This window comes from Python bivittatus, unplaced genomic scaffold (assembly GCF_059951505.1).
Source record: "Python bivittatus isolate LINGU-HERP-01145 unplaced genomic scaffold, Pbiv_v1 ctg000050_np1212, whole genome shotgun sequence".
NCBI lineage: Eukaryota > Metazoa > Chordata > Lepidosauria > Squamata > Pythonidae > Python > Python bivittatus.
In genome coordinates this window covers 8,493,160-8,734,785 of record NW_028277033.1, presented here as the reverse complement: position 1 = coordinate 8,734,785, position 241,626 = coordinate 8,493,160, and the positions used below count along the sequence as shown (strand labels likewise).

The 241,626-nt window shown below is 41.4% G+C and overlaps 7 protein-coding genes and 2 non-coding genes across 13 annotated transcripts; 4 read left to right on the top strand and 5 right to left on the bottom strand.

Annotated features, from left to right (window-relative positions):
* The first annotated feature begins 9,141 nt into the window (after window positions 1-9,141).
* Window positions 9,142-11,003, top strand: GPRIN2 (G protein regulated inducer of neurite outgrowth 2). The gene has a single exon (XM_007437742.3). It carries the CDS (start codon window positions 9,142-9,144, stop codon window positions 10,879-10,881), a length of 1,740 nt encoding a protein of 579 aa, XP_007437804.2. The 3' UTR covers window positions 10,882-11,003.
* Window positions 11,004-16,327: 5,324 nt separating this feature from the next.
* On the top strand, window positions 16,328-30,426 carry NCOA4 (nuclear receptor coactivator 4). Of its 3 annotated transcripts, none has more exons than XM_007437741.4 (10): window positions 16,328-16,575; window positions 23,371-23,522; window positions 24,643-24,783; window positions 24,955-25,043; window positions 25,350-25,458; window positions 25,896-25,970; window positions 26,347-26,493; window positions 26,829-27,803; window positions 28,000-28,089; window positions 29,225-30,426. In XM_007437741.4, exons 2-10 carry the CDS (start codon window positions 23,382-23,384, stop codon window positions 29,228-29,230), a joined length of 1,773 nt encoding a protein of 590 aa, XP_007437803.2. In that variant the 5' UTR covers window positions 16,328-16,575; window positions 23,371-23,381; the 3' UTR covers window positions 29,231-30,426. The 3 variants fall into 3 exon arrangements, with proteins under 3 accessions (XP_007437803.2, XP_087985630.1, XP_007437801.2); XM_088129504.1 differs by lacking the exon at window positions 16,328-16,575 and adding an exon at window positions 16,826-16,955; XM_007437739.4 differs by lacking the exon at window positions 16,328-16,575 and adding an exon at window positions 21,367-21,489.
* Window positions 30,427-31,648: 1,222 nt separating this feature from the next.
* On the bottom strand, window positions 31,649-46,849 carry LOC103060564 (mitochondrial import inner membrane translocase subunit Tim23). 2 transcript variants are annotated; one of them, XM_088129484.1, is made up of 8 exons: window positions 46,646-46,849; window positions 45,092-45,150; window positions 44,393-44,431; window positions 43,683-43,776; window positions 42,334-42,418; window positions 37,147-37,205; window positions 35,568-35,678; window positions 31,649-32,037 (listed from the first exon to the last, which is right to left on the bottom strand). In XM_088129484.1, the coding sequence occupies exons 1-8, from the start codon at window positions 46,752-46,754 to the stop codon at window positions 31,922-31,924; spliced, it is 672 nt and encodes a 223-aa protein (XP_087985610.1). In that variant the 5' UTR covers window positions 46,755-46,849; the 3' UTR covers window positions 31,649-31,921. The 2 variants fall into 2 exon arrangements, with proteins under 2 accessions (XP_087985610.1, XP_087985619.1); XM_088129493.1 differs by lacking the exon at window positions 44,393-44,431 and having other exon boundaries at window positions 46,646-46,844.
* LOC112541813 (small nucleolar RNA SNORA74) lies at window positions 39,896-40,096 on the bottom strand. The gene has a single exon (XR_003085756.1). It is a non-coding gene; the product is annotated as a small nucleolar RNA SNORA74 (small nucleolar RNA).
* Window positions 44,160-44,363, bottom strand: LOC112541814 (small nucleolar RNA SNORA74). The gene has a single exon (XR_003085757.1). It is a non-coding gene; the product is annotated as a small nucleolar RNA SNORA74 (small nucleolar RNA).
* Window positions 46,850-46,995: 146 nt separating the features above from the next.
* On the top strand, window positions 46,996-108,504 carry PARG (poly(ADP-ribose) glycohydrolase). 2 transcript variants are annotated; one of them, XM_088129474.1, is made up of 19 exons: window positions 46,996-47,349; window positions 47,913-47,979; window positions 48,744-49,727; window positions 51,196-51,361; window positions 53,233-53,355; window positions 54,877-54,960; window positions 57,368-57,442; window positions 71,255-71,347; window positions 74,258-74,415; window positions 83,607-83,686; window positions 86,810-86,870; window positions 89,947-90,022; window positions 94,375-94,522; window positions 98,476-98,554; window positions 100,295-100,403; window positions 102,902-103,007; window positions 105,266-105,394; window positions 106,622-106,798; window positions 107,789-108,504. In XM_088129474.1, the coding sequence occupies exons 1-18, from the start codon at window positions 47,142-47,144 to the stop codon at window positions 106,774-106,776; spliced, it is 2,901 nt and encodes a 966-aa protein (XP_087985600.1). In that variant the 5' UTR covers window positions 46,996-47,141; the 3' UTR covers window positions 106,777-106,798; window positions 107,789-108,504. The 2 variants fall into 2 exon arrangements, with proteins under 2 accessions (XP_087985600.1, XP_087985592.1); XM_088129466.1 differs by having other exon boundaries at window positions 106,622-108,504.
* Window positions 108,505-123,694: 15,190 nt separating this feature from the next.
* On the top strand, window positions 123,695-173,772 carry OGDHL (oxoglutarate dehydrogenase L). Its single transcript, XM_088129453.1, has 23 exons — window positions 123,695-123,774; window positions 128,548-128,771; window positions 134,253-134,444; window positions 139,589-139,691; window positions 140,622-140,737; window positions 141,769-141,923; window positions 144,064-144,210; window positions 145,557-145,647; window positions 146,429-146,608; window positions 148,209-148,337; window positions 149,139-149,318; window positions 149,974-150,126; window positions 151,761-151,863; window positions 152,911-153,039; window positions 155,078-155,228; window positions 156,893-157,020; window positions 165,409-165,587; window positions 166,276-166,347; window positions 167,945-168,070; window positions 168,785-168,857; window positions 170,167-170,330; window positions 171,810-171,964; window positions 172,437-173,772. The coding sequence occupies exons 2-23, from the start codon at window positions 128,565-128,567 to the stop codon at window positions 172,558-172,560; spliced, it is 3,057 nt and encodes a 1,018-aa protein (XP_087985579.1). The 5' UTR covers window positions 123,695-123,774; window positions 128,548-128,564; the 3' UTR covers window positions 172,561-173,772.
* A 770-nt stretch (window positions 173,773-174,542) lies between these two features.
* Window positions 174,543-189,457, bottom strand: CUNH10orf53 (chromosome unknown C10orf53 homolog). Its single transcript, XM_088130211.1, has 3 exons — window positions 189,364-189,457; window positions 175,688-175,807; window positions 174,543-175,414 (listed from the first exon to the last, which is right to left on the bottom strand). Exons 1-3 carry the CDS (start codon window positions 189,455-189,457, stop codon window positions 175,350-175,352), a joined length of 279 nt encoding a protein of 92 aa, XP_087986337.1. The 3' UTR covers window positions 174,543-175,349.
* A 5,555-nt stretch (window positions 189,458-195,012) lies between these two features.
* On the bottom strand, window positions 195,013-230,625 carry CHAT (choline O-acetyltransferase). Its single transcript, XM_088154461.1, has 14 exons — window positions 230,563-230,625; window positions 229,159-229,350; window positions 228,179-228,297; window positions 223,846-223,899; window positions 221,610-221,790; window positions 219,861-220,038; window positions 218,595-218,764; window positions 212,751-212,851; window positions 211,783-211,911; window positions 210,365-210,487; window positions 207,012-207,153; window positions 204,128-204,190; window positions 201,492-201,629; window positions 195,013-195,795 (listed from the first exon to the last, which is right to left on the bottom strand). The coding sequence occupies exons 1-14, from the start codon at window positions 230,623-230,625 to the stop codon at window positions 195,535-195,537; spliced, it is 1,914 nt and encodes a 637-aa protein (XP_088010587.1). The 3' UTR covers window positions 195,013-195,534.
* Window positions 230,626-241,626: the final 11,001 nt, after the last annotated feature.

Sequence of the window (241,626 nt, the reverse complement as noted above, 5' to 3'; positions counted from 1 at the left end):
TCTGTGCTCAGGGGAAGGCTGAAACAAAAACATCTCTCACCTTATTTTTCCATGCATGGGGCCACTTGCTTCTCCAAAAGTGGTGGAGGTGATCCCAGAGACTTCTGGGCAGGTTGGCAAATATTCTGTCTTTTACCTTGGGTAAAAAGTTCTATCGCCCTGCTTCCCTGGCAACCTGCCCTCGCTGGAGAGGATATACCCAGTCCTCTGAACACTAGGTGAGGCCACCTGGCAAGTTCTCCAAGTAAGGAGTGGCTGGTGGGCACAGCTAACTTTGGAATCTCCTGGAGCAATGAAACTGAAAAGGGCATTGTGGGAAATTAGAAAGGTAATGAGATCCAGCTACCTGGCATATTCTGGAATGCTGGGTCTGGAAAAAAATACATTTTGTAATTTATTTCTTCTTCCTCTTCCTCTTCCTCTTCCTCTTCCTCTTCCTCCTCTTCCTCCATCTGGGGCAAGAAGGAAAGATCAAACATTTTGCACAATGCCCTTTAGTTGCTGGGTTTAGAACCTGTCCATCTGGAAACACTCCATGTGCTTCACCTACTATGATCAGCAAGTGGTGGTGTCAGGCCAAAGTTTGTCCTCTGGGGAAGTTTCATTGGAAATATTCTGTAAATGGATGGCTACAGAGGCAAAGCCACTATACTACTTATACACGTGCCATAGCCTAACCTAGGTGGGAGTCCTCTGCTTCTAGGGGAGAATACCATGAGTAGCCAAGAAAACAAACAAATAGATCATTGAGCCAATCAACCAGATGAGTAAGAACTCAAGGCACAAATGACCAGGCTCAAATTGTCATACTTTGGACATAATATTTGAAGATCTAGACTTCTGGAGAAGTCTATAATGCTGGGAAAAGTGAAAGGAAGGAGAAGAAAAGGATGACGAGCAGTAAGGTGGGACTCCATTACAGCAGCAATGGGTGGACCACGGAGATCTGGAAGACCATGTTCGGGACAGATTGTCCTGCAGAAAATCCATCAAAGTGCTCACAAAAAGTTGACATTGATTTGATGGCATGTAATCAAATTATGCCTTGCAATTTCTCAAAGGGTTTTTTTTTCCTCCTGTGCAAAAGATGTATATTCTGTCAAGACAGCTTGAGATTTTCCTCTCACGTTTCTTGGTAGCATTTTTGAACTTACTTTATTGTTCAAGGTGGTTGCTTTCCATCTTTCATCCAGAAGCATCTCTAGCTGCCCACACCGTCTATTACGGCATGTAACCAAAACAGGCGAAAATAAGCCAAACAGTCTATCTAACAGGCAGCCCCACACTAAGAGACCACCAACGCTGCGTGGAATAGCCAGGTCTTACACTATCTGGAACAGGTGAGGTGTTCAGGGCACTCCACATCTCGGGATGCAAAGTGTTTCAAAGCATGGGGACAACTTTAGGCCCCCACTCCTTTCTCCCCACATGGGATGAGGACCCTCAGCAATCTCTCCCTGCAGATCTTGATGGGAGAGGTGGTCCTGGAGATATCCAGAGCCAAGTCACAGAGGCTTCAAAGATGAGAAAAAACAGCCATTCAGCACTTGCCTTTGGGGACCTATCACTGACCCCAGAGAAGTATAAGGCAATCAGGGCTTGAAAGCTCTAGCTAGTACCTCATCCTCCCCGCTCTTTTTTGTACCCAAACACTAATTCCTTCCTTCTAATTTTTTTTAAAAAGTAAACAAGATTAAAACTGCAGGTGTTGCTAAGACGGCCACCACGGCATTCCTCCTTCTTCTGCTACTTGATGGTGAGGTCCCCTGTGGCTAGGAGACAGGGAGGTCCAGCGTCCCCTCAGATCACAAGGCCACAAATGCTACTGCTTCAAGTGTGGCTGTTTGCTTGCTTGACTGGGGCACGAAAAGTCCGTGTGGTCCCAGCATCACCTCACGCGATCCCACCTTGGAACTGCTCTTCTGTGTGGAAGAGCCCCAAAGTCTCCCAGGCCCAGCCTTCGACTCTTCTTTGTTCCCAAAACCTTTTGCTGCTCCAGGCGCGGCTCCTCTCCCTGGCATTGGCTGCCCCAAATTCACGATGCCCCAAATTGGTGGCCTGGTTGTGTTCGCCGCTTCAGCTCCATTGCTTTTAACGGCCCCTTTCCCTTTTCTCCCTCTCTCCTCCCCTTGTTTCTCTAATCTGATGAAACACACAGGATTATCACGGTCCCTTGTGGTTGGTCTCCATTTTGTTCCCTTGCTGTCGGGGTGGGGGGAATGGGGTGGGGAAGCATTAAAGAGGGGTTTGGGGTTTTCCCTGTCACCGTCACGGGGAAGAGCATGAGCTCTGATCTTGTTTGGTTTCCTTCCCCAGCTTCATTCCCCGAAGACAGGACCCCGTGGGAAGTTAAAAACTCTCGATGCTGTTCGGGTTTTCTCTCTGACTCCTGAGCATCTTTTCAGAATCCTCCTTCAAGCGCTCTGGCAAATCTGGACGTGAAATCTCAGGGTGTGGAAGGAAGGTAAGGCTCGCACCGTCTCTTCTTCCTCCTCCTACCGTTGCCTGAAATCTTATTTTAGAAGCGTGTCTTTGGGCAAATAACAAAGGTGATTATGTGAAGATTAGAAGAGCGACAAAGGCAGGAGGGGAAGAGGCAGGAAACCTGGTAAAACAAAACTGGAGCAATTATCCGGTTTTATTCTAAAGAAAGAAAGAGAAGAGCTCTGAAAGAAACCCAGTCAGTAGCTGGGAAATACACTGGACTCAGTGATTCTGAAAGCTTATTTTATTTTTTCCTTTTACTCGTGTGTGTGTGATTTTGTTCCCCCTCCTTGTGGAGGATTTTTAAAAAAGGGTTTGCTCGGGGCTGTATTGCATACACGCATCCAATCCTTATAACTTGTGTCCGTGACAGAAGAATAACCTGATGGTTATTTGAAGGGAAGGTAAAGGTATATTTCATATGCTTCCCCTACTCTCTACTTGATCCAGAAAGGAAGATTAAGATGGAAAACAGGTTCTGAGATTGAGCTGGCATCTTCTAGACCTGGGCCTTGGGCTGAGTTGAAATCTGCACATCTTGTATTGATTTTTGATTTTCCAGTCATGGCTCGAATGTTTTAGGGATGCAGTTAGGAGTTTCTTGTCTTCACTGAAAGGAAGGAAGCAAATTATTATGGTTGGTCGCCCAGTCAGCCAGATGTTTAGACTGGATTTGGCATTTTTGCCCATCTAGTGAGTCCTTCCCAAGGACCAGGGATAGGCAGATGTTCTTGTTTAATAATATTAAAGGTATTGTCGCAGAATGTAGGTTGTGGTTATTATTATTATTATTTCATTGTCTGTTGTATCTTCTTTAATGATTGCTCTCAGTTGACTACAGTATCCTGCAATATAACTCAGTTTTGTAATTATCTGAAAGAAAACTAGCCACTTATAGTGTCGTGCATTTCCTTAGCTATAGCCATAAAAATCTGGAGATGGGTCCACTCTTAGCTGAGGTTCCAGCCCTAGCAGATAAAAACATATTGATGAATGTATATAAGAGATGATTAATTTAAAGTTGGTAAAACTAGAGGGCACTGGCAGATTTGAAATGCTAGAAAATTGTGTGTATATATTGACTGACACGTGTTCAGTCATTTCTTTCTTTCTCCACCAGGAAAAAAATATATATTGACAAATGTGTGTTCATTGATCAATGCTGGTAGTCCTTTTCTTTTAAATGGGCCTGCTCAGTGATGGTACCAAATATGAATTTGGAAAGAGAGCATTTGATGGGGCTGAGCAGGTGAAAAAAATTTGCAAAAAGGGATTATGATCATGACAGTGGGGTAGTTTTTGCTATTAAAAAACATAATCATCACTCCTGTAGAAAAGCGTATCTCAGGACTGAGATAAATACGATATCATGCCATTTGTGCAGAATTAAATGAAAAAGTAAAAAAGGAACAGAGCACACAGCATTCTTGAATGCTAGTAAATGCTTTTACAAATGTAACAAGCTTTCACAATATACAAGAGAGGCTTCTGTGAACACATGAAGTTTCTCCACTGAATTTTGCATCTCTTTTACGTGATGGCAGAACTGGAGTTTTTCAGAACATGTTGAAAATTAAGGAGGATGCAGAACAGGAACCTGTAGGATCAAACAGCAGGCGTATTCAGAAACGGCCCCCATTCTTTTGTTGGGGACGAAGTTGCTCCCCTACACTGTGTGCATCAAAGCCAACAGATTGTTGCAGGGCAGGTGTGTGATAGACAAACCTCTGCCCTCCGGTACCTTTTCCTCGCCTCCAACGCTCTTTATTGGTCCTCCTGAGACTATGGGAGGGTATTGGCAAATATCTGTGCCTGGAACTTGCCATTTTTGCAAATTTTCAGAAACCCAGTCAAGATTAGAGAGATAGCACTGACTTTCTTTTACTAACGGCCATCTTTTTTAAAGTGAAATTTTTAATTTTGTATGCTCTCTTCTGTGCTTCTTGTTTTCTTTTCTGATTTTTTTTTTTTTAATTCCAGGACTTTTTTGTGATAATTAGTGTTCCAGAAGAGATTAAAGAGGCGGGATTAAAAAGAGGGCATGTCTCTTGCACCATTAATAGCTGTGCTGGATTTCATCCAAGGCAGATAAATGTAGCTATTAACTTTAGGAAATTAATGGAATGTATAGCCGCCACGGCTATAGACCAAAGAAGGAAGGAAGGAAGGAAGGAAGGAAGGAAGGAAGGAAGGAAGGAAGGAAGGAAGGAAGGAAGGAAGGAAGGAAGGAAGGAAGGAAGGAAGGAAAGAAGGAAGGAAGGAAGGAAGGAAGGAAGGAAATCCAGGAAAATAGTAATGGCAAACCATAGTGTGACCAAGAAAACAACGTGGATATGTCCATGGAGTTGAGTTCAACTTGTGAAAAGCTTCAGTTAATTGGTTCAATTGCCCAGTAAGAATTGTAGCTGTTCCATGGTTTACAGATCTAAATAACAGCACTTTTCAAAAAAGCTGACGCTGTCTTCTGTTAATAGATCTTGAATACCATGCTGGGGTTTATAAAAACTTGATGTTTGATGATTATGTTGATTCTTAGAGACCATATAGGCAGATATTCTCTAGGATATAGTATATTTTAAAAAAGAAAAGCTTATTTCTTCATAGACATAAATCCAGTAAGCTGTTTTCCAAATAAATGGAAGGTCATAGTCAGAATATGGTCAGACACATTAGGATGGGAAGAAGATGGAATACAAAATTTATCATCATTTATTTAGAAATCTGAAGTACAGGTAGTCCTCATTTAATGACCATTTGTTCAGCGACCGTTTGAAATTATGATGGCACTGAACAAGGGGGCTTATCACCATTCCTCGAAGTTGTGGCCATCGCAGCATCCCCATGGTTACATGATCACGATTCGGGCACTTGGCAACTGGTTCGCAGTTATGATGGTTGCAGCATCCCGTGTCACGTGATCGCTATTTGTGACCTTCACTTCCAACTTCCAACAAGCAAAGTGAATGGGGAAGCCAGTAGGAGGTCACAAATGGCGATCACATAACGTTGCACCCAATGACTGCATGGAATTCACTTAACAACAGCAACTGGAATTGCTGGAACTGCCATCATAGGTCGGAGCAGTCACGTGATATTGTGTTTAATGACCATGTCGCTTAGCGACAGTTGCCAGTCCTGATTACCATCGTTAACTGAGGACTACCTGTACACAGCCCATCTTATTCTAGTCATCTTTGGCTCATTTAGGCTGCTTTTTGCTTGTTCTATAACAAAACAAACCAAATCCCTTCAAGTTGAACTTAACTCCTGTTGACTTTGCAGACCTATCTATCCAGTTTTTGGGGCAAGGGGGCAAAAGTGGTTTGCTATTAATTTTTTCTGGGGTGCTTCTTCAACCTGCCATCTAAGCTACAGACCTGGGACTTCCTGGCAGTCTCTCATCCAAATGCTAAGCCTAGAACAAGATGAGAAACTTACAACTGATTGCATTGTTAATCACTGTAGAGTGGGGAGAAAGAAAAATTAATACTTGAATGGAAGTTCAACCAGTCCTTGCGGCCAGAAGCATTTGCTTTGTTAATGACAGCATAATATTTATTTGCTATAATATATGAGACTTGTTTATTTTCATTTCTAATGCTTAGGCCTTCTAATCTAGATCTAGTCTAAGTTCTCAAACTGATGGGCATGAAGAAATTCCAGAAGGAACATGAGGATGTGAAGTTAGTACATAAATGATCAGGACAAAAAGTACAATAATTTTCAGATTGTAATTTAATGGACTGGGTGGTAGTGGGTGGTCCAGTGGGAGGGCGGGAGGGAGGACAGTGCTAGGAATGTGTGCAGTAGGAAGAGTGGTGGGTGACTCATCCAATAATTTTAGTTGAAACAAATCAAAGCACGCATAAATATTGGAAAGACATTATTTCGAGCTTCGCAGTTTTTCTTTCCACCAAACACAACGTGCGTTAGTCCTCAGCAGTGTGAGCACTGAAGATGCTTGCTTTCGGTAGAGAAAGAGATAGGTCACCTCAACATTAAGGAGGTGGCTGTGCTTAGCTTTCGTAGCTACCGAGTGCCCCAAACCGAGCTTCACAGAAGTCTGTTGAGGGAAATGAGGTGGTATCACTCACAAAGGGCCTGCTCTCTTGGGTGGGTAAACAGGGGGTGGAGATTCTCTTCTGGGCCCATTATCTCAGTGAACCTTCTTAACCTGTTGGCCATTAGAGACGGCATTATTAGCCATAGTCTGTGCAGGGACTCCAATACGTGCCCTCTTAGTGACTACCGAACATGCCTCAAATGCTTAGACTGATCTTCACAAGTTGCTGTCCCAAGGATTACCTTGTTCGTACAATCACGTTCTTTTCGGCTGGTCAGCTGGGTCTGCAAGAGTCAAAAAAAGCAAGATGGAGTTGCAGCAGCACAACTGAACCCTTGTGGCACCGCACATACACACAAAGGGATAGGGCTTTAATCGTGTTGCGGTGGCCACCATCTTGCCTTATTTGACCCTCCCTACGGGCACCATTAGTAGTAAGAGCGCATACTAAATTTTAACGGGGCTTATCAGCAGCTCCACCAGTGACGTCACTTCCGGCCCCCGTACCGGAAGGGCTGCTGATTGGCTGAAAAATAGGAAGTGACGTCACTGATGGAGCTGCTGATAAGCCCATTAAAATTTAGTATGCACTCTTACTACTACCATTATCTGTGCTAATGGGACAAATATCAGGACAACTTGAAGGGAGAAGATGCTCAAAGAAGAGAGGAGGAGGCTAAACCGCCCTTTTCAGCCAAACCACTTCATTCCACCCGTGAAATGGTGTCCGTTCTGAAAACTTTTGCCAGGCCGTTATTACTTAATACAAAATTCACCTGTTGATTGGTTCTGAAATTGTAATTAAAGTGGCCCCTGCGATTCCAGTTCTTCAGGATACCTATGCTGTTTTAAAGGGTTTGCTGCCATTTTGACACGGGCTGTCAACCTCCGAAGATCCAACCGGAAAGTGCAACGTTCACTGACGATTCTGTTCTCCCTCCAGACCACGCTGACCTTCCCCCGGGTCACTGCAACCCAAGAGTGGTTCAGCAGTTTCCAGAAATAAATCCCCTGAACTGGGAGTCTGAACTGCTTGATCTGGAGAGGGAATCAAACACTCCAGACTTCTCTGGAAATCTGCTCCCAAATACGCAGACCGTGAAGCCTAACAATATTGCGGATAACCTATCCAGGCTGCGCAAGTCCAGAAGACTGCTAATGACAGTGAGTGGCTCAGTTTCCTAACGTTTTCCCCTTCCCCTGCATAGATGTGTAAGCTGTGCGATTGTAGGAAGAGAGCTGCGTTCGTCTAGGACAGCCAAAGTCAGAGGGAGCGCCTTTTCAGACCGACAAAAAAGGCAGAAGCTTTTGTGAATGTGTGGGACGGACCGCAAGTACGTTATCGATTAACAATGATTTTATCAGTTATCCCACAGGTAATCTGCATCAGCAGCTTCATAGCCACCCTGCCTTCTTCCCTTCTTTTTCCTTCCCCCACCTTCTCCCAGTTTCATGCGTCTGGTGAAATGAAAGCTTTTTAATAAAGTGCGTTAGTCTGAAAAGGGGCAACCAGACTCCCGGTTTCCCACTGGGCACGTGCTCCTAAAGCATAGCTCTCCCATCCTCAAATGGAAGGAAGGAAGGAAGGAAGGAAGGAAGGAAGGAAGGAAGGAAGGAAGGAAGGAAGGAAGGAAGGAAGGAAGGAAGGAAGGAAGGGAGGGTGGGCGGGCGGGCAGGCAGGCAGGCAGGCAGGCAGGCAGGCAGGCGGGCACCTTCAAGAAGTCAGCCATAAACCTTGCACTAGCTGGAAGCTGGCAGAGAGTCACAAACACTATGAATGCGAGGCCCCGTGGCAAAGCCACTGCCTGCCTGTTTCTCCAGGGGCTCCTGTAATGAACCTCATAGGGGATTGCCATGGTGTTGGTAGGCCAGCTTGTAAACTTGCCCTGCTCTTCTTCTAGCAACAGCTGGGTGAGCAGAAAGCAAGTGCATGACATTTTAACTCCCTCCCATGGAGTTATTATTGTTGTTCTGCTTTCTGACCTGCCTTTCTGCTCAAAGGACACTGAAGGAGGCTAAGAAGAATCAGAATAGGACCACCAAATCATTCTCTCTCTCTCTCTCTCTCTCTTTCTTTTTCCTTCCTTCCTTCCTTCCATCCATCCATCCATATCTTGGAAGCAGTACAGAAAACCCTCTCTCATCAGGCCTCTTAAAAGGAAGGCATTTTTGAGAAGCTGTTTTCCTCTCTTATAGATTTATCTAGTTCTGCATTTGACACAGACAGTATATACCATATTCTCTCTTTGGACTTCAGAAACCTACAGGGTGGCTTTCAAGAAGTACATTAAACCTCTCCTCCCCAAATCAACGAAGACTTAGAAAACCAGCTGCAGGAAAGAACACAGGAAAAACTGTTTGTGAAAGTGCTATTGATTTAAGAGCTCTTCAAGTGCCTTGTGCTCTGAAAGAACCCTAAACACCCATGAGAAAACAGGCAGATTCACTTTGTCCCTAAAATCCACTTTGTAGTTCAAGTGGCCGACGTTGTGCAATGCAGAGAGGAACTCATTGCCAAACTTGAACAAAGCTATTTAACATTTGAGCTGCATTTTAATCATCTGTCTTTTTCTCCCCCAGCGCTTCCACTTGCCATGGCGAACAAAGATCACCAGCTTCACAACCACTCCCAGGGGGAAACCTTGAACTCTCTCTGCCATAATATTCTGAGTGTCAACTGCCACCCTCTGTCAAAGAGCTCCACAAACCTAGGAGACATCGAGCAAGGAGGTTTTGAAGAAGGTCAGAGCAACAGACGGGACCTCCGAAAAGGCCAGAGCAGTTCTGTCTGCCGAGGCCAGGAGAAGGAGACCACCGCTGGAAGGATTCCTGGCTCTTTGGCCCATCTGGAGAGCACATCCACGGTCAGAACCACGAGCAGCTTGTCTCCACAAGACAGTGCACAATGTCTCATCGGAAACAGCAGCCACTTCTTCAGTGTTGACCAGTCCCCAATGTCTGAAGAAGGGATGTGTACCACAACGTACCTCCAGAGCAGTCCTGTCGAGAAGTTAACTCCAGCCTGTGGTGCCAACCTCCAACAACGGTGGACAATGGAGGGTCTTGGAGTTGCAATCCAGAGGAGCCTCTCTGATCTAACATGTAGCTGCAAGCAACCGAGTCCCACCTCCCACATGGAGACAAGTGCCACATCTCCTGCTATATGTTCCAGCAGTAGTAACTTTGCTTCGGCGGACAAAATTGTTATTTCAGGACTGAGATATGGAGTAGACACTTATGAAAACGGCCCAGATTTTCAAAGCCATATGATTCAGATTCCAGGCTTCTCTAGAAACCACAACGTACCCACTAATGTCTTTCACCAAGGTGCTACATCACACAACGTTGCTATTTTTGCAGAACCTGGAGCATACCACACAACTGTCCATGGTTCAAGCACAACCAGTTTCTCCAATAGGGCAATGCATACTCAGGGTGGAATAGTACATAGCAACTTTTCAACGGGTGTGTGCCCACCTGGAATGGTGACCATTCACAACGATACTCCTCTGCCCTACAACATAAGCCATGCATCTGCTGTGAAGGAAGAGGGCACCATTCCTGCCTACTGCCATACCTTACCAATAACTTCTCTTCAGTTTACCCCTAGGCTGGTATGCCCAGTTAATGAACCGGGCAAAAAACAAATCAGCCCTGAGTGTTGTACATCTTCGCTTGCTACTGAAGTCTCCTCTGTGAATGGGTCAGGCCTGGAAGCCAAGCACATCCTGCGATGCTGTAGTGCGTATGGAGGCCGTGCGCTGCATTCTCAGCCTTATGCAGAAGCAAGCAAGGGCCAAGAGGAAATGAAGACCATGTATGTGGTACTGAACAGCCACCAAGACGGTGTACACACAGTCATGAAGACAAAGGACACGTGGACAATGACCTCTATGAATGATATCACGCAGGGATTCCAGATTCCACTGGACTGTAGAGATGCAGAAGTACAAACTTTCCCAGCAAGGGAATGCAAGTCTGTGGCAACAAGCCCACCTGTTCTGGCAGAAGGCCACCCTCATGTGTTCCCAGAGGTTAATCTGAAACCAGAGGCAGAGGGCGAAAAGTCTCCAGTGCGAGAAGTCAGGTGGGACGATGAAGGCATGACCTGGGAAGTCTACGGGGCAGCTGTGGATCCCGAGGTGCTCGGATTGGCCATTCAGAAACACCTTGAGATTCAGATAGAACAGTTCCAAACTGAACCGGCGGAGCTTCCGGGGAAAAACATGGAGGAACAGCCAGCTAAAGAGGAGAAAAGGATATCCTTTGGGATGGTAATGCACTGCCTGAGAAACCCAACCTGTTGTGCACGTTCCAGCATGGCAGTGGAGTGAACCCCGGCAGACACCATGAGGATCGTTCAGAAAACTGCCAGTGAACGTTGCCTCTTAAAGCTGGTGAGGGGAAGCTGCAGGGACCCCACTGTTTGCCCTAGGCCCCCAAAGACAGGGGGGAATGGGCCACCACCACCACCACCACCTCCTCCTTCTCCGCAGCCTCTCTTGAGTCAATGATCGCCACCACCATCTCCTCTTCCTCCTCTACTCCCCGGGAAGTGGGGGGACGGGGGTTGCTGCTGGTCAGCCTCTTCCTGTTCCCCTGAGATCCTCCGTGGGCTCAGACCCCTCCTGCAGCAGTGGCAGGGAAGGAATGGCCACATGACCACCCTTCCTGGCTTCTCCTACCTCCAACCTGCCCTCAGCTGTGGCACCCTGAGCTCTGGGCGCCCAGAGAGCTCCACTTTGGCTCCTGTACAAAATAGGATGCCCCTTTGGAGCTGAACTGTAGGAATCTCCTCTCCATGTCACAGGTGCTGCGGAATATTTTCTTATATTCCCTGGGATTAGATATACACCACAGCAGAACAACGAAGGAGGCAAACTCTTCACTTCACTCTGCAGACAGGATGACATCTTACTTGCGGAAGAACCTTGGTGTGTTTGGTGGGGAAGATCATTCCATTTACATTCCTTGCTCCTCAGACTTGGAAGGATTTCTGCTCCCGCAACATTTTTGGATAGTTTCCTTCATTTCTGGAAGGACCGAAACGCCCTTCTTCCATCTGCATTAGCAGTCTGATTCTTTGCATACGTCCTATTTCATCATGTTTGTTGTGTATGCCAGTTTAAACATGGTTGAGGTACCTAAATATGAATTGAATACACATAGCAAAAAAAACACCAAAACAAACCCCTTTGCATCCAGAAGTAGATCTGGATGTCTAAAATTCATACGGAACGTTACAGAATATGATTGCCTTCTCTCTCTCTCTCTCTCTCTGCCTGCACCTTGTCAGGCTGAGTAGCAGGAAACTCTGCTCTGAGAAAGCAGGAATATGAGATTATTCCTCCTTCCCCAAATCAAAACCTCCATAGTTTCTCTTCACCTTTGATCTTCCGGAAAGACTGAACCGAAGACCTTTTTAAAAAAAATGACTGACAGCTGTTTGAGGATTCTCTCTACATTTATTAGAAGCTTCTCCTCCTGCTCCTGCTCCTCCTGCTCCTCCTTTTGAAAAAAAATAGAACTGTTGACTTGTCTATATTTCCACATAGAAATTGTGGCCTAGATTTTGTTCTGTCCCAACATTGTTTGTGCAATTGAAATGCTAGAGACAACCACATTTTATACTTTTCACACCAGTGCAAATAGCATGTAAGCAGTTATTAAATAGGCAGAAGAAGACAGAACACTTCTTCTTACTAGGTAACTATGGAATTAAGATGATCAGTCCTATAAATCTGTCTTTTCTTCTAGACAGGAGGCGTTGAAGTCCCTGCATAGTTCTGTCGACATGATACTTTGGAAGAACATTACCTGCAATTTCTTTGGTCCATGAGGACCAAAAACTCTTGAGAAAATCATTGCTTGGTGACACTGTTAACCAAGGAAAAAAACATACAGCGTTACCGGATTCATGAATGGCTAGTTTACAACGAATGCTTAACCTTAAATTAACCTCCTGCTCTGTGATATAGCTACTTCTGTTTCCTGGCATTAAATGTAATTATCCTGTAGAATTGACGTCTACAAAACAGGCTGCAGCGGTTGAGGAAGGACAAACAGACAATGAATTCAATATCTTGCAAATTAAGATCGGGTAAATAAAACAGATGTTCGCTTATTTCAAGCATTAAAAGACTTCACGTCCTGTTGTCTCCGAGGGATATTCCACTTTGGGTGTCCGTGGGAGGGACGGGTGGTGTCACATGCACCGTGATGTCATTGTGCACCCGGCATCGTTCACATGATGATTTGTTGATGGATGTGTGTCATGGGTGCCTCGGCCTTCAAAGAGGGGGATCTTCTCTCCCTGCAGGCATTGGATAAAAGGGTTTTCCTACAGGTAAGAGGGTTAGAGGGTGCCTCGTATGCGGCCTCGTGCTTGGAATGGGCTTAGCCAAGCAGTCATTTCGCTTTTCTCCAACAGGATGACGGGTGGGACTTGTATGTGTGTCAGGAGGGAACGAGCCCATGGACCTGGTCCTGTGGGAGACCTACGTCACCCACTCCCTTAACTGGCACGGCTGACCCAGACGCAATTCTGAATCTTGATGATACGAAACAAAGTGGGGCTTTTGAACTGGCTTTGTAGCGAAGAAGGAGAAGGAAGCCTTTCCACACCAGACTACAGTAGCTTAGAGATCGGAGACCCCTTCCTTAACCATCTCCTTGAGGGAGACTCTGCTCCATGGCTCAGGAGGAGTCTGGTGGCATCTTTGCAGAGCCGCAGCTCGCAAAAGCTTAGGCTTTTTAGCGAAACGGGTTAGTCTGAAAAGGTGCTTCCTGACTCCTTTTGATTTTGGGTCAACGTGGCTCTCCTCCTACACGGCTCCTTCTCTGCCTCTTGGAGTCAACCTGCAAGGGAGGGAAGGAAGGAAGGAAGGAAGGAAGGAAGGAAGGAAGGAAGGAAGGAAGGAAGGAAGGAAGGAAGGAAGGAAGGAAGGAAGGAAATAAATGAGAGCCTCTCAGCCGTCTTTGTAGCTGCTGACACGACCCCCCCCGTCATCTGGCACTGTGTTCTGCAGCAACATGGAGGTGAATCAATTGACCCAGATGGAATGACTGGCCAGTTCTGTTGTGGGAACAGAGCCAAATCAGTTTTCCATCAAGGGTTGCATTTCTTAAGGGGAACATGACCTGTTGGAGTAAGGTGGCGGTACAGTCCTTCTCTCGGTCTCTCTTCTTGCCCGCTGAACAGGCTTCGGGTGGAGGGAACAAGGGCTTTTGCCAAAAGTCTTGCACCAACCCTGGATTAGCCATTAAGCAAGATCAGACTGTGCTTAGGATCCCAAGGGGGGGGGGGGTTGTGTTCCCTAGCTTTCACGCCCTTAACTCTTTCACTTGCCATGCTTGACTTTAGTCAATCTTTTTGTAATTGTCTTTGTCAGCCGTGTTCGACTTTAATCTGCATTGATTAAGAAAAGGTTTTCTTTGGCATGGGGAGTGACAAAAGTTTAAAAGTCCGAGTCTTAATGTCTTGTCAGTGAACCAGCGGAAGAGCCAAGGGACACCATTGCTGGGGTGTGCTTAGGGCATACGTGGGGCTTAACCCGCGCCTGGTTTGGAATGAGCCCAAGGCCCTCTCTGGGTACAAAACCTGTAGATTGCCCATCGGTGCCCGGGAGGAAAATGCTTCACTGCCCTTCACGTCCACCTTCCGAAAAATCACCCCAAGGATCAGCTCCAAGAAGATTGCAGAGCCCTAAGCTCCAGTTTTGGTGCTCTCGGATGCATTAATCCCATTGAATATGTGGCCTAACCAGATGTTATCTTCCTGCTGATCGGATTCTCCGTGGATCTCAGCGCCTGCGTCATCTTAACTAAGGTTGGGGGAAATTTGGCATTGAGGGATGGAAACGATGCTTTGGGTTCGACCACAGACAATTTGGGAAAAAGAATAAGAACAAAAAATGGAATAACTGCCCGGGATCAATCTCACATCAGTTCTGGGGCTGGTCATTTAGCTATGTAATCCATCTGACGCTGTTAAAAACAGCGATTTAATGAAATCTGGGTTGAAAGCAGCCTGTCCTAAGCGCCTTCTTGGTTTCTGTGAAGAAGCTCTTTCCTGCCACCTGGTGCCCACCTGGCACACAGCCCCCAAAGTAAGAAACCCACCGCTGAATATTGCAGAGAGTTGTTTTAATCTGTAAAAACAAAATCCCAGAAGACAGCAAAGGCGTAAATTGAGAGCAACGGGTGCTGGCAGGGTAACAGGGCGGCTGTGGAGTCACGCAAGGCTTGTTCTCTGGGCTCCCAAATTAAATAAATGAAATAAATACAACTTAACCAACATTCAGACAAGCCAGAATGAGGTTGAATTACAGGCCTTCCGTGTTCCGTTCACACATCATGCTAAGCCAGTGTAAAGAGTTACCAAAGATGTAAATTTAACCTATCATAAGCAGGTTTGTGGATCAGGAGTGGAGGCTTAGCTAAGATTTAGTATCGTGTGATTTGCTCTTCTGAGAGTTCAGTTAGGAAAAATTTAAGTAAGGCCAGTGGTATACAGAAGCAGCTGCATTCTTTGCAGTTTATTTTATTTTTTCCTTCCAAATATCGCCTAGGTCCTGGGATTTCCTGGTGGTGCCCTTTCCAAATCCCGATCAAGTCCTATCCGGCTTGGATTCTTATGAGATCAGCTCTTCCCCCACAGGCTCTTCCTCAGCTGGGCTCCTGCTAGCCTCTATTCCACGGCCGGGAGATGGGCCGTCATGCATTTCGCTCCACTTGGGTTCAGATGGTTTTAACTGGAAAAATGGGTTCACTCCCATTCCCCAATTCTCCCAGGGAGAAGTTGCAGCCTTCAGGTTCCAGCGCAGACCATTCTCATTCACGACCCATTCCATTTCCCCTCTAACTGCTTCCATAATCTCACTCATTTCAGTCATTCATGAGTGTGTGTGTGTGTGTGTGTGTATTTCCCCTAAAATGATTTATTTAGGTATTTCTGCAAATCACGATGGATCCTTGAGTGTGGGGAGATACGTGCATGCCGTATGAAATTGTATCTGGAATGAATCACAACATCACAACAACGCCCCCCCCCATGCATTTTTGTGATCCTTTGCTCTAGTACAAGGCTTTGGAAGCATGAAAACGTGTTCAGTTTCTCCCTTCTTTTAAGTCCAGACCCCTCCCTTCAATTCCCCACCGCCATGCAGCCCCTGAAAACAAAATTTAGTCTGAATTCAGTTGCTGGGAGCCTTGAATAAGAGCTTTAAACCGCAGTAACTCGTTTCAGAAAATAGCCAGCAGACGGAATGGGCACTGCAACTACATTGATAGCTTGTTTCCATTTACCGCGATTCGTTCTTTGGAATATTCTGTTTTTCCTCCCAGGAACTCAGGCTGAAATATTACTCATCGGAAAGCGAAAGGCACACGGCACGAAAAGAGCCACCCTGAAGCTGTGGGATTACAGGTAAAGCTAGGCATCGGCTCCTACACGCACCCGGGATCCCTTTCCATCACTGGCGCAAATATCTGTGGATCGCCGCCCAGAGGATTCGGACCGATTCCTCCACGTTTTGGAAGCGACCTGGCGCTGCACCTCCGCAACCAGCGGGCCCCCGCTCCGCTCGCAGCTGCTGCTGCTCCCTGCGAAGGGAAGCCGTGAGCCCCGGTGACCCCTCAGAAGACGCAGCCGCTCTGCCAGGGGCCGAGGGCCGGCGGGGGCGCGCAGGCGGCCGGCGAAGGGGCGGGGCTGCGCGCCCGGAGGAGCGCCAGGCGCGGGCGGACCGCCAGCTGAGCCACGCGCCTCGCCACGCGGCCGCGAAGCAGCCCGGGACGGCGGCAGGACGCAGAGCGGAGCCGCGTTGGCCCCTGCAAGCCCAGCGGAAGAAAAGCCCCGGAGGACGGAGAGCCGCAGGCTGCTGGCTGCGGGGAAGGGCGGCAAGGCAGGAGGTTGACCCCGCGCGGATGAAAGGCGGATTGCCCGCGCTGTGGTACTGATCCGCCAAGGTTAAGCTGCTTCCTAACGCAAACTACGCACACAACACAGTAACCTCGCCCTGCTAATCTGGGTAAGGGAAACTCGGGTCTCCCGGGCGCCGACCGCGGGCGTAATATTTCCGGGTGGTCGCCCAGCCCAGCCCAGCCCTGGCCACCTCCCACCCGCTTGGCTTTCTCAGGATCAGCCACGAGCTGCCACGTGATAGGCCACAAAGCCCACTCCCCGTCGCAGCGGCCGCTCCCCTCTCCTGGGGGGGCGCCCTGAAAGCCCCCCGCCCGCAGCCCCCTTTCCGGTCGGCAGGAGGCGCGCTCCGCCCCAACTCCGGGCTCGGCTTCGCCGGGCGCAAGTGCGCATGTCTCCCCGAAGCCTCGCGAGACCCGCCGCGGGAGCAGAGGCCTCTTTCCTCAGCAGGAGCATCGGAGGGTCGCAGGCTTCGTCGCCGCTCCGCAGGTGAGTCCGGCCGCCTGGCCTGGCCGGGCCAGGTCGCCCCCCGCCCCGGCCTCGCTCCGCGCTCCCCTCCCGTTCGGCCTGGGAGCCGCGTCCCCGTTACGTAACCGCACGTGGGAAGGGCCGACGCGTGTCGGCTGTCCCAGCCCCGCCGTTCAGGGCCCCGCCGGTTTCTGGGGAGGGGCCCTCCGCGCCCCCGGCCGCAGACCCAGCCTTTCGGGTGGATGTGGGCTCATCCTCGGTTTCGAGAGCGGAAACGCTCCTTGGGTGGACGGATTTCGCCCTTATTCTTCCATTCATCCATTCCCTCTTGGCCTTCCCGAGCAGGGGTTGCGCTTCATCTTCGGGCAGGCAGCGCACACGCGTGTTGGTCTGAATGTGTCTATTGTGGAAAGGATAAATAACGGACGCGGCCTCGCGCAGAGCTCCAGCCTCCTCCTGCCGCGCTTCAGGGGCCGGTTTGGCTGTTCGGTTGTTCGTTTATTTATTGGCTCGGCTCGACTCGACTTGTTTCTCCGTCGCGTGCAGGATTAAAAGGCGTCAAAACAGGACGGAGCTGTTTTGACTTCGGCCTGCGAGCAGAAGCTCAGCTGCCCGACGGGCCCTAAGAGCATAATTGCGCGCTTATGTGGTCGGGGAGCTTTCTGGGCGAGAGTTGTTTTGAAGGCGGCGTGAGATTTGCCTCTCCTGGTCTTCAAAAACAGCTGAAGAGGATCCACAAGAATAATCCTGGCGAGATAGCTTGGTGTACTTTTGACTCCATTTTACATCCTGGCTCGGCTTCCTCTGCATTGTCCCTCCTCCTTAATTGCTCCACCGGTGATTAAGATTGGCCTCTCCACTTTCATTAGTATAGAAATCCTGCTCCTTCGCGTGTTCACCCAGCGATGCTGGTGGAGCAGCCAGTATTCCTCAGGTCAGTGTTGTCCAAACTTGGCCACTTTAAGATGAGTGGACTTCAACTCCAAGAATTCCCCGGCCAGCCATGCTGGCCGGGGAATTCTGGGAGTTGAAGTCCACTCATCTTAAAGTGGCCAAGTTTGGACAACACTGCCTTAGGGAATACAAGTGCTCTGTATTAAACCTCAAAGAGTGGTAAGCAAGCTGGGATCCTGCATTGCTGGAAATCTCTGGCATGCTCTCTCGCCTTGTGGAGGTGAGAAACGAAAGACCTGGATTGCGAAACATAAAAGAGGTTGAAAAACCAATCCCCCCCCCATTTTTTTCTCCTTTTCCCTTTGGAGCAAGACACGATTGCGTGGGATTGCGTGCAGATCCACAGGCAAGCCTGTAAAACGAGTGGCGCTTATTAAATTGCACTTACTGCGGTGCCAAGTTCAGATTCCTAATTAGCCACAAACCTAATTGGATGAACTAGTTTCATCGCTCGGTGTAAATCTACTTTGCAGGGTTGTTGGAGACAGGGAGGTGAAATTAAAAGTTGTATGGGTGTAAGTGTTTGGATTTCCTATAATATGACGGGAACTTAGGTTTGCTGTAGCCCTTTCAAGCCTTTAATGGTGGATCCCTGTATGATGGCCAGCCCCTTCTTTTAAAGTAATTTCATGCTTAGATGAAAAAGGGTGTGTGACCACTCTGGTATTTCAGGTTCTCAGGCACAACACACTTATTAATCAAAGAGGCACTGCCTGAATAAAGGGTTGTGCCCTTTCTAAAACTTTGTTTTAAAATGGTGGATTTTATGAAGCAAAAAGGCAGTGTTGCAAAAGGTGAAGTTCCTCTTGTGTAGGCCGTAATGGCCCACAAATACAGTTCTTTAAAAAACAATGAAGTGTGCAGAGGGACTTTTTAAAAACTAATTTTTGTTCCCTTATCTCTGACCTTCAGGCTTCAGATATGAGATTTAAGAAGGAGCTGGAATTTTTTTGGCATAAAAATGGCTGAGTTTTTCCGATTAAGCCATTTTGCTACCTGCAGAACCACTACAAACGTTTCTTACAGGTCTTTAGTTGCACTTCCCAATGGTGAACCTTAAACAAGCCTTCTCTGACCTGGCACTCTCCTGTTGCATTTTACTCTTGCTCTGGTAATCCTCACCCCATGCGGTCAAATTCCAAATACATCTGATAGGTATCAGGGTGGAAAAACTGTTCAAACTCTTTGCTCTATTAAATTATTCTCAGGATAATCAACTCTAAACTTATGTAGAGGAGAAAAAGTGTTTTATGTGTACCTGTGTGCCAACAGCAAATGCCAAAGGTGATGTATAGTGTAAGATGTGTCTAGTAATGTTGAAAAGGTAGCAGGCTACGCATTTGCATAGGTATAAATCTGTGATTGAGATGAAACTTGTTAGGAACAAGGGTGTAGTGGAAGGAAGTGGAAGAAATCTTTCTAAAGTTATATTATTTTCCAGAAAGTAGCTGAAAGAATAGAAGCAAGAAGAAATATGCACTCGTCTTCTCACCTTGATCAGTGCCTGTGAATAGATACACCACTGCCCTAATGAATGAGATTTTCTTAGGAAAAGGAATGAAGATGGCTGGGTTTAAGACAAGCCGTTTTAGTAGCCTGTCTAATCCACAGCATCTCACGGAACACAAACCACTGTAATTGTTTATCGAGTAACATGGAACAAGCATTAATCCCTCCTCTGTTTTTGAATTAAGCAAAAGATACTGTGCAATCGACCACAGTGGGATGAATTGCAACATCTTGTGGTTTTGAGATGGGGCATTGCCTTGCCTGTGCAGGCACAACAAACAGCCCAGAATGAGCCTCTGAACATCTGCAGGAAGTAAGGAAGATTGCCACGCCAGCATTTTCAAAACATTGCTGCTAGTCTTGGGAAGCTCTCTGAAAGCTTTGGTGATGGCCTCAGCAAATAATAATAATAATCATAGCATTGACAAGTTCACCATCAGTCCATTGCGCAAGGCAGCTTTACTTGGAACAGCTTCCATCTTGCAACGATATCTTTAACACCATCAGACAACAACATCTGCCTGTCCCAGGTCCTAAGGAAGGACTTGATAGGTAGATAAAAATGCCAAACCCTGTCTAAACATCTGGCTAACTGTACAGCCAACAATAACAACAAATTAAACTTGTATGCTGCCTGACTCTCCACAACTCTGGGTGGCTCACAACAATCAAAGAGATTACAATAAAATCAATAAAAAATAAAAGATGACAAACATGATGAAGCAAAGGGTCTTACTCTCTCGCCAAAGGCCCAGGTGAAATATAAAATTGGACAACTTCAAACTGCTTGTAACTTAGCTCAAAAATGTTTAAGGGAGTAGAACATTTCATCCCTTAGTGCACTTTGTAGGACCCAAGACCTTGCTTGGTTTAATTCTTTTTAGTAAATGACCCATTGCAAATCAGATTAACAGAAGGGGGTGCTTTGAAGACTAGAAGGAAGCAACAAAGAGTTACTCTACATTCACAGATACATGCTCAAAATGACCTTGTGTAGCTTCACAGTTCTTGATCTTGAGGGTGAGGGGAATGTTTTGCTCCTGGTAAAGAAATTACTGCGTTAAATACAGAAAATTATTCTGTGCGGTAGTCAGAGACTTAGGCTGTTGAGATCCAGGCCCAGGTCCCCACTCAAATATAATTCATTTGGGTGAGCTTGGATCAGACATCCAAATTTATTTTGCTGGGCTTCTCGAAGAATAAAAAAGTGCAAAGGGAAGAACCGTGTACGTTCCTTGTACTAAAGATAGTATAGAACTATAATGAGAATTATTTCTGAATTGACATGTTCGTTGTACCTGTTTCTTAGAAGACTTGAAACAGTCTTATGCCACATTGGATTCTGAATTTTGCAAGTTGAAATCCGACTCCTTTGGAGGCCGTGTGGGTTGTGGAAGTGCTGTTCTACCTGGTATTATCTGTTTGGACAGCTGTTCCATAAGGCTTCCCCCTCACCCAACCCTGTTGTCTTTGCCGAAAGAAGACACTTGGGGGTGAATGTGCAAGTCATGTGGTTCCCGTTGGGCCCTCAGATCTGGAAGGATTGGTGGTGTTTCCTCCCGTGTACAGGATGCATTTTAGTGGCCTCTGTTGCTTGGCATTGCAAAGTCTAATCTTCTGCAGGTCTGGCTGGAAAAGCAATCCTCATTTCAACCCTGCCTTGAATTGTCATAAACCTGCTTGTGAAAGGTGGCCTTAATACCACACAGATATGCAAAGGCGCAAGAGTAGCTTTTTTTTATAGTGTAGAAGTTCCTAGTCTGTTTGCACGTGACTCCAGTTTGCATCTCTTTCCTCCCTGAATGGTATCTTAGCTTATTTCTTTCCTCCCTCGGGAGTTGCTGGGCAGTTTTCAATCTTCCCCCCTCCTCCTGCTCGTCCTCCTCCTCCTGCTGCCACCGGCGACGTGCAAGTCTCTGTTCCAGCTGTGGCGGCCTGGCCACGTGGGCTTGGAGGCGAGGCGGGGGGCGGGCTTGAAATGTGTGCTGGCAAGCAGGCTTAAAGCAGCCTGGGCTGCTGCTAATTATCTTGTGCTCCAGAAGGCGGCCTGCTGGCTCAGCTGGAAGGTCCTCTCACCTGAAACAGAAACAAGGTATGCAGGAACCAGGAAAGGTGGGAAGGGAAGGCGAGCTTGGTAGGCTTAGCTTGCAGTGCTGCGTTCCCAGCAGTGAATAAAGTGGGAATGATTTCCAGCTCTTACAGTTCCAAAAGTTGAGTAAAAGGCATTGTGATGATTTGACGGCACCCAAATTTAGGCTGGGTTTTGCTTGTTTGCAAGGCCATCTTGCTTTGTCTAGTCTGAGATATGTTAGCCAAAACCTCCTTTACTTTTGAAACTTTTTAAGGAAACAGATGTGTTCATAGGGTGGGGATTTTGCAAGCATTCTGTGCACAGCAGAATTTTTCTTAGAAAATACGTGCTGGGGTTATCTAGAAAGAGTTAGTGGAAATTCTTGTATAATCATGGATTGATGATCACTGAAGCATAAGAGTCAGCCTCGTCAAAGTACTGCTGCCTAAACTCTCCACTGAATACTATTGAAGGAGCAACTAGCAACATACATTTGATTTGATTTAATTGCAAAGTTATACAGTCCAGTAAAAACCAAAGAATCTTAACCTTGTTCTCTTCAGAGAAGCCCGCATGACACTTCTTAAACTTGTTATACCCTTTCTTATCCAGATTAAGACACAGCTTTCTGAGTTAAAGTGTTTATTTTGATATCCATTTATTACTGTTCTTCTTTATTTGTTTTGTTGCTCTGTGCTTTGCTTTTTTTTACATGGAGGTTTTATTTGTATGTTACTGGATTTTATTGATTTGGGCTTGGCACTTTAACTACGGATTGCCTTCAGTTAAATAAATAAATAATGGTCTGGGTCATTTAACTTAGCCTTCAAGTTTAGCTTTGTTAGGGTTAGGGTTGCGGAATATGTCAAGTTTTAGACCAGCAGTTGGATATCTGGACCTATTCCCGTTTATTTTTTTGTTCTCATTTACTATGCTTTGTATGATATATGGTCTTGGTCAATACTTATAAAACTAAATCCTTTTTTAAATTATGGGGAGCCCCATCTTCAGAGATAGCAGTTTACAATGCTGAAAACTTTGTGTAATCAGAAAATGGATAGGATACTTTTCTTCTGAATGCTTATTTTGGGTGTGGGAGGAATACCTTAGTTAGGGAGGGGGGAGTCTTTCAAACTCTTGATTGTTTGCCTACTATCTGAAATTGCACAGCTCCATGAATTAGATGTTTCAGAACCATGGGCTTAAATCCAAGAATTACTATAGGAAACATTAATTGAACAACTGCAGGAAAGCAGGCTCAGAACTTGAATAAACAAGTCAAAAATAAAGATGAAAATGCTTGCAATGTAAGTAAGATCCATGGGTTTCTGTGTTTGGCTTGTTGTAAACTTTGGAGGTAACTGAAGGGTGCAGCTGACCAACTATTCCATTTTTGTGGGTCTCTGCAAACCCAGGTTTGGCTTGAAAAGCAAGCAGGTGTTGAAGACTGTGGTGATATGAGGGTTGGGGGAGACACCACAAAGTTGTCACAGTGCTGCTCAACACCGTGCGGTGCTTTTGCAGACTAGAAGTGGGGGTTCATAACCTGCCACTGAGGAGGTGTCAGTTGTGGCAAAATCTGGTGGCCTTTGGAGCTAAGCAAAGAGGCTTCTTTCACCCCAACCCACAAGAGCTGCTTTGAGTCAGGAGATCTGGTATCATAACGTTGAGCATTTCAGTCTTGGGTGGCCAGAATTAGTAATGCTGAAAATACTTGCCAGTTAACTAAAAAAAAAAAAAGGCTGGGAGAAACCCACCAGTTAAGATGTGTGAGAGCCCCAAATGAGCAAACCAGCTCTGAAAATTGAAACCACTATAACATCTGTGACCAGTCTCCCCTTCCAGTGCTGACCTACGACATATCACAGTTTCTGTAGGGGGTTATTTTTCTCCCTGTTTCAGAATTGTCCACGATGAGCCCCCTCCAAGAGAGAAATGGAAGCTTTGGCAGCAAGGAGTCTCTGGACAAGTGTCTGCAGGCAAAGAAGGATTTGGAAGCTGCAATTGCTGAAATTGTCAAAGCTGAAGAGCAAGTTAAAGACAACTGGAAAGAGGTATTTGAAGCAGACTTCAAAACAGGCATCTTGGCTATTCCTGCTTTACAGTCCTAATAAAGGGTTAAGTGGCTGCTAAAAGGGTCTGGCAGCAGAACTTTTATGCAGTAACTTGGCAAAGATTTTCTTTAAGCTTGAGGTTTTATGCAGTTACTTAAATGTAGCCTAGAAAAGCAAGAGATCTTACAGTTGCTCAGAGTATGTAGCTAACTTCTGCAGTGTGAATGCACTGAATCATCAGTAGGTTGTAAAGATAAAGGATTGAGTTGATCTCAACTCCTGGAGACCCCATGGATGGGCCCATGTAGTTTTCTTGGCAGCTGCAGAATAAGACTCCTGCCTATATCCCTTGGATTTCCTAGTGCTGTCCCATCAAAGGGCTAACCAGGTCTGACCCTGTTAACTTTTCTCTAAATCAGTCAAGATCATTTAGTTGTTGCCATCTAAGTGGATATCAAGATGGCATACTCTTCATTTTAGGTACAATGTCATTTTTAAAATACAGCTACTTGTATTGGGTAAATTCCTGCGTAAGAAACAACCAAGTATGATACATCTTTAGAACAGTGTTTCTCAACCTCAGCAACTTTAACATGGGCAGACTTCAACTCCCGGATTTCACACTGGGGAATTCTGGCTGGGGAATTCTGGGAGTTGAAGCCCTTCTACCTTAAAGTTGCTGACGTTGAGAAATACTGCTCTAAGGACTTAAGTAAGCGTAATCAGCTTTCTTTTTAAGAATGAACTTAATGGGTATGAAGTTGCAATTTTTTGTTAGCTTTCAAGGTTCTGCACCCACCTCTGACAATCGGTTAACAAAGGTCAGTGGAAAACAATGATTAACTATGGCAAAATATCTGAGTTCCTTAGAGTCTTGCTTGAGTTCCCATAAGGGTAATACTGCACCCATCACTTTCCAAGCCACTGTCTTGCCAGTGGAGATTGCTGCATTGAATCTTGGTTGATGGAAGGAGTCCTGTCCCTCAGGATCTCGTCTTTCCACCGGGTGGGAGCTCAACACTGCCTGAATTGCAAAATGTGGGTATAGGAATGCGAGGGATCAGAGACCTGGGGTGGAATAGTTAGAGAGGGGGCAATAAGTTCAGCTTCTCTCTTGCAGGTGAAAGCTCAGATTCACAGCTGCATCAGTCGCCACCTGGAATGCCTGCGAAGCCGCGAAGTTTGGTTGCTGGAACAGGTCGATCTCATTCAGCAGTTGAAGGAAGAAGCCTTACAGCAACAAGCGCAACAGCTCTGTTGGGTAAGAGCTAGTGGCCCCCTCAATTCTCTTTCTCCATCCAGAATTACAGGAACTTTGCCTTGAACTTGTGCTGCTTGTTTGGGGCATAAGGACACAGCCTCGTATCTAAACCTTGATGATGCTGGCTCATTCTGTTCCTAGTGAAGTCACATATTTTTGTTTAATTTACAGTTGTTGGGACAATTCAGTTGCCTTATCCGCCAGCTGGAACAGCCTCAAAGCAATGACCTTACAAATCAGATTTCAGCATGTTTTGAGAGGTGAGCCCTCTAACAAGTTTTGAATGACCGTTCAGCTATTTATCTTAGAGTCGTTTTCCACATCATTGTGGGCTGTGACATCACCTTTCTGGTTCTGTCATGCAAAAATGAATGAAGTGTTAATTTGGGGGATCCTGCTATCTCTGTGTGTGGAAATAGGGCTGGGGATTTGAAGGTTTGATTTCCCTTAACTTCAAGAAGATATACTGTTTTGTGCATAAAGAATAGATAACGTTTTGTTCATTTGAATCATGGCTTATCACCTTTGTTTCTTTCTAATTCTTAACCTTTGCCTTCTCCCCTAAGACTTGGCAGTTTGACTCTCCAGCCTGAAGAAACTTCCATCCTGAACTTTGAGGCTGATGTGCCATTTCTTCGCCAGGCGATCACCTCATTTGGCTCCATTACAACAATGGTGAGTAAAAGGAGCTGTTTTCTGGAGTAGCAGAATGTATGCAATTTGGAAACCTATAATCAAAAGCCAGGATCCTGAAGAAATACTAAGGCTTATGTGGAGACTGGAGTTAATTCCATTTCTTTTAAAATATTTATCTTGAAATACCGCACAACCCTTCCAGTGTTTTTGAGATTCTTCTGTTCCTAAAACAGCTTGGAAAGATGGCAACGTGGAGAGAAAGAAGTGTTGCCTTTCCCTTGCTCTTTATTGTATGTGCACACTCATGACAAATAATCTATGCTTATTTGATGTAAACTTTGTATATTTATTTGAATGAGGTTGCCTGCTTGAGATTCCAAAAGAACTAGAAGAATTTACTCAATTTGTTAATTCTAAAGTTGTGTGAGCAGTTAGCAACCATTAAATCTAATAACTCTGATTTCTTCCTTTAATAGCAAACTTCTGATAAAGAAGATTATGCCCCTTGGATCTCTGTGCAGAACTGTCCTGTGATGACTAGTTTGGAAAAGGTGAATTACAGATTTGTTTATGGGAATTGTAATTGGATGGTGGCAGCAGAATGGGATGCTTTCAAACCTTTTCTCTTGCTCTTGACCAGGAATGCAGAATGCTCCAGGAAGAGATTAATCTCTACAAGAGAACATACATTTTATCTGTAGCAAAATAATTCAAATTCTTAAAAGGCATATGTGGCCGCAGCGGTTGTTGCTTAGAATTCAGGTCTAAAGGAAGAATTATTTCAGAGTCCAGGAATTTTCTGTTGCACAAATACTAGAACCATCTCATCAACAGGGTTGCAGGACTCCTTGGCGAGAGATAGTGTATATTTTCATGGTAGATTTTATCTGGAATTAAACTGACCATAAATTTGCTCCTGATTATTAGCCAAAACCTTTCTGTGGAATGCTTGGTTGCCCACTCTCTGACTGGCTTCTTGGAACCAAATCCGATGGTGCTTGCTGTACACCTTACGTTCCTAGCTACAAGCAGGAGGACTGGCTCTTGAAAACGCATGCTGAGGAGGCCAATCAGGTACTGTTATTTGCTGTCTATATTCATGGAGAGGGAGGGGGACATTTTAGTAATGTTGCAATAGGTGGACCCAAAGAGGTTGAGATGGAGATTACAGAGCCAAATGCTTTCTTCTCCAAGAAATGCTTGCTTAATGGCTGTAAATGCTGGAGGGTCTCTTCCTGTTGTTTGCATTGCAGGATCTTCTGAAATGTACTGGAACTGGTGGGTCCAAAAAGGCTGTTCTAGGAACATGGACAGTGAGATGGGAATTATAGAGCTTAATGCTTTTTTTTCCCCCCTAAGAAGTGATTCCTTAATGGATCTAAATGCCTTGGGTGTCTTTTTCTTCTTAGGATTCAAAGTCTTCTGAAGTGTGTTACTTGGAGAAAGCATGGGGAAATCTGAAAAACTTGGAGAACTGGCTTTTGCAGAACCAGCAAGATGTTCCTGACAGGATGGATGTCCGCCGACGGAAGAGTTCCACTTCCACCATTGCCTCCACCTTGTCCATTGAGAAGATAGATGATTTGGAGATCTTAGAGCAAGAAGACACAGATCTTTCTGAATGGCTACTCGTGCCTCCTGAATCCGAAAACAAGAATGCTTCCGATGAGAAATGGAAATTCATTTTTAAGCCTTTTCGGGAGGAATATAATATGAATGATTGGCTCCCTAAAAGTGATTCCTGCAATAATTGTTGCGGCAGTCAAGCCAAAGGCGTAGAGATAGAGAATCTTGGCAACCTTAAATGCCTTAGTGAGCACCTTGACGTGAGGAAGCTGCCTAGCACCAATGCCTGGCTGCTGCAGCCCACTTTCAAAGTAGAAGATCTATGCAGAGCCAACGAGCCATGTCCTAGTTTTTCCGAGTGTGTGTGTGATGAGAACTGTGAAAAGGAGGCTCTGTGCAAATGGCTTCTTAGGAAAGAAGGCAAGGATAAAAACGGGGTGCCGATAGGGGACGTCTCTGAACCTGAGGAACGTCAGCCTGTGGTGAACATCTGGCTCCATCCTTCTCGACAAGCAGAGGGGGATTTGGCTACCTCTGCAATAAAACAGGATGCCCGTGAGGTGGCGGAACCTCTGAAAGAATTGCTAGGAACCTCATTGTCTTCTTGGCTAGCCAAACAAGAAATCAAAGCTTCCAGTGGAGAAGAGAAAGCAACCAGAGAGGAGGCTGAAGTGAGCCATAAGGGTTCCCTCCTGGAGCTCCTCGCACCCTTCCAGCTCCCTCTCAGCGTAAACAGCTGGATCATGTCTTCAAAAAACGCAGAAATCTCCAGCCAGCCTCCCCCAGAAGATAAATGGCTGCTACGGAAGAAAGCACATGTACGTACAATTCTTACCCACTTGTTGAACCCCCTGAAAGTGAGCTGTAGTGTCATGTGACGGGTTTGTGTTCGCTGGAGGGGGCAGTCAGCCTGCTCATTTTGGTGGTGGTCTGCTGCATGTCGCTTGTTTGGAAATGCAAGATTGAGATGGTAAAACTCCCCAGTCTCACAGAAACCAATTCTGTTTCTTTCAGGACAGTGGCCTTCCTGCAGTTTGTGACCTCTTTGCCTGTATGAACCTGAGTGGAGATAGAGAAAAGTGGCTATATCAGACTCCTTTACAGGTAAAGACATCTCCGTAAAGTTGAACTCCACTCTGGCTGGCGGCTGCTTTTTGGCCTCTTGACTTGCTTCCCAGTCTTAACATTTAATTTTGGACTCCCAGCATGATGTGAACCAGATCTAGCTCAATTCGCTTTTTGGGAAAGTCAAGGTTGGTTAGGCATCCATTATCTATTCTCGGTTGGAAACTAAGCTTTCTGCTTAATTAACCTGTTTGCTTAATTGTAACACCACTCCTGTAAGTTTAAATTATCTCTTTAACGATCCAGGTATTTTGACTTATGTGGCTGATGGAATGATACAAAGATGCTGGGAAAAAACCACTCTTTGGCTTATTTTTAACTCTTCTATGAAATCCAGGAGTCTAGCTCTCCCAAGATACTAATTCAGAAAGCTTGCTTCTTTGTGTCTTGGAAGAATGTGTGAACCTCATCAAGTGCATTTGACCAAATAATGCTTAATATGTATGTGACCACAGCTGCAGTTGCAATAATGTTGCATAGAAGTTTTGAGAAGCACGTTCTCTAACTGGAAACCAGCGTGTGGGTCAAATGGATGGTCACGTGGTTCCCTCTGACAGTTCGTTCAGGGGTTGCAGGTCTGCATCTTTTAACCTTGCTTGGAGGCACGTGTGCATCCGTTTGCAACACTGTTCTGGTAACGAATAGAGGAGGGATGTTTCAGCACGAAAGGGGTACCAATTCTCACCAGAGAGGATCCATGGATGCTTAATCTTCCTGGCCGCGTTCACATGTTGCGCGAAGCGGTGACCTAATTTATTTGGCTGTGGCTGGATGCAGATGGGGCCCTGAAGAAAGCATGGTGAAGTCAGGACTTAGCATGATGTACAATCCAGCCTGCATGCATGAGGACATTGATGGAGTTGGAGATGAGTACAATTACTATCTGGTCAGGAGCAGAACATGTGATTCGGTGGCTGAGGAGATGCTGCAGAATTAACAAGGGGCTTGGATTCCAGCAGCTAGTTTGATTAAGTGCATTTGACTTTTCCAGAACATCACCAGTCCTGGCGCTGCTAAAATATTTTTAGTAGTTAAGCCCGATGAGTGTTTTTCAAAAAGCCGTCTTTTGTTTTACTATATTTTAACACATTAATTCTGGGTTATGTTTCCCTAGCTGTGAAAAAGAAAAACCCTGCACAATGTGATCCAAATGATCACTTTGATCTCCTGCTGATCATCGCACACCTGGAATGAGTGACTGCGGCCTGTCGCTTCTCCTGTGTTTTGACCATCTGCCTCTTCCAGATTTTGAATGTCACTTTAAAAGTTGTACGTAGCTGGTATTGGGCTGCAGAAAATGGACCTTGGGAGTCCTCTCTTATTACATGGAAACAGAAGTGCCCTTGTTGGTATTTCCTGGTCTATGACATGAACAGCCTGCTGTGACTCGTCACGTGAAACCTGTTAAGTGTCAAAGCCAGTATTTTGAAGTAACTTCCTGATCGGGGTGACCCTTAGCTGGGATGGGAGATGGGGAGAAGCTGAACTTTGTCCAGAGCACATTGTTGGCTCTTCTTTCCAACTCCTAGTTCTAAATATATTTGCAGAGCATGTTTGTGAGACACAGCTCTTATGAAGCCATTCGATAGTTCTGAATTGTGTATTGTGTGTGTATTGGCACTCTTCTTAGCTGAAAGATGATCATAGGTCGATCAGATTGGCATGGGCACCTGATAATTTTGGTGACATCTTAGTTAAGGTAACTAGGAAGGGAAGGGGCTATAATTGAGCACAGAGTGGATGAAATGTGTGTGTGTGTTATTTTAAAGCCCATTACCTAGTACAACGTGTATCCTCTGCAGAACAAAACTTAATTTTTATTTCTCTCACACTATGAATTATAGTATCCTGACAAGTTGAAAGTAGCCTTAGAAACTTTAATGCTAAACTTTAATACCACTTTTACCTGTTGCCACAATTTGTGGAGGCATCTTTGATAAGCTGTGATCCTAAAATCTTAAAAATTTAAAAATACAGAAATCTTGTTTTTGAAGTGCTCTTGGCTTAGCACAGGTACACTATAATTTTGACTGCTAGAAGTTTCACAGGCGTAAGCCTTCCAGCATTTAAAAAGGCTACCTGTCATGAATACCGGTGCATTCTTTAAAATTTGCTGATTTCAGCCATTCATTGACATATTTGCCTTTCAGTGCTTAACGTACCTGCTCAGGTTCATGAGGTGGTGTATGTAATACCCAACTGATGTGTAATATAATCAAATCCTTGCTGTCTTTTACATTAATCCAATATTTGTGATGCTAATTAAGTATGCCATTAAACCATTGTGAATAAAAAATATGTCTGCATGAAGTTGTTCTTTTCATAGTTCTGTTAACAGGAGCAATTATGGTTTGTACTAAACGTTAACACCTAAGCCGCCCCTCCACAAGTGTCTTGCATCACAGCGTGGATTAGATTCTATAACCACCAAACTGCATAGATACTCCGCGCTTGGAAAAGCATGACACGTTGGTGTTGTCATACTTGTCCTTTTTACACAATTTATCTGCTGTCCATGGAGAACTGCAAAATTATATTCAATATTCTGTCTGGATCTTCTGAAGTTGTCTCTCACACAAAACTGGAATGTGCCTGGGAAATAAGGCATCAATAATGACTAAGAAGAGTCCAGCAAGTCTGTCTTGACTCCTGGCAAGTATACGGGTATGCCTGGGAGTGGTTTACCACTGCTGCATTCCACTGTCTTTAAACTCCCAGGGTAATCTGTAGCCTCCTGGAGGCCCCCCCCCCCCCAAATCAGGGCACTAACCCTGCTTAGCATCACAGTGGCAGGTAGCCATTCTGGGCCGTGATAATTTCATAGTGGTGGGCGTTACCTGCAAAAAGGAGGCGTGTGTATGCAATATGGGTCCTGCTGCCTGTAGCTCTCCTTTGTGCTGGTGTATCTTTTTTGCACAGAGCTTATTAGCAAAGGGTAGTGCTGAGAGTTACTACTCATAAATGTAGTTTTCTTCAACAATAGAGAAAAGCTCTTTTAATTGCTTTAGGAGGCCAAGAGCTCCGGGAGAAGGGAAATCTACAGTATCAAGCATATAAAAGCTAGAACAAACATCAGGAGATTAAGGGCCAGGCATTTTCAACCCATTTTGGAAGAACTCTACTTCAGAGAAATCAAAGAACTACTATTTGTGCTCTGCTGTAGAAACGGACGTAGAAGGGAATCTCATCGAGTCAAACGTTTGTTCTTAAAACGTGCATTCCAATGTTTAGATGTACTTTACATTTATTACTGAGGATTGTCGAAAACGACTGGAACACAGATGCCTTCAGCTCAGTGTCCAGAAAATGATCCACCGAAGAACAATACCGCAAGCCGCTGTGGGCATTTCAGCAAAAGGAGCCACTCTTTAAAAGTAGCACCCTATGTCCGTGAGCCAGGCTCTCGTGTCCCACTGTTCCTGCACCGTCCCTCCCCCTTGCTCTGAGGAAGGATTAACTACCTACCTTGATTGTTGATTACTTGTGGTGGGCTAAGGCCATAGATAGCTTTTGAAAATGTCCATGTTACACGCAGAAGTTAGTTTCAGCACACACATTTTATTTACAGTCAAATCAAGCAATGGTCTCAGCACACAAACTGAGCAAAAGTGAACATGCTATGGAGACAAGATCTTCATCTTTGCGGATCAAGCAGCACTTTCCGCCCCCGTCGCTCAGAAGGATGTGGCACGCTCAAGAGCCAGGCTGTCGCAGTGAGATTCGGTGGTCTGGGCGGCTCCACTATGTGCTGTAATGAAGGGGTTCAAGTCTGGTTGCACTACACGGGTATATGCTCAGTTCTACACTCCTCTCAAAGGGACTGCTGTTGCACGGAGCCCTTCATGTGCTCCCAATTGTTATAGAGAGCATAGAGACCTGTGAGCATGAGTCCTGCAATGCCACCTCTTGCTATCCCACGCAATCCACCTGTGGGGAAATAAAGCAGCAGTAAATACAGAGGGATCAGCCAGTATTGCCAGCGTTCAGATACTGGAGCCTTCCCTCAAAAAATGGACCCAGACGCATCTAGAAAGACTGCACGAGAAGCTCATGGGTGAGCAAACTTACTATTAACTTGCAAGGGGAATACCTTCCCAGGATATATAGAAGCTACTTGCTCTTGTTACACCCTTCCTTCCGCCACTCTCTTTAGCAAAAAGACAGGGCTGGTCTTTTGAAGTCTCCTCTTAGAATTCTCTCTTCCAAATCAACTCATGATGATGAAACTGAAGTGGTGGTGATCAGACTCCATCAAAAAAACCCCCAACATTTACTATGCTAATTTGAAAATATAATTTTAGTACTTAGCTATACTAGAAAAGCACTATAGTCTGTCTTTGGGATGGTCCACATGAATTCAGTTATTCCCAGGTTAGTGGATTGCAGTCTGTATATTGTACATCGTTAAAATACTGATGCTGATCTTAATCTATTTACTATTAATTAATTACTAGAGAGCCAGTTTGGTATAGTGGTGAAGGCACCAAGCTAGAAACGAGGGGACTGTGAGTTCTAGTCCCACCTTAGGCACAAAGCCAGCTGGGTAATCCTGGGCCAGTCACTTTCTCTCAGCCCCAGGAAGGAGGCAAGGGCAAACTACTTCTGAAAAACCTTGCCAACTGCAGGGACTTTTCCAGGCAGTCTCTGAGAACTGGACACAATTGAACAGATTAAAAAAAAAACCCACAAACCTATAAAATACATCGTAGCGGTGGGGATTCCCGCATATATAACAGTATTTTGTAATAAAGAAGATGTAATAAGAGCAATTCACGTCAGGACCTACAGCAGATATATCAAGGTCATTTTGAAGCAGGAAGAGGCGGGGAGTCCATCATCTGTTTTGATGTCAAACATGATAAAAACATTTGCCCAGTGCGGAGAGTTAGAATCTGAAGGGAGGTGCTTTCCAGAAAAATAAAGGGTAGCAAAGTTGAAGCAAATAAACGGTCACAAGTCAATGTTAGAAAGAACAGCCCTTTCTATGGCGCAAAACTCCTTTTCTGCTGTTTCTCATATCCTGAAACCTGGAAACACCAAGGAACTAAGCACCAATGCACAGCCATGTTCCTGAAACACATTAAAAGTATCTAATTTTGGCAAAATAACTGAGTCAATGAGTGGGAAATTTCCAGACTACACTCATAACTCCCTACCCCCCCTTCCCTCCCCCCCCCCAGTTCTGTCCACTAAGCGATACGGCTTAAGCAGTTCTCCACCCCTGCAATCCCTATTCTGGCTGGGTGAGATAGCAGTTCAACTTCCTTGAGTCTCACACAGCGAGTGCTCATCATCGCCATCTCTCTCTTACACATATGCAAGCTTGTTAAAAATGGCTTATCCTAGTAAGACTGCAATATCTGAAAACAGAACTTTTCCTTCCAGCTAACAAGGTCTCTCCTGAACACAGTCCTGTGACTGCAAGCAGAATCCCACTGCTGACTTGTACATGGGTTACGGAGAAGAGGGGCAACACCACGATGGATCACACTTTCTGGGGTTTGTTATCTCAGGGAGAATGTGTGACTACTAATAAGCACAAGCATAAATTTGTATCTTGCTGCAGCTACCCGAATCAGCTACAAAGCCGTACCTGTCTGTGTTCCACAGGAGTCTGAATACAATCTGTCTGAATGTGTCGTGAATATCAGTTTTCTATTTCTTGGGAAGAGCAAGGGCCCACTATAGATAAATGGATTGGTAAGCCACGCCTGTTTATACAGACCTTATGTGCGAAAGAGATGATTTAGAGTGTGACTTCTGTCTCAACTGGTGGCATGCGCAGAAGCTTTCACTTTCCTTACTGTGGGCCTCCAATTCAAGCCCTGGAGAAGCTACATGACTCAACTTATGCAGTGCAAACCACGCACAACCTGAACAGGATCTCTCTCCAAAAGAAAAAGTATCAATTAGCATGCACTGGGCTGTCCAACTCCAACTGATGGATGATTTGGAGGCTGGCACCTTGCTTCCCCCCTTTAAAAGAAAAAGACTGAGAAATAAAATAAGGAGGGGCACGGAGTCTGAGCTGCATTGGCAAAGGTGCCATCCTGGGGACCCAGAATCCTGGGGGATGAGATGGTCTTGATGGTCACTAATGTGGCAGCGGCCAAGCAATGGCCTGGAGCCACTCTTGGTATCCCACACTGACCAACACCTGGGTCCTAATATTCTTGTGATTTTTCCCATGACCATGGTTTAGAGTGCAAACCAGCTAGGGCCACCAGCACCCAAATGCTCATGTTCTGAAGTGCCTTTTCAGCATAAGCCAACTGCAATAATCTAGGTCTGTGTTTGACAAGCTTTGCAAAACATGCTTCAAGAATAACAAATAAAAAACATACAACATGAATCCTGGAATAACGTGTAAGACATCCTAACAAGGATCTGGACAGTACTAATTCCCAGTGTGATTTATTGCTTGGGATTTTACAAACCCAATTATATTTCAGGCCTTTTCCTGAGGCACTTTAAGCTTCCGCTGTTAGCAACTCAAACTTCTAAACAAAAAGTAATATGAATACAGGACTGCTTTGAATTAACAGACTAACTGGGGAAAGGGAGTTCCGTTATTCCAGACTATCTGTTAAACCTAAAAGTATGCCACGTATATCACTCTATGTTGTTTGCATTATGACCCTATTACAAAAGTAGGTATTTTGCATTGTTTTATGCCACTACACAAATGATATCTACTGCCTCTGATTTCAAGGGGTACGTCCAGAAGGAAATTTGGTCTGTTGCATCCACCATCCGGTGAATGAAGTTCTGTTAAATTGAGGTTTTACTGGACTGGTAACTTACTGAAACTGACTGCTGAAACCATTCTAGATGTATTAAAATGAACCAAAAGCTAACGTATTTTCTCCTTTTTATAGATTTATATTATTCTGGTATCTAATGGTCACGATACTTTGTTTTGAACAACATATTAAATTACAGTTTCCAGACACGGTGGCAACGTTTTATCTAATGAACATTGCTGGGACAAGAAATGCTGCCAGTACTGTGTGTCATTCTGAGGACAAGTAAAATAAAGTTGCCTTTTAAGATCACTAAGAGAAACGCTTAATGTTAACTTATCTTTAAGCAAATAGAACAAATAGCTTTATTGCATTCAGTAATGTCTAACTAAGACTGAACTGAAGAGTGAGCTATTAAAGCTATACCAGGCAGAAGTTCAGAGTGGTAAAAATCTGTAAAACAAACAGCATCTAGTTTCTTTTGCTTTTCTATTTTGCTTTTCTTCGCCCTCTTCCTGTGAGGTGCCTGCTGGGAAACCTTGACTGGGCAGTCAGCAGGTTCAAAGGTAAGCTGGATTCTAGCCACCTGTCACTGTAATGACGAAGACTCCTTATCAATGACCACAGAAAGAAAAATACCCTCCGTAGTCAATACTTTTGATCCAGGCATTATTCTCAAACCCACTATGAACCAGAATCATTTTCCTATCGCACCTGTACTTTTATACAGCATCCCTGTCATGGTCCCAGCAGCAACTGTGTTCAGATCGTCTTCTGCGCCTCGTGTTTTTTCAATGATGACACCAAACGCGCTATACAGCAGTGCTGGAATGAAATTAAAACGTCCATCAAATAAGCATGACACAGCGACAGGATTGTGATTTCAGCATCAACTTTTTTTTTTTTCTGCTTAAGGCTGGCTTGGAAAAAGACATCTCTAACCAGGGGAGAACAAGTATTTCCTATCCTTCTCACAGAACTTATGAATGCAGACTATTAGCAATTGTTGTGAATCTGCAAGATCAGCAGACTGTCCAGGAGTTCAGCTTAACTGATGTGAGGCCCCAACTAAAGCTGTAGGAATGGTTGCTATTTTCATATTTGATCAGCTGCACTGTTCCTGCATGCTTAGCCTCATCACCAGCAGCAAACTACAACAATGGATAAGCCAATTAGCTGTTTCAACTGTCCTCCTGAAACTACTGCACACTGGATTTAGGAGAAAGCAAGCACAGGATTACAGAACCACAAAAGGGAACAATGGACATGTCTTTCTTAAGCAACAGTGTGCCATGAAGAATTTTTTTGAAACTCAGATTAGATTTAAAAGTTGTTTACATATCTCCACCCTCTGAAAGCAAAAAATATCTCTGCCATCCCAAAAATCTTGGGCATGCCACAATTAGTGCTCAGAATCCCTATCACTGGCTTGTAAACAGTTATTATTTATCTTGCTCTATTTTTAATAGCAAAAGACAATTCAATTATACTAGATGAAAAAAATCACTCAAGTTGTGTTTGACCCTGGTGGTGGTGCTACAGTGGTGGCCCCCCGTCCAAATACTGACCCTGTTCAGCTTTGCCAAGGCAGCCACGATCAACTAGGTGCTGCCATCTGCTGACAAGAGTGACCCCTTCCTACATTTGCACTGCCATTCATGTTAGACTTCAAGATACACACATGTACACAAACCCAGATCTAATTACAGAAGATGTTAAGAACATCTTAAACAAAACAAAAATATTTTTCAAGCTAATGAGATGGTAAGGACTGATCTGGGGATTTGTAGCTTCAGGCTAGCCTGAGTGAGTCACTTTTCTCATCTGCGCCTCTCTCCAGGAGTCTATGACTCCACTGAATCTATAATATTTGCACAAAAACAGGTCAGGGTAAAAGATCAGGAACACGGAGAAATATTACACAAGAAAACAAACACAGCTGGGAAGCATCTGTTAATATATCATCTTCACGATAGGAATCTTGAACGCAGTCATCTTTGAGCCCGAGCGTTACGGGCTATTTTCTAGGGTTACAATCTAGAACTGCTCTGCAGACAGGGTAAAGCGGAGGTCTAAATCTTCAACGAACAGCATAATAATCAACAGTTTCAACCCATAACTGTGGACTGAAAGCGCTCTATGCCATTCAGCATTCGTTCCTGGGCCGTCACACAGTTCAAATGGTTCTCAAAACCTCCATCTCTGTTAATGTTCTAGATTTTCTGAAAAATGGAATTGTGTAGATTCCATTGTGGATTCCAATTGTGTGTATTTGTGAAATACGCATGCTTACCTAGAGATCCAAGCGTGTTGGCCCACAATGCACCTTGCCTTGTCACCATATTTAAAATCCTTGAAGAAAGTAACAAGAAGGATGTTTAATAGGACACCCAAATAATATGCCAGTCAATTTAACATTTTCTGCCACACCTTCTCTTATATAACTTGTTTTACATTAGGCAATGATGATTAAAGGATGAGCAAATCCTTGCCACGAAGAGGAACTGCACATTACACAAATATTTTCATGCAATCTTACTATGTAATACCTGGATTAGTAATGGAGTAAAAGTGAATTTACTGTCAACACATTTAGCCAACTTTAAGGCAGCTGGCACTGTCAAATACATCTGGAACTTCTGTGTTTATCCAATTCAATACTATCCAATCAATCTGTAGCCAAAAAAATGTTAAAACTACTTGCAGGTTTGGCATAATTAGCATTTACTACAACACAATTAATACAACAGCAAATATTCCAGCAATAGGCAGTTTAAATCGAGTAGCAAATGAACTGCTCTGGGAGATCCTGGAGAATCAATGATCTGCTCTAAAACAAGGCAGCTTCCTAGCAGAGTCTCACTTAAGGATCCCTTTAGCTTCTAAATTTTCAGCCCTGAGAAACACCAAACTACGTATCAACGTATTATTAAAACTTTTCTCTGTAAGAATGCTGGTTAAAAGTTTTTAACACTCCTTTTTGAGAAAAGCTTTGAAAAGCTGAATCTTCTGTTTTCTGATAGGACAATTCATTACAAAGCAAGAAAATGTCCAAACTGGGAGTCAGGTGCCAGGGAGTTCAAGGGTACCCATAGGCACAGTTTCATCTTCAGAAGGTAGGGCCCCGTGCTTTATCAAATGGTTTTCCTCTACTCTAACCTGAACTCCACTGTACCCTTCAATACAGCGCCAGTTTGTTTATTCATGCCCCGCTACTTACTCTGGATAAGTGAAGGTTCTGAAGACGTTTCATAGGACGCAAACTAGGTACAAACTCACAAAATTACAAATATTTACACAGGCATATTTTATATTTTATAAATTTAATAATGGAAATGGACATTCATTGTCAGATCATTCCCTAAGCTTCTATTTTTGGGTAGACTTGAAATTCAGGACAAATTCTCAAGAACCAGACACCTGCCTAGAGATTAAGTAGTACTTCACGTATAGTTTGCTCCTTAAACACAATATTTATTTTTTTCCCTCTACATATCTGGTTGAAATGGAATACAAGTGAAGAAGGCTGATGAAGGGCAATTCTTCCGCACACAGAAATTAATTTTCTCTCTAATAATAAATCAGGGGAGGGGACTCCATCCTGTACTCAGTCAGGAATGAGTGTTTTCCATTTCACTGCTCTCACCCCAAGCTTCCACTTTTTCTCCCAGGCACTGCAGATGTTCCATTTTCATTTAATTCATCCTAATATGGGCATTTTTCGCTTTCAGCTATAAATATCTTTCTGTCATGCTAATGCCCTGACCATGCTAATACCATCTTTTTATTTCGGTTTCAGTGACAGTTATCTCTATACCAAGCAGTTGAGGCTGCTGTTGGAAAGAATGGTACCAAGACTTCTCATATAATTATACAGGGCTAATTTACAACTGTGAGATTATCGACTCTTTGATGAGTTTTTGAGAAGCAGCATCGGCAGCCAGATCAATAAAAGAGGCCTTCAATGACACATACGTGGAAAAAAAGAATTTCAATAATACTGACTGCTGTAGCTTTTGAAGAGACTGTTGGTACTGGGAATTGAAGTTTTACTCTTACTCTGTTGGCGAAACATCAGAAGATGGTGCTCAAGAATTATTCCAATATCCCTTGAAAATCAGGCTACTGGATTCCAGCACCACCTCCTGGGAATGGAAGTTAAGACAACCAGACCACTGCTTGATCCAGGTGGACAGGAAGCAAGAGGTAAAACCACCTTGTCCCCAGCAGAAACCCCACCCCCCCAACAGGATGCCAGCAGTTCAGAGACTTGGCTGGTAGAAGACTTTGTCTGTTCCCAGGCTACTATGTACGACAGAAAAGTGGAGTGGTCACATCCTGTAGGAATTCCATTTTATTACCAGGTGCCTTACCTGACAGCTTGTCATCAGTGAGCACATGCTAAGACAGCCATTCCACTGCCTGTCTCTCTCTCTCCTCCCGAGAGAGCACTTGGCCATCCCAAGCACCTTATGCTAAGGGAATTTCAGCATCCACACTGTGGCTGCTCTGTTGGGGACAGATCAGGAGCACAGACTTATCCCACTTTGGGGCAGCGTGCAGCAGGGCAAGATGGGCTTGGTGATCTAGTTAGGCAGCCTGACAGCCTGAAGGTGGATGAACCCGAAGTAACTCTGCTGTCAGAGATGGATCATTTCCTGGTCAGCTTTAGGAAACACCTGGTATGGATCTCCCAAGGGTGGAGGACCAGTTAATAAGGCTCGACCCCGCTGCCTGACGGATCTGGATGGTTCTGGTTCGGCTAGACTGGTTTTACCATGAATTTCATTTTTCAGATCTATATTTATGTGTTGACAACTTTTTCTGGTTTCATGAGGCCATTCAGATTGTGAATCAGCCATAAATTTTCAAATTACAGGGCAATGTACAAATACCCTAGAGATATAATTTAAAATACACGGTAACTGTAAATTCACTACATTTCTAAGTGCTAGAAAACCTACGAATTAAACGTGTCCTAATATGCATTAGCACCTTCTCTTCATAAATCAAAGGCACATACGCCGTACCAGAGAAACACTTGTGTATGCTTCCAGACTAGCGCTGACCAGGATGGGTTTTGCTCAGCACACTCTCAGTGAAGCACAGTACTGCCCACGCTGTGTCTACTGTCTCCAGAACAGAGACAGTGGCCGGCAGCTACTGAGACAGTACATTTTTCTTCCAGTAGTGTAACACTATCAAAGACGTGAAAGTAACTAAGACAGCTGACTACCACTGGAAAGTAGGCACAAAGTATTCAAAAGTGTCTTCCACTCACAGAAAAATGTTCTGCCTTGTGTTAGAGCCCCAAGCAGATGAAACCAAGAGGCCCTTTCTGTAGTACAAGTCCTGAAGACAGGGAAACATGAGACAAACTAACTGAATTTACACCACTGCGTGTGATGAAAGTATACTCTGGCACACTACAAGCAGTCGTTGAACATTGGTAGCAACTATTGCATGGTTCTTTGGATCCAGCCTGTTTATTTCAGGTTCATGTGTTATCAATGTCACATTTCATTTTAACTTACCTGCACGTAAGGAAAGCCAGTTTGTTGAAAACAGCAAGCTAAAGTCAATATTGCAAACAAGCAAAGTAATTGTGTCTTGTTTGGCAAATCCCCTGGTTTTTTCAGTTAATCTCCCCTTGCAGTGGATCGGTTAGAAGGCCAAAAATAAAGCAGGAAGCAGCCAGGAAATAACAATTAACTTTTTTTGTGGTTTATATTTGTGTCCTGGCCAAGCCTCTAACGAATCCTCACCAGAGGAAGAACTGCTGAGAATGATCTTTTACTGTAATCAGGAAATCAGCAAAAGGCATGGCTAAGATTGGTCCACTGCTTTGAAACAAACAAAAGCTTATTTTCTACCTTCATGCTCATATCACTATAACTCATGATTCAAACAACAACCATTACAGCTTAATGTGAAATGAATAGGAGTAAAGTCCATATATCCATTCCTTCTAGGCTGGGAAAACAAGCTTGCAAAGAAATACACTCTATGCCCCTGGGGCAGCAAACTGATACATCACACAAAGGAGATACACAGATGCAGGAATACTTTACCAAGCTAGGATATCTATACATAAGTGGGAGCCTGCTTGTGAAAATGGCTCCTTCTTGACTCAAGGCAGGATTTCACAAACTCTGTGGTGCCATGATCCTGCCCCCCGCCCCCGCACAAATAATGATGCTGATGAGAACAGTGAGCAAGCACACTGGGTTTTTTTACTAGCAGCTCCCCAAAGTGGCGAGCTTGTCCTGGCTCTATGGGACACCCTGCCCAAATCTGTGCTTCCCCTCCTCATTAGGTGTGCACCATGAGCTTGATCCCTCCGGCCTTCTCCAGATGCTGCGCTCTCTACCTGCCTGCCTCTCAATCCTTCTGGCCCCCCAGAAATTTGCAATCCCCCACAAATTTTCTCACAACCCACCCATGCTTGCAGAACAAAGCAGCACTACAAGAAATGACCTTCACCGTGTCTTCCTCAAAGTCCACAAAGACTAACTGAAGTTTGGTGCCACCTGCTGGTTCAGGTGATCTCTCTCCTATTTGACCATTTTTAGTCTAAAATTATCTCCAGAAGGATCTAATTATTAGTCACACTGTTCCCCATTCACCCGGGCAGAAAATGCAAAAATGCACCATCTATAGCCAATTTAAATGCAACTGCCATTTCAAAATAAACCAACGATGACACAGTTATGCGGCACCATTCTAATGTCATTTGGGGCTTTCCATAAAGATCCACCTCAGTCCTCAGTTTTAAGGAAAGATCGACATCTTAATACCAGGAAGCACAAATTTAAAATTTTAAAAAGGAAGCTGAAAAACACGCCAGCATCAAAAAGGCAGATGTGCAGAGCGTGGCCGGAAAGTGCTTTAGTGTTTCAACCACTAGCAAAGGAACAAACTATCTGGAGAGCAAAGGGATTACCAATAGACAGACATCATCGGGTAAGGTTACAAGAGAAGTAATAATTAATTTGAACCTTCTATTCCCAGCACCAGCCAAAACCCCTCAAATTAATATGAAATCTATTTTTAAAAAATGAGGTTATTTGCAAGTTTACCAGGTTGTCTAACTTGGGTTTTGGAGGCATGACAGGGAATAACAGGAATTTTTTAAAAAAATCACCCCTTTGAGCTCTTTCCTCTCATTTAAAGTGTTTGTTTTTTAAAGGAGAATGATGAGATTTTTGTATTTATCAAATATTAAACTCATCCAAACTTAAGACTTCTTAGCAGAACAGGGAAAGACTATCTTCGGGAACAGAATAATTCATATTCTTGCCTACACCCGAGCTTCTTTTACACTACAGCTACAACGGCCTTAATTTGCCCCAATGTCCAGCAAACTGGAACAGAGACTAAGCAAGCATGCGAGATCCACACTGGCTGCGCATCAAGAATTGCTTTGGATTCTCAAAACAGAGAAGAATGTAAACGGCCTTTAATGAAATCAAGTACTTACTGTACATTCCTAGGTTTGGACCAAGCCATGTTTTGTGTCTCCTTCAGACCCAGCCTCAGGCCATTTAATGCACCAAAGGCAGCTCCTATTCAGATAAATCAGAACAGAATAATATACGTACAGAAGATGATTAATCTCGTGCTTATATTTAAGCCAATGAATTGTTCTCCAACATTACTACGATCTTCATGCTTTTGTTAGTCACATTATAGAAATGGAAAGCATGGAAATTTTACAATGTAATGGAGGCCTGAATTAAGGGAGATACCAGCACCTTTCCTCAATCTTTCTTGGCTCCACTCTTGAATATTCCTTTCTCTATGTTTTTTGTTCTTGTTTCTCTCCCTACCATAACCCAAAACACTAATACTATTCTCAACCAGGCCTGAATAAAAGTGAATATCGTATCTTAGAGTGAGTCCCTAAAATATAATAAAGTATGCTAAAAAAAAAAAAAATACACCTCTCCAAGCAATTTTCAACAATCTTTATATTGCTTACAAAACAACTAAAGCCAAATGAACAAAATATAAATATCTGTTTATTTAAAAAACTGAGTCGTATACAATATATATATAATATACTAGGGATTTTTAAACTGTGGGTTGGAACATACTGAGATATTGCAAGCAAATAGGGGGGAGGGAGAATTAAATCGCTTTTAAAACCTGATCAGGTTTGTGCGTGCAAAGTGGGAATTGCAGTACCACCACATTTGAGAATTCTTGTGACAGAGATTAAAACTTAATTATTAAAGGTGGTATATTTATTTCTTGCCCAACTCTGTCTCAAACTGTCTCCAAAATGGTGATCACAGGTCACAAGGCAGTACTTGCATCTTCCAATAATGTAACACTGTTGAATATGGCACCAATTGAGACAGCTGCCTTGGCACCGGACCTGAGCATCAAGCAACAGAATTAAGGTTGCAGGAAAACATTTCATTATGTATTTTGAGCGCTGGACACCCTGGAGACTATATCGCTATGCTACAAATGTATTAAGTTTGGTTGTGTGATTTTAATCTGCCCATGGAAAAAGAGTACAAAGGCTAACCAAGGGAGCAAAAAGAAGACTGGGTGCTTTTCGTTACACATTGATATACTACCTTCCCCTGAACCTGCTTGTATAATAATCCCAAGTTTGTACTGCTTGTTTTAATCATAGGATACATTCAGTTTCACAAACTGGGGTTGTCAGCATCTGATACATACCAAATATAGCAACTTTATCTGTGCCCCCCACCTCCAAGAGAATTTCGAAGAAGTGGCTATTTCTTTGTATGCATACATTCTATTCTACTGAATAGAAACATCAGTCCAGCATCATGATGAAGAATGATGACCTACCTGTTATACAACAACCTCCAATCGTAAAGAATGCCAGTTCAAACCTGCCCCTGGTTTTACTTGCTCCAGTGGGTAAAATGAATTCATCTGTGTCCTGGAACAGAAATATCCTTTTCATCTATATTTGTATACGAGCTCCTTGGTTTCACAAAAAAAGCACAAGATACTCATTTTATTATAGTGTTTACGGCAAACTGTTAATTGTCTGTGCACACAGTAAATAAAATAGAAGGGAAAAATAAGAATCTACCCATTTTACTCCTGAATGTTCAAATAAAGTTACTAGTGAGCCCTACAAAAGGGAACTATTATATTTATACAGTGCAAATAAATGTTAGTTAACTTAATTATCCAGCATCAACTGAGAACCTGTAATACATTCTCAGTCCAGTATTAGTCACTTATCAATGCGGCTGATGAAATAAGCTGTACCAACACTGTTGCATAATGCTTCAGAAATGAAAGCCAACCCATGCCTGTGTATGCTTCCAGACTAGTGCTGACCAGGAGGTTTTCTGCTCAACACACTCTCAGAAAAGCACAATACTGTTCAACACTGGTGTCAGTTGCCTCCAGAACGGAGAAAATGACAGACAGCTAAAACACACAGTACCTTTATCTCCCAGCAGTGTAACACTGTCAAAGACACAGTTTTGACACAGACAGCTGACCACCACTGGAATTTAGGAACAAAATATATTCAGAATCACCAGCTCTGAGATTAGGGCCAGTTCTATAGATGGGAAGGCCTGGAAAAACCCACAGAAAAAAATAAGACAAAAAAACTTTCAGTTTTTTTCTTGAGATTGTTTTTTCTCTGAAAATTTGGAAAAATAAAGATGGATCATGACAGACTTTCTACTATTTTCTTTTTAAATGATATAAAGCGTGGAAAAAAAGTCTGATAGTTCTTCAAATTCAAAAACTAGCTAGTGGAACTAGCTAGTTAACTTTTCATTTGGCAATTGGGGGGAGAAAGGTGTAATCCACCCCAAATAGAGCAGAAATAAATTTGTACCATAACTTATGTTACACAAGTTTGTGTGACATATTTAGATTCTAAGATAGTGTTGTTCATGAGAGAGTAATCCATTTGTTTCTTACTTGACTTCATTTTCACACATTCCCACATACTTTGTGGGAGAAATATGTTTCCAACTGCAGTCAGTCAGATATTTCCAAAAAGTCCTCCAGGCAGAGAATAAAGACAGCAGTTCCTGACCACAAGCAACGATGCTCACCTGATTGCAAAGTCTTTATGTACATCGTACTTAGTTCCCTATGTTAATCTTATTCACAACCACTACCTTAAGTATTTAATATACACAATCACAAACTCAATGCATTTCTGAAAGGAATAATTTAATCACACACACAACTACTTTAATACACAAACATGAACATCTCACCTGTATAAGATATCTAGGGTCCACATTTAAATATGGGGACAAGGGATTCATTCCCGTCACTGAAAGAAAAAAAAAAAGGCTTCAGGTCTGAAAGTATGCCAATCAAAGAACTAGCATAAAAAAGAATTAAACAGAGAAGGCTACCTCTCATACGCACATCGAATTTCTAAGCTTGCTCCAAATTAAAGAAACCACGAATAGGTCTGTTTTAATAAGAATGTACAGATGTCAACAATCAGTTGTCAGTCCAAGAGAAATAAGATTTGAATTTGTAGGCATATATGTGTGCGTATAGTATGAGGTTTTTATCTGGCAGTTGCTGGTTTCCAGTCTAATTATGTCCTTTCTGATTTCTAGTATCTGAAATAAAATTAGCTAATCAAATAGCTATGTCCCTGAATCTGTGCTTGCTAGCCTTCATGTCTGAGTAGCAATTTAGTTGAAGCCTGACGTCAGGGACATATACTACCTTTAACCAAGGCTGGACAAAATGTCCCAGGTCACCTACAAATTATGTTTGGAAATTCAGTCTGCTTTGGACACCAGTGTGAAACCTCATTCTCCAGGGTTAAGCTAAAGCTTAAGAGAAAATCATACTCAAATGCAGTATTTGGTTTTCATAATTACAATGATGCTAGCCTTGCTATGGAAGTCTAAAGTTGGACGCGTTACGTTAAGGAAGAACAACATGGGAAGGGCATAGGTTTCAAGCAAGGTGGTCCACACTGTGCGTCCTCTGGATATGTTCAAGCGGAGTTAGGATCACCCTAACTGATAAATGAAGCCCATAAATAAAGAAACGATGGCTGAGGATTTGGGGACTTGTTGTTCAATATACCTGCAACAGGCAGCAGTAGTAGCAGGCAGACGAGCCCTGACTCACCAGGTAAGCAGGCTCGGGCCCGGGTGAGACGCCACCTGGAGACCCCAAAGGGCGACAGGCCAGCCTGGGGAAAGGCAGCAGCGCGCTGTTTCCAGAAAACCTCAATCCGAGGGAGACTTTCCCCAGATTAATTCCAGGGAGAGGAGAGCAGAAAGGCGCTCTGCTCTCGCCCACGCCGGGCCATTTCCACGCGCACGTGGGGGGAGGAGGACAGCAGACCCCCTTCCTCAAGAGAGGGGGGATCAGCGCGTGCGCCCCCAAGGGGCTTGGGACCCTCCGTCCCCCCCGGGCCTCATTCAGGCCGCCTGGACCCAAGAGCGCCCGATGAAATGTACGAGGGGCGGATTCGCCGCTTCCTCGCTTACCACGCAAGGGTATGCAGAGCCCCCGGGGCTGGGCGGCCAATGCGCTTAAAATCGCAACAACCCCGCCAAAGGGACGGTCCCTTCTCGCCCGGGCTGAGCGCGCCTCCGACGCCGAAAGCCGGGCGCCCTCGCCGCGCCGGAGAGAGGCCTTCCCCAACTCGGCCCACCCCCGGCCCTCAGCCGCGTTCCACCCGGGGCCTTCGGGGGCGAAGGCTGCCCGCCGCGACCCACGCGCGGAGGGGAGGCGGCCTGTCCCCTTCGCGGCCCCGCAGCGAAGCCGGCTGGGCAGCGCAGGCCCGCACTTACGAGGGACCCCGGCCAGGTCGGCGTGGGAATAGCCCGGCCCAGCGACTCCTCCGGCGCCGAAGAGGCCCGCGAACCCGGAGCCCTTCGAGTTCCCGGCGCCTCCCTCCATGCTGGCGACGACGGCGGGCCTCTGCCGCCCTTGCTTCTCCTCAGGGCAGCGCCTCGTTGCGCTCGGCGCCGCCCCTTCCGTCCTAGAGCGGAAGCTCCCCTTCTCTCCGCGGACGACCTCTAGGCAAGAGCGAGGCCGGCGCTGCGTCAAGCGTCGCGCGCCCGGTGGTTACGTCATCCGCGCGCGCCGCCTCCGTGTCTCCCTCTCTCACTCTTTGCGCCACTTTACGACGCTCACTTTCCGGCTCGGCGGGGAAACGAGGAAGAAGAAGAGGAGGAGGAGGGGGGAGAGGCCTCTTGGCCAGGCGGGGAGGGCGGTAGGAGGATGCGGCGGGGAGTCCCCCTCTCTCGGGGGTGACCGGGGCGCAGGGGCGAGGTCGCCCCCAGCATGAGCGCGGAGCCTGAGTGTGAACCCCCCGGGAAAAGGGTTCGCTTGAGCCGCTTCTTTCCCCCCGCCGCCGCCGCCAGCAGCAGCAGCTCCGGGGAGCGGCCGGCGCCCTCCTCCGAGAAGGTGGTCCCGCAGCCCCCGCCGCCTCCCCGCCTCAGGGAGGAAGGGCCCGGACCCGGCGGCCCCGCAGCCACCGTGGGGAACAAAGGTGGGCGCCCCGCGTTGATTCAGACCTGGGGGGAGGGCGGGAGGGGGGACCACCAGGAGACCCTTTCCCGGCACCGGGCGGTCTTCGTTATCTCGCATCCCCCCGTGAAACTGGGGAGCCGGAAGGGAGCCCCCAGACTCCAAACAGACCAGCGCTGCTCTCCCTCCTGCTGCAGAAATAAGGCTCTCTGATTCGGCCTAACGCTGCATTTCCCTTCTGTGGAGTTTTGGGTGCTACATTTGTTCTTTTCCTGATGGCATCTTGTATTCAGCTTTCGATAGGCTCGGCTGAATGTGGACCCACCTTCTAAAGACGCCGTTCAGGCTGTATTGGACTGGCTTGTTGGCCAGAATAGTGACGCTTACTTTGGGAAATGACGCATGAGCGTACGTGGATATGCAGCTAATTCTGATACCTTCGGCGTGTTTCCCAGAGCTGATGAAGTAGCTTCTTGCCAATTAAACACCAGTAAATTCATTAATTTATATAGGTCTATTTTAAGATTGGTAAGTTTGGGTCCAACCTTTCCAATTCCAGTAAAACTATCGTATTTTTCCTTCCAGTTTACAAACAAAAGAGAATTACCTCTTGGATGGAGAAAAAAGGAGCCAAAACTGTAGAATCTGAAAGGTAAAAAAAAGCATCAACTCATTTTCTTTCTGCTCCAGCCTGTAGGAATGGTTACTGCTAGGTTATTCCACCAGAAGACTAATAACCCTTTGCTGTTATAAGTTGACATTTGGTAAAGTACACTTGTATTAACAAAAATGTCAAGAAAAGGAACAGTGTAAGAGGCGACATGCATAATGGTGCTGATATCAGACAAAGGTTTCTGATTTTGGCCTGCTTATAAATTTGGAGTGTTTTATAAAGGAAGGGTGTTTAATCATCCTCTGCTTGGCATGGCAGGATTGCTTCATCTCCCTTGTCATTTTTGAATTATGAATTACTAGTTGCAATATTTTCTGCATTTTTATGAGGTAATACTATACCTTTTGCATGTTATTTGCGTTGTGTCTTTACTTTTAGAAAATAAGCTTTTAGAAGCTGTCAGTAACCATATTTTTAAGAAAAATTCAGAAAAAAATCCTGTCTTCTGCTATGCTCAGTTAATTAGAAAAAAGGGATGGTATAGCAAAGCATAGCAATAGGTTAGGAATATGTGATCCTTTGACTCAATGGTGGGAATTAGAACAGAATCTAATCTAGAAAATTTAGAGTGAAAATAATGTTCAAATCAAGTTTTTTTTTAAGCTTCTTAATATTTTAATTCTGCGATAGACAGCTGGATGCCTTTCAGATGTTTGGATTCCAACTGCTAGCAGCCTGGCCAATGGCAAGGAAGTGTGAGGAAATGGCTATCAGTTTTAACGTACAGTATTCTCTTTTTACAGCAGGCAAAGCAAAAGAAACAATATGGAAGCCGAGTCCAAAATGGCGTTTGTTAAAAAAGATTCTGTTTTTGACCACGATGCAAAAAAGGCTGAGGGTCTCTTCGAGCAGGGGTGTTCAAAGTTATCTGTGGAAATGAGCACCAAGCAGGTGGCCTTTCCTCCAGCTGAGGGCACGTGTAGGGATAAGCTTTCAGAAGCTGACACTCTGAAACAAACGCAAACAGGTGAACACTTGAAAAACGCGAACATTCATCAAATGTACAAAGCTGGTGTTCAGGCTCGTCGAGCTGGTAATGACAGTCGGGAAAATTGTACTGCTAAGAAGCTGTCCTCAGGCAGCCCTGTGAAGGCAGCAAATCCAAAACAGGCTTCCAAAGACTGGGATCCTGCAAGGGAAGTGACTCTGCAGAGCCCCCAGCCAGTTAAAAACTGCAGCTTGGAGGATTCAGTAGGCATAAACGCTGAGGCAGACGAGGTGGATGTGGTCCCCGAGAGCCCACTTTCAGATGCAGGCTGTATCGCTAGTTCATCTGATCTTTATGACTTTCAGAACCGAGATCAGGGATGTTTGGGGGAGTCACCCTCTTTTGAGAAAGGGAGTGAGCCTGAATCCCCAATGGATGTGGATAACTCCAAGAACAGTTGCCAGGTTTCAGAGGCTGATGAAGAAATCAGTCCACTTCTTGAGGACCATGACGATTTTGATGGGTCAGAAGTACCAGACAATTCCGCACGGTTCCGAAGGACAGATGCTGACCAGGATTTGAGAAAGCTACAGTTTGCTTCCCGGAAAAGTGAAGGTGCTCGATTTAGTCTCAACACAGAAGGAGTTGATAATCCACTGAAAGATAGTGAAATGCACACGGAGGCTTCTGGAACCTCACCCCTTCTGTCATCTGAGTGCAGAAGTGCCAAGCCCTATGGCAGGAAAGACTCTAAAATTACTGCCCACTTCGCACGGGTTCATAGAGCAGATGAGAAAAGGTATTTTTTTTCTGACTCTAAATTTGTGAATACCATGAGCAGCTTATGAGTTTGATAGAGTAAAATGTAAAGTAGATGCGGTTACTTCAGTGTGGCAAAATCACAGAATGACATACGACAGGACAAGAGGTGTGGTTTCTGGGATGATGCAAAACATGAGTTTTTAAAAGGCTATTTTCAGTGTCCCAAGTTTGGGATGAAACACAGAATTTTCTGGATTTTTCCCCCAAACTCAGGATAAAATAAGCATTTTATTTTTGCTGTAGAGAACAGTGGGATCTCAAAACAGATCCATGCTCTCTTGCATTTCATCTAAGGGAAATTAGCAAATTCCCATAGAAAACAATGAAAGCGGTTAAGGAGAAATAAGTCTATTTTTATACAGCCTTTTTACAGAATGTTTTTTAAATCATCCTCATAGCCAATTATTATTACTATTATTTATTAAACTTGTATGCTGCCCGACTCAACAACTCTGGGTGGCTTACAACAATCAAATAAATTGCAATAAAATCAATAAAACGTAAAAAATAAAGATAAAAGATGGCAAGCACAGTGAAGTAAGGGGTCTCCCTCTTCCTCACCAAAGGCCTGGGTGAAAAGCCAGGTCTTCACAGGTCTTCTAAACAGCAGCAGAGTGGGGGCCGCCCAGTAGGAAATCTCATTCCAGTAGGTTTAATCCAAACTTTCAACTTCTTTTGTGGCCCTAAAAAGAATGAAAAAGAGAACTCATGTTTCAAATTTTGATTGTGTCCTATGATGGTGCACTGAAAGTGTTCTGATAAAATATTTCAGATGGGGGTGTATTGCCTGAATTCAGAACAAAATGCATGTTTGTGCTCAAACTTTGTAGTATCCTTCTTGATACGCTGGCATTGGACTAAAATGTTATAGTGCTTTATCTCATATCCAGATGGCATTCAGCTCTAAAATTACTCTTTTATTTGGCCTACCATTTTTTCTTCTCTGTGCTATTCAGCATGAACATCAGACCATTGGGTGAGATATTGAGAGCGAGATCCCATTGATAGGTTAGCAGAACTTACCTCTATTTCTTTTTTCATCTAATTCAGGTGGGGCAATAGCAGTGCTAAATCTTTGTTGGGGCTAATAATATTTTGGAAGGAAACCAATGAGCTGATCCACAATTCTCACAAAATTATACCAGATGTTGCAATCTGGAAAGTGGACATTTAATATCATAATGGATACTATAGCATGGGAAGAGGAATTTATGCTTTTCTGAATGAGATTGTTTCTAAGGATCAGACTCACTTATATGGTACAAAGGTTGTGTTGCTATTCAGTAAAGGCTCCTCTATTTGCCCATTCTTTTAACATGTTAGCTGACAGGTTTTGAGTACTAAATATTTTATCCTTGTTAGTTTTAGTGTTTGTTATAGTCCTTTTTACTGCTCATTATTTTTATTTATATAATGTACGTTTTATTTTAATTTTTCAATGCCAGGAATGAACATCAACCAGGAAGGAAGTATTGTAAATATACCCCTCCCTCACTTCCAACTAATAAAAAGTGGTTTGGGACACCAATTGAAGAGATGCGAAGACTGCCAATCTGTGGACTTCATCTTCCTCATTTGAGACCATCTGCCAACCATACAGTTACAATCAGAGTATGAAATTTCCTTTACTAGTGAAACTTTTTTCCAGAGTGGCCCTGGACAGACACTGTTCCAATCTTGATTAAAGCTGACACTTTGTAGGTTGTGGAAGTATTTAGAGTGCTACATCCTGACACTCCAAAACTTTGGAACTCAGAAAGAGAAAAAATTGGGAGACAATGGTATGTTTCATATAAACACAGGTATCAATAGGCTTGGTGATGTTTTCATCTTTAAAAAAAAAAACTTAGAGGAGACTTCTTCCTGACTTCTTGATTTCAGACCTATCATTTTGTTCCCACACTTCACCATTTATCTACTCAAGATTGGTTGGAAGCCATTGGGACTGAAGGCGGGGAAGTAAGGAAGGAAATCTTTTGTTTTACATCAGTTACACTTGTCACTAGTGGATTGTTTTGAGATAAAAAAATACAGGTGTGTGTCCTTATGTCTCCAATACATGCACTGCTAGTCAGTTTTTAGTATTTGTAAGCCAAAACGATGCATTCTCCTTCTGTATTTTCTTACGGCAGTGAAATCTCACTACAGCTTCTTTGAGAGGGAGAGAAAATAAGACAAAGGGGAGGGTAAAGCTTGTTTGTACTTCGTAGTTCAAATATTCAGGGAGGTTCCCTTCCACAGGCGAAGGGACGATGTGGAGACGCCATTTCCTGTAATGAGAACTTGGTGAGATGGGCCACTGTTGGGATGGGAACACTGACCTGCTCCTCTTTTTGCCAAAATGGTAGCTGAGGACGAGGCAAATGGGTAAAGAAAAGAGTGTTGGATATGGTATAGGAGGGGAGAGTTTTGTTATGGTTTCTGGTGCCAATGACCGCTGCATGATTGGAATGTCGCCAATGTTCTGATCTTATAAAAACATTTTTGCTATAAACAGTGGCTCTTTCTTGTGATAACAAATATTCAGGTATGCTTCTTGGTTTTTGTCATCCACAAATTTGGGGGTAGCTGTGTCCCCCCCGTCCCCCCACTATTTCAGTGTCTGAAACTGTCTAAGAATGTTGGACAATCTGGTGCTCCAGACTGGGCTGTGTAGGATCACTCTCAGTGTCACCTTCTGATTTGGTGGGGAGATGTGGATTTCATGCCAGCTGGGGGTTAATTGATCAAAATATGAAATATGGTTAGTCTTTTCCTTTTTGGTGGGTCCTACAGATTTATTCACCACATGGTTTTGAGGTACAGGGGTTTCATTTTATGATACAGAGAAAATTTGGAGAAGAGATGGGTCTATAATAGATGGAAGAGTTTGTGGCTTGTGACTTTTAAGTTGAGAGAGTATTCCAGAATATAGTGTTGCTGCAGAGAATCTTGTGGAGTAACGACAAGATGCTAGTCTGTAGTTTTCAGCACATGCAGTAGGACCTTGCCCAGTGATCATTTCTTAGGGCTTTTAAGCAAAACCTTGAACCTGCATTAGTGGCTCAGTATCAGGGAGAGCAGTTGCTTCGAAAACATCCTCATTTGGAATGAGTTGCTTTGCACTGTAGTTAAAATAACAACATCCGTTTGGTGTAAAATAAGCATAGGTTGCATTGTTCGATATAACATGTTAGATATAGTTACCAATGTTCCCTGGGTTATCTAGGACTTGTGGGAATTTGACTGATGCAAGTATATTCACGTCTAAGGTCTGTGAACATGTAAACGTTGCCTGAAACACCACAGAGCACAGATGAATACCCAACTTGTGCAAAAAAATTAAGTTACACAAGATTTTCTGGAACAGAATGGTTACCTAAGTCAGCGAGTGCCTCTGTATATTTATGCTGAGGTTGGAAAAGTGTTGAGGTGTTGCAGATAAAGATCTTAAGTTTACAAGTGATTTGCTTCTGTTTCTCAGAATATCTTCTCTGTTGCAGGTAGATCTTCTGAAGGAAGGAGAAGTACCTAAACCTTTCCCAACACATTATAAGGATTTGTGGGACAATAAACATGTGAAAATGCCTTGCTCAGAACAGAATTTATATCCTGTAGAAGATGAGGTGAGGCAATATTGTTTACCTACTTAAGCCACAGGGTCTTCTAAGTTTCTTAGCTATGCTCTAAATGCCTTTTGTAATTGTTGCGTTACTTTATCATCATGTTTGATGGTTGACTATTTCTAATAATCATAACTGCATAAATTCTGTAAATCCAGTATAATGCATGGCAGCTCTTTTCCTGTTTATAGTTAGTAAAGCTTTTGTTAAAATGAATATGACATTTCCATAAGCCAGCCTTATACTTTCATGGTCTATAAACTATGGTTCCAAGCTGTTCTATATTCCCAAGCAAAAAATTAACAATGTTATGTGAAATCATTGAGGTTCAATATTAGAATGTGATAATAAGTTTACTGGGTGAGCAGGACTATAATAAAGTTGGAGTGAAACAAAGAGTCTATCATTGACAAGAAAATGGGAGAAGTGTGCATGTCACCGTGTGTCCATATGTGGGAATATTAAAGTATAGATGGGATTTAAGGGGAGAAATAGGCTGGGAGAGCATGCTGGCTTTCTCAACAACTTTTTGTGCCTTGTTATCTGAGCCAGATGTTGCGATAGTATTTCAAGACATTAGTGCTGAATTTAGTTTATAGGATAACTTTTCTGCCACATTATTCAATATCTCTACAAAATCAAAAGAAGTTATCAAAAGAGCTGGGTTCTGTTACTATCAGTCAGCTGAAGATGTCAAGCTGTAACTGTACAATTCTTGAGAAGCACCATTTCACTTGGTGCTGCCAAATTACTGATGGGGCCCAGGAAGTCTGAATAGGTAACACCACTTTGTGCCGGTTGCATTTATTCTGAATGTGTTTTAGAGTTCAGTTCAAAGAGTTGAGCTTAACTTCTAGGCCAAAAGTGGTTTGGGAACCTGTTCACCTCAAGGATCACCTTCACTTCTGTGAGCATGCTCGTCATATTGTTTCAAGGATTCTGCCCACCCTAAGATCAGTTAGACTGGCAAGCAAAAATCAGGGCTTTCTTATTTAAAGAACTTTCTGCTTTTCCCCAAAAATTGAGGGCCATGTGACTTAAAACATTTTTCTCATGCTTTATCTGTTGCATGTTTATATTATCTGAAAATCACTTTATAAATCATTGGAATGAAGTTGGCATTGGATTTTGCAGGAGGGAGTGTCTAGTCATAATTGTAAGGGTTTCATTTGCAGTGCTCAGTTTTGAAGGAGATCAGGTGTGTGGGAGATCCGTGTCCTATAAACCCTTCTTAGGTGGCAATAAAATCACCTCCAGTAGAAAGGGTGAGGCTAGATTATGTTTATGGTGACTGATTAGTAGGGAAAAAAAGGTTGCTTACTATGTACAGTAGTCTCAAATTTTAAGTAAATGCTTCATACTTCCTTTCCTAATGGCAACACAGTTGTAAATTTGGTTAATGTTTTATAAATTATACCCACGCACAGACATTTTTGTTTTGTTCTCAGTTGATAGTAAATCTTAAGATGATTTTCTTAGCTGAATGGTTTTAATATTGTATATAAATGTCTGTTCTTTATAAAGAACGGGGACAGGACTGCTGGGAGCCGATGGGAATTAATCCAGACTTCACTGCTCAAGAAATTCACCAGTTCCCGTGATTTGAAGGTAAAAACTTTTCAGTTATAAACTGCAATCAGCTAAAGAATTATTTGCTTTTTGATCCACATATGCAATACACTGAATGCTATAATTTAATTTATAATATGCTCTTCATAACGGAGGTTGTGAGAATGCAAACAGTTATTTATGAAGGTTATTTATGAAATTACATAGGGGATGGTTTTTAATGCAGAATCCACCACCACAATGGTTATGAAGATGCAGAATTTTAGTATTGATTAATTACTTAAACTGTACAATCGAATATGGCTTATACTGCTTATTTCCTTACAATAATTTACAAGTAAATTTAGTTATAATAACTTACAATATGGTAACTGGCTTGTGGCTCATCACAGGGGCAGTTATAGTTAAAATTTATCATTTTGGACAAGGAGACATGTTTGGTTATTAGAAGAGTGACTTTTTATGGATGCTGGTGATTTTTTAATAATTTTAAAAAATTATTGTTGAAGAAGGAGATATTATACATTATGCTGAAGAATAATTGCTAGGGTGCAGTTAGTTACCAGAACGATACATAGGGCTAAGTATCTCTTCCCTTGGAAGAATTAAAAATAGAGGTACATGCATATATTTACATCACATTTTCTTGTTAGATCTTGACTATAGCTCCTTCATTTTGCTGGGATGCCAGTTAGAAGCATTACTTCCTGCTAGGCTCTTGTTCTGTTACTGCTTCCTTTTTTTAAAAAAACAAAAAAGGGGGGGTTCAGGGAAGGATTTCCTCCCTTTAAAATTATTCAAAGTGAGTAAGCTTGCATCAGTTCAAGAGCTTGTTTGGACCGCGTGCTAGTTTGGGTGGATTGAGCATCAAGGAAGTCAGGATGGCTTAAGGTCCAGCGTACCTGCGCCTTTAGCATATCTCCTTTTTTATTTTTGGACCTCCAGTATTGGAAAGAGAGAGCCTTAGGAGCTGAAGAGGGGGTTAAGATTTGGGTTTTCTCCTTCAGACATCAGGTCTTTTTCTCTTTGGCTTCAGGGAGCAGAAATCTAAAAAATGTTACTGTGCTGGTTATATCTCCCCCGGACAATAAGATTGCAGCTTAATCCTTGCAGAAAGCTTCCATCTATTGATTAATTCTTTTTAGCCCAAATTCACAAAGTTCTTCAGATGCCTCCTGTATGGGCCCCCACTTGACCTATACCTAGATGGCACTTTACTAAAGACGGTTAGATCAAACATAGATCAGATTCTTGTTGTAAAAGGATTATTATTTGTAGCTCTGGCTTTTACACTCAAGCAGTGGTGGCTGATCTAATTAAGCTCACTCCACTGCTTCGTCTTAGCTTGAATTTCACCGGGTGGGTGATAAAAATGAATTTGAAAACTGGAATAGATCACCCATGCTACCATTCTGGCGCTTATTTTTCCAAGCTGTCACCTAATCCATCGAAATAACTGGTTGACCTTAACATGATAGAGTTGCTGTTAAAGGGGGTAGCTGGCTCAAGAGATTGATAAAGTGGGACTCAGACGAATGACCTAATGCTTCACGGTTAAATGAATATCCGTCAATATTGCTGGATTCCATAAGCATGAAAAATGGCACGATGAATTATTGCGATGTTGTATAGCCCAAGAATGATACAGGTGCAGAAGGGGGGAGCCAATATTGCGTTACTGGGTAGGTTGATGAGAGAGTCAGTACACTACTGCATTGGCAGTATACTTTACCCCGTCCCTTTTTTCAATCAGCCTTAAGAACAGAGAAAAAGGGATAATGATTTAAGAGAAAAATGATTAAGGAATAGTAACGGATCATGCCAGATTGGACGTTTTAGAATTTTGCAACATATAAAAAAGAAGATTGAGCAAAACGTTGTGACCACTCAGTATCCCAAGACTGCATCAGTGAAATTCAGAAAGGGTGCAGCCTTATTTTTTTTTCCAACTTGTTCTTTAACTTTGAGGGGGAATTTAAAGGTGAGGATTGGAGCACATGGCTTTTTATTCCTATTTCCCATCCCTTGAGCCTTCCCTAGATTCCCAAAACTCAATTCCAAACTGCTGCTTTCTCAGGCCATTTGGAAGATTTGGGGGGGGGGGGTTAAAGGTAGGAATGAGCCTGCTTTAGCCCCTGAGGCCTCCTGTTCATATTCCCATCCTTAAAACTCAAACGGGAGAAAGAGGATGAAAGAGGTGTCCCAAATGGCAGTTTTAGGCTGTTTGTTGGAATCTTTGGGGAGTCCTTAAAAATGAGAATGGAAGTAGAAGGCTTTCAGAGATTTCCACTCCCATCCTTAATTTTTTTTTAAAAAATTTTTTTTTCTGCAAACATCAGTGCCATTACATCTATTGCCAAATAGTATTTTACCAGCAGAGGGTGCAGTTTATTCAAAAACTACATTTTCCTATTGCTCATGTTTTTGCTATATTTTTATTTTGTAGGAAGCTATCCTCAGGTATAATATTACCTATGCCAAGAAATGGGACTTCACAGCCCTTACTGAATTCTGCGATAAGGTAACCAAAAAAAAAAAATTGATCTTGACAAAAGCAAAAAAAAAAAAAGAAGCTCAAATACTGCTTTCTATAGTTTGACACCATTTGAATTGTTATTTTTCTCTTAATTCTGTCTTATATGTACTTCTACTCACAGTAAACTGAATGTGCCTCGAGTGGCATTCACAGAAGTCCTAGAGTAGAATGGGAATGAATTGTATATACGTATGCATGTGTATGTAAGGCACTTTGTTAAAATAACCTTTTTTCTTTCCAATTAACAATGGAGGGGATTTTTTAAAGTTCATTTCCTCATGCTGTAGATGCATTTGCTCCTCCTGGGAATAGCTATAATTAATCCTTGAGTACATTTTCCCTTAACTCTTTCTGATGAATGTACACAGGCTGACCCTGATTATTCCAGTCATAAATAAGAGATGGAAGGACCTCTGGCTAGAGGTGATTAGGATCCCCGTCTCTCTTTAATTTGACTCTCAGACCCAGTTCTGTAGCAATCATTAATAAGACATGTGAGGATTTATTGTTGACTTGCTTCACACTGCAGGGAGAAACCAGTGATAGCATCACCAAGTACGGGGAGCTATATGGAGAAGATGAAGAACATATTCTGGCTGAATTGCCTTATCCAAATATTGTATCAATACTTTTCTGCCAAAGGATGCCTGATAGATTATCAGCACATTAAACATCATCAGAACAGAATTGACTCCAGGAGCATACAGTATTTAGGCAGAATATCTGACTGTGGATGTTTCCTGTCATGTGGCTTTCAAAAAACAAAGCATTAGGGACTTGATATGACGTGATTGACCTCTTTTTTGAAAAAGAGCTTAATTTGGGCTTCAAATAAAGATTAAATCAGCCCTGTATCAAGCATTTAATTCCTGCTGGAGGGGCAGGGAGGACAGTTATCACACCTACTTTCTGATTGTTGACTTGTCCGTTCAGGAATCTTGACTGCTTAGCTATAGTGAGATTCAAAGAGTATGCTTTTTTTAAAAAAAGGACAAAAAAGAGAGACCCGCCTTACATGGAAACATTGAGTAAAATCAAATTATTTGTTGAACTTGTTCTTTTTACAAAAACTTTAAAATGTTGGAGGTTTAGATGTGCACATTTCAGCCTATAAATCTGAAATTGCAATAATCAAATGGTGCTTAGGCTAACCTCTTTTGATTAGGTCTGAAACCAGAAGCATCTGATGTGGTACAGGTGGGCTGATATGAAACCATCTGGAAAAAACAGTAAATGGTGATTTTTCCAATATATTAATAATGTGCTATTTTTTTCTGCAGTTGGAGTTATCTCTCTTTCTGTCTTTTTGGCAGCTTTCTTTGGTTTCCTAGTATCATTTATACAGCGTTGTTGTTGTTGTTGTTCAGTTGTTGTGTCCGACTCTTCATGACCCCCTGAACCACATCGCGCCAGGCCTTCCTGTCCTTCACTGCCTCCCTGAGTTGGCTCAGTTTCATGCTCATTACACAGTGTTAGGGTGTTTTGATTTGTTTTTTGTTTTGATAACTACATGGACATGTCCCTGAAGCTTTCTTGAAAATGTTTTTCAGAAATAGCTTGCCCTTACCTTCTTCCTAGGGCTGAGAGACAGTGGCTGGCCCAAGGCCATCCAGTTGGCTTCCGCACCTAAGGGCAAGACTAGAACTCAAGTTTCCCCACTCCTAATCCAGCACCTTAACTTCTATATCATACTGGCTCTCCTGATGCTGGTTAGATCAGATCAATTAACGCATGCCAGAATACTCAAAACCATTTCTTTTAGTATTTGTTTGCACTTTAATGCAGCTAGTTATCTCAGATGCTGAGCTGAATATGGCTATGTTAAAGTAAAAAAATGACTCATTTAGTTTTGGACTCACTTGAGATAAGCAAGCATTTCAAAGGTATAAGATGCGTTTAGAAGTTTTAAGCAGACCCCTAACAGTTCTGGGATTGGCTCTAATTCCATCAGAATTGTTACGTGATATTACATTTGTGCGATGTGGGATGGCATTCTGGCAGTTTCATCTGATGTCTTATTTTCATTATTTTAGGGACTTCTGAAATTTTATCCACATTGAGACAAACTTCTTTAGCTTTCATGTATTAGTTTATTTCTTGATTTGAGTCTTTCCAGATCAAATCAGATTTAACTACAGTACTGTCAGTGGCCAGCAGAATGAAAAGAAAACTTCAGAAACAATGACTAAATGTAGTTAAAAACAATATAACAATCATGTAAAACCTGTTTGGAGTCTTTCCAAACTTAGATTCTTTCTTCCTGATCTTAAAGACTTTAATAATACTTAAAGTGGAAATATTAGGAAATATTTCAAAATCGTTTGAAAAAAGCACTTATTTCTGTTCCCCCCCACCGTCCCAGGCTGCCACATGCCAAGGGAAAATCAGCTAAGGGGAAAGGGAGGCCAGTCGGTCACTGTGTGTCCTGTTTTATTTATGGTTTTATGTACCAATAAGTTCTTATATTAATTTGAAATTGGAATACAGAGAATAGAATAGTCAGCGAAGATTTGCTCTCAGAATTCCCCAATATTTCCAGTGTCAGCTACAGAGTTCCGCTCACCCTCTAAGTTTTCTTCATTAGCTTGTAAATAATGCAAAGGACAATTTGGATTATTTTGGTTTGCATGGTTAGTGTTAAGGTGGAGAGTAATAAAAATATAAGGGGTAAGGGATAAATAATTAGGCAAGTAAACTGGGTATCTTTTCTTGTGATTGCTTATTTCTGTATATTGCATTAATGTTTCTTGCATGTTGAGTCTTATGCAACTACTCCTGATTTTTGCATACTGCTCTTTCTATTATGGCTCACAGAGTTCGTTTGGTATATCCACCCTAGGTTTGAAGTACAATTATGGTTTACTTTTGCTGTTAGTTACAGTTCTGGTCATTTTACCTTATTGGTTAACCTTGTTAGTATAAACCACCCAGCAAGCTTAGGCTATTGGGCTGTTTAACGTTTTTAATTAATTAGTTAATCAATAAATAACCATGGACTGTTCTCTGTAGGAAATTCTTGCTGAGTTGAAAGTGAGAAAAGGAACAAGATCAGTCTCAAAAATCTTTTCCTGTCCTTTCAAGCTGGCTAGCCTAGGTGCTTGCCCTGTAGAGATGTACAAAAATACCACATTTCTGATTTTTCCCCCCTTCTCTGATATGCTGAATTACACAGCCTATGTGTCGTTTTGAGAAGTGTATGGTTAAGATGCCCTAATTTTCACTTGAAGAATACAAGGGCTGCATAAAACACTGCTCCATATTTTTTTTTCAAAAAAGTGACAGAAGAGGGAGCTCTTCTGTTGGACAGAGAATTTTGTTTCCCAACACATCCAAATTTTAAATTTTCAGTATTGTTGAAACGGAAGTCCAGATATTGCTTTCATACATTTGGGTAGGGACTGCATCATTAATGGGAAGAGCAAGCTAGGCAATCAATTAATTGTGTGCAAGAGTCTCCTTTTCATAATGGATCTATAGCAAAGTATACCGTAATGGCTAATTTATTATCCACAAGTGTGAGATCCATATTATTTACTTGTGAACTATTACTTTCTCTTTGATTCCCTCCCCCGCCCCCCCGATGCTTGGCAGGAGTAGATGTTTTGTGAGGGACAGCATGCTGATGAGAGCTATTCTGTCAATAGATGACATTAATTAGACACAATCCTATTTTTATATATTTTATAAAATGTCCTACATTTCCACATTATCCTAATTTTAGTCACAGTATCAAGTTACGGTTTACAGTGATGCAACCATCACAGATTTGGAATATAGTAACAATATTCACAAATACTATAGATGAAAGTCAGATCCCACTCCCCTTTTAATTTAAGAGGAAGCTAAGAAATTTATGAGAACTGAGAAGGAAGGGATAATTTGGTTTGCTCTTTTAAATCAAAACTAGAAGAAGAAGCCCACACTGTTTAATGACATCCCTTTGTTAGTTTGCTTAACATTTTTAGACTATTCAATTCTTGGTTGATCATTGCTTAATCCAATAATTAATTTAAAAATCTTAAGAAAAAGGGATGCGTTCTTCACAATAAAAGAGAATGCACCGTGTACACTAGGACAGAAGATGGTTTGAACAACATAAGCACATGGAAAGTTCTTTGTAGAGAACTTCAAAATGAAGATTTCATTCCCACATAGATATTTTTAATGGACGACCAAGATTTGATTGATCGTTTTTTAAATTGTCTGGACAGCCATAAAAGAAGCCAGACAACATTGAGAGAGGTCAGTGCTATAAAAATAAGCTTTTCCACTAAGGGACAAGAAAATGTTATCAGTTGCTCCATATTCCATTTTATTTCCAAAATACTAGATCAATTATATTTATACAGTCCAACATCTTAAGCGTAGACCAGATGTAGGGTTTTTGTTGTTGTTGTTCTTCTGTCCATAAGCTCAGAAACTTTTTCATGTGAAGAGCTAATGTGGGGTAGTGGTTAAAGTGTTTGATCTAAATGAGGGAGAGCCACGTTCAATTTCACCCTCAACCACAAATGCTGACTGGGTTGATCCCAGTCTGTGCCATAGAGTAATCACGGGGAAAAACTGCAGGGAAAGATGCTAGTATGTTGTCTTTTTAAATGCATATCTGTTTATCTGCCTTATCTAGCTATCTTAGATGTAGGGGATAAACATTACAAGAATGGAACAATATGAAATATTAAATATGAGATCTCAGCTACGTAAGGCTGATGCAACTAATTTAAAGTAATATGAAAGGGCTCATATTAGGGCTCATGTGGATCATTTGAGGCCAGCCTAAGCATGATTTGTACAGCCAGCCTTGCAAAGATAGATTGGTGAGACAGCGATATTTGTTGATGGGGAAATTTAACCCTTACCTATTCTGGGTGGTCCTGAGGAAAATTCCTCCGTCAAAGGTGCTATTTTCATTGAGGGATACCTTCAATGTCCCTTCATTGCTGCCATGGTAATCCTCAGCCATCATGCAGTAGCTGATGCTGCTTGTACATTAAATGCAAAGGTGGTCAAGTCTAATTTCGTCTTTAGTAATACCTTTCTGCACCCTTTTTTTTTTTTTTTTGCATCATGGTTTACTAATGAAAAATAATAAAATGAGACAGGAGTATCAAAGCTTGTTAAGTCAACCATCTTCACTGAAATTATGCTTTTACCAATAATGCCACCTTATATCCAGATTTTCTAGGTTCTTCATCCTTTTTGGGGTATCCTTTAGCCAATGCTCTGTCCATGATGTAAGGCCATCAGTCCATAAGGAAGTTTCCTGATAACACCGAGAAGGGACGCAGGTGGGAGAGGCATGACCTGCCCTTTCTTAAGATATATGCTTGGCTTCCGTTTCTGCCTGGCAGCGCAGCTTAATGGGGAAGTTGGGCAGGCTCAAGCACAGAGTGTCATTTGGAGACCAAATGGCCCATTGAGCAGATTCAGCAAAGAGCACGTTAGCCTGCTCTCTTCCATTATCTGCCCCGAGAGTTCACAGGAAAGAGTACAGAGCCATGCGAGGTTCTTTAACGAGACCTTTGTGTCCCATTTCCCGCTCTGAAAGACAGAAAGAAGGCCTTTCTTTCTCTAAAAGAGAGAGAGAGAGAGAAAGAAAAGAAAAGAAAAAGAAAGAAAGAAAGAAAGAAAGAAAGAAAGAAAGAAAGAAAGAAAGAAAGAAAGAAAGAAAGAAAGAAAGAAAGAAAGACCATCCAGAGTAGTTGGTCCAGAGTGTGAGATGGGCAGCTATATAAAGGTGACTAATAAATAAATAAAGGAAAGTATGCTCTCAGGATAAGATGTGGAGTGCACCATTATATCAGGGTAAGTCCTAGGAATGAAAGACAATAACCTTTTTTTCCTCTCTATGCAAACTATTGCATAGTCTATTTTTTTTTTAATCTAGTTTAGTCCTTAACATTTTAACCATCTTGTGAATTCTCTAAGTTTCCTAGACTGTAAATTTAGGGAGGAACCTTAGAGATAGAAACTCCATTGTTACTGAGTTCTAGGCTTAAATTTTAGAAAGATCTGTGATGAACCAGAATGACAGGGGTTTTCATGCACAATTTATGAACAGTGCTGAATGTTTATATTGGTGAAAGATGGAAATTAAACAAGGAGCACTGAATGAGTGCCTAAATGCTGTTTGAAAATAGAAAAACCTATGTTTTCATATACTTAATAAAGAAAATAACTTTGCATTACTCATTCTTATAAACAGTTAAACTTTATTTAAAATTATGGAAATGTTTAAAAGAAGCCTCACATGTCAAGTACGATACACCTGAGAGATTGTTGTCATCTTGGATTGGCAGAAGAAATATTTTACCTTCTAGAAAAAAAATTAGAGAGAGCCAAATTAACTACTCTCTTCTAAGCTGTCGTCTTCTTTCTTTTCCAAGTGTCAATTTGTGAATCTGATAAATGTCAAATGTTCCATTTCACTTTCTTCTAATGAGGCTCTTCTCTGTATATACAGAGTCCATCCTCTTCTCTGTATAGTTCTTTCTGTACCTCATCCAAAATTTACCTCATTCATTCTCTTTGTGTTTTTCTAATCAAAATTTATTTTAAGACAGTGAAGGTATTTAAGAACATATTTTCTTGGTGAATTTACTTTATGCCATAACTAAAAGAGAAAGCGGGTTTAGAGGTAGTCCATGCTTATCGACCATTTGTTCAGCGACTGTTCAAAGTCACATCACTGAACAAGTGGTACTTAGGACCGGCCCTCACAGTTGCGGCCATCGCCACATCCCTGTAGTCACATGATTGTGATTCACACATTTGGCAATCAGCGAGTAATTACGATGTTGCAGCATCCCACAGTCATGTGATCATGATTTGTATCTTTCCCAGCCAGTTTCCAACAAGCAAAATCAATGGGGAAGTCAGAAGTTATCATGTGAGGTCCTCGCTTAATAACTTGCAGTGATTTGCTTAACAACGGCAACCAGGAATGTTGGGACTGCCATTGCTAAGCAGTGCAGTCATGTGACATCACGCTTTACAACCATGTCACTTAGTGACAGAGTTTCTCACCCCAATTACATTGTTAAGCAAGGATTACCTGTACTTTGCTCCTTTCTTGCCTTTCTTCCATTATAATGGTGCTCATTCATTTTCACCACTTCTAAGAGTACAGGTAGTCCTCACTTAACTATGGTAATTCGGACTGGAAACGCCATTGCTAAGTGACATGGTCATTAAGCGTGACATCATGTGACCATGTTGCTTAGCAACAACAGTCCTAGCACTTCCAGTTGCTGTCATTAAGCAAATTGTCATGGGTTATTAAGTGCGATGGCACATGATCACCATTTGCGACCTCCTGCCAGCTTCCCCATTGACTTTGTATGCTGGAAGCTGGCAGTGAGAATCGCAAATGGTGATCACGTGCTGTGGGACACTGCAACCGTCATAATTGCATGCTGGTCGCCAAGTGCCCAAATCGCAATCATGTGACCACAGGGACGCTGCAACAGCTACAACTATGAGGACCGGTCGTAAGTCCCCCTTGTTCAGCACCATCCTATCTTTGATCACTGAATGAGTGGTTGTTAAACAAGGACTACCTGCAGATATTAATGTGTAAATATTTGTCATATTTGTTATTGGTACACATTTGGTATTTAGCACTTGCAGTGCATAGTATTTCTAGAGACACGTTCTTATTTCAAAATGACAGACATTGGAATTTGTGTGTGAGCCAGTGGTTGCTTGAACTATGATACCTTTATGCATTCTGCCTCTGATTTGCTCCCACATCAAGAGGATCCAGAACCATTGGCTGAGAATTTGCACGATCCTAAGGACTTAGGAATTTCTCTTGCATCATCTTCCTTGTACACCTGTAGCACTGAATATAACCTGGTGATACTGCAGTCAACATTCTTGTTCTGTTCTGGAATTATTTTACCAAAATTAAATCTTGATATTTAATTTTGGGGTAAGCTTATTTTTCAGCTGATGTTACTTTTCCTGACTCCAAAGATGACACAGAGCTAAAATGCACCTTAGGCTATGACCCTTGCAAGCTGTGCTAATGCCTGATCAGATAATAACCTCTTTGGATAGCTGGCAGGTTGTGATGAACAAAAGTTTCCTTCAGGGAACCACATAGAAAAGAATCTGGAAGCCCTTTTAAAAAAAAAATAGCTAATTTCAAACAAATTGCTTCTCAATTGTCAATCCAGGTGAGTAGCTATGTCCAAACTTAGTTTAGGGAACAGCAGGACAAGCAAGTTAAGAATGCTCTAATCTTGGGGATATGTAGGACCCCAGACTGTGGTCCTTTTTATCTGCTTCTGAGTCATGCTCAGCTCCACTACTGAGACTTATCTCTGACATCTTTGCTCATCCGGTGGGTTAGTCCAGTATGAAGTGCTTTCACTGATGGTGAGGAGAATAAAGGTGAACTTCATGCCAGAATCCTGTTACAAGGATTTTTGAAACGAGGAGGTTCCTTAAAAATAACAAAGTGAAGACCGAGAAGATGGTACTCAGTAGGGCTGTGTTCGTTTTGAAAAGGACCGGCAACAAGTGCTTTGGAACTCAAGCAAGCACAGCACCTCTCTGCTTCTCATTAAAGCAACCCAACTTTGAGCCTGTAAAAAAGATGCCATTGCTTTAAAGCATCCAAATTTAATTCAGGCTACTACAGGAAGTCTGAAATGCTTCTTCCAAATCATGTTTCAAAGCATACTGTATACAGCGCTACTTCAATGAAAATCTTGAGTATATGGCTACAGATTGATTCTGTTTTCTGTATGTTTTCTTGTTCTTAAGTTCCTTGTATGGTTTCACCAACACTTAGGCATTTTTTAGAATACAGTGGTACCTCTACTTACAAACTTAATCCGTTCCATGACGCTGATCGCAAGTTGAGTTGGTCGCAAGTCAAGGTAAATTTTCCCATAAGGTTCAATGTAAATACGGTTAATCCGTTCCGCCCTCCGAATTTGGTCACACCCCGAAGCAAATTTTCCCATAAGGTTCAATGTAATTACCGTTAATCCGTTCTGGCGTCCGCGGACCACGCGTCAGGGGCGGCAAAACGCCCGCGCACCGCGGGGCAGCAAAACACCCGCATGCCGCGCGTTGGGCGGAACAGCGCCCACATGCGGCGGGGCGGCAAAACACCCGCGCACCGTGCGTCGGGCGGAAAAGTGCCCGCGCGCACCGAGGTGGCAAAACGCCCGCGCGCCATGCGTCAGGGGTGGAAAAGCGCCCGCGGGGCGGGGCGGCAAAACACCCACGCGTCAGGCGGAAAAGCGCCCGTGCGCCATGCGGCGGGGCAGCAAAACGCCCGCGCGTGGCGGGGCAGCAAAATGCCCGTGGGCCACGTGTCAGGGGCGGAAAAATGGCCGCAGACCACGTGTCAGGACAGAAAAATGGCCACGGACCACGTGTCAGGGTGGAAAAATGGCCGTATCTCGAGGCGGAGTTCGCACATTGAGGTAAATTTTTGGGGCTGGAGCTGCTCGTATCTCGAAAATTTCGTAAGTAGGGGCGTTTGTAAGTAGAGGTACCACTGTACTACTCTAATCAGCCCCCCTTATTCCTGAGTTACTCCAGCTCTCGCCAGTCTCTTCTTTCCACTACCCACTTTCCTGAAACCAGGAACTTTAAGGGGCTGAAAAGATGTCCATGCCTGCATGCTTCCCATACCTTGTCTCTTTCCTCCCTTTCACTGAGCTTCTCTGTTGCCATATGAGTTTCTTTTGTGTTTGTCCATTTTTCCTTCTTTGGCATTGTTTGCATCTGTGCTTCTAGGAATGGCCTTTTTCTCAGAAACTGCTACACATGTTAGCAAGGGTTGATTTTCTGGCACATAGAAACTGGTTTAATTTGGAAGTTATGCTACCAAGAGTACTAGTTACATGGAGAGAAAGGCAGGAACCTGCTACTCAGTTGAATTCAAGTATCTGAATTGGAGGGGCGGCGGTGCATTTTTAAAAGCCCAGAGTAAACTCTGATGAAAGTTGGGCCAATAAATGGCAGCATGCACTTTTATTTATATAAGCAAAAATAAGCACTCTGTGTAAGCCAACAGTTTCAGATCTTTTCAGGATTAGATTGAAAGGCCGTCCAGCATCACTTTGCCATACGCTGATTTTACTCTACTTTTCACTTGCTCTTGGTGTTTTGAAGGATAAATATATAGTACCATGAAGCCATCGCTGTACTGTTCATTACAGTGTGAATGTTCCTCCCATGAAACTGGTAATTTGTACAGACAACCCTTCTCCCTTTCCCCAGTATGCTGTGAGCATCTTGGGTCTTCTAATTCTGGGGTACAAAACCTCCACTTTCACCTACCTACATTTTCCTCCAAAACTTTTAGAAGCTCTCCCAACATTGGCACTGAATTTGGAAAGTATTAAGTATTAAATTTTTAAGGCATGGAAAATTAAACTAAATTTAGGTTGTCCTGGCCTTCCTTGCCTAGGCTTTGGGGGGGGGGGGGGTGTCAGGTGTTTTCATTCCTCCCAAAAAAGATTGCATATTCTTGCTTTAGCCTCCAGAGTAATCTAAGGGTGAAACTGGGCTAAAGTCCCAGGAATTGTTTGTTTGAGTTAAACTTGATAAAATTCACCCAGATTGTGAGTGGCAAACAACATTGTGTAAATAAGGTAACTTTCTTGAGACATAACATTTATTTTAAAAATGAGAGTTTTAAAAAATGGGGTTGTCAGTTTTCTGTCATCTTTTAAGAAAGAAGATAGATATAAGTCTGTGTTTTCTACCCTCGTACAACTTTATGTCAAGTTAGTTGCTCAAAAAATGAGGCAGCCAGTTCACTACTATGATACAGTAAGGATGTTTTGTGGACAACAAGACTCCCTAACTTATTTATTGCTGAACAATTTGTTTAGATAACAAGAAATAATAACAAACAGGTCTTATCTCCTACATTTTATACACACACATGGTCAAAATTACATTTTTTGCTGTTTTAATTATATTCCTCTAAGCTATCTGAGTGCTTGAGGGAATGGGTGGCACAAAAATACTCTGAATAAATAAATTTACCTAAATTATTGAGCTATAGAAACTATTTATTTGTTTCTTTTATTGGATTTGTATGTTGCCTGACTCCCAGTGACTCTAGACAAGATTACTAGAGAAATGTGAGGTGGAGGTTAATTCTGTTAACAGTAAGTTTGTTTATCGTGATGTCCAAGAAAACCATCCACTTCTGGCTCTTTGACAGACATACCAACATAAGATCTGTTGCTCCTTGAAAGAAACTGTAGGATCTCAATAACTTCCTCTACTAGACCTACTGAATGAAGCGTTTTGCTTAAAGATGGCACGAGGTCATTACATTAAAGTAGTAGAAAGTACTTTGGGATTCTAAAAACTGATAATGTCAGGTCTGTTTTCTAGAATGCCTCTGAGAAGAGCATTATTTGTTAGACAAATTCAAGCATGAACAAGAACGAGAGGTGAATCCCCGTCTCAGAGCTCTTGTTGGTCATGACTGGGTTCAGCCAGAACTGAGGACTTGGCTGACTTTGAGGACTGTAACACGAAATAGGGGTAAGTGTAGTGGGGAAGGCATTGGGCTAGGACGGCAGACTCAGCTTCAAGTCCACTCGCAGCCATAGAAAGTTGCTGAGTGACTTTGGGAGAGGCCAGATTGCTGGAGTGATTGGAAGAAGGAGCGCTATGCCTCTTGTCTTTTCCTCTTGAAAGAAAAGCCAAATAAAAAGGAAGAAATGAATAATTAAGTACAGTCGCATCCTTTTCAACAATTGGGAACATTAGTTAACCGAAGTGACAACTGGACGCTATCTCAGACATTTGCATATTCTGAAAGTTTCTGGATTTTACCAACAAAATGCATTTATTTCTGAGCCAAAGGGTTTGCCAGCTCGGGCAGTTGCTTATCGCAAATGAATAGATGAAATCCCAAGTAAAAAGAATTGTTTGAAAAGGAAAGTGTTACCTAACCAGAGCAGATGCAGTACAGCTCTGAACTCATTACAGTTCAGCCTGAAGGAAACAGTCTTTGCTGCTGCTTGTCTGTTTACTCTCAGAGCTGCATCAGGAAAAGGTAGAAGAGCTGACAGATGTAACAAAGTCCAGTGCCAGAATCTGTCATCAGGCGAGGGAGGCTCTGGAATATGTGGCAGTCAGAAAAGCATCATATGTCAGTTTTAAAAGACAGGAGGCACTCGCCAGAGTAGAAGAATGATCAGGATCTGACAGTCTTCTGGATGCTTAAGGTTAAATGTCTTCCTTTGAATTAATGTTATATGCACTTGTTTGACGTTGCTTCCTGAAATCCAAATTCAGCCTTTAGCTTTTGTATACATCACTACTTGGGAATGCGGTGCATGTGGGAGGTATATTGCCTCCCACAAGTAAAGATGTTAACGTTTTAAGACCCTCATTTTGCAGCAATTTGTATAACCAACATTTCTAAATACATGATTGCCATAGAAGAACATTCATCATGTAATGAAAAATGGAAAGGTTTTGCTTCAGAAACTTTCAAAATTTAGTTCATCCCCGAAGAAGATTCCCATGGGTGCTAAACAATGCAGGGGTCCCTTTGTAGTAATTTAAAGGTCTGTGTTTGATTACGTCATTGGTTACATGTTAAGTTTTTCTAGTGTGTGCAAATTGTTCTATTCTTGTAGTTGAGCGTGATTAATGATTTTCAGTGTATCTTTCATGTTTTGTTAAAGATATGATAAATTAAATCTCTTTCACCGTGCTAAAATATATCTATAGAAATTAATCATAAATTAAGTCCCATTAATCTCAGCTGGCCTGTTCAAGGCATGACCAAATCTAGATCTAATCTCTGAGTTTGGTTTGAGCTTTCAGTCGTTTTAAGAACTATGATTTTTCTTAGTAATTTTTTTCCTCTCTCCTCTTTTTTACAACGTCTGTGAAATTCTGACAGACTTTTTTCGATGCTACGGAATGCAGAGTTCCTGTTCTTACCACTTCTAAGTCTCTGCTTGCCGGTGTATCGTCTAATAAGCCTCGGAAGGAAAACGTTGCCATAGGACGTCTGCCTCTCCCTGAGCTTGGGATTGGCAGGATCAGGGGGAAAAGCGCTGGAGCGAGAAGTCCTTGTTTTAACTGGAATCACGATGCATGTACAAAACGCATTTTTGTTTAGTTTTTGAATCCTTTTAAAAGCGCAGTCACCACACGTACCCTTTGGTGCCGCTTTGAAGCTCCTAATTGCTCCATTTGGGCTGGGAGAAATTCTGAGGGGGCCCTTGAAAGAGGCTGGCTTTTGCTGCCGTCTGAGAGTTTATGGAGGTATCTATTGGACGGCTGGCCTGCAAGATTAATAGGCCTCAGGGTGCGCCAGCTGCTTTCACTCATTCATTCCTTTGTCGTGGCTGTTTTTCTTTCTCTCTCTGCGTAGCCTAATCCCCCTCTATTTTAAACTAATTTAAAATAAATTCAGTGACCTGCATTACAAGGTCTTTTTACGCTATTTTCCCACCCAACTGGCAATGTGGAAATTACTCAAATATGCAGATTTAAACGATTTCCATAAACATTTGTTGTTAGCATGTGGATTTATTAAGACAGGAGAGTCGAATATCACATTTAGCCTGTATTTGATGTGTAGCAATCAGGCACTTAGGCATGATCAACAGGTTCTTTTAAGGATATTAATAACTTTTTTTTTTTTGCATCTAGATCTCCAGAGTTTGTGATTAACTTTGGGTTTTTTAAAAGATGTCTCCCAAGTCACCTTAAACATGCTCTACAGAGAGCTTGATCTGGTTCACCCTACTCCTAACATGAGAATGTCCTCTTCTGTTTTTACTCCAGGTGCTGGAAGATGCCGAAGCTCAGCATCTCTTTCAGTCCATTTTGCCTGACATGGTGAAGCTCGCGCTCTCTCTGCCTAGCATTTGCACCCAGGTTAGTCGACACATCTGAAGGGTATTTTCTGGAGTGGATTAATTTGCTATATAATACTAGGAATGACTGAGGCCAAAATGCCAAGGCTGTGTTACATGGAGCTCGGCTGTTGAGCTTTGGTCCAAGGGAAAACGAGGACCATACCCATCCATAACAATGTAAAACACACTCGAGGCTTTGTTTTTCATTTCTGAAACTTGATTTGACCTCTGTATCAAAATCTGACTTCTGCTTGGAAAAAAGTAGTTGAAATAGCTTACAAGCTACTTTCAGGTGATTTCTTTTTTTACTAAGGCATAAAACAATTACTGTTGTTCAGTGAAATAGTTATTGTTTAAAACTGTTCTTTGGGTCATTAGCTGGTGATACAGTTTTATCGGTTTCATACAACTGTTTTGTTTTTTCATTTTAATTTGCAATTCAAGCATACGTCTTTGTGTACAGTGCCTTTTTCATGAGGAAATTTAATGTGAAGTTTGATCATGTGAAGAAGGACTTTCAGCTGAAATCAGGGAGATTACTCAGATCGGAATGCATTTGCAGTCCCAGCTGCCTATTCTTTGAAAGTTTTTCTTCTCGAGAATTAAGCAGAGTTTTATGCAAATAAGGGTATCCTCAGGAAAAGAAAATTGAATTATTTTAGTTTTTTTTTATTACTCAGCTGTTTGGAAGGACTTTGTCATAGACAAAAAAAATAAATCTAACAACACAATTTGAGAACCACATAAATTATGTATTTTATGAGTGTTTTGTTGCTAAGCAGTCCTGCAACTGGACATTGTTTTAGGGTTACAAAATAAACGTTTTTTCATCTACTTTGTGAGGGAGGATAAGTTTTTTATTAAACCTAAAGGGAAGCATAGAATCACAGCACAAATGTCATTTGCAAGGGTAGCATTGACTTTTTTGGAGGAAATGTCCAAAGGTGGACTGGGGATCAGGTTTAAACTAACACTTTTTTTTCTAGCAAATCATTGTTTATTTGAACAGGAGTAATAGCTTCTTTCCCACCAAGAGCACTCTTGTGCCTGACTTGTTTTTGTTCAAGGGCAGCCCGTGACCATGTTTGCAAACCAGTAGCAATCTCTTAGCAATCCAGGTTTCTTAACCTGATTTTACCTTTCAGATTCAGTTGTTACAGGAAAATATGATGGAACTTTCTTCTATTGGGCATGTGTGGGAGAGTTTGCAGGAGAGTTGCAGAAAGAAGTCCTGAGCAGGAACAAAACTATATTAGTAGCAGCAATACCCTGTTTTTCTGACTTAGGATTGTGGCAAGATCATGATGGCCACAAGGCTAACCCAGATATGTGGATCCTATGTCCTAAAATCTTGTCCCATAGATGCTTAGTTGTAAAAGGATAGCATTTGTGAGGATTCCTTTCTCCTGACCGAAAACTATATGTATGAAAGTAGCAAATTAGTGTGGTTGTATAAAAAGCATGATGTGTTGATTTCCCATGAAAATAGTGCTTCCTGAGCTTCTTTGCTTCTACAAATCATTGGAAAGTGGTATGAAAGTATCCTTGCTTCAACTTTTTGGAGAACAGGACATTGCCCTTCTACCTCTAGCAAATCAATTTCAAGTTTTCAGTACTGGCTCGCAATATCCATCATGATAATAATACCACAGTCATGGTTCCACCTGGGAGTAGCAATACTATAGCAATGATCTATCTGGGTACAACAAATTCATGTCCTTGATGTTTATGAATTCCTTCCAGTGTGTTTCACATTCTCTGTTGGGGAAAGGAGTGCAGCAATCTTCTACGTGGGAACATTTTCACTCCAGTTAAATCAGTGACGTGGAGAAACCATGAAGAAAAGCAGGTTGCTCACCTGTAACTATGGCTCTTCAACTGGTTGTTTGTGCACTAATACAGCTCATATTCTAGCTGTCCTGTAGGTGCTTGCTTGACATCTGTTTGCTTTTCCAAAGAGAAAAAGACCCATTTCCGTGGATCTTAGGAAATTCATAGGTTTTTCAGTATGATTACTGGAGGTAACCAGCAGTCTCTGGTTAATCTCTTAGATCTGTGGCGCTATGAACCAGGGTTTGTGTAATCACAAAATCCTTATTTATGAATGCAAAGAACCACAGTAAACAAAAGATCTTTTCTCATAAATTTAGAAAAGAGAATTTTTAACTAAGGATACCATCACATTTTACAGATCTGCAGGTCTTCCAGACTTCTGCTAGCTGTCATCACATTCTTAAAAGTGACTTCTGCTTGTATTTTTTAACAATTTATTTTCAAGGAGCTGCACAAAATGACCTTAGATTATCCCCTCTTTTGATGCTGCTGACTGTATATTCTATAGAGGTTAAACTAATTTGTAAAATAACCAGGCAATAATAATGTTTGAGTGGAAGCTCGTTGGTTTGTAATTTTTTTTCTTGAAACATAATTTTCTTTTTCATTTAGACAAGGTAATCAAACAAAGGAATACTTCAGTTCCTCTATCATAGTTGTTTTGTTTGGTGTCTCATCATGGAGCCTTGTCTCCCAGCTGTTACGATGTGATTACTTGTGATTGCCCTTTTCCAAACTCTGTGACAGTGAGACTGCTAAATACAGTTAATGCAATCTCTTCATGCTTTGTTTTTCTTCCTAGGTTCCTCGTATTCCACCTGTTTCCCCATGTATGCTTTATTTTGTTCAGGATAGTGATGTTTTGTTTGCTCTTCTTGTTGTTATTGATTAAAATCTGCAGTTTGTCAAACAAGACTCTTGTCCCAATCAACTTGGATAAACAGCTCTTGACTTCAGTGGTGATGCTGATTTAAGAAGCCACCAGTGCCTCTAAATTAGCAAATGTAATTTTGTTCTACTAGGTTCTTGTTGCTGAGTGGTGGTTTATGTTCTGAATTGCTACAGTAATTATGCCCGTCTTTCTGTCTTTTTTTAGCCAATACCTCTTCTAAAACAAAAAATGAACCACTCCATCACAATGTCGCAGGAGCAGACTGCAAGTTTGCTAGCAAATGCCTTCTTCTGCACTTTTCCGCGGCGCAATGCCAAGATGAAATCAGAATATTCAAGCTATCCAGATATTAACTTCAACAGGTAGAGTGCCTGTCCTATCAGAAAATGCTTTCAGAATTTTACCAGAGTAGAACTCTGTCCATGGTGCTTCATCTGGTTCTTCCCCAAATTACCTGATTATACAAGAAGTCATTTTGCTTTAAATAACCTTTTTACTGAAATCCAGGAATAGGAGAAAATAGATTTGTATCTGAATTCTGAGGAACGACTACTAATAATCTTTTGTCCAATAGTCCTTTCCCTCAGATGGCATTTTCCTCAACTTTCTTCTGTTTAATGCTTAAGAGCAGCCTTGATGGATGAGATTAAGGGTCTAGCAAGTTCAGTTTCCCATTTCCAGCAGTACCTCCTCTGATGCTTCCAGAAAGCCAGTAGCAAAGCATGTAAGCAACATGTGTTGCTGTTTGCCTTTGAGAGAGATGCACATGAGAACAGTATTTAACTAAAAGTGATCATGGTTCAACTCCATGCATTTTAATGGAAGGGTGAAACATGGGGCCAACATTCAAAAGTCTAGAGCAATGAAATTTATGCTGGAGGATGCCTTAAGTAACAGTAATTTGTCATGATAATAGATGATCTGTTGGACCATATTTTATAATACTTAATCTCAGAGGTCACTCATTTCTCCAAGATTCAGGAACTTTGATCCTAAATTAACATAAGGAAGTTAATGGGGAAAAAAAGTGTTACCGCCTTTCCTCTCCAGCCATACACAGCCCTCCCCCAAAACCTCTCTAGAAGATTGTTGGGCTTCTCATGGCCATGTGGCATGTGATGTGGGGGTGGGGATGGGGATCTGTAAGATAGAATCAATCCAATTAGGCGGTATCCTTACTCTATTTTTGTTTGTCCTCTCACATAGCTTAGATGGGTAAGTCATCTCATAAGACTTTTTGGAGGCTTAGATAACTACGGAAAAGAGGAAGGAACAAAAAGTGTTCAAGTAAACTTGCTTTAGAATTCAAACAATTGCAGTTCATAGATTTGAAGAATTTCCGTCATTCAGATTTCGTTGTAATATGAAGTGGTTAAATCTCCTGTCATTTTTAACATGAAAGGGGCAATTGAATTTGTTGGCTGGTCTACTTGACTGATTGAGGGATTCTTTGACTACTGTATTTATGTTTTTGTTTTTTGTTTTAACAAAGTGGGGTCCTTGAATAAAATAAATTCTTCATCATAGATTTTTAAAATCAAATTATTAGGGTCTTTTTCCATTACGGTAGCAGCCTTTCCTTATTTGGTACACACCTGCTTCCTCATGATGTCTTTATGAGATAAGTATGGGCATCCAAAGGCGTTTTTGAGGGGCCAGAAATACTGTGAATTTAGATTACAATTTGTGTGCATTGCACAAGCTGCTGCAGCACACTTACCCGTTTTTCTAATATCTCTGTTGCTGATTGATGTCACATTCCATGTCAGAAATAGTACCACTTGTCTTAGATATCTTTGTATTAGATACAGTATCTTTCAGAATGCAGCCTTTTTCATAAATTTGACAATTTCACATGGTTTCTCAGGAAAAGGATCCTGTGCTCTACACTAGAATGATGGTAAAGCGCCTTCTCTTAGTCAGACCCAGTCCACCTAACTTGTTGGTTACGGCAAGCAGCCCCAAACATTTCAAACAAACCTGCACGGTTTTGTAGTAGTTGTACTTGTTTGCTTACTCACCTTGAAATGAAACATTATCTTAAAGGTTCTTTTGTAGGGCTGGAATCCAATTTGGTTGGCCATGGAGGAATCTTTTCCTTTTGGCCTTTCACTCTAGTGATAGTGCCTGAAGATGTAAGATAAACAAAGCAAAGGCAATCAAATCATCTGCGAAAAATGGAGCAACCAACAGAGGGCACAACAGAACTATAGAAATTCTACGTCTTTGCTGCCATCTAGAGGTCGTCTAGGTTTCTGCAGCCCTGATAGGGTAGCCCTTATGCAAAGCCTTTTGTGAAATGAACTCTTCCACTTACTTTTCATGTGGGCTTTTCTCAAGAATAGCACAGGGTCCTTTGTTGTCCCTAACCACTGAAGAACTTTCTTCAGGCTGACAAAGGTTAATCTTCCTACTCTTAAGAGTTACAGCAATTCTTTACTCATAAAAAGTTTAAGATTAATTAATTACTTGAGCTATCCATTTTCTACTGCTTATCTGTTTCCAAAGAGGAAAAAGAATTTAATGTAGACCTGCTTGGGAAGATTAAACCTGACACATTTTTTTACTTGGAGATAAAGCTATTGTCGGAAAATAACTTTTTAATGTCTACTGTATAAGTCATTTTAGGTAATAAAATGGCACCTTTAATGTGTACATATTAAATAAAAAGCTGTGTGTCCACTGGCTTGAAATCTGACAGGGCTATCCATCTCTTTTATCAAAACAAGGGACACTTGCTACAAAAGGTTAAAAGTGTTATGTATTTTATTTTTCTTAAACCCCAGGTGCACTGTTGCTTGTCATCCTTATGTACTGTTGACAGCAACTGATCAGAAGGGTTTTTTAACATTAAGCTGATAGCCGTACTGAATTTTATATAGTGAAACTGGAACATAGGTCGTTTTGGCTTCATTTACTATAGAGCTTCTAGATAGCCACACAGGATTTGCAATTTCAGAGATGTGTTAAGAGTTTTAATTCAGCATGTGGTTCCTCTGAAGTTTGTCTTAGATCAAGAGTCCATAGCATTTTAAACCAAGGGACATTTTGAGAGGGCTGTGAGCGTGTTCATAAAATGGCTACCATCTGCAAGACCTGCCCATTCTCAAAACAGCAATCACAAAACACGCGGAGTACAAATTGGTATTGCCTAATGAAGAGGTCATATTAGCCTCTACAAAGCATAACAGATATTTCTGCGAAGTTAAGATTGTGATGCTGAAAAATACCTACAAAATAGACCAAATGCACACAATACAGAATTGTGCAGCATATGCAACAGACAAGATAAATCCAAGCAAAGCACAGCTTGTACCAAAGCAAGCCAGCCAACAAATCAATCAGCTAATGACACCCTACACCTCTGTTCCCCTCGTGATCTTTGACTCGGATTTCCTCCAACTTAACTTTCCTCTTTTCTAGATGGTTGTGCATTCTCAGAATGATGCATTGAGGTGTCACCTTCTGCTTTCCTTTCCAAGGGATGTATCTGGGGCCCATCTGGGGCCCAAAGCACTATTGGCAATAGAAGAGGGCACAGGAAGTCCTTCCTTCATTTTGCCAGCAGTCACATTTATCTGCAAAATAACTTAAAAATGCAAAAAGAAGGCAAGGAAGGGGAAATGTTGGGGACCCCAATTTTTTATGATTGTCCCTGAACGTTTGTATGGACTTTACCTAATGGCGTGTGATGTGGCTTTTAGTGTCGAAGATCATTCTGTCTTTCCTTGATCTGTGGCCTTTGTCTGGTATCTCATTTAGATTTTTTCTCGCAGTAGATGTCCCATTTGCTTGCATGCTCGCTCCTCCCTCCCTCCCTCCCTCCCTCCCTCCCTCCTTCTTTCTATCTTTCTTTCTTTCTTTCTTTCTTTCTTTCTTTCTTTCTTCCTTCCTTTCTTTCTTTCTTTCTTATCACAACCACTTCTCACTCATCACTCACTGCTGATAAAGAATGAAATATTCATCTTTTTAAGAAGAACTTTTGCATAGATCATCTCAGAGCTTCTCGCTTCTCAGTTACATAAAGAACATTGTGTTCGCATTTGAGAAAATCTCTTCTTTTTCCCCATGAGGGACAGTTCTAAACAGGAATTACTATGCAGTGATGAATCTTAGATTGTAGTATGTTCCTTTTGTCAAAGCTAGAAGTTGAAGCAGTGGCAACGCTCCTGGTGACCCCTGTCCTTTCCTGAATGCCAGCAAAGAAAGTTCGTGAACCTAAAAAAAAATCAAGATGGGGAAAAGTATGCTAGTTAAGATATATGTAACTGCATGAAATAGTCTTAAGAAAGGAAATGATTATGCTGCATATTATGTTTATACAGGGGAATGGAAATCTGATTTTGCAGTAATGCAATTGTCTCTTACCATAAGCATCAATTTGATAACTTTAATGACCATCTATTTTTTCATCTATTTGAGCTAATCCAGTTAGGGAATAGAGCCCCATATTATATTTATGAAAACTGCCTCTGGTAACCTCCTGCACATGAGTTAGTTTCCAACACCTGAACATTTTCAGGAAACAGAATGAAGCTGGTTTAAAAACCTAGCTTGTTCATAAATTCTATGCATTATCCCCCCATGAAAAAATTTTAAAAAGCAGGAACAGCCACATTTCCTTGTTTAATTATTGTGCACCTCAGAGACCAGCAACATTTTGGGGTACATTTGGGACTCTGAGAAAGTCTCAGGGGCCCACTTTCAGACTTCTTCAGAGGGAGCGCAGTTACACAGTGGCCACACCCACCCATCCATTCCCCTTGAAATAAAAATTGATTCTTCCCATCTGCATCTTTCCCAGTTAGAGTAAATTTTGTAATATCTTTCCACCACACCAGAGATGGAAAATCTCCATAAATGTTGAAGCCACAAAAATAAACTGGCTTTTCAGGGGGCGGGGGAGCCAGACATTTTGGGGGAATATTCATTTTTAGACCAAACCTTGCTATTTTAAGATGGTACAATGCCATATGTAGGATTTGTTTTACTTGTATGCTAATACAAGCATACAAGCATTTCGTATATTTAAGTAGGATTTAGTTAGAGACTAATTACATTTGCTAATTGAACTGAAATAAATATATTTTTAAAACTTTAATTTGACCCTCTTTTGTGCTGCTTCTACCAAATGAAGCCTTGTCGACAGCAGGTCCATTGGCCTCTAGGTAGAGATTCAGCCCCACACAGGCCTACAAACAAATGCAGCACTGAATCTTCCTTCATTCTTGGGGGGAGATGACTGGGGACCCCTCCCAACAGCCAAAACAGGTTCAATGTTTTCAATGTTCCCAGTTTCTACGGGGAAAAAGAAAGAGCTGGGGAAAGAAATATACTGGATAGATGATGCCATAGAAAATAGGAAGGTGTGATTTTGTCACAAGTGCCAAAAAGAATTCACCTTTAGATCAAGTAGTTGGTTTTTGTTGCATAGGGTTGATGTTACACTTGATATTTGGTTGAGTGCAATAAATATGAAAAGATATTGCCTGTGAGGTTAAATGGTTGAAATGTGTTTTTTTAGTCATAAGCCAGGGGAATCCTAAACCTCTAAGCTATTTTCTATGTAAATAAAGAAAATGAAACTCATTTGCTTAATTAAAAGACTCGCAGCCATAACCAAGAATCTGTTTTCCACAGTGCTTTGTGTTTGACATGGTTTGAAGGTGCTTTGAGACTTTCTCATCAGAAAACTTAAATCTAATTTGAGTGGAGGAAAATTCTCTTTTCCTAGAATTTTGAAGGAAAAAGTAAACTGTAAACATTCTTTATATGCTCAGCTGACTATCTAATTCACTACAAGATATAAAAGGTGCTAAACATTTTGGGAAAATGACGAAGTAATGCTATTGCGTAGGGGAAAAAGGACAAAATAAGTTTTCTGTTACTGATACGGAGAGCTTTTAAATAAAATTAATACATGAAAAAAGCCAAAATAGAAAGGAAAATTTTAATTTTAAGATGACATTTTCAATCCTGTGTTAAATTTTTGAAGGGAAAGGCTGTTTTTTTGTTAAATACTATTATATGGACAGTTGTCCTATAAAGGGACATGAATAGTCTTAAAGTATTGCTGTTAATAAAAATACTACAAATAAAATTGTATGATGAAGAGCAACTTGTGGCAACTGAAACAAAGTAAAAAAGAAAAAGAAAAAATGCTTTTTTATATTCTTGAAGGAAAGTTGTAAAATTGAAGTAGGGTTACCAAAAGTACCACCTTCACTCATCGGCAGCCATTGTGGGCATCAAAGGTATCATCAGATCCTTATATTGAGGCTTCTAGACAGTGGATGATTGGAGATAGGGAAGGTAATACTGCTCTTAGACTGAATTTTCCTGGGTTTGCTAGCAAACCAAAAATCATTATCATTGTAACCTCCTATGCATAGCACTGTTAGCGGCAAAAACCTGATAATGCTCAAATTACATTACTGGTAGAGTTGCAGAAGCTGAATAATAGAAGCTAATACCACAAGATAAAAATGTTGAGTGTGCCTTTTACTTATATTGCTTTATAATTAGGTAAACTTCTTTAAAAAAAATTCTGCTAGGATGTTCCATTAGCAAATTGATTATCTGAAGTCTGATCAACAAATTGCTTTTGAGTTCCTCCTCCAGTTCTAAGGTTTGTTGAAAAATAAAAATGCAAGAGGCAAGATGGAGTGCCACCTAAGACCGAAGTCATGCAGCATCAGGAATTCCCTCACAGTTCCTGACAGTTACCAACATCTGAATGCTATAGAAAAGACTGTGACATTTAAGCCGTAAACAATCAACAAAAGCATCTGAAATGCACTGCTAGTCTGCTACCTTCACTTGGCTAGTGCTTGAGTCTTCTTAATTCATACCAAGTTTATTGCTGCTCCTAGCTATAAAGAGCATAATAGGCAGCACTAGGTACTATAGCATCCATTCTATAATCTTTGCTGAGGCTGTCAATTTTGCTGCTAAGGCCCGGTTCTGCATCCAACCATTAGCTCAGAAATCAAACAATCTGCAGCCGTTCTTATCAAACACTGAGGTCTCTCTGCTCAGTGACACTAATTCCAGCAGGTGGTATCATGGAAGATCTATCAAAGATCCCTCTCATAGGATTAACCTTTTTCATGTGGGGCTTTTCAAGGCTTCCAGCACTGATTATCGATACTGCTCCTTCATTCATCACAACTTGATATAACATCCATGTTAGCAGGTACAGCAGTAGCAAAATCATTCCTTTCTACTCTACAGCCATCTATCCTTTCAGTTATAGACCTTAAGCAGTCACAGCATCTCTGAAGAATTCCCAACTGACTCTACATCTTCTGCCATCTTAGAAATTCCCATGGTTCATGGGGATGTGTTCTTCACAATTACATCTGAAGTTAAAAAATACTAAGTAAAAGTGAAAATACCACTCTGCTGCACTGGTCAGACCACACCTGGAATACTGTGTCCAGTTCTGGTCGCCGCAATACAAAAAAAGTGCTGAGGAACTGGAAAGAGTGTACAGAGCAACAAAGATGGTGAGAGGCTTGGAGGCTAAATCCTATGAAGCAATTATGTTTAGCTTAAAGAAGAGAAGGCTATGGGGAGACATGATAGTAGTCTTCCAGAACTTGAAGGGATGTCACAGGGAAGAGGGAGTAGATTTATTCTCCCTAGCACCTGAGGATAAGCAATGGGTAGAAGCTTTACAGTGAGAGATCCAAGCTTGGACTAAGGAGGAATTTCCTGACCATGAGAGCTATTAAGCAATGGAACCTCTCTCCTGAAGTTGTGGGTGCTCCATCCCTTCAAGAAAAGACTGGACAGCTGGTTGTCCAGAATGGGATGAGGATTCCTGCCCTGGGCAGGAGGTTGGACCAGAAGATGCCCAAGGCGCCTTCCAGCTCTAGGATTCTATGAAAGCATTATTTCAACTTCTTTTGCATCACTGTTTTTAAAGCTAGCTTCCGGAACAAAAAAACTAAGTTCAACCCTGAGCTACACATACTCGCTTCTATTGGAAACTAAGTTTCAGTTGTCAAAAACCAACTTTGCATGGAATGCACTTTTTCTTAAAACCTAGTCTGCCTTTCTACCAAGCAGAATTAGTTGGATGCTCTAGCACAGCGTTTCTCAACCTTGGCAACTTTAAGATGTGTGGACCAACTCCCAGAATTCCCCAGCCAGCATGCCAAGGTTGAGAAACACTGTTCTAGCACCACTGTCCCTTCCTAGTCAACATTTCAAGAATGATTTTGAAAAATGAGACTGCCTCTCCAATAATTTTTACCATCTCTGACCTCGATTAGCAAACAGACTCTGAAGAGGCATTCTTCTTCTCAAGCCATCACAGTTTTTCCTTCCAGGCAAATTGCATTATGTGTTAGCCACAAAGATGAGTTTTGTTTTGTATGAAATCAAATCAAGCAACATAAGTGCAGATTGCTGGAAGGTAGTTAAAAAAAATTGATATAAAAGTATGTGCTCTCTTAATGACTAAAAATAGAGGGTGTTTATTATGTTCAATGGCATACAAGGATTTTCATTTTAGAAAGGTTTTTTCCTAAGCTTTGAAATGCAACAAGGAAACATGTTCTCTTATACAGTGAAATGGCTGAAAAACAAAATATTTTTTTCTTAACATAACCAAGGAAACATTAAAAAAAATGCATTGAAGGAATATAGTTTATATCTTGATATATTCAGGGGAGAGATTTTGAAGTGCTTATTACTAAAATAGTGCAGATATAACCATGGCCAGGAAAACAAATGCAGAAATGGTGACACAAGTGGCGGAGTTACATTTGTCTTGTTTTAGCTATTAAATATATAAATCACATCCTTTGTTTGATAGGTGTTATGTAGCAAAAAGTTCAGAAAACAAAAGAATGCAAGAGCACCACCTGTACCAAATGAAAAATAGGCAATAAAATAATAAAGATAATAAAATAAAGCATAAAAAAACAAGAATTCAGAGTTGTATTTACTGTCTGAAGTGAAGTAAGGAAGGGATATATATATTGCCCAATTCCACATTTGGGGAAGCCTAATAAAACGTCTCTCTTGGGTATACTCCAACTATCTGTTTAGATGAACGGAATACAATATTGAGTTCCAATAGTGGTTCTGAATTATAGGCAGAATCATATGGATTCAGATAATCTGGCCACAGTACATTTGGGGCACAAGTAGGCAATTTTGATGTTGACCTAGAGTTCTTAAACCAGAGTTCACAACCTAGTTCCCTGCAGATGTTTTGGATCAAAACTCCCATAAGCTTCAATCAGCATAGCAAATGATTAGGGATTTGGGGTCCAAAATGTCTGGACAGCATAAAGTTTAACAGACTGTAGATCAAAATCAAAGTGTTGGACGGTACCAGGGGCAAACCAGAAACTGGAAAAGTTGCTGGGGGGATTATTTTCAAATGGGCTTTGCGGAATGCAGCTGCTTCATTTTGTAGTTCCCAGTCTTGACGTTTGAGTTCTTGCTACAACTAATGAAATAATTAATTTGGTCACTATTGCTTGCTTCCTTTGTTTAATTACTTTCCAATAATCGTCTTCACTTTTGCTTCCTTTAGACTGTTTGAAGGGCGCTCACCAAGAAAGCCTGAGAAACTGAAAACCCTTTTCTGCTACTTCCGAAGAGTCACAGAAAAAAGTAAACTTTTCTTGTCAATCTCATAGTCTTCCTCTGCATTAATCTCGTAGTCTTCTACCCATGGGAATATAGCTCTTAACTATCCAGTGAATAATTTGCAGATGGTGGTGAATTGTGAATGTAAGCCATTCAGCTTTAGGATCTCTTCTGGTTGTGTTTTTGGTGTGTACTTTGGGCAGCTTCTTTCATTGCTCTTCAAAGATCACTTTTAGGTTATGTTACACAGGCACACACCTGTCTGTCTCTCTGTCTCTCTGTGTGAAGAGTGAATGGTGTAGTTTGTATTGTTAGGACTGAGTGGGTGTGAAGGGAGGGGGCAAAAATCTTTTGTTTGATTTTCCATCATTCCCCTACTTCCCTTCTTAACTCTCCACTTACAGTGGGGCAAAACAGTATTTAGTCAGCCACCAATTGTGCAGGTTCTCCCACTTAAAAAGATGAGAGAGGCCTGTAATTTTCATCATAGGTATACCTCAACTATGAGAGACAAAATGGGGGAAAAAATCCAGAAAATCACATTGTCTGATTTTTAAAGAATTTATTTGCAAATCATGGTGGAAAATAAAATATTTGGTCACCTACAAACAAGCAAGATGTCTGGCTCTCACAGACCTGTAACTACTTCTTTAAGAGGCTCCTCTGTCCTCCACTCGTTACCTGTAGTAATGGCACCTGTTTGACCTTGTTATCAGTATAAAAGACCCCTGTCCACAACCTCAAACAGTCACACTCCAAACTCCACTATGGCCAAGACCAAAGAGCTGTCGAAGGACACCAGAAACAAAATTGTAGACCTGCACCAGGCTGGGAAGACTGAATCTGCAATAGGCAAGCAGCTTGGTGTGAAGAAATCAACTGTGGGAGCAATAATTAGAAAATGGAAGACATATAAGACCACTGATAATCTCCCTCGATCTGGGGCTCCACGCAAGATCTCACCCTGTGGGGTCAAAATGATCACAAGAACGGTGAGCAAAAATCCCAGAACCACATGGGGGGACCTAGTGAATGACCTGCAGAGAGCTGGGACCAAAGTAACAAAGGCTACCATCAGTAACACACTACGCTGCTAGGGACTCAAATCCTGCAGTGCCAGACGTGTCCCCCTGCTTAAGCCAGAACATGTCCGGGCCCATCTGAAGTTTGCTAGAGAGCATTTGGATGATCCAGAAGAGGATTGGGAGAATGTCATATGGTCAGATGAAACCAAAGTAGAACGTTTTGGTCTAAACTCAACTTGTCGTGTTTGGAGGAGAGAGAATGCTGAGTTGCATCCAAAGAACACCATACCTACTGTGCAGCATGGGGGTGGAAACATCATGCTTTGGGGCTGTTTTTCTGCAAAGGGACCAGGAGGACTGATCCGCGTAAAGGAAAGAATGAATGGGGCCATGTATCGTGAGATTTGGAGTGAACACCTCCTTCCATCAGCAAGGGCATTGAAGATGAAACGTGGCTGGGTCTTTCAGCATGACAATGATTCCAAACACACCGCCCAGGCAACAAAGGAGTGGCTTCGTAAGAAGCATTTCAAGGTCCTGGAGTGGCCTAGCCAGTCTCCAGATCTCAACCCCATGGAAAACCTTTGGAGGGAGTTGAAAGTCCGTGTTGCCCAGCGACAGCCCCAAAACATCACTGCTCTAGAGGAGATCTGCATGGAGGAATGGGCCAAAATACCAGCAACAGTGTGTGAAAACCTTGTGAAGACTTACAGAAAACGTTTGACCTCTGTCATTGCCAGCAAAGGATATATAACAAAGTATTGAGATGAACTTTTGATATTGACCAAATACTTATTTTCCACCATGATTTGCAAATAAATTCTTTAAAAATCAGACAATGTGATTTTCTGGATTTTTCCCCCCATTTTGTCTCTCATAGTTGAGGTATACCTATGATGAAAATTACAGGCCTCTCTCATCTTTTTAAGTGGGAGAACGTGCACAATTGGTGGCTGACTAAATACTTTTTTGCCCCACTGTATCTGCCCAGCCCTCAGGGACCTCTGGAAATTATCATTAAAGGGCAATATTTAATACCTCATGGTCTAAATCAGTGTTTTACAAACTTGGCAACTTTAAGCTATATAGACCTCAACTCCTAGAGTTGAAGTCCACACATCTTAAAGTTACCATGTTTGAAAAGCACTGGTCTTAAATCATCTGAGAATATCACAGTAGCCAAGTAATCTGGTTCAGTTTAATCTAGTTCACTTTACTGCCAGTAACAGCAGCATCATATATCTTGCTATACTGTTGGTGTTTGGATGATCCCGAGGCAGGATCTTAATATCTTGCCTTTTTAATATTAGCTTTTAGTAACTCTTGGGAATCACCAAATAATTAGGTTGTGTCATCTGTATAAGAAGATAAAATTTCACTTTCCTCATTTAATAAATGAATTAGAATAGTGTCTTCATCCCTCCTAGAAATTAAAATAAATTGCATCATATTTCCAAATTTTATATTACAAACAGGGAGGAAGCTGTTTATAATATTATCCCATTTGCTGAAAATCAAAAGCTTTGCTTTTAGAAGGTGAATAGCTTTATTTGGGTAACATTAGCTCATAATAGGATAGTCGTTTTGTGGTAAAACGGAAGATTAATGCAAATATCGCTGTTGGGAACAAGGCTTCTGGCAAACTTCTTGAATCCCTTGTAGCTTCTGCTAGATTAATAAGACTCTTAAATACTTTCCATAGAGAATTTTTCAGGGATATTGCATTTCTACTTCCTTTATGTATTAGTTTAGCAAATCCATCAGCCGAATCATTGCAAAACACAAGAGATGAGGCATTTCCATGAGAATAAAATAAACTTGATTATATGGTTCCTCCTGTACATGTTTACCCAGAAAGCTTTCTGTATCCAGCTGTGATTTCTCTCAGAGATGCATATGTAGAATTGCAACCTAATTATTACTTCACGTCCAAGTAGTGGCTCCATAAATGAAGATTTATTTGCCAGGGGAAGTGAATTCTTTCTAGCTGCCATTCTCCATCTCTGTTCCCCAAAATCTCTTCCGGATTTCCAGACTAGACGAGTATGTTTTGCTGACCTGTCTCCCCTATGATTTTTTAAAGTGAATAATATTTATCTGTTTCGGTCTGCTTGCTTGCTAGAACCCACTGGACTTGTGACATTTACCAGACAGTGTTTGCAGGAATTTCCAGAATGGGAAAGGTAAGTCAAATAAAACCTATTCCTTTTTTATTCATTTCAATGTATTATAATGAAAAAGCAGCCAAAACTAATACTATTCAGTACAAAATATAAATTAAAACATAGGTAACGTATCTCAATAAACAGTAACCACCATTACTACAAGTTGAAACCCTAACATCTTGTTGCATAATCTGTAAGCAAGGTAGCAACATTTCCCAACCTGAAGTGTTATTTCTTGGTTGATATCAGCCAGGAGCAAAGAAACATAAAACGAAGCACATCTACCTGAATAACTTAAAAGAATCAGCATAACAAGTGATAAACACCCATGGTCCTAATGTTGGGGGTATATTCGGACATGGCCAACTGATTCCACCTGTCCAGAACCACATGGGCAAAGCCACTGAGAGAAAAGAATGCCCTGTGAAAGTGGTGAGGGCATCGCATTTAGGCGTGCTAGCGTGAATGCCCTCCTCACTTTGGCCTGATGAAGACCACATCAGTGGTTTGCCAACATATCTCTAAACGGCCAATGATTAGTGAACTAAAATCTATTTTGAAGTGGTTTATTTCAGAGGAGGGCAGTTTTACCCAAATCCCAATAACTTTTTCTATGTCAAGACTTCAGTGGAGTTTCATGTCAAATTTAAAACTCAGTTGACAAAGTAATCTAAGTAGGAAGGGATGTTTCATTTATTTAAAAAGGGTACAGAAACCCTATTGTTCTTATATATCCATAGGCCACGGGCATAACATTTTTGCTAATATGATCCTGAAAGTTAATGTATCATATTCAGAAACGTTGGGTAGCTTCAGTCTTCCTAAATATATGCAATTCAGTGAGAGTGAAGGCCACAGAACAATCTCTTTCATTGTAAAAATGGAATGAATGGTCCATGCCAGTTCAGTTGACTAGGAATGGTTGAGATTTTCAAAACAGGCTGTGCTTTGTAACATCAGTCAGAAGTTTAATTCCCTTCCGTTTCTGAACAACCATGGCTTCAGCTTAGGAAATCACACAAGTTTCTGCTATGGAACTATAGATGTGTTTTAATTAATTAGAGTAAAGTACCCTTTGCGGCAAAAGGCAGAAAAATGGAGATTGTGCTTGTGAGTATAAATGCTTTCAGCTTCTGGTTTGGCTTGCCTAAGATGACAGATGAATATTTGCTACCAAACAACAGAATGAGAAATGTTATAGTGCATTGTGCAAATGGCAAGGAAGAAATTTTGCAGCCCAGCCATTTTTCAGCTCGGGTTAGAACTTGATAAATGGATGCCCATGTCCTAAAGGGCAGATAGGAGATTCCAATCCAAGAGTAATTTCTTAGTCAGGCTGAGTATTGTCACTGCTGTCCCTTGATGCTCCTCGCTCTCCTTTTCTCCTTTTAGAAGAGATGGGTTTCTTGAAGAGAATGATGCCGTGGTTCATTTATCAAGAACATTTCTTTGTTTTTGCAAAAGACATTCCACCTATATCACAGTTGAGAAGTTAAATTGTGAATATTAGCATTTCATTTGCAGCAGAACCCAGTTTCAAAATGCTAGATTAATTCCAAAATACATTATTCTTAAACAGAGAAGTGTCATCATATTTGGATACATTTTGCTGTTCTCCTTTTGAAAGCTTTCAATGTAAAGACTTGAAAAGAAGAATGAAAAAGCTAGAAAAAAAATGTTGCTTGTTTTTTATTTGGATCCAACAATCTTTCTTTGTCATTCTCCTGGAGAAGCAATTCTGAAGCCCTGAAGGCAGGGGATCCACCAGAACCAAAGGGCAATTGATGAGAGGGGTCTGGAGCAGGAAAGCGGGAAGGGGGAAACTTGACCAAGTACTCCATTTGCTGAAGTACCATTCATTTCCGTTCCCTAGGATCCACGCCTGTTGTGCGTCCGTTTACATTTCCATTCACCTTCGTTAAGATCACATGTAAATGAACCAGTGCTCTCATCTAAATGCTTAACCTCGTCAAAATGCTACTATCTTATAACACGCTTTCAGCATAGCTTAGTAATAATTGGATGGTAATATGCTTCCCATTAATCTGAATGAGCCTAAGCCATCATGGGAATTAAAAGGGACACAGTTCAGTTATTGTTTGTGTTTTCTGGAAGTGATTAGATTTGCTGACGTGCTCCAGTTTTATGCAAAAATACTCTACAGAGGCTATTCATTTATTCTGTTGGCCTCCAGATCTTCTTCTAGTGGGTGCCAAACGAAATGTTTTAGAGGCAGGAAATAGCTGGATAACTAAAGTGATCCAGCTTAATTTAAGCTGTCCGCGGGTCAGATAAATTTCTCTGTAAAATTATAAAAGATATCCTTAGTACCACATTTACACAGAATATGAAGATGCTCTCATGTTCATATAAAATGAGTGCTAAAGCAAAAGAAGTATTATAATAAAAACGTTAGTGTTTTTGTAGGTTAGGACGGTCCACGTAATTATTTTTATTTTTAAAGAAGAAAAGCAACGCTATTTTGCATGAAAACCCCAAAGCACCCTGTTTGAGTAGAAATAGGTACAGCCACCTGGATCTTAAAGTTCCAACAATACGAAGTCTTCAGTTTGCCGTCCTGAAGAATGGTACTGAAGACGGATGGTGGATCTGCTTTTTATGGCTGTTATTTTTGCAAATCAGGGGATGGGGCTTTATAAAGCTCCAGCTGAGGGTGCAGCTGGTAATAAACTTGTCTTCTTATAATCTGTAAATGACACTTTTTATTTCACCAGCATTTAATGAAAGATAATAAAGTCCCTGCAGTATGATTCACAAATCTACGATGTAGCTAGCGCAACAGGGTGTTGTACCAACTGGAGCCTCCTGAGATTCCTTCATATCCATTTCAAGCTGACAGGTTGCATTAAGAACAATGTTTACGATCCAACTTTGGGAAAAAAAAAAGAAAACTCAGCATGATCTGTGTATTAAATCTGCAAGAGGTACAGCCTGTCTTCTGCACAGACTTCCTGCCACAGCTGCGAGCTTTTTGACTTTCACCAGACTGAATGGCAGCAGGTGCTTTATTAATGGATACAGAGCATGTTAAACTTATTACCAAAAAATGTTGCTTTTGTGTGCTTATCTACAGATCTCAGAAAAAAATGCCCAGATTGCACGTCACCTATGAAGGGACCATTGAGAGCAATGGGCAGGGGATGCTACAGGTAAGAATAGAATCTACACTTCAGTTTGTGCCCGGGCAGCCAGGTCTGCCCTCGGCTGTGTGAAAGCCGCAACCTCTCACATAGCATCACAGCCACAGCAGAATGGATGGCTCTGGCGACGTTCGCGTTATCTATTGGCTCAGCTTCCCGTCTGGAAAAACCTTTTGATTGACGATCGTAAGACCTAGAGGGAGCTTTGTTTTTCAGGTCAGGCAAAGATGGACAAGTGTCAGGAGAGGGGGTGCCAGGGTACGGAAGTGACAGCTGCCAATTTTTCAGGTTCTGCCCTTTAAAAAAAAAATAAGCTTGAGAGCCGTGTTTCTGTGCCCTGTCTGGTGACCAGCTCAGCGAGTTCAGAAAGCTTTATCTGCTGTGGGTGGAATTGTTTTGACCTGAAAGCCAGTCAGCCAGAACAGTCTGGTAAGGAGTCTGTCTCATCCATAATCCTTAGGTATTGTTTGTGTGTTTGAAAGCAAGGGAGAGAAGGATTTTGAAGTGCATGAAGTACTGTGACCTACACCTGTTTTGCTCACATGCTGCTTGTTGCCTTTTGGGTTCTTCAGCTTCATCACGCAAATCTACTTCAAACCCAAATAAACGAGTGCCCCAGATGCCCCTTTCTTTTCCTTAAGCAAAGAAAATGTTGCTTATGATCATCCTCCCCAGAGCCAGCACGGTTAGTGGTGAAGATGCTGGACTCAGACTGGGGAAGTCCAAGTTCAAGGTGGCCTTTAGCCATAGAAACTCACTACAGACCAGTCGCCACCTCTCTCTCGGTACAAGCCGGTGTTTCTCAACCCTGGCAACTTTTAAGATGTGTGGACTTCGTCTTCCAGAATTCAGGGAGGCGAAGTCCACGTTTGTCAAAGATGCCAAGGTTGAGAAACAGTGGTCCAAGCAACCTCACAGAATGATTGCTGTGGGGATCATGTGTGGGTCTTCTTCACAAGAGCCAACTTGAATCCTGGAGAAAAGGCAGGACACACATGTAACCTATAACAATACACAAGCACCTTAAATAAAGTTTGGGTACCATTAAAAATGATTCCCCTGTACAAGTCCCATGCATTTACATTTGTTTTTAAATATTTATCTTTTAGTGGTGTTTTTAGATTTGTTGCTGTTGTTGTCGTCATACATGTTTTATAAATAGAAAGAATAGTAAGTCAGTAGTTGAGGGCATTTGTGATGTTGGGTCCTAGGGTAGGAGTGTGGAAACAACCACTCTGTGTTTAAGAAGATCATGCATCACATAGCCTGAAGTTAGAGAAGCAACTGAAATTCATCACATAAGGGAATGATGAAATTTGTCTCCTGTGCAGCCTCAAGAAAATATGCTAGTTTCTCCAGATTGGAGAATATGCATAAACATATTTACAGTATTGTTAATCTAGTGCCAGGAACTAGCTGTTTTTAGCTACCACTTAGCTAAATTGGTTCATTGACATATCACAAATTTGATTAGGTGGACCAGAACTCAGAAAATGGCCAGCCTTTTGTGCTTAGACAACACTTTTTATCTTGAGTTTAATTTTGATTAGAGTCTTTGGGCACTACTACAGGGTACAGAATAAATGTAGTTAATAGTAGTACATGTATATGCTGTTGACGGCTGACCTGCTGTCCTGCTCAATAATGGCTAAACTTTAAGAGAGGGGGGAAGATCTTTGGAGCGGGATGCTGTTAAAACATTTTGCCGTGTTTGCTGGTTCTTCAGGGGTCTTTAGCTGTTCATGTTTCATGCCTTAGTCCAGTGTTGTCCAAACTTGGCCACTTTAAGATGAGTGGACTTCAACTCCCAGAATTCCCTGGCCAGCCATGCTGGCTGGGGAATTCTGGGAGTTGGTCCACTCATCTTAAAGTGGCCAAGTTTGGACAACACTGCCTTAGTCTCCGAGGTTGAGAAAGTTCTAACTGCAGGATCCATTTTCCAGTCATGCTCAGCAAACTGTCCACCAAGTCTTTTTCCTTGAAATATAAGGCTGTTTTCCAGCAATGTATTTTTTTTTTCTTTAAGTGTGCATTAACATCAGTAATGCCTTTTAAAATCATGAAGCAATATTAATTTGGGTCTCAAGCCATTCAAGAATTGTAGCTCTGGGAAGAGGAAAGAAAAACATGTTATGATGCATCTGTTGTACTGTATAAATTTACTTTGACTACATCCAGAACATTTCCACCTGAGAGCTGTGATTGTCAGTCCCGTTTCAGCTTCTCGGCTTTCTGATCCTGAATAAACAGAGCAAATGCCCTGCTTGGACACGCTGTAGTCAAACCAAATATTTAAAAAAGTGTGTGGTTTTACACGTTTGGTATTTTGAGCAATGCTTCAGAGGCAAACTTCTGCACCATTTTCATTGTAGCTTTGGCGCTTTTAAATAGTTCAATTATTTGTATAGCTTAAAAGTGCAGTTTAAGAAACTCAAAATGAACGTTAAAATAGCTTTGTCCAATGAAAAACCTGTAGAATGATTAAGCATAAAAAGAAGCCTAAAACAGACAAAGTTATGAGCTCAAAACTCTTTTTTAAAAAGGATCTTTAAATGATGCAAAAAGATGGCAAACATACAATGAGAACCAGTCTCTTTGATGAGAACAGTCCCACAGGCAGGAGGCTAATAAAGCAGGCAGAATGATCCTCAAAACAGGAAACAGGGCAGTGGCTATATGCATATAACCTGTTTGCTGTTACGTTCACAAAGTTGAGACCATAACATTTGTCATATTCTTCACTGTGTGGCTGAAAACAATCATCACTTTCAGGCGTCCACAATGATAAATGTATGGAACTTTGGAAAACAGTATTTCCAAAGAGAATTCAGTTATTGAGCTAAGTAAATCCAGAAAACTTTACTCTTGTAACAGTTGAGTGTGTAGTGTATCCAAATGCTGAGTAGTTTGCTTTTATATTTTAATGATTTGCACTACCCAATTAAGTACGTAAATCAACATAGTATACTTTTCAGCCCAAAAGTTGTTAGGAGCAAATGTACACAAAAGAAAAACTTCTTACAAAGCGTTTTCTCTTTGTGGAAATTGCTAATAAAATAAGTGTGAAAATTGTGTGCAGAGTAATATATATTAGGAGAAAAGTGCATGAAAATGAATTCGTGTTTTCCTAACAGTTTCTTTACAGAATTGCAAATTGATGCAGACTCAGAATAAAACAATTTTAAGATTTGAAAATTGAGATTTGAGAAAAATCTTTTTTTTTTCAGATTGTTTTCCCTATACCTAATCAAAAGTATTTCAGTAACAGCTCCTTAAAACATAAAGGGTAATGAATTTAGAAACATCGACTGTAGTGTGCAGTTTGCACAGAGCTCTGTGAATGAACTACTTCACATATTGCGTGGTAGAAAAGTAGCAAACTTGCTAATTAGGTAGTTCTGTGCTGCTACTCCTATTTTCTGGCATTTTGTGGGGACACTACTTGCAACATTTGTGAAATAGGTATTGGAATCTTCTCTTTAAAAAGAAAAAATGAAGAATGATATTAATCCATCCTCCCCAACTGGGTATCCTACAGGCAAGTAGGTGATAGGAACCCTGGATCCAGCCAGGCGTTTGGACCATCTTTTTAGTTTTCTGTTGCTTTTGCTAATTAAAGATTCCATAGTTCTTTTTTCTAACAAACAAAACTGGTTAGTAGCCTGTGGCATACCAAATTAAGTGCAGATATTCACAGATTGATGCAAATACAGAGGGTACATCCTGGTTTCCCATTATTAAACTTTATTTTTAGTTGCGGTCTATAGTTATGACTGGAAAATGAGTTCATGTGGTACCAAACACAAAGAAGATATTTGGATTAGGGACCCCGGCTTCTAAAAAATTAGTACCTTATATTTATTCATTTAAATATTGATGTCTTACTCTTTAGGTTAATTTCCTTATAAGCAGGGGAGATGGAAATAAAGGAAGCAAGTTTTTTTCCCAATCCATAAGACGATGCGTCCAAAGTAATAGTTTTGGTGATTCTCTAAGTGTCCTTTGGCATCTTAAAAAAAGAAGTCACTAATATCAAAGTGACTAAACCATAACTATGTAGGGATTCCTACACTGGCCAGTCCATTGCAGTCTTTTGTATAGGTGTGTCACTCCCCCAATTGCAGACATTTCCAGGGTTTGTAACCATGGGATTCTGAGCTCAGAATTATGACGTCAGCAATAGAATGATGAACAGAATAAAGTAGAGTGGCTGAGCCAAGTGGTACCATTGCTTAAACGCGTGTGATCAAAATCAGTGGCATCGCTCGTGACAGATGAGTATTCCCATTCATTTTTGGCTTTATTGAACAGCAATAGCAAAGGCAAACATTCGGTAATTAACGTTCAACGTATCTTGTCAGGTTGACTTTGCTAATCGCTTTGTTGGAGGTGGTGTCACTGGTGCAGGACTGGTGCAAGAAGAAATCCGCTTCTTAATCAATCCAGAATTGATTGTCTCTCGTCTCATTACGGAAGTCCTGGATCACAACGAGTGTCTGATAATCACAGGTTAGTAACTCTCACTTGAGAAACATTCCTGTAGATTCCACAAACTCACTGTGATTCATACATGCACTGGTAAAGAAAGTGATGCAAGGTTGCCCACGCTCTAGGATTGAAATTATTCAATGAGATCTGGAAAATAGAATAGCCTTTGCTATGGTGGGTTCTGCTAAGAAAGAATGACCTCATCTATTATTTTTCTACAATGTAGAGTTCCTTAGTCTTCACATATTTTTTCTGATTTTATAGCTAAATAGCTTTTACTGTCCACAGTCAAAGAAACATTAACAAGAGCAGTAATGTAGGTTCAGAGTTCTCTCTGAGGATGTTGGTGCTATTATTTTCCTTATTTTCTTCTCATTCTTAGTTTGGCTCTCATTCTTGGTAATTTATAGAATTCCTGGTAATTCTGTAAAAGGTTTCTTGGGAATGGTTGGATCCCTGAGGTCACTGGAAATCTTTGCCCATGTGACAGTTGGCTATTTAAGACAGAAACCAAGAGAAGTCACCTTTTCTGCAAGATTTAGCCTTCGTTAAAACTGTCAGGTCAATTCACGAGTCCTAAAAGAGAGATTCTCTTATTGGCTGGGCAGAAGTTGATAGCTTATCCTGAATGATGAAGGAAGCTGATGGTTTCTCAGTGTATAAGAACAGAGTAGCAATTTCTAGCAGCACCATTCCGTTAGTATTTTGCAGCTTTCAGTTTCTAATGCATATGGTGATTTAATTTTGAAAATCGATTTAGGAAATGGAATCTCATTTCCAAACCTTTGGCAGGGCCCTATGGTCTTCAGAAGAGGCTGAGTATATCCCAGGGATTTTCCCTGTGTGAGCTATTGAACAAGAAATATGACAATCTTTCAAAACACTCTAGAGGTTACTTAAGTGGATTCCTGGCTCTGTGGTTTATGCAAGAAATTCTGCAGAAAGATGTTCTCAGTAAAAGCTAAATAACTCTCACATAGATGCTTCGGTCTGATCAGAAAATAAATTCAGTTTTTAAAGAGCGGTGGTGCTGGAGGTTTGCAAATTAGTGGCAAGAAGTAAATAGAAAATGGAAAACAGAAATGAACCAGTTGCATTTAACGTTGATTTGAAGGTACTATTAATAGGGAGAGGGATAAGACGAATGAACCAATTGCCTTAGGTTGGTTTAAAGTGCTGCTTAAATGTAAATAAAATTGATAGGCTTTACAGGATCCAAAAGACAATGATTGTGTGTGTGTGTGTGTGTGTGTGTGTGAGAAAGAGAGAATATTTTATAATTATAATTTTAGCATTAATCTGTACGAAGGATCTTCCCAATATTAGAAGGTGACAGTGAAGTTAGTTATAGCTGAGGTAACTAAAACAGGGAGTAACTAAAGAATAGTCTGAGTCTTGTGATCTTCATGAATTGTTTGCTGTATGTTGGTATTCTTGGCATATTGTGAGCTGAAGATCCTGAAAACCTTGATGGAAAAAGATAAAATTTCTTCTGTGTAAATCAAGCATTTTTAGGCTCTTGCATCCAAAACTTGGAGCTTCTGCATCTAAGATGCAGACCAAAGTAAAATTCTTTTTCAAAGCACTTTAGTTTTTACTGTGCTTTCTAATTAATATCCGTGATGTAACATTCTACTCTCTTAATGGAAAGCACCATTTCATCTTCTTCATTTGATCTTCGGCTTGCTTCCATCTCTCTCTGTGCTCAAGCGAGTTTCTGCTGTGTGTAGCTATCCGTCTGATAGATTACATTTTTTCAATGATGCATCTTGACTCAGTGGCCTAATGGATATGACTGTGCTGCTGAAATTTGCAGAAGAGACTGAGAAATTGGAAATAAATTAGATTTGTTGCAATTGACCAGCATCTGCTTGAGATCATCACAGTAACAAATATGAAACCAGTCATGCAAAAAACACAAATAGATATCTTTCCTAACCTTACCGATGAGTCAAAGGAACCTTAGGGTCAAATAATTGTATTCTGAGATGTTGGTTGCTTTGATAGCTGTGTAGAGTAAGAAAATTAATTATAAAACCAAGTGCTTCTTTTACATAGCTCTAAAATTGGAAATTAATACAGTGTACATCTTTTATGAATATGTTGGGTTTCTAGTGGGTCCTTTCCTATGAAGAGTCATCCTGGAGCAGTTGGAAAGCTTGAGAAAATGTTGCCTGCTTTAACAGCTCAAAAAGAGAGGTACCCTGTATGTCTTTCTGAACATTTCCAAAGACCCCTTTCAAGCAATTTGTGAGCCAATGCATAAGATCCAAGTGCTCTTCCCAGGGTGCAGGAAGAGAAGCTCAGTCTAGAAGGCTTAAGATTACAACTCCCAACATTTCCAGCTGACATGGCCCAGGGCACGAAGAGCTGAAATTTGCCACGGGAGCCATGCAACAGGAAACAATAAGCTAATGTGATATGAATACTCAGCTGTGTAGAAAACAGAATGCTGTCTGTGCCCTTGTGGTATTTTTCCCACCTCATTCCTCACCTTTGGCTTTCAGTCAACATTGGCTGTACCAAATCATAAGCTCTTAAGGGTTCAAAAATGTGCACCAATTAAAGATGCTGGAATTTTTGTTGTTTGACTTACTGTAAACGACATACTGTAGCTAATGAACTGCTTGGTGATGAATCCTTTATGCTCTGGAAGATGGAAGCGACAAGAGAACAAAAAGAAAGGTTCAGTGCACTGTGCAAAGTCTTTGGCCAGTTTCTTGTACAGCAGGGGTGTCTACAAGGTATGGCCCAAAAAATAAAGATGGCGGCCATGATGGTGCAGTCAGAGCTCTGCGGTCCTCCAAAGACTTAAAGTGGGTGTATTTGTACATGTATTGCTTTGCTTAGTGTATTGTCGTTGGCTGTTTCCCAGCTCTATTGTCATCTTTAGACCCTGCTGAGCCTTCATGAGGATGCTGAAAGTAGGGCAAACTGTGGTGTGGGTTTAGAACTTTGGAGTAGGAACCATTATACAGCAGAAGTAGAATAGGAGCAGGAATAGGAAGAAATGGCAACTAGTGCATACTTGTGGACAGTTGCTACTTTCCACCTCACGCGTTATCAAATATTTTGGAATAGAGTCCTTCTTTCATGCTTCATATATTTATTACAGCAAACATCAAATGCTCCCAAGAAGAAGAGATAAAGGAAAAATATCAAATTAGTTGCAAAACACGTTTCAGTAGAAGTAAATTAATTATCTTAACAAATGGGCCATGCTTCCCAGTTATTTCTGCAGTGGTGTGAACTTCCTTTTGTTGCATAGTCCTGATAAACGCAAATATTTAGCGTGGGGGCAGCATTTAGCTTTGATTCAGAACTTCAGCGATTTGGTCTTACTGGACTTCTAGTGATGTGGTGTTCAAAATTGGAGACCACTTGCTTCCTAAGTAGTATGGAAGGGAGGGAAATTGCTGATTATTCTGAGCTCACCCACGTATTACACCTGGAGGTAGTACTACCTATTCTGGCCTTCTTGAAAAATCCAGCCTGACAGTTCTTACTTCAACAAGGAATTCAGTGAATTGCAGTAATGCTAACCCAACACTTTTCTCATGTTTCTCCAATCCCTTACACTAGAATTTTTGAAACATGTTTTATTCCATCTGGATCTTGCCAGTTTCATTTGCCATGAAAAAATGTTCAGATTATATTTTCAGTATCCAGCCCCAGTAAGACTGGAGGTTGATGAGGATGGGGTTTGGCAACTTGTTCAACATTTAGAATACGCTACATTTCCTGGGGAGAGAGGAGGGATCCCTTCTGCATTGATTTTTCTGGTCTTCTGTGCTTCCCTTTTTTAATAAGCCACCTGTGTTACTTTGGGCTTAATCATTCTTCTCCTTCTGCCCCATTGCTGGCCTATGAAAACTGGTAAAAGCTAGACAGGTATTCAGAAGGTGAATATTTCCAGACAAGAAAGTAAAACGCTCAGCTGAAAATGGGTCCTTTAACGTCATGATTTTTTTCAGGGACTGAGCAATACAGCGAATATACTGGCTATGCAGAAACTTACCAGTGGGCCAGAAGCCATGAAGATGATACGCCCAGGTAAAATTCTGATGCTCCAAGTTACCTTTAAATGCTTGGATTGATATTGGCATAATTTCTGGGAGATCTGCAACAGAAAGTATGTATTCTTCAGAAATCCAGGCCATCGTTCCTTCCAAGAAGGACACCTCCATCTTCCACCTTTCATTTTGCTATTCCCTCTGTTGCACCTCATTCTGTATCTACTAAGTTTGCTCACTGTTCTTTGGGCTCTTTTTGTCTCTCTTTTTTAAAAAACAACATTTCCTTAAAATCCCAGTTACACTAAAAGCCTCTCTGTTGTTTTTTGTGACCCTATTTTGGTTCACTGAACTTGAGAATGGGAGGAGTGATCATCAGGATTCGGTTTTGTTCCGTAATTCCCCAACTGCCTGAGTTTTGAGCTTCGGTTGTCACATCTTTATGTGAAAGAGCTCAAGAACCATTAAAATGGTTGGGAGGACCTTGGGGCACATCTGACGTCTGCTTGAAGAGCTCGGAGAGATGCAGTCAGCCTTTAAGAATAACGAACAGGGCAGAGAAAGAAAGGGCAGAGTTAACAAGCTGAGGGGTTGTATAATGGAGGGAATTTGGTTTTGCCTTTGAAAAACAAATTGAGAAATAGTCTTTAGCTGATGAATTCTGTGTGTTTTTGGACTTCTAGGTATTTATTTTAATTTAGCTTTACTATATTACATTACACTAGTCGACAAAAAAATGTAGCAGCATTAAAGGATCAACACACAGTAGCGTTAATGGAGCATTATGGATCAATGGAGCCTGAAAAATCAAGCAAGAGGAAAGGACAATTAAAGGCTTGGAAATTATGTTAAAAGCTGAACAGCTACAAAATCTTCAACTAGATTGCTCAAAAGTCTTCTTTCTTATCTGTTTGTTGAAAGAAAATTAACTGTCGACAAATAGCATATATGAAAAATTCACTGCTGCACATCTCATCTAAATTTCTCTTCCCCATGTTGTATAATCATTCTTTTCATTGACCTCCATGTTCTCCAAATGCACAGTTTATATTTTGATAGGTTCCTGATACTGAGGATATAGCCAAGAAGAACATATATGCCTTTAACAGATTTTTTAAATCTTAATAGTTAGTTTTCATACTTGTAAAGAAGTCTGACCTCCCACTTGAACTGTTTCCGTAATAACTGCTAGGGGTTTTTTTCCCCTGCAAATGCAAATCAGGAATTTGGGAAGGAATAGTGGCAAAGATTTTGTGATAGTCAGTCATGCCCTATATTTCTTAGAAAGATCCAAAGGATGGACCAAGACTTGTTAATTCCACCTGATAATTACAACTGCAGTGTAAAGCAAAGAAAAGCTAAAGAAAAAAAAGAATTATTCTTTAAATGTTCACATTACATTCCCATTACTGTGATAGCTCAGATAGCAACATTTTTTTTAAAAATGCAGGGAGGGTGACAATCCTTTGCAAAACAATAAAATCAATGCTAGACTTTCTCAACTGTGTGCCAGTTCTGACATTCCTGCCCTGAAATACATGTAGGATAGAAAACCTCTTGCCTTCTCCCCTCTCATCTGCCTTCTCCAGTTTTGGTACAGGTTATTGGTAATCTAGTTGAACATTGCCTTTGCCTAATACTTGTCTCTGTGCTTTGGGGCTTCAGTGAATCCCTTGAGAGATGAACACAAGTCCATCTTGTTTATGTGACCAATCTTACCAGTTAACATTACAACATTTTTCCTCTCTCTCTCCTCCTCTCTCTCTTTCCCTTTTGCCAGGGATGAATGGCAGAGACGCTGCACAGAAATTGTGGCTATAGATGCGTTTCATTTCAGGCGTTTCCTTGATCAGTTCACTCCAGAGAAAATTAGAAGAGAGCTGAACAAGGCCAGTAACTTCTCAATCCCTCTTGCCCTCTCGTTTATTTGCAGCTGTGTCCTTAATGTTGGATTGACACTGGAGTATTTGGGGCCACGTCACCAGTTCCTGGGAGAGAGACTTGCTCCTTAAATTCACTATCAGTTCGCCCAAAAGGCTAAACAAAAGATTAAAATGAGTTGGCCAGTTTCAATCTAGCCAATCTATTTCTCTTTTGAAATAATACTTTGTTAAAGGAAAGAATGGTTTTATTTTTTTTTTAAGCTTAATTTGTCTACAAAGCATGGTGAAGCAGTTAGGTTTATTAAACTGTTCAGCAACTTGTTGTCCTGATTTCTTTCTCTAGATCACTAGTTAAAAAAATAAATACCACTTAGATGTTTAAAAGAGGGTGGGTTTCGTTTTGTGGGTTTTCCATGCAAAATACATTTGTGAACTTCTGTTCAAGAATAGGTGGAGGCTGACACATTTTTCCCGCCGTATTTATAGTGGGGAAAACCATCTAGAGATATTTAATAATTGGGAAAGACCCTGCATGCAAGAATCTTGGTGATTTTTATATTTTAACTTGGGTAGAATATCGCATGAATCTCTGTCCTGTAATCTCCAACATAATAATTATGCTTCTTGGATTTTTTTTCTTTCTTCTTTTGCATTTTCTCCCAATGTACAGAACACTTTTCATGCACGTTATTAAATTTCCACACTTTTTAAGAAGTCTGGAGGATGAGGAGAAAGTTGGTAGTCATGTACAGTACCTTCAATTTTCATTGCCTCACCTCTAGGACTGGGCCCACACATTGAAAACTGATGCTCTAATCCAGTGTACAATTTTAGCTGGCCAGGCTTTGGGTGGCATTGATCTATTGATAGTGAATGTGTAGGGTAGCATGGAGCAGGTCTGGGAACTTGCAGTCCAGCCCCATTGTCCCACCCCAACCTCTTTGTATTGATAGAAAGAACTGCAAGAAAATGGTAAGTCTTTTCTTCACTGATACAAGGATACAAGTCTTGAATCCATTCTAACAACATTCACTTATTCATAAATTCAGGGGTGCTTAAAAGTTTGTGAACCCTTTTCAATTTTCAATATTTCTTCATAAATATGACCTAAAACGTGATCTGTTTTCCACACAAGTCCTAAAGCTAGATAAAAAGAACCCTTAAATAAATGAGTCAGAAACATTATACTTGTTCATTCGCTTATTGAGGACGATGATCCAAAGCTACGTGTTAATATATGGCAAATATTTCTTTTTTGCCATGGTCAGTCAATTTCATTTTCAGTTTAGTTTTATTTTTTAAATTTTATTTCATCATGTTTATGGTTTGGGTAATAGTAAAATCTTCCCCTTCCCCAAAATAGGCTGCAGAGTTGTTTTTTTCATGTCTGATCTATTTTTCAGGGTTGTGACTCCTTCTATTGTTGACAAGAAAACTTTGCAACCTTTTCTCTCTTTTTAAAAAAAAACAAATGGAAGAGTGAGGCAGTGTTCCAAATTAGGTGGGCTGAAGGCCCTTTTTGTGTTTAAACTTCGGCTTAATAGGTAAAAAAAGATAAAAACACCCTTAAGTCTAGTTCAGCTCCTAGGGACTATATAGACACAACCTTTCAGTTTTCTTGGCAATAGGGTAAACGTGTTTTGCTACTGTTTTCTTCCGGGACTTTTTTTGCATTTAAATTTCTCAGTCAGATTTTCAGCCCTGAGTATTCCTGGTGATATTCCATCCCAATGCTAACCAATCTGGCTCTGTGTAGCTTCTGAGCCCAATCAAAGCCAGCCAGGTATTCTTGCCTGCTAAAGCTCTTCATGGTAGCAGGCTGGAGTTTCCCATTTTGCTCCTTAAACCCCCTCCTTAAAGTGGGCTTAAAGGTTGTAGTGGGTGTTGCAACCTGGGGCAGGACCGAAGGAAGGTATTTTGCCCCTTAACCTCTCTTGGTAAAAGGGGGTCTAAAAATGCTAGGCCTGTGTATTCTGGTAGCTCCATGACTACAGTTGGGGAATCCCTGACCTAGAGCATTGGTGGTGAGTACACATATTCAGCACCAAAGAAACCACAGCTTAAAAAAAAATAAATTCTGGTGAACTGTACTTACCTAAGGGTGGAAATACTGAATGTCCTAAGATGCAGAAAATATTCAGAGGCTCAATAATCTTTGGAACCGGAAAGATTAGTGGCACGAATTGGAAATGCAAAGGCTTCAAGCTTGTGGGAATGGGGGAAAGAAAAGATTCGGGTCTTCTGTTGGCAGTAGGAGTAAACTTAGTAGCCATGAAGAAGACATAGAGAAAGGAGAGACCGCCGGCTTGCTGGTTTGCTGGATTGGAGTTCTAGGCCGCTCCAAATCACAAATCCCAACATCTGTAAGTTGGATTAAAAACAGCAATCCAACGAAAAAGGAAAGCCCATCAACCCCATTATAAGCAACATGAATAGCATCCCTTATCATAGGCACGTGAAAAACCAACATTGCAAGGGACTGTGAGCTTCTTCTCTGCCCGCAGGCTTACTGTGGTTTCTCTCGGCCTGGTGTCCCTCCACATCATCTTCCAGCGGTTGCGACAGGAAACTGGGGCTGTGGTGCTTTTGGAGGTGATTCGAGACTGAAAGGTAAACATTACTCTCCTTGCAGTTAAATCTTAGTTTTTTTGTTGGTACTGGTTGTTGTTACCAATTGCTGCTTCTACAGCTTCAGGCAAGAGTGATTAAGAGCAAGAAGGGGACGGGAGCAGGGTGAAGGTTGAGATAAAGTTCCTTCTTCTGGGCTGCAAAACTTGAGCTTCTAGCAGAAGACTGGATGGGAGGAAGGACTCAGAGAGAGGGTCATTTCCCCATGCAGCAGTAAGGGGAGGTTTGGTAGGACCTGTCTACCGTAGGGTGTCTAGACCTTCAGAGGCTTCAGGACAGCTGATGGCCCCATTACAGACTGTTGTAGAATTCTGTGTGAGCACTTATTGTTCAGAAATGAGCATCACCAAACTGCAGGTGCACCTGACCAAAACAGCAGCTGAACTGTCTGATGGATTCATAAAATCAGGATTGAACTGTTAGCATCTAACAGCTTATTTTCTCCAGCTGCAGTTTTCCATGTTTGTGCCTCTTAGTCCATATAAATCAATTTCATTTTGCAGTCCTCTGGTATTCTGTCCTCATTACACTATCGCAAGTACAGGAAGTGAATTGCTTCTTTCTTAGCAGTGGGTCATCTTACTGTCGCCAATGTCGCTGCTTAAAAAATCTCATGTCTTCTAGATGAGGGGTTCTCATGAAAACTGAGTTACAGAAGCTGCAGCAAATTCATAGCCTGCGTCATAGCTTGATTAAAACTGCCATTCTTGCTGGAAATTGATCTCTGGTGTCACGAGGGTCATCAGTGATTCAGTTGTGGGCTCCCCAAAGCCCTTTGATTAAAGATGGTGGTACTTTCTTGCATTTATCTGTGTAAACTGTATCTCTCCAAGCATTTTTTTTAATGCAATATAAGGTTCGCTGTCTTGGTAAAATCTACAACTTCTAGTAAATAAAGAAGTGAAAATATTCACTTTTTCAAGGTTTGTCTGTAGAAACATCAACTGTTCTACAGAGAAATATCTAGAAACAGATAAGGTAATTGTCACCCTTACCCTCTTCCTCTTCCTCTTCCTCTTCCTCTTCCTCTTCCTCTTCCTCTTCCTCTTCCTCTTCCTCTTCCTCTCCTCTCCTCCTTCCAGTTAAAGCCATGCTAATTTGAACTGAAATCCTAGGTAACTCTAATGTGCAAGCGATCTTCTAAGTTCATATCCTTCCAGGAAATCTAAAGCAATTCACAGCAAACGCTAATGGCGCATTAGAGAGTAAAGCTCTCCAGCACTTTGGATTCAAAGGAGAAACGTGCTGTGGAGCATGAGTTGGCACCCATGTGCCACCTGCCAAGCACTCCTTAAATCGAACCTGTCTTCTCCTGGGATAGTGCTGTGGTTGCTCAGGGCAGCTACCCAGTCCTGTGGGAAAATGCCATTGCTTTAAGGAGTCACAGGGAGGAACTGTGCGCACCCTGAAGCACCTCTTTGCTTTCAAATCCAAGGTGCTGCGAAGCCCAGTTAGGGAGTGGAACGCCAATGGACCCGGATGCTTCCAGTTCCACAGGACTGGGTGCAGGGATCTTGCCTCCATGCCTGTTTACTTTAATACTGTGTTGCCCATAAAGAAAGGAACGGTGTTGAGAACCTATGGGAATGTGGCTTGATTTTCCTTTACAGAATGAGGTGGTCCATTCTTCCCTAGATAGGGAAGGCAGTAAAACGCTTTGAGGGGGGAAAAATGAGATTAAAGTTGACATAGATGACTAAGATTCCATTGTATTCCATATCTAAGCAGGTTGCTTGTCCTTTTAGCTGCGTCCTGTATTAACTGTTAATCTCTCTGTAAGGATGAAAATGCTTTGCAGTGCAGTGAAAGAGCAGTGTGGCACTCACTCACTGTGCAATTAGGATGCTCGCACTGTAAACTTGTTTGCCTTGTACTTGTTACATCACATTGGGCAGGCATGTGTACCAGGTAGGAACCCTGTCTTGTGCAATGTGGTTCAGTGACAAAATGTCTATCCTAGAAATCCTAATTTTTTTGAGTCAGAGAGCCTCTTGACAGCCTAGCTAAAAGATAAGCCTTCAGTGTTGTTGAATTCCAGCTTCTGTGTTCCCAGGAAGAGCGCATGTTGCCCACTCCTCACCTAGATAACACCTCTTGAAGGTAGTAGCCATTTCTCATTGCTTGGAGCTTCAGAAGCACCTCAGTGCATGTCACCTTTTGTGAAAGCACCACTTTGGATGAAAAAGGCGCTTGTCTTCCTCCTCCTGCGTTGACTTATGTTTTGTATTCATTTGCTTCAGCCTTAATACAAATCTTAGCAGCTGCCGAGGCTGGACGAGATGTGGTTTATTTCACTTTTGGAGATGCTGAGTTGATGAGAGACATTTACAACATGCATACTTTTCTGATCGAGAGGGGCCAAGTGGTCGGTATGTACCATCTCCCTCCCTTCCCTTTGGAAACACTGCTGACAAATGCGGGAGGGGCAGTGCTGCTATTTTATTAACGCCCTAAGCCAAAGAAAACTTCTTGGAGAAATAAAAGAGCTGAGCTGGTGTTGACAAGTCAGTCCTGGGGAAAACTGACTAAACCGAGGTAACATGCTTTCCGTGAGAATAAAAGCTGAAGTCCGTGGATCTTATAGATCATCGTGTGCAACCAGAAGCTCTGGCTGCGTGCAGTCTCAAAAGTCCTGGATGGTAGTCTCCAACCCCCTCCAGAAATGCCTCCTCAGCTGTAATTTTTAATGGGGAGTTGTGTTTTTATCTGGGCAGTTACGTGGCATACAATATATGTATTAGACCTGTTGTATACCACCCAGAATCTTATTCAAGTGGGGCAGCTTTAATGAATCCAATAAAGAAAATAAAAAATGTGGCAGGTGGGTTAGGGTTGTATGATGACCTTTGTAAAGAACCCATTCTCCTGCCTTTTGAGATTCGGCTTACCCTGAATCATTCACACATTGTGTTATGGCTCAGCCACAGGGGAGCACAATAACACCCTTGGCTGTTAACTCTCTGTTTCAAGGAGCAACCGATAGATGGGAATTGGCTCCTTCTCATAGCTAAGCTGCACGGTGCTCAGCTGAGTACATGAAGTAGCCATTCCCGGCCCACTTTCAAACAAGGGTGCTACAGCCATAGCAGCTGCATGGAAGCTCAGCCATAATGGCTTGGTGGGACTTATTAGTATATGTAAGTAACAACAACAGCGTCAATATGGACGTGCAGCAAAAGGTGCTTTAGAGTGGGATCGCAGCACCTCCTTCAAATCTTTGCACTCCTGCACATTGTGAGCCCCCGTTTTGAGTTATTACAGAAGCAGCCCTGCAAAGTAACATGAGGAGGCTGGAAGAGCACTGACATGTTCCTTTCACAGTGAGGTTAAGGGGTCAGGAAAAAACAGTGGGCCATATCTGCACTGATGTTGCCCTGAAGTTTCTTTGGAAGTGTATTCAGTGAGTCTGGCAAACCCACCGTATGGAACCAGCGTAAAAGAACATCCAGTCCTAGGAGAATCATGGGGACATACGAGCCTTGAGGCTATTTCCCTTGGCATCAAGGGTAAAACAATCATTTCTAATCCCATATGACTAACCTTTGTATATAATTTTTTGTTTCCCTCGCTCTCTCTCTCTCTCCCCCGTTTTCAAGGAGATGTTTACAAGCTGTTACTTAGATATTACAATGAGGAATGCAGGTGTTGTTCTACTTCAAGACCGGAAGTCAAGCTCTACTCTTTCATCTACAATGTAGTTGAATCCTACATAAATGCTACTGATGATGAGAAACTGTGTTTTGATGATTAGAATGAACACCTACAGAATGAATGTGCGTTTTCTTTTTCCTATAAAATATCAGTTGAATTGCTGGATATAATATATAGGTTATCTGAAGACCAAGACCAATATTTGAAAAGAAATGTGTTTTCTTTCTGAAGCAGAAAGTAAACTTGATCATAACATACAGAGCATAATACATTTCTCTTCCCTCCCAAGAAATCAGGGTTGGCGGTTGACTTACATTCCTTATAGGATTGTCTGAAAATACATTTACACATGCCCGCCTTTTTATTTTTATAATTGTCTCAGTGTGCACATGCATTTATGTAAGGATGCACACTTGCATAGTCACACATTTCCCATATGAATAAATGATTTCTTTATCACACTCTGCAGCAGTATAATTTTATGGAGTGGTTGTGGAGGGGAAAAAAATGGAAAACAGGTTTTTTTGCATTACATATAATTCAAGTCATCCTGATTTTTTTTTTAATTTAAGTTTTACTTTTTCAAACACCCTCTTTTTTCTATATTAGCAAAAGATCTGAAATAGGCAAGTACTGACGAGATATACTAATAAGTCATCAGAGCTCTACTCTGAATGGAAAGAGGGTGGGGGACAGAACAGGAGCAGAGGATGGAAAAGGCAGTGATTATTGAGGCTGCAAAAGAGCCAATATCGGTTTTAGAAAAGGTAAAGAGACTTTTTGATATATTCTTACATTTTAAAATATATAGCAAGGGCCATATATTTATGAAATAATTAAACAGTTTTTTAAATAAAGTTTTAATTGCACAAAGTTCTTTGATGGATTTTGTGATACTGCTCGGAGGCAGATAGAGAAATATACATATATATTATTTAATGTACGATAAAATCCTAGACTGTTACACTTGGGGGGGTTCATTATATAAAATAAAACCTCTGTACAGCATGCATTGGGAATGGTTGGGAAGGTCATTAAAGTGATCTTTGACAAAATATAGATCAGGGCGTAAGCTTCACTGAACGGAATTGAAGATGTGTGTTCTTTTATAGCCTTCTTTTCAGTGAGCTCTCAGAAAATTTCCTGCTGGGGTAAAAAGAAAGGAAAGGAAAATGGCAAGATACTTGTTGCTTACTGTGAATTTGGCAAGAGAGGACAAAGGAAATTATTCGTCGGGAGATGTAGTGCAAAATGCATTGTAACCGGTTCAGAAGTGATGATGATGGTGATGATTATGAGAGGCAAAGCAGCGTTAAGAAGATTTGGTTGCTTAGTGATGAATGGAGCCAGACTGACCAACTTCAGAGTGAAACAGCTCAGGGCGGAGAGGTTAATAGGAACTGTTTGGCTCCAGCTACTTCCTAATTGAAGACAACTGCTCAAGACACCAAGCTTGAGAAGATCATTCTAGGGCAGGTCAATACTTTCTCGTCATGTCTTCTGCCATTGTTCAGTACTGCCCTTCCCACCAGTATGGAATATGCTATCCACAGGGAGCTTCTCTTTGCAGTCCTCTGAACAATGAGAGAGGTGATAGGCTAGTTGTTCAATAAACGGGCAAGTGTGGCCATAACCACTGCTTTTCTCTCTCGGCCAATCCTTTGGTCACCCATGACTGTACGATAATTTATGAAAGGTCACCGTATGCCATTCATTCTTTAAACTTGCAGGTTGTGCAGTTTATTCTTTTCTTTTACTGGAGCAATGGGGAATATTGATATGTTATGTATTCATGATGTCTTTTGGTAATAAAAAATAATAAAATTGATGAACATTTTTCTCGCCTCTGCCTTTGGGTATGTTCATTTGAAGTATCTCGACATAGTTTTTGGACAACAAGTTGTCCAGCCTCACAACCTACCATATTGTCTGCATAGTCTAAGTTATATGTATTCCATACTTCACGTAAACGTCTGCGGCCAAATATTCCAGGTTCTGATTTTTTAAAAACTGCAGAGCTCTTTTTTTTTTCCCCCCTAAATGTATGTTACATAAAGTAAACGAATATCCACATCTCCTTTTATATTGCAGAACTTTCAGAGTGAGATTTGGTACAATAAGTTTACTATGAAATATTGTCTTAAGAAGGTTGTTTAATTTTTGCTCAGTTCCCCCCCCCCCCTTTTTGGCTTGTTTGGTTTGTGGAAAGAAGGGGAAAGGGGGGCATCTCATTCCATCAGCTCTCTTACCTGTATGTTTCTTCTTTGTATTGCCAACAGACTTTCATGGCATTTTCATAGCTACAAGGGATGGAAACGCATTCTTAAAAAATGGAAGTTGATACTTTCACTCTGTGCCGCATTCGATGCTCCTGAGAACTGGAGAGTATCCCTTCAGTCTGGAGAACCCTAGGCTTTCTAACGCACGTTACCCAAATACATCCCTGCGCAAGCACAGGTTGGCAGCAAAATGCATGAGTTTATTAAGAACATAAAACAGCGAAGAAATACGCAGGAGGAGGTGGGATTAGCTTCAAGAAGACCATGTGAACAAAGGAACACCTAAGGCAGCAATTAGGCTTCCAACTAGTTTTGAAGGAAACCAGGTGAGGCTTCAGCACATATAAAATTCAGACAGCAACACCACTCTCTAGTTTCTTACCATCCCTAAAAGACTCTGTGGGCAAGAGTCCTCCTTGTATCCTGGAGGATTTCACACCAGGTTTTGGGAGGCTCAGATTCCTTTCTCTGCAGCTGCTGTCTGGGGAAACTTCAAAAGAGCCTTCGCCGCCACCTCATTTAACCTCAGTTGTATTTTCTCAGGGCATTCGCCAATTGGCCTCATAGACTTTAAATTACTAGAGGTTCAAAGGGATTAGCCTGCAAGTCAATTGTGGGTGTATTCTGATCTAAGTGGGTATCTGTAGAAGTTGACGTTCCCAGAATCGTGTTTTATAAAGTTTAAGCAACATACATGTCTAACCAAGTTTACCACTGACCTATCTCAGTGTTGTGCAAATGCAGCCATGATGTCTTCACCTGATCTGCTTAGAAGTGTGGGTGTAAGCCAGTGTTGTCCAAACTTGGCCACTTTAAGATGAGTGGACAAATTCTGGGAGTTAAAGTCCACTCATCTTAAAGTGGCCAAGTTTGGACAACACTGGTGTAAGCATTCCAGTGTAGAGCTAAGTGAAGCAATAATTTCAGTATAAAGTAGCTTCCTGTATTTGTATTTTAAAATGTGATGAATTAACTGGTAAGATGAATTTGGAAGGCCAAACTAAGGGGAGGCTGCACTGAAAACTCTATGCCAATAAGAGCATCTTTTATGGTGAAGATCCTGCATTTTCCTTTTGGAATATTTTAGCTGCAAATACTAAACTTATCCACATGGGTTAACTAGGAGCAAAAAATAAAATAACTCTGCTGCATCGATTCAAACTATCTTAGCTGGGGTGGTCCAGGCCTGGTGGTACAGTGACACGTACATGCATATTGTGTAATCCTAGCCTATTTCATTAGTTTATGGTTTACTGCATTCTGCACACCCAGAAAACGGGCTATATGCTGATCTACTTAAGCATGTTTGGGATGTAACCATTGTCTGTACTGAGCTGACGATCGCTTTTCTGGGAACTGGACAGTAAGTCTGCTTGGAGAAGCTACAGACTGATAATGCCAATGCTCAGCCAAAGAACTGTGTTCTGACTTGCCATCCTGAAGAGATTTCTCCTTAAGACCAAGATGATTCTGCTAAATTGCTTTATTTAACCTTCATCTGCTGAAAAAGGTAGAGTGCCTTTGGGACACTTGCTGTGAAAGGCAGACAGTTTGATCCCCAAACCCTGACTCAGGCAAAGGTTTAGTATCGCATTATCCTCTCCAAATATTGTAATAATGAGAACCCTTCTAATAGCTCATTACCAGTTGTTCTGCCCACCCCAAAGCAACTGTTGGTACCACGGCGTGTATATACTTTTTCTCCTTAAACTCTGGGCAGTTGTTATGGGCAAACACAACATTAAGATGATAAATGCACCATTCTTTCTCAGATCTCTGTGGTCCCTTGTTTTCAAATTGACTGGTGAAAAGAGGATAAATCCAGTGTTCTCCTGGGTACTTAATTTTTGGTATAACCTATACAAAGTTTTATGCAGAAAAAACACCCTTGAGGCTAAAAAAAACACAAAGTGCTTCAGTGTCTTTCAAACTGCTCTACAGTTTAATTGAACACCAACTTTTTGTCTTCACTTATTGCTCATGAATCGACTTTTCGCTGTAGTGTCTATCTCAATCATTGTACTTACTTTTTTTTTCAACCTCAGAGACAGGTTGAAATGTGTGTTACCCCCACCCACTTGCAGCTCCATCAACAGCAGGGAATTTCAATCTTCCTTGTTTCTGACCTTTTTAAATCTCTCTCCCACTTCCCAAGGGGGAATACCATTGTTTAGAAACAAAGGTGTTGAGTTGAATGAGGGATATGATTCTTCAGGAGTTTTTTAAATTATTAAAAGAAGCATCTGTTCCTTAGAAACACCGACTCTTGTGGGAAAGTGTTACAGCAAGGAAAGACTTGTGGGGACTGCTAAGTCACACTGTTCTACCAATAGAAGAGAATGTTTGTAGCTCAGGGTTGCACTGGGGTTCTCTGAGCTTGGCCGTTTTTGGGCAGATGTTTTGTTACCTGCCCTGTCAGTGTTGGTGGGGGTGTTGTTTTCCCCTTTGTATTTCCTTGGTAGGCTGTTGTTTACTGCTTGACTATCTGTCTGAGTTGGTAGTTCTTAGGGTTCTTCACTAGGGTATCTGGGTTCAGCACACAGATAAGTAGGGATTAACACCAGGATCAACACCAGACAAACAACCAAGCAGTAAGCAACAGCCTAATCAAGGAACTACCACGGAGAAACCACACCCCCACCAACCCTGACAGGGCAAGCTACCGTATATAAACAGAGAGCAAACCCCACTTCCTTCTAGCACTGAAGAAGTGACCTAGCCAGGTAAGGAAATGTCTCCAAGAAAATAGCCAAGCTCAGAGAACCCCAAGGACTCCATATTATGCTGTTCTCACTTCATGAGTGTTGTATTTTACTTTCTGTTGCTTTATGGAAAACCAAGGTAGGTAAAGGTTTTCAACCAAAGACTGAATTTCAATCTGGGAATTGAGGGGGCAGGAGGGGCTATTCCAGTGGCATCTTCTGCTGTTAAAATTGTCCATCTGGATGGCAATAACTAGCCACTCTTGGCAAATTTCAAAAAAGCTAAGCCAAGTTGGATCAGGCTGATACTTAGACTAGACCAGAAGATCAAAATGACATCCCATTTATCTGTGCTTTTAAATTATCAAAAGTATCTATAATTTTTAACATGCAATTTCCTTGAGGAAGACCTTTTATTAAAAAATTACTCATACAGTATTTTAGTTTTTCTTTTAAGGCAATTAACACCACATGCAGCTCTACCTTCCTTGATTTCTGATGCTCCTTCTTTTAAACACATCATTGTGTTGATCCTCCTCATTATCATCATCCCAAAATCAGAAAGCAGAAAAATAATGAGGAAGTCAGGAGAGAAACCAGCATTTTGAAAGTTTACCGAACATCAGTGATATGCAAAAATAAGTAGAAACTAGAAGGCAGGAACATCCAGAGGCAGGAAATGTGTGTTTCAAAACCTGTGGTACCCTTTCTAAGAATAAAAAAAGCAAGAGAAAAAAAACAACAAATTAATCTGTCAGTACAAATATTGACAGATCATGTTGTCTACAGTAAACAGTTAATATTACAATATATAACACATGTATTATGATAGACATTATATACATAATGTGTACAATGTATGTTTAAACTGGAAAAGGAAAAGCAAATCATGCAAAGTTATTTCCTAAACAAAATACCTTGAAGTCAGTGCAAAATACCTTTGTATTGTTGTCAGGAAAACTGCAGTAAATGTCCATACGTGAACTCTAGGACATTTGAGCAATTTTCCCCAAAGTTCTCTTCCTTGTTTCTGTGACCAAAGAAGACTCATTCAGACATTTGCAAAGAATCCACTGATGCAAATTGGAGGGTTGATCCATAGTTACTCTTTTGCCTATGCTTCCTAGACAATCAACCCATAATTTTTCATAAACTAAATTCAAATACTGGGGTCACTGTGAAAACCCAACAGAAGTCCTTCACGAGCAAACACTTTAAACACACATGGACAACCTTGTATATTTTAGACCAAAATGTAGTAAGTTAATGTTCCAGCTCCTTGAGGGTATTTCCAACAAGTCAGATGACTTTCTAAGTTTCAAAAGCAAGAGGGAATAATGACATAAAAGAATTGTTGAACACAGGACAAGGGGTTCTCCTTTCCTAGTAGACATTTCCCAAATCATGGCTATTGATCTTCAACCATTTTGTAACTCCAAGGTCTTGGTTCTTGAGATGAGAGTGTTAATATACTGTAAAACAACAGTCAGAAAATGCCATAGGAGCCTTAATCTTTACCACCCAGTTAGTTTCCACCTTCCATGTTTTTGGGATGCAACCATTGTCTGTATTGAATTAAAAATTACTTTTCTGGGAATGAAATAGGCTAAGATTCAATGAGTGTCTGGAAAGAGTTAAAGTATCCCTGTGACTGCCTATCTTTCCAAACATACTTAACGTTTTTAACGAATTGGCACAATTTATAAAACATGGTGAAATATCAGCTGCTGTAGTTTTCTGACATCCCCTCCACTAAGCTAGCTTCATATTTATGGTCTTGTTATGTTTCCAGCCTATCCCTTGTAAATTTATCATTGCTTAAGTGAATGCAACCTATGAGCTGTACATGAAACATCTCTTTACTCATACCTCCATTACAGTATTCCCATCCATTTCTGGCCAACCAAACTGTCAGCTTGTTTTACAGGCTTATTTGCAATTCAGAATGGAGTGACACACGGATTGTGGTTAAAAGAGATCCAGTATGTGTCATTTACGTATCAGTGACCTCACAAGTCCTGGATAGACCATCCATTATATTTACACAAGTTAGCCATATGTTTGCTCAATAATGATGAGGTAGCAGTTTAAGCTTTAAAGCTTAGGATAAAGTTTAACGCTTAAATAATGTAGTGCTAATTCCAGAAGTTAACTGCAAATGTATCTGGAATGTGTGCATATTTGATGGTGACTCACAGAGAGGGGAAGGTTTCAAGGTTATCTTTGAGGATCTCAAAGATGCAAGATACTTCTCATACTAAATTGGTGTGTTTTAACTGTACACAGAGATGAAACAGGAAAATGTTAGAGTGTTTATAGGTAATACTATGTAGCATTATTTGTATAAAGCCTCGGAACATTTGCTTGTCCTCAGAGGTTCATTGATAAAAGCCCCATATTCAAATATCCTCATTGATCCCAGCTCAACACTATTATCTTTGATGACTATATATATTAAAACAAAAAATATTTTTAAAACTTTTGAAAACTGTTTCTGGATGTTTTAGTAGTAATGTTAGAAGAACAGTTAACATTTCCAGATGGCCATTATGCAAACTCCCAACGCTCTATGTTTAGATGGGAGAAAAACACACGGTGGCTACTTACTCACAATTATTCTACTCAAATTAGTGTGTTTCTATCACAGAAAGCATAGCAATATTTAGGCAAAGGCATTCTAATGGTCCGATTTCCCTCCTCCCTCCCTTCCTCCTTCCCTCCCTTTCTCCCTTCCTTCCTGTCTTTCATGGAAGTTTCTTCACCATGTCGCTGAGGAATCCTTAGCAGATTACAAGGAATTCCAGGGTGCTTTTGGCAACACAGTATGAAAACCGAAATGTCAAATGAAATATAGTCTATGTTTACTTTTGTTCAATCTGCAGAACTGAAATTAATTAGCTTTTGACTCTAAATACTGTTGATGGACTGCAGAAAATAAGCAGGGAAGCTACAATTAAATAAGTAAAATTACTGTGCAAGCAAACCATTCCACATTTCAATTGAATTCATGTTAATTAAGCTTATACAATAGCAGCTTCTGTTCCAGAAACTGTGAAATTTTTCCTGGAATTTCAAGTCCAACCCTTAATGCTTTACTGTTTCTAACCCCTGCAAATGTTTCTTTATAACAGAACATCAATTCTCCAAATTAACTGTTAAGAAACGTGCTGGGAACAACTATATTCTTTTATTAAATGACACTTTTCCCCCCTTATGCTACCAACAGTTGATTGGGTTTAGAACAAAATGTCATGAAAGTAAATGGGAATAATTGTATACATTCCTTTTCTTCTTCTTTTTATCAAAAGACCCACAAACACAGTTATTAAATCTCTCAGAGCCCCAAACTCTTCAGCATGTTATAGTATAAGGTAATTACAATGCTGGGATTTAACTTCATTATTTCTGTTGTTGCCTGAAGAATTTTGAGCAGAAATGATATTCATAAAATGCCAGCAATACAGATCTTTTAACATCATCTTTGTCAGAAAACAGAATTCATATAAATGAAATGGCATTTTCATACTTTACCCATTCTGATGAAGCAGTGTTTTCTTTTTCAGGGGCCGTGCAAAGTCGAGCATTGGAGAGACCAAAAGCAGCATATTTTAAAACATACTCCATCTTTAATAAATTCACCACATGTATCTAAGGCTATTATTAAAGGCAGAATATATTTTAAAATATACTGCTTTTGGTCTCTCCACTTCAATGCTCAAGTTTCTATGAACTACTTTCCTGTGGGGGAAAGCACCTCCAAGTTGGTGAGATGCAGCCAACCATATATTGGCTTTCAAAGATGGGGGGAGAGAAGAACTTCAGATTCTTTTAATGTAACCTTACAATAAAGTAAAATAAGCTCATCTGGTTGTGTTTCCTATCTGGTCTGTTTCATAAGGCTGATACCAATCTTACAAGTCTCAAAGTACTTCTCTCCCCCCATCCCCTTTACAGCCCCAAAACTAGGGAGGGTCTCTTCTGAGCCCCTTGCCCTCCCACATTCCTGCTGCAGGCTAAGCTGCCTTTTATCTGACTGTTCCCTGGGTTACGTCTCAGTGCCCTGTCTCCCAAGATCATTCCCACATGCCATTATAGGAGCTGACTTCCACTCAAGTGTATCTTTTCCTTTTTTCTATGACTCTTGCCCCCATATGGATTTTGCTTCTAGATTTGTAAATAAATAATGCCGAACCATCAGCACTCCCTTGACAGCTGAAGTAAGCATGATCCCTAGAAATGTTCATTTCTCGGGGGGGGGGGAGTAAAACAAAACAAAACACCCCAAAACATCAGGATACAACACACAGTGAAAAATTCAACATCATCATTGAGGACAGAGTGTCAAGGCCTGTTGACCTGCAGAAATGAATAAAGTTCTGAGCGTGCAAGCAAGACAGTCTTATTTTTATGTTATCATATGACCAGTGATACCATTTGTTCCCCAAGGAAGAAAACATTCAAAGCAAAGATCTAATAGAAAAACATACAACAATGGAAATAGCTGAAAGTAAATGGTCCTCTTTAGTGCCAAAAGAAAACCAATTCTGGAATTGTTTACCACCCACTGGGTGATATGAGCCATCAACCCCTTATTTGCCATTTTGTCTTGGCCATGCAAGGCATCCTTGATATGCATACATATATCATATTGGAAAACAGTATCTTAAAGGAAGTACTGATTTCTTGAGAGGTTCCAAGCAGCAAACCATGCCTACAGAGAAATTGGAGAAAAATACACATCTCAAGCCCTGACAGGTGCCTTCAAAATAACAGCATTATTTTTCATAATCATAGCAGGGTGCTGATCAGACAAACAGTGAAGCAGATAGACTACCAGCTCCCTTTTCCACACTACATTTGCTTCATGGGTCCTATGTTACAGAGAAAATATCAGAAGATTGCTAGAATCAGCAGTTTTATTCTTTCCTGGGATGCCTTTCTTGAAAGAAGTAATAAGATTTTCAAATATCTTATAACAATAGGCTTGCTAAACTCTAGCTTCAGCAAAATTCCTGACTCTGTGCTATCAATGCACATTTTAGAACATCAATAAAATAATACTTTAGGATCAATAGATGCTATCAGAATAGTGTACAAGCATTTGAGTAACAAAGATCTCTGTCAAATTATATTTAAAAGCCAAATTAATTAAAAAAAAATTAATCCCTTAAAAAACTGAGTATCCATATGAAATGGAAATGCCTTTTTTAAAATAATGATTACAACTAATAATTATGTCATTACAATACCTTTGCCCAGAAACAACTTCCATATTTCAGTATAATTATACAATTTCATCTGAGGACCCTCTGGGCCCAGAACTCAGGTGGTCACAGAGCTAGTGCCCTGATTCATAATGCCATAGGATGGCCATGATTTAATCACAGGAATAGCATCCAGGTTGAGAAATAATGGCAGAACTAGTCACCCCATTTGTAACATTATCCATCCATCCATCTATCCATCCATCCATCCATCTATCCATCATCTACACATCTATCTATTGTCTTTTTTAAAAAAAATTACATAGCATATTTATATCCTTAAAGGGCACTCAAGGCAGATTATGTGAGTTTTAATAGGAAAAAGATTCTACTTTCTTCCTTTTAAGTTAATGGGTGACAAAGCTTAGTAGATTTCAGACACAATGAGACTGAAAGAGTGTCAGAATAAGAGGGAAACACTACTTTAATATCAGGATAGCTAACAAGGGCTTTTTCTCATGTGTTGTGGATGAGAGAAAAGAAACATTGAGGGAACAAGGGGTGTGGGAATTGCTGTTGTTATGAGATGATTGTGCTATAGTTAGGGAAAAGTGGGGACATAGCCCACTGTCAGCAACAAAGTTAAAAGCATATTCTACAATGAACTAGCAATACCAGCACAATCAAGGCCTCCTTTCCTTCCTTTCATGATTTGCACATCTACGATAGCAATTGAAATTGTATAAATGTTCCCTTGCTGCCCACTTGAATTTTCTTCAGTTCTTACTTGCCACTGTTTACCAGAGAAGATGTTTCTTGTATTTAGAGAGTGAGATCAAGATCCCTTAAACTGGAAGGATATTTTAGAATGTGAAAAGTTAGAAGGCAAAGAGTGCATTGGAACATAGACAGTCTAGAGGCAGCTCTTCTTTTAATGGGTAATTAAAAGAGATGAGCTACAAAAGCAGACGCAAAACTCACAAATCAAACTCCAATAAAAGTGCAGAGCATAGCACTCACGTGTTCAGCCATTATTTTATCTCTAGCCTATTTGCAGACACTTCTATCTTCCCGTGCTTTGCCACTGCCACTGGAGCAATTCACTCTCTGTCTAGTCAATGATCTCAACTCGGTCTCAAAAGATTTGCCCTGTCTGGAGGGAAAGCAATAATTCAAACTCCCTATTAGCTTAGATGTAAACCAAAAGATGACGGGTGACAGATTTCGCTAGTTATGCCTGGTGATTTTACGATGTTGAATGAACTGTCAGCTGCAAACATTTTACTGTGGAGCAAAGGCTTTGAGCCCTGGTCCCAAAACAGAGGCTTAAGTGCTTTCTCCCGGGAACTTCACAGGGTTGGGAAGCAGAAATGGTGGTGTCTGGAATTGCCTGGCTCTAATGCTGCAAACATTGGGATTCACCTAAGACTACTTGTACTCTATACTGTCCATGCATATTTCAGCTATGTATATAAGGGCCAGTACAAAGACTGATACTCATAAATACACTGATAGTAAATCATGTGGAACCTTGTTCCCCTGTCATAACAATTACTCATCTGAATGTCTCAGTGATTTTTTATATGCATCCCCCCTGCCCCATTTCCTATGCAATCCAGCTGCAGAAATGAAGTAAATGGTCAATTTCCTATGAAGGTTACAATGGGTTAAACAAAACTAATTGATTTAGGCAGTATACATACTTTTTAACACCTTCAAGTCAGACTTGGCTCCTGAGCATTGCCTGGACGAGTCTCTGCAGTTTTCTTGGCAACATTTTTTGGAAGTAGTTTGCCATTGCCTTCTTCCTGGGACTGAGAAGGTGTGACTGGCTCAGAGTCAACCAGTTGATTTCCATGCTTAAGCAAAACTAGAACTCATGCTTTTCAGTTTCTGGCCCAGTGCCTTTAACCACTGCACCAAACTGGCTCATACATACTCTACTTGAGGATAAATCTCAAGGAACATGAAGCTTGTATTTCAGTAAACATCTATCAATTAACAAATATAAGTCATCTTCTGAAATCATATAGGAAAACATCCTAAAATGATATAGCCATTTTAATTGTCTACAAAAACTGGGTGCTCAGTTCCATCGGGTATACCAAAATTGAGAGTTTTAAATGGTCATAGTGGAGAAGATAAGGACAAAGTGATGCCTAGCATGTGACTATAAATGACCCCCTGCCTTCCAGTCAATCTGTCCTCTTTAATGGATTCAATACCTAGGCGGCGAGTTGTCTGAAGACCTTGAATGTTTTGCATGAACAAAGAAGGATGATGTGGGAGGAAGGTGTTAAAAAGAAATTGCAGGCCTTGCACCCATACAACAGGTTTGGGAAGTGGCTTCAAAGCCTTCCATTAAAAATAGATATGGTACAAAGAACAAAAGTAAACAGAAGAAGCAGCTTCGTTCTGGCAGAATAGCTCGGCAGGTGCTTTCCCTCTAAAGAGAACTTCAGCTTTGAGGCTCAACATGATGTTGATTAGTGCAAATAAACCTCTGAGTGAGGCACCTTTTCAGAAATTGCAATCAGACCCTGTGACTGGGGCTTCAAAAGCTTCATTAGCTCCCCCACACCAAATATAACCTCCTAATGTGAACTGCGCTCTTCAAAGACCAAAGAACTTGAGTGGATGGCAAACTCAGTCTCTCTAAAGTTCTTAGCTGGTCCTAGTTGATTGTTTTTGCGAATGGGAAACATAGGAAACAGCCAGGATAGAGAAACTGGCACATTAAAAGAAATATCAGGAAATTGCCTCCCAAATGCTGAAGGAAACACATCAGGCAAGGACTATGGAGTGAAATGAAATCTATATTAAAAGGATAACGCATGGCATGTCGGATTAATCATCCAGTAGAAAAGAAGCCCGTTAAGTGTATTTAGAGAAATGTTATGTAAGAAAAGCACATGAGGCATTTGTCTTATTTTTATGCGTTGAAAGTTATCTGACTAAAAGGATTCTAACAAAAAATAGATTTTAAATTGCTTCCCCTGGCCTCGAGAAATTTAACATAGAGTTATATAAGAGCCACAGGTCACAAGGATCAGGTTCACATCTGGGCAGGGTGGCAAATATAGAGGATTTCAGTGAGACATTTCATAGAAATTGAAGGAGAGCTGCGTTAGTCTGTGGTGCTAAAAGAATTGGTACCTTTTCCAGCTAACACATTTTATTAAATGGTATAAGCTTTCATGAGCTTGGTCTAAGCCCAAAGGAATGTAAATTCTACAGTTATCACAGCACTGATGGAAGTGAATATGTGTAGCTCAGGATTGAACTGTGGAGTCCTTGGGGTTCTCTGAGCTTGGCTGTTTTCTTGCAAACATTTCATTACCCAGCTAGGTAACATCTTCAGTGCTAGAATGGAATGGGGTTTGCTCTCTGTTTATATACGGTGGCATGCCCTGCCAGTGTTGGTGGGGGGTGGGGTTTTTTTTTCTTTTCTTCTGGTAGTTCCTTGATTAGGGTACTGTTTACTGCTGATTGTATGTCTGGTGATAATCTTGGTGTTTATCTCTGCTTATCTGGGTGTTGATTGTTGGTGAGGAGATGTTCTGGTCTTCTGTTTTCCTTTCTATTGTCTCTTTTGAATAGTGTGTAGATGTTGTTTATTTCTATGTGCCTGTTGATGTCTGCTTTGTCTGAATACCAAGCTTCCAAGAATTCCCTTGCATTTTTGGATTTAGCTTGGTCTAAGATGCTGACAGTTTCCCAGTTGAAACTATGGTTAAGTGTCCATGTGTTGTGAGATTAAGGAGTCTTCATCATGTCTTCTGACTGCTGGTTGGTGTTCATGGATGTGCTCTCCTAGCCTTCTGCCTGTCTGTCCTACATAGTGGCTGTTACAGTCCTTACGCTGTGTTGTAGATGACTCCTGATTTTTTTTTTCTTGGGCTACTGGGTCTTTTGGTTGACTTAAGGTGTTATGGAGGGCTTTAGTTGGTTTGTGTGCTACGGAGATGCCATGTGGCTGTAATAGTCTGTTGGTAGTTTCTGAGATGTTTCTGATGTATGGCAGTGTGATCCTTTTCATAGCTTGTGTTGGTTGTGTTGTAGTAGGTTGAGTGGTCAGGCACTTTTTGATAAAGTTGCGTGGGTATCCATTTTGTTGGAAGATGTTGTATAGGTGGTCTGTTTCCTTTTTCTGCTGTTCTGGGTTGCTGCAATGCATTTCTGCTCGTTTGAATAATGTTCTTACCCAGCTCCTCTTGTGGGAGGTTGGGTTGTTACTTTGGTAATGGAGTACTTGATTAGTGTGGGTTGTCTTCTGATAGACTTGGGTTTCTAATCTGCTGTTGTTTCCTCTGCTGATGAGGATATCCAGGAAGGGAAGCATGTTGTTGTTTTCTTCCTCTCTGGTGAATTTTATTCCTTTGAAGATGTTGGTGGTGGTTTCGTGTGTCTTCTCTAGTTGTTCCTTTTTTATTATAACACAGGTGTCGTCTACATACCGGATATATATTTTAGGTTGTATGTGTGGAAGTGGTATAGTTTCTAGGCATTGCATTACAATCTCTGCTATGAGTCCTGACAGTGGTGATCCCATCAGTGCCTCCAGAAAATCAAAGATGTACACATAGATGAAGATGAAATTATGGTCTCATTTGATGCCACAGCACTCTTTACATCCATAAACCCAGAACTAGCGAAAGAATCCATATCAGCAGTACCACACAACACACCTGACCTAACCAAATGCACCCAGATCGAAATACCCAGAATCATGGACCTCATCAACCTCTGCCTCACTACCTATTTTCAGTTTGATGGACAAATATACCAACAAATCAGAGGCACAGGGCCAGAACTCACAGTCTCCCAGTTTCACCACTATGCCAAACTGGCTCTCTTTTAATAACAAAGCAGAACTAAATCCAGAATCTCTGTCAATCATGATTCGACAGTCTCTGCTGAGGACATTCCACTTGACACTCTCTTAGGTTGCATTTAAAATTGTCCCTGGGATTGCTGGCATGAAGAAAGAAGAGTGGGCATCTCTCATTTTGGAAAAAGCATTTGTTACCTGGTTCTGACTCCATTTTTATCTAAAACACACACATTCTTTGGTAATTCAGGAACAGGAGTAGAGTTCTGGCATCACATCAGACCAACTTAGAAATGTTTGCTCTTGAAATTTTCTGTACCCATGTTGCTGCCACTGCTGTTCTCACAGCCAAATTTTCACCATGTCCCTGCTTGCATGTTGGTGTTGGTGGGGAAGACAACATGTTTGCAGAGACATAATGACAGCATCTTATCCAGGACAATCACACCTTGGCAGCTTGTCAAGGAGGTGAAAAGTAAAGCAGAGAAACATTCTTGGGAGTTGCATATTTAAATGACTGAAAGAAGGGGCAGTGGAAAAGTTGTTTATATTTTTGTGCACACAGGCGACCATCATCTGTTGCATTATGCAGCCCCCACGAACAAAATGTTACTTTCTATGAACAAAGTTGGAGATGAGTCTGGTTGCAGATACTGTCTAAAAGGGACTTAGAATTCATTTTATACTCATCATGGCTGTGTTGTGCAGCAAACAAAACAGTAACTGACGCATTCCTTTTCATAGACCGCTGCCATGGCCCTTTTCATTTCAGCAAACAAAAACTGCTCCAAACACCAATATTTGAATCCAAATGATGCTGGAGACTACCTGAGAGGGCCAATGGGAAGCCTCTAGAAGGGCAATTTCACATTTGCAGCCCAGCAGTACTGTGTCCCCTGGCTGTGATGAGTAATGAGAGAACAGCCTTCTCCTGAAGGGTGCTGCAGTTACTCATGATGCTTTACAGAATCGTATCATTGATCAGGGTCCTGAAAATCACCAGGGATATGTAAAGATCAAAGCCCTCAAAAGACAGGGAGTCTGATTAATGTGATTTCAGGACCTTACTCATCAACACACGAAAACTGGTATAGTTGTGCCCAATAGCATTTCTCCAGAATGATATTCTTCCAGGATGTATTTCTCGGCCAGCTTTCCCCTTGTTGGAAGTCATCCATAAGTTCCATGACGATGGTTGCTGTTCCAGAAAAGGAGACCATAAATGTCCCCTTCCAACATTTAGAAACATACGTGTTTCTTATTTTGAATTCTCTGCCACATTTCAGGAACCCTGAAAGAGTACAAAGATTCCCCTGCTGCGTCTTTTGAAATCCCCTTGTCGCTGCAGCTAGCGTGACCTCGGGAAAGCAATTTTTGCGGCCCACTCGCTCAACGGAATGAATTATAACCGCCTCATTTTCTTTGAGTCTTTCTAGGTCAAGGGACCGTTTGCTCCATCCTCACGGCCTTCCAACCTCAGCCCAAATTGTGATGCACGTTGAGGAGGTGCCAATCTCGATCCACTCCACAGATGGGAGCCCTTTGCTGGGGGTTGCGCCACTCCTCCATGAATCACAGCAAGGCAGGCACCAGCGCAGCGCCATCCGGAGGGGCGACAGAAGCGGAAGAGGTCGCTGGGCGATGCCCGATGGCAGTCCCGTTGCCGAATACCCGGGCAGAGAAGAGGCAGCATTTCCCCCCCTTAGACAGAGGGATATCCGTGCATGAAGTGGAAAAGGTTTCCCTTTGATTCTATTGCTAGGGTGGCATTAGATGGTCACCCCCCAAAATAACCTTGAGAGCGAACCCGCCCTCTCTCCTTGCCCTGGTTTCCTTTCCTGCAGTAACCTCAAGAACCAAGACTGCCTGCTGCTTACTGTTCTTTAGCGCCGGCCACCGCAGCTTGCAGGAGGCAAGGAAGGGGCACTTGGCGGAGCAAACTCTGCAAGAGTCAAGCCCTGCCCGCGGGCGCCCGCTCGGCGGCCCACCTGCGCCCGCCCTCGAGCCGGCGCGCATGCGCGGCCGCTCCAGCACCGCTCGGCGCGCGGACAGCAGCTCCCTGGCGGGCAGGCAGGCGGGCAGGTAGGCCTCTCCCCCGGCCGTCCCCACTGGCGGGGCGCGGCGTTCTCGGGGACTCGGCCTCGCGGGGCGCGGGAAGGGGGGGCGGCCCGGCTCCCACGGCAACCGAGCCTCGCGTGCCCGCGCCCGGGGGTGACCTAGGCCGCGAGGCAGGCAGCCCTGCTTTCCTCCGACCGCGTTGCTATGGCAACTGAGCGCGGCCGTTAGGGCGACCCGCCCTCTGCCCGCGCGGACGCTCGTCTCCACGGCAACCGGCCCCTCCCTCCCCACCGCGGGGGGATCGTTGCGCGGCTCCCGGGGAAGCTTGGGTTTCCACGGCAACCGAGCCCCGCCTTCTCGCCTCTCCCGGGGGATGCTTTCCCCTTGCAAGCGCTTCTGGATGGGACGAGGGGAGCGAAGGGCTGGTGGGTGGGGGGCTGCTTCGCTTTGGAGGGGCCCTTGCAGGAGGAAGAGGAGCTAGGGCCCTGGTTCCATCCAGGCGTCCTCCGAGCATCTCCCAGCCATCGCCCCACCGCGGTCCACTGACTCCAGAAGACCCTGCGACTCGTGGGGGGTGGGGGGAGATGGCCGGTTGAGGGCTGGGGGCTGGTTGTCCAGGGCTGGGGGTTGCGGGCCCAAGAGAGGACGCTGAGGATGAGGAGTCGTGGAGTCACGGCTGGAAAAGATGCCCAGGCCTGGCCACGTTTCCGCGGTGGCCGTGCTTCCAAGCACTTCGGGGGTTTGTGCGGGTGGACCAGCCGTTCCAAGCGCCGCATTTCCTTCCTGAATCATCTCTTGGTGGATGTGCCAGTGCATGTTAAAGGAAACACAGGAGGAAAGAGCTGATAAAGGTCTTATCATCATCACCACAGTAAATAGTCTGCCTTTCCGGATACGCATCTGAGCAGAGCAGTTTTCAAGCATTATAAATACTGTCGTTGAAAGAACAACAAATCTGTATTTAATTAAAACATTCTTCATTTGCAGATGGTGAAAAGGCAGGCAGGCAGGCAGGTAGGTAGGTAGATAGACAGCCAGATATTCTTTGGTATGGCCACTGACCAACCAGTTGTAAAACAAAAAAGGCACAGAGCAGGGATGTCAGCAGCTTATGGTAAAAAGAAGTGAAGTTGCGGGCTATGACAGCACCATTGGAGCTTTGCCTTTCACAGCTCCCATCTTGACTTTTCAACCATATCCTTTGGACACCTTTGGGTTAATGGTATAGCAGTAAGAAGAACCCAAACATTAGCTTGCTGAATTTTACAGACTGTAAAGCAACATTTTGCAGCATTTAAGGCAATGTATTATTTTGTCAGAGAGTCATTCAAGGTAAACAAATCTGAGGGCCCTGAGAATTTGGTTATTAATGGGGTTGTGAGATAAATGTGGATGTCCATGTAAAAATGACTGTATGAAAACACGGGCTGTGGTTTTGATTGCTCCATTACCACAATGGCAAAATCTAGCTGCATAAGGAATTTTTAAAAATGTTCATGACTGTTGCATGGAGTGCATTAAAATGGGCTAAAAATAAGGCTCTTCTGAAATTTGGAATTGTAATTTTGTATAAATATAAACTAATAACAACAGGTAGAACAACCAGCCTTAGAATTGACAATGAAGATATCGAACTGATAGATAAGTTCTGCCTTTTAAGATCAACTATCAACAGTAAAGGAACAAGCAGTTGAGCAATGCACTACAGACTAGCACGTAGTAGAGCAGCTATGAAGGCCTCGGAAACAATATTCAAATGCCATGGTGTGTCTATATTTACAAAGATCAGAATTGTACAAAGCATGGTATTCCCTGTGACACTCTATGGAAGTGAAAATTGGACTTAAAAGAAGCAGGATAGGAAGAGTATTGACTCCTTTGAACTTTGGTGTTGGAGAAGACTCCTGTGAATACCATGGACAGCGAAGAAAACAACAAATGGATCATCAAACAAATCAACCCAGAGTTCTCACTGGTGGCACAAATGGCTCAAATTATCCTACTGCGGACACATTGTATGAAGACCTAGGTCTCTGAAGAAAGCTCTAATGCTGGGAAAGGTGGAAGGAAAGAGAAGAAGAAGACAACCAGTAGCAAGGTCCGTAGGCTCAGCTACAGTGGTGATGAGTGCACCGTTGGAACACCTGAAAGACCAGGTTAGGGACAGATTGTTATGGAGAAAATCTATCTGTGTGGTCACTAAGAGTCGACAAAAATTGATGGCACATAATCAGTCAATTAATAAATATTAGGCTGGACTTAGGTATATGGACTGATGATTTGCAAAGTAATTCTCTAGACAGGGAGGCAATAAATTTATTAAGGGTTCAAACATCTCTGTAAATTTAAAATAAATCACTCTCTTTGTGTGCCAGTGTATGTGTTCACTTTGTTTGGTATATACTGCTGCATAACACAAACACTTAGATGTTATGGCTTACTTTGTATCCCTAAGCAAATACTAAATGTAATTATCCATGTACATTTGTCTGATCAGTTGTAGAGTTGTACATAGAGGAATTTCTTGGTGTGCACGAAATACGTGAATCCACCATTCTCAAAAACAGTATGTCCATTTCCTTGTGAATGCATAGAGGTAAATAAGTTTATAAGTTTATGCATAGACGTGCTAAGTCATGGTGTATTTAATTGTGATTTATTGTATCAACCACAGTTGGGTGGGTTTATACTATACACTAAGACAGAAAGTGTACTTTATAGATGACTGCAGGGCTCAGTTCACACCTAGTACTACATCAAAATAAAACAACTCACATTGTAGTTTTATGAGGGGGATATGATGATGTACCTGATGATGTCATCTTGAAAATGTGACTTACAGACCTGTAAGTATGTAATTGTGCAATATCAGGCTTGTCACCACAGTATCGTACATGTCTCAGTATTATCACAATTTCTTAACAGATGCCACTGCTACTACTCAAGGTAGCTTTTTTCCCAACCACATGCTTCACTGTACATTTAATTACTGTATTCTATTTGCAATTTATTGCCAATGCATTCAGTTCAGGAATGGAACCCTTAAAATGGCTTGTTTTTGAAAGCAAAGAAACTGAGGAAGGATTAGCCTGTCCCCTCTCGCCCGCCCATGTGCAGTGGATCCAAGCCTGACCAGATCCACCACATTTTTTGTTGTTCTTCACAGTAAATCAAAGAGGGTGCTGAATGGTGCAAAGATTGCTGAGACACTGCCCAAAACTACTCTTGGCAGGTTGTGGAAATACATTCATTGTCCCACTGCTGCCTTTGTATTTCGGGATGATAGTTTTAGGTCTTGGAGCACAGTGGTATCAGTTTTTGTCCCATTGTGAGTATCACCAGGATTTTTTCCCTAAGACTTTCAGTTATATTTTGTGGAATCAGAATGAGTTAGCATGAAACTGTTGCTTTGGGTACAGAATGAGGTAATGAATATATCGTGCAAATAATATCATGAAGAGTTAATTTCAGTGGCTTTTATCCAAGGTGTCTTTTTTTATAGGTAGAAAGATATTGCCCCCAATTTTTGCTGATTTCCCAAATGCTTACAAATCGCATTGTTGCACTTTATCTTATACCTTGTTATTGACTAAGCCAAATCATGCGTATATAAAACGAAATCATTACTGTTTATAAACTGTAGTTTATGGTGCAGGAACTTGTGCAAACCTTGTGAATTCTGGTTTGTTCAATGAACCAAAAATAAGTAGATAAGCTGGGTTTATACATTACACTAAGCCATAACAATGTATAAACTACAAGTTTCTGTACATGAGAGTGGCCAGGGTCACACAGTACGCTAAGCAAATCACAGGCATTTGGAAGACAAGATTTGCTGCCATAGTGTGGTGAGAATGAAGCCTTTGAGGATTGTGTATATTTTTTAATAATTAATTTTGAACCCCTTTTCCTCAAACTGCCTTTAAGACTTTTGGCAGAACAGTGGACAAGTGTTTACAAAAATGTGGGCAGAAATGCACAAAGCAGTGTTGGAAATGGACAGCTGCAGTTGAAAATCAAGGACAACAGATCCTTTATCAGGAACCTTAATCTTTGAGGATATTTAGAAGGCAATTCTCTGTGACACCGGGGTGGATAAAGGATCTGTTGTCCTTTATTTTCTGCCAGAGTTTTGAACACAAGGATGGACATTCAAATTGAATCATCGGTGTCTTGAATGACTTACACTGGTGATTTCTCCAGTACTTAAAGTGGAGTCCTAGGAAAATCATTTGGGAAAGTGGATTCAGATAAATGTGGGTTTTGAGACACTGCTGTCTGCGTGAGGAGATGGTTGGGTGACAAATTTGGCAAGAAGGTAAACAGAGGGTTGCAGTGCAAGCCTGTGTCATTTTGTACCTGTGTCAATGCATGCTCATTCAAAAGGGGTGGCCCTTGTGTTGGGATGCTCCATCCACTGTCTTGCTGATTCTGACCAAGCTTGGTTGAGCTTGCCCTGTTTTTGGAAGGAAGACTCAACAAGTGGACTCACTTTACACTCACTTTAATATTTATGGAGACAAAAATAGGCATTTAACAGGACTAATGGCAGCACTGCATTCTGAGAACACCAACAAATTTAGATTTCAAATATAGCTTTCCTGCCTTGTAGGAAGCTGCACACATAATTCTTGTTAGAATCAATAACTTTTGCAGCAAAGTATTTCCTAGGAATTGGCTTTTTCCACCAGAACAAAGTTCTTTGTTCTCAGTACAAAATCTCTTAGAACATAGTGTGTCTTTTATTGTAAGGTACCCATCATGTGTTGTCTGTTTTCTGTTTTTCCTTTTAAATAGTTCCTCATCTATGAAATATGAGTCACTTGCGGTTGCTCGCTGATACTCTGAAATGTTGTGGCATTTCTTCCTTGGTGAAGAAAAATATAAACAAGAAAGCATTTCTGCCAAGTCGGCCTTATGTTTCCCCTGGAGTCAAAGAACCATTCTTGAGTGGGAGTAATTCAAGCTATGTTGAAGAAATGTATTACGCATGGCTTGAAGACCCAAACAGCGTGCATAAGGTAAGATTTATATATCCAAAACGTGTTAGGATACTTCCACATTTAAAAATATTAAAATTGGTATTTGTACTTCTCCCTGTTTCTTCTCAGTACTGTGTGTGCACCCAGTTTACTCAGAATTAAAACCCATCTATTCAGATGAGAAACTCCTTTATGTGTTCAGGGGTGAAGCTTTAATTATTAGGGGAACATCAGCAATTATTAGGCTTTTGTATTCCTCTTGTAATATTATAATTATATTATGATTATCTTATCATGAAATCTAACATGTAAATGCTGTGCATGATGATCTGCTTTGGATGGAAGGATAGATGGAAAGGAACTTTATTTGTACATAATTTGTTAATTAAGTTAGGAGTTCTCGTGCTGCATTATTGCCCAAGTGTGGCATAGCTACAAGTCTAACTGGTTCAGGGGAAAACTTTAATCATTTGGAGCTTCATGGATGAGCTGCTCTCTTTCACAAAGTCTAAGCCAGTTTCTTAGTTTCTCAGTTTCCCCATGCTGGCTGGGGAATTCTGGGAGTTGAAGTCCACACATCTTAAAGTCCACAACCTTGTCAAGGTTGAGAAACACTAGTCTAAGCTCTTAGATTGGTTGAGGATATCAGCACATAGGTTAGGGTCTTGAATCTATATGAAAAAAGAAACTTTTATATGAAACCAAGCAAAACAGGGCCCTGCAGTGAATGGAAAAGCCCAGCATTGCTAGCACTGGTTGGAATCTCTTTCTCTCAAAGCAGAGTGCAAGTATAATTAACACTGTTGCTTAATAGCTTATGCTTTTCTTACAGAATTTAGTTTTGTATTTTTATTAGCCACTGGGTATGGCCTATAGTTGCACTTTTCCATGGGATTTTTTTATCAGTGCTTGGGTTCACAAAATGCAGGAATTGACCTTAGAAGTTGTACAGGTAAGCATTCAACAAATTTGTATGGATTCCATCTTAAGTAATCTAGAATATTGTAAAATAAACTTTTCTAACTTTTGAGAGAGGCATCTTCTGGGGAGAATTCCATGAACATATGTACATTAAGAAGAAATATTTTGCAGTGACTGAATCTCTACAGATCAAATGTTATATTCTCTCCACTCTCAACACAGCAGTAATGTGAAAAGGATAACAGTCATGTCTACAGCTTCATCCCATGCAGGCTTGCTTAAACATAAGCCTGGGACTTTTTTCTGAAAAAGATGGGATACTCATGCAACATTCCACACAATCAACATCCTGTTTAAGATCTTTTTTCAGTGGGATGTTGGCACCTAATGCATGGCCATGCTAAACTCTCAGGACAGGTGCTAACACCTGAGTTTAAACATGATGTCACAGATATATTATTTTTAAAAATATGGCCAGCATTATGTTTGCATCAGGCCTTATTTTTTGAGGAGTGTAACAAGTATATTCTACTGTGCAATTTTTGGACTTTTTGTGAAGTTACTTTCCAAAGGACAGCATTGATTAAAAACAATAAAGAATCTGTTACATAAAAATGGGATAAAATAGGCTCAGCAGGAAAAAGAAATACAATCAAATATAATAATGCAGACGGAACAAGGATTTTGAAAAGTCTTTGCCCAAGAAGTATGTCCTGGGGAATTGTGACAATCTCTGTAATCTGATGTAGTTGAACAGTGCCCTGAGAGAATCTGGGAAAAATTCATCCATGCTGGAAAACCTATAGAAGTTAACTGAAAAAGCCTTTTTCATGTTAACTCTCTTCTGCACCTCTTCACCTTGGATGAGCTACAACTGGCCTCTTCATACAGATTGTAATAGCCAGACAGGCCACCTTAATGATCATTTGATTGCAGTGTTCATTAAGGTAGGGTGAATGTATGGCTAACTGTGGAAGTGGGTGTTTTATCTAATATACAATATGTGCCAGTAATGTTAAAAGCATAGTACAATGCAGTAGTCTTTTGATACTTACTAAAACTGCAAATCCTAAACATTCCACCAGGAAGCAGTGGAAAAAATTAAACACGTTTAGATTTCAACAGTAATTGCCTGGAAACTGTATCTTTCCCAGTTAATCCTTTGGGTCAGCTTTTAAGACCCAGTGTGCTTTTTCCTTCCTCCACTGTAGCTGTCCTCTGTTCCACCAGGGCAAACTAGCATCTGAAGCAGGTAGGGGAATGACATGTCAGACGCTCTGAGAAAGGTATTATTTCTACTCATGGAATGGTGTCAGGACTATATATCACAGGGAAGAGGTTTGACAAGATTCAGTTATTGCTATCACAAGATTAATTGAAAAAAATGCTTGGATGCCTATGGAATTTCTGTCTGTTGTCATCTTCCCAATATGCAGCCAGTCTTCCATGACTGTGCCACAGCTTTCTTGATTCTGTTTACCTAGCGTGGTGAAGGTTGCTTGGCTTTGTTTCCTTAATGCAATTATAATGCCCAGTAACAATAACGTTTAGAAATACAGCTACTAGGAATGCAAGGGCTAGGGAACACCACCAAGTAGTAAGAAAGAGGTTACTTAAAACCATGCAAATAACTTTTTCTTGGCGCCATTCTGAGCACTGGCTTTTATAATAAATTAAATTGAAGTCTTATGGATGTAGCGATCTACATTAATATGTCCCATAATGACAGACAATCGCTTATATTTAAAACTCACTGTTTAAAAGAATTCGTTCTTCTGTCTTCATGTGCTTGCTGATTGCTCAGTTAATGGCATATTGTTTCACTCTTAAGATTATTCATAAAATGTAAGCTACTATAATGCATTAAATCAGGAGGAGTCTGGTTGCACCTTTTCTGACTAATAACTATTATTGAAAGGTGTATGCTTTCATGAGCTCAGCACTTCATCAGATGCAAAGAGTGGCTAGACTGATGTAGGATTTAAATTGGAGGAAGGGGAAGGGAGGGGAAGACAGGTTTGTTACATGCATGCAGGTTATATGTGAGACAGATGACAAATACCTTGTCAATTAACAAGGTACTTTTTTTGCCCCATGAACTAACACAGCTCTCCTCCTACAACATAATGCATTAGGTTTCACCCACATCCTGGATCATAACAAATAATAGCAATATTCTGAAGCTGTTTGATGACGTGGACTGGATGGTGACAAGGAAAAGGAGAAGGCCTGTCCCCATGGGGAAGCTGGGTGCTTCTCCAGCATCCCTCTGAGTAGATTAAGATAGTTACTCTGCATCAAGGGAGGAAGAACTCAGATGGACTGCTGAAAGGAAGGACTGCTTTTCTCTGCCCCTTTGCTGAGTTAGCTGGGGTGAAGATGAACTGACTTTCTTCTAGTATGCTATTAATCAAAGAGAAGCTCCTTCTCCTTTCTCTGTCCTGGGAGAGGGAGGAAGAGAGAAATGTTTGGCAGGCCAGATGGGTAATCCAGGTGGGCTGTATTCACCCTCTGGGTCAGAGGTTTTCCTTGCCCACTAAGGGGCAGTGGAGAAAAAAAATGGAGTTTGCTTATATGGGATTTGTATCACACCTCGCCTGTCAATCCCAACAGAAGGGGGTCTTTGGAGCCTTTTGTATAAGGTTTAATTCAGTAGTTTTCAAGCTTTCCAGATTTGAGAACTTCTCTTTAGCTCCAAAGTTATGTACGTTGTTTTACCCCCATAATGTAGGACCCACAATATGATGTATTCTTCCCTTACCAAAGAGGGCGTCATGGGACTCTAGACATCACAGGACAGAATTCGGAGGGGAGGGTACAGTATTGGGAGAGGAAAGGGGAAAAATATTTCCCTGTTTAAGAGGATGGTCAGCAAACTTTTAAAGCTATGTAGTGGGAGGGGGTGGCTCACCAAATTCTAGTCTCTAGAAACAAGAAAAAATGCCACACATCTCACCAGTTCTGAGTTCTAGCCCTGTACGATATCTACAGTAAGTTATCTATAGTGTGTCTTGTGCTCTCTTTGTCTTTTGTAAATCTACAATGCTACTGGAATAATTTTTTTAAGTCAGAATGTGATCTCTTGTGGGGCAACAAATGTTTCCTTGTTGATTCAACAGATAATGACTTTTTGCTCATTTAGTTGAGGATTTGTAAGTCATACAAACTGAGTTATTTATTCTATTACACAGGCAGGGAATTCATTCATAGTTCAGTTAATTGAGTGCATCATGGTTAAACTAAGGAAGTGCACGTATGTTGTGCAAACATCTGCTTGCTTAAACAGGTGGCAGCATTTAAAAAGTACTTGTCCAAAAAAAACAACAACCCCACTTAAAAAGCACTTGTCTTTGGCTATCTCAATTGGCCCCGATTAGTTCTTGAAAAGAGATAATCAAGAAGTCTTCAGGCTGATGGTAGACTGGGAAGTTGAAAAAATATCCAGGAGGAAGACAATGCAAACCACTTCCATTGTGCTGCCAAGGGAGTTGCAGAGATGCTGTTCCCAGGAGTCAAATGTGATTCCAGGGTGTCTTCTCTCAGCAGGGGCTGATCTTGTCTGCACATGAAAGCTAAGCAGGATTGAGCCTCAGAGACCTCAAGGGCTGTAGGTTTAGAACTTGGAAAACATCTTGGATGAAAGCACTACTGAGGACAACATGGAACTATCTATCCATGAAGTCACCAGGAGTTGATCTTCATTTGAGGAAGACTTTCACATTTATATGAATGAAATGGAAATATAGTATCATTATCTAACAAATCTATATCTCGTTATTTTTCTAGAAGATGGAGAGTTTGCTAGTGGATAAGCAAAAATACTCAATGGCAAACTTCTTTAGAGAAATTTGATTACCCGGACCGTGGTTAATTCAGCCAGTTGAACCATACACTAACCACATGGCCTTGGTTCATTCAACATGCTAGGTTTCAATGTAGTTGGCTAGTCTGTGGTTCACGATTTATTACATTTTGGCCTAGCATTATGAGAGCCCAGCCTGTTGTGAATTGTTCAGCAAACCATGGATCAGCCAATCACAGCTTACCCCATTTTGTATTTATTTTTTTATTTATCATATTTATATAGTCACCCATCTCACACGAAGGGACCTTGGGTGGCATACAACAATTAAAAAGAATAAATACATCAAAACGATTACAATAAAAACTATAAAAGCGCACAAAACAGGAGGGGATAAAATTAATAAGAGAGCCATCACAAAATCTCCTATTTTATTTATTAATATTAGCAATGTAGGAAATCACTATGAAGAGAAGACAGGATTTAAATGCCTCACTGGGGAGGAGAGAGGAAAGATAACTATATAAATCCATTGCTTGTTTCTGATTCTAGTTGTTGAATCCAAGTATAACATGGCATTTGCAATTACTGCCTTCGGTTTTTCAGCAGGGATGATAACAGGATGTACATGAAGACCTGAATGGGAGGTTTTGCATACGGCAGCAGGAAAAAGGAACCAAAGAATGAGGGCTTGAGTCTGGGGTCAGCATTATGTTGTTTTAAAACCTGCTGGGTCTAAGATAACCATTTCTCACTCCTCTCTCTCCCATCCTCCTGCCTCCTACTGTCTTGTTTAGTCTTGGGATTTATTTTTCCGTAATGCTACTGCTAAGGCTCTTCCGGGACAACCCTTTCAGTCACCTTTGCCAGACCTTTCAGAAAGCAAAACATCACTTATCCAAAGCCATGGGCTGACTAAAGCACCTGGTAAAGCCGAGAAGCTGGTTGAAGATCATCTGGCGGTCCAGTCGTTGATTAGAGCCTATCAGGTAAGTGAACGAAGGGACTTGCCATCACTCTCACTTCAGAATGCTCTTGTGAACCTTTACAAAACATTTGCAAAAGTTGCCCAGCTTTATGCTTTGCTGCCAAAGGCAGCATTTGCTTTTCTAAAGCAAGTGGTTGTTCTCAAAGGCTTTGATCAAATTTCTAACGGGTTTTGTGCGGTGAGTCTCATCGAGCATAACAAACCATGTTGTTCTTGGGTGATTTAATAGAGAACAACATTAAGTCTGTGGTTTTTCACACTATACGCTTCTCTACCATCTTTCCATAACTGTCAGATTCAATAGCATCCATCACATATGAAGCCAAAGAAAGAAAGAGGAAGGAAGAACCAGACACTTACAATGTTCACAGTAAGCAGTTGTTTCCTGCATGAATAATGGTGTCTGTCTCACTAAGAGACCAAGTACAACAGAAGGTCTACGTCTTTTGCTGTGTTTTCTGTTTCTTTTACTAGAACAGAAATTGTTTTATTTTTATAATATAAATACCACCTGAGTGGAATTTAAGAGAAAAGAGCTGTTTACAATGCAGTCATTCTAAGTGGAATATGTTCAAAGCAACAGAAAGAGCCTCATCTGTTGTAAAAATGAAGCAGGCGTTTGTACAAGCTATACAGTGGGGCAAAAAAGTATTTAGTCAGCCACCAATTGTGCAAGTTCTCCCACTTAAAAAGATGAGAGAGGCCTGTAATTTTCATCATAGGTATACCTCAACTATGAGAGACAAAATGGGGAAAAAATCCAGAAAATCACATTGTCTGATTTTTAAAGAATTTATTTGCAAATCATGGTGGAAAATAAGTATTTGGTCAATATCAAAAGTTCATCTCAATACTTTGTTATATATCCTCTGTTGGCAATGACAGAGGTCAAACGTTTTCTGTAAGTCTTCACAAGGTTTTCACAAACTGTTGCTGGTATTTTGGCCCATTCCTCCATGCAGATCTCCTCTAGAGCAGTGATGTTTTGGGGCTGTTGCTGGGCAACACGGACTTTCAACTCCCTCCAAAGGTTTTCCATGGGGTTGAGATCTGGAGACTGGCTAGGCCACTCCAGGACCTTGAAATGCTTCTTACGAAGCCACTCCTTCATTGCCCGGGTGGTGTGTTTGGGATCATTGTCATGCTGAAAGACCCAGCCACGTTTCATCTTCAATGCCCTTGCTGATGGAAGGAGGTGTTCACTCCAAATCTCACGATACATGGCCCCATTCATTCTTTCCTTTACGCGGATCAGTCGTCCTGGTCCCTTTGCAGAAAAACAGCCCCAAAGCATGATGTTTCCACCCCCATGCTGCACAGTAGGTATGGTGTTCTTTGGATGCAACTCAGCATTCTCTCTCCTCCAAACACGACAAGTTGAGTTTAGACCAAAACATTCTACTTCGGTTTCATCTGACCATATAACATTCTCCCAATCCTCTTCTGGATCATCCAAATGCTCTCTAGGAAACTTCAGATGGGCCCAGACATGTACTGGCTTAAGCAGGGGGACACATCTGGCACTGCAGGATTTGAGTCCCTGGTGGCGTAGTGTGTTACTGATGGTAGCCTTTGTTACTTTGGTCCCAGCTCTCTCCAGGTCATTCACTAGGTCCCCCTGTATGGTTCTGGGATTTTTGCTCACCGTTCTTGTGATCATTTTGACCCCACAGGGTGAGATCTTGCATGGAGCCCCAGATCAAGGGAGATTATCAGTGGTCTTGTATGTCTTCCATTTTCTAATTATTGCTCCCACAGTTGATTTCTTCACACCGAGCTGCTTGCCTATTGCAGATTCAGTCTTCCCAGCCTGGTGCAGGTCTACAATTTTGTTTCTGGTGTCCTTCAACAGCTCTTTGGTCTTGGCCATAGTGGAGTTCGGAGTGTGACTGTTTGAGGTTGTGGACAGGTGTCTTTTATACTGATAACAAGGTCAAACAGGTGCCATTACTACAGGTAACGAGTGGAGGACAGAGGAGCCTCTTAAAGAAGTAGTTAACAGGTCTGTGAGAGCCAGACATCTTGCTTGTTTGTAGGTGACCAAATACTTATTTTCCACCATGATTTGCAAATAAATTCTTTAAAAATCAGACAATGTGATTTTCTGGATTTTTTTTCTCATTTTGTCTCTCATAGTTGAGGTATACCTATGATGAAAATTACAGGCCTCTCTCATCTTTTTAAGTGGGAGAACTTGCACAATTGGTGGCTGACTAAATACTTAGACTATAATTTCTACTGATAGTGATTTGGTTGCTTAATTAAATGGTCACAAATGCACTGAAAAAAATCAAGAAAAACCTTTCCAGAGGTAGAATCCTCACGAAAGCTGAGTTGAGGCTTCAAGACTGCAAGAAACTGGAGGATTATTTTAACCAAAACCAAAAGTTAAAAAATACAATCTTCATCTCTAAATCCCTCAGAATGAAGAAGGGAGGAAACAGGAAGCCACTTATTTCCTGATAAAATATTCAAGGCTGTGCCTAGGACCTCTGATCTTTGTGGATCATTGGACACCTGTGAAATTTTGTTGTGGTGACTCTCAGAAAATAGCTGCCATAAAGCCCAACCATTCATAAATCAGTCATTCTCTGGGTCTAACTGGGGACAATGTTTTCTGCTATGACCTGTTTCCCAGGTTGCTCTCTACCACCCACAATATATTTTTATGCTCCAGAGTTTAAACTATGATGTTCCTCCACATTAATAGATATTTAGTAGTTTTTCCTGTATGGGGGCAATGCAGCCGCAAACAGAAGAGCGAGATGAACATTTCCCTCTAGCTCTGGAAATTCATTTAAAACTGGAACTGGCCAGATGGACAGACGGGAGAACAGACAGATGGACAGACCGATAAACCGATGGCAGATGGATGGATGGAAAGATAGATGTACAGATGGATGGGTAGACGGCTGGAAGATGGACAGTTGGATGGAGAGACAGACAAACTGATGGATGGACAAGGACAGACAGATGGACAGATGGATGGGCAGAAAGATGGATGGACAGACAAATGGATGGACAGATGGACAGATGTATGGGCAGATGGATGGATGGTTGGACAGGTGGATGAACAGATGGATGGGCAGATGGATAGGCAGACAAACTGACACTTGGATGCAGGGATGGGCAGATCAATGGATGGACGGACAAACTGACAAACATTCTCATCCAGATGAAGCAATCCTTACAACCAATGCCTGGCTCTATTGCAGAAGCTTTGCTTATGACCCCTCTGTATGTGGGAAGATATTTTGGGATGGGGAGACTGAGCTTAGCAAAGGACTTGAATCGATGCCACCTTCCCTGCAATGAATTCACTTCTTTTCTTTGTATTAAATCAAATATGAACACGTTGTGCAACAGCAGTCCAAGTCTTGTTTTCAGTACATTTCGAGGACTGCCCAAAGATGTCATCTATATGTGATGAAAATATGGTAGGGGATAGCAGAAGATAGGCATGCAGAGGTCAGCAGATGTGCACTGTTTGAGGCCTGACCCTGAGAAATGTTCCGGTGGAGGCTGTTTGAGTTCCGAGCAGATCCTGTGTTGCTCTGTGCTCCACCATGGACTGCAGGCCTACCTCTGCCTGTCTTTTCCATAGCAGACAGTGGCAGGGCCCATTAATTTTTAATTTAGCCCTCTCCACACTGCACTGCCAATGTGTTTTATGGGCCCATTATGCCGAAATGAAGGCTTGTAAAACCGAGAATTTTCAGGTTCAAAAAGGGAGGACAGGAGGAGGGCGGGCAGGAGAGAACACTCATTACACCTAATAAGAATGGCAAATTGGGAATGAACACAAATTTATAGCCAAGCCCAATATTTATTAGTATTTATTAGTATTATTATTTATTGTGCCAAAATTTGTAATTTGGCTCAAAGTTAGGAAATAAAAGTTAGGCTCACATTTTGTTTTAAAAAAAGAAAAACTCAAAAGTTTCTTATCCAAAGATACCGTGAATGGGTGGTCAGGGAGTTGTAGAAATTCGTCCATCTGTCCATATTAAGGATTCTTTCTTTCTTCCTTTGGCTGGCCTTCTCCTGCCTTGCCCCCAACCCTTTTTCCATAGGTAACTGTGTTCCCATTCTGTCAGTCACGCTCAGCGCAGGCTGAAAATGTCTCTGTGTTTGTTTCTTCTGGCTTCTTCCATGCAAAGGAGGCAAGAGCATTCTTACCCAGCAGTGCTGACTGAGGAGGGTGTAGGATCTCCCACCTCACCACTACATTTCCGGGGCATGAAAGAAAATAGAAGAAGGACAAACACCGTCACTGCTCTGAGTGGAATTGTTTGATTGGAATATTTCAGGATACCAGTTGGTGCTGTAATGCCATGGTTGGTGTGCTATGAAACTTTCTGTGCCACCTGCTACTCTGAACGCTCCTCATACCATAGAAGCATTTTATGACCTACATATCATGGGAGGGAATCTGGGGGGCTTTGTTTTCTCAGAAACGGTATGACTGAATCTATCCTGTTTGTAGAAGGATAGAAAATCTTTGGCCTTAGATGTGGCTTAACCACAACTCCCAGCACCAACATGCCATTGGCCACACTGTCAAGGGCTTTGAGGAGTCGTTCAGCAACATTTGGGTTCCTCATCTGGGCTCTTTTGCCTTACTGTGCAGGCTTATAAAAGATACTCTGCAGAAATCCCACTGAAGTAGGAAAAAACCCCTTGCTCTCAGATAGGTGAGGATCGTTTACAACCTCTATAACTTTATTCTATTCTGCGAAGTTTCCCAGTACTGTTTTATGATGCCAGTAGATGGGTTTTTGTCTGTTCACAACAAGTAATGCATCTTAGAATTTTAAAAGGTTGATACTTGCAATTGGATGTGAAATATAATTTCCATTGCTAATTAGGCAAAATATAACATTTCATTTTGCAAACTGTGTAAGACAAGATTTGCCATAATCCGCATACCCAGTGACAGTGCTACTTATTTTCAGTTTATAGGGCACTACAAAGCTCAGCTTGATCCTCTGGGGATTTATGCCGTTTCTTTTGATGCTTCAGTGAATGATCAGTGTAATTCCACAAATTTCGGTGAGCTCCTCCTTTGACTTACTTTGTTAGCATGATCCTTGTTCTTTTCTTTGCCTTTCCTACTTCCCTTCTTTCCCACTCTAACCTATTCAGATCCGTGGACACCATGTGGCTCAGTTGGATCCCTTAGGAATCCTGGATGCCGACTTGGATTCATTCATTCCATCGGATTTAATCACTACTATAGATAAACTGGGTGAGAATTTTAAACTTGTTTGTAATAAATTAATATCCATAGTCAGAGGAATGTCTCAGGAAAAAATGCAGCTAGCAGATTAGTTAAGCATTGCAACATGGAATATTCTTTCCTATTGGAATATAGTAGGCAAATCTTGTTTAGTGAGATCGTCCTCTAATTATGCATATTAGTTTATCATGAATAGATTAGTATTTCTTTTTTATATGTATGTGGATTTGTGTGTGTGTGTGTATGTATATGTATGTATATATATGTGTGCGTGTACACGCACACACACCCAGATACATTGTATACTTAACTGAAGGAGGAGATCTCTGTGTGAAAGAGAGGTTTGTGTGTGTGTGTGTGTGTGTATGTGTGTAGGCCTGAACAGAGGAGTTTTTAAGTAGCAAGAATTGGGTGAATTTTAAGAAATGTTCAGAAGTCAGTTCCATCTTCCAAAAGGTAACCAAGAAATTAAAATGAAACCAAATAGGAAATACTGGGAAAGAAAATAGCAGTTCAATAGGGCATTAAATTGCATCATAATACTTTGAAAAAATGTGGTTTTTTTCATGGTTGCAGATATCTCCAAGCAAGTATCAAATGTGTGTTCACTCTACATTTATGTTTGAGCAATATAATGGTGGCATTCACACATCACATTAGCCACTGTATATGTCAACCATGTCTTAAGGCATAGCTTGCTCAAATCTAGTCACTTACGGTTCTCTCAGTAAATCATGGGTTAAACAGTCACTCAGTGTGTTGTGTGAATCCAGCCAATATGTAACACTTCTGTATCAAAACAAAAGGATAATTCTTTGTAGAGAAGGTTTGAAAGGGAACAAGGTAAGCACATATCAGGTGGAGCTGGGGATGTAGAGTCCATGTTTGATTTTGGCTTGCTGTCTTCCTGTCTCTTTGCTAACGATGTTCATGTCACAGAGTTTTATGGCTTATATGAATCTGACTTGGACAAAGTGTTCCGGTTGCCTACAACCACCTTCATAGGGGGAAATGAGACTATGCTTTCTTTACGGGAGATCATCAGGCGACTTGAGGTCAGTGTGGTTATATATCTTACGTTGCTTCTTGCTCTGAAATGGGACTTGGGTGATTTTCAGTCTACAGTCTTCATTTTCTGGTGAGGAGTAAAATCTGATGACACTAAAATTGATGTATCATTTATTTGCTACAATTTTATTTATTTTTATACCAGTTCAGGGATTCTCAGCCACTATGTAGATCTCAGAAAGAATCCCAATAAGGATGTTGTCTACCATAATTGTCTCCTGTAGATGGCCAGTATTTCCCTAGAAGAAAGACTAGACAGTGAGATAGTCCATCTGACCCAGGACCATCAGTAGACCTTTAATCTAGTTCTGCAAGCAAGAGGGTGTCCTCCTGCAATTTTTTGAAAACCCTGTACTGAAGATAACTGAATTGGATATGGAATTTCATTTACAAAATGTATAGCTCATCTTTGCATTATGATTCCTCTGAATGGTCCTCTTTAAAAACATTCACTTCTTTGGAAAAAAAATCTAGAAGCATTTAATTGATTTCTCCTCAAAGAACAGAATGTTCTTCAAATGATAGTTGGTTTAGTAATCACTGGTAGGTAAGGGGCTCCCAAGATGGTCTGGACTTTTACATTGTGGTGCCTTCCAATTTATACCCCATAATTCCATATCATATTTGACAGAATTTCTTAAACACTAATAAGAATGTTGTAAAACTATTGTTCAAAATCAATTTTAAGGGGTATTCTGTTTGCATGTATATGTTCCCTGTAGTCTTGAGTTCGAATCTGTGTGTCTAGAGCTTGTTTTCTGGTATTATACATTTTTAAATAATTTGAGAGCAACCATCCAAAGTTGAGGGAAGGAATATGATACTCCACAGCCCACTCCTGGCTAACATTTGAGTAAGGTTATATCTGCGTTGAAGGTTTGAAGGAGTTAACAGGATGGGCAGGGAGAAACACAACCTTTTATGTAAGACGAAGCAGTAGTAGACTGTAAACTAAACTTTATTGACATGCCTGTCATATCACCTTTTTAATGTATACATATGTTACCTTACTGTCCAGAATACCTATTGTCAACACATAGGGCTGGAGTTTATGTTTATTAATGATGTGGAACAGTGTGACTGGATCCGGCAGAAGTTTGAGACTCCAGGCGTCATGAAATTTAACAATGAAGAAAAACGGACATTGTTGGCCAGACTGGTACGATCAACAAGGTATATTTGGAAGGAGTGATAAGTGTGATGCTGAGATCTGTCTCAGCAAAACATGCCTCAAATGTCATCAAAGCTGTCTTAGCTGTTTAATAAACGGTTAGGTTTATTTTCCCTAAGTTCTTAGGACAGATTGGGCCAAAGAGGGGAAGAAACAATAAAAACGTAGTCAGGTTCTTTTGGCCCTCATCACACTTAATGAACATACCCATTAATGCTAGTCTTCTCTAGAACGTTTAAATATTAATTTCACATTGTTACTCAAATATAACATTTGCCTTCCCTGGGAGTATTTATTCAGTGAGACAGCCGTAGATCACTGTTGCCCAAGTTTAATTAAAAGAAAAATGAATTTCAGCCAGATGCTTTTAATAATTGGGTTAACATGGCATTTGAGTGACAGGCTGTTAACAGTGTGTCATACAGAAGTTTTGCTCATTTATCTTCCTGGAAGGGGGGGAAAAGCCTTCAGCCATACAATTTCTGCTGGTTGTGCTGATTAACACGAGAAGGATCTGCTTAACAAAATAGGAAGAAGTTTCTTAGTATCTAGTTTATATGCAAGAAATGTCAAGAAGAGGAACTGAACTGAAGCATACCCCTTAATAATGGATATATGGGGGGTGCAGGGGGAACAGTGGATATTTGCTACAGAAAAGGCTTGTAAATAAATCTAGAGAGAACACAGCCTGAATGCATTATTTGGCATGCATGAGCTCACGAGGAGGGGGGACATCCTCAGGGGAGGTAAAAATGGGGGTGGAGCTTAGAAATTGCAATTAACATCTTTATTTTTTTGATCCCCGCCCCCCCCCCATGCAGATGGCCCTGCTTTTTTACATGCTGTCCTCATCTAATCACTGAGATTTATGTGTCAATAAAACATATTTATTACCCTGTGTATGCCCTAGCATAGCAAGAAGCTAGATTCCAAAAATAGTGACCAACCCGTTGATTCAATTGCTGGATATTTGAAGTGCTGGATGGAATACAAGTAAAGAGACCACCCTACCCACTCTCAGGCAGTATGTTGCTGCTTCAAATAAAGTAAAAAATTAAAAAAAAAAAACCTGTCTCTCCAGCTCAGTTTCAGATTCAACAAATAAGTGGATCATAAGGCGAATTGTCCCTCTCCTACTTGACTTGGTTTTTTTTTTTTTTAATGAACATTTTTTTCTGTGGTGTACCTTTTTGGATTTTACTTGGAGGCTCTGGTTTTTATATATGTGTATTAGTATTAAATAGTTGTTATAGGACAAGAAAAAAAATAGTGACTGTAGGAACCTAACGGTGTTTTTCTTGTCATGCTTCCATCAACAAAGTGAGACTTTTTGGGTTGGTGGGAATGCCTCCCACATAAGATCAAGTTTAAGTTTCATTGCAAGAAACTTATACCAGAGTTACTCTGTGTTACATAGAATCAAAAGGAGTCTGGTAGCATCTTTTCCAATTAACACATTAAAAATGTATGCCTTTGAATAAAAAGTGTTAATCGGAAAAGGTGTTACCAGACTCCTGAATTTTGGCTACCGTAGACTAACGTGGCTTTCCTCCTACAATGTGTGTTACACAGTGTGTTACCTATAGCTATAGTATCTTAGAAAAATATAGCAACTTTATTTTACTTCATGTTTTTAATAATGTGTGAGTCATGCTGAAATCTCTTTGGGGAAGAGAAGATAGTAAGTCAGAGATTTTAAAAGCTGATTAAATAATGCATAATATTAATTGGCTCCATAATGTAAATACATTTTTATAATCTTGGTGATTCTTGGAGTTCTCATGTAGACACCTTCCCCTTTTAAGGTCAGTATTTCTAAGCTTTATTAATGTCTTTTTCAGGGTTAATTGAAACACTTCCAGCTGTATGTATTACCTCTCACCCACTTGAATTAACATGGAAGACCCTGTTTAGGCTTGTCCTTTAAAAAATGACATCTCTGAGTATTGATTATTAAGGAACAGATTCCTGTTCAGTTGTTGCTGGCAAATAACCATGCACTGCTGTTTTATTCAGTGTAATTTCTAAGATTGTGATTGTTTGATGTTAATATATGTGCTACATCAGTGGATGTTTGCTTCTTTGTTTTAGAAATAGACTTGAATTTGTATATAATAAATAGTTGCTTTTTCACTTCCTCAGGTTTGAGGATTTCCTTGCTAGGAAATGGTCATCAGAAAAACGCTTTGGTTTGGAAGGATGCGAAGTAATGATTCCTGCTCTTAAAACTATCATTGATAAATCGAGTGAAATGGGAATTGAGTATGTTATAATGGGCATGCCGCACAGGTAATTGCCTGACTGATTTATCTGACCCCTTAACAGTGAACTTGCTTGCACTTACTCACTTCAATAACTTGCTGAATATTAGTAGAGATTTTGGTCTCTAATAATTTTTTTAGAGGTTGGCTGTAGAATGCCACTAGGTTTGAGTCCCACTTGTAGAATGGCATTAGGAGCAAATCACATTTATGTATTGACGTTAGAGCTCATATTTCCACTTGAAATGGAATGACTCTCTTAACACTGCATAAATCTTTTTTGAAACAGACACAGCAGCCACAGGGCTGCTGAGAGTTCAGGATAGGGAGAGGAAGGAGTTCCCTCTGTAATCATCAATTGTAGTTCAAGCCGCCTTGGAGGAATGAGATCAGGTGGCGAAACAGAGTCTTGATCTGTGAGTTACATTTGCCAAAAATCTTAAGGGAGATCTTGGTCAACTTGGAGGCTGAGTTTGAATTGGAAGCCGGTTTGGATGCATTTAACTCTGAGCCATGTCAGGCTTTATCAGTTCCTCAAACCATTACATTCTATGATTAAGAGCTGATTTTCTCAGCAGAATGGCATATTCCTGAACAAGAAGACTACATTGCACGTAGGAAGGATTAATTTATATGAGAGAGGCAGGGATATTGCTTTTCATAAATGAGCGCGTATCTAATTTCCTAAAGGTAACAAATTCTAGATTTGTATGGAACATCATTCCCTTTTGAGCTTCTCAATTATTTGATTACACCAAATCTTTATATTTACTTTTCCCTGTGTTCTAGTGTAGGCTGTTTAGCTGACTATTTTCCTCATACTATTTTTAAGTTTTTTTCATTTAGCGTGTTATAGTCATTTTTGTGCTAATTCATTCTGTTCCCAAGAACATTCCTCTTCAGTATATCACACTTGGGGGGGAGGGGGAACCTCTCCAAATCTTTTTTCTTAGGATCTCCTTTTCCTACTATTTTTTAACCTCTTGCTTTGCTGTCAGTATAAATAATAAGTAATAAACCTGCAACAAAAAAATCTTAACATTTCATGCTTTTGCATGCTGCTTTTCCCCAATATTCTTGTCCATTAGTCCTAAAATTTGGCAATTTAGCAGTTCAAATTATTTCTGTTTATCAGTGTTTATAAAAAGTCTGTTTATCTTTTAAAACTGTTCTGTTCACATTTATGTAAGATATAAATTAAATGATAATAAAAATTAAGCAAAGAAATAATAAAATTATAAAAATTTAAATAATGTATGATACTGAACAAAAGAACTTAGTCATCAAGTCTCTTAAAAGAAGTATATTTTATTGGCATAGATTTGCTGATTCTTCCTCTTTGTGATTTATTCTGGATGCTTTTTTCCCTCCCAGAGGAAGACTGAATGTGTTGGCTAATGTTATCCGAAAGGAACTGGAACAGATATTTTGTCAGTTTGACCCAAAGCTTGAAGCAGCTGATGAGGTGGGAAACAGCCCTTTCCTTTTCAGAATATTGTCAACTACAACTGCTTCTCTTGATCACGATGCTATATGGGCACTTGGTTTTCAGCAACGTGATCGCTTTCCATAAAACCTGGAGTTACTTTTTGTTTAATTAATGTCATGTTTTGTAGGATTATGAAAGACAACACATATAGTTCATGCTCTGCCATATCACTGAATAATAGTAGTTTACATTATATATTAAAAAAAACAAGGATTCCACTCTCAGTTTATCAGAATGTAGTTTTTTTATTTCAAGTAGATTTGTAGCCTTCTGCTGCTGCCTCTATGAATATCAAACCATTGTACCAAAGTATGGAATGGCCAAGGAATGGAAAAGGGAAGGCTACCAGAAGTTCAGATGACTACTAGAAGCCAACAAAGAGATACAGAAAACTCTTTAGCCCTTTCTGCCATCTACTGGTTACCTGGACTTTTGCATACCCATTCTGGAAGCCATAGGCAGAATATGAGTGTGTGGTCAATTATTTTGCTATTGGGCAGTTCAGGAACGTAATGGAGAACACACTCTCCTTCTAGGACTCAGCTAAGTTATGAAATAAAGAACAAAATACAGTTAAAAGAAGCTCAAATTCGCAAGAGCCAGCTGGAGACTTTGAATTCTGGGAATACTTTGCTGGTTCAGATGAAGACATACAAATAAGTCAGAGTTTAGCTAAACAAATAACTGTTTAGCATTCTGCCAGTCCATCCTACTAGTATATGTTTAGATTAACATTCATGGTTTCTTATTGCCTAAGGGATCTGGAGATGTAAAATATCATTTGGGAATGTACCACGAGAGGATCAACCGAGTAACAAGCAAAAAGATCACCCTGTCCCTTGTGGCCAACCCTTCTCATTTGGAGGCAGTAGATCCCGTTGTACAAGGAAAAACCAAAGCTGAACAGTTTTACCGAGGGGATACTGAGGGAAGGAAGGTAACATTGTCTGAATAGCTTCGGTTTAGTTTCATATAGCTTCAGTTTTCAAAGCTCATTTTGACTCCAGTTGAATTTATAGAAGAAGTTGAGTGGGAAATCACCATGGATGTTCAGCAGAAGCCATGATGGCATCCAAAATATGTCTGGCATGTCATAGCATCATTGTGCAAATGATGCACATAATGCACTCGGGTTATAACTAAAATGATGCAAGTACATAATTCAAGTAATTTGGGGGATGAAGGCATGATGCGTAGGCCGCTTGCCTTCATGCCCTTGGGTGGATGTCTCTGAGGATCACCCTTTGGTTAGAACTAATCAGGTTGTGTGTGGACTTATTCTGTTAGAGCAAAACTTCAACTACTTGTAGAAGTATTAGAAGATTATTTCCCCTCCCCTCCGCCTTTTTTCAACCTTATGTCACTGTCAAATCCAATATTCTAAACTACTTTCATAAGCAATTATTTCACAGACTGATGCGCTAATCATTACTTCTTTTGGCTAATTGCTTCTAGTGCTAGTTGTGCGAGGGCTTCCACCACTGGTGGTTCTAGCAGCTGAAGGATACCTCTAGCACACTTTCAGCTGGCACAATGTTGTACGTTGCCCATCATTTAAAATAACTCCTGTGTAAAATAGTTCTTTTTTATGTTTCAAGTTTATTATTTGGGGAAAAATTTCTAAAAAAGCTAAACTAAACTAAACAACTAAAATTGTTAGTAATTTCATGAAAAAGATTCATTGAAGCATTACATTCTTTCCAGGATATGTTATGTGGAATCGGAGTAGGGAAAATATTGTATTTTAAATATTTTTATATGACTTTGTTTTTAACAACATTCAAAGAAGGCAGCATGATCTTTTAAAACAGAATTTAAAAATATGGAAATTTTAAAAATACATTATATTCACTGAAGTGGGCTGGCTTGGCTGAGAATAATAGAATAACTATATTTTTGAAAGGAAATGAAAGAGAAGGGAAGGGAGATCCACTACATAAAGCCAGCAAGTGCTGGAGAAAAAGACCAAGATTTCATGAGCGCAGAGTGGGGAAGGCATTCCACAAAATGGCCTAGTTTTGTATAGGTAGTATCTTGGTTGGTGAGAAGTGAGAACCTGGAGGGAAGCAGGAGAATTCATTCATGACCAGGAGCTTTTTTAAGTAGGCTGGCCCTGAGACATTGAGGGCATAACCAGTAGGGGTCTGCATATTCAGAAGAAGTGCTTCAGGACCTGTGGAGATACAAAGGTCTTCTTTTTAAAATTGTTAAAGCAGCCATGTCTTCTTCCAGACTTACCTGGTGGCTTTGGGAGCTGTTCACAGTATAACATGGCTCCATTGGTGCACATGTGTGGAGATCTGGCAGCAGCTTTTTTCCACTGCACAAGCCTGGAAAAAAAACCCCCACAATTGCTTTAATTATTGGAAAGGAGGTGGTTCATGCAGTCACTTCCCATTCATAGCTCCTCTTCCAAAACATTTGCACCACCTTTGTCATCCTCTTTGTGAATTGCATCCAAAAACAGTCATGCTCCTTTGTAACTTGTTGGCTGATAGGTAACGACATATATTATTTTTAAACCCATTATGACTTAGGTTATGTCTATACTTCTACATGGAGATGCTGCCTTTGCTGGCCAAGGAGTGGTTTATGAAACTTTCCATCTCAGTGATCTTCCGTCTTACACCACAAATGGCACTATTCATGTTGTGGTCAACAATCAGGTACATTGGAGAAAATACCCTCAAGAATTTGAGTTTCATTAGCATCTTTCAACAACTCTTTTTGAAACTATTGTAATAGATAACAGAACACCATGTGATATTTGGTCCTGCATGGAACCAAATTGTCCCATGACAGAAAAATATGTGTTAAGAATTCCAGTTCTCAGAATGTCCAGTCAACCAGAGTGGTTACGCCAATAGAGTTGGAGGACACTAGGTTGGAAATTTAGTTCTCTTTCTCTTTTTTTAAAAGACAAATGTCACCAGAAAAAACAATATTGTGTTGGGTAACTGGGAAATTAGGAGCAAAATGTTTAATCATGCTTGTTCAGACTAAATGTTGAATTGCCAAAGAATGTGTAGATTTTTGTTTTCCCTATCTCGTCCACTAATGAAAATGTTGCTAAATCAAATAAAAGAATGAAATAGTACATTTTTCAAAAAATTAAGAACATATGCCAGATCTAAAAGCATATGATACTGTCACAGAAGTAAGTACCAAAGCCTAAATCTCAGACACTTTAATGACTCCAGTAGAAGAGAATATCTGTAGCTCAGGGTTGACCTGTCGAGTCCTTGGTGCTTTCTGAGCTTGGTTGTTTGCTTGCAGACGTTTCATGACCCAACTAGGTAACATCATCGGTGCTTATGATATTACCTAGTTGCGTAATGAAATGTCTGCAAGCAACAACCAAGCTCAGAGAACACCAAGGACTTCACTTTAATGACTTTCAGTAACAGAGAGGTAAAGAAAGAGGAACACTGCAATTACTCCGTTAACTAATTAGTCTTGCATTTTAGATTGGTTTTACTACAGATCCGCGAATGGCTCGCTCATCTCCGTATCCAACAGATGTTGCTCGGGTGGTCAATGCACCCATCTTCCATGTGAACGCTGATGATCCGGAAGCGGTGATGTATGTGTGCAGTGTTGCTGCAGAGTGGAGAAACACTTTTAATAAAGATGTGGTTATAGATCTGGTAAGGGCTCTTATTCTTTACTCAGTTGGAGATCTAAATGTTTACATATAATCTTCCTTCCCATGTATACAGTAGAGCTTTTTAAAGCAACCGCTTCCTATCAGTGTGCTTTCTGGTGCTGCTAAAAAACCTCTTCTGAGAATTGCTCAGGAGCAGAGCTTCCTGAGAAGAAACAATCAGTACAATCTTGCATTTATATAGATAGGCTCTGAAAGGGGTGCGTGTACTTTTTAAATTCTATTCTTTAAATTATCTGTACAAAAAATTCTGAATGTGATACAGTGTTAATGGTAAGCTGCGCATTTCTCTTAGTTGTATGTAGAAGTCAATGAAAAATAGGATCCAATGTTGCTATGATTAGATGCTTCACTCTGCAGGAAATCAAGGAAATTCTTCTCTATAAAAAAAAGTATTTTACCACTTATACTTGGCAGCAGTTTATATTTTGCTTTTTAAAAATCTTGCAAATGGGTGGATAGCAACAAAGAAGAATATGCATTATATACACATGAACATTTCATACTTTTGTAAGTTTGAGCACCATTTTATATGAAAATGGAAAAAGCATCAGAAAAAAGGAGTTAATTTCTTCTCTGTGTTAGAGAGTGAGGGTGATAAAACTTCATCATGATGAAAATCCAACCTTCTTCGGCAGGTTTGTTATCGAAGACGAGGCCATAATGAAATGGATGAACCCATGTTCACTCAACCTCTGATGTACAAGCAGATTTCAAAGCAGGTGCCTGTGCTGAAAAAATATGCTGACCAGCTGATTGCTGATGGAGTCGTAACACTGCAAGAGTTTGAGGTAGCCCATGACATGCTGGCTTTGTGATAAACAACGTTGCTAGAATCTGTTGCTCTAACTGGGGCATCTTTCCATTTATTATTATTTTTCTATACGTAACTAATGGTGGAAGCCAAATTGTTACTTCTAAGTCTTTAAAATAAAGTAAAACTTGACAATGAAGAACAGCACAGATGATGAGTGAATAATAACCAGAAAGATGGAAAGGCAAAGGCAAATCAATGAAGTACAAGGGATGGAAGATTTGATTGCAATGTTGCAAACACCACACTATTTCTAAAATGGGGCATAAACCCCAAGATAACTCCTCACAGGTTACCAGCATCCTTTCTGTATGCCTGAGGACTTCGGAGAGATGGGGTTCAGCGTAATTAGAGGCAATAACTGATTACAGTGGCCAGCCAAAGATTCTGAGTGCCTTGTTAAGCAGAGTTGCCTCAGAGAAGAGTAGCAGATGTTATTTAAATTATTATTGTTGTGTTTCTGCTGCCAGAGAGCAAAGGAACATTGCTCCCGTAGTATGTTTTTTTTTTTCTTTCACAGTTCCCAAAATAATTGGCCTGATCTTGAATCCTACACACTTTGACTTGGAGGGCAGAAAATCTCTGATGTGCTATTCCTTCTTGGTAGAATACAGTGGGATTATATTTATTTATTTTTACTTTTTTACACTGTTGTTCATGGGGGAGAAGGGGCTCCTCACAGTATCTATCAGTATGAGAGGCTGAAAGATAGAGATGGGTTCAAAGACATCAGGTAAGCTCACTGGTTAAGTGAGGACTTAAACTGTGAAATACAATGATGTAGTCTCAAGGACTGAATAATTATTAGGGCTGGGAAACCATTCAGAAGGCTGCTTCACTCACTGGGCCCCCTAGAGCGGAGTGTCCTTCCTAAACTGCTCTTCAAAGTATCAAGGCATCATCCACAATGGTCAGCGTGGCCACATTGAGGGCCCTTCAAAACCTGCACATCTACTCCAGAATCCTAGAGGATGCACAGAGAACTGTGAATGTTCTAGCCAGACTTTGATGGGACAGGGCTATCTCTGAGCTTTAAGGAATGTCCTTCCTGGTGATTTATAGAACATAGATCAGGAAACAGCAAGACTTGCTTGATGCTCTTAGGTACACAGATAGGTCTCTCCAGAGACTTGGGGATCCTAGGTGTGTGTTTGTGAGAAGATGGTCATGGAAATGGGGGGAATCAGGAGTACTTTGGGCAGATGAACATTTGCAATCAAATAGTCTTTCCCCTCATGTTGAAAACTGCAGTTAATTGTGGAGTCCTTGGGGTTCTCTGAGCTTGGTTCAACCAAGCACAGAGAACCCCAAGGACTCCACAGTTCAACTCTGAGCTACACATATTCTCTTCTATTGGTACTGCAGTTAATCACAGTTTTCCAATGGATTGGAACTCATAATAGATTTACTTGTTGTCAAGATTTAAGCCACACCAACAATGCCATCAGCATTTTTCAAAAGGAGATAAAAAGGGAAAATATGAAAGAGGAGAGAAAGATTGATTCTGGATAAGAATGGTTTAAAAACTCACTCTCTGATGGAACCATAATTGTCATTAGACCCATGTGATTACAGTCTGTGATTTCTCCCCCCCCCCCTTCTATTCTATAGGAAGAAATTGCAAAATATGATAAGATTTGTGAAGAAGCTTACACCAGGTCCAAAGATAATAAAATTCTCCACATTAAGCACTGGCTTGATTCGCCTTGGCCAGGTATCAAGAGTTGTTGCCAATTGCATTGAGATGCCTAGGTTTTTAGTGGCTTCTTTTCCTGTTAAACGTGGTTAATGGTGCACTCGAAAGTTTTGTCACTTAAAAATAAACAGTGTTTTAACTGGTTAAATATTATTGTGGTGGTCAAGGGTATCTGCATATGGCACATGTAAAGAGGACGGGGCTTTGATGGTGCAGTCATGGCTGCCTTCTTGATTGTTTTGACACACACACACTCCCAGGCATCCCTGATGGTGGTGACGGCTTTCCTATTATTTTCCTTGATATGTTAAAATGGGTGCCCTCCCTCCTCAAGTCATCCTCAGTCTGTCTTTGTGTGGGCTGTTACAATATTACATTTAAAAGGGAAAGCTGTTGCCAGCATGTTTGAGAAGCAAAAAGGAAGTGGTAGCTTCAGCAAATCTCCCTTCCCACAAAAGAGGTTAAAAAAGTTTCACTCTCCATCTCCTACTTTAATCATACCTCCCTGTTAAGGTCACTGACACGGCCAAGCCAAAAAGAGTTTTCAACCTAACAGTGGCTTGTCATCTCCACAGAAATAATAAAAAGTTGGGCGGCCAATAAATTTAAATAAATAATACCTGAGAATAATAGGAGTGGGTAGGATCCACATGTTGTGTAAGAGGCTAAGCCCTTTCCCAGGGTATGACCTTGGTCTTGCAAGTTGGCAGGTGGATCTCTGCAGTCGAGTGCTGGATTTGGACAGGGGTAAAGCTGTCTGAAAATAGACATTTCTGCCCTTCAGAAAATTCCTCACCCCATTACCTGGTAGTGAAATGCCAAGGCAGCCCTAAGCTAATCCTTTTAGTGCTAGATAATGCACAGGGAGATTTCAGGAGACGTGTAAATGCAGTAGACCCATCCCCTCCAGTCCCTACCACTTCAGGTTTCAGTCAGTGTGGAAGAGAAATACTCTGTTAAATGCTGGAGATACACCACCTTTGGTTGCAATTCCTCAGTTAATTTTTCATAGAGATAAAGACTTAATGGCTTTGCATACTATTCCAAAGGGCTTTCATTTTCCAGGGTTTTTTAACTTGGATGGTGAACCAAAGAGTATGACGTGTCCTCCCACTGGCATCCCTGAGGACGTACTGACCCATATTGGGCAGGTTGCCAGCTCCGTACCCCTTGAAGGCTTCAAAATACATGGAGGTGAGAAGCAGCTTGATTCCTTCTGGGCTGGGAATATCAGCTTCTCTTGTTCTCCAGAGAGGCAGTGCTGCTGCACACTCGGATCCTCAGAAAAGTATCTGTGCAACACTGTTCCTTTCTCTCCCCAGTTCCAACTTTTGTTTTCCAAAGAGAAAACATTTATCTCCCTTCATGCTCCCAGCACTTTACCATGTGGTCATAAGAGCTCATTGCTATTTGAATTTGAATATCAGATTTTTTTTCTTCAGGTTTATTAAAAACGAACACAAATAATCTTAATGGGATTCATTGACTATGTTTTTCTAGGTAACTGAACTGAAACCATCATGAAGGTGTTGTTAGTTTTAATGACGTAGCAAATGTTGCATTGCCCTGGGAGTTGAATTAGTGCTAATCTAACAGTAAATAAAGTAATAGTAGAGGCTGAATGTGCTCCCTGATTATAAACCCAAGCCTTATGCTGATAATGGTAGAGCTCATTGTACCTTTGCATTCCTCCACATGAAAATATAAGGTTGAAAGAAAAAATGGTTTTGCATGATGGACTACAAGACAAGTGGAAATAGGAAAGAAGCTGGAAAGGGCGGGTTCTGAAGGGAATCAAGAGCTGTGCCCCTGTGATCATTCTGTATCTCTATATTTAAAAAGCTTCTGTTGAAACTTGTACTCCTAGTCACTGTCCAACTTCTCAAGAGAGTCAGCTTTATCATGAGCAAGCTGAACTGGTTTATTTTCACATCTGTATCTCTGGTCATGCAGTACTGTATTGGTCTAATAACAAATTATCCAACGAGCTGGCTATATTTTATTTATTTTTCCTTCCTCTGAGATTGATCAACAGGGGGTTGATGCAATTAAAATTCCAGAGAAGCATTTATAGCAATGCTTTCAATTATAGCTCTTTAATGTTTTGTGTCCAAGTGGCATGTAATTAACAAAAATGTTCTTACTAAGTTACAATATCATTACTCATTAGGAAGCATTTGAAGGAAGCCATGCATATGAAGTGTGGCTAATAGCAATTCTTTAGTTGCTATAAATTTTGATGCATAAATATTTTATTAAATCTGGACAAACATTTCTGAACCACTGAAAAGTAATAATACATCTATGAACCATCTGCTTGCTCCTTTATGGACATCTGTAAATCTTTCAAATTTAAAGAGACAATTGTTAGACTGATTCGATTTCCATTTATCAGTCATACTAGAGTTGAAATTGTTCGTTGCAACAAAGTGAAATCTTGCTTGCTTCATGAAATAGCCAATTACTTGCCCATAGTATTAAGCCTCAATATATAGTAATGGTTGAACTTGGGGAAGGCTTTATTCATGCAAAAGGCATGGCATTCAGGGCTTTCTTGATCTAGACAGAACCTTTGCTTCTGTTGGGAAATGTCACAAATTAAGCAAAAAATCACTTCATTCATGAATGAAATGCAGAATGTGTTTTATTTTGTGTTACATTGTGTTGTTTATTTCATAAATCTATTTTAATAGACATAAATAAAAATGTAGGGATTTGGATCAAATGGGTACAGGTTAAAAATGCAAATAAAACTGAGAAGTGAAGCAAAAATGCAAGGTTGTTTGGAGTTTGGAACTTCTTTGCATGGAGGACAGATATTTGTCTAAGGGTTTAGTCTTTTTAAAAGCAAATACATTAATGATGCGAGTGTAAGGAATATTCAAGTGTCAATTATAGTGAAGTTCTGTATATGGCTGCCCAAAGTATTCTGTTATGTAACAGTGACAAATGAAGATAAATAACAAGCTAGAACCAAAACTAGCTGGAGCTTGATTGTGTGAAAGTTTTGCAGTGAATTGAGTTGGTTGGATTATCTTTCAGTAGTGCAGCTAGCAGAAATATACAGTAGTCAGGGAGGAAAATGAATTAAAGCTTTAAATGAGGTCACCGTGGAGTTCATGGTTTTATGTCTTTTGGCTCTTTGGGATAACTGACCTAGATTGTTTGCCCTTTGCCTTGCAGATGAGAACATCTCCAGTTGCTAATGTTTTTTTTCTCATGCCGCATTTAGGACTTTCTCGGATTTTGAAAAGTCGACTAGAAATGACAACAAACCGGGTTGTGGATTGGGCCCTGGGAGAATACATGGCTTTTGGATCGTTATTGAAAGAGGGTATCCATGTCCGGTTAAGTGGGCAGGATGTAGAAAGGGGGACTTTCAGGTGAGTTGTAAATCACCTGCCATTCATTTGGAAGAAAATATAGATTTTACTGAGAGTTGATGCTAATATTAGTCCACCTCAAAGTTAGCGTGCCCCCTTGGGATGCATATTTTCTGTAACTGAGACGAGACACAATTACATGGGCAGGGGAATATGAATCACTGAATTCTAAATTGACTGCAAGAATTCTTAGAAGTGTTAGGGGCAGGTCAGTGTTTGTGGGAGGAGGATCTTTGCTTAAACATGGAGAACAGAAAGCAATTGCACAAAATCTGTGATGTTGAGATTATCACATTCAGATTTCAAAGAAATGTGAAGACCATTCAGAAATTACTACACATTTATTGTTTGCTTTCCAAAGTATGATTTAGAATTTTTCCACTTCCAAAGGAATAGTTGCCTCTGTATATTTCAGCAAAAATGACTAAGAATCTTTCCATCCCTTATAGATAACTCATTTATTATGGGATAACTCCTCTGTTTCATTCTGAAAACTGTAGATTGGCATTCAAGATTGCTTTTTTTTTTTAAATGAGAGAAGTGAACTAAATTTGCTGTCTCAATTAGCTTTTGATAGTCATTCTCTCACCTTTGACTCAGGCTGGTCTCGTTTTATGATATTAATTTGTTTCTGAATATACTTCACCAAGAGTTCTTTGCTAGATGCTTTAGAAGAACAGAGCTTCTGTCTGCAGTGTGTTCAGCTTGGGGAAGCATATGCACACAGAATAGCTATTTTCAGGGTAATAGCCCTTCCTTCTTTAGTGGTTCTAGAACCTGAACATATTGGTGTGTTTCACTCAGTTAGTCTTGCTCAGGGAGTTAATGGATTACAGTAATTACTTCAATCGTCTCTGTTTTGATAATGTTCCTTGGTGCCCCATTCTAATGCTGATTAATGGAGCTCTAGAGGGCTCTAAGCAATGAGCATGTGGAGGGTGGGCAGCAAAGAATTCAGCTCTTTAAGGCCTTGGTCTTGAGAATTGCTCAAGGAGGTGGAAACACAGGCGCAATACAAACCGCTCACGTCTAAAGGCAATGAGTAATAGAATTTTGCAGCTGATTATAATTTGAGGGAAAGCAGCCATGTTGTGTAATAGCTTCCACACTTCATATTTTATGGAGTATAACCACTTACCTCTAAAAGCTTCATGCATTGCATAACAATTCCAAAGTTATCTTTAGTGGCAGAGAGATAGCATAAATTCAGTTGGTGTTTAGGAGCTTTAATCCCATTCCCCCATTTTAAAAAAAAAATCATTATGTCAATATATTGACATCAATTGTTAATCCATGTCATCTTCAGGATGGGGCGAACATTGCTATTAGTATACAGTATGCTGATTTTGATTGAATAGCATTAGGCATTAATCTCTAAGACTATGAAAAATACAGTACTCGAGGAACTGTTGCAACTGCAGTGGGTAAGCATGTGAAATGTGTGCAAGGAAAGCACTGATTTAAGTTGGATTTGAGGCGTGAACTCCTTTGGTAAAAGGCAAACCACTGTACCTTGGCCTCAGTCCACCAGTGGTAGGATGGAGATGGCTTGATGATAGTTATTGCAATAATGTACTTAAGATGCCCAAATGCTCAGTGTTTCATAACTCCATTTCATTTTGTTTTCAAATACCTTTCAACTGTCTTTCGGAAAACCTTGGTAGCCATCGCCACCACATGCTGCATGATCAAGATGTTGACAAAAGGACCTGTGTTCCTATGAATCATCTCTGGGAGCAACAGGCTCCTTATACCGTATGCAATAGCTCTCTTTCAGAATACGGGGTCTTAGGTAAGTCTGATGGTTTTCTTTTGAGTTAGGCGTTAGCTTAAATGGATATACGAAGCTTTGCTAATTAGGTTTAATTATATTTTGTTATTATCTCAACATATTCACTTTATTTTAAAAAAATATCTACGACTCTGATTTCAGTTTTAAAAAAAAATACATGGACCTCTTTTCTTATGTTACACCTAGCAATAAGCTCCCTAGCTCCCTTTCTATTAGGTGACTATCACTGGGAATGGAATATAAGATAAAGCAAATAATTCTTTAGCAGAGCATTGTGATAATAATGCCACTATGATTGTTGACCTTATACTGGAAAATAGATCCAACTTGTTCTTCTTCAGCATGATGTTTTCTAAATGAGGTTAGGCTAGAAATAGAGTTTATACAGAATAATTGGAGTGAGTTCCAAATCGTGTACAATAGACAAGCAAATAAACAGACTTACTGTTTGAGCATTATGATGGGTATGAAAACCATAGGAAGTGGTTCAACTGCTTTAACGTTTTTAATAGGAAGTAGTTTAGAATTTTCAAAAATGAAATAACATCTGCTTCCTTGAATTCCCTGAAGGAAAGATAGAAACTATGTATATTGCAGTAGGATATATAATTGCAGTAGCAAATACTGTAATTGCTGAACAGAAAGGTGTGGAACTATTTGACGTGCAATATGTTTCACATATTATTCTATTTGTCTTTAAATATATTGGTACAAAGGTAGTAAAAGTGGGTTCCTCAGATAAAAATTCTGCTTCAGTATCCTTTGCTTCATTGCTGGAGGCAATGAAAATGTTAAATTCCCTGCTATCCTTCTAATTGGAAGTTTAATTATAACTGTGGCAAGAAGAGGGAACATTCTTATAAGCAAAAATTATTTTACTTATTGTTATTTTTTCAGTTTCTAGTCTGACCAAATCCATAGCAACCCTGGGAAGCTTACAGATAAAAATTAAAAGAAAACAGAAGCCAAACAGCAAAAAACCCAGCCAAAGTGTGAACTAATACTGTATATCTTGCATTGAGTGGACCGACAGCCTGATGCCCAGGAATTCCTGCATCCTGTATTCTACTCCGTTCATTTTGGTTCAGTTTCACACATACCATATCTAGAGCTATGATAAAGTGGGGGATAAAACATCAGATTCAAATGTGTGTTCAAGTAAACAAGCACATTTCTCTTCTGGGAGCTCTCCTTAGTGTTCTTTTGGATTGGAGTTAATTAAGTAAAAACAAATTGAACGGGCCTACATGATGACGCTTCAGATTGTTTGCCTGGCAGGAGCAGAAGCAGAGAGCAGACAGCTGTTCAGAGCAATGAACCCCAGACTGAGTTATTGTGATACCATTAAGAAGCCCCAAGGGAATAATAATGCCACTAAATGGTTAATCTGGCATAACTAATTTGCCAGAAGGATAAAATTATTAGATTGTAATTATTCTACAGCATAAAAGAGCATTTCTGGAGAAAGGAATAGTGTGAAGTTGGTGATAATGGAAAAATATGCAAGCAGTATCCCTCCGGTCATTCCCTGGGAATTGGATATACTGTAATATTTATTTGTGTAATGATGGGGAATGATGATGATCGTGATGATAAATAATGGGATATGTGTAGGGTGGGAAACTTTTATTTTGCTACTCACTCCTGGACCATCCTTGTTAGAAGTTACTTTTATATAAAAATGTGGGACAATTTCTCCTGATAACAAACATCTCTATGAACATATAATAGGAAAGGGTTTAGCATAGTTACAGAATTCTCAAAAATTGGGGTGGTGCAGGCCATGATAAAAAGCATACTATGGGCAGCAGGTCTGAACTAGATATGATGGTTTTAGAAGTCAACCCTATGTTATATTTTAATTCCCTTTGACCTTAGCTTAATAGCCCTCTCTTATTTCTGGCCTTCTTTTATCTAGCAGCAGTTTACTAAATAGCTATTTGGAGCCTAATTTGGATGGGAGGCAGCATTCATGTATTTCTAAGTCAATATGTTTCTGATTATACTACAGTGTATGAAAGGTTGAGGGTGTGCACTTACCTCTCTATAATAACATTAAACTATGACATTCTCAAAAATGCTAAGTGGGGATACAGATTCTGCTCTTTTTCTCATCCTTTAATGTCTGGTTCCATGATACTTCTCGAACAGAAGTGTTTCAAAATGCTTTTGGTGAGATGTTATAGTCCATAGCTTACTCTCACTTTTTCTAAAGCTGCATCTCAAAGACCAGATGACTCCTATGAAGAATCATTATATTTGTTACATATTTCTTTCATTTTACATTTGTTCCTTTCAAGATATGTTAAATGCAGGCTGGAACATATTCAGTAGGCTGAACCAGACATTTTGGTAAAATAAGTGGTATGTTATTCAAAGCACTTTTTTTTTAATCTGTAGTCAGAAAACCCTTCAGTCATGGAAAGTCTTGTTGAATTCTGCTGTAACTTCATTTATGTTAAGTGAAAGAGTCTTGCTATTTTTGACCATCACACAGCTTGCTGTCAAAGAAAGACGGGGAAACAATGCAATATGAACTAAAAACTGACACTGTTTCTGAACACCTCTGTCTGCTGGAGTGATAGATAAACAGAGATGGAGGGACCACCGCTGTAGGATTCTTAAGACGAAAAATTCCAGCACACTCCTTCCTTGTCATTTAATCCCAAGGAGAGATATTCTCCTTGCTAGTCGTAGATGGAATCATTCTATGGGTCTTCTGTGGGTAAGCCAACGGGAACCCATTAGGTACCCATTACAATTTTGCTGCAAATCGTTCTGCAGAAAAAGTTTCCTTGCATGGGTCTCTGCCTTGTAGCTGCAGCATTGAAAGAAGTGACAGCCAGTTACAGTTTGATTCAGTGGAAGACATTACAGTATGCAAGGGGTGAGTCTTGTGCACAATTGCAGCACTTCTTCATAGCAGCTGTATTTACTCTCATCTGGTATAAAAAGCATAAATTGAAACCCTTTGGGTTTTTATTCAGTGCCTTCACCTGAAATCAGCAGTGAAATAACGTGAGCCATTCCCCTTGGTGGATTCAAATAACAACTAGTTACCAAGTTCTACACTTGAGCTCCTGCATAGGAGGAACTCCAAGCTTTGTCCATTAATGGGAGTGAGCATGGCTCAAGAGACATACATGTAATGTAATCAGACTTTGCATTCTGTAAATCCTACACGGATCTGTTGGTTTATAAGGAAACAATTACTAGGCAGCTCAAAATCCTGGACAGAAGATTTTTAGATTCCATAGATCCCATTGTCTTTTCTCAAGTGTACCGTATCTGTATTCTGGAGCTCAGCTTCTTCCTTGCCTTTGTGCCTATAATTTCCACTGGAATCCTCACATTTCTTGAAACGTGTGCCTTCCAACAGACTTTTAAGTTCTAGTGTTGGAATAATCACTTAGAACTGAACCCAGCAAGACCTTTTCAAAAAGCATAACATATAATAAAAAAGAAAGATTCATAACTTCCCACAAGGAGTTAAAATAGGACAGAACAGTCAACATAAAAATGTTGCTTATTAGATTCTGTGGATTTTATATTTCATTTTGGTTTTCTTGCTTGCCTAATTTTGTCTTTTTTCATATAAAATATTTCCAGTCAGAAATTGCTTCATGATGGGAAAAGTGTGTACTTCAGGCTATATTTCCTATGCTAAAATTTGTTTGTGATTAAACATAAAGCATAACAATACATGATGCAGTTCTGTGGCATCTTCCATGCCGCCCATATTAAAACAGCTTTGCTTATACAATATTGACATTAATTCTGTGAACTAAATCAGGCCTTCTATAAATTCCCAGAGGCCTTTTATCTCAAAATAGGTTGCAGGCTTCAGTCTCTGCAGTCTATATCACAAGTGACAAGTACATGAGACCTGTCAGGGAGGGTTTGCTGGTGGGTTTGAAGCTGTAGCTGACAGGATACAGAACATCTCAAGAACCATGTTGTTGGCCAGCAGGAGTTTCAGAGTGCCTAAAAGCTTCCCACCTGAAGGCATGAATGCAAATTTTATCACAGATAGAAATGGAATCCTGAAATTTCATTTCTATGTTCACTGATGACTTCTCCCTAGGTTGCCCAGTTTATTTGCAAATTATTATCTTTGGGGATCCACAGCTCCTATATTTAACAGTAATATTTAAAGGTGCTGGGTGTAATTAAATGCCCAACTGTCATTCATTTTCATTTGACAGATACTGAATTTATCAGGTTTATCTTCAACCTGAATATAGATTATATTCCTTGATTTTAGCGTGGGCAGGTATGTGCACTTGGGATACAGGAACTATGCATGAAACTTTGGGACAGTTTGGAAAATTGGTGGTTCCTGCAGAATGCATGGGATTTGTGGACATTGTGTGAGTTCAGTGAATTGACCACATAGACAGTGGGGACATACTGGGGGTTTCCAAAATCAGTAGTAATGGGAGGAATTGCTGTCTGTAGCCATGAGATCTCTGACTTTAGCATGTATGTCTAGTTAGTGATGGAGATGTAGGAAGAATAATTTTCAGAAAGGGAAGTTACTCCTATTATAATGCAGTGCCTAATGAGGTATTTAGTTTTGTACTAACCTTTTTTTTTTTTTAATGACTCTATCTATGTTTAACTATCCACTTTTATATTTGATGCCATTCAGCATGTTTGCCTTTTTCGGATGCTGCATCCAATTCTGCCTTTCAACTATCAGCCTTTGTGAGCCTATGGTGTAAAAAAAGTTTTTTTTCCCACCTATCTTATTATTATTTTTAATTAGAGCCTTAGTTTCTTTTGCTGCCTCTAGGCTGTCAAGGAACAAAAACACATTCCTGTGAATCAGATTAAAATGTAAAAGCATAATTTAAAACCAGTAATTAGAAGAAACACACACACACACACACACACACACACAAATCAAGAAACTAGCAACCTCTAACTAAAATATGAGAAAAATCAACTTCAAAAAAAGGTTTGTTTGTTTGTTTTTTTAGATTCAGTCTAGAATAATAAAGGGTAGAAGTTTGGGGCATTTCTTTAGGAATATATAGATATAGAGGTATAGAGAATAATATACTAAAATATATATTGTATGTACAATGCATACTATATATATGTACTGTTTTTTCAGCTTTTGTGGAATTAGCAAAACAAATCATGAAAACGTCTGCCAAATGTAGCCACTGTGGTTGCAATCACACATCAAAATTGCTCCCATAGGAAAAACGTTTACCAGATGCTGTTGAATGCTTTGAAATGCTCCAATAAATAAATGCTTGTGAATTAGCCTCTCCGATAAAGGTTGCTGCACCCAGCCCGATCCTTCCTTCCATTCGGCCCAAACCTGTTCGACTCCAGCATTCTCCCTTGTGCTCTATTTCACCTGCCCAATTTTGCTTCCAGTGGTCCCTTCTGAATCCCTCATACTTTCCTGGAAAGATTCCTTGATTTTGTTTTCCCATCAGCAATCTTCTCTCCAGTTTTTGGTTTTTGTTGTTATATACCTGGCCTTCTCTTTGCTAAATTTCCTATGTTGGAAACTCCTTTAATATGGTGTCTCGGGTCAATGGAGTCCCTTTTAAAAAGTTACTGTATTGTAAATTCAATATTACAAAGAAAATCCAGTATTTTATTGCCATTTACTAACATATATTGCTTGGGCACTTTTGGTTTTTTACAGCCATAAATTCAGAAACACTGTAGTTATATGCAATTCAGTCTAGCCCTTGTGTGAGAATAAGACTTTTGCACAATGAAGAAATGTATCTCCTCCTTCCTCTTTGCAACTTTTGCATCTCCAAAAGAACTCCCTAGAGGGCTGGGGTGCTTTCCTGAATGATGAGAGATGATTTTTAGAATCTAGGAAAGAAGGAAAATGCCCCCTGACAGATGGAGGGATCTTGAATCCATTTCTTCAGTGTCTCTGCATCTGAAATTTGACTATGTCCTCTTTCCAGTGCAACAAGAAACCGATCATATTATTCAGAATGACCCTCTGTACCTAAGAATGGGGTATATAAGTGGGGAAGGAGGAAACAAAGGCAAAAGAGGGAATATTAACAAGTGGTTCTCCCCTGCAGTACACACACACACAGAAAAAACAAAGTAATGCTCCTCCCTCTACAGATATTCTGCATCAGCACCAGCATCTCTTTACAGCGGAAAGAGACAAAATCTGACATTCTCGTGAGGCATAGAAGCAAAGGATGGAAATGAATGTAGCTCCTTTGGTCAACCTATTAATCTCTCTGTTGTTGATACTTCTCTAAAAGAAACAAGAACAAATGCAACAGGTTGGCTGTTCCTAGCTGTTTTTTCACAGATAAAAAGCTAATTTCAGGTGACTCCTTTGAGTTAGGTTTGGCTCCTCGTCACTTTACTGAGGCATCCATGTAGTTTAGTTAACAACAATATGGAAACAGTTAACTATTATCCTCTTCCAAAGTGTTTTTGGACTTTCCAGTCTAGTTAACAGCCCTGGAATTTCTAGGTGGCCCCCATTCCAACTTCTAACCAGAGCTGGCCCTACTGACATTGAGAGAGAAGCCAAAGAAGCCCAAATAAGGTCCAGCAGCTGCTGCTGCTGCTTGCAGAGTTGAATTGGATCTCAAGAACTCCAGAATGATTTTTTTCACATATACAAACTAAGACTGGGCATGGAAAATGGATTCCACACGGGGAAGTGTACTCTTCCAGCTTATTTATTATTCCCCATCAGATTTCCCCATCATTCTAGTTTTACTCAAATATTTGTAATCTGCTTCAGTACCTTTACTTGAGGATCTTTTATTCAGAACAATGCACTTATATGCATACAGTCGTCTATCAGAACATTATATGGTAGAGTATTTGTTTTCTTATCCCTCCCTATGATTTTAGTTGAAGATTAGGTCTTGATGGGCATCCTACAATGCTGTTCTAGGGGCCTTTGTGCTCTTGTGACCTATTTAAATACAAACACTTCAGGAAAAGGGTAGCTTGAGGACAGGGGAGGTGAGAGAAGGATCTTTTATCTGGCAGGCATTGTCAACCATAGCTACACAGGAGACATAAAGATAAATAGCTCAGAGTTGGCATGGGTTATTAAAAAAAAATAGATTAATATTGTTTAATGTTTTCATGAACTCTGCAACTCTGCTTGAAATCTTGTACTCTGGAATAACACAATGTAGCTGCAGAGTGATTACAGCTATTCTAGCCATTTGCTATTATTCTGCCTGAACAGTAGCTGTACGAGAATTATGGTAGTCACTTCACATTCGATAGTGGTTTTTTGTTCCATTCTTTTAGCAATTATTTAATGCCCCAATTCATCTCCAGTGTCAATATTTTACTGTAAATTTGTTAAACCTTTTTATGGAGAAGGGAAAAAATAATAAGAGAGATTCATTTAACATTTGAAGGCATTCCAGCTGAATTTAGAATATGACCACTTTAGGAATAGAAACCACACCAACTTTGCCTGTAGCCACATTTAATGTGTACTATGGATTTTTCCTGTGTTACTTCAGTTAATTATCTGTCTCCATAAAGTAGATAATGCTTCAGTAAGAATGCCATATAACTAAATGGAGCCTGGGTTTATTCTCAGAGCTACCACCTTTCTTTCCTGAATAGGTGTATAGCTTTTCTAAACTAAGTTAGGTTAGGTTAGGTTAGGTTAGGTTAGGTTAGGTTAGGTTAGGTTAGGTTAGGTTAGGTTAGGTTAGGTCAGTTCAGTTCAGTTCAGTTCAGTTCAGTTCAGTTCAGTTCAGTTCAGTTCAGTTCAGTTCAGTTCAGTTCAATACAAAGGCTGAGAACTCATGTTTCCGTTTCAGAAACTGACAGTTTCAAAGATGGAGATGCACAGGACAGATTATTTTTTTACAGAGAAACCATAGGATGTAAGGAAGGGTTTCTATTACAGTACTTAATTGGTGATGCTTCAGCATAAGAGATCTAATCACACCTTACTTTAGCCTCTGATCCTGGCTGGTAACTCTTCTTTCAGTGTGTCTAAGCATAGCAGAAGGTATTGTGTTTAGCTGGGTTCTGTTGTTATCTGATCTGGCTTCTCATCCTATAGATGTTTAGCAGAAGCTTGGCTAAACACCAAGAGTCCAGTAATTCAATTCTGAGCTACAGATACAGGTAATCCTCATTTAGCAACTGCTTTGCTTAGTGACTGTTCGCAGTTACGAAGATGATGAAAAAGTAATGTTACGACCAATCCTTGCATTGATGGTCTGTAAAGCAAAGAAAGCTGAAGCCAAATCGTAAGCACAGTTGCTGTTTCCCTTAGTGACCACTTCCCTTAATGACTGAGTTGCCAGTCCCAGTTGTGGCTGCTAAATGAGAACTACCTGTATTTTCCACTATGGCAAATATTGGGTTTAATTGCATCTTTCCTTTCTTGCTTAGGTTTTGAACTTGGTTTTGCGATGTCAAGTCCCAATGCGCTTGTGTGCTGGGAAGCTCAGTTTGGTGATTTTCACAACACAGCACAATGCATCATTGACCAGTTTATCAGTTCTGGGCAAGCCAAGTGGGTTCGTCACAATGGAATTGTCCTCCTTTTGCCCCATGGAATGGAAGGGATGGTAGGCCTTTCAGCAATCACAATAATACTTCTCTGTTGGCAAAAAGCAACTTGTTTCCATACTGCAGATTTGAAATAATGCATTTTTTCTAAGTATTTTGCCATTCCTATTTAAATAGGTTCATAGGCTCATAGAATCATAGGATTAGAAGGGGACTTTGAGGTCTTCTGTTCCAACCCCCCTGCCTAGTGCAGGAATCCTCTTCCCATCAGTAGTACTTCTGTATTGTGAATCTGTCGTGATGAATAAAAGCATTAGTGAAGGAGAGCGCAAGTGATTTTAAGTGATTTAATGTACACTGGAGAATAAGCCCCAGTGATTTTATTAGGTCTTGATGCTGAGAGATTTTGTAGAATTATAATGTGTTCCATACATATAATAAACCCATGTAGTGATCAGCAATCTTCTACTAAATCTGTGCTGCAGCCAACAGTGATAAAGACTACAGCTTATACTCATCTGTTTGAATCAAGTGATATAAATTTATGTAATGATTCAAGCAGGATTTGTATTGTAAAACATCTTGCTGGACCAGTTTGAACATGTTGCGGTCCTCGGTAGCTGTTGATTTTGTATTGCACTGTGCTGGAGAGGCTGGCAAGTGCTCTTGTGCCTGGAATGACAATTTTATTTGGATCTAGAGGGTACATAATTAAACTTGTTTTCCTTTAAATGACATCATCATCAGGGCCCAGAACATTCTTCAGCCAGGCCGGAGAGGTTCCTTCAGATGAGTAATGATGATCCTGATGCATTCCCAGTAAGTAGGTTTATCGATTGATTCTCATAGTTGCCTTCTCTTCAGCTGCCATTTCATCCTTGTTAACAATGTTCCCGATCAAGCACTGGTTTTAATCCTTCAGTGACGTTAATTGAGCAGACTTCAAGAAAAACATATATATAAAATATCTGGTAGGTTAAGCATAAAATCATTTGACATTGGGAAAAACTCTCTAGTTGCTAGAAGCTTCTTTTGCTAGAAAATCAATAAAGTCACAACTAGGATCACCTGTGTAATAATAAAATACAAAATGTGTATGTACCAATAGAGGGCCAATTGATACACATATTATTTAACTTTGCAGAACTACAGAATGCAGCAAACATGACCTCATAGCCATTACTCAAATTATCTGAGCTGAGCAGAGTTGCCACATGACTTGCAGTAGGTTACATAGAACACGTCATTTTTGTATTCTCAGTCATTACATTAACAACAGAGAAATTTTCCTGGTGGCTGAACTTTTCAGTTTCTAAGATACCAGGGAAGTTAACTGTGGATCTAGACTGTTGTCCTAGAACAGAGGAAGAGCTGTCCTGAATGACACTTAGTACCTATTTTGTCCAGCGATCTGTTTCTGCAGCAGCCAAGGAGCTGTTTATTATAATCCCACAATTAGGCCACTGGTGTAATTTCATCCTGCTCACATTCTCAACAACTGGCATGAGAACCCCTGATATTGGAAATATGAATAGCTTCACGGTTAGTTGTTGAGAGTAGCTTTATCCTCCATTGTGGGAAGAGAGGACTGGGGTTTAGTCATGGGTCCAAAGACTAAAGGCAGTGTAAAGGCCAAATAAAAGTACCATTGCCTATTCATCGATTATGTGTTTAAAAGTATTTGCAGGATCCCAGTGTTTATCCACAAAATTGCTTCTAACTAGAAAAATATCTTAAAATATCTTAGATCTTGAGCAGGGTTTTGGAAACCTGTTATCTATAATCAATCCTGACAGTACTTGATGAAAATGGGGAACTCTAAATATTTTTATGGGCTGGGCAACCCCCTTCCTGCAGAAAAGAGATCTTGGGCTAACTATTTCTAAACTTAGCAAAGAATTAAACACTTTTAATAGCACTTTGTGGAATCACTTTGATATGTAGCATTTTAGGTATTGAGCATTTCAGCCATTTCAACAGAAATATAATTTGACTCAAAATTTCCTATACATTCTTGTAGGAATAAAAACATTAGTTTGTTTTCCTAACTTAAAGATCCCGAACCCCTAAAATACCACATGGTAATTGACATTAATCACAGCTGAGAACAACTTCAGATACAGACACAAAGACATGAGTCTTTGTGTGCTGTCACAAGAAGCTGTGTTTCACTTAAGTTGATAAATTTTGCCCTCCATGTGCCTTTTTTGATAGTACAAAGGCAGAGTTCACAGAAGCATCTAAGTGGTACAAGTTTGTCTGACCAAGATGAGTCTTGAATGGCTGCATTTCACCTGCCGTTCTGAAGCCCTTTGTTCCCACCAACGTCTAAACGCTTAGGAAAATAAAGTGGATGTAGCAGATGGTGTGAAAGCAGTGGCTGGCTTTCTAATATCTCTAATCTGTCCCTCTCCAGCAATTTGATGATGACTTTGAGGTTTCTCAGCTCTATGACTGCAATTGGATTGTAGTGAACTGCTCAACGCCAGCCAGTTATTTCCATGTCCTCAGAAGGCAGATCTTGCTGCCGTTCAGGAAACCTGTAAGTCGTTAAATGATTGTGCTTTTCTTTTATGCATTGCCCGTTAATTACAGACTGCAAAGTGTTGCATGATGGAAGATCAGACTTATTCACAGAAATGACCTAAACAATAGAAATGATGAGGAAATTGTTTAGGGCCCACCTAGAAGTTATTTTTCTGCCCATTTTAGATATTTATATTTATACTTATATTTGGATTTGGGCTGCTCCAACTTTTTCAGCTGATCCAGACTATAGTGAATGGGTAGGTGGTTATAAGGGATGAAAACTGTATGACTGGATTCTTAGACATATTCTTCTATTGCAGCAAGACAACTTGCCTCAGTTGGAATTTTCTAATGTAATTCTGATGAATTACAGTTTCCGCATACTGTGGTGGAAGCTGGTGGAAACTTCCTTAAACACTTGGATTATTTCATTTTTTGCAGTGACTGATTGCCATGGCTTTGATTTATGAAGCACAGTTTTTTTTTTCTTAAAAAATAATTGAATGGGCTGGAGTTGCAGACCTTCATTTAAGGGCAGGACCCAATTTAAGTCAACTTGATTAGTAGAGAGACATTTTCAGTAGGGTGTTATGGGGCAGCCTACTGAATGCTCTTTATTGATGATTTGGTTGAAACAATTTAGCGTTTCATTCAATGCGTATAAGACTTTGAATATACTGGCACTTATGTACTATGATGACAAACTCACTTTTTAATGGTTTTACAGCTAATTATCTTCACACCTAAGTCATTGCTGAGACATCCTGATGCAAAATCCAGCTTTGATGAAATGGTGTCAGGTAGATTTGCTTGTTTTGAAAAGTTTTTGTTTGCCCCCTCCCTTGTTATGACTTCCTCATCTTCTTACATTGCCTTAAATTATATTGTAGAGTTTCCCTGTGTCTGTCTGTCCCCCTGCTATAATCCTGTGCCTCTGTAGCCACTGATTTCCACTTTAGAGCGCAGAGACAAAAATAGCAACTCACAAATATGCCTGAAGATTGGACTCCGTTTTGCGGAAGTTCCTGGACAAGATTAGAGTTGGAGTCCTGTCCGCACTAACTTGGGAGCCAGTCTCCCTCCCTCAGCGTGGTGTGACTTCACATCTGAGTAGACCATCCTCTACTGCCAAGATCCATTAGCTGAGAGGGAAATCCTGTTTCTCCTTTGAATAAATCTTTGCCAGTGTTTTGAGCTATTAAAATAATGATGATGATGATGATGATGATGATGATGATGATGATGATGATGATGATGATGCTCCTGTTTGCATGTGTGTTTAATTTTACACACACACATACACAGATGGCTGGCTGGTAAATCTGCTAAATCATGATAAGCTCTTCTCGCTTTCTTTGGAACTTGAAGTTCCAGGTTGCAGCAATGGATTAAACAGGATTTCCTTGCTCTACTATAGGGCTATGCAGTGCTTCAGAAATAATTCAGAGAAGATACTTTGGAGCAGTGGTTGTCCACCTTGGCAACTTTAAGATGTGTGGACTTCAATTCCCAGAATTCCCCAGCCAGCATGGAACAGATTCCAAATTGAGATGCAGCCAAATAGAACACCCGAATTCCAGTCACCAACAACCTTTCTCCCAATAACAGAAAGATATGGAGAAAGGGGCCAGTTAAAAAATGAGGTTATTTAGAGCTTAAAAGGGTAGAAACAGCTGTTTGCAGTATCTTTGGAAATAGCCTGGGAACAGATCCAGATAACTTTAGATATTTGCTAATCCAGTTCAGCCCTCTGTCCATGCAGTGGGATTGGACTAGATCAATGTTTTTCAAACTTGGCAGCTTTAAGATGTGTGGACTTCAACTTCCAGAATTCCCCAGCCATGAAAAACACTGGCCTAGAGGTCGTGTAAGTATGGGCAGTGATCTCTCAGGGGAGCAGGTAAAATGGACTCCTGGGGATCTGGACAAGCGGGATCTAGCTTCATCCCCATACTAGCCTGATCCTCTGGGAATCCTCTGCAGATAATCCAGAATATTCATATATGTGGAATCAGAAGAATGAGGGATACTATTGACCACTTTAACTTTTCTCTTGACCAAATCCATCTTTCAGGGGTTTTATAGTAAAGTGTTTTGTTTTGTTATTAGGTACCAGGTTTCAGCGTGTGATTCCAGAAGAAGGAGTTGCAGCTGAATCTCCTGAGGATGTGAATCGGGTGATTTTCTGTACTGGGAAGGTGTATTATGATCTTATTAAAGAAAGGAAAAACCAAGATCTGGAAAAAGCAGTGGCTATAATCAGATTGGAGCAGGTAAAACAAATGCCTTAGAAGCCATAGAACCCTTGTTTTAGAAACAATTTTACATTTGTGTACTAATCAGCTCCAAGCTTTGACCCCTTGGTGAGTCAGAATCCAATTTTTTTTTGCAGTAAGAATAGCAGGAAAAAAGAACAGCAGTGTTCTGTATTGAAACAAGAGCTGTTCTGATTTGGTGACTAGGATATAAGATTGTGATAATGGATGCCAAGATTAAAATCCTACCTGATGGAATCTAGTTTATTGTGAAAACTACAAATCCATCTTTCTCCCATAAAATGTTAACAATAATATTGATCATTTGCATCATTATTGTGATGCTACTTGTCACGGTGATGTTTTATTCCATTTCATTTGCAAGTTAAAAACCTGGTGTCTATAATGTGCATTTGAGTGAAAAAGTCTTTCTTCTGCTTTATTTTGGCTTCATATTAGCAAGTCGTGCATGACATACTAAAGTAACTTGTGAAAATGTATGAAAATTCTCACAACTACCTGAAAGTATTGCATGCTATAGATTTTTTAAATTAATTGAGATAGGCTTTTGATTTGATGTCATTGGGAATCCTTCTTGGTTTAAAGATAATAGTTAAAATTCTTCTGGCAAATGTCGTGCTTAGTGTTCATTAACAGAACTTTACGTTCTGTTCTCTCTATTTTGACATTTATCAGATACGCCCTTCAAATTTCATTCCGTTAAGCAGCATTGGTATTTAAAAAAAAAATGAAACCATTTGTGCAATGTCCTCTTCCTCTTAGAACAGTGAGACCTGAAATTGCTTAATTTTGAGTTTGGAATTTCATAATAGTGAATTTTAAGACGTATGTACTAGATGCAGGTAGCTGCAAATGTTTGCATTGAGGTAAAATAAAAAGCCAACAAGAAAAGCCTGTACTTCAAATATATAAGAGTAGTGAAACTACTAACTGTACTTCCACTTAGTACAGTTGAATAATCTGACACTGTGTGTGTGAAAAACTATTATTTCTCATTGGGTCAAGACACACGATAATTTCTTAACTCATTATTTGGAGTGCAAGGAGCCTTCTTCGAAAGGGATCGTCCACATGGCTGGCAGTTGTGGAAAGAGCAATCAGTTCCAATCCGTTTCTGTTTTGTACGTGTGCTTTCATAAATCTCTTTCTGTTGCATTTCTCCACTAAACTGCAAAGTTTTAAAATGAAAATCTTTACCAACATTTGTATTTTAATTTGCATGTTCATGTATGTTCTCACACTTACTATTCTAAAAGATGGAAGTTTTGAAGGATATGAAGAGTAACTGCATTCTAATCCTCACATCTCTGCAAGAAATGCAGACTGTTTGGTTTGCTTTGATACATAGATCACCTTTATCATCCCTGTTGATGTGCATGTGATACACAGTAGTGAAATGTCTTGGGAATAAGGTGTGTGACTGCAGAACGTTAAATCTTTATATTTCAGAGGGTTTTTTGTAATGTTTTTCTCTAGATCTCACCATTTCCTTTTGATTTGCTAAAAGAGGAAATTGAGAAGTATGCTAAAGCTGAGCTTGTTTGGTGTCAAGAAGAGCACAAGAACATAGGCTACTACGACTATGTCAAACCTCGTTTCCGGACCATTGTGAACCATACTCGACCTATATGGTAACGATGCTTGCATCGGGCATTAATTATTACCTGAAATCCACTTAGCACCGGGCAGTAAGCCTGGAACGTGCGATGTGCAGAGCACGTTCAGCCAGTAAGTAGCAGTTCCTCTGTGAGCTGCCTTGTGAGAGAATCAGTGGGCTCCTAGAGAATCTAAATTTCCAGGCTTAGACCACATGCGTGAATCTGCTTGGACCACCAGTCTACAGTAGAGATATGAAAGCTTTTTGGAAAATAGAGTGGTGAGGAAATCCGTGTGGACGACTGCCTGCTTCACTGTTGCTCATAAAGCTGGTTAAAAGTTGGCTGAACTATTGGTTGCCTGTGTAAGATGTGGATGCTGTAGCAGATATATATCTCCTGTATAATCAGCCATTCAGTGGAAATACAGTGTTAGTAGGTATTACTACATCTACACCTACTTCAGATATATCTCTAATTTAGATCATCTTTCCTCTTGAATCTTAAGGTATGTTGGTCGTGAACCAGCTGCTGCTCCAGCGACAGGTAACAAAAACACTCATCTTGTGTCACTCCGAAGATTTTTGGACACAGCCTTCAACCTGGAGGCATTTGAAGGAAAGACATTTTGATCTTAATCTTGTGTTCCATTTCTCCATTCTCTAGAATTTATGTATTTAGGGAAGGAAGGCCATGACCATAAAAAGGAAATAAAAGTTAGTTGAGGGCTTGAATTTTTCAGGCGAGGAGGTAGATGGCTCTTCCAAAAAATTATCAGACTAGTCTCTCCTGTATGCTGTAAATGTTAGAGGTAACTTCTGACTCTGTTAATTTGGTTTTAAGAATTACAGCACTGCTACCTCTTAGTGAAGAGACAGTGTAACCAAGTTTTGTGCTTTAAGTTTGGGAACATTCAAATTAGACTGGATCAGCATTTGGCAGCATTTTTTAGTGATCTTCCCTTCTTCGTTAACTTTCTGTATGTATAAATGGTATATAGAATCTAGTCAAAATTCTGACTTGCCTTCTGCTTAGCTACCCAGATTAATTCTTAGGGTTGCACTGAGAGAAGTACCATGCATTGACTACCTTGATCATCAGAATCAACAAAATCAACAAATTTTGCAAGCAAAAGAGATGCCAAGATAAGATAGATATATTAAAAATATAATTTTGGAGTAACTCTGACTTACCATGTTGATACTTCTTAATCTTGCAACCTAGCTTGTAATTTTCAGTGAAAAGTCTCAAAAAGCTGGCCAATATTATGTTGCCCTGGATATTGTTAAATGTAGCAGTAGTAATTGTAAGAATAATAAAATATAATGCATCAGAAATATTCCATCAGAATTTGATTACGCGCCATCAAGTCAGTGTTGACTCTTAGCAACCACATTGATTTTCTCCCAGAGAATCTGTCCCCACCTGGTTCTTCAGGTATTCCAACAGTTAATGTATGCCTTTATATGCTGTAGTTTCACTTTTGCTTAGAACTGGAATGACTGTTGCATAGAAAGCTGAAATGAGGCAAAACATTTGGAGTTTTTCTTTTTCTTTTTTTAAGAATTTCAAAGGGAATGACTGAATGCGGTTTAAATAATAATGAGTCTATATATTTCACAAGGAAGGTCATCTCAGTGGAACTTGAAATATTTTCTGTCTTCTTTTCAGTAATAAATGCTCTTGTAGCTGGGAACAGAGCAAAATTAACATAGACATAAAAATTTGAAAGCATGGCTTTCCATTTTTGTTGTTTGTGGATCATACCCTTCTGCTTTAAAAATAAATGTATCCAAGAAAAGAAAAGTAAATAATAAAATGTAAGGTCTGTTTTATTTATGGTTTTATGACAGCTTCTTCTCTATGGATTAATACTAGCATCCTTCTCACAAAATACTAACCTCTATTATTATTATTATTATTATTATTATTATTCCATCTTCTCATAGTTTGAATTGAAGTCTTTACAAGTTTAGTCCTGTGAAAATTGCTAGGCAATTAGGGAATGTCATTTAAAGAAACTTCTTTTTATTTTTATGCCAATGTGACTGCACTGAATAAACTAGAAGGTTTGCCAGATTATTCTACTTTTTTGATTCTCACTACTGCTATCTGCAGTGCCATCAGACCATTTTAAAGAAAACCTACTAATTAGTAGAAAGCATCACTTGTCTGTTTCTTATTTTTAAAAAGTTTCTTAATTCTTCATGATGCATGTGATATTCAGCATTTTGAAGGAGAAATATTGACATTTTTCAGTTGTAGACTCAAAAATCTCTTAAGCAGTATCCCAAATTTCACCTTTCTATCTAAGCAGTGTGGAAACCCATCAATCTCCTTTCTATGATCAGGCACAGATGTTTTTTACCCATCCATACAGGCACAGGAATTAATTATGATTATATTCTATGTATAAATGAATTTATGGTCCAATCCTCTGTATGGTTTGTTGGCTTTTCCTTAAAATGACCTTTCAAGTTGTGTCTCCTCACACGTTGGTGGCTGGGATACAAAGAATTGTGCCAGAAATTCTGGAAGGATGGAAAGATCAGACACGTCTCTCTAACAGTGGTTCCCTGTGCTGTAAATGACAATCTCTTGTGCCTGGGTGAAATTTCAAGCGAGAAAAGTCAAACATTGCACTAGGGTATCTTAAGACTCCTCTTTTGAGAGAGATACTGATGATCGATAGCCTCATCCCTAGCGGCATGGAAATCTGCTGGGCACTTAAAATACTTCCTGCATACAGGAAAGGAAAATCTTGTTAATAAGCTGTGCTAATTACTAATAAGGATTTATTAATAGAATTGTGCAGGATATGAATATATTGTCATTAATACAAAGCACGCCATACAGTATTGGCAAAGGCCTACTAGTAATGCAAGACATCTGTGTCAAATGCTACAGCTAATGACAGGTTAGGGTAGGAGATGAAACAAGTCATTTTACTGTCATATTCAGGAGAGACAGTTATGTTTGCAACTCAACATTATAAGTGTCCCCCCATGTAGTCAATTAGTTAACATAGTTCTAGATATGAGAAAGTGGTGACTTACTGCCTCTCAACTACTTGAAATAGGGAACAGCATGCAATAGTTTACTCTGTGTAGCAGGATTGCAGTAGAAAGATGGCTCTCATGAAGCTGTGACACACCTAAAAGCAATACAGTAGAGCTGTGATCATGTGGCCACAGCTGCCATCTTGACTTTTTTGAACCCTCCTCCCCTTTGGACACGGTGACGATTCAGGAAGATGAGGAACACTTCAAAAGATAAAGATGAGCAAAAAAAAGCAAAGGACCAAAAAGGCTCTAAATAATTAGATATAAAACATGTTCTCTGATACAGAGAAGTGATTAGTGAATTGGAGAACATACTGTTTCGGCATCAGGATGGGAAAGGAGCTTTTTTAAAAGAAACTTCAGTAGGCTTTTAACACTGCCTCTCTAGCTTCTTGGCAAAGAGGATCCAGCTTTCCATCTCCTCCTGAGAGAAAGAGAGCAAAATGGGTCATAATTAATAGAACATCAATGTATCAATCAATCAATATTTTGTTATGGTCACAGACCAGAATTACAAATAAAATGCATAAAAATGAAATAAAATGAAACATGATAATCTATTACCGTTAATGGTGGGATTATCACTGGGCAATCAAAATCTGCCTAATTTTACAATGTGTTGCATTTCTTAGCAATGAGTATATGGAGTATATGTTTGAGATACTGTACGTCCATGTTGGATGTCATTGGCACTTACCAAAATCTAAATCATTAATGTTGCACTGAAAGATGGTCTCTCCATTCACAATCAGCTGCACATCGTTCCAGTCTGGAATTTCTTCAAGAATTATTTGGTGCCCATCTTCTTTTAACACAGCTGTAGAAGAGCATAGCAGGCAGGAAACAGAGTTCATTTCTGAAGCTGTTGACATCCAGGATGAAATAGTACATGAACGGCATCACAAGATTAATAATAATAACAATAATAATCACCACCACCATAGGATCTCATTTGAGCCTTACAGCCCATTGTCTCCACCCTGTGCCAACTTTCTCCTTTAGGTCTCCCCCATTTATTTGCTTTTTCTAAGCATAAAAGACAAAACAAAAGATTGCTTCATCAGAGGGTTGTGCTGACCCTCAGAAAATCCTTGTTGCTTCCTATCTGACTTTGAGAAAAGAAAGTCTGCTCATGGTTTTTCCCATGCCAAGTTAAACAGGTACCGATAGAAGATAATATATGTAGCTCAGGGTCGAACTGTGGAGTCCTTGGTGTTCTCTGAGCTTGGTGGTTGTTTTGCAGACATTTTGTTACCCAACTAGGTAATATCTTCAGTGCTAGAAGGGAGTGGGGTTTGCTCTCTGTTATATACAGTAGCGTGCCCTGCCAGTGTTGGTGGGCGTGTGGTTTTCTCCTTGGTAGTTCCTTGATGGACTGACTCAACCATAGTTTAAACTGGGAAACAAACTGTCAGCAACTTAGACCAAGCTAAATCCAAAAACACTAGGGAATTCCTGGAAGCTTGGTGTTCAGACAAGTCAGCCATCAACAGGTACGTAGAGATAAACAAATTTACACACTATTCAAAAGAGACAATAAAAAGCTAAAAAGGAAACAAAAAGACCAGAACACCTCCTCACCAGCAATCAACACCCAGATAAACAGGGATTAACACCAGGATTAACACCAGGCATACAATCGAGCAGTAAACAACAACAGCCTAATCAAGGAACACCAAGGACTCCAAAGTTAAACAGTGTTTAACTATGTTTGTTTCTCCCACTTGTGAGTCATACATTGCAGCAAGCTATGGTTTGTGTACCTGCTTTATTTTTTTTTCTGCCAAGTAAAATAATTTTAAAAATGGGTTCACACAACAAAGACAAAACCAAACAAAGCCCGTTTTTGAAAGCAGGGACCTCAAGTGTCTCCTCTTGGAATGGACTTTTGCTCAGACATTGTCAGGAGTCAACCTGACTTTCTATCCCCAGCTAATTTAAAGGATTGTTAATTTTTACTCCAGCTGGATTTCTGCACCTCTAGCAGTTGGGCAAGTTACCGAATTTAGCAGGTGGTAAAAAAAGTTGCCAACACAATACAAATAATAAATTGCCAGATATGGTAATTTCTCTTTTATTTTTGGATGTAAGCATACAATCTTTGCTCTTTTGGGCCTGTTGAGAAATGCAGACAAAATGTTTTTTTTCTTCTTCTTAGAACTTCACAGTTGTGGGAATTTTATCTGCTGGCGTGGGTCCACTTCACGGTTGAATCAGTTCAGCATTTTTCTACAAGCCAACTGTGACCTCCCTCTGCCCCCTAGTTCTGAAGCTGAATTTTAATTTAGCTTCTTGATGAATTACAGGAAGTTTCACCAGCAAGAAGTCCAGTTAATTAGGCTCTTGAAGTTTGGGCAAATGTTTTGCTAGTCTGGAAGAGATGGCGTCAATGGCTTCTTAGTGCTTTCTGGAGAGGCTTAATGGGCTTGTGCAATTAGCAAAATGCAAAAGGTAAGCAAAAGGGGGTCTCCTCCTCCTGTGCTGCCACATCTCCTATTCTTGTGACATTTTTCTATTCTGCTTCCCCCCAAATAAAAAAAGTATAACGGACAATCTAGTGAGTGCCAATAGAGATAACACCCCATGGATTTTTCTTTTGATGACCACAAGGTCAAATTATAATTGAAGGTGAGAAAGTAGATGAATATTTTTAAAAATGCCAAAGATTACAGAGAAACAAAGACAGATTATGAATGGAGCTATAACAATAAGAGAGGCTTCTGAAGCTAAAAAAAAAAAAATTAAACTTTTCCTGGTTTAATGTGGTGCCTGGACCAGGCAGATTATCGGTTCTTATTACAAATGCTTTGAGGATGAAGTTTTACAACCCTTGCAAAACACGATGAATTTTATTTTACAAAGAGGAAAGTTGCCTGATGCTTGGAAAAATGCAAATATAGCATTAATACCTAAAGAAGGACAAGATTTGACTTTGACAAGAAATTATAGACCAATATCACTACTTAATAATGACTATAAATCGTTCACAATGATTCTAGCTGATGGACTGAAAATAATTTTGCAAGAACTTATTCAGGAAGATCAGTGTGGGTTTTTACCTAAAAGACAATTAAAAGACAATGTTAGAACTGTGCTGGATATTCTAGTATATTTTGAACAGCATAATGAAAAACAAGTTGGATTAATCTTTTTAGATTCAGAGAAAGCTTTTGACAATTTGAATTGGACTTTTTTATATAAAATTTTGGAAGATATGAATTTTGGAGAGAATTTTATAAAATGGATAAAATTGATATATACTTCATAGAAGGCACAAATAATTGTTAATGGAGATTTAACTAAACCATGTGAGATACAAAGAGGAACAAGACAGGGTTGTCCACTGTCTCCTCTTTTGTTTATTTTAGTTCTAGAAGTATTGAATAGAGATATAAGACAAGATGAGAGAATTAAGGTGTACAGATTAAAAAAGAGACTTATAAATTAAGAGCTTTTGCAGATGACCTTGTGGTGGTTTTAGAAGATTCTTTAAAAGGAATTGAAATATTGATGGGAAAATTAAAAGAATTTGGTGCATTAGCAGGCTTTAAAATCAACAAACAGAAGACAAAGATGTTGACCAAAAAAAAAAAAAAAATGAAGATACAAGATCAAATGGAATTGATGAATAAAACAGGTTTTAGGGTTGAGAACATAAAATACTTGGGTATTAATATGACAAAATATGAATTGTATTTTATTTCAAAATAATTATGTTAAGACTTGGAATAAAATTTAAAAAGATATGTTAAGATGGGAGAAAACACAATTGTCACTGTTGGGGAGAACTTCTGTGATTAAGATGAAAGTTTTGCCTAGAATGTTATTTTTATTTCAGACAATGCCTATTTTGACATTTAATGCAACAATTAAACAATGGCAGAAAGATATATCTAAATTTGTGTGGCAAGGAAAAAAAACAAGAGTTAACTATAAGGTGTTACAAGATGTAAAAGAAAGAGGAGGATTGGGTTCACCTGATTTGAAATTATTTATTTATTTATCAAATCTGGCACCGCCCATCTTGTTGAAAAGCAACAAATTATACTTTGCAGCTTGTTGTTTAGTTTGGATGAAATAATAGATGGTTATAATGTACAAATAGAACAGTGGGAGAATATGTGGTTGAAAGAGCTGAAATTTACATTATATAAATTAAAATTCTTAAAGAGTTCTTAAAATTCTTAATTTCTTAAAGAGAATTTCGGTAAAATGATTTATCTTTGGTGCATGTCACTGGAAAACTGTCTGGAATGTATAAAGGTACTTCAGATTTATGCTGGAAATGTAAGAAGGGACATTTTATCATGCTTGGTGGACATGTAAAAAAGCTAGAAAATTCTGGACTCAACTACATATACTAAATAATACAGAAGATTTAAAAAACTAATATACAATTGAAACCAGAGACTTTTCTTTTGGGACTGTTGGGTACACAGTTGGAAAAAAATCATGGAACTTTGTTTTTTGTATATGACAACTGCAGCGAGATTATATGTACGAAGGTGGAAAGATTCGACTTTATCCACAATGGAGGAATGGATGGTGAAGATGATAGAATTTGCTGAGATGGCCAGATTGACAGCTTTAATTATAGATAAGACATTGTCTAAATTTATAACGCTGATTGGAATGGACTTTTTGCATGAAACTGAAAAAAATGAAATTAGGATGTATAGATTTGATGATTAGAAAAAAAACAGATTTTAGAAAAAATGTAAGCAATGATGTAACCATAGAATAAGAGGTTAATTAACATTTATACTTATAATTGCTGTAAAAGAAAATTAGAAGTCATTTCTTTATATTTCTTTCCTTTTTCTCTCTTTTTATTTTCTACACTTTTAGCTCTGTTCTTATTTCCTTCTTTTTGTTTCTTCATTCTAAACATTAGTTCTTGTTAGTTTTTATCTTTCTCTTTAAAAATTGTAATAAAGTTGTATTTTAAGAAATTATAATTGAAGGTACAGTATATATAAGCCTATCACAATCTAATGCTATGTCCATTGGGGGGAGATGGGTGGGGACAAATTTAATAAATAAATAAAATTTGTGAACAATCTATTAGGGCTTCTGTGTGAACTAAGGACCAGCAGCAAGACAATCATCAAAAACTTTAAAAAATAGGAATTGATGTATATGCCTTAATTCAAATTGTAAACTGTCCAGAGAGTTCCAGCTAGTGGGTGGTTTAAATTTAAAAATAAATAAGGGACAGAGCAGGTGTGATGTTAATTGGAAAGCACCAGTGGACATTTCTTTTTGGATGCCAATAACAATTTTGTATTATACTTTTTAATAAAAGTATAAGTTTTTAAATGTGCATTTTAGCTATATTTATGCAGTTAGAATTAACTTGAATTTAGGCCAGAAAGTGCTTGTAAAAACAAAGCCTAAACTTTAATGCATATTCCCAATGTGTTCACCATTGGTGTAGGTTCATTAGGGAAACTTCTGTGATTTCTTTAATTAGAACATTCTCAGTTCTCCAGCGCTCGTTAGATCTGCTCGAAAGTGTGACTAGAGGTACTGTCTGAATTGCTTCGAAATCCATAGGATGATTCTTTTCTTGGTTTCCATTTAAAATACTGACTGGGATTGTAATTTAACTGGGAGTTGCTTTGGGTTCCTTTGCACTCTCAAGAGCCAGCTAGAATATATTCAAGGATAGGAGTGGGGTAGTAAATTACTTTTTGTCCCCTGCAGCTTGGAGACTTATCCTAAATGGATCAATGCATTGAACTCCGCTTGCTAAGCAATTGTTATGAATGAGGGGCTTTTCTCAACTGATTGTACGGCGTCAGGGCGGGATGTCCCTGGTAGATTCTGAATGGGAAAAGCTTCCATCTGGGGAGGGAGGCTGAAGTGTGTGTGTGAAAGAACAACTGAAACAGTGAAATGCCAGGGCATATAGGTACCTTGGGAAAATTTTAAATGGGGTAGGAGCTGGTATTCTCACTCTTATGCTCTTATATATAAAGTCAAGTATTGCAAAAATTCTATAAAATTCTCCAGCGTTCTATAAAAAAGCCAACCCTTGGCTTTACTCTCCAAAGCAAAGATCAGATAGATGTCTGTAAGGTCACTGGAGCTGGACTTCATCAGGTCCCTCATTATATTATGGTATATTTCTATGTAAATTACATCATTTTGCATCTAGAGATAGATGTTAGCACATGTAACTTTTATGCTACTGCAGAGGATCTGGCTCACTATCCTGGTCACAGAAAATGCTGTTGGCAATTCTGTCCCTAAAAATTCTCCTAAGGGCACGGATGCGTGAAAATACAGCCAACTATCGTAACAATGAACCTTGGACTGTTTGCCGATTAAGGTTTCTGTTATTACTAAGGGTCTAATTAGATAATACAGTGGGAGCTGTAATTGAATTTCCCATTTCCTTGGCAGGATAAATGAAGCTGTGTGTTGTGAGATTTGCCCCGTTCGACAGAGAAACTCTCGTGACACGTGTGGTTCACAAAGAAGGTTTACTCATGCGTAACGTAGTAGTCACAAGCAAAGCCAGGACTGGCTTGGTACAATTGCATCACTTGTTATATTCCCCCCTTCCCGCGCTTTTTCCCGCCTCGTGATCGCGTTGCAGCTGTGGACTATTGGGCCCCCCAATGTCCCCCTTGATTGTTCATGATGGCAGGGTCGGTCAGAGTCCATTGTCCTTGATTGCCAGTCCCCCTCCGGCTGGGTTGGTCCCTCCCTGCTACGTGCAGACCCGCGGGTTCTGTGCTGCGTTGCGATCTTGTTTCGCTGCCCTGCGGCCCCGTTCCTTGCTTGCTCGCGCCGTTATCAGTTCATAGTTAAAAGCTTCCGCTGTGGTTTTCCTGTTTAGCTGGCCGCAGGTGGCTCGTTAATTAGCGGCGCTTTCGGTTCCTCTTTTCCCCGCTAGCTACCGCCGGTGGATTCCGCGTGGTCTGGTTGCGAGCTTCCCTGCAGCCCCGTGCTTCCCTGAAGCCTCGTGCTGACCGAACCTGACATGCCGCCCCCCTGACGACAACTCCCCCCCCTCGGTCCTATTTCGGCTTCCTGGGGTATTTACTGTAAAAGTCCCGCACTAGGTCCGGCGCCCTTATGTGGGTTTTACTCACCCATTCGCTGTGGGACTTGGGGAAATGTTTCCATTGCACTAGGAGCTGGGTCTGCCCCTTGTGCCTCCGGGCGTCCAGTATCCGGTTGATTTCGAAATGCTGCTCCCCCCCGACCATGATGGGTGGTGGTACTCCCTCCGCCTTGTGCCAGGCGTTCCCCGGCTGGTGTAACTTTAGCAGGCTGCAATGGAACACCGGGTGGATCTTCCCGAGGCTTTTCGGGAGCGTCAGCCTGACGGTCACCGGATTGATGACCTCCGAAATGGGGAACGGCCCCACAAACCTCGGGCTGAGTTTTTTCGATGCCTGGTGCGTCTTTAGGTTTTTGGTTGACAGATACACCTGGTCCCCCACTTTCCACTTTTCCTCGGGGAGCCTCTTGCGGTCCGCGTGCTTCTTGTAGTCGGCTTTGGCTTTTTGCAATGCCGCGTGCGCCGCTCGCCGGGTCTCGTCGATTTGGGCGAACCAGGCGTCCAGGGAGTTGATCTGGGATTCCGGCTGAGGCAGCTCCGGCATGGGGACGAAATCTCTCCCGGTGGCTACTTTGAATGGAGAGAACCCGGTGCTCTTGTGGACGGCGTTGTTGTATGCCACCTCCGCGAATGGTAGTAGCTCCGCCCAATCGTCCTGTTGGTGCCCCACGTAGCAGCGCAGGTACTGTTCGAGCCCCCTGTTCAGGCGTTCCGTGGCTCCGTCCGTCTGCGGGTGCGCCGCGGAGGATAGGGCTTGTTTCGTCCCCACCCATTTCAGGAACTCCCGCCAGAACCGCGCGATGAAGTTGCCGCCCCGATCGCTGACGATACGTCGAGGTGCGCCGTGGAGTCGGTAGACATGTTGCACGAACAGTCTCGCCAGCCCCTCGGCCGTGGGGACTCGCCGGCACGCTACAAAGTGCGCTTGTTTGGAGAATAAGTCCGTGACCACCCAAATGGCGGTCTTCCCCTTACTCTCCGGGAGCTCCACTATGAAGTCCATGGCGACCTCTTGCCAAGGGCCGTCGGGTTCCGCTACCGACTGGAGTAGGCCTCTAGGTTTGCCTTTGGCTCCTTTCGCTGTTGCGCACACCGGGCAACCCCCCGAGTACGCCTCCACGTCCTTCCGGAGCGTGGGCCACCAAAACTGCCGCCGGATTAAGTGGAGTGTCTTTACGAAGCCGTAATGCCCCGCGCTCCGGCTGTCGTGGGCTCTCTCCATGACCTCCCGTCGGCAACCCTTGGGCACGTACAGCTTTCCTTCGTGCCACCACAACCCCTCTTGGCCGGTTAGCGCCTCTCGGTTCTGCTTGAGCCAAGCGTCCCGCTCCGCCGCCTCCGCGAACCCCTGCCTTACTTCAGACGCCGCGTCCCGTCGCTCCCCCTTGGTCTGGCTTCGGGTCACCGCCTTTGCAGCCAGCCTGCTGGCGGGGATGACGGAGTCCACGATCTCCTCCCGTAGGCTGGCGTGTTGGGGCATGCGAGACAGTCCATCCGCTAAGAAGTTGCGCTTCCCGGGGATGTGTTTCAGTGTGAACCTGAACCTCCCGAAGTATTGGGACCACCGTGCCTGTTTGGGGGATAGCTTACGCGGGGTCTTCAGGGCCTCGAGGTTCTTATGGTCCGTCCACACCTCGAACGGTTCAGGTTCCCCCTCCAGTAGATGCCTCCACGTGGCCAGCGCCCACTTGACCGCGTACGCCTCTTTCTCCCACACCATCCACCTCCTCTCCGTCTCGGTGAATTTGCGGGAGGCGTAGGCGCACGGGTGGATGGCCCCTCCGGGCTGGGTTGGAGCAGGACTGCTCCCGTTGCCACGTCTGATGCATCCACTTGGATTATAAACCGCCGGTCTGGGTCGGGATGGCGCAGGATCGGCTCCGCGGTGAACCGCCGTTTTAGTTCCTCAAACGCCCCCTGGCATTCTGCAGTCCACGCGAGTGCCATGCTGGGCTTGGGGGGTTTCCCAGTGCCCTTGGTTTTTAGCAGGTCGGTTAGGGGAAGGGCGATTTGGGCGAAGTTCGGGATGAACTGACGATAGAAGTTCGCAAACCCTAGGAAGCTTTGGAGTTGCCTCCGGGTTTGCGGCGCTTCCCAGCCCAGGACATCCCTTACTTTCGCCGGGTCCATCTCAATTCCCCGGCTGGATATTCGGTAGCCGAGGTAGTCTAGTTGCTCTCGATGGAACTCGCATTTCGAGAGCTTTGCGTACAGCTGTGCCTTCAGCAGTCTCTGGAGCACCGTGCGCACCAGGCTCACGTGCTCCGCCAGGGTCTCGGTGTAGATGAGGATGTCGTCCAGGTAGACCAGGACGCCCCGGTAGAGTAGGTCGTGCAGCACCTCATTTATTAGCTGCATAAATAGCCCCGGGGCCCCTTTTAATCCGAACGGCATCACGGAAAACTGGTAGCTTCCGAGCGGGGTGTTGAACGCCGTCTTCCACTCATCTTTTGCACGGATCCTAACTCTGAAATAGGCTTCGCGCAAGTCCAGTTTTGTGAACACCCTCCCCTTCGACAGATGCGACATCAAGTCCTTCATCAGGGGGAGGGGGTATTTGTACTCCGTGCTGATTGCGTTCAGCCCCCGGTAGTCTACGCACATACGGAGCGAGCCGTCCTTCTTCTCCCGGAATAACACCGGGGCCGCTAATGGTGACTTCGCGGGTTGGATGAATCCCCGCGCTAGGTTCTTGTCTATGAACTCGCGCAGGGCCCCCATCTCCCTCCTCGACAGGGAGTACATTTTCGGCTTAGGCAGGGTCGCTCCTGGCTCTAGCTCGATGGCGCAATCACTGGGCCGGTGTGGTGGGAGCTGGTCGGACTCCTTCTCCCCGAACGCTGCCGCCAGGTCTCGATACTGCCTCGGGATTCCGCCGCCCGTCGGGGGTTCCCCGGGTCCGGCCCCTCGCTTTGCGGTCGCCTCGCCAGTCGCCGCTGCCTCGCCTCGCCTCGGGATCGTGGCGGGTCTCCGGGGTCCCGGCGCTGCTGCTGCTGCTGTTGCCGCCCGGGTCTCGGGCCCCATCTGCTCTCGCCCCGTCTCCCGGTGTCCCGGACCCTCTGCTTGCCCGCCGGTGGTTGCGGCTGCCTCCGTCTCCACGGCTCGGTCCCCTCTGCTCTCGCCCCTCGCCGGTCTGTCGACCCCGAACCGCACTGCCTCCGCCGTCCAGTCGACTCGTGGGTTCCGCCGCCGCAGCCACGCCAAGCCGAGTACCACCGCGTAGTCGGCCACCGGGACCACCACGAACCTCAGTTCTTCCCGGTGACTCCCGATCGTCATCTGGACCGGCTCGGTGTAATACTGAGCTGGCCCCCCCCCTGCCAGCGTGCCATCTAACTGGCTGAATGAAATGGGCTCCCGGAGGCGCCTCAGCTGTAGCCCGAGCCCCGAGACCACCGCTGGGTGCATCAAGCAGTGGGTGCAGCCCGAGTCCAGTAGCGCCCGTAGCTGCGCCTCCCTCCGGATCTCACCCCCGGACGTGTATCCTCACCCGGAACGGTGGGCAGTCCTCGTCTCCCATTGGGTCCGCGCGCCTCGACTCCCCTGCTCGCACTGGGACGCCGTTCAGTGCGAGCGCGCCTCGTTTCCCGCCGGCTCCAAGTCCTCTCCGGAGGATGCTGTCTCCGGGGTCGACCACCCCCCGCGTCCTTTCTCGGTCACCGCCGCCACTGCCCCCTTCCGCGGTCGGTCACCGGTCCTTTTCCCGTTCGCACGCGGGGTTTGACTTCGGGCCGTGGTGGGGCGCCTTCCCGCTCCGTCGGGCACTGCGCCGCTCGGTGGCCTCTGCCTCCGCATCGGAAGCACAGATTCGGGGCTCTGGTCGCCTCTCGCCTCCCGGTGGACTGCCGTCGACCGCTCCGTCTCTCCTCGGGGTCCTCTCCCTCGGCCGGTCCCTCGTCTGGTCCCGTCGTCTTGTGCTCTGTTGGATCTGCCGCCACGCCGATTCCGCCGTTCCGGCCAGCCAGATCCAATCCTTCACTGTGGACGGGTCGTCCCGCCCCAGTGCCCGTTCCAGGATCTCTGGGTTGAGTCCCCTCTTAAAATACTTCACCTTCAGGGACTCCGGCCAGTCCGCGAGCTTCTCGGCCAACCTCCGGAACTCCAGGGCATATTCCGATACCGATTTGCCCCGCTGTCTGAACTGTAGGATGTCGTCCTCTGCCCGCTTGGCGCTCAATGTGTCCTCGAATCTGTCCCGGAGCGCCTGCATGAAGTCCGGGAAACTCCGTAGTTCCGCTGCGTTGGCATCGTACAGCCCGATCACCCAGCTGGCTGCTTGGCCATCTAGCAGCTCGGCCATGTAGGATACCCTGTCCTCGTCTCTAGCGAATAGGTGACCACCCCTCTGCATGAACCCCCTGACATGCGTCAGAAAGTGCGGCAGCTGTTCGGGGTCCCCTGAGAACTTCCCAGTGATACCTCGAAGTCTCAGGGCGTCTGCCGCCCGTTGGTCCTCCGACCGGGGCGCCGTGGGTGGTGCCGGCGGGGGTGTCGGACCGCCCCCCCCCTGTCGCTCGCCTCCTCGTTCACCGCCGGTGGCCCCACTCTCTGTAGTAGGGTCTGGAGCATCGCCTCCACGGCGTCTAGGCGTCGCTCGACTCTCTCCTCTAGTCGGGCGAATTTCTCGCTCCACTCACGGTTCCGGAACCCCGAACCCCGGGTCATCGTAACGCCTGAATCGTCTGGTCCTTGGTTCACGCCCATCGACCACCGCTCGGATGGAGTGCGCCCGGCCCTGGCCGCTGCCCCGTCGCTCCCGGGCGGCTCCGACCGCCCTTCCGCGAGCCTGGATCCCTCGCGCTCCAGCTGACCCACGGATTCCTCGTCGCTGGTCATGCCTGTATTGAGAAAGAAAACGCTCCTCGGTGGTACCGGGTAGCGCTGACGGTGAGTCCTGGCTTTATGTGAGATTTGCCCCGTTCGACAGAGAAACTCTCGTGACACGTGTGGTTCACAAAGAAGGTTTACTCATGCATAACGTAGTAGTCACAAGCAAAGCCAGGACTGGCTTGGTACAATTGCATCACTTGTTATATTCCCCCCTTCCCGCGCTTTTTCCCGCCTCGTGATCGCGTTGCAGCTGTGGACTATTGGGCCCCCCCAATGTCCCCCTTGATTGTTCATGATGGCAGGGTCGGTCAGAGTCCATTGTCCTTGATTGCCAGTCCCCCTCCGGCTGGGTTGGCCCCTCCCTGCTACGTGCAGACCCGCGGGTTCTGTGCTGCGTTGCGATCTTGTTTCGCTGCCCTGCGGCCCCGTTCCTTGCTTGCTCGCGCCGTTATCAGTTCGTAATTAAAAGCTTCCGCTGCGGTTTTCCTGTTTAGCTGGCCGCAGGTGGCTCGTTAATTAGCGGCGCTTTCGGTTCCTCTTTTCCCCGCTAGCTACCGCCGGTGGATTCCGCGTGGTCTGGTTGCGAGCTTCCCTGCAGCCCCGTGCTTCCCTGAAGCCTCGTGCTGACCGAACCTGACATGTGTTAGGAAGTAGTTGTAAGGGCCACGGAATACAGTGAGAACTACAGAAGTTCTGAGGGCCCTACAAGTGATGAGGCAGAGTTGAACTTGTTCTTGTGAACCAGCTTCCCCACCCGAACCATTCCACTTCCCAGTTGTTATTGGTTCCGTGGGAGAAAAACTAAACAGATACAAATTACATAAAAACTGTATTTCTTCTAAGAAAAGGTACAGCTTATGAGAAAAAGTGAAGTGAAGAAACTGGTGGCAAGTTTTGACTTTGGCTTTGAGTGGTTATCATGTAAAAAAGTGAACAAGATCCACAGTCATTGACAGAACAGCCAATTTGTTTTAATGTGCATCAGGAAGAAGCAGGTAGAAGGTAAAGCCTTCTGAGTCAAGTCAAAAGTGATTTCATGGACATGTCCATGTAGCTCCCTTGGCCACAACATGGAACTGTTTTTCTCTTCGATATTAACTTCTTTTGGGAAGCCCCCCCCCCCCCCCCGATTTCCCAGTCTCATCTACAGGGTGGGCATTTCCTGGTGATCTCCCTTCCATGTTCTAACTAGATTCGACCCTGCATAATTTTTTGAGATCAACCAAGGCTGAGGTAGGTTGTATTAAAAGAACTATTGCTAAAATGAACTTCTTTGTGATCCCACAGAGCTACCATTTTCCTTGCTAGCAACACTTTTTAGACAACCTACTTACCTAGGACTACCTCCAATTGAACTCAGTAATAGGACCACTTGAGCTCATGTTTGTTTGAGTATTTTCACTTAGGATGCCCAACACATTGTTTTTCACAGGTGTCTTGTGGGAGATCCAAATATATATTTGCCTATTTTTGCTTTGAAAACAACTGCCTTCTGTTCCATATTAAAAGCGTTCACAAAGGCACACCAAAAATGACATGAGAGGTGCTCAGATGGTTTTTAATTCAGGGGGAAAAATGACTTTCTCCTTCTCACAGACAGCAAAAGAGTTGCCAGCTATTCTGAACTGTTCATCATCTTACCAGTAGAATGGAGAGCAGAAGACAGTATAAAGTCCCCCCAAAAAGTAAAGGAAAACCTCTACAGCAACAACAGAACCTCTACCACAGTTGTTTTTCATCAGGAGGGGAAAGAATTCTGTACATATTCCTTTCTTAATTTATTCTTTTTAATACTTTGTTCAGCTTAGGGGAAAGAATTTCTCTCAATAGGCAAGATTTTGATGGCAGAAGCAAGCAAGCAAAGAAATAGAAGTCCTTTAACGGTAATTTTAGAAGGAGATTTTCATCCAGTTATTACAAACAGGGATTGACATGGATAACCAATGCCAGAATAGTGTAGAAGCCAAGAAGTCCTCCTGGGAATTAACCCATAAATTGACCACTTTCGGAAGTCCATTGGAAGGGGGGATTTGTTAGTTGGATGGCTCATTCATCCCAGGCCGGCCAATGTGTGAAAGGTGCCCAGCTTAGCCTCCACGGCTTTTGAAGGACCACAGGCCATCTGTGGAGGGACAGAGCTGAGAACTGTCATCCCATTTGTTATTTTGGGGGGTGGATGAAGGCTGGAGTTCCAAAAGTACCCCAAACCCCACCAAGGGGTAAAAATTATGCAACTCAAATCCAGCTGTTTTGCTAAATTTCAGCAGTTGAGCTCAGAATGATGATGGGGGTCTGTGGATGGAGGGGGGGCCTGGAGGCCACACTTGACCTGCCTGTGCCACCCACAAAGATAGCTGCCATTCAGGTTGGGAGGGTGGCCTCCAGAACTCTTCCCTTTGGGCACAGATCCCTGATTCCACTTCTCCCAATCTTTTTCTCTCAGCAAGGAGCACGCGGGTGTCACTCACCTTGCAAGCCCTCCAGGCGAAAGGTCCTGTGTTCCACCACCCCACAGCTTCGATAGGGACCATATCTGAGGGTCACCAGGGCATTCTTTGGCATCGCTGGGCCAGCTGTAAGAAGACTCCTGAGGAATGAGGAGACAAGCTGAGGGTGGGGCTAAAACACATTCTTATCTGCTGCCTAGAAGCTCTTGTGTTCTTGACATCATCCACAGTAGCCATGGCAAAGCTTGTGGTTTCCTTAGGGATGTGGAGTCACAAAGGAAAAACATTGGCATTCGACTCTATGGCACTTAATTTGCAGAGAGAGAGAGGGATGGAAGAGGGAGAGGTGGTGGAGGAAGAAGAGAAAGAAAGCAAAGTACAGAACTCCAAACTTGCAAATCGGTGGTATTTTGATGACTGGGTGAAGGTATGTAGACTTTTGTCATGCACTCAGACTAAAGGTGTTTTCCTAATGCTGTGGGCACTGAAAACACTTCAGTTGGATTCACAATGCATTCACTGGGCTTTTAGGTTAGGGTCTGGTGTGAATCCAGCCATTCTGTTCTCTGAACTATAGCTCAGCATTGCAGTGAACCAAAATAAGGTGGAATCTTTTCCATGAAGATTAATAGGACTGAACTGAACTCTACAGATTTCATCTGGGGATGTTATTGTTTCTCTCCAAATACAAGAGGACTCTCTTTGGTCCCTTAAGGCATATGTTAATATTGGCTTCCAAGACTGATAAAGTTAGGCAACTATCCCAAGGGTTGGGGCCACCATTCTCTCCCCAGACCAGCTACAGGGCCACAGCTGACATCACAGGAAGAGGTGAGTTTTTTGGGGGGGGCATTTTCTTTGGCATTCTACTCCAGAATTGTGAGCAGGACATCTCCTGGAATAACTTATGCACAAAATAACTTGTGTCGCCTAGCCCCCTCCCCAGTGGCCCCAAATCAAAAATGAAATTTGGTGACAAAATGACCGCATTTGAGGGATTGACAGAAGCCTTTAAGGGTGAAAAGGGAAGTGTTGGTCTTGCAGAGTCTTTTTGCTTTCATTCCCACTCTTACTTTTGGGGAGAGGGGACCCAACTCATAAAAAATCAGTCATTTTGTTGTTAAACTCTGGCAATGTAATATTAGCCAATGGGGAGGAATGAATGGGGTACTTGGGGAGCCGGTATGCAGGTCATGGATTGGCACCCTTGCTGGAAGTGAATGATTGATAATATGCCATCAGGTTGATGTTGACTCTTAGCAACCACATCGATAGATGTTTTCCAGGAGGATCTGTCTCCAGCCTGGTCCTTTAGGTCTTGAGACAGTGCTTGAATAAGTGAGGCTAAAACATGCACTGCTTGGCTCAGAATAAAACCCACAACCATTTTCTTCATTTTGCTTTTTATTCACTACTGATTTGCAATCAAAGTATTCTAAATTCATAGTATCAGTGCACAATATGCAGTTAACTTCAAGACTGACTACGGGAATGATTTTATACCTGGGAGCATAAAATCTATAGCTCGAACTAACCAAAGAGGCTATATAAATACACATTATATTTGCCATAAATCAATACTATGTTATAAAAATAAAATATTACTAAAATATTGACTTTAAATATAATATAGCACACAGCATAAAACATTGGTATATATTGTCACCTTGCAGTTACATCAGTAACTCCATCAGCATATTTGAATGCTGCTCTCATATTTGGCCTGCAAAAATCCACATAGCCATAAGATGATGGTAAAAAGACACAGGAAAAACAACTCTTTTCTTTCATCTAAAGGCCATCTGGTTTTTTCAGCCCAGATACTCACTTGAAAAAAATATTTACGCAAGAGGTCTCTCTCATATATGCCAATCTACATACCTAACTGCTCACAATTTTTCTGTTGTATTGGATCAAACCAGATGAGAGAGTAACTCATCAATGCAATTAACTTATCTAATTTTCTCAGCATAAATAGTAGTTTTGGGATGTAGAAGCAGGATTGCAATGCATGGGGAAAATAAACTTTCCAACACACATTGCCATAAAAATCTGCCACCTTGAGAAGACAAAAATCAGAAAACTCACAGACTTCAATAAAGTGCTTGGTTCATGTGTGTGCACAATATGTATTGCATAAATATGTAAAAATTCTTACAAATAAAATATTGCGGTTGTTAGAGTCAAGAATGATACATTTTATTGACTGTTTTGAGGCTTCCAATCCAACCTACCAAGATACCCATCTTGGGCTTTGCTGGTGCACCTATCGAAGCTCCTTCAGTTGACCATTACTTTTGCATCTTGTCCTCCTGCAAGGAGCTTGGGGCAGAATTCATGGGTGCTCCTATGGGACACATTTCAGTGGGCATAATAGTCCAAAATCACTCCCTGAATTTGATGGATGAGTACTGATGGTAAACTAGAATGGCTTAATCTGCTGCTGTTCTTGTGCCTACACCGTGTCACCACCACCCTGCTAGGACAGGGAGAGAAAACTGTATACTTAGCTTCCTTTTGGAGTCTTATTACCTGCAGCTCTTTTAAGCTGCAAAGATCCAATTTTTCCTTGGTTGGAACTTGCAGTGCGGACAAAGTAAGGTAAGACCACCTAAAATCTTTCCTTAGAAACCAAGGGACCTGACCTCTAACCCTCAATACATGTGATATTTCTAATTTCATCGTCTCCAACAAACCCTCAGAGCACATGTCCTGCAGGTCTATAGCCAAATACTTGTTTACATTTTCCATTAAATTTGCATAGATACCCATGATATATATTTTTCTAAGTTGCAAAGTAAAATTGCATTCTATTGCTTGAATACAACTCACTTTAATTGACATGATAATATACGAATGATTCCCTGAAATACAAACACACACAAAACATTCACAAAAGAAAAAACAGTGTTATCACGTAACAGGACATGTCGATAGAAGGATGCCCAGAATATAAATTGGGTAGGTTTTGTTTAACAATACACGGACATGCATTTTGTCCAAGTTACAGGTATTCCATAGAGACATTGCTCTATCCAGTACACTGGACTGAAACAGGACTTGGGTCAATACCTTAAAATATCCCTGAATCTGACGTTCTCTGTGACACCCAGGTTTGGTAAAGGTTCAAGAAAAGAAGGAGGCATTATATTATACAGGACAAGACGCCTTTCATTGAATCTTTTCACTGCATCAGCCATTTCACGCAAACCAGGTATTAGATCACCCGTTTCTCAAAAGAGGAGAAGAAATTCTAGATAGATATGTGTAATGATGGAGAGGAGAAAGGAACAGCCATCCAGCACAACATATAATTTATATGTTGACAGATGCAGCCAAGAGGACATAGGACTTATGCCACCCTTTTCCAACCTGTATTTTTCAGATGTGTTGAGATAGTTTTGGACAGACCCTACCACAAATTCTGTGTCCATCTCTGGGCACTACATTTTAAGAAGGATTCAGGGAAAGTGGAATAGGTTCAGATAGGGGCAACAAGAACAAGGAAGGGACTGAAAACAGTCCACACTACAGGCTGTATCATCTAGGATTATCAGAAAGGCATCTCCCCTAGTCCTTGCTGGAGATGTCAGGTATTGAATTGCAGTCATAGACTGCATGCAAAGGAGGTCTGCTACATCTATTAAACTTTTATTATTACCTTCCAAGAAATGCCCATTGTCATGGCACACAAAATCCCTATCTGCCCAGTCGAAGCTCTTTATGTTGTCTCACAGGCCATTCCTGGAATAGCCACATCATCACGCTTGGATCTCTTACAGTAGCTGGAGATGGAACCACAATCCTTGGAGGACTAGATAAGGTTTTGACATCTTTTTCCTATGTTCCTCCACTGTGCAGTGATGATGTTACCTACCCTGGTAATGAAGCATTTGTAAAAAGACAGGCTCAAGGAACACCAAGAACTCAACAATTCAACCCTGAGCTACATATATCCTTTGCTATTGTAACAACTTTTTCTAATGAAACAAAACATGCATTACTTATTATAACTCACCTGAAGAGAATATGAAACAGGTGCAATATCAGGTGAAGATTTAAGCATTTGAGCTAGTAATTGTAGAGGGAAGAGGGAATGGCCTTGAAAGCAGGAGGAAAGGGTACTACTAAGGCAGTGGTCAGATAAGTGGGGCTTGAGCCCAAGCCAAGAAAATAACCTGAGAAAACATCTCAGACAAGCCCCTCCCTAGCTCACACAAAGATAAAGTAAGGGGGGGGGGAAGCACATTCAGACTTGCAAGATTCTGTTACTATAGCTGTTACAATGAGGGTAGTCCTGACCAAATGGCACTGGTTTCTTAGAATGATTTACCTTTTAGGCTGACAGTAATTAGTTAATTAATATATGATTCAAAATGGCTGTTAGAAATTTAAGAGGAGGAAAATGCCTTCCAATCTTACTTGGTTTGTAACCCAATTTTCTTCAGATTTTACTGCACTCTTGTGAAGGATAATTCCTGTAATAGATTCTTGGAAATATGTGACCAACCTTCATCATCATCCATGATGCCCTTTGGCTTCTCTTGAGACTAAGCGCCACATGGAGCAATTGTTCAAGGGGAAAAAAGAGGGCAAAGTCATTCCAGACCATTGGGAGTAGACATGTTTGCTTTGGCTACATCAAAGTAAACCCTATCAAAATTGGGGGTCACACAGCGATCCTTAAAATGATTGGTAAGCATCTCTTTCTGAGAGTCTTGACCTGGAAGTGGGGAATATGGTTCGTACAATATAATTTCTTAGTATTGTCGAAGGCGTTCATGGGCGGAATACAATGGCTGGTGTGGGTCTTCTGTGCTGTGTGGCCATGTTCTGGAAGTTTTGTTTCCTAACGTTTCGCCAACACCTGTGACCGGCATCTTCAGAGGGTAGGAGCACAGACAGGAGCAGTTCTCTCTGTGCCCAGGATGAGGTGACCCTTTGTGGGTATTTATAGAGATCTGAAGGGGGGGATTGGGGGTGTGTGGTGGGGGTGTGGGGGGTTTGGGTTAATGAGTGGCTGCTTGTTTTGGTGTCAGAATATGTGTGTTTCTTCCTGGGGATTAGGCAGGGTTTTTTCTTCTATTGGCTTGTTAACAAGTGGCTGCTGGGGGTGATTAGTATGTTCATTGTGTGAACTGTTCACACGTCCTGGTGGTTGAGCTGAGTTGGTTGAGCTTTTGCAGGCTGTATTTTTCAGAATTGGGAGCTAGGTTTTGTTGATTTTTAGACTCTCCTCTTTTTTATTGAAGCTGTGCTTCAATAAAACACCAGCACAGCTTCAATAAAAAAGAGGAGAGTCTAAAAATCAACAAAACCTGGCTACCAATCCTGAAAAATACAGCCTGCAAAAGGTCAACGAACTCAGCTCAACCACCAGGACGTGTGAACAGTTCACACAATGAACTTGCTAATCACCCCCAGCAGCCCCTCATTAACAACTCAATAGAAGAAAAAACCCTGCCATTTAATCCCCAGGAAGATACACACATATTCTGACACCAAAACAAGCAGCCACTCAGTAACCCCCCACACACACACCCAATCCCCCCCCCCCCTCAGATCTCTATAAATACCTACAAAAGGGTCACCTCACCCTGGGCACAGAGAGAACTGCTCCTGTCTGTGCTCCTGCACTCTGAAGATGCCGGTCACAGATGCCGGCAAAACGTTAGGAAACAAAACTTCCAGACCACGGCCACACAGCCTGGAAGACCCACACCAGCCATAATTTCTTAGGTCTTACTGTATTTTTTATTGTTTGCATTGGCTATGCCATTGTTGCTCTTTGTATCCTGTTTAGAGTCCTTCAAGACTGAAACGGTTTCTACATTCCATAAATAAATAAATCATAGAGAGTTGGAACTCTTGTGAAGGGGATATATTGCACATTAACCACAGCTATTTCTAAAACACTAGTGTTAACCGGTTATTTCAAATTACACATTGAGATGAATTGCATGTAATTTCATTCTTTGGGTCAATCATTATTCACACATTTGCTCTGTGCAGTACTGAAATGTCAGCTTTCTAGATAATTTAAGCTCCTGTCTTGATAAATATTGATAGGAATACTCGCTAAAGAAAAATAAAGTTCTCCTGCCTCCAATAAATAGCTGGCATTTCCACAGAAACATCACTCTACTTTAAGAACGGTTTGCAAAGAGGAGGCAGGAAAAGACACACATAGAATTAGGGTTTGGTAGCAGGATGACATCCTTTCAGTTTAGCCTGGATGCTTGTCGAGGTCAAGCTGCATTTGCTACAGAGCTCCTTCAAGTCCATTAGACTTTCACTTATGGCTTTGACAAATTTGCTGGAAGAGGTCTCCGGACAGTTTTTGAAGCTTGAAATGCAGAATAAGATATACTGTGACTGTGGATTGTAGCAAGCCCCATAGCCTTGAGGAATCACTGGCCCGTAGCAGCAGAACATTTCCATTGTGGTTGGAACCTAATTTCAAGAACAACAAAATGGGGCTCAGTTAAAGATGGCTGGGTTGGGTCATGGCCCCTGCAGCTGTAGGGCCCTGGAGATGCAGCAACAATGAGGTGGCCTTGGGATTGTCATTTGGACTGTGGAAGAAGAAAATAACTGAATCCATTCAGGATGATCATCTTAAAATCATTGAAATTATTTCTAATTATCACATGGACCCCAAGTTGGAGATGAGACATGGTGCTTGGCCTAAAATATTCCACACACCCCTGGCCCACCAGCATCATTGGAGGGGGGGATATCATAAAGTCAAGATGGTGGCTTTGACAGCGTGATTGAAGCCCCACCTGTTTTTACATGCGTTGCTCATGCACCGCATGTAAAAAGAGGGCATAGCTTTAATTTCATGGTTGCAGTTGCCATTTTGACTTTTTTGATTCCTTTCCGACAGATACCCTGACAGGGACTATATTCCCAATCTAGAGCAAGGAACATTCAGACATCACATGGGGTAGATTTTCATAGTATTACCCCTTTTTGTTCTTTTAAAAAAATGCCTTATATTCCTGGACACGCAGGATTCCTTGGCATCTGCTCATCCTTGAAACTTGAATTCAACAAAAAAGAGGAGTGATTCTTAGCAGTGATGCTCCACATGTAGGGATGCCTGGAGCAATTTGCATATGTTCACCTTGCCATCAGAAAACCTGCCTTGTCCAATCTGAGGCCATATCCAGAGAATATAAACCATCACTCCCTTCTACTCTGGCCAAGGTGGCCACATAAGCCAGGGTAGAAGACTGGTATATGGTAGGCCAAGTCTGTGGTCCCTAAAATCAGAAGGAATTTGGTAGCACTTTTCTAACCAACACATTCTACTGAAAGGCATAGGTTTTGTGAGCTGCTGCTAAACTGATGTAGCATTTAAACTGGGATGAAACATGGAGGGGAAAGGAGGGGGATCTTGATTATGGTCCCGGTAATCCAATGGGCTTCATCCTCTTTGGTGGCAAAAAGCCCTGATCACTTCCTTCCCATGGCTTGGTGGTGCAGAGAAGGCGGGGTAGCATTCTGTCAAGGGCTTTGTTGTCTATGGCTGATGTTGAAGTTGGCTCTCTGCAGTGGGGAGAGGCTCAGGAGACATGGCTGCTTGTAAGGGAACCAAGCTGGTGCCTTCCATAACACGTCTTCTGAGTTGAGATCTCAACCCAAACCCTTTCATGTGATGCCTTTCCCTCTTAATGCAGTGCCAATATTTGCTCTCCACTGTCCCAGGATGCAAAGTTCCTTATGGGAAATTAGTGGTTAGAGGAAGATGCTTGGCAGATCAAATGCCTATCTGCAGAATGTATTTTTGGATAAGCCCTCAACTTATTTTTTGGTCCTATTTGCAGATGATGACAACAATGACGATGATATAATATGCCTACATATAATGCAATGCCCTTTCGTGCCCAGTAGCAAAGAATTAAACTACTCAAGAATGAACAGAGGCTGTTATTTCTGTTTAAAAACAAGGAAAAAAACCATAAAGGCTCTGAAGGAAGTCTCATTTGGCCCTAAGTTGTTCCCTAAAATAATTGAAAAGTGGACTTGTGTAGCTCACATTTTAATTTCTTTTCATTTCATTCATTCATGTCATGTCATTTCACAGAACCAAACAATCATAGAGTTGGAAGTCACCTTAAAAGTCATCTGGTCTAATTCCTGCTCAGAGTAGAACTCACTCAAGCAGCACACTGGCTGGGGAATTCTGGGAGTGGAAGTCCACACATCTTAAAGTTGCCAAGTTTGAAACACACCTCACTAGAACATCTTTCAAATGACTGTTCAGCTTCTCTTGAAGACCTCTAGTGAAGACAGATTTCATTTCACTTCATTTCTCAACTGAGTCTTCATTTGTACATTTTGAAGATACTACCTAAACTTCAAGTTGATGATATTCAACCAATTTCAAATCCTACTGAAATGAAGATTAAGGTTGTGACCAACTGAATCACTGTTACTCTCCAACAAATGCAATGGCCACAAAAACACACCATTATTTGAAAACAATAATTAATGGTGTTTGGTTTACAGCATATTAAATAGCTGAAATGAAGACTAACTCAGGGCTTGACTAGTCCACAAGGATCAGAGTTTTTAATTATTATTATGTGAACCATTCACTAGTTCCACCCCATGACTTTACTGCAAAGTTTGGAAAGTATTTCAATAACTTCTTATACAGCTTAGGAGATGCGTTTGGTTTGGAAAACAAAGCCTAAGAGCCCAATTTTCTTGATACTAATTCACTTTGGATGATGATGATTGGGTGGGTGGGGGAACAAGCTGGCCATGCAGTTCTTTTAATTTGATCATTTTATTATATATCTTCTGCAGTGTACAGCTTTGCCAACTTAATCCAAATGTAATCAGATTTTGAGCACACGCTCTGAATTCAGTGGAACACATTAGTCTTGAAATAACATTATTGGTTTGCTCATCAGTTCTTTTTCATTGGAATCATACTAATAGATAGCTGTCTTTTCCTTGCAGTTTTAATAGTGAACAGTTACTGAGTATACGTTTAAGAGATGTGTTTATTCATATCTCAGAGATGTATTATCTTGAAAAAGCCTTGGAGCCAGTAAATTCTGCAAGAAGCTATTTGCTACAGAGAGGACCTGAGTTTCTTCTTCTGTTTTTTCCAATTTGTTTTGAGTTTTATTATTGTTGTGGAATGCAGGGCTTTTTCTGACCGCAAGATGCTGCAGGTTAAGAAATCCTTACATTCCTGCCTTTGTTGCGTGCAGGCTTTCAAAAGTGGCATTCAGCTTTTAATGGCATAGGACAGGCCATTAGTCCCACTAATAGAGTTACAGAAGAGGCAGATAAATTTGCTGTACACCAGCCAAAGGCCATCAAGCTATTCAGACTCCCTTTTTGCCCATGGATGGTTTCTTGGAGAATTTATGTAGGGATTGCGCACAATCTTGTCTGAAAAATCCACAGACAGCATGACAAGATCAAATGACTTATTAGATTCCTTGTCTGCATTTTGCATTAGAAGCTTTCCTCCAACCCTTTCTGAAAGGCAAAGCACTTCTGGCCTTCTGTATCTCATACACAGCCTCAGTACACCAGTTGTTAACGTAGCTTGGCTCGTTAAAACTGTGTGTACATACAGAAATGTGTTACGATCTGGCGTTCGTAACAGAATCTACAAATGAAATTATGTTGACTTAAGTAGCAAAAGACCTAGAACAGTTTGAATCTTCATGCTTGTAGGTTGTCTGCAAATTGAAAGGAATGACTCACAACATTTGAAGCCTGCAATGTGAGCAAAGATTGAGAGGCTCCAGCCTTCCTTGTGATCAACTGCAGCAAGAATGCGTAACCTGGAGCCTTATTTGACACCCAAAGCATTGGAGTGGGCTGGGTGTTTAAAGTCCTTCCAAAACCTGTCATAAAATTATGGTTTAAAAAAAAAAAAAGATGTGAGAGAAAGAGAATTCTTAAATACCTAGCAAGGCATCATATTAAGGGCATTTAATTAATTAATTAATTAATTAATTAATTAAATTACATATAATTCTGCATTCAGTTCAGTTTGGTTCTTCATCCACCCCTTGCCAGTTTTGTCTATTTGGGATCATGGCCCTTGGTGTACTGCTTCAGGGCTAAAGGCAGCCCTTTGACTGAAGGATGCTTTATATTTCTGGTTATATTTTGCTTGAAGGTTTCTCGATCAGCTTTGATCAGCTTTGATTCTCTTTTGGGGAAGAGAATGTTGACTGATCCAGCAAGGCTCCAAGGTTTTATTAAGGGACATATCTGGACTATCAGCTACAGCTTACCCTTTATTCAATTTTATCCTTTGTCCATGTTTATTGCCCAAATAGACAAGCATTGGCTATTCATTTGCGCTGTCAAAAGTCTAAGAAAGGAGAACTCGTAACATTTTAGAGAGTATTGTCGAAGGCTTTCATGGCCGGCATATGATGGCTGGTGTGGGTCTTCTGGGCTGTGTGGCCGTGTTCTTGAAGTTCTGTTTCCTAATGTTTCGCCAGCACCTGTGACCGGCATCTTCAGAGTGCAGGAGCACAGACAGGAGCAGTTCTCTCATCACCCTGGGCACAGAGAGAACTGCTCCTGTCTGTGCTCCTGCACTCTGAAGATGCCGGTCACAGGTGCTGACGAAACGTTAGGAAACAAAACTTCCAGAACACGGCCACACAGCCTGGAAGACCCACACCAGCCATTTTAGACAGTTGTTGAGACTCAGAAAGTCTCTACCAGGAGCTGTGGAGTCCTTGGGATTCTCTGAGCTTGGTTGTTTTCTTGTAAATGTTTTATTACTCAGCTAGGTAACATCTTCAGTCCTAGAATGGAATGGGGTTTGCTCTCTGTTTATATATTGGGGCATGCCCTGCCAGTGTTGGTGGGGGTGGGGGTTTTGTTTTGTTCTATTTTTTCCCCCCTCTGGTAGTTCCTTGATTAGGGTATTGTTTACTGCTTGTATGTCTGGTGATAATCTTGGGGTTAATCTCTGCTTATCTGGGTGATGATTGCTGGTGAGGAGATGTTCTGGTCTTCTGTTTTCCTTTCTATTGTCTCTTTTGAATAGTGTGTAAATTTGTTTATCTCTATGTGCCTGTTGATGGTTGCCTTGTCTGAATACCAAGCTTCCAGGAATTCCCTTGCATTTTTGGATTTAGCTTGGTCTAAGATGCTGACAGTTTCCCAGTTGAAACTATGGTTCAGTCTGTCCATGTGTCGTGAGATTAAGGAGTCTTCATCATGTCTTCTGACTGCTGGTTGGTGTTCATGGATGTGCTCTGCTAGCCTTCCGCCTGTCTGTCCTACATAGTGGCTGTTACAGTCCTTACGCTGTGTTGTAGATGACTCCTGTTTTTTTTTTCTTGGGCTACTGGGTCTTTTGGTTGGCTTAAGATGTTTTGGAGGGCTTTAGTTGGTTTGTGTGCTACGGAGATGCCATGTGGCTGTAATAGTCTGTTGGTAGTTTCTGAGACGTTTCTGATGTATGGCGGTGTGATCCTTTTCATAGCTTGTGTTGGTTGTGTTGTAGTAGGTTGAGTGGTCAGGCACTTTTTGATAAAGTTGCGTGGGCATCCATTTTGTTGGAAGATGTTGTATAGGTGGTCTGTTTCCTTTTTCTGCTGTTCTGGGTTGCTGCAATGCGTTTGTGCTCGTTTGAATAATGTTCTTACACAGCTTCTCTTCTGGGAGGTTGGGTTGTTATTTTGGTAATGGAGTACTTGATTAGTGTCTTCTGATAGACTTGGGTTTCTAATCTGTTGTTGTTTCCTCTGCTGATGAGGATATCCAGGAAGGGTAGTGTGTTGTTTTCTTCCTCTCTGGTGAATTTTATTCCTTCGAAGATGTTGTTGATGGTTTCATGTCTCTTCTCTAGTTGTTCCTTTTTTATTATAACAAAGATGTCATCTACATACATACATTTATAAACAGAGAGCAAACCCCATTCCATTCTAGCACTGAAGATGTTACCTAGGTGGGTAATGAAATGTTTGCAAGAAAACAACCAAGCTCAGAGAACTCCAAGGACTCCACAGTTCAACCCTGAGCTACACATATTTGCTTCTCTTTCTACCAGGTTCATCACAAGTTGTCACTGATTCATAAGGTCTGTCACAGGGAGAGTAATAGAGATTCTTTCCTCTGATCAATCCCAGTAAAATTTCACTCACCTGGCTGGTAGAGAGAATGAATTGATTGCTTGCCAAATATGTTTCATCTGTGAAGAGGTCTGGCAGCTCTTCAAAGTTTTCCCGGGCCATCTCTCGCAGTCCCAGCAAATGATTGTCTATGGCCATCCCTGTAATAGCCTGTGCCCCAAAAGGAGAATGAAGGCATAATTGATCATTGCAGCTTGCCTATAAATGTGTACTTCTGGATTTAAAATGAAATCTTTTCAATGTTTACCCAACAAACCTTGTGGCAGTGTTCAGTTTGATATTCACACTTCTTCGGAAGTGGAAAATCAAGAAGGACACAAACCTAGCCTTGCTGTTTGAAGGAAGCTCCCACTGAACTTAATGGGACGTTGGAGGGAGTAGGGAAGATGACCTTGACACAAATATGCAGGACCCATTGCCTAGGCAAAAGAGGATGAAGCATTTTGAAAGTCCAGAACAATGAAATAACATTCAGAAGTGGCTCAGGCAGATGTTGCCCTGATTCACTGGGTATAAGAAGGAGGAGGACGACTTGCAGGATTCTGTTATTACAGATTATCTCAATAAAGCAGAATTCTTGTCTTCCTGTTGAGTTGATTTCCTGGTCTGGCCTACCTAGTGGGGCTGATAGACATGCCTCAGAATTTCTATAAAAAGGAATTTCCATTGTGTTCGGTCCTGGATTGGACTGAGACAATCAAAGTCTTACTTGTTCACCAGGGCTATTTCCTTTGTGCCTCTGCGTTTTTTGGTTTTGCTATTATTCTTGTTTTTCTTCTCTCTCTCTATTTTTTTAATCTGTTGCCGCTTCTACTGCTTTCTGTAATTTCGTATGATTTTATTCTCTTAATCTTATTGTACCTCCATTCTAGGATTTTTACCATAAAAAATAAACTGAGCTTAATAAATCTATAGGACTGTAATATCAATCTACTCTCAACAGTTTGTCTAGAAACTTTACAACACCTTGTAAATTGACTTAGGACAATTTTTTCCCTCACTTCAAAGGGGTAGATGAGGCTGAAAGACATATAGCTTAATGAGTTTATGGGCATAATCTGGGGTTCTTTATTTAGGAAGGCAGAAAACCAGATTCTGGCAAAATAAAAAAAAGTTCTCACGGCTACAAACTAAACATTCTTCAAGGCAGATGAATAACACCACCAGCAAAGAATAAACAACTTTTTGTGGATCTTTAGGAAAGCAAGAATCAAATGCTGGCCTGTCTCACATCAGAGTGAGTGCGAGGAAGGATGATCTAACTGGGGAGAGGTCACCATGGTTTCCTCCCATCAAAGAAATGGACTGGAGGATCAATGAAAATATTTTCCTATCTAGTGTGATTTATAAGGCTATAAGCACTGACATTTTTTCCAGGCTAGATTAATGTCCTATCTAAAGAGGAGACTGCAGCGGCCTAAAACAATAAAGGGGATGCCAACACATCCTGTACAAGGGGGAAAAGTCCTAAATTAATTTTGTTAAGGCTGCAAGTTTAATTAATCATGACCGTTTGCCTAAAGAAGGGATAATTAAACAATCTCGTGGGTGCTATGTATGCTACATCTGGAACGATGGCTTCTGGAACGAAGACCTGAAGAACTTCGGCAGAGCCATGCTAGATTCAGCTCCAGGTCCACCTAGTGCAGCCTTCACTGCCACACCACGGGAAACTCGGTGAGGGGGAAGTTCACATGCCAGGAGGAGACTGAGGGGCAGTCATGTTCTTCTACTGTTGCTATCTGTGATGGAAGGATGGGCAGATCCTGGGAACATGGAGAACAGAGCCAAAGCATTACAGGAGGGAACAGGACCATTACAGAGAAGAATCCTTAGTCCAGGGGAGGAGAAAGAGAGTGACTCTGCTTTACACTAGGTTTGTAACTCTGCTTTACACTAAATTGATTTGGCAGCCTTTCAAAATTCTATTACTTTGCCCTAGTAACTTAAAGATCTCTCCAGAATCCAAGAAGTACTTGTGCCCTGAGTTTGCCAGCCTCCCAGGGTTTGGCTTCCTTATTGGAATTCTAGATGACTCTTTTGTCTTAAAGCGACTTCAACATCCACAGATTTTTGGGGTGGAGATTTTAATTTTTTTTAGGCTGAAGACCATACTAGGATTTTAAATAAGGCTACCAGATCCGAGATGCAAAAGTCTCAAGGCCACTAGATGGCAGCCCAGAGGCATATCCTCTGCTGCAACACCCTCTACTGCAATGCTTCTCAACCTTGGCAGCTTGAAGATGGGTGGACTTCAACTCTGGCTGGGGAATTCTGGGAGCTGAAGTCCACCCATCTTCAAGCTGCCAAGGTTGAGAAACACTGCTCTAGTGGCTACGTAGTTGAGTAGCACGCAGGGGATCGCACGTTAAAAAGTTCATGGATGCTTTTGGAAGCAATTTAACCTACATAACTCATTCTGAATAGTCTATGCTACTCAGGCACTTCTCTTGAAATATTTAAAGAACAACAAATTCCATGCCAGGCATAAAGCTGAAAACAAACAACAAATTCTAATCCAGCCTCTGATTTCTGGAAAGTGAAGTACTTGAATTTCACACTCATCACCATCACTGGGTGTTTTTTGGGGGTGTGTGTGTGTGTGTGGCTAAAACAATTGTTTCTTTATCATGTAGTAGTTTGCTTACCAAAATAGTGTAATTGGTCTGAGCTGCTATTGCATTCTTAAATAGCTGCATTTTTTCAGAATTCTGTAGACAAACAAAAAAAGAACAGATATTTTCTAGAAGTACATCTACACACACACAACCCTATTACTGAATAGAAATAAACTTCTACAGCCCAATAAGTCAGGGGCTTATTCCTTTGTAGAGGTGCTTCAGGCAGTCTGTCCTTGGGAACAGAGCTGATCCCAGACTAGAATGCAAGTCTGAATAGAATTTGCCCTTTTATTTCACCTTCTCCTAATGTTGCAACACTTCAGTTAAAACATGGTACCAAAATCAATTTTAAAATGCGTAGTTGAGGTTGAGCCTTCGAAAGAAAAATAGAGAAAAGGGCTCAAATGCAAGTTTAACTATGTAGTTATAGGCTAATGTTCATGTAATGTAGATTTTAATTCTTCATGTTTCACAGGAATGTAGAAATGGGATATAAAAGAACATGTACAAAGTTGTAACCATCCAGATTGAGGCTGATCTGTCCACCCTGCCTTACGGCTGCCTTCCCCAACATGGTTCCCTCCGAATCTGACGGGATTACCACTCATAACAATTCCACTCAATATGTCTGAAAGCTTCCCTAGGAGTCATTAAGGACTACAGGCTCAGTCTGATTGAAGTCAATGGAATTAAAGCACTTTTAATAGTAATAAACCAACCATTAAATGCTTCACTATCTCAAGAATTAGACTTGGACTGATCAGCAAAAAAGTACTTCAAAGCATGTGTGAGCTAAAAGACAGCACTGGACGGAGCTCTTTAAAGCAGCCACATCTTTTCCAGGCATGCTTGCTCTCCTCAGCTGCCATGAGATCCCAGGGATAGATATGGCTGCTTTAAAGAGTTCAGACTGGGGCTGTTTCTCCTCCCACCTATTGAAAAACAAGTCTAAACACTGCACAACTCTATACACTACTGATTTTGTAATGGTTCTGTGATGCATTATAGTTATCCCTTAAGATGAGAAGTTACACCTTCATTTGAGCTTACCAACTACAAGTGGGGCAAAAAAGTATTTAGTCAGCCACCAATTGTGCAAGTTCTCCCACTTAAAAAGATGAGAGAGGCCTGTAATTTTCATCATAGGTATACCTCAACTATGAGAGACAAAATGGGGGGAAAAATCCAGATAATCACATTGTCTGATTTTTAAAGAATTTATTTGCAAATCATGGTGGAAAATAAGTATTTGGTCACCTACAAACAAGCACGATGTCTGGCTCTCACAGACCTGTAACTACTTCTTTAAGAGGCTCCTCTGTCCTCCACTCGTTACCTGTAGTAATGGCACCTGTTTGACCTTGTTATCAGTATAAAAGACCCCTGTCCACAACCTCAAACAGTCACACTCCAAATTCCACTATGGCCAAGACCAAAGAGCTGTCGAAGGACACCAGAAACAAAATTGTAGACCTGCACCAGGCTGGGAAGACTGAATCTGCAATAGGCAAGCAGCTTGGTGTGAAGAAATCAACTGTGGGAGCAATAATTAGAAAATGGAAGACATATAAGACCACTGATCATCTCCCTCGATCTGGGGCTCCATGCAAGATCTTACCCCGTGGGGTCAAAATGATCACAAGAACGGTGAGCAAAAATCCCAGAACCACACAGGGGGACCTAGTGAATGACCTGGAGAGAGCTGGGACCAAAGTAACAAAGGCTACCATCAGGATTGGGAGAATGTCATATGGTCAGATGAAACCAAAGTAGAACGTTTTGGTCTAAACTCAACTCATTGTGTTTGGAGGAGAGAGAATGCTGAGTTGCATCCAAAGAACACCATACGTACTGTGCAGCATGGGGGTGGAAACATCATGCTTTGGGGCTGTTTTTCTGCAAAGGGACCAGGACGACTGATCCGCGTAAAGGAAAGAATGAATGGGGTCATGTATCGTGAGATTTTGAGTGAACACCTCCTTCCATCAGCAAGGGCATTGACGTGGCTGGGTCTTTCGGCATGACAATGATCCCAAACACACCTCCCGGGCAACGAAGGAGTGGCTTCGTAAGAAGCATTTCAAGGTCCTGGAGTGGCCTAGCCAGTCTCCAGATCTCAACCCCATGGAAAACCTTTGGAGGGAGTTGAAAGTCCGTGTTGCCCAGCGACAGCCCCAAAACATCACTGCTCTAGAGGAGATCTGCGTGGAGGAATGGGCCAAAATACCAGCAACAGTTTGTGAAAACCTTGTGAAGACTTACAGAAAACGTTTGACCTCTGTCATTGCCAACAGAGGATATATAACAAAGTATTGAGGTGAACTTTTGATATTGACCAAATACTTATTTTCCACCATGATTTGCAAATAAATTCTTTAAAAATCAGACAATGTGATTATCTGGATTTTTCCCCCCATTTTGTCTCTCATAGTTGAGGTATACCTATGATGAAAATTACAGGCCTCTCTCATCTTTTTAAGTGGGAGAACTTGCACAATTGGTGGCTGACTAAATACTTTTTTGCCCCACTGTAGGTATTACTAAGTAGGTACTACTTAGCATAGGACTTCTTTTAAGCTTCCTATAATTGGACATCTGCCAAGGATTACTCACCAGCAAGGTAAAATCCTTGTAAAATCCTTGTAAAATCCAGAACCCTCTAGGTCATTTCTTCTTTCTTGCTCTTCCTGTCTACTCACCTGTCCTTTCTGAACAGGTAAAGAAGGACAGAAATAAAGCATTCCCCAACCTATCTACCTCCAGCTGCCATTTACACTGGAAGGAGAGCAAGGGAATTGATCCAACAGTGCAAGGTTTGTCTTCTTAGCTGCCTCAGGTACTCTATCAATGGAAAGACAGTGGAATGCGCATACTGTATAAACACAAAACATAAGCAAAAGAAGCCACATACCTGTAGAGCTGATTTCCTATCTACCATTCCTTTGACAAATGTTAACACTTCGGGAGTGGCAGAGCGGATGTTGTCTACTCTCCCACCTTCATACCGACGAAGAGAAGCACTTTCGTAGGTGGGAACCAGCCTCATGTTCAACCTACAGTGGAATGACAATTGAAGCATGATTGAACCACTCCTGTACAAGCTTTAAACAGCTGGAAGAAAATTGTACCCTAATCCAGGTGACTATTTTACCACCATGTTTTCTACATGGTTTAGCACTTCATTTCCACCCAAATGGAATTCTGTAGGAAGAATCTACATAACAACCAGCTTGTTCCTACAACATCAGGGTCAACGTGTGTTGAATTAAATTTGCTCCAGTTATGCAGCATATGTAAAGAAAACTTTTATGCCAGTCTAACAAGCGTACTCTAAGTTTAAAGAATGTTTTATTTGATTCACATAATATCATTGTAGAATTAAGAACATAATGGCGAGATGACAATTTTGTTAAAAATTCATTTTAAAAAATCCCTCTATGGATAGCACAGGACCAAAGTGTTCCATAGCATATTAGATTTAAGAGCGATTGGAGTGTAGGGCTTGTGTATCTGAACTGCTAAAAGAAAGAAAAAAATAAAGAAAACCTGGGCTGCAAAAATCTAGATCAATGTTCCTCAACCTTGATAACTTTAAGATGTATGGACTTCAACTCCCGGAATTCCCTGGCCAATAGAATGCATGTTGGTTGGGGAATTCTGGGAGTTGAACTCCGCATATCTTAAAGTTGCTAAGGTTGAGAAACCCTGATCTAGAGCACCACTAGATGATAGCAAAGAGTTATAGAAAACTCTAACTTATCCAAATCTAGAGGCCACCTGGAGTTTTGGGCCCCAAGTATCACAACCCTATTCTAGATTACTTTGTGATTAAAAATTGGCAGAATCCTAAAAGCGATTGTGAAGTCTTATCCTACAGAAGATCATTTATTTATTTATTTGTTTATTTATTTATTCATTCATTCATTCATTCATTCATTCATTCATTCATTCAATTTATATGGTTGCCCATCTCAGCAAATGACTCTGGGCAACAAACCATCTTAAAATAAATTGAAAACAATTTCTCATCAGAGATACAAAAATTAAAATACACAGCACCCAAGGAAATACCTAGGGGTATCTAGACAGTATCTAGTTGTATCTAGACCAGTGTTGTCCAAACTTAGCCACTTTAAGATGAGTGGACTTCAACTCCCAGAATTCCCCAGCCAGCACGGGAGTTGAAGTCCACTCATCTTAAAGTGGCCAAGTTTGGACAACACTGATCTAGACAGATGGAAGGCATTGTGTGTGGAATGGCTGGCTGTGTGTCCTCTTCTGCAAAGACGAATCCTTTCTTTAGAAGGTCAGCCAGTTAGATGGTAGCACCGAGCTAACCTTTGGCTGATCTGGAAAAGCTATGCAGGGTTGGTCCTGGTTAGAACTTGGATGATAGACCACTAAAAAAGAGGTAGGATGACAGGCTATGTGGGAAATAAAAAGCAAAGCACTTCGAACACGTTATTACCAGGAAAATTATGCAGAGAGGCCTGTGAAGGTATCAGGAACTGAACTGAAATCAAAAGTGATCCTGTTCCAGATTTGTGTCAGGAGATCTGAGGCAAGTCTGTATCATCAGCCTGCAAATGCCATCCCTCACCTCTCTTGGCTTCCTTCTGGATGCCCTTGGCATTGCCACTGGCAATATAAAGTGGCTGTTCCCAAAAAGGTGACATGGGATCAGGTTATACTTTGGTTGAACTCTGGAAGTGAGATAGCGCCTTCCTTCCCTCCTTTCTCACCGCAGTCCTTTCCTTGCGCCTTGCAAAGCAAAATCTGAAGCCAGTTTACCTGGACTCCAACCGGAGCAGGGCTACCCAATTGCAATGGTGGGGAGGGAAGTAGAATGTTTTGTAGAATTCCTTTCTTTGCACTGATCTTGGCCCACCCACCTTTGTTCTGGATGCTGCACTGACCACTATTTGCTGATTTCTAAAGCCAATTTGTATGTGACTCTCATTTAATTTCCCAGTTAGTGTGCTTTAACTGGGGGATGTTTGCTCCTCTTTAGACTCTGAAAACAACGAGGGTAACCTGATCCTCTTTTGTGATAGGGTACTAATTAATTTCTTTTATTTTTCTGATTGTTAAGAGCAGAACCAGTTCCTGGCAGTGCACGTCTTGTTTTCTCTATAAATCACAATGGCTGCATTAAAAAAGTTAAACACAACGGCACAACTGAATGGACAGCTCCTTTCCGTAGACATGGTTTTGCAGCAGCCCAAATGAAAAGTGGAAGCCAACCAGAACGTTGAACGTGGTCAAGAACTTGGCAGTAGAACATTTTGGGCAAGCTGAACTCTCCCTTAGATTACCACTTTGACACAGACCATATTCATACAGTCTGCCCTCCTCCTTGAAACATATTTTTTTGTGTGATATGAGTGACACAAATTACACAAATTACATCCTGTGACGGGATGCTTACTATGAATCTTCTGTGCCTTAGTCCCCTTCCCACTTGCAAATGTGACCTTTTTCTTAATGTCAAGGTTGCCTAAGGGCTAAAACTTCCATTTGGGGGAGAAGAAGAAAGCACAAAGCATCCTGTTGAAATGCTGATCACCTTGAGTATGAGGGGAAAAAGATTATCTTTCAAGGAATCTCCACAATATCCAGAAGACAATCAGGAGTGCGAAGGATTTGTTTACTTGTTTCTGTATGGGAGGATAGTTCAACAGTCCCTCTGAATATCCCATGTGGATGGACACAGTAGAAAAACCCTGACTTTTTGGACAGCCAGACAGAGAAGAAACTGTCATCTCAAGATCTTCTCTCTAACTCTACCTGATGGTGCAGAAGCTTAGCAGCCTGCTCTGACCTTTCCCACTCCAAGCAAGTCTTTTCTTACTCCAGAGAACCTTTGAGCAGCCTGGACTTTTGACCACAAAGTCCAGCAGACTATCCTGGTTCTCCACTGAGCTATATGTTCCTTGATCTTACATTTCCCACTATGCTTTCATTGTGTTCTTCAGCAATAGACCCAACCCCTTCCTCGGAGCCATGCGTGGAGACCAATTCTGAGATCCATATTCGCTCTGGGATTTACAATACTGTTTAGTTAAGGGATCTCAGATGCATACCTGTCCCAGCTGGACACCCCTGTGCAACATGTAGCTTTGTCAAAACAATCTGTATTAAAGAAAGCTGCAGAGAAAACTGTATATTATTTACAGACAAATAGAAAGAACGACATAGCAAGCAATTTGGCACCACTTTGATATGGACTGTAATCAGAGCGATCAACACCTTTACTTCACGTACTGGTAAAAGGCAAGCTGGAGGGCCACCTGGATGTATGCATCTGGGCTCATCTTCTGTTTTTTGATAAATTCTTTCCCATAGTTTTCAAATTTATAAGCAATAAAATCTAGATTTTTCACCAGTCTAGAAAATGAGAAAGAAGAAGAGAAATAAAAGTGAGAAGTTCTCATCATACTTTTTTTTTTTTTTTTTAAAAGACTTCTCCCAGCAACTCCAACAAGCTCTTCAAAGCATTAGGAGGATCATATCCATAATAAACTTGGAATTCAGGCCCTAAACTCAGTTCCCAGACATTAGATGGCTTGTTCAGTCCCGTGCAATTTAAAAAGCTGTACATCCCCTTGGAGTGCCGGAATCAACAGTTCAGGGTTTCAGATGGAAGCATTATGCAAAGGACTAAGGCTTGAATTCAAATGGGCTATTCAAATGAGTTACTTTTATTCCTATTGCAATAATCTTTCTCTGTTCTGAAACTATAGACTTATTCCTCAGGCTGCTTAAAGTACACTGTGTGCACCTACAAAGGGTCAGGTTTACATAAAATGCAAAGACTAATATTCAGCATCCAATTCACTTCCCAGCCATTATTAATGCAACAGGAACACACTGACAATCATACACGTGACATTGCCATGGTGAATGAAGACGCCCAGTCCTGCAGAGAGCTCAATCCTGTTCCTTTATGTGGATGTTCTTCCCTATATTTACGCATTTAATAGGGCTGAGCAAGGCTTTTTGAGGGACATTTTGCTGCTTCAAAGGTTACGCACAGCCCTGGCCTTTAATATACTGTATTTCTTTGCCATTTTTCAAGACTGTGCCTTTCCCAAGGTGTTTATAATGCAAAAGCAAAATAGGAATAGTAAAATAAGCAAGTGGAAAGAAAGAACCACTGAAATATCTAACAGCAGAAAATAGTGTTTACTATTCAGTCCTTTCGGTGACAAGCCAGAGAGGACAGAAGTTTTAAAAGAAGCCACAGATGAAGCCATTCACATCTCTTTCCGAAGGGAATTTCAGATGAGACGCCACCACAAAAATGTTTTTTTTTTTCCTGTAATGAACTTGCACGTTTACCAACTGAAGATTTGCAAAATATAGAATTACAGCTGCAGATGAAAAGTAAAAAAAAGAGAGGAAGGAAGGAAGGAAGGAAGGAAGGAAGGAAGGAAGGAAGGAAGGAAGGAAGGAAGGAAGGAAGGAAGGAAGTCCTCAATCATATATAAAAAGTTTTTCTGCACTGTATCCCACTTGCAACAGCTATGCTGTTAGCTCTTTACTTCACCAGCATCTCCCCTCAGTGAATTAATGAACCCCCTATTCATTTATTGTGTTCAACAGATTGATCAGTGAAAACGTGCAGTCCTGATATCTCTGCATTAAATATGGAATTGAAGAATCTGATGAAGTCACTTTACCTTTCAAGTTTTTCTGCAGATGAAGCCAAGTGTCCCTGAATTTCTGGAGAACATTTCCACCTTAGTCTCCTTGGGGCAGGAAGCTCGCTCACTGAATCTGCTCTGACCAATTTCTTTGCGTTTTCTTTCCTGTTTATAGAGAGTTGCAGAAGTCCAATGGGTTGGTGGCTGATTTGTGAGCTCTATGGCCTGCCTTTCTGAATTGTTTGTACACCTCTGAATCAACTCAGGGAAAGCTATCCCCTAGATACCTGCTTCATATGATTATTGCTTCTGAGTCAGAATTGGTTTCAGCTATAGTTGGAAACCAGAGTTTGACAAGTTAGGAGAAATATTTTCTTTTCTGTCTAAAAAAAAGAGGTTGAGCTTGATTCTTGGTGTCTACATTGGGATGCAACCCTGAAGCTTGCTTGCCAAAAATATGGAAGTAGTTTACCATTATCTTTTCTAGCATTTTGGGGGGGAGGGGGGTCTCAGTCTATCTTACAGCCCTCAGATTCTCTAGTGATCTTTCATCCAATTCATAGACCAAAAACCCCCCAACAACCCTACATGGTTATGTCCATGTAATCTCCAGGAATCAAGCCAACCCTTTCTACTGTGGCCTTAAATTTGGCTTCCTTTCTAGTAAATACAATAGCATTTACACTTTACTAATTTCAACACATTGCTTCAAAATGCCAAGGGGTGGGGGACACGCTCAATAAGAGTTGCTTTACAAGAAGTTGCCAAGTAAGAAAGATTCCATCATGTATGGATTTCTGCACAGCCTTACAAAAGTAAATAATAATTGTCCTTAATATTAATAAGAAGAAGAAGAAGAAAAAGAAGAAGTAATAGGAAGATATACATTTAAGTAGTAGTGGCTTCTAGGCATTGCTGAAATCAGAATGTCACTGGAAGACATGAAACACTCATGCTGAAGCAGAAAAGCAGACGGTTTCTTATAGCAACTAAAGGTGACTTACATGTGCTTCAGCAAGTGTTCGATGCACTGTACGAGAATGATTCCATCAAAAGGGGAATGTTCACATACTGTTCCACAGACTCCATCTCGTCCTACAACAAACTAAGCAGGGAAATTAATTTAGGCAGAAAATGAATTTAATAACTTTTGAATTCAAAAAAATGTAGTACATTTTGCCTTTAAGATACCGGCTAGTGAAGCTGCCAGTATTAGAATAGAGGTAGGATTTGTTTTAGGCATTGGCCAAATATCACAGAAATCATTTTGAAGTTCTCCGGTGTAACAATATCCAAGGATCTAAATCTTGATACAGCTGGGTGAATCAAAAGCACCAAATGGCACCTACTACCCCTAAGTTTAAAAAAAAAAAAATTAACTTCAAAAGAAGAAAAAATGTGGTTGAATTTTTTAAAAAACAGAGTGAATGATGTTTATGAGGACATCCAGCTAGTCATGGAAGTACCATTCTCCCTCCCTTCCAAATCTGAAAGTGAAGAAAAGAAAAGTGAAAGAACGGGGAAAAAAGACTTCATGATTGTGTGTACATAAAATAATCTGTTCCAACAGTTAAATCATTTGGCAGCAGTTTCTGGATCATAGAATTTCTTCACACCACTTCCCAGACAGCATAAAATAAGGACTTTCTTTCTATATAATCAAATATTGTAAGATATAGAAAGAAAGTTCTTATCCCCTGCTGTCTGTCCATGAGATAAACTTGGCTTTGTTGTTGTTTAGTCGTTAAGTCGTGTCCGACTCTTCGTGACCCCATGAACCATATTGCGCCAGGCCTTCCTGTCCTTCACAGCCTCCCTGAGTTTGCTCAGTTTCATGCTCATTGCTTCAGTGATGCTATCTAACCATCTCATCCTCTGCCGTCCTCTTCTCCTTTTGCCTTCAATCTTTCCCAGCATCAGGGTCTTCTCCAAAGAGATCTTAATTAGGTGACCAAAGTATCTGAGCTTGAGCTTCATTATCAATCCTTCCAATGAGCAGTCAGGGTTGATTTCCTTTAAGATTGACTGGTTTGACCTCCTAGCAGTCCAGGGGACTCTCAAGAGTCTTCTCCAGCACCACAGTTCAAAGGCATCAATTCTTCGGCGCTCGCCCTTTTTTATGGTCCAGCTCTCACAGCCATACATTACTACTGGAAAAACCATAGCTTTGACTATGCGGATCTTTGTCGGCAAGGTGACGTCTCTGCTTTTTAATATGCTATCTAGGCTTGCCATAGCTTTCCTCCCAAGGAGCAAGCGTCTTTTAATTTCATGGCTGCAGTCTCCGTCTGCGGTGATCTTGGAGCCCAAATAAATGAAGTCTGTTACTGCTTCCATTTCTACCCCTTCTATTTGCCAGGAATTGATGGGTCCAGATGCCATGATCTTAGTTTTTTTAATGTTGAGTTTCAAGCCAGCTTTTGCACTCTCCTCTTTCACCCTCATCAAGAGGCTCTTTAGTTCTTCTTCACTTTCTGCCATTAGGGTGGTATCGTCCGCATATCTGAGGTTGTTGATGATTCTCCCTGCAATCTTGATTCCGGCTTGTGATTCTTCCAGCCTGGCATTTCTCATGATGTACTCTGCATATAGGTTAAATAAGCAGGGTGACAGTATACAGCCTTGTCGTACACCTTTCCCTATTCTGAACCAATTGGTTGTTCCATGACCGGTTCTAACTGTTGCTTCTTGGCCCGCATACAGATTTCTCAGGAGACAGGTAAGGTGGTCTGGTACTCCCATCTCTTTAAGAATTTGCCACAGTTTGTTGTGATCCACACAATCAAAGGCTTTTGCATAGTCAATGAAGCAGAAGTAGATATTTTTCTGGAACTCTCGTGCTTTCTCCATGATCCAGCGAATGTTGGCGATTTGATCTCTAGTTCCTCTGCCTCTTCGAAACCCAGCTTGTACATCCGGTAGTTCTCGGTTCATGTATTGCTGAAGCCTAGCTTGTAGGATTTTGAGCATAACCTTGCTAGCATGTGAAATGAGTGCAACTGTGCGATAGTTTGAGCATTCTTTGGCGTTGCCCTTCTTTGGAATTGGAACATAAACTGACCTTTTCCAATCCCGTGGCCACTGTTGCGTTTTCCAAACTTGCTGGCATATTGAGGGCAGCACTTTAACACCATCGTCTTTTAGTATTTTAATTAACTCAGCTGGAATACTGTCATCTCCACTAGCTTTGTTGTTAGCAATGCTTCCTAAGGCCCACTTGACTTCACTCTCTAGGATGTCTGGCTCAAGGTCAGTGACCACACCAGCATGGACATCAGGGACATTAAGATCTTTCTTGTATAGTTCTTCTGTGTATTCTTGCCACCGCTTCTTAATCTCTTCTGCTTCTGTTAGGTCCCTGCCTTTTTTGTCCTTTATCATGCCCATCTTTGCACTAAACGTTCCTTTCATATCTCCAATTTTCTTGTAGAGATCTCTAGTCTTCCCCATTCTATTGTTTTCCTCAATTTCTTTGCATTGTTCATTTAAGAAGGCCTTCTTATCTCTCCTTGCTATTCTCTGGAAATCTGCATTCAGTTGCTTATATCTTTCCCTTTCACCCTTGCTTTTCGCATTCCTTCTTTCCACAGCTATTTGTAAAGCCTCATCAGACAGCCATTTTGCTTTCTTGCATTTCTTTTTCTTTGGGATGGTTTTAGTTGCTGCCTCCTGTACAATGTTACGGACCTCCGTCCATAGTTCTTCAGGCACTCTGTCTACCAAATCTAATCCTCTAAATCTATTCATCACCTTCACTGTGTACTCACAAGGAATATGATCTAAGTCATACCTGAGTGGTCTAGTGGTTTTCCCTACATTCTTCAATTTAAGCCTAAATTTTGCAGTAAGAAGCTCATGATCTGAGCCACAGTCAGCTCCTGGTCTTGTTTTTGCTGTCTGTATAGAGCTTCTCCATCTTTGGCTGCAAAGTATATAATCAATCTGGTTTCGGTATTGACCATCTGGTGATGTCCATGTGTAGAGTCGTCTCTTGTGTTGTTGGAAAAGAGTGCTTGCTATGACTAGCTTGTTCTCTTGACAGAACTCTATTAGCCTTTGCCCTGCTTCATTTTGTACTCCAAGGCCAAACTTGCCTGTTATTCCGATTACTCCTTGACTTCCTACTTTAGCATTCCAATCCCCTATGATGAAAAGGACATCTTTTTTTGGTGCTAGTTCTAGAAGGTGTTGTAGGTCTTCATAGAAGCGGTCAACTTCAGCTTCTTCAGCATCAGTGGTTGGGGCATAGACTTGGATGACTGTGATATTGAATGGTTTGCCTTGGATACGCACTGAAATCATTCTGTCGTTTTTGAGGTTGTACCCCATTACTGCCTTTCCCACTCTCTTATTGACTATGAGTGCAACTCCATTTCTTCTAAGGGTTTCTTGCCCACAGTAGTAGATATAATGGTCACCCGAATTAAATTCACCCATTCCCGTCCATTTCAGTTCACTGATTCCCAAGATGTCGATGTTCAATCTTGTCATCTCACGTTTGACCACATCCAGCTTGCCTTGGCTCATAGATCTTACATTCCAGGTACCTATACAATATTGTTCTTTACAGCATCGGACCTTCTTTTCGCTTCCAGATACATCCACAGCTGAACGTCCTTTCGGCTTTGGCCCAGCCGCTTCACTCTTTCTGGAGCTACTTGGAATTGCCCTCCGCTCTTCCCCAGTAGCATATTGGACACCTTCCGACCTGAGGGGCTCATCTTCCGGCGTCATATCTTTTAGCCTTTTAACATTGTCCATGGGGTTTTCTTGGCAAGGATACTGGAGTGGGGTGCCATTTCCTTCTCCAGTGGACCACATTTTGTCAGAACTCTCTGTCATGACCTGTCCGTCTTGGGTGGCCCTGCACGGTATAGCTCATGGCTTCACTGAGTTACGCAAGCCCCTTCGCCACGACAAGGCAGTGATCCATGAAGGGGAAACTTGGCTAAATTCTTTATATTTTTGTATATCTCTGTGGCAACTCAGGGAATATTATTCTTCTCCAGGGCGCTTGCCTTCTTGCATATCTGCAGAATATTATCACATTTAGAGCTCTGAAAAAACTCTACCATGATGAGATTCTGGCTACGCAGTGATTGGAACTCTCTTGGGACTTGAGAAATGGCATCTAAAAAGTCTCCATACTCCAACTGGGACAGTTCTTATATACATTTCTCCATGGTAACCCCAAAGATTGATCAACATCCACATAAGGGAACTTCAAAATTTTGAATTTCATATGACTTGCTTGACCTTGAATCCAGTCCAGTTCTTCTTGGCAGGCGATCAGCTCTTTTTTTTTCTTGGTACTTCTACTTCTTCTAAACTTTTAGTTCTCTTTTCATAGATTAGTACAGCAATTCTTTCCTCTTACTTTTTTCTGGTTATTAATCTATTTTCTTTCTAAGACACCCACTTTCAAAGCACACTCCAAAATCATTTGTAACATCTGTTGCTGACAAACCAGCAGATAACTTTGGAGTCAAAACTTCTCTCTGTATATCTCTTACTTGATAATCTAATGGAGTTTCACCCTGACTTTTTGAGAAGAAATGCTTGTTCTTACTTGAAGACAGTCCCCAACTTTGCAAGCTGTTCTGGCAGGAGGATGAAGAGGGTTGTTTCTTCTGACAATGAGGCATCTTATCTCCCCAAATTTCCCAAAGCAGCAGAGAACAATCCAATTAGTAATTCTTTTCACTGATTGTTTCTGACAGGCAGTCTGAGATACTGTTTTCAACAATTCTCAGAGAGAGAAAGAAACAACCATTTTGCTGGAAATCCCAGGAGAAATTGCTCCTAATGTGCAAAAAGTAATGTGTATACATTCTTCTATGCTCTCTTTCTCAGAAAAAAAAAGGACTTTTAAAGAAAGACTACCCTATATTCAGTGTTTTGTTTTGTTTAAAATTGAGATTGAGAAATGACTACTAGAAAAGCTGCTGGTGGCTTTGGCTATGATTGAGATCCCTCCATCGTTTTATAGAGGACAGCTCTCCTTTTCTCTGACGACTTAAAGCAGCTTGTATAGGGATCTCTCCTAATTTTAACCCCATGCAGTGAACCTCTGAGATAGGTGGATTATAAGAGAGCGGTTGATTCAAAGGCACCTGGTGAGCTCATGTTCAAATGGAGATTGAACTTAGCGGACCTGGTCCAAAGCCAACACCTTAACCACTACATTTCATCCAGGTGACGAATCTGACACACACCATTGTCCTCCTTATTGGGATGACTAGAAAGCAGAGCCAGGCACACTTTGAAAGCAGTTCATAAGAAATGCTTTGGACCTCCTGGGAGCACAGCACTTCTCTGCTATTTATTAAAGAGCCCCACTTTGGGCGGGGTGGCCCTCTGTGAGATTGAAAAAAAGATGTGGCTGCTTTAAATAGCTGACTTATTAAAATGAATGGTTGTTGGAGGGCTTGAAGCAAGAGGTAAGTTGGGACCAGAACCCAAGATACACCCCAATTTTTTTCCTTCTTTTCTCTCCTAGCACAGTATGTTGCCAATGAAGACTAGATAGGTTTTGACAAAATCTGAACCAATGATCACTTCTAGACAGCTCTTTAAAGGAGGCTGAGGGCTCTGGACTGCCTTAAAAGAAGGTTAGCATGATCATCTCATGGTAGTAGAGAGGTTAGGTTGCTTAAGGCAACTGTAGTACAGACAGCAGATTTGGACGCAGAACTTCCATACCCATTTTAAGTGACTTAAGCCTGGTTTCGCAGCCCTTTTCTTTGAGAGAGCCACATTGTAGTGAGACAAGAAGTTCTTAATTGCCTTCCTGGATTCAGCCAGGAACTGATGTGTGTTGTTCTCCTCTGCTGGTTGTTGGAACTTACCTGTATAGACTTGTCATACCAACGGTTGGCACCATTTCTATTGTAGCCTCCGCCATGGAGAAGTTGCAAGGCCCTGTTGGTATCATTGAGTTCTTCCCCACCCGCACTATCAAGACACACCAAGCACAGACTTCGTTCAATCATATCGAGGGAGTCTCGGTTTGTAGAATCTAGAGTACAAAACAATTGGTTTGTGATAATTGCAGACTATTCTGTGGTTTTCCACCTCCTAGATGAAATTGTTATACCTTGTAATCTTATTCTCTGAATGGTAAGAACTCTAGGGGTGCAAGCATTTTGTTACTACAGAATAAAGTCAGTGGAAGTTTATGGTGTGCAATGTTGGGGTTTTTACCCACAGGGCTAGGAGGAGATTAGATCTGAAAGCAATTTGGTTGACTCCCCTGTTCAAATTAATCTGCTGAACTTGAAAAGCACCAGGTCTCTTTGGCAATTTGGTGGACTTCTGCATGGACACATTGCCGTACACATTTTATTAAATTGACACATGAAATCAAATCATTCAAACTGGATATTGGATATTCATGCAATCTAATCTTTACCTGGGGCAGCCTTGTAGCCTGCCCTAACTCTTGTAACTTCATGTGCAAATTCCGCTCCTCCAGTAACAATGGGAAATGCGAGCACTGTAACTTATGAAAGTAAGAAGGGCCTGTCCAGATGGGACCACAGATCTCTCTTGTCTGGGATCCAGCTGAGGCTACTTAGTTAGGAAGACCTTCTGTGCCTGCAAGCAGCTGCCAAGAGGATAACAAAACTTTGGTCCACCTCGTTTCAGTTTTTGAAATGGGGGGAAACAAGTGCTAAAGATGCCTAAATGAGTATTTCATAACGAAGTAATAGTTGGGGATGCTCCTCTGAAATTGGGCAATTTTGATATTGTTCTCAAAATTAAAACTGGGTAGGCTTTTAATTTGGGTTCAGAAAAAAACATGCTCCAGGATTAGAATATGCCTCATGCTAGGAATTATTGGAGCTTCGTGTTGTAGCACTCCCAGACTTCTCTACAAGTTGAAAGGAATACATGAGAAGAAAGCGTGCTGTCATCTGACAAGGGGATGGCAGGCAGGACAAGAAGCCCTCAGAGCCAGGGGGAAAAGAAAAGGGAGTGAGAAAATGCTGGGAAGGGGGACAGCCACCTGCCCCACTGCAGCATGCCAGGCTGGGCCTTTGGGACTGTCCAGGGCAACCCGGCCAAAGGACTGGATGACGGGGAGGTGGGGTGCAGAGGTGCGTCTTGCTAACCTTCCATGAGGATCGCTCGGGCCTCGGCCCACTCCAGCCTCCCATCCGAGGTCAGGAGACCAATTGGCGGCAGTCTCTCTTCTTCATTCTCCGACATCTTCACGATCTTCCGTAGCTGGGTGAACAGGTCTCCCTCGCTGAGACGCCGGAAATTAATAACCACGTCCAGAACAAAAAACTGCAGAGGAAGCACCAGGAGTGAAGAGATGAAAATGGGTTACTCTTTGAATCAGGGGATGACTGCTGTATCAATACCATTTTTCCATTCCTAATATCCTAATATCCATCCCCCATAACGTGTTCCTGCTTTGCATGATTTCTTGCCCCATCTACAGTCTGCAGCACAACCGCTGGCCTCTGAGCATCAACAGAGTGCACTCAGAGGTGGCCCAAATAAAATTGAACTGGATGTATTTGCGCAACACGTCAGCCAGCTAGACCTGAGAGACTTTCACTTCTGCTACGTTGGTTTACAAGAATAGCCACCCAGGGGCATTTGGGGAGGTCAAGATGGGGGCTGTGATGATGCAAAGCCCCTCCTCTTTTTATTTATGCTGCAGATGCGATTCAATCACATGATCATGGCTGCCATATTGACTTTTCTGACTGTGGAAGTCACCACGAAATAATACAATAAGCCATGATATAGAGTAAAAGTAGGCAACTTTTGATCCCTTTTTACAGTCTTCTGAGTGCTGTTTGGCATCACTAATTTTGATGATGTCTTGCCAAAAATTGCCAATGGAATTCCCCTTCGTTCCGGTGGAAAACAGAACCAACTAGAGTAGAAATTTAAAACGGCTGGTGTAATCCAACGTTTAGGGGAACTGGAATTAGGAGATCCAGATTCAAATCCCCACTTGACCACATCGTTCACGGGATGACTCTGGGTTAGTCACTTTGTAAAAATATAAATATAAAAATATAAATATAAAAATATAAATATAAAAATATAAAATCCACCTTGTAGGGTTATGGCTGTGGAGATACATCTGTCCAATCTACCTCACTGTCCTGTCTACCTCACAGAGCTATTTTTCTCACGTATACTGCCTTGAACTCTTTGATAAAAGTTGGCCAATAGATACAATAAAGAATTGCTAACTTTAAAAAGAAAAAGAAAACAAAGTTTCCCCTGGAAAAACAGGAAGCACATCGAAAATCCCTTCCAGTTTTCTACAACAGTCTCAGTCTGTGAGGTCCTCAGGCACTTGGTAGTAAGTTGTGACTCCAGTCACCAAGGGTTTCTTCAGTTTTGCTACGATGGTCAAGAGTCAGATTAGAACAAGGAAGCATACACTCAGAACAAACTTTTCAGTTCATCTCCATCCTGTTGCTCCTGTCTTCAGGCATTTCTTCATTGCAATGGCCCCCAATCTGGTGCCTTCCAGATCTATGGGTTTCAACTCCCCAAATTCTCAGTACTAGCTGTGTTGATTGGTGAATTCTGGGAGATGAAGTTCACACACCTGGTGGTCACCCAGACTGGGCAAAAGTCTTGTAACCTTTTCACCTCTCCACCTTTTTAGCTTTTCAGCTTTGCATAAGTTTGTAAAGATTTTTATAGTTCTTTTACTTGTAAGCCGCTTAGCGTCACTTATATAGTGAGATGGGTGGCGTATAAATTTGATTAGTAAAATAAAATAAATAAATCTGAGTTTAAACACATGCTTGATCAATTCAACTGAAAAAAAATTGGGTGGGGGATAGATTTAAAAAAAAAATAAAGTGAGATTAAGATGCACTCACCTGATTGTTACAAGCAACAATGATATGGTCTGGTTCAGGCATGATATTGCTTTTCTGGGACACAAGGGTGTCTTTGGTATGTCCTGGGAGGCGATAGGAAGAGAAGAGTCCATAGTATTGCTTCATACAAAGAGGATGACCAGACAGTTGTCCACGAGCAAAATCAACAGGGATTGCATGGCTGGAGGAACAGAACAAGAGACAAAACAAAATGTTTGGGGGGGGGGGGTTGGTTGAGGGGTAGATAGAAAGGAAATCAGAACAAATAGAACCATGATAAAATAAGATAAAAAGCAGTTATCAGTAGATGGAGGCCAAAGCTGAACTCCATCATTCTTAATATGCCCACATATACCTATGTCCCAACCATATTAGCATTCATGGATGAACACTGCAGAAATGAAGACAGTAACAGTCAATAATAAGGATGAAACATGCCTGCTTCTTCACCTCCTTTAATGCTCTGCTAGAAGCTGAAATCACGTGGCTGAAAATGTGAAGGTGTTGTCATGCATTGTAGAGGTCCTTCTGCCAGAGAAGATTAGGACCTTTTGTGGGGAGAAAAGGAAGATCTTGGATGGACTTAGTCCTTTCTAAAGGGCAGGCAAAATTATTGGACCAATGTGATGTCTGATTCTCTAACATTTGAGAGAAACTTGAGATACTAAAATTGAATATAGTATCATATTAATCTCTCTTTCAAAGGATAGCAGAGAAATTAACAATTGTAACATTTTGTAAGCAATTACCTTTGGAGACACTTGTAAAAGAAGTTGTGCTAAACTAGGTGGAAACAGCAGAATTTATTAATTATTCTGCAAAATGTCATATCAAGTGTTTTGCTTCCTCTGGGTACTTTCATCTTACAACTGTATATGGCTTATTCTTAAGGAATGTCCTACAGTCAGAATTAATAGGAGGTGGAAAGTAGAATAGATATAGGCAGTGCACTGGAATAAAGGATTTTTTTTCAGAGTTTCAGCTAGAGTGCTATTTGATAGAATCTCTGATTTTTCAGATCAAATTGTTGAGTCCCATTGTTGAATCACATGAGAGGCATTTGAATAAATTCAACAATTTAGAAGGATTTTGACCACACGTAAAAGCTGTTCCTCCCCCCCCCCCGCCAGATTGTTTCAGCAAATTGAAGCAACCCAATTCAACCTTTCAAATCACGTCAAAGCATATTATATGGAGATGATCCAATTTTCAAACAGCTCTGGTCAAAATTTTGACTCTGTTCAGACTGATGATCTGAATGGCGTGATTTGAATTGGATAATAGCCAAGTCAATAATCTGGACTGAAGAAGATTTGTTGAATGGATCCAAAGCAGGGATGGAAGGGCGTGCATTGTTGAGCTGAAGTGTCATGCAACGCAACAGTCATTCAACACAAGATATAACACATGCAGGCAACTGCAGTAATAATAGTGAACACTGGCCTAAAACTTCTATCCTTTGGTAAATTATCATAGCTATTCATAATAACAACTTACTGTAAATTCCATTCCACACAGGTCTAGTTTTGTTATGCTAGTTTATGTTATGATATCACACCATTTATAAATCTCATCTTCCTCCCTGCAAGGAACTCTAGACATTGTTGTCCTTTGATGCCAACAAAGGGGTGCACAACTTTCTCAGGGCTGAGGGCCACACTTGGCCCTTTGAACATCTCTGCTGGGGCCATCCTCCCAGGGTAGAGATATGGTGTGATTTTCAATTATTTTTTCATTTTCACTCAACTGAAATGTAGTTATTATGATGACTCCCAATTGTGTCTTTCATATTTCCCCCCATCCTATTAAAAAAGAAGCAACCAAAGCTTTTGGAGTCCTTGGGAGGGGCTGCATGTGAAGCTTTTTTGGGGGGGGGGGGTCACCTGCAGCCCTGGGATCATAGGTTGTGCTGCTCTGTGTTCGTGCTCAGGAAATATGCTGTGCATAGAACAACTTTTTGTGTTTAAGTTTTTTAGTTCTTCTAAAACTAAACTCTGGGGCTGATGTCAGGCGTAGTTATGTTAATTGTCCACAATTTATGGGACTTACCCCTAAAAGCCTTAAATCTAAATTACACCTACGATTCTCCTCAAGACTAAAAAATGATTTACTTTGGAAGAGTGACTTCATTACTGTGTGAGGTCATCTCAACCAAACCTCTGGACATGTCTTACTTTCATCCCTTTTCCCTCCTCATTTAAGAACTGATTCTATTCCTAAGTGGCAAATCACTTACGTGTCCAGGAGAGCTTTATAATCGAGAACTCCAGAAATGAGATTGGCAGCAAACCTAGAAGTCAAAATATAAAAGTCCCATGGATTTCTGCAGCAAGAGATTATATACACATCATGATCAGTATAGGGTTATCATGGTGGACCTTTGCCAGTTGATAATCAAGTAGCAGCTAGATAGGACGTCCATCAGTATTAATTGATCGTATTACTTCCATTTTTAAATCTCTTCATTCCTCCAGAGAGAATGGATGAGGCCTCATCTAAGTCATCCTCACTACAACCCTGCATAGCAGATTAGATACCTGATATGGAGTGGGAATTCAAACCGAGGTCTCCTGAGTCTAAATCCAGTGTTTTTACCATATATTAAAAAGTCTCTTAATGGGCTTCTTGCTCCCATTCACATCTGGTTACTCCTTGAGATTGGCCAGCCAGTAGTTACAAGACGGTCAGCAAAAATGCAAGACAGACCTATTTTAGTGCTCCCAATTCTCTCCCCACCCCACCCCACCCCAAATCTTTTCTTTAATGTCTTTGATCTCTTCTTATTTTCCCTGCAGGCAGGCAAGCAGGATAACCGGAATAAACCCACCTTTGATTTGGTCTAGCCTTTACTACTGATGTTTTACAGTACGGTGCATGAGTGACCAGACTGATATTTTGATGCATTTTCTGCTTTTCTGTGAATTATTCTTAAACAATGTTTGTCTCACTGCAATTCATATTTGGTCAAGATTGTGCCTAAGAGCTGGACAGCATTTCCTATTCCCGCCTTCTGTCCAAGGTTTCTAAGTACATCACCTATATGCCAAGAGGCTTTTTCTGTGTCGAGAGCTGTGCAACTGGGAGAGATGCAAAACAGAGAAACAGCTGCTACAGTGAAGCTATTCAGTTTAAAGGGGGGAGGAGGACATGTATAGACAAGTCATCATTTTGGATGTATCTGTTTTTTTTTAAGTTTCTGAAGATGATCTATGTAAAATAGAATAATTCTGAATAATGCTGCCATTCTGTATTTTAAAATGTATTTCAATAGCATTTTCAGATCGTATGGTTTTAACTTAGCCTTACCAGCATAAGGTGGAGTCAGGAAGGACTAACTGCGAGGAGGAAATGCAACTTTGATGTACATGCAAGTTACATACAGAAAAGTAGTTCCTGTGCCTTAAGGTACAGGGTAAGAAATCTGGCTTTTAAGGCTTTTGAAGCATTGGAATTATATTGTACTCAGAGTAGAATGAGATTAAGTACCTAATTGTATTAGCACTTAGAGTAATGCATTCGTCAAAACAGAATAGCCTAGATCAATGCATTTAATTAGAATTTCAATATTTTAAAATTGCCTCTGTACTTTAGAAAAAACTAAGTACTTAATTTGACCAGTAATGTGTACTCAGGGAGGGCTTGTTATAATAAAAAGGGGGAAATATATCTAAGAACATTAAAAAAAAAAGCTTTGGAGGTTTTTAAAGGGAAAACGTCCCTCAATTTGGGCTTGATTTCAGATTCCTGCATGGATAGGATAGGATATAGAAGCTTTAAGCAGCCAACTCATTAAAGTTTGACTACTTAAAGCAGCCAAATCTTTTTTCCAGGCCTCTGTGCAAACCTGGGAACAGATGTGGCTGCTTTAAAGAGACAATGTGCTTGTGCTCCCTACCTCTTCCAAATACTAAGTCTAACGCTCTTTTTGGGGATCAGCCAAAGTTTTCACAGTAGTTGCTGCCTCCTACTGTAACTTCAACCTATTTAAACATCTGGAATTCTCATACAATATTATTAATACAGTAGAACAGTATTAAGGGAAGGCCGGAACATGCTTGAAAAATATAAAGAAAAAGTTACATACTCCTTGACATCTCCAGGTAGGTCTGAGAGAGAACCCTGTCTGAAGATCCTGAGAATCAAGAAAAGATCTTCTTTTCCTCAACTTGCTGTCTTCCAAATAGGTCGAACAACAACTCTCATAAACTCTACGGCACAATTCTGAGCTGGATAGATCAGTTATAAGATAGCTTCTTGTGTTACTTTTATATATTGTGCCACATTGCTTAATTCACAATATTAAGATTGAAAAGCTGACTATCTTTACCTGGAAGTAAGCATCACTGAACACTATGGGACTTATTTCTGGGTAATTATTTTGGCTTGGGGGACAGTGAATTCCACCTTAACCACATCAGACATAAGGATTCTCTTGATAACTCTATATGTTCCAAAATCTTGGGAATATATCTTAATCTTTGGAATAGCAGTCATTAAATATAAGGATGTGGATTTAGGGATTATAATTTTGGAATATCAAAGCTTAGTTTTCCTGGAGCATTTCAGAAGAGTCTACCTAAATCCTTCAATCATCCAAATTGTTCAGAAATGACACTGATATTGTATGAAGATGTCTAGAAACCATTTGTGTCATATTAAAATAACGTGGTTTTTTTTTCTGTTAGTCTTCATACTGATTCTACTTCAGGTTTTAGAAGTGGCTAGCTGAAAATCCAGACCATTCACCAAGATCTCTCTACTTTTCTTGTAATTTCCACAATTCTGGCGAGCTTATTATCCAAAAGGCAAATGTTTTAGTTGCTCAGACATCACAATTAGATCCAGTCTTCAATATCGTCTGGCAGGCGGTCACTAGAGCAAAGCAGAAACCAATCTTTCATGGATAGGAGGACCCAAGAGACTGTTTATTGGGGGAAAATATGTCATAAGTAGCAGAAGCAATTTCAAATCCAGTCTATCTTCCCAGAACATTTTCATTTTCATATCTATAGGCAAGGGCAGACACAATGAATACATTTTCCTTGAAAAGGGTGACCATTAGCCTCTGGTTTCTACGTGATCAAATGTGGCATCTTCCACTTTTCGTTAATCCACACACTTTGAGTACAATCCAATTACTCAGAGGGAGTTTTATATACTTTAATTGATTGGAATATTATAACAGTAATGGAAATACCATAATATCCCCATTTTTTGATACTTGTCTAAACTATATCTATTCTGGCCAGCAGTATGGTGTGTGTGTGTGTGTGTTTATATACATACACACACATACATATAACAACTCCTATTTCAGTTGTTTTTGTCTGCTGGAGCTGTCTGTAGTTTATCTACTTTTATTGCTTTTAGTTTATGTGTCACTGTGATTTTATGATGTTGCTTGTTATTAATCTCTCCAGCAATGCAAAATGAATCAGAAGGGTAGGATATAAATTATCTAATGAACATGAAAAATAACCAAAACAGGGTGAAGGCAGAAAAAGCCGATTTCAGTTTTAACACAGACTTATTTAAAGCAACACAGAATGCAATCCTAAAATGGTTAACTCCCTTTAAGTTCAGTGGGGCATGCCGGAGTCTGGTTTGGCTATAGCTGAGCTGAAATAAAAGAAGTTGCTTTACTGGTAGGTTGATGTCAGACAGAGACATGAAGTAGCTGTGGACCTGAAAGTTAAACTCAAGGAAGTCAGTGCCCCATGAAGGAAGGTATTCAATTCTGTTGAGGTAGATTCCTGTGAGAATGATTGGAAGGGAATGATTTGAAATGTAGTCTTTCTGTGGGTGTGTGTAAGTAGGTGGATGTTGACGTAGATGGCTCCAGGGGTGGGAATATGGGCCCTTTCAGAAGTCCCCAGACTGCAACTTTAGCATTCTTCATCACTGGCTATGGAAACTGAGATGCTGAAAATTGTAAGTGATTAACATTGGGAGCAGAAGTCTGCACGGGGAGAGGATGGTGTCAAAAGAGTCAAGATGGCAGCTACAAGGTTGAAGTCTCACCCATTTTTTAACCTGGGTTGCATGTGTGATGCAAGTAAAAAGAACCAGGATTCAATCATAGAGTTGTGGCCACCATCTTGACCTTTTTGACACAACCTCCTGGTGGATGCCCCTGATTGGGAATCCATAGTTCCCCCACCTCTGGTGTACATAGGTAGATACAAACACACAGAATGATTGTGGACATGAAGAAATAACTTAAAAGAAATTCAGCTGAAACCCATTTTAGTTTAGATGACTCTACTTCAGCTCTTCATATTTCTTTTCAAGCCAGAATAATGACATATAGAGTAAAGCATAGGTTTAAATGGGGTTTTTAATACAAGTCTGTGTAAGGTGCTTTAAATTCTTGTGCATTTCAGAAGCAGTATATTCAGAAAAGAGGAGAAGTCAAAACAAATTCAAAGTTGGCCATTGAGTTGGGGAAAAAAAGTTTAAATATGTTTATGACTCTTCTATGCATAATTTGGACATCTGTTTGTCATAAAGTGCTACAGTTATAGCCAGAATGGGATGTTATGGTCTTCAGGGATCTTCAGATACTTTACCTCAGTTGGTCATCTGCTTCTTGGAACTGTCGGTGAGCAAAGATAATTGCTGGGCTAGAATTGATTGGAAGGGCTGATCGATTGTTAAGATACATGTCATCTAGCCAGTAATGCAAAACCTACCAAAAAAAAAAAGTGATATATAGGTACATTGTCAAATAGTATCATATGTTTCCTCTGCATTGATTTAGTGCACATTTGTGAAATTAAGCATCTGCTGAAACCGTTCCATGGAATCATTTTGTCCACTAATTTTTGAACAAATACTTTTTGTTTTGTTTGTTTTTGAAAAAAAAAACACCCTTCCCGTACTCTCTAGACTTCAGACATGGCCAATTTTCTAATCTGCATGATCCATTGGCAGTTTGATTTTAATAGACACATAATTTTTAAAGATAGAGAAAACCCCCATCCCCCAAACACTGAAAGAAGTTTGAAAACCTGGAATCTGGTCCTGGCCACTTGAGTGCAGTCGCCATCATGGCTTCCTTCTCTAGCCCTCAAACACTGAAAAAAATTAAAAAGTGGTTCTTGGCCCCCAAAGATTGCCTATTCCTGACATGTGGGATCTTTCAGACAAGCAACTTTCTTGCAAGTAAGTATGTCAGGAATCAGCATACCTGTCTCCAAGTCTACTGTATTCAAGTCTAGACTGAACATTTCTGGGTCGAGTCCATTGTTTCAAGACGTTCTAGCTTTGTTTTACCAGCTGTGTTTTTGTCTTTCCTATTAACGTCCTCTGATGACTAGAGACCTAGAGTGATTCTTGTCTCCCACACTAATATTCTATTGTCCTCAGAAAAGAAAGTCTGAAAATGAACTTTTCTGTGTACCAGTAATGCCTCTGGGATATCAGAGCAGCTCAACAAATCCCATAGAGAAGGAAATAAAGGAAAAAGAAGCATAAACACCCATTTGTTCTAGCCTTTTTTGCACATTTTATGATGAGCATATTTGAAATTGAAGGACAGAAAACATACCCAATTCTCCATTTTTTCATGTCTTTCAAGGAGCTTTTTCTGTAGGAGCTCTCCCTGGCCTCCTGGTGCTCCAAACTTCTCCACAATAGTCTTTGTCTTCTTATATTGTTCTTCAGACACCAAATGTTTCATGCACTGAAGGTACTTATCTAACGTTTGTTGGAGTGGTGGAACTGGAAGTTTGAGCAGTTTCTAATGAAAAAGATTCCAGGCAATTAGTAGTTGGACGTTCCTACAGTATTTTGTTTTACAAAACTCCTTTCCTGTAGTTGAGCTTCAGCTTTGATGTTCTAACATAACACATACTTTCTTTCAGATTTCATACAGCATAGAATTATTACTTTTAAACAATTGCATGGAAGTTAATGAACCTATGAGCAATGCAGAACAGAGCCAAAACATTCTATCCCATTCTAGCTTTGGAAAAGACACAAGAGAGACACTTTTCTTGTACAAACTCGAGCAGAGCAGTGTGTGCTATATTTTGCAACTCTCTGGGGTGGACAATTAATCTTCTAAATTTCTCTAAACCTCTTTTTAATATGTGATAGTTTGCAAAGGGCACACAGATGGAAACCAAGCACTGTAATTTCTAATTTTTAACTTTCCTGTTTAATTGAAATAGAGGGGAAAATATAGGCCAGTTTTCCTCTGCTTGATTTTTTAAAATATTAAAACAATATGGGGGAAAATGGCTAAATGTTTACCTCAAATTATTTTTAAAAACCCTATCAAAATAATTTAACAATTTTATAAAAATTATAAAAAAAACAGGTGGAGCTTCAATCACACCACTGTGGCCACCAACTTGACTTTTTTGACCATACCCTGCTGCAGTGTCTAAGAAACAAAGTGGCTTTCTCCTTCTCATTTCTCATCTAAGGAAGAAGAAGACCGTTTTTTTGTTAATTTTTTAACAAAAGGGACATCTAGACAAGAGAACCTAAAACTTATTCTCTTTGAGAGGATGGATGAAGAAGGACCATCTTGAGCTCTTCTTTCAATCCAGGGAGGACATTCATCCCTTGGCTTTGAACTCGAAACTTTATGCTTGAAGCTATTTGACTTAAATATTTGGGTTGTCTTTTTCCTCATCCCCTGCATTTGCGGGGGGGGGGGGGAGTCATTTGATTTCTAGGTAAACATCCATAGAATTGCTCAAGAAATCAGAAATCCCAAAATGGCTTTGTTGTTGAGCAGTCTCAATTTATTGTCCTTGTCCTTGCACACCTTACACTAGTATATTTTCCACAGGTAAGTGACCTGTTGAATTTTTGAATGCTACTTCACTCATTCTTCCCATAAAGAGGAACAATGTGATATCTGTTCTGCTAAACTCTTCTCCATCCCAATGGCATTGCCCCCCCTTCCACATCCCTTCTGATGCCTCTTTCCATTGCTCACCATCTCATCTTGGCTGTGTGTGCTATTCTCCTTTTCGGCTGTGGCTTTCTCTAGGATTGGCATCTTGAGTTTCCTCTAGATCTTTTTAACAGATAGCAAATCCTGAAATCACTTGCAGAGGATTGCAGACTTAGCCCCTGGGATCTAGAAATAATTTTTTAAAAATTAATTAGGAAAAGGAAACAGATATACAGTGGTACCTTGGGATACAAACTTAATCCGTTCCATGACTCTGGGCATATCCTGAGTTGGTTGTAACCCGACGCAAATTTCCCCATAGGGTTCAATGTAAATCCGGTTAATCTGTTCCGTCCTCCGAATTTGGTTGCACCCCGAAGCAAATTTTCCCATAAGGTTCAATGTAATTACCGTTAATCCATTCTGGCGTCCGCGGACCACGTGTCAGGGGCGGGAAAATGGCCTGGCGCCGCGTGGTGGGGCAGGAAAATGGCTGCGGACCACGTGTCAGGGGCAGAAAAATGGCCGCGGACCACGTGTCAGGGGCGGAAAAATGACCGTACCCCGAGGCAGAGTTCGCACATCGAGGTAAATTTTTGCGGCCGGAGCTGGTCGTAACCCGAAAAGTTCGTTAGTAGAGGCGTTCGTATCCCAAGGTACCACTGTACTCAACTTTGCAATGCCTGGGTCAGTCATTACATGCATAGATAAACTCATAGCAATTATAGTCTTAGGGGAAAATCTAATAAATAGGCTTTCCAGATTAAGGACATGTCTCCTTAATCTAGAGATAGGTAGCTCTTGTGTCTTTTCTTTGTTGCTGTGATTGTTGACAACTGGTTGCATAAATCCCTGCCATTTTGAGGATAACAGCTGAGAACTACTGGGTAAACTCTAAAATATCACAGGTGACAAATAATGATCACTCCCTAATTTTTCCTCCCAACAAAGTCTTCCCCACATAAATAATTTGTGCTCACATACACTTAATCTTGGGATGGTGGGACCTATTTGCAGGAGGGAAAACAACCCCCCCCCCCTCCAAGCTCTGTTTGATCAGCAACTTGTTCAGGTGGTAGAAGTGGGCCCCCCAAGATGAAAGGTTAACACATCAAGTGACAGCTCCCTTCTGCTTTGTTGATACTATTTGCCAAATATCCATTAATTCTTTATGGCAGCATACATTCACAGGATGTTGGAGGTGAGTTCATCTGTTCTGTTTCACTCCCTGGAACTCAAATATTATGGCAGCACAATTATTGCAACAGGATTCCCCCCACCCAAAAAAAACCCTTATTGATTCCTCCATTTGATATTGGACTTGTCTGTCTACACAATGCTTCTGGTTGCCATGTATTATCTTGCCCATTTTATGTCCTGTAAACTGAAGCATCTGTAGATTGGAACTGGATTCTTTCTAAATGCCATTCAAGACATGGTACATGGTTGAAATGGTATAAATCTTTATCATTGCATTCCATATCATCCATCCCCAATCTATAATTTCCAATGTGTTGGATTTCAATTCCTGTAACTCCCAGTCATCATGGCTGCAGATCAGGTTACTTAATAATTCTGGGAGTTGAAGTCCACAGATTACGGGATACAACCTGATTGGAAAAAGGTGATTAAGATATCCATAAATGCCTGTTCTGTCTCTCACTAAGAGAGTCATGCCAGTTCGGACATTGCCCGGATCAACAAGGTCTGTACCAGATGTTGGGGAACCAGGACAATCTGACGATAAGTGGGCTACTGAACAAACCATACATGGACAAGACAAGAGAACCTGGAATTGATGGAAAGTTACTACAACAGTAGAACTAATGAGAGGGGATATATGAAATGTATGAAGGAACTATGGATGGACAGAAGACCTACAGTACATCCATACTAACCGAGAAACAGTTCATACCCAACGCTTCAACATAGTGAAGAGGAACTTGCTCTCACAAATTGAGATAGACCAACTACACATTACATCCCAGACTCAAGAAGACCTGGAAGAACAACTGGATGTGCAGCCAACACCTGAAGCTGGAACATCACTGCCACCCCCTCCATTACAGAGCACAACAGCTGATATGAGGCATAAGATCATGGATAAACTAACCACAGTCAACCCTTGAGACTGATTACCAAGGCTCAGTGGAGAAGTACCATCGGATAGTATTCTAGAAGATGCCAATAGAGCCCTCTAGACAATCCCTACTACCACTCAAACTAATGAACTGGTATATACTACAGCTGCTGCAGTCCTGGAGATGCTTGGGTACATGATCAAGAACAGCAGTACATACCATCCCCCCCACCCGAAAATGAGGTTGGAGGCTAAGATCAAGGCAACTCAGAGAGAAATTAGTCAACTGGTGGAACTACAGAAGGGTGTGGAGATTAAGGATAAGACTTGGCTACTGAAAAAATACAAGGGCCTGACTCCATCTGAAGCCCTAGAGACTGCTATACAAAGGCTCACAGCACTAACAGAAACTAACAGCAGTGCATGAATGCCTAGCAACACAGATGAACCAGCTGCTAGCAACAGACTCCCACCCAGACTGGCTAACACAAGGAGGGACAGTGCTGATCATGAAAGACCCCCACAAGGGAACAGCACCATCCAACTACTGACCAATAACCTGCCTCCCCACAATATAGAAAGCCCTATCAGGCATCATAGCCACCAAGCTACAAGACCATATGGACAGGTACATGAGCACAGCTCAGAAGGGCACCGGGAACAACACCAGAGGCTCAAAACACCAGTTGCTCATAGATAGAGCAGTCGCCCGAGACTCAAGGTCTAGGCAGACCAATCTGAGCACAGCCTGGATTGACTACAGGAAAGCCTATGACTCAGTGCCACACACATGGATCTGTGAATGCCTGGTCCTATTCAAAGTCAACAGGACACTAAAGACCTTCCTCAAGAACTCAGTGGGACTGTGGAGGACAACACTGGAAGCCAACTCAAGACAGCTTGCACAAGTGGCCATCAAGTGCGGCATATACCAAGGTGATGCACTGTCCCCGCTGCTGTTCTGCATAGGCTTAAACCCCCTCAGCCAGATAATCACAAGGACTGGATATGGGTACAAGTTCAAGAGTGGAATCACCATCAGCCACCTCCTCTACATGGATGACATCAAACTGTATGCTAAGAGTGAAGGAGACATTGACTCACTGATCCACCTGACACGGATCTACAGTGAGGACATTGGGATGTCATTCGGACTGGAGAAGTGGCTGGATGGTAGTAAAGAGAGGGAAAGTAGTTAAGACTGATGGGGTGGAACTCCCAGCAGGCCACATGGCAGACATACAGATCAGCTATGAGTACCTTGGTATCCCACAGCTACATGGGAACTACAATGAGGAGGCAAGGAAGACAGCAACACTCAAGTACCACCAAAGGATAAGAAAGGTCCCGAAGAGCCAGCTCAATGGGAAGAACAAGATCCATGCCATCAACACGTATGCCTTGCCAGTCATCAGATACCCTGCCGGTATAGTGAGCTGGCCAAAGGAGGACATGATGTGAAGTTCCAGAAGCTCCTCACAATGTACGGAGGTTTCCACCCCAAGTCCAACACCCAGAGACTGAATGAGAGCAGGTGGGGTCTGGTGAGTGTCAAAGCCACTGTCTTGGACAAAACCCAGAGCATCTAGGAGTATGTCACTAAGATGGCACCCAAAGATAAGCTTCTAAGAGAATGCCTGAGGCAGCAGCAGACATGGGAGGAAGTTCAAGTGAGGAATTGCCATGGCAAGACAAGCCCCTGCATGGGATGTACCATCGACAGATAGCTGAGGTGGCTGACATTGGGAAATCCTACCAGTGGCTGGAAAGGGCTGGACTAAAAGACAGCACTGAGGCACTGATCATAGCAGCACAAGGACAGGCACTAAGGACCAGATTCACAGAAGCAGGGGTCTACCACACTAGACAGGACCCAAGGTACAGATTGTGCAGGGAGGCCTCAGAGACAGTCCGACACATAGTGGCAGGGTGTAAGACACAGGCAGGAACAGCATATACTGAACCGCACAACCAAGTAGCTGGCATTGTGTACAGGAACATCTGCACAGTGTATGGGCTAGACCTCCCCAAGTCCAGATGGGAGATTCCACAGAAGGTCGTGGAGAATAACAGGGCTAAGATCCTGTGGGACTTCCAGACCCAGATGGACAGGCAGGTACTGGCCAATCAACCAGACATCATGGTAGTAGACAAGGACCAGAAGACAGCGGTGGTGATAGATGTAGTGGTGACAGCAACATCAGGAATAAGGAGGATGAGGAGCTGGAGAAGTACCAGGGCCTGAAGGAGGAAATAGAGAGGATGTGGAAAGTCAAGGCCAAAGTGGTCCCAGTGGTGGTAGGAGCACTCGGGGCTGTGACTCCTAAGCTGGGAGAGGGCTCCCACAGATCCTGGGCACAACCTCAGAGCTCTCTGTCCAGAAGAGTGCAGGGCTAGGAACAGCTCATATCCTGTGCAGAACCCTCAAACTCCCAGGCCTCTGGTGGAGGACCCGAGACTGAGGAAGACACAGACCACATGCATATCTCATAGGGATGAGAGGGGATTTTTTTTTTAATATATGAAAAATTAATCCTGCTTTAAAGTAAAAGTAATCCCAAAACAAATCATACTATAGAAAATCAAATAATTAAAACTGTACAGAATCACAAAAGGTAAAATCAGAAAGTAGACCTGTGACAACAACAACAGAAACATATCTTTTTCACCCCATAGGAAGATGAGGTTTTCCCAATAATGAGGTTTGTTTGAGGGGAGAGGTTTTCTTATATTCACTGATCAGGACCTTGTTAAAAACAAAGGAATGAAGAAGGTGTGTAAATGGCCAAAGACATCTCTGCTTAAAAGTAGGGAGGCTTTTGAAAATTAGTCCAGAGATTAGGTGTTGCTCAGGAGGGGCAACTTGCCTGGTGAATTTAACCCTTTCTGCGAACCTAGCTGGCTTCTCTCTCTTTTCCTTGTCCAATGAGCTCTTCTCCTTGCTTTATCTCCAACCAGTTGAGTTTCTCCCTTTGTTTTTCCCCCTTCCCTTCCCAATCCAGCTACCTTTTCCTCTTATCCAGTGCGTCATCCAGTTTTTTCTTCTTTTTTGCTGTTTCTGCTGAAAGAGAAATTGCGTGCTTATGTTTGTACTTGCTTGTTTCTGCGTGAGAGAATGGCTTGTGCTTGGGTGACAGAGAAATGTAGATGGGGATAAATCAATTTTGTAAATAGGACAGCTTATTTTAGAAGCAATTAATTTTAATCGATAGAGCTTAATCCAATTAATATAAATGTATATTTTCTTCTGCCCGTGCAGAAGTACGGTTTCTCACAAACTCACATGCCACGCATATACAAGTACATGCACACATGTATTGTGCAGGAAATCCCCAGGATTGCTTTTTGGCAACCATCTGTGGAGAAGATGGGAAGCTGGGCATTGAGCAGAATTCAATCTGTGTTTATAAATTCATGATCATCTTCCTTTTGGATAAACACAGGACTAGATGGTACAACAACATTGACAGGAAAGCTAATTTAAGTCAGCAGCAACCAAACCAGGAGACTGAGCTGCAAAACAGGCTAGTAGGAAAGTGAAGGTGAAAATTTCCATCAAGGAAGAGAAGAAGACCTGTCCATTACAGTGTAATTGCTATGTGGAATGCCTCAAAGCCAAATGTCAAATAGGACATTTTCTTATTTCTCAAGGATTCCATGCTGTAGAAGACTTAATTATGCCAGAGGAAAGCGTTCCATAGATGGCTTTATGGCCAGTTCTGCCCAGATGATTTAAGGGGTCAGGGAAATGTTAGGAGTCAAATTAATGCTGGCTGCTTTGATTACGCTGAACTTCTCATGCCCCATCCTGCCAGTGGGACCTGCAATGGAGAGATGGACATTTATGGGGTCCTGTGGCTTTTGCAGTCCTTCAAAGCCAAGGAGGAATTGCAACAAAGGAAGAGGATGGAGGAACCTTCGCAGTAGGGACAGGGGAGATTGATCTGACTTTAAATCATGGTTTGAGTCAGATTAGTGGGGCTGGTTCACTCAGAGCAGACCCAAACCATCCTTCAATTGTAAGGGGAAAAAAGTGCATCCTGGTAACCTTTCAGCTCAATAGATTCAGGCAACAATTTTGCGCATGCTTCGATGGGAGGAACACAGTTATTTATGGCTTTCAGAAGGAAAACAAGAAAGAGCAACAGAAATGGATTTATCGCCAAAGACACCAGTGTAAGATGAGGAAAGGAAATAAAAGGAAAAATAAATGGTATTAAAGATAATTGTAGCATTCCAGCTGGGGTATTTTTTATTTTCAATTTCAAACTTCTTGAAGGTTTTGAAGAAGGAGAAGGAAAAATCCTAGATGCTTAATATTATCTTATCTTAAATTTCTGGCCACATTGAAACAATTCAGACATTTAGTTTCTCCAGATTTGGGTGATTCACCTCCCTCCTTTTGTTTTTCTAAGGAGGCATCATGGACCTCTTTGGGTCATCCTTGCATTCGAAGGTCTATGCTCTTGTTACTTGGAGAATGCATTTTTAAGTGAAGGAGGAGAGACAGGGAGAAATAGTGCATCCTTCTGCCAATGTTGGGCTCAGTTATATTTTATATCCCCAAACATATGGGTGAGTTATTACTGACTGATGTTAATATTACATCTCTGGTAAGGTAGGTGAAAATCTCTTTAGGTCAGCAGCATGCCATACTCTGAAAGTGGGTGGATCTTCTTTTCTGGGGAAGGGAGTGTTGATGGAGATTTTATGGGGTGAAAAGGTTAAGACAACTCTCTTGCTTTGCTCCCCATTCTGAAAGAAAGAAAGAAAGAAAGAAAGAAAGAAAGAAAGAAAGAAAGAAAGAAAGAAAGAAAGAAAGTCAACTTTTTGCATTCTCCCCCAAAAATGATGTGGGCTCAGAAGATTGCAGAATGGCTGCTACAATTTTTGCATTTCCAGTTGATGTAATTATAACATAATAGGAAGGAAGGAAGGAAGGAAGGAAGGAAGGAAGGAAGGAAGGAAGGAAGGAAGGAAGGAAGGAAGGAAGGAAGGAAAAAGGGGAAGGAGGGTGGGTGGGAGGGAGATGGCAATTACACCCCCATGGTTGTCTTTCATTGCAGAAGCTTCTCCTGAAGAAGGCCTAATTTCCTTGAGTTTGCAAGTCACGAACTTCCATCGAGATGATGCACTGTTCTTTTTCTCTTCAGCCATTTGTCTTCTCCAAACTGAAATGCATGATCTGAGATCAGCTCCTTTGGGGAAGGGTTCAGCTTCGGCCATTGTGCAGTTCCAGAAATGATGGGTGGTTCATTGTCTCCTGAAACTGCTTTTCTATGGCTATTTTTCCAGAGCCCCACCAGGAGGAAAAGAGGGGATAAAAACATTTTAGGAAAGGGTCTGCTGAACCTGAAGCCACCTCCTGCAGCTTGAAGTGTCCAGCCCTTGCAGTGAATTTGATAGTATCCCAAGATCTGATACTTTTCTATACTGAAAACACAGAGACACACTTCATCCTGGTTGCAACATGTGAGAACAGGCGCTGGATCAGGAAAATCCAGTGCGTACCCTTCTGTCATTCTTTCCCAGCTGGGGAAACAGGATGGATTGACATTCGAAGTTACAGAGGTCCTCTAAAGTCTCTTTCTGGATGATATTTACCACCTTATTACCGGGGAGAGAATGGGGGAAGAATGATTGAATTGAGGAGTTGATATATCCAGCATGATGGCTTAATCCTTCAAGATACACGCAAGCTTTTCACAGCATACTGTAGCATAACTATTATAAACAACAATAATAATCACCATTTATAAATATTCTGCCATAAATTGAGTCCAGAACTGGAAACATTTGCTTTTGTTAAGATACTCCATTACTGCAACTCACCAAAGAGCATTAAGGGGTATTAGAATTGTCTTTCTCTGAACCTGCCAAAGTTAATCTTTTCAGTGTTGCATCAAAGTTAAATTTCCCCATATTTAAACAAGATGGCCATCATGGAGATATTGGTAAATGTGCTGGAGGGAGGGTGTAAAATGGTAAAGATAAACCGGAGGTCAACTCCTGGTGATTCCATGTCCATACGAATTTTCATGAAGACAATATGGAAGTCATTTGCCATTGCATTCCTATTGTTATTGTTATTGTTATTTCCAAGCCTAGCTTAATAGTCTTGGGATCGACCGGTAGTCTCCCTTCTAAGAACTAAATAAACCTGACTCTGGTTAGCCTTATTTGAGAGCAACCAAGGTCAGGTTCAAGGTTTTGCTTCTGATACAGAACAGTCCTATAGGTTAACAGATCTTTATCAAAGCAAGGTCTGTGTTTATGCGTGTGTGGTAGATCTATTTCATTTACATCTCAGCTCATTTACATCCAGGCACTCTAGTGTGAAGTTTCCAGAGACAGGGACAAGACAAAATGGTGAAGGCATAGGTTAAAATGCTCACAGTTCTCCAATGTATAGAAGCATAAAGATAAATTCTCCTTTTTTCTGCGCTTCTTTCTCCCCTAGCTTACACTTCTGGTATTTCCTGTTGGTCTCCCATCCAAGCTCTGCCTAGCTGAGCTTTTTCTTGGAGGTACATACCCCTGATCGCTTAGAAATGCCACTGTTTCCCCATCTCTATCTCTCTAATCAGAAGAAATAGCCCTTGAGGTTGATTTCTTTGTGTGTGCTTCAGTGAAGGGGAATCCTGGTGGAAGATCTGAGGCAATGAGTGGGGGAGAGAGAGGGAGTGAGTTTAGGAGGAATAAGCATGCGCGCATGCACCCCCCCCCCCAAGCACAGGTTAACCCAGGCCTTCTAGGGAGCCCCTTAGTGTTGTCTGTATGTGTGAGAATGCTAGTCACATCCTAGTGTTATTCCCTGGACATTGCATTTGCTGGCACTTGGGTTCTTCTGCTCTTGGCAGCACTGACCCTGGCGCAGTTGCCATCTGTCCCAGCATTATGCTAGAGGGACAGTCGCAGCGCTGCACCTCCGAACACACCTGATGACAGCCAAGGGCTTGACAGGGGAATGGAGCGAAGCCCCTGCCTGAGATTTTGAAGGGTCCTGTTAACCAGCCACAATCTTACAAGACTTGCTAATTCCAGTCCTTCCCCCCAAATATGATTGAAAGCCCTCCCCCCCTCAACTGTGGCAGGATATCCATGCAATAAATAAGAGCCATTTAAGGAAAAAGGCAAGTAACTCCAGTTGTATTGTACATTTTTGCACAGCATGGTGATCTTTTGGTAGGCAGTTCATGTGACCAGCTAAGTCCTGGCTTTGAGGCTTAGCAATAATTTAAAAAGTGAGGTTCCTTTAGGCACATACAGAACGCCTTGCCTTTGTAACTGAATAATCTGTAGCAGCCTTCTCGCCCAACTCTAGCAGCACAAGCAAGGCTTTGGGACGGCTTCCCTGTCATTTATCAAGTGCAGGGCTTAGAGCTGGTGTTAAGGGTTAGACTTACAGCTTGAATGCCAACTTTAGGCGGCTGAAAGTCTCACTCTGGGGCTCTCTCCAGGGCTGAGCTGAAGGGCCCTCCACCCAACCTTCATTAGACAAGAAAACCATATTGGCATGAAATTGCCACCTTGCCGTCCTTCTCCAACCTCTGTTTGTTCCCAGTGATTAGCAAGAGATGCTGGCTGGAGGCCTTCCGTGCTTTATCCTAGCCATTATGTGACGAAACCGTAATGCAGTCAGTGCTGGAGTAGCAGAATGTCCCTGAAGATAGTCTTCTTCAAATGGAGCTCGCCTCCTCTTGACTTTATGGAGGTGTCATCGTATTCTTGTTTTCTTTATTTATTTAGCACATGTATATGCTATGGGACTCTAGGTGGTGAATGGAAATAAAACGTAACTAAACTGTACAATCCAGTTCAGAAGAAACTGGGCTGAGCCCCTTAAAAATTACATTATCGGCATATCGAGAAATCCACACTCACAACGGAGCTCCACCAACATCCAGGCCCCCCACGGTTGGGCGGGGGGTGGGGGGGGAGCTGAGGAAATTGCTAATCCTAAACCAGTCCTTTGGATTGCAATGGGTGCACGTGGTCTGTTGAGCTCAGCAGAAGGAGAGAGAAAGAGATGGAGGGAAGATAGCTTTGCTCATGTTTTCTACGCAGGCTTCTGGTTTGCAATGGCTGTCTGTCAGTTTCTGCTGGAATGGATGCAAGTGTTAATTTATGGAAAGGAATTGGAGAGAAATTCAGTTGCCGCAGGGTAAAAACTCCCCAGACTGGACATGTGATGGGAATGTATGCGAAGGGAACAGCATTAGAGGAGCATGGAAGGATGGGGATAAAGAGCAAACAGGGCAAACGCAAAGGCGTGCATATAAATCACCACTTGCTTATGTTGGCCCTTCCTGGGGAAATCAATTAGTTGCCACTAAAAGCATTTTGGGCTGCCTGTTACTGGCCACCAGTTCCGGAGATAAACAGGAAACAGGCTCCATTCATGAAATGGGCACATTTTACACATATACACACACACACAAGATGCATGGAGGCAAATTTGCCAGCTGCCTGCCACCCTATCACAACAGTATTGGGACAACTTGGGGGGGGGGGGATAATCCTCAAAATGGTTCAGCCGTCAGACTCACATCTCTCTCCCCCAGTTTCAGGACGAGCTCCTACCTCCAGGTAAGCAGTTGAAAAACTCTATCCTCAACCACCTTGAGGACCACGGTCCCTGGGGATGGAAGGCTTAGTGCCAAGAATTCCTAGGCAGGATTACTCCAGAGTAAACCTCATGCCGCGAAGCTCAAACTCAGCAGGTTTTGAGATGTGGGACTAAGACTGCAGTTCATAGGTGCATGTCAGAACCCTTTCCTACTAGCAGGACAAACACTTGCCCGCCTCCCCTCATCCACAGCCTGGATATTAATGGCCGATCTCCCAGCGGGACTCTGTAAGAAACTTTACCGGAACTACTGAGACCGGAACAGAAAATCTCAAGCGCCTCCAAATCGACCCAGTCAATGCAGCTGCCCGTTTGGAAATGTGCCTTTTCCTTTATTTCTTTCCTCTAATGACGCTGATAGGCACGAAAAAAGGCGCCCCAGTTATGTTTTCCAAAC

Bases quoted from the DNA above. Each gene is read 5' to 3' on its own strand.
- GPRIN2 (XM_007437742.3), top strand. From the start codon at position 9,142: ATGGCGAACAAAGATCACCAGCTTCACAACCACTCCCAGGGGGAAACC.
- NCOA4 (XM_007437741.4), top strand. From the start codon at position 23,382: ATGAGCCCCCTCCAAGAGAGAAATGGAAGCTTTGGCAGCAAGGAGTCT. The intron at 23,523-24,642 runs GTATTTGAAGCA...TCTCTCTTGCAG, and splicing joins TTAAAGACAACTGGAAAGAG to GTGAAAGCTCAGATTCACAG. The intron at 27,804-27,999 runs GTACGTACAATT...TGTTTCTTTCAG, and splicing joins TGCTACGGAAGAAAGCACAT to GACAGTGGCCTTCCTGCAGT.
- LOC103060564 (XM_088129484.1), bottom strand. From the start codon at position 46,754: ATGGAGGGAGGCGCCGGGAACTCGAAGGGCTCCGGGTTCGCGGGCCTC. The intron at 45,151-46,645 runs GTAAGTGCGGGC...TTTTTCTTTCAG, and splicing joins CGACCTGGCCGGGGTCCCTC to TGACGGGAATGAATCCCTTG. The intron at 44,432-45,091 runs GTGAGATGTTCA...GGGTTTTTCCAG, and splicing joins ACCCTAGATATCTTATACAG to GCCTTCCCATCTATAGAACT.
- PARG (XM_088129474.1), top strand. From the start codon at position 47,142: ATGAGCGCGGAGCCTGAGTGTGAACCCCCCGGGAAAAGGGTTCGCTTG. The intron at 57,443-71,254 runs GTAACCAAAAAA...TTTTTACTCCAG, and splicing joins TTACTGAATTCTGCGATAAG to GTGCTGGAAGATGCCGAAGC. The intron at 90,023-94,374 runs GTAAGAATAGAA...GTATCTTGTCAG, and splicing joins ATGGGCAGGGGATGCTACAG to GTTGACTTTGCTAATCGCTT.
- OGDHL (XM_088129453.1), top strand. From the start codon at position 128,565: ATGAGTCACTTGCGGTTGCTCGCTGATACTCTGAAATGTTGTGGCATT. The intron at 166,348-167,944 runs GTAAGTAGGTTT...GTCCCTCTCCAG, and splicing joins ATGATCCTGATGCATTCCCA to CAATTTGATGATGACTTTGA. The intron at 168,071-168,784 runs GTAAGTCGTTAA...ATGGTTTTACAG, and splicing joins TGCTGCCGTTCAGGAAACCT to CTAATTATCTTCACACCTAA.
- CUNH10orf53 (XM_088130211.1), bottom strand. From the start codon at position 189,457: ATGCCAAAGAATGCCCTGGTGACCCTCAGATATGGTCCCTATCGAAGC. The intron at 175,808-189,363 runs GTGAGTGACACC...GCTCTTCTACAG, and splicing joins TCGCCTGGAGGGCTTGCAAG to CTGTGTTAAAAGAAGATGGG. The intron at 175,415-175,687 runs GTAAGTGCCAAT...TCTTTCTCTCAG, and splicing joins CATTAATGATTTAGATTTTG to GAGGAGATGGAAAGCTGGAT.
- CHAT (XM_088154461.1), bottom strand. From the start codon at position 230,625: ATGCCAATCCTAGAGAAAGCCACAGCCGAAAAGGAGAATAGCACACAC. The intron at 212,852-218,594 runs GTAAGTTCCAAC...TTCCCTGCTTAG, and splicing joins GGTATGACAAGTCTATACAG to TTTGTTGTAGGACGAGATGG. The intron at 207,154-210,364 runs GTACGTGAAGTA...ATTCCACTGTAG, and splicing joins CTCCAGCTTGCCTTTTACCA to GTTGAACATGAGGCTGGTTC.